The sequence below is a fragment of the Rattus norvegicus genome, chromosome 1 (genome assembly GCF_036323735.1).
Source record: "Rattus norvegicus strain BN/NHsdMcwi chromosome 1, GRCr8, whole genome shotgun sequence".
NCBI classification, from domain to species: Eukaryota; Metazoa; Chordata; class Mammalia; order Rodentia; family Muridae; genus Rattus; species Rattus norvegicus.
The window spans coordinates 46,641,136-46,929,493 of record NC_086019.1 but is presented as its reverse complement, the minus strand read 5'-3'; the positions used below and the strand labels follow the sequence as shown (position 1 = coordinate 46,929,493).

Genomic DNA, 288,358 nt, shown 5'->3' with positions numbered 1-288,358 from the left:
CAACGAAGGGGAGGGAGAACCTGTGGAGAGCACATCTAGAGGTTAGGCAAGGGCCTCGGTTGCGGAATGGAATCTCTCACACTTCTCAAAATTTTAGCTCAGAATTGCTCCTGTCTAAAGGAAATACAGTAACAGAGTGGAGCAAAGACTGAAGAAAAGGCCATTAAGAGACTGCCCTACCCAACATCCTGTATGCAACCACCAATCAGACACTATTGCTGATGCCAAGAAGTGCTTGCTGACAGGAGCCTGATATGGATGTCTCCTGAGAGGCTGTGCCAGAGCCTTACTGATACAGATGCGGATGCTCGCAGCTAACCATCAGACTGAGCACGGGGACCCCAGTGGAGGAGTTAGAGAAAGAACTGAAGGAGCTGAAGGGGTTTGCAACCCATAGGAGGAACAATGATATCCTTGATTCATTTTTATTAACCATTTGCCAGCTAGTGTTCTGTCAACATGCTTTTGACCAGGAAGGTCTAAGGAGCCTGAGGGTATGTCATTTGAAGCTATAGAAAGAGCAGAAATAGATGTGAATTTCTGTAAGAAAATAATTTTCAAGATTTTTCTCCCTAAAGAACTGTTTCATGTATGACTGGAAAGAGTTGGGGTCTTTCGGCTGAGGATGGGAGAACGGCTATGCCTTAGAAATAGCATGACTGGGGCTGGGGATTTAGCTCAGTGGTAGAGCGCTTACCTAGGAAGCGCAAGGCCCTGGGTTCGGTCCCCAGCTCCGAAAAAAAGAACCAAAAAAAAAAAAAAAAAGAAATAGCATGACTACAGAGCCGGTCATGTATGTTATAGAACCGCCTGTCATGGTTGCATCACTAGATCAGAATGTAGCTTACAGTCAGTGAGGAGCCTTGATGGCTGTTGTCCTGCAGATGAAGACCTCAGTTCATCCTAATGTGTCCTTTTTATGAGACTCTGGGGTCCCATGGCTCCTTGGATTAGTTACAGTCTTTGCCCAAAAAATAAAATTGAGGCATATTGAAGAGCTTGATATAGATTTACAAAGAACTACTAGTTCTTGGCTAATGGTTATGGAGCTAATGGTCACAGGTAAAGGTCCTTTTAGGAAAACTAGCATTTCTTTCAGAGATATCCAAAAGCCAAATGTGTTTGATTAATAAAAGAACAGAACAAAAGAATAATTGGTTTGTTTTCATCAAAGCTGGCACAGTAGCATCTGATTACAAAGGAGAAACGGAGACTAAGAGGAATCGTATGTCCAAGGCCACAAAGTCTGTAACCTAATTGGAGTAGCCACACCTTCCTACCTCCCTTGATGGTGCACATGTCACCATTAGTGAACACTAAATGTGTGTTTGATTATGAAATAAAGGCCGCGTGTTCCTTTCTAAATGACTTGGTGAGAGAGAAGGGATTTTTCTGTGATCCCAACCCAAGTTGTTTATATTCACAGCTTTTTCTCAAAAATCTCGAGTCTCTGCTGCAGAGAACTGTTAGTAGTGAGGACAAAACATTTTGGAAATGCAACTTGTTTTTGTCGAGCTGGAGATGTGATAATTTATTCTGTTGTATCAAAATATAATAATGCCAGAGCCAACTCTGGTATTAAAATCACACTCTACCCAAAGGGGAGAGTGAAAGACAAGCTGACGAGTGGTTCAAATTGAATTTCAGCCCCGTGTTACGGTGCTTAACAAACTCTGAAAGTCATCAAGTGCAGGGCTTTGATCTTAATCATGCATCCTTGTGCCTAAAAATACTCGCCGACGATTCTCAGCTTGGTTAGAGTTGCCTCTCGAAAAAGTCTAAGGATGCTTGTTAAGAATTCATGTCTCCTGATCAATCCTTACTCCGTTAATAAGTGAGACTCCTGCTCATCAGAAATGGTCATCTGGAGGGTGTAGCTTCTGTCCCCGTTTCTTATCAGCCACTCTAAAATGGTGAACATTTTCTTCTTTCTGTATTTAAAAATCGGAGAGGCAAAGGTTTGAAACACAGCTAAAGCAATCCCCCTCTCCATGTTCTATGGAGATAACAATACCTTCATAATTAAAGGACTATTATTACTATTTAATTGTCTGTTTCATTGTTTAATGAATAAGAACTAGTTAATTATGGTGATGGGGAAAGACAAAAGACAGTTTTCAAATGGGGGGAAGCAAAGCTCTAGTTTTCACAGTGTGGGCTACAAACTGCTTTGTGCATACTTCTGAGCTCCAGAACCTAGATTCACACGCCCTTGTCAAACTATGAATCTCTTTCAACGTGACTTGAAAATGTGTTTAAGTGGGACTTTTCTTTTCAATTTTTACATACTTAAATGATATCAGATTTATCTCTTGGAACATTGAAAGGGACTCCTTTGGATTTATTCTTCAAACAATTCTAGGAGTCAAAAGTCAAAGCATCTTTCCCAACTATTTGAGCAGCAAGGGCAGCTTTCAAGCAAACGTGGTCCAGGACCCATGGAGTCTCCTCACAGAGCAAGACGCAGGGACCACTGACACACCCGTCCCAGCAGCTGTCTATCCTAGAACTCACTTGCCACTAACGACAATATGACCTGGTTGAGGAATCATTTCTTGCTTTCCCAACCATTAATAACACGGAGTTATATTTGTGCACTTTGAAGGCTGTAGGGACCATTGTGAATGGCACCTTCTCCATTTCTTCCTTTTAAATGCATTTTTACACTTTCCATTCTGTTCACATTGCAGCCCACAAAACACACCATTTGCCAGTTCTGTTGATTTTATAAATTCGGAGACAAAGAGGTTGAGCAGACTGACTTTACCTTGGTGCAGGCGCCTCACCAAGACTCTTAGAGAGATGAACAGGTGTGCAGGGGAGTCACCAGACCAACTCTGATGGTGAACAGTAATGCTCTTCCCAAACAACAGACAGGAAACTAGGGGTACCTGGGTGCCCACGCTAAGATCAGCAATCAACATGAACAGAGCCATTTCAGAGTTGTTTAGTAGAGGAATGCGCTGATATAATTACCATAGCCAAAAGTCATTGAGCCCTAATCATTTCCCAACCACTGTACTGAGGAATTGTCCTAAATTGTCTCCTTTAATATCCATGAGTACTATGGAGGCTATTGCCCTAACACCTAGTGAGGTTACTTGGTGTCAGATGTTTACGTAAAATAATTTCTAAGTCTAAGAGCTGGCATTTGAGCAGATCTTGAGGTTCAAAACTCCAGAAATTTCAAAACAGGTCGTAATATAAATTTTTTTCAGGTAGACATTCAACCCAAGGTAGAATCATAACTGAATTTATTTTATTGAATTTAAAGTTTGTGGTCAGATACACAAGGTTACTGCTGGCCAAGAGATGGGGCGAGCAGGTGGCACTTCTAAAAGATACTCAGTGGGAGAAATGGTATTTTCCTTACACGAGAGAGAATAAATTTCACGGGAAGACACTGCGCTCCTCAAATTTTGTTAGCCTTTGTGACACATTAGCAATGTCAACAATATATGTAAACACCATGCTTGCCACCCTCCGTCCTCTGCCAAGGCTGACATACCAACACGTACATCCTACTGTTCTCACTCTGGAACTGAAAATAACAGAAACCAGGCTCAGCAGATCCATGAAAATCTCCAAAGTGAGTAAATGCCAAAAAAAAAAAAAAGGTGGGGAAGAGAGAAGGTTGGAACGAATCCAGCACTGCCGCAAACACTTCTGTGCAGAGTTTCCTTAATGAGACTCTTGTGTGTCGTCAGTGTCACTGGCGTGAAGTTCTTCAATTAGAAGCAACGTCATGTAGGACATATCTAAACATATGATCACTAATATTGACCTCCGTAGGTTTTTGATCTGACGTTTTCCCGGGACTGGCTCACACTTGTGCACATTTTAATATGCAGCTTTGTGGTTCAAATCTTTGCTGTCAGGTTGTTGTGGGTAGCAGTAAGCATTAAACTGGAGGTTTTGTATCCACTGAATTCCTTCTACGCCTGCCAAATACTATGTGTGGGAAGTGTGTTTCTAGCTTCCGAGATTCCCCCTGCACTGACCCTGTTCTGTTATCTAGCCTGAAGTCCGCAGCGATGCATCTGGAAATCCCTTAAGTCTGAGATGAGAAGAGGCGAAAGCTCGCCTTTATGGTTTTCTTTAGTGATCTGAGGATTAAATTACAGCTATGATGGCTTCCTGAGCAATCATGCTACTGCGGGAACACTCACTTCCTAGCATTGGTGTAACTTTGAATTATGCCGCACAACTCAGTCTATCCCACATACCAGCCTGGGCAGATAAAACAGGCGAAGAAATCAGAATTAGGTTAAGTTTCTGGGGAGACTGGGGCATTAATTAGCATGTTTGTTTCATGAAATTGCTGAGTTTTAATGAAAATATATGTTCCCCAAAGTGTTTCTAATTTTAACCATTGTGTAAACTGATCATATCATCCATTCCAGATTGGTTCACACATGCTGTCCTAGGTGTAGGAACACCGACCCTCGTCAATGCAAGGTTTCTGGTCAGACATTACAGTCTGCATCTCTATGGCTGCATCTTTCTTTCTCTGATTATCATAATCAGCTTCCTGATAACTGTCATTAGTAGGCAGCAGCCTACTTGAACACAATTGGGTTTGTTAAAGTTGGGTGGAAAAGCAGCTCAGTGCAAAGGGTGGGGGTGGGGGAGATCTCAGTGCTGCGCTGCACCCGTAAGATATTGGTAAGAGCACCAGGTGCCTAGGCTGCCTGTATAAATAGACGTGGGACAGGATAGGTTGCTCCATCCAGCCTGCAGTTGCGGGGAGGAAAACAGGTAATGTAATTACTTAAGGCTCCAGGCAGAGCAAGATATGCAAGCTCCTCCCACTCGGGGCTGCCGTCTGGGTTTATAAAGGTCCTTCTATTCTTTTAATGATTTGTATTCAAAGACAAGTGTTGTTTCATTTGCCTGTTTCCAAGGAACAAAGTCAAGGCTGATAAACAACATTGTGATTTGTCATAAAAGACAATTGGGCTGGATTTTGGTTATGTTATATGATTTCTGTGATGAAGATATTGACTGTCCAAAGACTTTGTTTCTCTGGAAGAGGTAAAGTTGAAGATGGAGTCACCGGGAGAGTTAAAAGGACACGTGCTCCACTGTGTTCATAGCAGCCTTATTTATAATAGCCAGAAGCTGGAAAGATCCCAGATGCCCAGAGGAATGGATACAGAAAATATGGTATATTTACACAATGGAGTACTAGTCAGCTATTAAAAACAATAGCTACATGAAATTCTTAGGCAAATGGATAGAACTAGAAAATGTCATCTTGAGTGAGGTAACCTAGTCACAAAAGAGCACACATGGTATGCACTCATTGATAAGTGGATATTAGCCCAAAAGCTTGGAACACCTAAGAAAAAAAGTCACAGATCATATGAAGCCCAAGAAGAAGGAAGACCAAAATGTGGATATTTCATTCCTGTCAGCAAACACTTTTTGGCATCAGCAACAGTGACTGGGTTTAGTGGATGCACTTGGGTGGATCAGTCTCTGGGTGACCTTTTCTTCAGTCCCTGCTGACAGGAACCAGATGTGGGTGTCTCCTGAAAGGCTTTGCCAAAGCCCTACCGATACAGATGAGGATGGTTGCAGCTAACAGGGGACCCCAATGGAGGACTTGGAAAAAAGACTGAAGAAGCTGAAGAGGTTTGCAACACCGTAGGAAGAACAACAATATCAACCAACCAGACCCACCAGAGCTCCCAGGGACTAAACCACCAACCAGTGAGTACACATGAAGGGACCCATGACTCCAGCCACATATGTGGCAGAGGATGGCATTGTCCAGCATCGATAGGAGGAAAAGCCCTTGTCCTGTGAAGGTTCATTTCCCCAGTGTAGGGTAATGCCAGGGCATTGAGGTTGGGGTGGGTGTGTGGGAGTGGGAACATCATCATAGAAGCAGGGGGAGGGGGAGGGGGTATGGGAGAGGGGAGAAAGGGGATAACATTTGAAATGTAAATTCATAAAATATCCAAGAAAAAATATAAAAAAGAAAACAGGCATTAGAATGGAATACGAAACAGTCATCCTACAGAAAGATGGAGAAGTCAACAAGACAAACATCATAACGTGGTAATGTATGAGTAATGTAAGTGTTAATGAGGATGCTCCTTAGATGATGAGGAAGGTTTGCAGAGATGGACCATGGGCCCATTACCATCCCTTTCTCGGTGTATCTGAGGTCTCTGACTGTGAATAAAGTAACGAAGAATATGTAACTACAAAGACTGGTCTCTGTCTTTGGGACTTTAATCTTTATCTCCCCTTTCTCCCCCTTTCTTGTGCGCGCTCTCTCTCTCTCTCTCTCTCTCTCTCTCTCTCTCTCTCTCTCTCTCTCTCTCTCTGATGGAGATATGCAATCCACTGTAGCTGAAGGATGGCACAATTAATGATTTGGCCAATATGCCATATTGGCCCTGAAGGAGGAGGATATTGTGTGACTTCAGAAGAGGAGTCATGCACGTGAGGCAAGTAGCCCTAAATGTTTTGCTAGATGGCACTCTTCTTATATTGAAGTAAAGTCTGACATCACTAATGGTGAGAAAGAAGAATCAAAGAGAACAGGTAGGGCATTTTGGATTGCTTTGCAGTAATGATCTTGGAAAAAAAGGAACTCTTGATATTTCTGTAAACCATGTGGATAGGACACAACTAGGTTCTCATGTGACCCACCATTTTTGTTCCCCAACTCTACACATCTCTAAGTTGGTCCGGTGACTTCCAGAATGCATCAGCCAATCTACATAGGACAATGAGAAAGCAACACAAAACAAAGTCCAGCAGCTAAAGGTTACCCAGGACTGATGATGGCCAGGTGCTTTGCAAAACCAAATGCAAAGCCTATGACAGACACATACTTAAGGGAAGCCTTAAATGATTCCCATGAATAAATGCAGAAGAAAAACAAGTTATTTTATAATTGTGATTATGGTTGTTTTTATTAATTCTCTCCCCCCCTCGTGTGTGTGTGTGTGTGCGCGCGTGTGTGTGTGTGTGTGTGTGTGTGTGTTTCCTGCTGCATGTTAAGGACTGTATGTGGAGGTTGGAGAACAGCATCCCAGAGCCAACCTTCTTCCATCATGGGCTACAGAGACTGATTGCAGGTTGTGAGACAAGCACACCAAGTACTTTTACCCACTGAGTCACTGAGTCATCTCAGGTTATAGTTTTTTAAAAATTATTTGGTGCTTTGAATACAAATTGTCCCCATAGGCTCATATGTTTGTGTGCTTAGTCCCCAGTTGATGGATGCTTGAAGGATTAATAGGTGTCTCCTTGTTCAAGGATGCGCCTTCCTGGGGATGAGCTTTGAGGTTTCAAAAGCCCATGCTGAGCCCACTCTCTCATTCTTTGCCTACTATCTGTGGATCACAATGTATCTCTTAACTACTGCTCTAGCACCATATCTGTCTGCTTTCCACCATGACAATAATGTACCCACCTCTGAAAATATAAGAAGTCCTCGGTTAAATGCTTTCTTTTATAATAGGTGCCTTGGTCGTGGCAATAGAACCATGACTCAGACAAATTATAATGCACACATGTAAGGCAAAAGATACATAAGCAAGAGTAGAGAGAATTAACAGATTGAAACTTCAGTGACATTTGTGGATGGGGTTATCTGACAGAAAAAAATACATAGAAACTATATTTAAGAAATGTTAGGCATTTAAAATGTGATAAAAGAAGAGACTATAAATGTAACCACTGAGAAAGTAAAAGGAAGCGTCATAACCGTTTTACTGGCACGCGTTTTCCATGCTTAAAGATCTCATTCTGTTGTCTACTGCTTCCGTTCTCTGTCACTTACATATATTTATATATAAATGCTTTGTACACTTTACTTCAAATTACTATAGTTTATTCCCTTACCATGTGAGTTTCTATTCCCAATACAAACAAAATGGAAACTTGTTGAATAAAATTAATAGAGTAATATTAATAGGGTGCACATATACACATTCAAAAACACTCTGTTTAGAAAAGATAAATTTTAATGGCTGAATATATTATGTAAGAAGATGGACAGTGGGCTGGGAAGATGGCTCGGATGTTAAGAGCTCTTGCCATGCAGTCATGAGGATCCCAGCATCTATGTAAAATGCTGTGCTGTGCTTTACCCTAGTTCCAAGGAACCAGCCTGGAAGTTTCTGGGTCTCTCTGGCTTTCAGCCTAGCCAAGGAAAGATGAGCCTCAGTTTCAAGAAAAGATCCGAACCCAAAGGAGCAGGCGGAGAGTGAGAGAGAAAGATACCCAGCGCCTTCTTCTGGCCCCAGTGCAAGGATAGAGGTGCTTCGACTTGCACACACAGTACACATATACTCACATACACATGCCCACCAAGGTACACATACATTCTCACACACATAGGCACACATACACACACCGAGAGTTGGGGCTTTTACAAAATAAAAGAGAAAAAGTGATGCTATATAGAAACATCTATGAATTTGTGTAATGTCCACTCAGTCATACCTGAAGCCTCTTAGAATCTTTTTATTCCTAAGGTGAGCAATTTGTAATGCTCAAGATGAAAGCGTTCTATGTGGATAACTACTTCAAGGGATGTAGTATATAGCCATATGAATTGTAACAGAGATGATAAAAGTAATATCCAAAAGGCTTATAGATACCCAGACCATGAGAAATTTAGTGAGGTTTGAAATATAAATTTTTCAATTGTAAAGAAAAACCAAAAGGATTAAACCGAAAGGTCCGACCAGAAAAAATTCTAAGAACCCAGAAACAATGATTATTCTCTATTTCTAGAAACTTGACTTATATCTTTCCATATTAGATAATGTTCACAGTTTATAAGGAAACAACACTTGAAAAAATACTTACAATATTGCAAAGATCAATTTGTTCTTTTGTAAAAGGAGGCCTTCCTAAATGTATTTCATTTGAGTATGTGCGGGTGTGTGTTTCTGTGTGAGATTACACGTGCATGTGTGTTTGCATGTGTGCACGCGTACTTTCTGAAGTAGGGGAGAATCTTCATGCATCGCCTCTACCTTGTGTCTGGCAAGTGTTTTTATGCTTTTCTTGCTCCTGGGGCTTTACCAAGCTTTCAAACTCTTACTTAGGTGATGTGAAGAAAAAAAAGTTACATATACCTCTCCTGGCTGTCCTTGTAATGTACAACACAGAACATCACTTAAGATTTAAAGGTCCATAAAATAGAAAGCTTGCTTAACCCCTTGACTGCACAGTGTATGCAGTGCAGCCCTGTGGTATTGGAGTTTTATGAATGCTGAGAGCTGAGATGTGTAAAGCCTTAGCCACCTGTGCTCATTCTGTCACGGTAACCCGGGTCAGGAGCGGCATAAGGTTTTCTCAGCTACTTCTTTATTCTTTGTCTTTAGAAATCTGTTCTGTAAATCATGCAAGGCCCGAAAACAAACAATAATTCAATACATTAGCAAAAGGAAATAGAAAGTATGTATTTTCTTTTCTTGACCAAAATGTAAATGAACCCAAGCACATTTTCAAAGAATTTTAGAAAGTCAGTCCTAGTGACAGATTTCTCTTAAAAGGAATGTACAACAGTAAACAGGTCTAAAAACAAAGTAAAAATTAATCTCTCCAGACACCATATGGCATCAGTGCATTTGCCAGAAGATCCAAACACAGAGATAGGAAGAATGTTAGCCCTTCAGGCCCATGAGGACTTCTGGAGAAATAAGGAAAACTGATATGCACGGATGTTCAGAACGGAGTTGTGAGCAAGCGTGACCCCAAGTCTCTGAGTGCCTCCTGCAAATGGGACTGGGACCAGATCTTGCAATGTGGTCTCCTCCCAAACTTAAAGTTTGATTTGCATAACCTGAGGCTAGGTATTATCATTTTATGTGCTTTCATTCAAGGATCATTTCTTCTATCTAATAATGTGTGATGAATAAGAGACAATGATTGAGTGTTTGCATTTCACAGAAGGCACATGAAGCAGTGAGAACAACCGTCCTAATATGCAAACCAGAAAGAAGTCATGGCTGGATGTGGATCGTTCTCACATGCAACTTATGCAAGAATCTAATATAGCCCAGTGTGTGCCTCTTCCAGCATTTCCACACGGTAGACAGACCATCGGAGAACACTGAAGCGCAGAGTGGCTGGAGAGCTTTCTAAGGTTACACAGCCTGTGAGGGGCAGAGCTGGGACTAAGCACCATTGTTCTGATTCCAAAATTGGTTTTCTTTTCTTTTCTTTTTTTCCATAGGGTTGCTTTCTACATTTTTTGTATTTACATTTTTTCTTCCATTTTTATTAAATTGGATATTTCTTATTTACATTTCAAATGTTATTCACTTTCCCGGTTTCTTGTTCATCAACCCCCTAGCCCCTCCCCCTCCCCTTCTATATGAATGTTCCCTGCCCCCTCTTTCCCCCATTACCACCCTCCTCCCAACAATCACATTCATTGGGGGTCCAGCCATGGCAGGACCAAGGGCTTCCCTTTCCACTGGTGCTGCAACAAGGCTATTCACTGCTACCTATGCAGTTGGAGCCCAGGGTCAGTCCATGTATAGTCTTTGGGTAGTGGCTTAGTCCCTGGAAGCTCTGGTTGGTTGGCATTATTGTTCATATGGGGTTGCAAGCCCCTTCAAGCTCTTTCAGTCCTTTCTCTAATTCCTCCAACGGGGGTCCCTTTCTCCCAAGTTTGGTTTTCATTCCAGATCACAGGAGTGGGGGTGGGAGTGGGGGTGGGAGTGGGGGTAAGTATGTGTCATTACACACCTGACACACTGTCCCCTTGGGAGAATCACTGCAAGAATACGAAGGCAAAGAAAGAAGGGAACGAGTGAGGGAGAGAGAAACAGGAAAGGACATGCAGACCAGGCAAGTAAGGACAGAAAGAAGACACTAGGGAGGGAAGGATGCATAAAGAAATCTGAGCTCAGGGCATTGATGGAGCTCAGTTGTTCTTGCCTTAGTATACACAAAGGCCTGGGCTTGACACCAAGTACTGAGTAAAACTATGCCATGGTAAGCTCGTGATGTGGAGGCTGAGGATCAGACATTAAAGGAATCATCTTTGGCTGTAGAATGAGTTTGAGACCAACCCTGGATCCATGAGATCCAGAGTGAAAAAAGAGAACGAGGAGAGGGACAATATGAAGACAGTAATAAAATGAACTCCTCAGACCCATCAAGTCTACAGTGCTTCTCAGTCTGGCTAATTTCATATTTTTGCCCATCTTCAAAGTAGCCTTCCATGATAAAACATAGTTATGAAGTATATGCAAATTAGTTTAATTTATTTAAATGTTGTTGTATTCAGTTTAAATTACCTCATAAATGGTTTACCCAGCTAAACACCACACACTACCAAATAAATCATCCAATACCAAGAATCAGTTACCTCCTTTTGAGTTGTCCAAAAAGACTACCTGATCATTACAAGTTATTGGTTGGGATAATATCCAATACATACAAGGAACTCAAGAAGTTAGACTCCAGAGAGCCAAATAACCCTATTAAAAACGGGGTACAGAGCTAAACAAAGAATTCTCCGCTAAGGAATATCAAATGGCTGAGAAATATCTAAAGAAATGTTCGACACATTTAGTTATGGAAATGCAAATTAAAACAAACCTGAGATCTACCTCACACCAGTCAGAATGGCTAAGATCTGGCGAGGATGTAGAGAAAGAGGAACACTCCTCCATTGTTGGTAGGATTGCAAACTGGTATAACCACTCTGGAAATCAGTCTGGAGGTTCCTCAGCAAATTGGACATTGTACCACCTGAGGAACCAGGTATACCGCTCCTGGGCATATACCCAAATGATGCTCTAACATATAAAAAAGACACGTGTTCCACTATGTTCATAGCAGCCTTATTTATAATAGCCAAAAGCTGGAAACAACCCAGATGCCCTTCAACAGAGGAATGGATACAGAAAATGTGGTACGGCTACACAATAGAGTACTATTCAGCTATCAAAAACAATGACTTTATGAAATTCATAGGCAAATGGATGGAACTAGAAAATATCATCCTGTGTGAGGTGACCCAATTAAAAAACAAAACAAAAAACAAACAAACAAAAAAACCACACGGCATGCACTCACTGATAAGTGGATATTAACTCAAAATCTCGAATTACCCAAGATACAATCCACAAACCACATGAAGCTCAAGAAGGATGACCAAAGTGTGGATGTTTCAGTCCTTCTTAAAAGGGGGAACAAAATTTTTCATAGGAGGCGATATGGAGACAAAGTTTAGAACAGAGACTGAAGGAAATGCTATTCGGAGCCTGCCCAACCTGGGGATCTAGCCCATATACATACAGCCACCAAACCTAGACAGTATTGATGAAGCCAAGAAGTGCATGCTGACAGGAGCCCGATAGAGCTGTCTCCTGAGAGACTCAGCCAGAGCATGACAAATATAGAGGTGAATGCTAGCAGCAAACCATTGGACTGAGAATGGGGTCCCAATTGGGGGAGTTAGAGAAAGGACTGAAGGAGCTAAAGGGGCTTACAACCCTATAAGAACAATCGCAACCAACTAGAGCTCCCAGGAACTAAACCACCACCCTAAGAGTACTCATGGACAGACCCATGGCTCCAGCTGCATATGTAGCAGAGGATGGCCTTGTTGGGCACCAATGGGAGGAGAAGCCTTGGTTCTGCCAAGGCTGGACCCCCCAGTGTAGGGGAATGTCAGGATGGGGAAGCAGGAAAGGTAGGGGGGACACCCTTATAGAAGAAGGGGAGGGGGAGGGGATAGGGGGCTTATGGACAGGAAGCTGGGAAAGCAAATAACATTTGAAATATAAATAAAAATATCCAATAAAAAAGAAAAAAAGAAATGTAAATTAAAAATCAAATAAAAGAAAAATGAACAAACAAACAAAAAAGAACAAGTCATTGGTTACTCTTCCCAACTTGAATGTACGACCCTGCTGCTGAAGACAACACATACTTGAATCATAGAACACGGGGAAGACAAACTGGTACTCACCTTGACCCTTCACCTCTACTGACTAGGTTTAGTGATGGAAGGTGCTATGCATGTTCCCACAGGAGACCATTCATAATCAATCTTACCCACTGTGAACCCTGCAAGCTAAATGGGGGCCTGCCTGGCAAGCTATGCCTACTAGTGCAAGAGGGACATGAAATTCGAAGTAACCAGACACTTCTTCAATTTGGATCTAGACCTGTTACAGGAGATAGAACCCATACCTAACACTGCCAATGAAACCAGGAACCAGGGCTAGCAAAGTCATGGCCCCTAGGTGAAAACCTGTTACTAGTCTGCTAAATGGTCCCATTATCAAAGCTATCCCTAACAATTTATTGCTGTGCCATAGATCAACCCTCAGAACAGCTTATTCTTCCAATAGATGTCAGTTAACACAGAGACACACCGCTGGTCATAGTGCTGAGACTGGGAGACTGGAGTGTTTCACGTTAAATGGAATGTCTATATTATAGCCTTTCTATCAAGGCTCGAGGTTGTGTAGGTCTTGTGACAATCTGCAGAAGAAGAAGAAAGATTGTAAGCACCAGAGGAAGAGGATGACATGGAAGCAGTGCAGGTGAGGTGCACATATGAACAGAACAGGTGCACATATGAACAAGACAGGTGCACATATGAACAGGACAGGTGCACATATGAACAGAACAGGTGCACATATGAACAAGACAGGTGCACATATGAACAAGACAGGTGCACATATGAACAAGACAGGTGCACATATGAACAGGACAGGTGCACATATGAATAGGACAGATGCACATATGAATAGGACAGGTGCACATAGGAACAAGAAAGGTGCACATATGAATAAGACAGGTGCACATAGGAACAAGACAGGTGCACATATGAATAGGACAGGTGCACATATGAATAGGACAGATGCACATATGAATAGGACAGGTGCACATAGGAACAAGACAGGTGCACATATGAACAGAACAGGTGCACATATGAACAGAACAGGTGCACATATGAATAGGACAGGTGCACATATGAACAGAACAGGTGCACATATGAACAGGACAGGTGCACATAGGAACAAGACAGGTGCACATATGAACAGAACAGGTGCACATATGAACAGAACAGGTGCACATATGAATAGGACAGGTGCACATATGAACAGAACAGGTGCACATAGGAACAGGACAGGTGCACATATGAACAGAACAGGTGCACATATGAACAAGACAGGTGCACATATGAATAAGACAGGTGCACATATGAACAGGACAGATGCACATATGAATAGGACAGATGCACATATGAATAGGACAGGTGCACATAGGAACAAGACAGGTGCACATATGAATAAGACAGGTGCACATAGGAACAAGACAGGTGCACATATGAATAGGACAGGTGCACATATGAACAGAACAGGTGCACATATGAACAGGACAGGTGCACATAGGAACAGAACAGGTGCACATAGGAACAGAACAGGTGCACATAGGAACAAGACAGGTGCACATATGAACAGGACAGGTGCACATAGGAACAGGACAGGTGCACATAGGAACAGAACAGGTGCACATAGGAACAAGACAGGTGCACATATGAATAGGACAGGTACACATAGGAACAGAACAGGTGCACATAGGAACAGGACAGGTGCACATATGAACAGAACAGGTGCACATATGAACAAGACAGGTGCACATAGGAACAGGACAGGTGCACATAGGAACAAGACAGGTGCACATATGAACAGAACAGGTGCACATATGAACAGGACAGGTGCACATAGGAACAAGACAGGTGCACATATGAACAGAACAGGTGCACATATGAACAGAACAGGTGCACATATGAATAGGACAGGTGCACATATGAACAGAACAGGTGCACATAGGAACAGGACAGGTGCACATATGAACAGAACAGGTGCACATATGAACAGAACAGGTGCACATATGAACAAGACAGGTGCACATATGAATAAGACAGGTGCACATATGAACAGGACAGATGCACATATGAATAGGACAGATGCACATATGAATAGGACAGGTGCACATAGGAACAAGACAGGTGCACATATGAATAAGACAGGTGCACATAGGAACAAGACAGGTGCACATATGAATAGGACAGGTGCACATATGAACAGAACAGGTGCACATATGAACAGGACAGGTGCACATAGGAACAGAACAGGTGCACATAGGAACAGAACAGGTGCACATAGGAACAAGACAGGTGCACATATGAACAGGACAGGTGCACATAGGAACAGGACAGGTGCACATAGGAACAGAACAGGTGCACATAGGAACAAGACAGGTGCACATATGAATAGGACAGGTACACATAGGAACAGAACAGGTGCACATAGGAACAGGACAGGTGCACATATGAACAGAACAGGTGCACATATGAACAAGACAGGTGCACATAGGAACAGGACAGGTGCACATAGGAACAAGACAGGTGCACATATGAACAGAACAGGTGCACATAGGAACAGAACAGTTGCACATATGAACAGGACAGGTGCACATATGAACAAGACAGGTGAACACATGAGCAGGACAAGTGAAAATATCAACACATAGCAAATGAGACACACACGAGACCTAAACAATCTCAAGATAATCAAAAGCCCAGAAGGGAGGAGGGAAGGAAGGAATCCATGAAGTCTCACCCCTGGCTGAAGAACAATTGGCATTTTACTGCTTCAGGGAGAGAAAGTCAGTCAGTCATTAGTCTGCAAACTGCACTCCCTTGTAACGGAAGAGAGGAGGGAGGGAGAGAAGGAAGGAACTTGGATGGGTGGGAAGGTAGGGGAAGACTTAGAACTAAATAGGAAGGGAAATAAATGTGATCAAATACTGGGTAATGTTTTTAAAATAATGAATAAAAGCACTATAAATTGTTTCGCCCCACAATCCTGATCCCAGACCATGTTCATGAAGCATTCTTTGAAGCTGTGTTCTTCTGACCAATCTGAGGTGAAGATGGTGTTTTAGTCTGATCTTATCTCTCTTTATCAATGCATCCCGTTTGTGCTTTCCTGTGGAATGCTTTGTCTTGCCCTGCAACTAAGGTGCTGAGGGTGGCATGTGAATGCTGCCAGAACTTTACGAATACATATTGTTGAGAAGCTCAAAAGCCCCGCAGTCTAAACGTTAGCATTTTCAGAATTATCGGTTGTTAAAAGGTTGTGATTCTCACAGCCCGTTGATAAAAATCACAAGCCGTAATCACATAAAGTAATTGATGTGTATGAAAATTGAATAATTTACTTTTATTTGCTTATTATTTAATAAATCCTTGACTAAAATTGGAAACTGTACAATGTAATATTAATGCAGGAAACTTTTAAATATAATAAATAAAACAATGCAAACTCATTTTAACTCAAAGATTTTAATGAAGGGAATATGCATGCCCTGGTTTTCATTAAATAGATAGCAGCATGCTGTGAAGATTGGAATCCATCTTAAAAAATGAATTAAATTTGGGATGATGAGTTCTTATTCTGGAAAGTGTCCTACTTTAGGGTCCCACACAGCATACTGAAGAAAGCATTTAGGAATGATAACTGTGGGTTAGGTGTATGGCCATTCTGTTGTCTTTATAACATTTCGTGGAAGGCATTTTCAGAGTCTTTGTCTTGAACAGAACTAAAAAAAAAAAATTGCCTCATTCCTGGATCATCATTTAGCAGAAAGGGACTGCCTCCTGACAGGAACCAATATAATGACCAGAAAGCTCTAGAAAAGTGTTGTTAGTCTCCCTGGTTCCACTTCATGATTTCATGGAGCAGGTCCTTGGAAGGCCTAAGAGCAACTACTAGTTTACTACCTGGGTCAGCATGTTCTGATGTCCAGATTCAAGTGTATCAATGTCATCTGTGCATGTGTGATACTTGGGAATGCCTAAGTCTGGGCAAGTCGTGTGGGATGCTGGGAGATCAAGCCTTATGTATAGGGAGAGGTCACAGGGCTGGAAACTACCAGAAATTCTTGAGGTTACCTGGCTCTTGGAAGTCTCACCTTCTGTTGCAAATGGCTAGCCACCAGGCAAATTCCAAAATGGACAACTGAGACAGAAGAGGTAAAACAAAACCTCAATTGTGTCTCTTGAACCATAGGTCTATAGAAAGAATGGCCCCTGACCTTCCCCGTTGGTCCTCTCGGGCTCAGTGCATGCAGGGGCTCTTGGCACACATTGGAAGTCTGTAGCACTAGACTGAAAACAGAACTAAACTAGTTTTCAAGGTGAAATTGTTGTCTTCATAACCAAGATACGAAAAGCTTTACAACTCAATTTGGCTATTTTAAGGTTCCTCCTCCTCTTCCTCCTCACCCTCCTCCTCCTCCTCACCCTCCTTCTCCTCCTCCTCCTCACCCTCCTCATCTTCCTCCTCCTCATCTTCCTCCTCCTCTTCTTCCTTTTCCTTTCAGGAAATATGACTGGACAAACAGGAAATCTAAGTCAAGTACGGATTGTAGTGGTCCTGAACCAAGATGAGTTGTGTCCCTAAGTGATCAAAGCAATTATTTGGAACAAATTTGTCAATATTAAGGAAGAAAAAAATGATTTAGAGAGCTTCCTGGCATGATTATATAAATGGGCCTTAGACCCAAATCCTACAAATCAGAGATACAGTATATCAAGCAAGAAAGAACTAAGTTTGAGATCTTATTTTTAACATGCATGACGAATAAAAAGAAATGAATCGCCAGCACAATTTTACCAAGGTAACTAGCATCCCAAAATTTTGACAAGGTAACCAGACCACAAAACAGAAAAGAAAAAAAGCAGCCACAGGCTCAGCAGGCAGACCTGAAACCCAGGACCTCTTATCGGATATTCAATCCTCACCCCTGCTTTCTTTTCTACCATGCTGTGTCTGTTGGGGTGGGTCTTCTAGTTTTCTAGTTACAGGCTTATTTTCTGGGTGGATGCCTTCCAGAGGAGAATGTGCATGTGCTTTTACCTGCTAATATATGGCTTGGCCCCTAATGGGACAAACCAGAGGATCTTAAACACATCAATACAAGTCCAGGTTGGCTGAATTTGTGGCAGGGTGACACAGAACAAGGAGACCCAGATTGGTGACATGGCTGCTTCCTAAGTGATTGAATTATGTGGCACTGGAACATTTTATCGTGTTCCTAGGCTGCTAATATTTGACTTCCTTTTCTGTGACGAAGAAAAGCATAAAGCAGAAGACAAAAGTTCATTAAAATACCGGCATTATTATTTATGTGGCGTTTGGTCCGCATGAACAAAGAATACACTGGATGTATTAGGCTCAGCATCTAGCTACTTTTTGTCAATACTTTTAACTCACTAAGGAATGGGATAACGTGTTAGTGATTCATTTTATACCTGATTTATCAATATTTTATTGGCCTGACAAGACTCCCCCAAATCAAAACCATCCAGAGAGAATTACAGTGCATCTCTTACCTCTGCAGCCTGAAAATGTGGGTTGTCAGATATCGGGCACATAGGCCATGCCTGCTGTTCCATGGGGCTCGCTTTCCCCACTCTGCTCAGTCAAAGTGTCTAATTAGCGGCTCCACTTAGTTCTCATTGCCTTTAGCATCTCAATCAAGGCTTTCTGCCGAAGGAACCCCGCTGCTGGTGCTAGAATTAAAAAAAAAAAAAAACCTGAAACTCATATTCATGTAATCAGACTATAAACATCGCCCCTTCATCACCAGGGGAAAATAATATAATCTTGTCAGTGCCTCCTCTTCCTTAGTGCATGGCTAAGACAAACCTCCCCTCACTTTTCTCCCTTAGATCTGATCTTGGTAATTGCACTCTGGTGAAGAAAGCAGGAATGATTGAAGAAGAGAAAGAATTTGAAAGTCCTTAGAGTTGGGCAAATGTTCTGTAAAGTGTGGAAAGGATTGGCAAATGTTCATCTAGTTGCCAAGGATATCTATAGTATGCAAAAATATAAATATATCTTAAGCAAACAATCCTGAGACAACCTATGCAACGGGTAAAGATTTACTCTTTCTGATGGATGATTATCAAATCTGTAATGGACAATTATATGATCATGTGTCTTCACAATGAAGCTACCAATGAAAAAAACACATGAAGATATACAGGAGTGACTTTCAATAATCAATCAATTATTTTAAAGGAAGTGAGAGGTAGGCATTGTTGTGCACATTTTTAATCCTAGCCCTTGGCAGGCAGGGCAGGTAGATCTCCGTGAGTTTGAGATCAGCCCAAACTTCACAGTGAATTCTAGGTCAGCCATATATAAGGACATCCTCTCTTAAACAAAAAGGATATGGAACAAAAGGAATCATTTTTATTAGAGTACCCTTTGGAATGATGCTTTAATAAAATGACTCAATAAAATCCTGCACAGAATATAGAAGCATAAATTAGCGATGTACTTTTTAATAAGGGGAATGCATCCTGAGATAGCAAACACTAGCAAATTTGTCATAAGAGATGGATGGTTGGGAGTATTTACATGAACTAAGATTGCTATGACATCTAGTAGGCATCATGATCTTAGTGGACACCATCATCTACGTGCTCTGTCACCAACCAGAATGTTGTTGTGGAGCATGTAATTGTATTGTTTGGGACCAAACATATCTCAAAATTAATAGGAATGGCATGCAATTAGTTTTCAAATTTTCATAAACCATACAAACCAGAAAACAGCAGATTTGTTATAATATAGACTTCTAGGCTTCACAGGAAAAATTATGGTCCAGAGAAGGTTAGGAACAACATCTGTGAATCTCTGTTGTAAAAGAGACTCTGAGGCTAAGAAGAGGCTTGATTGGCAAGGTGTTCGCCATGCTAGTGTGAGGACCTGAGTTTGAGGCCCAGACCCATGTAAAAACATCTGAGCATGGTGCTCAGTGAAGTCCCAGTGATGAGGAGGCAAAAAGAGAAGGAACCCTATCAGCCCAAACTACTGAGTACACTCAGATCACTGAAAGACTGTGTCTTCAAAGAAAGCTGGATGACATCCAAGGTTTTCTTCCAACCTCAGCACATACATTCATGACTGTCCCTATACACACATAAACATGTGCACACATAAATACACACAAATGGGTAAGATGTGGTAATTTTAATGCAGGTGATCTTACCAACAGCTGAAAGATTGTGAAGGGTGAACCAGCCGTAAATGAGGCTTCCTCTCAGTGGAGATGACCCTATGGTATTACATACTTCAGTGGTCACAATGCCAGTACTGCTAGGATTAGACAACCTACAGATGAGCACGGTCTTTCTCACAGTGCTGCGAGGCCTTGGCCACAAAGCAATATGCTATAATTCATTCAGCAGAAACATGGACAAAGCGTCGAGACACAACTCTGGCATTTCCCAGTTCTCTTGTCTCATTGACCATGATCAGTGGTTTGGCCTCTTGGTACCACTGAGCAAAGTTAGCTTCTCAGGGAGATTCAGTAAAGATCTCTGCTGTTCAGCAGGTTGGGTCAGAGTGTTACCTGGCTCTGCTTACACTCACAGTTAGACATCTGATAGCTGGGGAGATAAAGCTCTTGGATTCCTTTAAAAAATATATTCCAATTTGACAGACTTGGAAAAACCATCCAGGCTTGAGTCAGGCACAAATAAAATCACAAAAGTGTCTGGGCCTGTATGATTCTATCCTTCTTTGATGTGGAACCAAGAATGAGTAGAAAAAATTTGAAGGATTTTTTTTGTTTATTTTGTGTTGTGTTGTGTTGTGTTGTTGGTTTTGATGCATCCTTCAAATGGGAATAGCATATATGCTTTGACATTGTATTTCTGTATAATACCTGGTAGACAGGGATTTTACATGATGAGAATTCTTGAGTTTTATTGTAGTAGTAATAATGAGGTGTATACATTTCTTGGCTTGGCAGAAAAGATCACAGGGATCTGATCCCTACATGTCACTGTTGGTAAAGAATTTCTTTTGCCTTGATCCTTAACGTATACCCTGAGTCCTCCATATATAGCCCATAGATATAATCGTCCTAGCATGCTGAAGGCCTTCAGAGTGTGACTAGTATCAATTTCTCTTAAAACACAAACAAGCTTCCCTTATCTCTTTGCATGCATAGTAGATTGTATTCTAAATGACTCTAGGAAATGGCCATTTACCTACCCTGAAATATGAAAGGTGCAGTTGGAGAGGGGTTGGCTGGTCCACTATCCACTGGCACTCGGACACAGGGAAACTACCCAACTCTCTGCTTAGTGTGTTTACTGCCACACTGTGCTGCAGTCTTCTCCCACTGTCTGTGAGCCTTCGGGAGAAGTCAAAGTCCCAAGCATTGTCTACTGAATAGAGAGCTCATCAAACCTTGGATGACTGGATGTTTCACATTGAATCTGAAATGACCCTAAAGGCTCCTGTTAAAAATTTGTCTGCCAACAAATGAGGTTTCAGGGGAGCAACTGGACCATGCCGGGCTCTGACTTCATCAACAAGTTAATCTATTAATGGAGTCATGATGTAGCAATACCATGGTAGTTCAACCAACACTGTGGTAGTTGGTGAAAACTTAGAAAATAGTCCTAATGTGAGGATTGGCTCAATGAAGCTGGGCCTCTGAAAGTCTTTTCTTGGTCCAGAATCTTCTCTCTCTTATTCTGCCTCCTAGCATCCATGAGGTGAGGAATCCTTTCTTTTACCAGTTCCTGCCACCCTGATACTCTGCCTTGTTCAGGCCCAAAATAACAGCACCAATTGGCCATGAACTGAAACCCCTGAAACACTGAGCCAAGATGAAGTTCCCCTCCCTTCACTGTTCCTCCTGAGTATTTGTTGCTGCATTGACAACTCTGAATACACAATGATGGAGTAAATAAATGAGCCAATCAGTCTCCAGGCTTCACATGAAGTCGGTGGAGTGGTAGAAGGAGGTATGGATGGATAAGGGCCTCCATCTTCACCCAGGGATTATGTACATGGAGCCAACTCTCAAGGTTGGGAATAAAACAGGAAACGATGTCACCAGACTCTACTCCTGTTATTAATGAGCAGAGTCGGTTTTCCAGCAGGCAGCAAGGTTGAGACCAGGGTACAATGTCAGTGTCCTTCAGTATTATCACCACGGATGACTAAAAACATGAGGCCTAAGAAAGAGCGCCATTTGGGAAGTGAAGGTCTGTCTGCGTTGAAAGGGTGAGACAGGGATTTGCTGGGCATCTTATGCTTGGCACTGCTGCCGGTGTCTTTAAGCCTCTTGATGAGAACCTGCAGGTAGGGTCCCACACCCTTTGCCCTTGGTCATGTAACATCTCACAGATTTGGAGTGAGGTTCTTACTGTATTGGATGAATGTCAAAATGGCTGACAGCAAACCTTGGAGCAGCTACACTGTCGCATCTGCTACAGCATCAGTGTAGTAAAGGCAGGCTGAGGACACCGCATAAGAGAAATCCCTGAGCACAGAGACTCTAGAAAGAGGTCCCCTCCTGTGCAACGTTCCCGTGGGCTGCACTCTGCACCCCTCTTTCATTGTTTAAAAAGGTGGTGACTGAGAGACGAATTTTTCTTCAACTCCTGGAATCCCTCACTGAAAGGAAAATGTGATAAAGGAATTTAATTAAAGGAAAATCACTCCATCTTTCAGACCCTTGTTCTTCCATTTGACTTTAAAACATGCAAGAATAAGCTCTGAAATGTTATAGGTAAAAATAGAAGACTGAAACACAGCCTGGAAATCCACAGTTCAAAGTAAAAGGAGCCGATTAATAAGCTGCTTTCTCTTCCCCTTTTCTGCTTCTCTTTCCCACTGAGCAGATCTAAATACTTGCTGTTTTAGTTGGGTTTATATTTTTCATTTTTTTTAAACGATCGCTCATGTTGCACGCAGACCTCTCCCTGAGATATATTGGCCAGGGTACATAAACAGCTGGTGTGCTCCAGGGGCTCTGTGTATTTTATTCTGGATGGAGCCCATGATAAGAAACTGAATTTAGAAAGCATTTTGTAGGAAACTAAACCCAGCCGCCGAATAAAATACAAAGAAGGTGCTTTCGAGTGTGTTCTTATTCGTTAGGATTTAATTCAACGAAAGTTATATTATGTGTAAAATGGGAAGAACAAGAGTAAACGAGCATGCCGTCGCAAAACAAAAGGCCCCGAAGACATTTTTATTTTTCCTCTAGAATAAAGTAAATTCCAAGAGATAATTTCACATGAAGCCCTGTATGTTCAAAAACCACTTGACAACTTCCTTTTTTATTCCAGCCAACCACAGAAGCGGTATGTTTAGTCTCCTCATGGAAATAGTGTCCTGCACAGCTTCATGTTGTGGAGGAAAATTGAACTTTAATTGATTGGAATCACTGCTTTATTATACATGTCACCTTCAGGTCCTGTAACGAAGAACACAGAGCCACATAAATGTCTGTGTAAATGATTCTTTCCCTGTCTTTTGCTCCCAAGAACACAGTGCTCTCTGACCTCCCCTATGTCTTGGATCTAGGCTGAATCAGTGCATACAGGTTAAAAGAAGATTAATCAAGAGAGGATAATACATTACAAAATAGTTTCATGTCTCTTGTTTGTGGGGAAGGAAGGTGAAGCAAGAAAGGGATTGCTTTTGACAGAGAAATTTTGCATCCTTCTATTTGACTCTGTGGCAGAAGCACTAGCTGGGAGTTTGTTAAAATGCATAACCCCAGGTCCTGCCTCCTCAGATGCAAAGCCCTGGCACCACAGTCCCCATTAACAGGATTCCCAGAGGTGTACATGCCAAGTGCACTTGAAAAGCACTGGTCTAATCCAAGTATCTTTCTTCAAGAAGAGCATGGTCTCACTGGGACTTAAGAAGACAGCAAAAGCATGCATGGAGTCCCCATGAGGTCTACGTGGATTCTGAGGACAATAAATATTTGAGACCCAACACCACAGATCACAATTAAAGATGTCTACATAGATAAGTCTCCATGTTGAAGTATGGAGAAGAGGAGATATGGAAAGCCAGGGGAAAAGGGGAGAAGTTGCCCTCATATACAAAGAGGCCGCATTTAAATAGCAAGTCCTATTAAAGCCTGAAGCAAGGGCACAGAGAGAAGCCGACAAAGTCTAATTCAGGAATAGTTAGTAAAAGAGGAAGGTAACACTCACTTTCCAACTACATTGATGCCTGTAACATGCTGTGTTCACATAGAGATTTCTTAGCACAGTTAATATCATGTACGGAAGAATTAATTAACATTAATGAATCATGGCCATCCCCTATGGCACGCTCTAATTCTAATGCAATTGTATGTGGAGATGAGGATCTAATGAGGTAACTAAGGTTACATGAATCATGAGGGTGTGTTCCTGGTCCACTGAGCTTAAAGAAAGGATAGTAGGTATCCTGGAGAAAGGACCATGGGTAACATCGAAAGTCAAGAAGAGAGAGAGCCGTCAGAAGCAAGTCGCTCTGTTCTTGCCTTCTTCAGGACTTCCAGTTTCTACAATTGGAAGACAACACATATCGGATGGCGACACCCACTACTTTGTGGTATTTTGAATAGGTAGTATGTTTGCAAACTTTTTTCATTATGTCAAATAGCTGATATAAACCTTTTGGGGTCTGGGGAGTGTAGAAAGCTTTATCTCAGCTCATGGTTTCAGGACTTTCAGCCCTTGGTTGGCTGGATCACTTGCTGTGGGCTTGAGGCAAGTTTGAACATCCTAGAAGGGAGCATGTAATGAAGGGACATTACTCATCTTGTGATGAAGAGATAGTGGAAAGAAAATTACAGGAAGGAGACATGTGATGCACCCTTAAAAAGTATTCCATTGTCTTAGTTAAGGTTTCCCTTGCTGTGAAAAGACACTATGACGAATGCAACTCTTATAAAGAGCAACATATAACTGGAGCTGGCTTACAGTTCAGAGGTTCAGTCCATTATCATTATGGAGGGAAGCATAGCGGGAAGAGTTCAAGCAGACATGGTATTGGGGGAGGAGCTGGGAGTTTTATATCTTAATATGCAGGCAGCAGGAGGAGACTGTCACCAGCCATAGCTTAAGCACAGAAGACCTCAAAGTCTGCCCCCCACAATGACACCTACTCCAACGGCGCCATAGCTCCTAATAATGCCACTCCCTATGGGTCAAGCATGCAAACGCATGAGTCCATGGGGTCATTCAAACCAACCATAGCCACTAACTATTTCCTTTAGTCAGCCCCCATCTTCCAGGAGTTCTGTTACCTCCCTAGAGTCAATGCAAATTTTGAGTCCTTCAGTTAATGCATAGGTGGAAGCCCCCTCATGGTATAACCATTTCTTAACAGTGCCACCAGCTGGAAACTGAACATCAACACAAGAGCTTTTTGAGGGAACACCTCACATCCAAGCACAGATATCCATATCACACTAACACAGACAGGAGACTTGGGAAGTTATGCAGAGCATCCTGGTTAAATGTATCAGCATTCACTCTTATCTTCTGCCTTCCCTATGTTTTAACCCTTTACATTTTTTTTGAACAAAGACTCTGAAATTTCATTCTTTACAGACTCCCACAACTAGGAACTCATTAACTCTCAGTCAGTACTTCAGTCACTGAGATACACAAAGCCTTGATTATTACAACTCTGCCCCATTCTCTTATTGCATAGTCTCCCTTCTCATTTGGCCTCCAAGTCTGGAGATTCTAGAAGGAAGGGAAGGGAGATCAAAAATAACCACATTAGCAGTGGTTCTCAACCTTCCTAATATCATGACCCTTTAATACAGTTCCCAACCATTAAATCATTCCATTGCTACTTCATAACTAATTTTTCTACTGTTAGGAATAGTAAAGTAAATGCCTGAGAGGCAAGATAACTGATATGTGACCCATGTTGAGAACCGCTGAGCTAGAGAGATGGAGACTGTGTTGGTAGCAATATCACGAATAAGGTATGCAGTGGAAAATGCATTTTGGAAAAAAGGCAGTGTGCTCAGTGGAGTGGTGGGGGGTGTCATCCCCTTTGTCTTCCTTTGTCCTAAGTTTTTATTTTCTTGGGTTTTTTTCCTGATTTGTTTGGTACAAAGTGACATGTGGTCCTTTCTACTTTTGGGAATAAAAGGGAGCCCTTCAGCTAAAATAACTGAACAAGAAGGGAGGAACATTGTATTGGAGGAAGGTAGATATTGGAGAGACACACATCCGTGTAAATACACTAATTCATACCGAGAACTTCGCATTGGCAAGCTCTAAGCACATGAAACTTTAGAGATGAATGAAATGCCCAGGGAAGGGAGTCTGAGGATTATAGAAGAAAAAAGTCCAAAAATTAATATTAAGAAATTCATGCTATAGGGGTCACATAAAGAGGGCTGGAGAACAAAGAAAAAGAAATAAAAGACAAGGAAAAAGGAGACCCTAGCCACAGATTTAGATATTTTATTGTGTGATGTTAAGCATATCAACTGGGGGAAACTGATCAGTTTCAAGCTTTCATCTCTTACCCAAGGCTGAGGCATTTACTGAGCTCCACCACGCACTTCTGCCTTTCTTTACATCTTGAGTCATTTGAAATGTTTACAGAGCATTGTTCCAGAGCATAACATGAATAAGAGAGCTTTAAATACCAGGTACTGTGTTTGACAAATGCATATTGAATTAGAAATAAATTTTGTTTATAGATGTAAAAATAAAAAGAAGGCAAGGAAGAGTTGGGAAGAAAATCAGTGTAAAGTCAAATGGAATTAAATTGAGAGTTTCAGAAGGAAGAATTCCAATGGTGAACTAGAAGATGTGAGGGAGCAATTATGACCGACTGCTGAGCTTACATGCAGATTCATCACTGTTGGTTAGACGGAAATACACGGAGTGGGCTAGGGTCTAATGATTCTAAAGAAAGAAAACAAGTAAGAAAGCTTAGGATCAGCTAGAGTAAGCAAAGGAGTCCAGTAAAGAGCATTCTTGGTCCTATATGGAGGGCAGGGTATGTTTAAAGGGAGAGAGAAAAAAGTGGAAAAAAACTGAAAATGAAGGGGGGGGAAATGGATAAGCAGGGAAGAACGCAGCCAATTGGTTATCCAATACCAAAAACCAGCCTTGAAAATGTACACGCAAGGAACACTGTACAGACTGAGCAGGTTGTACCTATGTACTTAGGAGTATAGATGTATGTACATGTGTACGTATATAGTATATATGTGTGTGGATATATGTTATATATGTGTGCGTGCATGTATGCATGCGTACATGTATGTGTGTATGTGTGTAGGTGATAACAATTACTAGAAAATAGAGGTCATGAATTTGGAAGAGAATAGGGAGATGAATGGGGAAGTGTGTGATTGTATTGTAACCTCAAAAAAAGAATAATAAGAAATTGAATGTGGATGTGTAAGGAAGACAGTAAGGGATGGGGGATGCCAGAGGCAGCAGAGACATGGTTCCTGGACAATAGGTGTCTGTGGAAAGGGAGAAGATGATGCAAGAGCGGGTAAACAAGGAGTCACTGGGAAAGACATTGAGAAAGTGGCCCTGTCTGAGAAAACAGAATCAGGAGTCACCTGGTTCTTACAATATGCAATTTCATAGTTTTGTACGAATACGAGGGGCCAACCAGGAAGTATATCACAGGCACATTATAAAAATGGGAGTTTTAATCATCCCACATGAGTCCCTTCTCTAAAAACATGGCCATGTAGCATCCTCACTGAGAGACAATAAACAAACTGCTTACTCGGCAGGTTGAAGCCAAGCAGCTTTTGAATATTTCATGGCCAGGCTTCAGGTCTAAAATTTCAGGAGTTGAAATCTGTAGAGCAATAAGGAACAACAGCAGCAAAAGAATCAAAGTAAAATAAAGGCAAGAGAATTATAAGCAAAACAGAAGTTCAGAGAGAGGCTGCGCTGACCCAGTTATCTTAGGAGGATGGAATCATTCATTATAAGACTCAAAGTCAAAGGCTACACACACACACACACACACACACACACACACACACACACACACACACATACACACACATACACACACACATACACACATACACACACATACACACACATACACATACACACACATACACACACACATACACACACACATACACACACATACACATACACACACACACACACAAACACACACACACACGAGCATGCACGGTAGGGTATCATTTAACAAAATAGTATGGCAGATTAGTAACTGCCCTGGTCCCTTCCAGGTACTACAACATACTATGAGCTGAGCGGTTTAAACAGTAGAAAAATATTTCTTCTATTTTATAAGCTAAAAGTTGCAAGATCAAGGCAAATTTGGGTGGGACATGCTTCTTTGGAAATAGCCAGTGCTGCCTTGTGTCCTTGAATGTAGTGGGTGCAAGAGTTCTTTTGTGACTCTTTTAGAAGGGTACTAACTCCATGCACGAGGAAACCACCCCCATGACCTGATTACTTCCCAGAAGCCTCTGCTCACAGGGCCACTGCCCTGAGAGTTAGGAGATTAGCACATGGGGTAGGGAAGGGCACAGATGTTCAAACACAGCTGCTGTACTGTGCATTAAATTCTGTGGTCCCATCTTCTACAGTTTCTCCAATTTCAAAAATGCATCGGGTTATTAGAGCCTAGAGAACAGGGAAGATATTATAGCTGTGAAACAAATATGTCTTTTATTATACAGGCAGATGTGAGGCAGTCATAAGTAAAGACACTTTATGTCCTTTGAATGTAAAAGCTCATATTTTACTATATCACAATCAATGAATTCGCAAATATCATTTTGGAATGTTATTCCAGCTCCATAGCTAAAAAGAAAAGAATTCAAATATTGTATTCAGATGTGTCTCATCAATTACTGTAGAAAATCAAGTATGGACACCATCATGGAAGACTCTTGACAGGAATAAAACTTCTTCTGCAGGCCCAGGATAGAGGCTTGGTTGTGTCATTCAGGAAGCATATAACCCTAGAAAGGTGTCGGGTCTTCACTAATCCTCTGTTTTCTAGTGTTCTAGAAAGTGCTACCATTCGAGCCTTTCTTGTAGCTTGTCTATGGAACTCTAATGATGCTCAGTATTTGCTGAGACTAAGTAAGAGCTTGGTAAGAGGTGTGGCTTCTTTTCTGAAGGACATGTTACAAATTAGGGGTGGAGTTCAAAACTTGCATAATGGCCTGGGATTTCGGATGGAGACTCATTTGTAAACCTCAAAGCAAAGAATAGTCACTTATCAAGAGTTTAGTGAAAGAGAAACTTGCACTCACACTGGCAACAGGCCCATGGTGACATTTCAGAGAAATCTCCCTTTGTGTTAAGCAGGGAATAAGACAGTGTCTGTCAAGTGGCAAGACCTATGGTTCATGCTAAGCTCATATATGTAATGTAGCAGAGGATGGCCTTGTGGGGCTTCAGTGGGAGGAGAGGTCCTTGGTCCTGTGAAAGTTCAATGTCCCAGTATAGGGGAATGCCAGGGTGGGGAGGTGGGAGGGAGTGGGTGGGTGGGGAAGCACCCTCATAGAAGCAGTAGGAGAGGGTTGGGGTAGGGAGTTTCTAGAGGGGAAACCAGGAAAGGGGATAGCATTTGAAATGAAAATAAAGAAAATATCCAATAAAATTTTTCATATGTGCAAAAGAAAAAACAAAACGCTTTTTTTATACTCTTGAAGATAACTATAACCCCAAATGAAAATAGTAAATACTCATGTGCTTTTCCTCAGAAAACTCATAGGAGTCCCCTACTTTATTCATGATTAAAATACGAACTGAAAGAAAAGTTATGTGTGGAGTGTGCGATTCTATCTGAGACTTCCTGAGGTCACCTTCGATACAGCAGAGGCATATGCCCATAGCCTGGTCTCAAGAGCAATACAATAGAAGGGGGTTGTGGAAAACACCTGATGGGTCTAAGGACGACTAAGCCCATGGGTTGGGAAGTCACAAGGGGATGGAGAAGGAGAGCCACTGCCACCGAGAAGAACCTGCAAGCTCAGCTAGTTTTTACCCCAGTTAAAAAGGCTTACAGTGAGATTGGGGATTTAGCTCAGTGGTAGAGGGCTTGCCTAGCAAGTGCAAGGCCCTGAGTTCAGTCCTTAGCAGCATGGGGATTGGGGGTAGGGAAGTCTTACAGTTTAAAGCAAAATGGATGCCAGAGAGAGGCTGGGATAAAAGTGGCTTGAGACGCAAGAAGAAGATCTAGAATTTCTCAACTCTCCTAATGCTGCGACCTGATAATTCAGTTCCGCATGTTGTGGTGCCCTCCCCCACCCCCAACCCTACAATTATTTTTGTTGCTACTTTCTAACTGAAATTGTGCTACCGTTATGAATTGTAATGTAAATATTTTTGGAGATAGAGGGTTGCCCCCCAGGGGTGGAGAATCATCAGTCTAGACTGGCATGAAAAAAAGTGTGAGCAAAGGAGTTTTTAATTATGTTAATATTGACTACTTGTGCAGCAAAACGCCCAACAAATGTCACTAAAACACAGAGGTCTGTTATTAGGAAAATATCAGAACTTGCAAACAGGGTGCTTGCTGTAGCTGGTGACAGTGATGTTACTTGATGGTGATGTCCTTCCGTTTTGCTCCAATGTTGGCCAATAATTACAGGTCCTGTGGCAGCTGGGATTTTGCTGGATACTGATTTGTATTCCAGAGGGCTCCTGAGTGAGTGATTCTTCTTCTAGCAGCTTGAACTCAGAATATCCTGGGAACTGGAAACCTCTCTACCCCAGTCATATTCCCAGAGAAGCCTGTCATTCTCAGGCTTCCCTTGGCTTCCCTCCGTGTCCTGTCTTCCCAAGAACACATAACCGGGCTTGGAAGTTCCACCATGCAGGAGAGAGTCCATTGCAGTATGAGAATTGGCACTCTGGTGGTACAAACTGTTAGTGGACCACAACATTCCCATTCAAACTGAAGATGACGGTAGACAGAAATATCAGCATGCTTTGGTTGAGGGCCGTAGTCCCAGAGCGCCAGGGAGGGAGCTAGGAAGGCAGGTTGTGATGTAGAGAGCATTAGCCAGAGTTCTGTAATGAGGACCCTGTGTTCAGAAACAATCAGAATTCCAGTCTTCATGAGGCAGAATTCTGAATCTGAGATGCTAAAGAGTTTCAAAACCACCCTATTTGGGGATACATGAAAATTACAAAGAAATACAAGGGGGGAGGAGAGAGAGAGAGAGAGAGAGAGAGAGAGAGAGAGAGAGAGAGAGAGAGAGGCTAGCAGAAGGAAAAAGATAGCATTGTGTTGAATTAAAATAATTTCTTAGAATTCTAGCTGTTTCTGAGCAATATGAACAATTGGAACAGAAATAGAAGCAGACACGAGATAAAATTTAAACAGTTTTCATCAAATAAACACACTGCCACATGGGTTAATAGAATTTACCACACCCCTGATAAAAATAAAAAAATCTCAATTTCAGGAGTATAATAAAAAGAAACTAATTAGTGGAAAGTGAAAAAATATGTTTTGGTGCATTTTCTGTTGCTGTAACAGAAGACTCAATGTGCTGAGACACAGAGAATTGTTTTTTTTTTAAGACTTGCTTTTATTATTTTAGGGGAGTGTGTGTGTGTGTGTGTGTGTGTGTGTGTGTGTGTGTGCGCACACACATGTGGGCCTACACTAGTGAGTCTTGATGTGCTCAGAGGCCAGCGGATTTGAGCCTCCTGAATCTGGAGAAAGGGTGGAAAAGAGGACTGCAGAGCTTGGAACCAAGCCCTGCTTCTCTGGAGGAACTGGAGGAGGCTGTGAACACCGAGCCACCTCTCCAGCTCTGGAAACACGGCTCCACCTCTCACGCTGTGGTACCAGAGTTCCTTCCGGTGAGGGCCTTCAGGCTGCATCCTAACATGGGGAAGGGTGTCACCAGGGAGAAAGCATTCGTGAGAGGGAACAGAAGCAAGAGGACCTCTATGTCTGAGAAAATCCTTTATTAGCAAAGCTGTCTGTGCAACCACTAACAGCAATGGCCACCCCCATGATGGCAGAACACTTAACCTAATTACCTCTCTATTTTCTCAGAGAGGGGGCAATTCGACCTCACATCGGATTTGGAAGGGACCTTTTGCAACCAGTTGTTTTGCTCAGCGTTGAAACCAAGATGAAGGCTCCTGAGATTGAGAAAACTTAGGAAACCTATGGACTCAGGCATCTTGGTATACTCGACGTTCAGGAAGCTGAGAACATTACAAGGTTCGTGAGACACCCTCAAGATTAAAGACGTGATAAGGTATTGCTGGGGAGAGAAAGCTCCAGGATTCAGCTCTCACGGAGTCTTCACCCCCCATGCTGAGGTGGGCTTTTCCTGTGCCACCTCTTCCTTTAATTCATTCATTCACATGCCTGTTCGTCACCTTCACCAAGCAAGATGGAGTGAACCACTTCCCTGGTGGGCCTTTGGCGCCCCGTGTGGGGTAAAGCGGTATTTATTCCCATCTCTCCACTTGCCCAAGACAAGTTATTCAACACAACCACAGAAGCTGTGGAATGGCAGCCCAGGTCTGAGACTGGATGAAAATCAAAATGATCGTGCACAAATCACCTAAAGTCGGGCATGCTTCAATCATGTCTGCATTATCACACTTTAGGAAAATGGACAAGTAATAGAACTTTGAAAGGAAAACGAGAAGATTGAAAGGCATTACACTCAGTCAAGATCGCTCATCTATGTTTATATGGGAAAACAATAGAAATGCATTTTGGGTATATATGGCTCATAAAAAGTGCCAATCATTTGTGCCTCTAAAAAAAGAAATTAAAATTGTTTTCCATCTGGCCACAATTCAACGTACAAATGTGGGAAAGATGCTATATATAAAGACTGCCGGAAAGAAGTTGATAACCAGTTAAATATAGATTTATGTCTAGGAAATTATAGCAACACTATTTATATTCTCATTAAAAAGAGAAGAAAGACATCTACTACCTTATGACGGCTTTTCATCCGTCTAGCCAGCACAGTTGAATCTAAGATATGGGCAACATATCACCAAAGAAGACAAGTGGGGGGAGGAGGTGTCTTTACTTTGTACATTATTGTCTGTTTATTTGGGAAATATCAGAACCAAATAAAAACTATTACAACATTAGAATAAAGCTAAAAAGAATTCGATTTGACTGTTGAAAATGAAACGTGTCTATTTTGTAAAAAGAAAAAAAAATCAATATTTGCCCTATATGCAAGCATTGGCATGATAGAAAATAGAATATAAAGTTAGGTCGGAGTCACAATAATAAACGCGCAGGATATGCACTGTAATGAAGAGAGTCCACAGTGCTGACAGGCATTAAGGGATATTTGGACACAGGGAGAGGTGGTCTATCCTCCGGTCTCAGGGAACCGAATGCTCTAAATCTGTCCAAGCATATTTATAGAAGCATATATTTATAGCTAATAGCCTAATGGTACATGGGGTAGGGTGCAGTTTTAATAACACTAGGAAGAAACGAATGTTGGGAATAGCTGAAATTTTTTTTTAATAACAGGGCAGACTAGGGTGGAAGTTGTTTTTGTACTTCCTGTAAAGCACACAATAACATGGCAACATTAATCACAACAGGCCATCCCCAGTGCTGGGACAGAGAGAAAAATGGAGAGGACGGCATAATCCACACAAAACACAGGACTGAACCAGCCTGAGACAGCTACCTTAGAGTCATGGGCCACGCCTATGCTGCTTTAAACCTCAGAAAGGTGGTTCCCAATAAACCTAAGAGACCGTGGAGATTTGCTGCTATCACATCTCAGTAGATGGGAACGGAAAAGATAACGCCTGAAGGTGAAAAATCAGTAAATGTTTTACTTGGTGAAATGGAAAACACCTTCATCACACAGTATCAGAGCAGAAGTTTGCTTCGATAGGTAACCACGTGTGCAGAGTGTGCTCCAAAGTTAGATTATGAGAGTGATCAAAGCATAAGAGGGGACTGCTCTTGTGTAAGTGGGTGTGTGCCTCTGTGTGTGTGTGTGCCTGCCTGTGTGTTCATGTGTCTGTTAGTGTGTGTGTGTCACCTGTGTGTTCATGTGCCTGTTTGTATGTGTATGTGCCTCTGTGTGTGTGCCTGTGTGTGTCTGTGTGTGTGTGTGTGCCTGCCTGTGTGTTCATGTGTCTGTTAGTGTGTGTGTGCCTATATGTGCATTACTCTCTCTCTCTTTCTCTCTTTCTCTCTTTCTCTCTTTCTCTCTCTCTCTCTCTCTCTCTCTCTCTCTCTCTCTCTCTCTCTCTCTCTCTCTCTCTGTGTGTGCTTCTGTGCCTGTGCCTATGTGTACACATGCATGCACTTGGCCTACATTAGCAGTTCTCAACCTGTCGACCACAACTCCTTTGGGGGTTGAGTGACCCTTTTAGAGGTGTCACATATCAGATATCTTGCACACCAGATATTGATATTACTATTCATAACAGTAGCATGATTACAGTTATCAAATAGCGCCAAAAACAATTTTATGGTTGGGGGTCACCACAACATGAGGAACTGTATTAAAGGGTTGCAACATTAGGAAGGTTGATTTCTACATGGAATGATGTGTTGCACATTCTCTGTCTGGTGGTTCCATTCATTCAACACTGTATCTGTAAAGTTCATATGGACAGCACAGTCACCCAGCACCATTGCTCTGTTGTATCCCAGGTGAGAAGAAGGAAGCAGGGAGGGGCACTCTGAACTTAACAAGACTGTATTTTATCCAAATACATCATGAGGCAGACTTATCACTTGTGTGTATTCTGCTTAAGGGGACTTCAACTTAAAAGATGTATGACTGAATTTTAAAAGTGATTTTTTTGAAAGCAAGGTTATGCTGAAGATGGAGGATGGTGGAAATGGAGGGTCAAGATGATTTCATAGAAAGCAGCACGATTTAGGGAGGCCCTGGGAGTTTTCCAGATACTACAGAAACATAGCACATGTGAGCTGAGTGATATTTTGAATGGACGCATGAAAGGCAGCATGTCAATTTCATCATTGGCTCAGCATAAAGGAGTGAGCAGCCATTTGTCCTCTAGGGATGCCTGACAACAGGCTTAGAGCTGTACCTAGAATTGGTATTATGTGTGTGACCTGGAAATGTTCAAATCGAAATTTTACTTTAATACAGTCCCCAGGCAGTCATCAAAGCATGCACATGTGGCCCATACATGGTTCTCTTTAGGTTCAGTTTTCTACTTGAGGTCTCTCAAGAGCCATCCTCTCATAAACAAAGAGTAAAACAAAACAAAGAGGCACATCATCATGGTTGACAATCACAAGAGAAACATCCTCCAGGATCTGCAAAGGCCACAGATACTGCAATCCCCACAACTAGAACATGAGCATGTTCACATATGCAGAGATCTAAGGTGCTTTACTGGTCTGCTTGAAGGTGTAGATATTGGAACTCAAGAAATGGTAGCATAAAATAGAAGCTAACTAAGAAACAACATTTCTCCTTGACCATCCCTTGCCTGTCTGTCTACCCTCCTTCATTCCCACAAGCCACAGCAATCTGAAGCACATTTCCTCAGTCATCTATAAAACCTAAACACACTGTCCTATCTCTCTCTCCAGTCCTCACCTTCCTATAGCAGAGGTGTTCTCTGACTTGCTTTGTTTGAATGTAAGATATAAGACTTCCAGTCTAGAAAAGGTCTTTCCCAACCCAGAAGGAAGAGGGCTAAGCATCCAAGCAGATGGGACTTGACTTGCTGGGTCTGACATTTGATCAGACCCTTTTGTCTGACCGTCATTCTATGTAGCTGCCCACACTTTGCTGGAGCAATGCATACAGATAGCTCACTCTGAGTCTGGGAGTCATCCTTCTGAGGTTCCCGCGGCTACTAGCACTGTGATCAAAGAGAGATGGGATTTCTTCTAGTTACGTGCTCTCTTGTTACAGGATGTCAGACATGACATTTGACCATTAGACAAAAACAAAGTAAGCTCATTCTCAATCCTACAGTACTGTCAAGCTTGACTGAGGGAGATATTACAAAGAAGCAAGGAGCTAGGGTTACGGCTGTGTCGGTAAGAAGACCCAAGTTCAGTTCCTAGCACTCACACCAAATGGCTCACAAACATCTCTAAGTCCAGCTCTGGGGACCCGCCATCTTCTGAACTCTACACACACACACACACACACACACACACACACACACACTTATACACACACAATTGTTTTGTATTTTAAAAAGAAACAGAATATTGGGAAGACTCAGCTGGAAAGTAGAGAGAGAAGAGAACTCAAGCAATGTGGAAAAATAAGAAAACCCCTAATGAATCATTCATTCTAGGAAGAAATAAAAGGAAATAGTGGAAATGGAAATTCAATGACACAGTGTCAAAATGATTCCTGAATTGCTGGAAAATAACTTAAGTTTAGAGATGTCCTGAAATCCAAATAAAATGGAAAAAAAGAAATAGAAATGTTTCCATGATACTATAAAATTCTAAAGACAGAAAGAAACATATTTCAGTATTATTTATGCCAAAAGAAATGCCTATTAGAACTACTGTGAGATACTATTTTTCATATATCATATTGATGCATGAAGTATAACATTTGACACAACACCATGTTGTTCAGGCAGTGGAGTCTCATTAGTCATTGGTGTGGTATAACCCTCCCAGGAGTGATTTGGAACAAAACACAACAAAATCAGGCATCTGTCTTTGATCCAGCAACCCTACTCAAGTACACAATCCTCAATTATAAAACCCCCATAAGTTCAAAAGAAGTTTATAGATTCAAACTATTTACTAGAACAATAGAAAATTTAACCACAGACCAAATATGCTATGGTACAGACACACAATGGAATAGTATACAACTATTTAAAAGAACAGGAGACAATACTATGTACTGCTGTAGGATCATCTCTAAGGTCACTCTGGAGGCTGACCCTGAGCTCATGGAAGTTCTCCTAGTGCAGGGGTATAGGCATGAGCAACCACATGCAGCCAGTGAAACTTTGGGAGAGGAAAATGAAAGAGTCAGGAAAGAAAAGGTAGTATATTATAGTGTACCTGAGAATGTGGGGGAGATTTTTGAAGACAAAAAAAAAAAAAACTAAAGTAAAAGTCATGTATAAGGAAAGAACATGGAGTTTCTCTGTAAGTTCTTTAATTGGTGGTTTATCCTGAGACCTATTTTACATTTCAAACAATTGTATATCAAAAAATGAACTCTAAAGCAATTCTTGGTAATTGAAAGTATCATTTACAGATAGAATGATTACCAGTGGAAAAACCCTAACAGAGTTTATATAGGAGAATTAATGAGAACATTTAAGTTTCCTGTGTGTAAGAGCAATAGCAAGGGCAGCAGAGAGAGGCCTTGTAACAGAGATCACGATGGCAGCAGGAAACCTTCCGCAGGGCATACTTACATGGTCACCAAGTATTCACGTGAAAATTAGGATAACCTTTAGAAGTAAAATCTTAAAGAAACACAATATAGAAAGAATTGCAAAGATATTCTTTAAAGATAGGAAGTTTTCTTCCAGTCTTAGAGATTGTTGAAAGTTGATGAGTTTATTAATAAATTTAGTATGAAGTGGCCATGTACAGCCATGCCTGATAGTCTGCATTCAATCCGTAGGCTCCAGTAATTGTCCTCTGACCTCCACACACACCCAGTACTCACCATATACACATATACACAGACGCATGTGTGCAACACACACACACGCACACACATGCACACATACGCACACACACATGCACGCACGCACACACACACACACACACACACGCACGCACACACACACACATAAATATAATGAAATTTCTTACATGCTATTTTCCACCAGAAGTTAGTGAGCTACAGGATGGTTGGACTTTGCTATACTGAAAGAGAGCTTGATGTGGCTGGACAGGCAAGGAAGTCAAAATACATCACCTCAACCAATGCCATACAGAAGTTCAATCTCTTCACAGATTAAGTCATAGGTAAGTCAGTGGAGAAGAGAGGGGGCCTGTAGATCTGGAGAATTCTTTAACCAGATCCTTCTGTGTGTGTGTGTGTGTGTGTGTGTGTGTGTGTGTGTGTGTGTGTACATTATATATATTACATTATTATATACTATATATACATTACATATATACACAGTATATACATACCTGATGCATTATATATGCATTATATAATATGTATATATACATGATGTAGTATATATTATATAATTTATATTACTTATATATAAATATATGCATTTAATATATATACTATGTATATAAAATAAAGACATGATGATCAAAACTACGAACAAGATGTAGAATGACATAATCGTCAAATAGAGAAAAATTCCTTAAAGCAAACACAGTCAGCACAAAGACAAAGCAAAACCGGAAGTGCTAAGTGCTAAGTCAAAGATACTGTCACGTCTCCAAGAAACCAGGGAGAGCTGGATGTCTGTTAGCACACTCAAGTTCACGCTGGCCTCCAGACTCAGCCAGTGTCTCCTCTCTGCTCTTCTCTCCCCTGCCATGTCCCTAAACCTCAGAGCCTCGCTTCCCTTCTACCAGCTAGCAATGCCAGTAAAGCCCACCATTGCCGCAGTCTGCCTTCTCGGTTGTCTTTTCTTTTTGCTCTCTTTTGTCCTGACTCCCTTGGTTCTCTTCTTCTCATGGTCCTGCGTTCCTCTCTTGCTCACTCTGCCCTTTCTCCACTTCCCTCTCTTTTACTCTTCCTCACTCTTTCTCTTCTTCTGGCCCTGTTCGGCCTGTACTCTTCCAGATGCATCTGGCTGTCCTCTCCTCCTATCTCTGATAAAATCCTTCTCCTCAACCAAACCTCCATTTTCATTCACTAATATTATTTTTTTGTGTTCAGAGAAGATAAATAGAGCCAACTGAAGACATACACAGATTTTTTTAAGTGTGAAAAATATCATAATAGCCTACCTGGCAAAATATGCCTACTGGTGCAATTGTGTCATAAAATTATGGGGTTAACCAACCAGTTTTTAAATTTTTATTCAAAGCTTGCCTGTTCCATGAAATGGAACCCATACTTAACACTTTCCATGGAGCCCAGAACCTGTGATTCTAGGTATAGCAAACATACATCTTCTATTTAGAATATATAGAGATCTTACATGAACCAATAGTAAAATGCAAACAATAGAAAAATGCTCTTAAGACAAGAAAGCCGAAGGGGAGAGATGAACGGTGGGTGACAGAACCAAAATAGTGGCTATTCTGGAGCTGAGTCGGGTAAGATTCATGGAGCCCCTCTGTGCCTGTCCTACTCTCTGAGCGCTGGCGAGGATTGACACCTGCACCTATAGAGGACCACAGGAAACTCCTTCAAGCTCATATCTGCTCAAGCTTCCAGAGGAAAACACAAGCTGACTGTACTTCTCCCTAGAGTCGCCATTTTGGAAAGCCACAGATGGCTTTCCTTTGCCCTGTCCCTTCTCTGATGACCTCAGGATAGCAGGACTCTGAGCACCTGCCCCCACTTTCTCCACAAGCACAGATCGCACTCACAGATGAGCTTTGTTTCCTCCTGATCACCTGACCTTTAGATTCTTCATTGAAGAAGGTTGTATTTTCTTTCCTCCATCCACAGACACAAACTGAGTCCCTGATGCAATGGCATCTCAACCCGTTTTCTAGCAATGACAGGGAATGACTGAATGCTTACGCAGCACAGATGGAGATAAGATCCACAGTGAACTTGAACCGCAGTCTGGTAAAGTCAGTAAGATGCACATGAGCAGGGGAGGATGCCGCAGCCATTCCAACGCCACACTTAGCTAGTCCCTTAAAAGATAACTAAAGAAAACGCAGAGCTCCTAACTCCAGATGAAAATCACCCAGATGGCATGTGGGAAGCACTGTTTATGGGAACAGAACAACGTGAATGTTCCAGTGTTTAAAATAAGATGAAGCCTTGGATGTGACTGCCCTGAGGCTTCATGCAGACATGGATAGGTATTTAAAAAGAAAAGAGACTGTTTAAGTAGATAGATTGATATGTGTGTGTGTGTGTGTGTGTGTATACATATATATACATATATCTGATAAATTGACAGATGTAGATGGATGGATAGATGGTTGCATAAATGGATAGATAGACAGATAGATAGATAGATGATAGATAAACAGATAATAAATATATCACAATCACAATACATGTAATATAATCTTATGTTTACAAAGTTTAAAGCATGCAAAATTAAATGTGATGTTTACTGTGTAAATATTTTTAGCTATCACAAAAGCAAAGCATGGAGCAGCAGATGTGTCTCAGTAGTGAAGAACACTGCCTGCTCTCTCAAAGGACCTGAGTTCAGTTCCCAGCACCCACATGGTGGGTCTCAAACATCTGTAGCTCCAGTTCCAGGGGATCTGGCATTCCTAGGCACTGTATGCTCATCCTGTGTAGGCAAAAAAATAAATAAACAAATAAAAAACAAGAAGAAAAAACAACTCATAAAATAAAATAAAAATAAATACATAAAAATAAAAAATGCAAAGCCCCAATTAACTCAAATTTCAAGTTGGTGATTATATATAGTTGAGAAGAGGGAAAAGTGATTTTGTTTTAAAAAGACACAAAGAACTAGAAAGGCTATTTTGGAATTTTGTGCATAGAAAATTACATTATTTTGTTTAAATTTCACATATATACATGTATGCATATATATCTATATACATGTTCATAAAGATTTTTTGTTGTAAATTATAACATACATAGTGAAAATTAAAAATAAAGAGATACAAATGGGAGACTGCTGCTGTTTTCAATTCACTAAACCACAGAACTCATTAACAATAATTCCACATCTTGTTAGAGAAAAGTGAGAACATTTAATTTTTACTACTTTCCTGAACTGCAATTTCAAACAAACCATAAGGTAGCATTTTCCGATATGAAATCAAGTTCAGGTTTTAACTCTGCTACTTGCAATTGGTGTAAACAATGTCTACTATTCACGGGAAAATAAACTACATACTTTGCAAAGACAATATATTTCTGGGGTTGTATTCATTTGTTTCATATGCACAAGGATGTTTATGGCAGCATTATTTATGATATATAATGTTCTTACAACATTTAAAGTGCAGAATATTGAATACAATTTTTAAAGTCCAATAATGTGGAAAGGATGAAATAAATTATGTTCTAGAGATGTGATGGAATATTGAATAAAATGTAAAAGTCATGACTTGGTAGAATAAAGCAATGAAAAAGTCTAATGGCATATTTTAAAAGTCAAATACAAAACTATTTTTACAATAAGATAGTTAAAAAATAATAAGCCTTCAGGAATGTAGAGATGGGTCTGATGATACAGAACTTCCTGCATATGCCTGAATTTCAGCCCCAGAACCGAAGAAAAGAAGGCAGACGCTTGGGCATGACCTTGCCCTCCCTACACTAGGGATATGGAGACAGTTAGATCTGTGGGGCTCACTGGCCCAGCCTAGTGCACTCTAGCACAGTGAGAGACCTTGCCTCAAAACATGATAGGAACAACATCCTGAAGATGATACCTTAGGTTGACCTCTGACCTTCATATATGTGAACAAAAATAAAACAGAAAGAGCATTTTAAACTGGGGAGAGGAATGTACACATGCACCCGACTGTTTCAAGAACTCCACATGGGAAGAACAAGACTAAAGGAGAACACATGAAACCCCCAGTGCACCCCAGGGGATATAAGCAGGGGGATGTAGGGAAGATGGTGCTCCTCCACATAAAGAGATGAGGAAAGGGTGGGTAGGAACAGCGCTATAGACAACTGAGCCATCAACTTTTTAAATATTAATTTGTTTTTATTTAAAGTTTCTCTCAGACAATATATTTTGGTTATGTAACTCCTCTCCACTTCCTTCCAGATCCTTCCCACCTCCCTACCCATTCAACTCAACTTCATGCTCTCTCTCCTCTCTCTCTCTCTCTCTCTCTCTCTCTCTCTCTCTCTCTCTCTCCCCTCTCTCTCCATAAAATTAATAAAAATCAAATAAAAATAAAAAACTAATAAGACAAAAACCCATAAAATATGGATTGTGTTTTATGTTGTATGTTGGCCAACTACCTCTACACATGGGGCTGGAGTGCTGTTGATATAGCCAGTGCCATTCTATTAGAAAAACAAGATTTTCCCCTTCCCAGCAGGTTCAATTGCAAATAGAGTTTTGGTTAGGATAGGGTTTTGTGTCTGTTTCTTCTCATGGCTGGTATTTTGTTTGATTTGTACAGGTCTTATTTGTTCTGTCATATCTCTGTAAGTTCATATACACTCAGTCCTGCTCTGTCCAGAAGACAGTGTTCCCTTACAGTCATCCACCATTTCTGCCTCTCACAACCTTTCTGCCTCTTCTTTTACATAGATCCCCGAGCCTTGAGGGGAGGGGCTTGGTGAAGACACCCCATTTAAGACTAATAAGTGGATAGTCTCTCACCATCCACACACTGTCCAATTGTAGGTCCCTATGTTAATTCCTACCTAGTTCGAGAAGCTTTTCTGAAGAGGGCTGGGCAGTGCTCTGATTGATAAGTGAAACAGAATGTCACTAAAAGCCATCTAATTACTGGGTTCCTTTAGCAGAATAATAGTGCATTTTCCCAAGGGCCTCAGACCTAGTTAGTCTCATACTCTTGGCCACCTTAGCAGGGTCAGACATGCAACCTTTAAACCTGGAAATTGTATGTCCTCAGCGTGTTCTCTTGTGTGTTTACATGCTGTGTATGTGCATGCATGCATTACTCACACAGAGTTAAACTTCCAAAAAAATTATACCTGTTTTTTCATTGTTTAGAGGTGTCCTTTCATATGTCTAGATAACTTAAAATTAGTATTTTGTTCTGATGTTCCCCAACCCCTTGAAAAACACTGCACACTCTGCTGTGGCAGGAATAGCTATGCATTCTTTTTTGCATGTTAACTATAAAAATATATATTAATTAAATGTGCTAACTAGTTTTTGGTGACTGAGAAATTGAACATATTTTCACAACTTCTATGAGAGAACGAAACAAGTCCAAGGCGACAGACCCTTAGGTTAGCAATAGAATAGCCCCCTTGTGCCTGATGATGGGGGCCACCCTTGTCTTTATAAACAGGATGGAATAATCAACCTCACCTCACCCCAAGCCCCACCCCATCCCACCCAACCCCTACCCCACCCTACACCATCCCCATCCCCCCAAGAAAAAGACTAGGAAGATGAATTTTTCATAATAACTACTGTGTCTTCTGGCTAAAACCAAGACCACAGGGTCCAGGTCAAGTAAGAGTCAAATAAAGGTCAAGTAAAGATGCTGATCCCTCAGATAACCTTTTCTTTTTCCCTTTGACCACAGTAAATCCTACTCTTTATGATTATGTACAGTCATCTAAGCACAGTAAAGGAATATACAACATTTAAGCTTCTGTGGGATTCATATCTTTTTTTTTAATTGGCATTTTAATTCTTTTTTTATTTTATTTTATTTTTTTAACTTGAGTATTTCTTATTTACATTTCGAGTGTTATTCCTTTTCCCCATTTACCGGCCAACATCCCCCTAATCCCTCCCCCTCCCCTTCTTTATGGGTGTTCCCCTCCCCATCCTCCCCCCATTGCCGCCTTCCCCCCAACAATCACGTTCAGTCTTAGCAGGGCTTCCCCTTACACTGATGATCTTACTAGGATATTCAATGCTACCTATCACATCTTAAAACAAGAGACATTATAATGCAATCCAAACTGGAGAAATATGTAGCATGTAGTATAAACAGATATATTTTAATACATTTACAAATATATTTTACATTATATATTGTATATATTTATATTTCATAAGTTTTAACACATACATTATTAATTAAGCTTAATGGGTATTTTTGATCCCAAATGACAAGAATTACAGAAGTGTAAAGAAATTCACTTATACTATTTTCAATTTTCAATTGCAAAGCTAGTTAGTTATGACAGTAACTGACACTTGAATGTTTGAATGTCAAAGATTTGAATAGCTCAGAGTCTGTCTTACTTGGTCATAGCTACAGCCTTGAAGTTACTTATTAATACGAGGAAACTGGAGTTTGTAACCATCAAGTTAGCGTCGAAGGTTGTGCAGCTCTCACGAGCTAACATCAGTGCATAAGCCAGGCCATCATACACCTCAACCTAGTCATAGTCCCTCATTTATAGAAGGTGCTCATAAATCGATATCCATCTTCTGGAAGCCTTAGTGCTAATTCATTGCCTCAGACATGGAAGGCAAGGGCTACAACGAACACAGGAAGTAGTACTTTGCACTGTCATGTGCCTACTCCATTGGAAGATCCAATCTCTAACGTGATGACATTTCTCCTGTTAACCACCTGCCACAACCTTCATTAGGACAGCCTTGTCTTTCAGACATGGGCTCGCTCAGCATTTAGTGTCCCTGTTCAACATGTCTTAAACCTATATCAGGACTGGAAACCGTCACTCAGTGGCTGACCAACTACTTGTCTTAGAGTTTATAAGAGCCTGGGTGGAGTTCTGTGACTCTTATTGTCATGCACAAAGGCTGTATTTCTTTCAAATATTTTCCTCTTAAAACTAGAAAAAAAAAGAACAAATCTCTCCATTATTCTCTGTGCTTGAATATGCATAAGAAGTAAATGAAGAGACAAAAGCTGAGAACTGTAGTTATCCCTATGCCAGTGTATATCTGCATTATCTTAATTCCCAGAATTCCCGGGGCATTAACCTCAAAACTTTCATTTTATAGATAGACCTTGCAAAAAAAGATCTGAGCCTATACCTATCAAATGTTCATATCAAGTCTCCTCTCTTCTTGGGTCTACCTTAGACTTAAAGAGTAGAATGTATATTTGTTCATTCTTCAATTTCTCTGTTATCTAGCAAATGTTAAGCTATCACAACTAATCTTATCACAAAAGCATAAGTGGGGAGTGATCTTGATCTTTAATGATAGAAAATTGGGCAGAATTGTCTTAGAACAAGGGAATGCGTACCAGACCTGCAATGTTTACACGATGAAGTCTGTGAGCATTTGAGAGAGTACCAGTCAGAAGGTGGGTATGTTTAGAAGCATGGGGAAGAGGAGGGGTCTTGATGGATGAGTCCTTGCCAGGAAAGTGGTGATGGCCAAAGATAAGCATCAGTATCTTTCCAAGCTGCTGGTGCTATGGCTCTCTCTGTGGAGATCAGTGTGTTAACTTGTCTTAACTTCAGGCCATTACACACTGCCACGGTCTAGTCCCAGGTATCAGATTCTTCATTTAGCAGCTGTTTGATTTCACCCTCACTTGTAAGTCAACGTGTCTATCTAGAAGAGCCTGTCCTAGCCATGCCAATGGTAAGAATTTTCATGTGCGTGACAAATACTCTTCCAGTTCATGGACTGACATCTTACTTAAATGTCTGTCTTTAAAGCAGGGAACCTCTCAAGGTGTTAAGAAAAACTGACTTCTCAAGCTAGTGAGAAGAAGGATTGAATTAACAAGATCGTCCCTTGAAATGCAGCCACTGACACTCCTCTGGTGAAGATCCACTCTGGTGGTCTATAACATTGGAGAGTTTTATGCATCAACTTGACTAGGCTGTTAGGCCCAGATTATTTGCTTAAAACCCAGTCTAGATGTTTTTGAAAAGCACATTGTATTAGATAACTTTATTCAATAAACTGAAGGATAAAAGAAAACAGATTGGACAAAGGACTTGACTACACCATCAAATCTTCCCTGACCACTCCTTTCCAACATAACCTCATTTTTGACAGTGCTTAGCTCAGTAGTAGAATGCCTGCCTAGCAAGTGCAAGGCCCTGGGTTCGGTCCTCAGCTCCAAAAAGAAAGAAAAAAAAGAAAAAAAAAAAGAAAAAGAAAAAGGCAGTGCCCATAACTCCATAAGAGAGCAATCATCCCTGCCAGACATATCCCTCCCGCCCCCCTAACAACAGGGAAATGTCCTGAGAACTGAGTCACTAAGTATCTTATTGTTAAACAAACATCACAAAGTACATCCCAGACCTAGATGGTATAGGTCAATCTTCACCTTCACATGACCTCTTCATATAGTAGACATGTAAACACAGGGTGTGTGAAATTGCTTCAGAAGTAACACAGCCTGCCACGTGTTTATACAAGAAAGTTCATAAAGTAAACATTTTAATAAGCTCAAGCAGTGACCAAATATAGTATGCTAAATACATAATCCTGTACTAAAACCATTCCTCTTAATCGTCAAGTCTATGCACTGCACATAATTTCAAGTGCAACTGGCAATCCCACAGGTTTGTTTACATTCCTGTTCTAACCCATGTGAGAAATGCATTGTGCTTCAGACTGAGTATGACTATGAGGACATTTGGCAAGAATAATTATACTATTCTATTCTAACTTATGGGATCTCTGAAGTATATACAGACCAGAGCTGACTGAAGTGTGGTGTGTGAATCTATGCAGGGGACAGACATTGATTCAATCTGGTCTAAGACTTTGCCTTTCCCTAAATTCAATGAACCAATAAAGTGACTCATACAAAAATAGCATTTTTATATTTGTAAATTCTCATAACAAATTTACATACAAGTCATCATGTTATATATACTGGTAGATATAAATCTTGGTTCTCTCATGAGAAGAAGAAAGCTTGCTCCTTTGCTTATCACCAAGTGCTTTCTGTATGACCTATTTTTATAAACACACCACAGGCCTTGTTTTTCTGAAGAAATTTCTCACACTCCTATGTTTACATGTCTGTTGTATGAAGAGGCTGTGTAAAGATTGACTTATACCATATAGATCTGCAACATACTTTATGATGTTTGTTTACCAATGAACGCATGCACACAACCAATAATCCTGTAATTCTTTTTAACGTGGACAACTATTTTCTTCCATTAAAAAGTGTTTGAATAAATTTTACCCTTTCCTGACCCCTTACTGCAAAGGCACAATACAAAGGGCTTTCCTTCAATGGCTGTAACTTGGGTATCTGAGTCTTGGGCTGGCACATGTGTTAGACTTCATTGCTTTATTATCCCCGGCCATATTGGCTGTTCTTCTGCTATCCAGGTCTTAGCCTTGACCTTACACTGGTCCTACTGTGGCCTGACATCTTGTTTTCTCGGTCCTCTCAGCTTTTGGGTTGAACATGGAATCTCCTAATCACAGACTTTGGCATCTATGCCCTGGCAAGCTATTTTTCTAACTGAGAAAGTGCATCATACCTTTAAAACTCCTTCTTAGATCCTTTAGGAAGGCAGCCCTACTGAAGGAACACTTGTTCTTCTCTTCAATAACTTCCTCTTTGGGATGAAATCATGAAAGTACACTAATTTCCACATCTTTGACAGTGAAGACATCTCTAGATTAGTGCTCGGTAATCATCTAATAGGACAGAATGAAGAAAACCAATTCAGAAGAATCTCCAGGCTTTACACCAGTACTCCATGAGGGCGACTGAGACAGAAGGCTTTCTGTGGCCTCTGATGGCATGTCAGTAGTCAGCCCACCTGTAAGTAGATTGCTGTTTTCCTAACTTCATGCACTAAATCCGGTCAAAGGTCGCTTGCTGTCCCTGTGCATTTACTTCTGTGGTTCAGAGGTTTTCTCATTCCCATAAAATCTAAGCTCTTGGACATGTATGCTTCACTTACCCAGGCTGGATTTTGAAATGTTTTAATTTATTCGACACTTGTTCACTTAAAAGGAAATAGAAATGGGGTTGTTGCTCCTGCCTAGGACTGTGGTCTTACTCTTATATATCAAGTCCAAGCTCTAATTCTAGATAGCTATTCCCAAATCTAAACCAAGGTCAAGTCAACTGTCAACTCGAAGGTTTAGAACTGCATAGGAGACATCTCTAAGTACGTCATGGAGGATTAACTAAGGAAGGAAGATCTCCCTGAATGAGACAGCAGCACTCGGTGGGTCAGGATCCCAAATTAAATAAAAAGGAGAAAGCAATAAAGGATCAACCTCCCTCCCCCTTCCCCCTCCTTCTCTTCTCTTCCTCCCTTTCCCCTACCACATACCCTTTTCTTCTGAGTGTGCACACAAGGTGACAAGCTGCCTCACACTCTCAAAAGACACACCTTCCTATAACAATAGAATGTATTCCCAAACCAGGAGCCAATAGAAACCCTTGCTTACATTGATTTTGTCAGATTTTTTTATCATAGCAACAAGAAAAATCAGGAACACACGAGCCAAGTTTAGAGTGACCTGGCTGTCACCTGCTCTTCTCTATTCTCAATGGACAAGGACTGCCTTTCTTACTTTATAAAATGTCTCTCCAGTAGGAAGTGGTCTTAGTACGACATCTGAGAACATATATGAGGAATCTCCCCACTTGCTGACTTGGTCTATGTGAGCTCTGTAAAGGCAGACCTCCTGCTTCTAACCATTCATTGGGTACTAGTGACATGATTCCTTTGAGATTCAGGAAGCACTGAAGTTCAAATGGGCACACAGACACACACACACCCCCAGACACTGACAGACATTTTTATGTGGGAAAAGATAAAATTTCTAACAGAGCAGAAGAAATTGAGCACAGGCTTTTGGTTGGCCACACCTCAGTGGCTCATGACCACCGTATGCCTTTGTCTTCCCTTTTTGAAAAATATAATCTCCTGGCTATGTTCAGTGATGCTTAACACAGACTCAATTCTCAGTGGAAAATAGACACTTCCCTACAAAGAACCTTCCCGTGCCAAGTGGACATTTATGGGCTATTAATCATGTGTCCCATTATTTGGTATAACATTTACCACTTATTGCTGCATAAAACGTATAATATAACCGTATTGCCCCTCAAGAGTTCTTACAATCAAAACCTCGTGCAAACTCATAGCCCCAACCCCATTCGTATAAGAGGCGATAAAAGATTGATTAAACGTGTTCCCAGAAGCCATCTCTGAGATAATATCTTTACAGGGACAACAGCACTTTGAAGTACAGTATTCCCCTGTTGCTTTACCAGGATTAGCAAGGGCTGCCCTTCTGGTTCAATTGTATTTGTAGGAGAGCTAACTGAATTCAGTTTACTCTTTCTCCTGAACAAACAGAACCCCAGGACGAACCTGAGCACCTTGGAGGTCAAAGTTTACCAATACAAGAGGGGCTCGCTCACTAGAGCTGGATGAGTAACTGTTGGCTTGCACATGAAGCGTCACAAAGGTCTGCCTTCAGCTAGACGTTTAACAGCTGGTTAGTCCAGACTGCCTTAGTCTCCTTCTCTCAATACGGAGAGATTCTTGCCACCTACATGGAAATTGCTGGTCGTGTGACAAGGGGAAGGTAGACACGTTCTTTTCCCTGAAGAGTGCTTTGGCTGAGATCTCCTGTTCCAAGAGTGTATGGATGGCCAGGGAGAAACTTCATTCCCTGCAGAGGACCCATGTAAGTTTATGGATGAGTGGGGTAGAATAAGGATTCCCACCCCATGCATGAACAAGCCACATCAAACAATGAGTTATTAGGGAGCTAAGTACAAATTGTGCATTACTTCCCCCTAGATGTCCCCAATAGATAAATAATACCATATTTAAAAGTCCAATAGGAATGTTAAAATTATTTAATAGATATTGAACTAGCAGCAGGCTTCAAGTTGCTAAAACATCAGGTTTTGCATTAATATTATAAGAAGATCTCCATGTTATTTATTTGAAAATAGTTCAACTGTGGAATTTTTGGCAAAAAACTAATAACATGTTTGGCTGTGACTGTGCAGGCTTACATAAAAAGTAATGACATAATGTAAACTTTCCATCTAATATCATTTTAAAGCTCTTTGAAAGCATTTGGAGAGAGCCCTTCTGTAGGCTGGTGGCATATTCTCTTTATAAGGGAGTTAACAAAAAAGGTAGAGAAATTTAACTCACTAATATTTATCTCAGTGGCACAAATCTTCGTGACAAGGAGTCCCACCACAACTTGAAGAGCGAGTCACCAAAACAATAATTTAAATGAGGCTCAGGTACAGAGCTGCACTGCAGGCATATACATTTCTGTCATTGAGAAAATAGGGAAGGTCTCTGGGGTGGGACAATCTGACTGTGCCCTTGGAGATCTCTGGAATGTTAACAAGGTCACAATTGTACTCTTTTCAATAGCTTTTCTGGTCTTTTGTGTGTGGAAGCTAGGAAAACCCTTGACTGTGTGTGTGTTTGTGTGTGTGTGTGTGTGTGTGTGTGTGTGTGTGTGTGTGTGTGCTCATTCACACTGACTTTATTTAGATAGGTGACTGTAGGAATCTGTTGGCTTCTATGGAATCTAGGGAAGCTACACCATAAAGAATGAATTTTACTCCAAGTAAATTTAAAAGTAAACTCAGTCTGGAAGTAGAAGAACCATTTTGATATTTGAGAAGAAATAATCAACCAGCTTCCAAGCACTGTACATATGCTGGTGTTTGCCTCTATTGACAGAGGCTTCTCTCTGCACCATATACTGAATCAGATCCTACGAGGTGAGGATTTGGCTCCCACCTTCCTTCCCTGAGCATTTCACACATTTCTGCTATGCTTTGTGGGTTTTCTTAAGGTATCTTTAAGATTCATCCTCTCCTTCTATTTGGTCTGCTCTATCCCTTATAGGAGTGGGTCCCACAATATTACTTTAGAGAAGAAAATAAAAGAGTGTTTTAGCATAAACACCACAGTGACATTTGATAGAAATCTGACTATTCAATTGCATAAATATATATTTGAGGATATGGCAGCTCTTTGAAATTTGGCTTTTTAACACTTGCATTGTAGCTCTGAAGATCACCAATGCATTCAATCCAGTCCTCTAGTTTTGTCTGCTGCTTGCTGTAGAGCCAATAAGGACTTAGAGATACGAAGCCACTGATTCACAATGTTTTACAAACACTAAGACCTCTGCTGACAATGAACCTCAAATATTAAGTGACAGAACTTACCCCATACATAGCACTAAATAGATATAATGTGGGCTCATATCTCAGAGTAATGAGAGATCTGCTGCCTTCTTAAAACTGATAATCTAAGAGGAAATACTCAGATAACTTGCAAATATTCCCTGAAATTTAATTTAAATATTCATTGCTATTTATAATGGGATATCTAAACTTCTGATATGAATTGCATGGGACTGGGGCAGAGGGGGAGAGTAGGTGTGGAAATCAGTAAATAGTGCTGGGTATCCTGTTCCCTTCACTTCATAGCCACTCAAGCTGTACTCACTTGAACACAGTCCATCACTTTGTAGGGATGTTGTAGTGAAATACCATGGCATCAAAGGGAATATCAATAAAGCCCAAGTCAACAGTCTAAAAATAGAGAGATTCTGCTTTAAATTGAGAAGAAAGGGACATGAAAGCAACCTTGTAGATTCTTTTGAACTTCCTCTGCCTCTTAAAGGCAACGGAGTATGTTACTTAGGAAACATCCATTTAGGGGTGTAATTTCTGTAGGAGTTTGGTGCTTTTATAGGAAGCTTGGTTTCTTGATATTTGAAGCCCAAAGTCACATGTATGTGTCAGTGTAAAAAAAAAATCACAGTTCTCTCATAAGCTAGGGGTCTATTCATACAAAGACTTGGTGATCACTGTAACTCAGTCTGGACATGTGACAATGCAACTTTGTCACATTACAGACCGTGGAACAGTTGACTGGTCTCTGTAGAAGTATTCAGTGTGGGAGGGAAGACTTCTTCCCCTTGTGGCATGAAACCTTAGTTCAATATGTTACATGTTAACATCAGTCTCCTGGAACGTTCCTCATGAGTACCGAGAAACTGACCCTAAAAGTCATGTGAAAGACGAAAAGTCTAAGTGTATTCCAGAACAATACTCAAGAAGAAAAGGAATGGAGGACATGATTCCAGAGTGATGGAACTGGGGTGGGGGTGGGGAGCAAAGATGCAGTAGCATTCCATGAGTACAGAAAACAACACAAAATCAGGTCCATATGCAAATGAGGTCTTGGTATATGGTAGAATTGACATCATAACATCACTTCTGTAAGAAACACTCATGAGCCAACTGGTCATTCATACACACGAAGACAAAGAGGGTGACCCCTACCTCATACCAGACATCAAAATTAACCCCAAAAAGGTTGACTTAACTGTATCAACACACACACATATCATATATGTATATATGTGTGTGTGAATATATCTACATATATGTGCATGTAAGAAACATACATCTTAATATTAATTGAACATTAAAAGTGTAAAACATTTGTCATTCATCATAACATACATTATTAGAGCAAGAAATAATTGCTTAAATAAGATGGGAAAGTTTTTTCTAAATTCCTAATTTTTTAATTTTTTTCCTAAAGAATTAAATTTTATTAAATAGGAAATCAATAAGATGAACATTTAGGATTTGTGGAATCTTCACTATAGAGAAATAAATCATCTGTGGGAAAAAATATTTGAAACCAATATAACTAACACTGTGTCTGAATACAGAAGATACAAAGAACAATAAAATTCTGTAAGAGAAATGCAGATTCCATAGGAAAAAATCAGCAAAATGTATTAATAAGCAACTCACAGAACAAGGGGCCAGGGTAGAAATTAAACATATGCTAGCGGAATTCAGACTGACAGCGCCAAATGTTGGTGAGAGACAAAGGGAATTGCTAGTGGGAGTGCAAACTAGTAAATGTTTTTTGAGGAAAATTAACAAAAGATCCGCGCAAGCCTGTAACCTCATTACACCGGAGAGGCAGGAGATTGTAAGGTCCTGTTTCAAAATAACGGCCCGAGTTCAATTCCTAGGACCCTCAAGAAAGCAAGAATGGTAGTTACTGCTCCTTTTTAAACTGAGAGCAGAGGAGGTGCGGAAAGGAGGATCCATGGGACTCACTGCCCAGCCATACTTCCCTGATCCACAAGCCACAGGCCCCAGTGCCCAACGTCTACTACACACAAAGAAGCAGGCATGGCAATCCCAGGTTTCTGGGAATAGACACACAGACAATATCAGGCAGTCGAAGCCGGCTTCAAATGCCTACTAAGTTTATGAATGCTTGGGCTATATGAGAAACTATCACACACTCAAGAATCAATATTCAATACAGTTTAACTAGAAATAGCTTATTATGGGAGACTTTATTTCAGGACACATAGATTAGGGGACGGCTGTATACCACCTGAAGCCATAGAAGGATCCTCCCTGCCATGAGATTGGTTATAACGAATTTGGACCCGATAAATGTCAGTGTCTAAGAATTCAGCTTTATTAATGCTATGTGTACATAGATTAAATGAGCAAGATTGGTGAATACCAAGATATGTGGCAAAATCTCAAAATATTAGCATTGAGTAAAACTGTGCTCAAGTTGTGCTTTATGAAAATGCCATAAATTCAAAACAACGGGCCAGTAGCACACCCTGTGTGGGGATTCATGGATGGGTGGCATGCGTGTGCCTCCTCTGGCAAGAGGGGGAGAGCATGACATGGGTGAGTTTCACCTTTATCTATTGCTTCATGTCTTTAAAAGGGCAAATATTCGTTCTTAAACTTAGATTTGCAGTTAAGCTTTGCTGTGGGCAGATAGGCTGTCAGTTTTCGGCATTTTTTTCTATATGAATAAACATCTCAAAAAATTTGAATTTGCATAAAAGAAAAACAAAAGAATGTTCTTAATAACTTGGGAATAAACGACAGTAGAAAACACCTACTTTTCAAAATCCATGGGATATTGACAAAGCGCCATTCAGAGAAAAGTGAACTCTTAATGCATACTAAATTGCCTTAAAATTAAACTGACTACTTATAAATGAAATCAACGTTCAAGTCAAGATGATGGAAGATGAAAAAATAACAAATTCAAAGCAATGAAGTAATAATAAAAGCAGAACACAATTATGTCAGAAGAGCAATAACGACAATGGTGGATGTTCCCAACAAAACCACAGGCTTTGTTTTAAAACTTGAAAGAGCAACACATTAAGCCAACACTGGCAAGTCTAGTCAGAAGGACAAAGCGTTTAAAAGACATAAAGTGGGTGTGGCCAAGGACAAGGTCAGCCTACATCCCAGAGCTGGAAACCACAACATCCTTCCTCCAGATTGAAACATTCCCTTCCAGAGAAAGGAGGGAGGTCCCGAGACCCAAGAAGTTAATGAGATATAACAGGCTTAGGAAGCTTACAAATGAATAAAATGTAGGAAGATCAGAGATTTGTAGATTTCCAAGGTCCTTACAAGGTCATACAGGCAATAACAATGTGGAGAAGTCCCTGTACGAAAGCCTGTAGGTTGGGCAGAGAGATCCAGGATTGATGCTTTCGTGACCCCTCACCCACGCTTGGGTAGGTTTTGAGTGTACATGCGTGCGTGCGAGCGTGCGAGCGTGCGTGTGTGCCACAGATGCCTCAGAGTTACCCGTGCTCTGGTAAGTTAGTAGGTTAGTAATTCCCACGACTGGCTGTGACGAGCCCTCAATGCACTCACTCCTTCCTCAGGGCAAACTCCTGTGAAACTGGTTCTCTTCTCAGGCCGCGGTGCAGTCTGGAATGAAGAGATACTTGTTCCTGTCTACATTATTCTCTACAGCATCTGTTTCTAAACTTTGCAGCCTATTCTAGATTTCCTATTCTTTATTATTTAACTACTGGGACCTTATCGTTGTTTTTATGATTTTGTATTGCAACTCTAGCCTTGGATGAATCTTACTGTGGAAAAACCTGAAGTAGGTGACGCTTCCACCGAGACCTGGTTGTCAGAGGTTCCTCTTTAGTTCTCTATAGGCCTCTTTTTAGGTCAGTGTTGAATAGTCAAGCATTATTTCTTTTGTCTAGAGTGTATATTAAATAATCACACACAGGCACAGAAAGACAGACAGACAGACAGACAGACAGAGACAGAAGTATCTTAAATAATTAGTGAATTAAATACACATATTCTCTTGCCTTTTAAAATATGGTTGGTTTATGATTTCCAGTATTTTCCCATTCTATTGTTCTTTTATTTTTCTCATAATCAAAGTTAAACCTTTGAACTGTAATCAAGCTCCAATTAAATGTTGTCCTTTTTAAGAGTTGCCATGGTCATGGTGTCTCTTCACAGCAATGAAGCCCCAACTAAGACAGGGTTGCACCCCTCTGACTTTGTCTATGTTTAGGACTTTTCTTCCAGTCATTTTCAATGGCTTTGTAAGTTGCTGTCTTACTCTGATCATGTTCTGAGTGCTGCCTCGGGGCTCCTATCTCCTCCACAGTCATGGGTGCTTGCCTTGGGTCAGTTGTTTCCTTCCTGTGAGTCTGTGTAGATTTTTTCTGTGTTTATTTGTTTTTTTTTTTTTTCAGTTTGGGACACTGGGAATAGAACTCAATCTTATGTGTTAGGTAGGTGCTCTATATCCCAGCCACATGACCAGTTCACTACTGTGTCATCATCATTAGCAGCAGCACCACCACCACCACCACCATTTTCTAATTTATACTAAGGTATTATTTCAGCTTTCTCCATTTTCTCATCACCTGTCTCTTCTCTGAGTTGTTATAGCTCTCCCTTGGGTTTTGTGTAGTTGACTTTTTTTTTGCTTTGTTTTGGTTTGGGTTTGTTGGGGGTGTTTAGAGTAAATTTCTTCCATCTCAGCCTCACGGCAGTTGGAATCAGAAATGGGCCACCACACTCTTTGTGAATCGTCCCATCCAGACAAGTATTCGCTAGAGTGTATTCCCTCGTGTGAACTCTGCTCTTTCCTTTTGCCTTCTTCTCTAAATTCTGTGTGTGTGTGTGTGTGTGTGTGTGTGTGTGTGTGTGTGTATGCGCGCGCGCTAAAGTGTGTCCTTGGCATGGATGCATATGGATCTCAAAAAACAATGTTTCACAACTGCCCTCATAGTCTTTCTCATTACAGCCCAGTAGCTTCAGGGAAACCCCTGCCTTTGCCTGTAAGCCAGCCACCTTCTTTGCGTTCGTTAGCTCTGCCATTCATTAACTGTGAGATCTTCAGCAAGTGACTAAGCCCTATTTGGCCCATTTCTTTGTAAAGTGATAATATCATATCCTCATTAAAGTTTGTGGCAGACATAAGTTCAGGCAGCATGATTCCTTAGTGCTAGTTTAAGCAGCGATGGACTCATTTGTCACAAATGGCCCTCCCATGCACTGACACATGTGCTTCCTATTGCTGTGATCAACATTATGACCAGAAGAAATTGGGGAATGATGGGATTTCTTTTACCTTCCAGCTTTTTAGTCCATCACGAAGGGAAATCAAGATAGAAACTCAAGGCAGGAACCTGGAAGCAGGAACTGAAGCAGAGACTGGGGCACCGTGCTGCTCTCTGGCTTGCTCCCCATGGCTTACTCAACCTGCTTTCACATACAACCCGGAGCCCTCTGCCCAGGGGTGGCACTACCCACAGTGAGATGTGTCCTTCCACACCAATCAAGAAAATGTTCCCACAGGCAATTTAATGGAAATATTCTCTCAACCAAGGCGCCTCTTTCCAGATAGTTACAGCTTGTGTCAAATAGGATATAAACAAAACAAACAACACCTGAGCGAAGGATAACACACAATCACCCCTGCACCCGGTCTTAGGAAGGCAGCACTGCTGTCCTCTCCTCGTGATTTGGGGCTTAGCCATATGACTTGCTTTGATGAGTTAAAGACACAGTAAGTAATAGAAACAGTTATCTGAGGTTTGAGCTTTCTCTGCTGGGCTGCTGCTATACCGTGGGCACGCACACAACTTAACTGGTATCTATTCTGTTTATGTTTCATGAATGAACACATTGGAAGTCCACTGCTTTACTATTTGGAAGACCTGCAGTCTCCCAGCCAAGTGGAGAAAGTATAGACTTCTAATATCTTTAGTCTGTAGCCAGGAAGGAGATCATAAGTTTCATATCAAGGCCAGGGATGGATAACTCGGCTTATCTGTCCCATTGCTGCATTTCGTGTATCTTGTGTAGGATTTGAGTATCTATAATCCATTAAAAGAACGTTCATGTTTCACCAGTCAGATGATGATGGATTTGGAGCCATTTGGAAAGTGCTGTCTATTAGTTCTGATTTATATTTAGAAATAAAATGAATCTACTTTCATAATTCTGGAGATCAAATAATGAATCATAAACATGAATCAAAGAAAAATCCTGGAAGAATAAAATGTAGAAGCAAAGGATGAAATCACCCAGAAAGCATCTCTGAGTCCCTCCATCCATCACGGTCATCAGAGAGGGGGAGGTTAAGCTTTGTGAAGAGACTGATCTTATGAAGCAATGGATAACTTACTCAGAACTGTCTGCTGACTGGGATGGCGTTTATCAATTCTTCCCCTAGTCTCTGCAGTGTTATTAGAAAATGACACAGGAAAGACATCCCTGTTCTATAGTGATTCTGCAGCATCAGCCAAGGGGGGGAAATGGGGATAATACATGCATCAATTACTTTTCTGTTGCTGTGATGAAACACTATGACCAACGCAACTCAAGTGAGTTCTTCGGGGCCAACAGTACCAGACAGACGAGTCCGTGATTTTATTCACTATATGGCCAAATTTATGGGTGACGTTTGGGAGTGTATTAGAACCATTTTCTTTAAAACCTTAAAGCAGATCATGACTCTGAAATCTCAGCATCTGTGAATCTGAAACATTAGAATTGAAACAACACTGTAAAATCCTATACTCTTGTTTCTATAAGCACAAGTGAATATTTTTGCATGTGTGTGTGTTGGATATGTATACATATATACATGTTCATGAGAGTGTGGGTGACTGTGCATGCACATGTGTGCACATTGTGTGTAGAGGCCAGAATCTGACATTAGAAACTTCACCAACATACTAAAGCAGAACCTCTCACTTGAATCTAGATCTCACTGATTTAGCTGGTGTAGCTAGTCAACATGTCCAAGGCAGCCCCTGTCTCTGCTTCCCAAGAACTGAGACTATATATAGGCTGGCTGCCACACCCATCCCAAATTGATGAGAGTCCAAAGAGCACAAGCTCAGGTCCTTATACTTGCACTCTATCCACTGAGCCATCATCCAGCCCTAGGTAAAAATTCAAACACATTTAGTTCCAGAAAGAGGGGAGCTTACTGGTTCCCACATGTGCAGTATCAATAACTAATGCCTTTTGTTTGAATGAAGAAATCAATCATTTTAAATTAACATTTTTCATGGAAAAAAGGAAACAAAATAGAAAACCATACTGAATTTTCAGAGGAATACTGTATGATTAAGGTGCATTTATGCTATATCTTGTTCTAAAAGGACAAAGTGACCAGCCATGATTTTCAGCCTTTAAAGGGACTAGCTGCCTGATCACAATTTTATTTTGTGTAGCAAGGATCTTAGACATGGTAGCTGAATTCGGATCAGGTCCCTCTAGCACACAGTAATACGAAACTCTGGCATAGGGTGGGTCTCACATTTGGAACAATGGCATGTTCAAGACAACGTGGCAAGCGTAATGCTCGCCCTATAAAAAGCATCCACGCTCTTCCTCTTGTCGGTATTCAGGGCTACACTAAAGGTCATGTTCGCTCCAGCTCTCTGTTGTCCTTAACCACTGACATTTTAAAAAGTCTAAATGCACGGTGCCTTGGGATTCTTTTGTAAAAGGGGTTTTTATAAATGTACAGGGCTGGTGGTACAGCCTCTGTTTGACTCCTGACTACCACCTCTGGCTCCAAGCTGAGCAAGTTTTGCTGTCTTGGCAAAGTCCTCCGCGGTCCCCCACAGTTCCTTGGGGAGTCTATATTCCATCTGGCAATACTATCATTGCAATTTGTCAAAGGCAAGAATTGTGCCCCGAAAGTGTGTGTTCTAAAGAAATAGTATTGTATGCACATTCAAAAGCCTTCAGCGAATAAAGGATCATCTGGACACAGATAGCGGTGTGGGGTAAACACGAGCTTCTGCTGCTCTGGTGCAGGGGGATCCATCATTAAGATGGAAAATAGATGGAGCCTTTGCTGTGCAAGAGACGCCTCCTCCAAGCAGTGAGTTTGCAGGCACCAGAGCCTGTCTCAATTCGGGGTGGAAATCTGTGCTGATAAAGCAAGGGTCAAAGAACCTGCTTTGCATCATTAATTTGAACCTTTTCCTCATAAAAACCACCTCAAAGGAGCAACCCAAAAAGGCAACACAATATGTTCTGCAAGCCCTGCTCTGTGCGTTTCCACACAGCAGACAGGCCCAGAATGTTGACTTTGGTCCAAAGAGGTAGGGTTGTCCAGACCTTCCCGGAGTTGAACCGGAGAGAATACCTTAGAACGTTTCATCCAAGGATATCCCAGAGACCAGTCCATCACTGTACTGTCCCTGGCAGGCGAGTGCCATGTTCATGATGGCTCTGCCATGCACAGACACTGTGAGCCTTGGGCAAGACTGTGTAAGCACAATCTCCCATGTGTGAAATTCTCTCTGCTCCTGAGACTGGAAGACCACTCTGTACTGAGCGCTGAGCCACTCGCACTAGGCTTGCAAGTAATACTAAAAGTTAGATGGATTGACACCCTGTGGAAGAGTTTGAAGTCATATGTAAGGAAAAACAAATTTACAATAGCCACCCCCAATATCACAAGGCGCAGAAAGAAGCAGTTTTAGCAGAAATGCTGCTGAAAGATAGTTTCTGTCAGTGATACATCACCGCACTGCTACATTGATAGCACCAATAGCACGTTCCTACCTTCTCCCTCACTGCCTCTCCCTGGCTGTTTCTACCCTGACCTGACAGCTTCATGAGGCCTTTCCCTTTATATTTCTTTTAGATAACAAAAGATAAATTAATCACCTAGGGTCAAAGCGATTGCATCAGATATCACAGAACTTCCTTAGATAGTTTTAAAAAGAAAACACCCTTTTGTATCTAAGAGCATGGTAAATTTTGCCTTTGAACATGTACGGATAAGTTCTTTCAAGTCAATTCCAATGTAATTGTCTTTTTCAAAATACCACTGCCATTAAATAGCTATAAAGAATTTTCAAGGCCATGTCTCAAAAACTTAAGCCTTGGGGTCTCCAGGCTGTGTGTAGTAACAGTGTTTATTTGCTTCTGGCTTGTTCTTTCCTTTCAGACACGGGATGGGGCACGGCAGTGATCACTATAACACTAAGAGCCAAGTCAAGAAATAATATATGGTTGTCCCTTAGAGTCCATGAAAAATTGATCCCAGGACTCCTGCATTAATAGAAACCTTTTGATGTTCAGGTTCCTGATACAAAAAGGGCCTAATATTGGCACATAACCTATGAACCCATACGTATGTATGGACTACTATGTAGATTACTTATAAAACCTAAAACAGTATAAATGTTACATCAATTGCTACCATACCACACAGTATAGAAAGTAATGACAAAGTTTGTATATATCCAGCTGCCATAACAAATTACTACAGACTGGGAGGCAATTGATTTCTTTTTCTCACAGTTCTGGACACTGTGAGTTAAAGACAAAGATATCACTTAGGCTTGTGGTGAGACCCCTTTTCCTGGCTGTAGATCCTTACCCCTTCCTTTGCCTTTAAAGGGTAGAAAGGAGGAGATCTCTACAGTCACTTTTGCTAAGTACAGTCACGCATCACTCAGCAATAAGGACATGTTCAGAGAAATGCGTCAATAGGTGATCTCATTTTGCAAGCGTCCTACAGCATGCTAATATAAACCTGGATGTTATAGGTTAACCACTTGATATGGCCTTTGAAGAAATTACGAAATGTGGTAAAGAAAGACCTATGGCAGCTCTGTTCATACAGCCAGCTGCTATACAATAAACCTTTCTCTAAAGAGAAGTATAGCTTTATTTAAAAAATACAGTTTTAATGAAATATAAACTATAGAGTGACACATATGTATTATCATTTATTTCTATCAACTATAACTGACTGAACTTAACTATGAGCTATACTGTGTATGTGCACGTATGTGCAGGCACACATGTGTATGTAGATGAATATGCCCACGAAAAAGTCAGAGGTCAGCTTTAGGTGTGGTTCCTCAGCGGCCACTCCTCTTGGATTTTAGACAAGGTCTCTCAATTAGGCCTGGGACCTGTTGATTAGGCTAGACTAGTTAACCAACAAGTCCCAGGCATCTACCTGTCTCCATCTTCCCAGTAATGGGTTACACACACATACATACCACCACACCTAGATGGATGGGTGTTAAGTATCAAAATCAGGTCCTCATGCTTGTACAGTAAACATTTTACCAACTGAGCCATCTCCCCAGTCCTGCATATGAGCTATCTGCTTATATGGCTGGCCATGAGAATAGGTTTTATACCAGCATTGTCACAAATACCTTATATACCACACTACAACACTGGGAACTCGCCAGGCCATAGAAAGTTTTCAGCTCCATTATAATCTTATAGATCTGCTGCTGTATATGGGATCTATTATTAACATAAATGGTATGTGGCACAGAACTACACACTAATCTTACTGAATAAAGGCCCCACTCTGACTACCTCATTAAACTTTAATTACCTCTTTTGCCTTATTTCCAGAAATGGTCACATTGGAAGTTAGAGGTTTAAGGGATGAATTTGGCAGTAACATAAGTTAATTGACAGAACTCCGTAACACACAATAAATAGATGATAGATAGGTGATAGACAGACAGACAGATAGATATATAGATAGATAGACAGACAGACAGGCAGAAAGATAGATAAGCAAACCAACACCATTGTATCCACTGCCCTTTTCTTGTAGATAAGTTATAAGCTGCCTTAGCTTGACAAGAAAAAGACAGAGGATCCAGAGCTAGGGCTCTTTTACCCAAAGACAAGTAAGAATCTAAGTTAGAATTCCTGTATCAGAGTGTCCTCCATAGTGGGGACATCCATAGACACTAGAAAGTTTCAGTCAAATTACTAAAAGGAACAGTGGAAGAGACTCATGCAAAAGATGTGGGGCAGAGAATGCAGCAGCAGTACAGTCCTAATAGATGAAGGGAAATGGAACTTGAAGAGACAACCAACCTACAGAACTAGAATTGTATAAATGTCCTCATTGTAAGAGCTGCCTTAGAACATCACGTGCAAGCAGGCTGACGAACTGGAATTGTTTGTATTGTGCACATAAACAAATGGTAGCATAAAAAGGCAATCCCGTGTCCTTAAAGCAGAAGAATCCTCTGGACTTCTCTACCAGGACAGTAACTTTTGCTGTGAGGTCCATTGTTCCCATAGTACAAAACAAAACTGATTCACAAAAATAAACTCCTCAGATAATAACAACTGACATTACAAACAAACCACATTTATTTGGGCAAAACAAGCTTCCCACGGCATCAGCCACATTTTGATAGCATTAGATTTTCTTTTCCCTAGATATGAAGACTCCAAACATGGAACCTGATTTCTCAGCACACACATAAAACATCTAAGTGTGTGTTTTGTAAACCTTTTGATCCCTTTGCTCTTTATCAATACTTCAATAATTGAACGCTTATAGGAAGAATTAAACACCTTTCAACTTTCCTGGCTATCATATTTCTTCTTCCTTTGCCTTTTTCTCAAGTTTTCTGTATTGATTTTTAATATTGTTCCCTTTCATGCAAAGACCAGTGAAGGACTCTTAAACTAAGGCAGTGCCTAAGATTCCCACCTTTGGCGATTAATCAAATTTGTTCTAAATGGAATTAATTCAGGTGTAAGTATGAGGAAGATTGTCAGGGGACAAGTCCCTCTTCTCCTCTGTCCCCAGGTCCTTTGTGTTTTTGGTTTTTTGTTGTTTTTTTTTTCCTGAATTGGAAAAGAAGCTGGGTTATAATCTTGCTTGGCAGATATTGGATCCTGCCTTTGATAAACATCTAAAATGCTAATGTGGGCTCCATCTCAAAAGAGCCAGAACAGGATTTGACAAGAATCTAGAGGGTAAAAAGAAGAAGGACTTTTGACTTAAAAGAACTCTTTTTTTGTGTGTGAATATAAATTCGGTATTGTTTCCATAAGAAGAAAAAAAAATTTTTTTTTTGCTCCATTGGAAAAACAGAAAAAAAAATCTGCTCCATCAAAATGCGGAAGCATGAAAAACCGATGAGCTTTCAAATTGTCCTCTTTTGCATGCAAATCATATCAGAAGTTCTCATTAGCATAAATGCATGAGCAACTCTAAATGCTTTTAATTTCCAATCTCAGCCAGCAGAGGAGTAATTTGTCACTGTCAGGGTGAAAATCTAAGAAGGGGAAAAAAAGTGAGGAAGAGAGAGAGGGACTCCATGCTAAATTGGAATCATATAAATTTTTGATTTGCTAATTGACTGATGCTGCAGTTCAATCAGCTGCCTTGAAGGTGTAAATAATTCAATGTACAGTCAGAAATAAAGGCATAATGTGCCCCTACCGAAGGCACATTAGTATTCAGTGTGGCAGGACTTACCTGACCATGTCTTTTTCGCAGATGTCCTGTTTAGTTAAATTGTAAGTCTTCTACAAGCAAATACATTATATAAACCTATAAAAACACCACTCATACATCCCAAATTTTGCAAGTGAAAGGCATTAGGACTATGAAAGCCAAACTCAGCAGTCTTTAACTGTGAGCATCCCAGCAGGTTACAGCAACTATGGCCTTAAGAATCCTCTTCTCGCGGCAGCTCACTAATGCAATCATACGGAGAAAGTAAGAGATAAAAATCATATTCTTACTTCTGCTGACTCTCATCATCCCTTTCCCTTAATCAACTGTTCTACATGTTATAAGCAAAAAAAAAATAGATATTTATTGCAAAAACATTTCCTTGGGGCAGACATGATAGGGATGTTTCAGATACTATTCCCTGTGGTTTGTTTTTATCAGGTAATTTTATATTAATATCTTCACTATGAAACATTTGAATTTACATCGTCCCGAAGGTAGTTTGTAAATATTTTAAGCACCATCACAGAGCTGGTGGTGTATCTCTTAGCACCCCCAAAGCCCTGGGTCAGATCCCCAGAACTTGAAAATAAGAAGTGTTTAATATCAAGTCAAATGGAATAAATGTGATTAAAGTTTCAGCAAACACTGGGTATTTTATTCATCCAAGGCCTTAAGCAGCAAATCAAGGAGTCTGGCCACAACCACGAGTAGACACTTTCTTACAAAACCAGTGAGGGCCAAAGAGAAGATAGCGATGAACCCGAATGCATAAAGTCACTTCATCCTAAGCGAAAAGTCATGAAAGGCCTGATATTCTGATGGATTCACTTGGCCTGTTTCTCAATTGTAGCGCTAGAGAACAAGCCCAATGGGTTTAAAGGCCTATGACAAAAATCACACCTATTGGGAAACTATCTGGACATTGTGGACATGTGTCCCTTTAAAGAAAAAAAAAACTTTTTTCAAAGCGAAGTTTTGTCTGCTGGATTCAACAATTCATGTCTTATATTTAAGAATAAAAGTTGTATCTCTTCTTTCCATGGTCATTGCTTGGCTTCATGCTAGATTCTGACTCAAATTCTATCAAGCTCATTCTACATAATCTTCAACGACTCCTTCAAACACCTTCAATGTCTTCAACGAAATCCTAGCTTTGTGTGGAGTTCCAGAGAGGGTAACCTTCCTGCTATATAAGGCGACTTTATTTAGTCTTACATACTATGTACTATGACATAAGTACATAAGACTAAAGTCATTTTTAAAATACTCTTCTTCTTCTCCTCCTCCTCCTTCTCCTCCTTCTCCTCCTTCTCCTCCTCCTCCTCCTCCACCTCCTCCTCCTCTACCTCATCCTCCTCCTCCTCCTTCCTAATACCCTTTCTCATTCTTTATCGTTGTCACAGGAACCATCAAAAAAAAAAAAAGGTGAGAAACTCTTCCGTGTTAAAATTGAAGGGCAACTACTAAGGACCTCTATTTCCAGACCATCCACCAGAACCTGGGCCACCCACAGCCAGTGGACACACTCTTGAAATAAAAAAAAAAATCTTCGTCTGGAACCAATACCAACTGCTAACAGCTCCTCCGATCTGGGCGGAGCCACATGAGCCTCTCTCTCTCTCTCTCACACCCATACTGAACTCCTGAACTCCTGACCTCTGCAGTAACCATAAGTTCAGGAGTGCAATAGTCACACTATGTCCAGAAGAGAGCATTTCATAACATTCCTCCTCACCCTCTGGCCCGGACATTCTTTCAACCCACTCTTTGGTATTGCTCTCTAAACCTTGAAGTTGATACATTCGTCCCATTTAGGCATAAGAACTCATCTGTCTCTTACTCTCAGCACTAAGTGGTCTCTGTATTGACTGACCACTGCCCATTGTGAAAAGAATCTTCTCTGACGAAGGCTGAGGCAGCGCTAATCTATGAGTATGGATATAAATATTTAGATGTCATCTTGAAAACAATAGAAGTGTCTCCTGCTAGGACTTCTGACCTCCCGAGGCACGGGCTTTTGAGCAGATTTACCGGTATCAAGCATGAATTCCTTCCCACAGAACATGCCTTTCTGAGCATCAGATCATTAGTTTCATAATCATATTAGAAATGATAATGAGCTTGAACAAGTGCAGGATCAATTGAAGTTGGGGGACTTTTGTTTGATTTGCTTTTCTGACCTAGATCAGATGAAATAACCAGAAACCTACAAAGGAAGGAATAATGAGAGAAAACCCCAAGTGGGAGAGGTACTCTGAACAAGCAAGGCTTGAAGCATGTACTGAAATTCAGCGCTCTGCCCACAGCCCACAGCAACCTTCCCAGGAAGGCAGCCCTTTAGAATAATTCCAACCCAGGAAACCAAGTTGCTAAACTGTAAGAATAACCCAGGGAGCCAAACAAGAGCTCACACAGCAATCAGTCCAATCAGCCGCAAAGGTCCAGTGTTTGATTAAGAGCTGACAAATTCCCTAACTTTCGACACCATTTCCAAATAAAAAGAACCACCAGGAAAGGCCTAGTAAGCGCCTATATCAATCCCCTAGAATGCCACGCCCTGGTTACTACAGCTTCCAATCAGAACACACCAGGAAGCCATTTTCGCCTTCCACCATCCTCCATTCACCATCCCCCATCCACCACCCACCACCACCACCACCCTGCCTGTCTTTCAGTCCCGGCAAGAACACAAATGACACAGCCGATTCTCTTAAACTACCTTTGCTTTTCTTATTTGCCTTTATTCCCACAAAAATCCACCAATGTGCTGAGAAAGCCTATGCCTCCCGGTTGGGGTACCATCGAACCTCTAAATCAAGTCGTGGGGTCAATGAACAAAGAGAGCCTCTGCCTGTTTTCTCTGTGTGGTCCCTTAAGAAGGGAGGCATATACCAACCCAGAGTGAAAGAGAACATATGGCATCAGCCAAACTACTAGGCACTTTTCATCTCACAATCCACTACACACACACACGCACACACGCACGCACGCACGCACGCACGCACACACACACATCTACACACACCAAGCCACTTAGATCTCCCAACCTTTCCCTTTTGACAAAACTAGAAGAATTGCCTTAGTCTGCAGTTGCCTATCTATAGAGTACTTTCTCCGCTCCCCAACTGGGGAATATTGGTTCATCCACTGTTCCTCAAACTTGCTCAACTTTAGCTGACCCTCTTTGCTTAAGCCCCATGAATGCCCCTCCTCTCCTCTCCAGAATGGACCACTCCTCCCCTGCCTCCGGTTTTTGGAATTTGTATAAATGCTCCTGACACGGGTCCTCGCCCATTTCCATCGCACAGCCATACTCCTATTTCTTGTCGGCTTGTATGTGACTATCCTAACAGACCTGTGATGTGGGTGGTATGAGGATCCCCATGTTGCAAAGGCAGAGGAATTTCAGCATGAAATGGGGAGTATTTTCAAGGCATGCATGCAAAGTAGCATGTTGAATATGGAAATATGACACAGGGCTGCTTAACCTCATCAGTGCTGACGTTATAGGGGTAGGAATTTTTGTTGGGTGAAAGACAAGAACTACAAAGGAAAAGAAGTCTTTTCATAACCTTTTAAAATTTAATTTGGTTCTGTTCTTTTTTTTAAGAGCAGCTTTGGTTCTGTGGGTTGAAAAACATCAAGCAAGAAAAATTTCAACAGAAAAGAAAGATTTACTGCGTCCTCGGCAGCCACATCATGTCAAACCATTGGTTTATACTGAGCTCATGATTAATTAAGCTTTACGAGTCTTCTTTTACATAAATCATTTTGTTTCCTCCGACCAGTATTCACGAAATTGATTGTTCAGACAGAATCCAGAGCCTTAAATTTCAACTGGGATAAACTTCTAGTCTTCACTTTTCCCTTTCCGTGTGAAGTGGCAGCTACTTGCTCTAATTTTAACTCTTTCATACAGCATACCATCTCTGACTGTTGCTTCCCATCAGTAATTAGGCTTGCTGTATTTCAGGGCCAATACAGTACGGCAAGGGAGAGAAATAAATGGTGCACATGTTATTGTAGTAACAGCCTACCACTTAGAAATGGTAGCATGTTCTAAATCGCCCTAAGATATTCTGCCAGACCGCTGTCCCACACCTAACGATCTGCAGGGTCCTGGTCCCTCGGGATCAGTGCCCCCAGAAGTAGGGCTCACATAGCACAGCTTCAGGTAGTACCCTTATCCACCACAAACTGGAATTATTATACTCGAAGAGAAAATGCCACAGCAGATAAAAATAACTCCGAATCTAAAGATACCCTATGCAGAGCCGCATGGGAGGAGAGAGGGAGGGGCATAGGTAAGATCTGTTCAGTCTTCACTGACAATGTGTACGTGTTAGCTAGACTGCTCCTCTACTCTGTAAGTGTCCAGTATGATGACTGTTAAATTGAAAGCCTATGTATAAAAGGAACGGTTATGATTCGGGAAATACATCAGCTCTACATGGCATCATTTTAAGAAATCCAGTAATAATGGGCTGGAAAAGTGGCTGAGCTGTTAGAAGCTTTGCGTTGTTCTTGAAGAAGGCTGGAGTTCAGTTCCCAGCATCTACTTCACCAGGTACCCCCCCACACACACACACACACAAGTGAATAAATAACAAAGCTTGGTTTTGAAGGGAATGAAATGTGTAGTCTTCTGGAATCAAACCCATAGCCCACACTTTCTTAGAAGTGGCTGATGGTGAGTGTGGTGATAGGCAAATCCACTTCATGACCCATCACGCAATGTTTGGCCTTTGGCCAGCATCTCCCTCTACCTCCACTGGTTACTTTCCAGCCCGATGATTTCTACTCATTAACGATACTCAGATAAACCTGTGACCTTAGCTATCCCTCTCTTCACACCAGGTTAGGCCACCATTTGGTCCTACACTGGATGTGGAAATTCAGGCATCCCAGCACTTTAGGAATCCCAGAAAATTCCACTCCTCTGCCAGAGGATGAGATGTTTGAATACAGGAGCGATGTGCTCTGTTCACATATGGCATGCAGAAGGATTTACCTAATATTGAAATAAATGAAGAAGCAACCAAGTATATTGTGACTTTTTTATTTCCTTGGGTTGTTTTTAATTTTCCCTGGTATTTCTTTCCCATAAATATACTTTTTCTTGATGAGGTTAGCTTAGCAGAACTTAAGCCCAGTATCTGTCCTCTCTCCCTGTCATCTCCCAGTAGGCTGCCATCTGCCCCAAGCACAGACTCTATGTTTCTTTGCTCCAAATACAACTTTCAAAGATCATTTCGGTTGTCACTGGCATTTTTTATTTAGTATATTTTAATTGAAATATAATTGCGTCATCTCCCCATCCCCTATCCTTCCTCCATTTCCTCTCATACTTTATCCTGCACTGACAGTCTCTTTTTTTATTATTGCTGCCACATACCCACATGTGCACAATAATACAATTATCATCTGCTGTGTTTGTTTCTGTTATCTGTATGCATATGCTTTGTGGGATGATCACTTCCTATTGGTTAGGCAATTTGGGGCTCATCCCTGGTAAAGGCTCACTCTCGGTCTCTTATTAGCCATTGGTTAACTGTAGTTCTGTGTCTATTCGAAGCCTACAGAACTACCTGTGGCTATTGACAACATGGATCTGAGTATAGCACCTGCTACTGCCGGTTTGCTAGGCCAGCATAATTCTAAACTCCACTCTAAAACTTACTCTCACCCCTCCCTCCCCATTAAGCATGGTTTGGATTCCTCAGCTTGCTCTAAGCCCAACCCTCCAGACACCATTTTAAAACCCTTTGCACTTGTTAGTTCCTATGTCTTATACGTGATTTTCTTTTTCTGGTAGGAGTGAGTCAGTCAGGTAGTCACTTGGCAATTACCAAGTCACAGTAGACTTTTCAGAAAATCCCCAAACTTTTATTTTTCATCAGGCTCGCTCCTTTGGAATCCTGTTATTGGAAATTATAGAAAACCAAAATGTTATCTTTTTGTAAGTAGCCCTCGTCCATAAAATAATATCTTGATATTTAAATAAATAATTAAAATAACTTTCCTAAGACCTGTGACCAGTGTTGTTCTTAATAACCAATAACAATTTCCCCCCAAGTTTATGGCATGTCTAGCTACCTAGCCATTTTCTGCATTAATCCAAGGCTGCTATGAGCATAGTGGAGCATGTGTCCTTGTCACATGTTGGAGCATCTTTTGGGTACATGCCCAGGAGTGGTGTAGCTGGGACTTCAGGATACAGGAATTGTGGTACATCTACACAGTGGAGTACTACTCAGTTATTAAAAACTCAGTTATTAAAAACAATGACTTCATTAAATTCACAAGCAAATGAATGGAACTACAAAATATCATCCCGAGTGAGGTAACCCAGAAACAAAACAAAAGAACACATATGGTATGCACTCATTGATAAGTGGATTTTAGCCCAAAAGCTTAGAATACCCATGATACAACCCACAAACCATATGCAGCTTAAGAAGAAGGAAGACCAAAGTGTAGATGCTTCAATCCTACATAGAATGAAAAACAAAATAATCACAGGTAGAGTGACAGAGGGACCGGGGAGGGAGAGAGGAGGGGGAGAGGAAAGAGGAGGGCAGGAATGGGTATTGGAAGGGACAGGAGAGAAGTAGAGAGGGTCAGGAAACATGAAGGGGATGGGGAACTGGAGGTAGCCACTAGAAAGTCCCAGACTCCAGGGAAGTGAGAGGCTCCCAGGAGCCAGTGGCAATGACTTTAACCGAAATACGCAACAAAGGGGAAATACAACCTGTAGAAATCACCTCCAGTAGATAGGCATGGCCCCCAGTAGAGGGATGGGGTCACCCATGCATCTCAAAACCCAGAAATGTTCCTGTCCAAAGGAAAGGCAGGGACAAAAAATATGAAACAAAGACTGAAGGAAAGGCCATTCAGAGACTACCCCACCTAGGGATCCATTCTGTCTGCAGACATTGAACACTCACACTATTGTTGATGCCAAGAAGTGCTTGCTGACAGGAGCCTGATATAGCTGTTTCCTAAGAGGTTTTACCAGCACCTGACCCATACAGATGCAGATACTCACAGCCAACCATCAGACTGAGCCCAGGACCCCAATGGAAGAATTGGGGGAAGGACTGAAAAAGCTGAAGGGGGTTGCAACCCTGTAGGAATAATAATATCAACTAAACCAAACCACCCTGAGCTCTCAGAGAGTAAACCACCAATCAAAGAGTACACATGGAGGGATCCATGGCTCCAGATACATATGTAGCAAAGGACGGACTTATCTGACATGAATGGGAGGGGAGGGAAGTTAGATGCCCCAGTGTAGGATGATGCTAGAGGGGTGAGTCAGGAGTGGGTGAATGGGTAAAGGAGAACCCTCATAGAGGCAAAGGGGAGGAAAAGGAGGATAGGATGGGGGGAGGTTGTGGAGGACTAACCAGGAAGGGGGATATCATTTGAAATGTAAACAAATAAAATGATTAATAAAAAAAAAGAATTATCTGCCAAACCAAGAAGGTGGCTGCCATGGCTCTACTTCAGATACTTAGGATGACTTTTACCTAAACTATTCTCTCTGATACGCAGCTGTCTAGTCTAAGGTATGAAGCATCCCTTTGGAAAGAAGTCCTCTTGGCTCATGGCACTCCGGAAACTTCCCAAGACTCAAGATCACCACAACACTCAGGAGATTAAAGAAGCCCCTGCTTGCCCAGTGTTACAAAGGTGGTAAGCAATGGCTGAGGGAGGAGGAGCCTCTTCTGTGGAGGATTCAGCATGCAGGGAACTCCAGAGGAGCTGCTTTTGTGAGTTATCTCCTGAACTGAAGTAGCTTTTGCCAATGAAGTTTCCAGAGTCACCCTTGCTTCTGAAGTTTCCCAGCAGCCAAGTTCTCTCCCATGTAATCCCAATAAGCTTGTTGGTTCACCAAGCCAGACTTGGGAGGCACTGCTTCTGTGGTCTGTCTTCAGTGTCCTACATGGGTTCATGGACACTGTTTATGTCTATCTAGGAAACCCTACATCCTCTAATGTGCCGCACTTTAGTTCAAATGTTTCCTTTTTTGTGCAATGTATATGAGTTTGCACACATATTCTCTACCAGGGCTATTTGGTTTCCTAAATGTCTGGAGACATTTCAACTTTCACAAACAGAGAGACTTGTTAGTGATATGTAGTTGGTAGATCTTGGGGTTGCTGTTAAATATCCAAAACCAGAGAATTAGCCAGACCCACAAAGAGCCAAGGTTGAGAACCCTTGGCAGCATAAACCCCAGGAAGACAGAAGTACAGAAGATATGTTGACTGTGATTGCTGCTGTATACCTGGCATCGGATCTGGCTCCTGGCACACTGTGGCTATGTAATAATTCACAAGAAGATTTCATGAGTGAACAAATATTAGTGCTAAATAGCGGTCTGCATGGATTCAACAAACAAGCGAACTAAAGAATAAAATGATTCCTGAGACTCTCAGTTTAGTTCCTTGGGCATGATTTTAGTAAGAGAAATGAACTAATTTTGCCTTTCATGAAAATATAGAGGAAGTGGAGTATCTATGTCTCTGTTGATTGGATAGAGATCTCCTGCCTTACACACACACACACACACACACACACACACACACACACACACACACACACCATACTCTTATCAAGTCAAGTCATGGTTATCTACTTCTAAAGAAAGTGCTTATACCACCAAACTTCCTTTAGGGCACATGAAATGTGACCAATATGACTTCTAAAATCTTTCAAAAACCCTCTATTATCTTCTAAAGTACAAAAACATAGCTCTTCCTTCCTCCTCCTCCTCTTCTTCCCCCTCCTCTTCTCCTCTTCCTCCTCCTTCTTTTCTTTTTTCTTTTTTGTGGGATGTGTCTTACTGGCTTGTTCAGATTGGCCTTGAGCACCCCGCACAACCTCTCAAGTAGCAGGATGTGCATGACTGTGCATGACTTAACTTCCTCCCACTTGGCTCCACCTCTTAAAGTATCCACCATCTCCCAAAAGTGTTGTACTAGGGATTGCATCTTTAATACACAGGTCTATGAAGAATGCATATCCAAATAATCATAAATGGGTTGAGAACAATAGCAAGAACAAGGAGAGCATATGGCCACACTACTCATACCTCTACTCTTTGTTTTCTTCCAGTTCCTCTATTCCTCTGTAAGACAAAGTTCGTGGTGGCTTAGGTAGGCAAGGGACTCTATGTATCCCATGAACTCACAGTCATTCTCTTGCCTCAGCCCACCAAGTGCCTTGGTTACCACCAGGAGCCACTATTGCTGTATGGTTTCTGTGTTTGGGTGAATGACAATCCTAGTAATTTCATCAAGTCAAAAGAATACAGCAGAGAAGGAAGCAGCCACATGGTGACTAATGATTCTGAAAATACACATAGGACACAGCATCCAGGTAAGTGACACAGACTCTTCTGCTTTGGAGGCCATGAACCATTTATGGCCCAAATGAAACTAACATTAGAGTTAGTATAACTATACATGAAACATTGGTGCTATTACTCAATAACCCACCATGCTCTCCAGAGTAGTGCCATATTAGTAAATGAAAATAGTTTTTCTTACTCCTGGTAGAGTCAATTTAGACACACAGATAAAAGGCAAGGATCTGCAATCAAGGATTAGAGACATGGCTCAGAGCTTAGAGCACCTGCTGCCCAAGCTTGACAAGGATTGTTGGGATCCCAGGTACCTGCATAAATGCTAGGTAGATAGACATCCTGCCTGTGATTTCAGCACTCAGGAGTCAGAAACAGTGAAGAACTAGAGCAAGCTGGCTAGCTAGGGTTAACTGAGTCAGTGAGTTCCTGGCTCAAAAAGGGATTCCTCAATAAATAAAAGCAGAGAGTGATTATGGAACACCCTTGATGGTGTTCTCTGTCTCCACATGTACATGGGGGCCAGGGGAGACAGACAGACAGACAGAGAAAAACAGGGAGACAGACAGAGAGATGGAGAAACAGAAGACAGAAGAAACAGAGAGATGGACAGAGAGAGAGACAGATAAAGACAGACAGAGACAGAAATATAGGTGAAGAGAGACACACAGAGAACAAAGGACAGAGAGACAGATAAAGAGAGATATGAGAAAGACAAAAAGAGAGAGGGGAGACAGAAAGGTAGAAACTGGTAAGCAAAAGCTGTTAATGGGATTATTTATCATATTTTAAGAGTGATGTTGGGCTCTGTATCTTAAGGGAGCGATTCCAGCATTCTTTAAGCAAGCTGCCTTGTGTATGAATAATTTAACAGGAAAGCTCAGAATAGATACATTTGCATCGTTGGAGGACCATATGCCACACTAGTCACCTGTGGAAACTGGAGTAAGTAAACAGGTTAAAATTAATGGCCAAAGTCATTACCATGTATTTAGATTAAATAGATCAAGGTTTTCTTTAGGATAACTAAAACCATTGTTTTATACTCACTTGCTTTACTTTTTAAGTTTATTTATTTCTATTTTATGTGTGCAAGTGTTTTGCTTACACACATATCTGTGCACCACTTAGGTGCCTGGTGCCCATGGAAGCCAGAAGAGGGCATGAGACCCCCTAGAACTGGAGTTACGGACAGTCGTGAGATACCTCCTGGATACTAGGGATGGGACCTAGATTCTCTGGGAGAGCAACCCAGTGCTGTGTCCCCAGCCCCTTGGTTTCTTTTAGAACAGTGGCTACTGCCTGCTTCTCACCCATGAAATACAGGGATACTTTCTAACTGCAGTAATAGGAATATTATAAATGTTATAATACGCCTGGCTTTAAGTACATCACTGGGAATCATTTGAATATAGTAAAAGGGAGTTTGGATAATAGGAGGAATTCAGCTTTGTTGTATTAGAGTGTATCATATTAGGAATATTCAGAGGGCTCACTTTTTTTTGCAACAAAAAGACTCAGCTTTAATTCAATGGCCCATTATACTCATGCACATAAAAGAATCCTCTTAATTTAGTTGTGAGATTTGTTTTACAAAACAGAAAAGAGAGCCTCCCATATATCTGGAACCCACTGAACATAGAATTATTTGGGGGATGCCCCATGTAATTGCTCCAGTTTTAATTTATAGTGCCCATTTATTATTTACACTGTTTTACTTTCTGCTGGAGGTTTCATGCTCTGAAGATATTCAGGGCGATGAGGCAAGACTAGAATTATTTTTTGTTGCGCTGTGGTATCATCTCATCTTTTTTATTTATGCTAAGCTATTATTTTAGATGATTCTTGGATTTTCTACAGTGCCAGGGCTCATTCTTGCTGAAATGTATGCAATTTTGTGTGTGAGAGAAAAAAATGGAAAGCAAAACCATATATTTTTTTGCCCTTACAAAAAAAATAATCATTAGCTTTTGCCTGCCAGAAGCGAAACGGTTGATCTTTTGCCATGCAGTTTTATGATTACTAACTTCCCATGGAGCTTTGTCCTATGATAAGCAGAATGGCCCTTCACTATTGCCAGAAGGCAGATGACCCTAGAATAGGTCAACAGGTTGACCTCTAACAACTACTGGAAGGGATCTTTTCAAGGAAACCACACCTAAGCCTTTCCCAGAAGTAACAGGGATATAAGCCGACTTCAAACAGATTTAATTGTGACTTTAATTAGAAGATCCTCTTATTCACTAATTAATTATTGAATAATCCAGTGGCCGGTTCAAAGGGACCTTGAGATACCAACAGTTGGCCTCCACTCACCCTACAAGACTACACAGAACCGATCTAGACCCACAGAAAGTACTTTTCAACACTTAGCAATAAAAATACATCTATACCCTTCTTTCTGGTGCTGACCAAAAAAGGAACAGAGCTCACCCTGGGAAAATTCTCCTAGCACATCCCTAAGATGTCATTTTCTGGGTAGCCTGATAGTTGAACTTGCATCTGTCCTCTTGGGCAGCCGTTATCATTACATTCTTTCAAGATTAATTTCCTATCCAGGGGTCAATATGACTATTGTTTCTAACATAGCAACAACAGTCTTCATTTTGTTTACTTCTTAGTTGGGATTTGTTGCTCTACCATTTTCTTAAGATGGTCCCTATTTTTCTTTTATCTTTGGAACATGTTCTTGGAAAATGTAAAGAAGCAGTTAAACCAGAATGAAGAAACAACTTCTAATGAAGTCGTCTATCTGTCCACCGATCCATCCAGTCCCCCTGCCAGTGACAAGGACACACACTACCTGTTAAACCACATGCAAAAAAATTGGCTTTAATGTTCTGTTATGCCCACCACCAGTAGTGGGAGATGCTAGAATAGAAGGTGGGGTATCTATACCTAACAGCATTTCTTTTTTTTTTTTTTTTCGGAGCTGGGGACCGAACCCAGGGCCTTGCGCTTCCTAGGCAAGCGCTCTACCACTGAGCTAAATCCCCAACCCCTAACAGCATTTCTAATATTCACAAATGAATACTCGGTCAGTTATATGCTTTATAAATCCATTATGGGTTTCTATTGGACTCTGTTGGATTGACTTATTGGTGCATAAACAAATAAAATATTTCTAATACTTGTTCTTGGAATTGTAGGAACTTGGCTCATAATTGGTCGACGTTGTTGGTGAAGATAATGGAAGAAGTCATAAAGTATATCATTTGTACACACTTTATTTGTGTCAGTAATTAGACTTGTCTTGTAAAAATTAAAATGCTATATTTCATGGCAACTATACCGTCAAATCCTTCTATCATGCTCAGAAATTATCAAGCTAGAGTTCGTCTGGTATGTTTGAGGAGGGGTAACAAGCACAGTGGGGCTGCAAGAAGAGAGCAGATAGAGCAGGCTCAGTGACCGAGAGCCTGCCAAGCACGGTCAGGGCCACCCAAGAAGAGAGAGTCAATGAGATAGACCGAGGTCTGAAGAAGAAGGCAGGCAACCAGACAGCCTAGGTTACTAGATGACAAAGTCAGTGGGGTTACCACTGAATGGATTGGGTATGGATACCATGCCTTGACTTAAAGACAAATTTAATATTCATTTTTTGCTCATTTTAAAACATAAGTGACAGAAGGAAGAACAAGGAGATTAGTGAAGGAAAACTAACTCCATCCAGAGAACAGCAGGCGATGGCATGGTCCACACTAGACTTGACGTAGAGTCAGAGATTTTGGTGCAATGTAAGGCAAGGCGATTAGGGTTTCATATATAAGGGGCAAAGAAATGAAAATTGAAAAGAAACTTGAGTTTGAGGGTATGCTAGAATTAGAGTAATTAAATTATCATCTTTAAAATAGAAAACGATCTGACAGGAAAATGAATGTGTCTTTCGTCATGTTTGATTTGAGATGACACTCAGAAAGCCGTTTTAGTAGCCCACAAAATGTTCACGTCTAACACTGTGAAAAGAAAAGTCAGGACTTGGTATTTAATGCTGGGAGATCGGATGAGATCATCAAACAAGTGTGTGCGATTAGAGAGGGTCCAGAAAGAACAACCCACAGAAGTTAGGAAGGCGAAGAGGAGAGGGAAATCTAAAGAATCACTACTGAGGTGGGAGGAAAAAACCAAGGAGGGCTCAGATCAGAGGCAAATGAAAGCAGTTTTCCAAAGGAAAGCAACAGAGATCCTCTGACAGATCTTGGTGGGTTGAGTAAAATGATTCCTGAGAAATAACCATTAGAATCGCTGCTGTAGAAGTCAGCAATGATTGGAAGAAAAGCAAGTTTAGTTTTAATAGTGTCAAGAAGCTGAGCACCGGTGGAGAGGGCTAGTGAGAGACTAAAACAAGGGTTGAAATACTAAGTCTGAGAATGGTGATCAGGGATCCAAGATGGTAGCTACATACAACCAAAGGAGATTATCAAGTCAATTGGGATGCAGGCTTTTTTTATTACCGATTTGTTTACTTACTTAACTTACTTACTTTACATTCAGACTGCAGATTCTCCTGCCTCCTCTCCTCCCAGACCTTCTTTCTCATCTCTGCTCCCCACCCATCCACTCCACCTAAGTTCCTCTTCAGAAAATGGGAGGCCTCCCATGGATATATCAACCAGCTCTGACATATAACGTTGAGGAAGGTTAGGCATGTGGTCTTCTACTGAGGCTAGACAAGGCAGCCCAGTAGGAGGAAAGGATTCCAAAGGCAGGAAACAAAGTCAGAGGCAGGCCCTGGGATGAGGGCTTTCAATGAAACAAATGATAACACAGGAATGAAGTTAATCCGGAAGAGAGGAAAAGGAGGAAGAAGAGGGAAGAGGAGGGGGACAAGATAAGGGATTGATAATGTTATAAATGTATATGTGTAATATAAGGTATATGTGTAAGAAATGTAAATGATTAAATGCTATAAAGTAACCATGTAGGATTTGAGCTAAGCCTAGAAAAGAAAAGCCTTTATCCAGCAGCTGGATAAAGATGATATCATGAAACAGAAAGGAAGAGACAGGAGGGAGGGAGAGAGAGAGGCTGTGGCAGGACAGTATGGCGGGTGATGTTAAGATTCCACTCTGTACCTTTACAGGTTGTTATGAATGTTCTTAAGGGATGGATGGTACTGGGCTTTGTATGTTCAGGTGGGCAGTTATATCTTACCAATTGGGTCAAAAAAATGATATCATTATGGAATTCCATTCAAAATTAATAAAACACATCCATAAGCATGCAAAAGAAATATACAGAGATTATATGGTCCGACTTAGATTAAATCATAAGAACGGAAGCTCAAGGGCACATCTGAGATGAGGAGAGCTGGGCATTTGCAAAGACTTTTCAGAAAGAAGAGTCCAAAGCTCATATACGATGGTTATGAAGTTGTGAGGCCATAGGGCTCTTGGCAACCTACAATGAGCGTTTGAAACCAATGAGCAAAAGCTTGCCATGTCTTTGTTTTGTAGTCTCAAAGCTTATGAATAAGATAGAGATGAGATCAATAAGTTAGGGATTAAAGCCTTAATGACTTACAAAGGTCCACCCACTTACCCAAGGGTAAGTGTCCTAAGTGGGGAAATTTTACCCAGAACAACAGAATTTATATCTTAATTCAAAATTCTCACTCATGGCGCAGTTCTTAAATTTTGTTGTCATCAACAAAAGTTTGATTTTAAACATCTCTTTGTGATAGCTAATCTTGCCAACTTGATCATATCTGGAATTAACTGAAAACCAATTGGCTCGGTACTCTTGTAAGGGAGTTTTTTCTTAATTAAATAATTTGAAATAGGAAGACCCATCTTATTGGTTACAGCTTACATAAAGGACAGGGAAGGAGGAAGCTCTTGGTCTTTGCATGCTTGCTCTCACTCTCATTGGCAAATTCATTCTTTCACCGGCATTAAGACCGACTTCTTTGGGATTCCATCATACATTGAAGACCAGCTAAGACATCCAGTCTCATGGACTGAACAATTATTGGATTCTTAGACCTTCCATTGGTAGACAGCCATCATTGCACTAGCTGGACCATACCTGTGTGCCATTCTAATATATCCCATATATTATATATAAAATGTTCATGCTATAAGTTCTGTTCCTCTACAGAATGTTAATACACCCTTTAAATGGAAACTCAGCTACTAATATGGTGAAATAATCTCTGACCGAGACAATGTTTCTAGCTGAAAACCTCCATATATTCCAGACAAAGTACATTCGGAGTAGTGGGTAGGTGAAAACTTGAAGTCATGGACACCAGAGTTCCCCTATTTATTTTTATTTAATGTCCTTTTCATGTTTGCACTAAGGTTAGACAATAAAGCAGTAAGGTGCATGGGGCTAAAATTTCAGTAAGATTCTGTATAAATAGACCACAGAAAGGATTCAAGGCAACTAATGCAAAATCTTTTGACCAAGGCTATAGATGCCCCCATTATGAATGTTAACCCAAACGTGACTGATGGGCCTCTCAACATCATGTATCTGCTTCAAAGCTGTGATTTAAAACATTTGAAAGCTGATGTAAGACTTCAACAGTCACTCCAAGAAAGCAAGACAGTTGTTGGGTCTCACTGGATTGATAACCCAGCAAAACAAACCATGGGCATGTTGCATAACCGAATCCAGGATCCACAGGACATAACCTCACTGCCTTCAGCACACAGTCCAAAATTAACATCAAAAGAAATGGGAGAATATGGCCTCCTCTCAGGAAAAAGAGGAAAAACAGGTGCTAACCTGCAGCTGATCAAACTGCTGGAATTATCCCGTGAGCTAGTCTACTGGCTATTTTAACTTTGTCCCATAAGGTTAAACCATGTCCTACAAATAAATGAGAAGACATGTGATCTCGACAGAGATACAGAAAAACATTCTGCAGCTCATAAGTGCTCCAGTGCTAAGGACAAGGGATTGCTGAATGCTGAAGTCTGAGTTGTACCTCCTAAGGCCCAGGGACCGTCAGATGATGAGGCAGAAGGGGTCCAAGAGTCAGAGCAAGCAGAGGAGTGCTATTTAACTCTTATCTTCCGGACAGGGTTATGGCAATAAGGAACACACAGCATCTACGGTTGCCTACATGGCCTACATAGGACTGGGCTCTTCACCATTCCCTCACCTATAGAATATGCCACCCATTACCGAGGCACTATTAGAAGTGAATTATTTCCATGGAAGGAGTTAATTATTACCCTGATGTAACTCCTGAGAAGTGCCCCAAATCCAGTCAATAATCTTCTACCTATGCTCACACACTTGTTACATCAAAACATGTGGAAGTAGGAGGGGGACTAGCTTGGAAGAGGACAGTGGGTGAGGCTGGGAAGATAACGAGAGCAGGGAAGAGAAGGCGATGAAGGTGAATGGCCGAAACCTTCACAAGGTAAAATGTAAATGCTGAAGATGTCCATGACCCACCCCACCCACCCAAGAAAGGACACATTGAAAGACAATCCTATATAAAAACATATCACAGCCCAAGCTGAAACCCTGTAAGGCATGGAGGAAAACTTGAAATACATCCAAGAAGGAGATTGGGAAAGTACCACAAATACAGAAACACGTAGCACAGGGAAACACTTGTTCCTCGTTGGAAACCACAGAGGCCAGAGACATCTACCTCTGTCCTTAAGACACTGGAATGGAATTCGATGCAGATTCTACGTCAAGGGAGGCATATTCTTAGACATCAAACTAAAATAACATTTTTGAGACAGAAAACCAGCAAAATATGTTGCTATAAGGAGTTCTCAATACATTTCTTCAGGCTGAACAGAAATATATTCAGAGGAAAAAATATCAAATCAAACAAAAAAACATTGAAACTGTTCGGTGTCTGGAAAGATTTCTTTCTGGAGTTTTATAAGATTTGATGTGTTGTTTAAAGTGAAATTCCCAGCATCTATCTGTGTGATTAACAAGGTAAACAGCTATGATCTTATACACTGACAATATATGTGAAGTACATATGAGCATGTGTGTAGTTAAATCACTAGAAAATTCTATATAAGCACAAGGTTTGTAATTTGACACAGACAGCACAGTAGTCACTAGTAGTAACCTGGTAAAAATTGGGATATATATTGCTGTCTCCATAAAAATCCTGTTTGGGGTTGATGTGAGGTTCAGCAGGCAAATGTGCTTCCACCAAGCATGATGTTTGAATTTGATCGTGAGACACACTTGATAGAAGAAGAGATCTGACTATTACCTCTGACCTCCCCACATGCGACATGGTATGTGTATGACTCCATATACAAACATACATGCACACACGTAAATAAACACACATTTTAAAAAGCAATAAAAATCATGTCTTAAAGTGTAATTATACATAACTAGAATTATAATGAAATAAAGCAACACATTAATTAAAAGCGAATGTAAAATGTATTCTAATAACACAAAACAGCAAGAAGAGAAAGGGAACATAAAAAGAAATTAATTAACAAAGGCATGGTGACAATGTAAGCATATAAAAATTACACTAAATGTTACTGACACAAAAACCTAGTTGAACATCAGAACAGAGAAGTAGCACTTCCATAAGAGACCCCTGAAAAGACATTAGATGAATTTGAAGACGCAAATTATTCTATAAAATAGACTGAGCATGATATAAGTAGTTCTGGAAATGAAGGTGAGAGAGACAGATTCTCATGAGATGAAGGGACCTGTGACATAGAGTGCACCCAGATAGAAAGATGTGAGCTCAGGATAAGTGGGAAATTTCATCAGGGTGACATAGCAACATAAGTATGTATGCATCCAACTACATAGAAACAATATCTAGGCACTAACAACCACAAAATTAAAAAATAACTCAGACAATCCTGTCATCAGAGTAGGGGATACTGGAGTCATCAGTAAACAATAAGATAGAAGAAAATTCAGGAAAACATAAGATATTTAAGCTGTCCTATAAAAATCATATCACCTTGATCTATCTGGTATTTATAATACTTTATACCCAATGGGAGCAGAGAGAACACTCTAAGTACACATGGCATATTCACCATGGTAGGCATTAAAAAAACCTAAAATTTTTAATGGATTGATATTATACAGCAGGATTCCAGTGTATTCTCTCTGAGAATGTGGAGTTTAATTATGTACCACTAGCAACAAGATATCGTGGAAAGCTCCAAATATTACAATGCAAAAACCATATCTCTCAGTAATTATTATCTGGAGAGTGGGAGAAAAGCCATGAATGAAATCGATGACGTGTGTAACTGACAGCAGACACCATGAGTTAAAAGTGAGACTCATAAAAGGCTCAGAGCTGGACTGTGTTTTAGACATTTATATTGGAGAAAAAAAGAAAAAAGAAAACCATCCCAACCAATTACTTAAAGTTCTAGCTAAAACCTTAGAGAGAAAAGAATAAAAACCAAAAGAAGCAGAAATCATGGGATGTTGATTAGAATTCAGTATAATAGAAAATGGGACACAGAGGAAATGAACAAGAAAGAAAGACTTTTTTTTCTGAAAAGATTGTTAAAATCCATCAGGAAATGAGAGCAAACAAATATAAGACCAGCTTGAAGAATGCTTCTTAAGCCAATGTCCCCCAAGGGCCAAAACTCTTCATATCCTTATAGCAACTAAAGAAAATAGATTTTATTAAATAAAAATAGAGACAGCCACGTAAGGACCAGTCAGGAGTGATTTTTGACAGTCAATCCTATTAAAATTTCAGGAAAACAATAAAGTTGACCTTTCACTTACATCTTAGCAGCAAAGGAAACAGCATTGAGAGACCCACTGTCTGCATTCGAGCCAGAAATGCACAGAGACATCCCTCATGCATGCATGCAAGGAGCCCTCACACAACACGGGCAGACACAATTTCCATGTTAGGTATATGAGAAGTTATTCTTCATCGAATGCCATCTTTGAGATGCAAATTCACACACAAGAAAACAAAACCACCCTGGGGTCTTCTACTTCATTCAGGGCCCAAATCAAGATACTGTCAGGTCCAGGGTCTGTGAAGACTGCTTCCTGGTTTTTATAGCAGACCACTGTCCCACCGCATGTTCTGTGGTGAAGGGAGTCACTCAGGAACTCTTTTATAAGCACACCAATTCCCTTCAGGGGGACTCTGTCACTTGCTTGACTTAGTCACCTTCGTAGACCTCGCCCCTACACCCCGTCGGCATAGGAGTCTTGTGAGAACATAAACATTCTGTTTCTTACATGGAGGCCAGGCATATGCACATATAGGAGACAAGTGGGAAGCCTGTACCTTCTGCTCAACTTTCTGTGAGCCTGAAACTGTTCTAAAAATAGATTCTATTTAAAACCAAGGTTTTATAAAGGTACAGTCATCAAGGCAGCTTGAAGTTAGTGAACAGTTAAAGAGATAACCAAATATGCCCAGACATATATTGCTAATCCTTGCTAAAAAAAAAAAAAAAAGAAAAAGAAAAAGAAAACAATTGAATCAGAAAAAGAACCTTTTATTAAATGGAACTTGAACAAATGGTATGTCAATTTAACATAAAATAATTAACATTGAGCTTTATTGCCCACTAGGCATAAACATGAAGACAGGTCATGGACTTCCTGAGCTTTCCATCACTGTAACAAAACACCTGACAGTCAGCTTACAAACAACCACAGTTTGCGTTGGCTCATGGTTTAAGAGTTCTCAGTCCAGGACTGATTGGCTGCTTTGCCCTAGGCTTACAATAAGGAAGGCACTATCAAATTTAAGAGTGTTTGAAAGCACATAGAGATCACAAGAAACACGGGAAAGGATCCAAAAGCCCATTCTTCCCTGATGAACCTGAAACCCGGGTGATACAAGCGCCAGCCACATGGACAGATGAAGTCTGTGTACCCTGCACGTGGGAAGAGAAAGCAAAACAGTTCATTCTTCAGACACAGACACACGTACCACGTGGCCCATCCATGCCATCCCAGGACAGTTAGTTATTTAGGAAATGAAAATGTATGGTCACACAAAAGGACGTGCACAAGGACACTCACAGAGCTTCATTTGTAATAATCCTAAACTAGAAAATCTTAATGTACGAAAAGGTGTGGGGAAATCACAGGATGAGTATCCGCACAGAATACTACTCAGCTGTAAACTATTAACACGTGCGACAAATGGATGGCTCATGAAATCATTCCCCTGGGAAGCTGAAAGATGGCGGGTCAATTGGTACACTTACGACCTCGTTTATAAACATCTAGAAAAACGCAGACTACTCAGCTGTCTCCCGGGAGTGGGATTATTCTAAGAAGGGATGGAAAGGAAACCTTCGGGTAACAGGGATGTTCTTATCCTGTCTGGGGGAATCTTAACCATTGAATTAAAATAGAGGGCAAAACTTGACAAATTGCACAATTGGACATGTGTGATTTATTTTAGGGAAAAAAAATCATCTTTCAATAATGCTTTTAAAGGCCTGAAATGGTCTAGCTCTGGCCCCCCAAAAAGTAATTCAGGCTAACCAAGATACATAAATAAATCCATAGACTCTGGCAAAATAACCAAAGCAGATCCAGGGAGGTGGGAGACTCTCATTTCTCTCAGCTAGGTAAATACAGGAAAGCCATATGGCTGCAGCATGCCAGGTCCAGGCTTGACTGTGCTGGCTCAGCACTCACTGGGAAGGTCCATTCGGTTTATGTGTCCAATAGGACATCCTGCTATTAGAATTGTAAGCGTAAGTGGAGCTAAGCTGGATGGCCTAGCATCGTTCCCTACAAAGGGAGAAGTCACTGACACGGCCCCAGCCCCTCTGTTGACTGTACAGATGTTAACTTTACAGAACTGAAAGCATCTTCCCCTCTCCTTCCTCCTCACATTATCTGGGCAATGCTTCAGCTAATAAATGGCCTATTTCAAATTCTAATCAGACAATTAAATGTATTCAAAAATCTGTAATGAACAGAAATAACAATGGCAGCAATTCTAGCTTCCTTGGGAGGGGGGAATGACATGTTTGAGGCTTCAAGGATGGTTCAGTGGATAAAGTGGGAGAACCAGAATTCAGCTCCCTAGTACCCATAGGATACTGCCAGGAAGGTGTAATCCCAGCCTCAGGAAACAGAGACACAGTATCCCCAGAGGAAGCTGGATGGCTAGGCTACTTGATCGAGAGATCTTGGAGTTCAGATGATCAGATGAGAGCCCCCACTTCAAACATATTATGTGGAACACAGTTAAGCAAGACTTGAACCTCTTGCCTCTATGGGCACATACATGCACCAGGGCAGCTGCACATGAGAAAATGCATGCACACATTATGAGTGCCACAAAGACATACATTAAAAAATTAAACTTGTCAATGTCTTTCACTGAATAGTTAGACTAAACAAAAGGTATTTGCATACAACGATAGCATGTATGATTAAGACATTGAAGCACCCAAGAAAACAGTGGCCAAGAATCAAGCTGCCTGAAGTTATTTTCATTGGTATTCTTCTGGAAAAGGCACAGCAAGGATTTGCATGTATCTCTGTGTTAGAATTCTGTACACTAGTGAGAAGAACAAATGACTTTTTATTAATGTACTAATTACATCTTCAGTATGTATTACTCTTCGCTAGCACAACATATAAATCCTGTTAATAAAAAGGGCAAAAATAGCTTAAAGACTGAACATAAAAGAATTAATGAAGATATTGTACCAGTGCATGACATAGTGTGTGTTATTGCAGCCACTGGCTGCTTTCTTAATGTCATCTGACTGTCGAATAATCTGTAATATGCCTAGACCTCCCCGATGTGGTGAGGATCTGCTGAATCTTTGTGGTTTGGGTAAATGTCGCCTTGTAGGAACGGTGAGAATTGGTGCAAAGCTACAGGGTGCAACGTGGAGACAGCAGATGGGAACATTCCATCCCTAAGAGGCACAGATGTAAAGAAAATCTATAAGAGGACATACACTTCTGTAAACGTCCCACAGGTGGAAGGAACTAAACGTAAAATGCCCAAGAGAATAGACGCAAATGGCGAGGGAACCCTTCCCGATGTGTTCAACGTCAGCCACCAGGGAAATCCAAATTAAACTACTTTAAGCTTCTACCTCACTCTGGTCTGAATGGCCATCAGGAACACAGTGACAATGAACGCTTGTGCAAATGTGATGAGGGGGCAGCCTAGATGAACTGCTGGGGAGAGTGTGCGAGTCCATGGACCCACTTTGGAAACCAGTCTTGAGAGTTCTCAACAAAAACAAACAAACAACAACAAAACCAACTAGAAACAGAAATGCCACATGACCCAGGTTCACCATTCCTGGGAATATACCCATGAACTCTATATCCTACTCCTGAGATACCTAGACACCCGTGTTTATTGCTACTCTGTTCACAACAGCCAGGATGTAGACTCAATCTAGATGTCCATCAACCAACGCACGGATAATGAAAGTGTAGAACATATACACAATGGAATGGTACTCAGCTGTAAACAGACAACGAAATCATAAAATTTGAAGGGAAAGAAATGGAACTGAAAAAAATGTTCCATGGAGTGAGGAAACTCAGGGCCAGAATCTATCACCTTATGTTCTCTCTTGCATGCTGACTCTGGTTTTAAAAGTTTTGTTTTGTATCTACAACTAGGAACACAAGTGAAGCCAGGAAATAGAATCGGTGTTTGGGGGCGGATAGTAAATTATGGTTGAGAGAAAGGTAGAAGGCTAACTAATGTGTGGAAAGGCCTAAGCAGAGAAAGCTATGTGAGTATAGAAGAAATCAGGGCATGGAGGGAATGGTTAACCCAAAGGGAGGAGATATTAAAATCCATATGGAATCCTACTAGCTCAAAACTCAACCTAAAACAATAACAAAAAACAAAAATGTGTCAGCAGAGCAGGACACAGATGAGGGTTAAAGGGGTGTGTGGGGAAGGGGATTGAGGAAACGTGGGAAGGGAGGGGTCAGTTAAGAAAAGCCTTTAGTGCCAGCACTCAGGAGACAGAGGCAGGTGGGTCTCTGAGTCTGAGTGGAACCTAGGCTGCAAAGTGACCTTCAGCACAACCAGGGCTACACAGAGAAATCCTTTCTCAAAAACACAAAACCAGGCAGGATACAGAAAAGCCAAAGATGTATGATAAAAGCTTATGAACACCCAGTAGGTTAATTTCAAAATACAACCTTCGAAAGATGACTTTGAACATAAATTATTCATGGGTTATTAGACGAAAATCTCAGTATAACATATGCAGTACACATATGTCCATAAGTTTGTATAAAATATTAAAAATATTTATTTGAAACAGGATCTTGCTCTATAGCCATGGTTGATCTGACCTGGGACTTGCTATGTTTGACACTAGCCTTGAACTTGCAGTGATCCTCCTGCCTCTACCTATTGACTACTGGGATTATAGACATGCCCTGGCATTCTTAGGAAGATTAGTAACATCTTATTTCTACAAAAAATAATATCAAGTGCGTATAATCATGACAAAGTCACTCTGTGTCAATACTAAAAAGAAAAGCATGTGTTCAAAAGTATAAAATATGACCAACACCAGGGATCAGAATCAAAGAGGTCAGGATGTCAAATGGCCTTGGGTGACCATATATCCCCATTCAGTGCACACTGTGTGGAGACAAAGAATTCCTGGAGAGTGGGAACGTGTGTTTGTTCTGTTACTCCCTGTTGCTCCTATCAGTAACATTGGAGCTAATTTTCCTCTTCAATAAGCTGACTCCCTTACAATCTGGTCATATTCTAGGATAGCTCCTTGTTTAAATGTGCCTATCTGAACCATTAAATACTCCCTTGAAAGCCTCCTTTGCCTTCCCCCTAATAGACAGTGAAAGCCCCACAGCTCATCGTGACTGCTTTACCCTCCTGCAAAGTACGGAAGGCTCCTAAAGAACAACTTAGCCCCCATAATTCAGTTTAGCAAGCACCAGGCGAAGGAGATGCAGGCCTTGGGCAGGCTCTCTCATGGATCCATCACTTTTGAAGTCTAATAACTTTCCAGAACTGCAATAAAAGAATAGCAAGCCATTTTTATTTGAATAAACTTCACTTCCACGAAATGGAGAATTACCAAACTACTTCAAAGGCCATCCACTGAATCCCCCAAGGAAGGTTTTACTTTAAAATTTAGAAAAGGATTTGAACCAGTGGCTCAGAAGGGAAGACACAAAGGGTTTTATTTACAGGAAGAAACGTACTGAAGTGAAATAGAGGACAGGGTTGGAATTTCTTTACTGGTGATAGAAGAGGTCAGAGGACCCCAGAGCACCCCACAGACACCCCACATATTAGAACCACTAGGAAATAAAAACACCAAAGTGTCCCCTCCTCTTGTCTACAGATTTCTTAAGACTCGATTAACTTTTCTTGTGCTAAGGTAACAGCTAATGAGCATTTCTCTCAATCAGATATCTGGTTGCTAACCATAGGCAGCTCTCTAAATTAGGTTAATGAGAGAGCAAGATGACAGGGGAAAGTCACGTGGGTAACAGCAAAGGGCTGGGTCAGGGAAAATGAGAAGAATCAGAGAAATGACTCTGAGAGGTCTCCCCGTGCAGCGCCTCAGCTCATTGCACCATCCTCTCTCAACAGTGCGTGTTCAGGTCCTAGAGTTTAAAGAAGTAACTAGTTGGCCAATGAATAGAGGACATTCTAAATGAGGGTGATAACACGAGGCTTAAAAAATATTTTAAATAAGATGATTTTAAGGTCATCAATTCCAGGGATGGAAGAAAACATTTTAGGAGCAGAAACAATAGAATTTGATTTGTTATGATTTAGGGAATGGTTCATAGGATGAAGAGGATGAAACGAAAACTACAAGGACTACAGGAGCTGTAACTGCTTTTCTGAGAGCTGACTTTAGTGTCTCCATATTGTCTTCTGTTCTAGTTAGCTTTCAGTTGCTGTGACAAACAACATGTGCAAAACCAACTTAGAGGAGAAAAAGGACATTTGCAGATCATAGTCTATCAGAGAAATCAGGGTAAGAACTGAAGCAGGAAACACAGAGGGGCACTCTCCCCTCCTGTTCCTCTCTCTCTTCTCTCTCTCTCTCTCTCCCTCCCTCCCTCCCTCCCTCCCTCCCTTTCTCCCTCCCTCCCTCCCTCCCTCCCTCCCTCCCTCTCTGATTCATGCTCAGTTAGCTTTCCTATACATCCCAGGGTTATTGACTCACAGGAGGCTGACCTACATATCAATTGTCAATTAAGAATATTTTTTACAAACATGGTCATAGGCCAATCTGCTTGAGTCAATTCTTAACTGAGGTTGCCTCTTTCCAAACAACTCCATTAAGGAGATTCATCTTTTTTTTTTCTGTCTACAGACATGCTCTTTTCTTTTTCTTCATTTTTTATTTAATATATATTTATTCATGATCAATAGTTTAGAATTGTAATACAGAGTGGAAATAAAGGTAAATTACTGATGGTTTCAAATTCATGGCATGTTACTTGTCAAAAATCAAGAGAAATACAATCAATATTCCCAGGAACTCTTGGAAATTCCTTAATGGATGTTCTTGACTCCTATACCATGGCTTGCTTTCTTTTCCCACCAGAGTTTACAAATGTAGTTCTAGTTGTCTATACTCCACCTGTTGCCCACTCCTATCTTCCAAAGTCCTCAATAAACAGCCATTTCACCAACTCAGCTCTCACAGACCACCAAGGTGACTGCCGACGCCTGTAGCTTTGCTTCCGTGGAGCAGCACCTGAGTCTCTGAAGAGTTTCCCACTGTGTCTCTGCTCTTAGTCAAGCTTCTTCTTTGCAGCCTGCACATCCTGACTATCCTTTTCCACCCTCTAGCTCTGACTCATCTTCATCCAATTCTCACTGACATTTCTTCTGAATTTATTTCCAACATTATCTTCATTTCTCTACCAAATGACCACATTTGCCTCCATAACTATCTCAGAATTCTATGACTCAAATTCTCCACTTACAACAAGGTGCTGTCCTTATAACTGCTTCTAAGTAATTCTGCCAGCTTCCAAACGTTGACAGGACAAAAGCCACGTCTCACCAAACTTCCACCTTGCTCCCCTGCTTCTGTATAATCCAAGAGATCTGTATCTTCTTCCAGTGAATGTCAGATTTGACTCACCACTTTTCCTTGGCACCAATTTTTTAAACGTCCATTCTTCGGAGTAACACTTCACCCTTCTCAGTGCAACTACTTTAACAAGTCTTTGTTTTATGCATTGACTTATTCAACAGAAAACTATGCAATGTTTACCATGTAATAAACATGCCAGGCACTGGAGACACAGACAAACCAGGCATGATCACTGTCCTAGCTCCCCTCTGACTGTCTGATTACAATCTGACTGAGTGTTAAAGTATGTTAACACATTGCTGGGATCACTTTAATAAATAATACAAGGATATGTAGGTTATTAGAGAAAATGGTCAAGGAAATGGCCTAATGCAGGATGTCAGAAAAGGCATTTGGGAGAGATGGGTGCAGTCGGTCAGACAGTGGGATCTGAGGAAAGACAGAGTCAGAGAAGACTGGTGGCAGGCTCGGTGCTCCCGGAAATCCTAGCCACACCCAAGCAGTAACTAGTAACATTAAAGACAAGAAGACTGGCAGCTGTCTCCTCTCTCCTCTTCTCCCTTCCTCTCTCCCTTCCCCTCTTCTCTGAGTTCATAAAGTACACAGATTATTATAACTATTGATTTTAGATGTTAGCTTGGACCAGGCCACCAGATAAGCAGATATTTAGCTAAACATTATCCTGTTATCCCAGATATTTCTCTCTGGAACAATGGTTTTGGATGAACTGAATTTTGAGCTTGGCACACCAGATAATACAGACCTTCCCTACACCTTACATTGTGCCTCCACGCAATAAGTTGAAGGTACACATAGAACAAAAAGGTTAACCATTTTTCCAAGTTAAGAAATGTCCCTCCTGTCCATTGACTTTAAAGCAGGCATTGACTTCTCCTACCTTCAGGCTCAACATGAAATGTTGCCTTTTTCTCAAGACTGGCTGCCCTCTGCTTGGAGCACACTATCAGCTCTCTTAGTCCTCAGAGCCTCCAAGACTCAAATGCAAGTACATGTCAGCTTTTCCTAACTTTCTCTACTCTGCCAGCATACATTTACACAGTCTAGGAAAATGGTGTGTGTGATCATGTGACTCTACTCCTAATAAGTAATACAAGCAAAGCTAGCGTGTGCATGTGTCCTGTGCACACACGAATGTGCAGACGGGTGAAGTGGAAGCTTAAGGGTTCTTTGGAAAGTCAGTTGTGTTGGATGGTGTTATGCTGGGGAAAACACATGGAGTGCTTTCCTAAAATGGACATAGGTGAAAGGCTAAGGCAGACTCCTAAAAGAACATTTCCTAAAGCAGACATAAAGTGAAAAGATGCTCTGCTAAAGCAAGCACGTGAAACGACAAGTGATGAAGGATTCTTCGCTAAGGACACACAAGTATTGACCCACCTTACATTGTAAAGCTGAGCTCCTTTGTCGGACACCATAGAGAGAAATGCAACAAAAAAAAAAAGAGAGAAATGCAGAGAGAGAGAGAGAGAGAGAGAGAGAGAGAGAGAGAGAGAGAGAGAGAAATGCACCAAAAATCTTCTGGTGGTGTGCCTAGGCAGCACCATTTCTGTGGAGTCTGTGGACTGATTGGCAGAGTGATATCAGCTGAGACAGACACACGTGCTGAGGCAAAACACGTGCTGAGGCAAGACCCGTGGAGGACACGTGAGTATAAATAGAACTTGACGGAGAGTGAGAAGGCCGAGCTTGGCTTGCTGGTACGGCTCGCTGTTCAACACCTGTGGGTCTTGTACCTTCATTGATCTTTGCTTCCCTGAGAGAGGCGCAGTTGAAAACTTCTCCTGGAGTTCCTGCTGGTCCCTCCTGCTGACTTGTGCTGAGGCTGAGGCCTGGCTGACTCTGCTGGGCAGGACCTCTGCTGTTCATTCATGTTTGCTATCCCAACTCTACCAAACTGGACTGCTGGTGTATCCATGAAGTGTTTGCGAGGGATTGAGCTGCCATTGCTGACCTAAGAACTAAACTGCTGATTTCCTGACCACACAGATGGGAGTTGCTCCAAAGAACCATTCTAAACAGGTCCACTTCACCCTTGTCCTTTCTTTCCACTACCTTGGTGGGTAGTTTGCTAAAAGAGAGGTTAAAGTGTTTAAGAACTATCATTTAAAGTAGGATTTGAAAAAAATTAAAGTTACACATGGGTGCTTGTGCCTGTGGGCCCTACTGTATTTGTCCCTGTGGAGAAGCTTGACAAGTTCAGTTATCAGACCTTTAGTGCAATTGTCCAAGGCCATTCCTCCTATCATTCTCATGTTAATTCACTGTTTAAAGAATGGGAAAAGTAGATTGAGTATTCCTTTAAATAGATTTGTAGGACATTTTTGGTCTTTATTTTGGGAGAACATCTAGAGGCATTTATGAAGATAGAAAGGGAGAAATACATCAAGGTCAAAAATCACGGGGGCTGGAGAGATGGCTCAGTGGTTAAGAGCACTGACTGCTCTTCCAGAGGTCCTGAGTTCAAATCCCAGCAACCATATGGTGGCTCATAACCATCTGTAATTGGATCTGATGCCCTCTTCTGGTGTGTCTGAAGACAGCTACAGTGTATTTATATTTAATAAATAAATTTTTTTAAAAAAGATAAAAAATCATGGTAGGTAAAACATTTCACTCGAAGCAGGGGGATTAGTGACTTTTGCTTTGAGGAAGGTATAGTAGGCTAGAGAGGAAGGGATAAGGTAGAAGAGGAAAGGATAAGGAAGAAGAGGAAAGAGGGCTCATTAATATGGTGGAAAGGAAGATAGGTCCTGTAAGAAACAGACACGAGAGAACAGGTTGATCCCAGACTTAGGCAGCTATGAAGATGCCAACATCAGAGGTTCATCATTAGACCCTGTAGGTGATACCATAGAAGGCTCCAAGGTGTTCTCTCCTCCTCACACGAAAGGTACTTGATTGACACCTCAGGTGGCCTTCCCAGTCATGAGTCTTTTCCAAGACCAAGGTAGGAAATATTAATTGGTTTAATCTAATCATTGTAATTGCATTATTTTTTTCCTGATGCGTTTAGGCATGGGTGGATGGCAGAACCATGACTCTGAAATGGAGGTCAAGCTCCAAAGGGAATATTTTAGAGGGGAGCTGGGGAGGTGGCTCACATAGTAAGATGTCTGCTGTGTAAGCGTGAAGACCAATCTTCCATCCACAGATCCCAAGGATAGTGCCAGGCATGGTGGCCTGTGCCTGTCACCTCACTGCTGCCAAGACAAAAAAACAGAAGGGTCCCTGGGGCTCAGTGATCTGTCAACCTAGCTTAGTCATCAAGATTCGGGTCTCAGCAAATGAGATAGGCTGCTCCTGAGTAATGACACGAGAAAGCCAGCCCCTGCCTAAGCAGACACACACCCCACATGGAAACATGAACATACATAAAACCCCACGTAAAAATTAGAAACCATGCAATGAAAGGAACTAACTGTATAGGGTGATTATAAAAATCATAAGTACATGTACATAAATAAATGCATAATCTGCCCTCACACACAACACACAACATACACAAGAGAAAATTTTAATAGATCAATCCTGGAATGTTCCCCTTACTGCTATTCATATGTAAGAAGATAATTTCCTTCTGATTTTCATTTGTTTAAAACATCCAGGTTTCCTGTTATTTACAGCCCAAGGCAAGAGAACTGAACCAGGGGTTGCTTGCCAGGAGCCTGATGAAAGAAATATATGAAAACTGATGGAAATATACGGGTTTAATATATTCCTGACTGAAAATTTTATGATGCATAACATATTTTTTCAAGCAATCCTACCACATTATTTCCCAGAACATAATTTGTTAATCTATTTAAATATCTATTAGCTAATAAAACCGCAAGATACTTATTATGTATGTTTTAATGTCCTTGAAAAGTAAATAATGAATGACATTAAAAATCATTTTACATCGGCAACTTTTTAATGTCTGTATATTGCTGGTTAATAAACAGGAAGGCTGTAGGAGGCGTGAAATTTGTCCTAACCCATTTTATTCCTAAAATTATAACACAATTCCCCAAGTATTTTGATTAAATTTTTCTATACCTCTGAGGACATCTTCCCATTTTCTTTAATAGGGGTAGAATGTTGTTCACATTCTATTAGCAACATATATTCCTAAACTAAATTAGTTCTTGTACAATCCTAATAATTAGAGAAATAATGACATCACTGTTTTCTAAGTACTGAACTCAACAACCTGCTTACATGGTTTCGACCTCAGACTCCCCAGGGTTTCAGATAAGGAGCCAAGACTTAGCTTGAGAGGAAGCCAGCTCTATTTGCAAAGCCATCTGATGGCGGAAACAGTTAAGCCCTGTGCATCCCATGCATAATAACTGAAAGGATAAAATGAGAGCGAAGGGGTCTGGTACCTTGGCGGTCCCATGACAAAGTGTACCCCTGAGAAGTTATACCACACAGCAGATCTGATGTAAGAAGTTTATGGGGCGGGAGGGAATTCGAGAGGGAGAAGCAAGGGGAGGGAGCGAGGAAGGGGGAGGGGCAGGGGAGGGGGAGAGGGAGACAGACAGAACAAGAAAGAGAGGGCAGAAAGAGAAACATGGGAGAGAATGAGGAAAGAGACACTCGGCAGAGAGAGAGGGAAAGGGAAAGGGAGGGAGAGAGAGAACAAGAGAGCAACAGACAATGAGAGAGCGAGAGCGAGAGAGCAAGAGCGAGAGCGAGAGCGAGATCTGGAGTGGCTGGGGACCTTTTCTGCAGCAAGCACCTGACAGTGGCAGGTGATGATGTTGGCCACTGCTAGGTCCCTGAGGGCAGGAGGATAGAATCACCTGTTTACCAGCAATAATTAAAGATCCGGACTCAAAATCGTTTTATAAAGAGATCGGCATCTTTTCTTATGTTTTATAAAAAATAATTTTATATAAGATATCGTGTTTGGTTTTACAAGTATTTAATACTCTTGTATACTGAAGTAAATACAGAGCAACACAGATTGAATTCAATGTTTTTCTTTAAAAAAAAGAGAGGGCAAAGGAGAGAGAGAGAGAGAGAGAGAGAGAGAGAGAACATGAAGTTTCATGAGGAGGGAGGTTGAAGTAAATCAGGGGGAGGGTAAATATCAGCAAACAACACTGCATGAAAATCTCAAAGAATTAATAAAACATTTTAAAAGTACTGCTGAGGTGGGAGGTAAATTCATCATATTTGTTTATGAAACACTCCTTGGCCCTTCTATACATCAAACATTATGATATAGTTTGATGTTGGTCTACCAAAGTCCATTTAAATAGTTGGTTCATAATTCATTTAGAATCATTTTTCTTAGAACGTCTTTTTTAAAATCTCTCGCACTTTAAGCCTACTTAAGAATTAAAAAAAAATCTCACTCCTTGTGTGAAATCTTTAGAAGATGTGTTACTGTGAACTGCTTTAATGAATGTCAAACTTATTGTCTTCCGTGGAGATTTTCCCTAATTACTAAATTGATTATAATAAACTAAGCTCTATGGTGACATATTTACTGTGAGAGCTGATAGCTTTTATATGGGTGGGTCCTGAACTGTGAGCGTTAATGAAGCGTAAGTGCTCCACACGCAGCCACAGACCCTTCCTTGCTGCAGAGCAAAGAAACAGTGTTCACTTGATTCCAAAACAGTGTTTACGCTGAGAGTGTGGACTCCAAAGTATCCGTTGTGGGCCTCTCAATTCTCAGGATTAGCACATTGTTTATTATCAAAAATAAGTGTCTCTTCCATTTTAGAAGAGACACTGCCTGTGACATACGTGAAAATCTACCAAAAAGCAATTACACCCATTTTATCACCAGAGACTTTTAAGGTAGCCTGGACTACTGGAATCTTAACAAGCTACGTCAGAAAATCGTTTCCAATATAGCTATTAAAGGGTGATGGGTGATTAATTGAACATGATCCCATTGGGAAGAGGAGTAAATAAAGGGGTTCAGTGACCCCAAATCCTTTCCCAGAATATAAAAATGAGGTTTATGTTTAAATAGATGGCAAGTGTTGTGGTCCCTCCCATTCATTGACCATCGTTGTCTTAGCCCAGGTTTGCCCTGCAGGGTAGTCTGGTAAACCACCAACTGTTAGCCACCAAACAGTTAGCGTCCCTTTCGTGGACAACAGTCCCCGTCTTGGAGAACGGACATCCCTGTAGTTCAACATAAAGACAGTATCTAACCTCATGCCTTCAGCAAGACTGACAGAAGATGAGAGCAAAGGGGCCAAGCAGATTTCCCCCCTTTTCTTTAGTTACCTGGACAGCCCAAGTGAGGGAAGAGTTGATGCTTTTCTGATTGCTTGTTTCAGTTTGAGTTTTATTTAGTAAATGTATGTAGATCACTGTTTCCTTGGCTGGGTTCTCTCAATCCATTTGCTTAAGCTGAAAATAAAATCTTGCTTACATTTAAGTACCAACCAAAAAAAAATAGCATTTAAAATTGTAAAACATAATTTACAAATTATAAACACAGAGAAAATTGATGATACTGACAAGTGCACGTGGAAAGAAAACTAAAACGCGCCTATTTTGAGATACGTCTGGACAACATATTTCCATCTCCCGTTCGGAAACTCAATAAAATGACCATTAGAGAAATAAAACGCCACGAAAATACAAGAGCCAAGGGGTCAAGGGCAAAAGAGAAGCATAAATCAAATGAGCATTCAGAAGATGAAAAGCACATAGCTTAGGGACATGGAGAAAGTCCTATCTTGTAGGGTGGAATAGCAACCAGCCCCACCACTGTTGTGACAGCATAGCCCATGGGGAGACAGAAAAGTGCAGGAGGCCAAAGGACCAGAAACACACATGGTAAAGGAGCTGCCTTCCAGCAACACAGGGGCATCCCCTGCAAGTCTGACTACACACACACACACACACACACACACACACACACACACACACACACACACACACACTGTAGGAAGAGAACAAATAAAAAGCTGAAATTCGATCCACTGGAGAAATAAATTCTATTGGAGTCGACTCAGGAATTGTAAAAGGCTGAGGAACAGAGTATCTAATCGCGCCCTTCCTCCCTAAGCTTGTATTTGAAACCTAATCTTCAACGTAATGAATGGTATTAGTAGGCGGGGCCCTAGGGAAATGGTTGGGTCTTGAGGCAGAACCCTCAAGGATGGGATTAGTGCCCCATTGATAAAAAGACCCAGGAGAGCTGTTGTTTGGCTGCAATGCTAAGTGGATGGTTCCACTTAGGGTTTTTCAATGTTTTGACTCTAGGATTTTGTGAAGCAGTGCTCATTCGTATAAATGCACTCTGTTGAGGCGGGCTTTTTCAGGGCTAGCAATATACAACATGAGACACAGTGCAGGGACGTGGCAGCAGAGAGCTGTGACTGTCAAGCACAATCCAGGCTGAGGACAAGGGATGCCGGATGCCCACTCCACTGCTGACCAGGTATTTAAATGTGTTTTCAATTTGCAATGGGATGTAATCTCCTTTGTAAGAAGGAGAAAAAAAGAAAAGACAGTAAGCTTCCTAATTCATGCTGATAGCAAAACCCCAGAAAGCAAATTATAGAAGATTTCAGTTATAAATATAGATAGAATTTTGAAATAAAATTTGAGTAAATTAAATATAGAATTATATAGCAATAATGTACTATAACTAAGTAGGGTTTATTCCAAGACGATTCAATCCAGTATTTGAAATGTTCTTTATTACATTTAAAATGTGGAGGAAGAAGTAATATGATTACAGCCATATGAAGAAAATGTGTTAGGCAAAATATAGCAGCCCCTTATTAGTAAGAAATGAATGAAAATTAAATAATAAGTTCTATACATGATGAGCATTTTACAAAACTAACTGCAAATACATTAAAAGAAATATGGTGTTGTGAAATCAGAAATCAAAACAGAATGCACTAGCAACATTATTGCTTAACATTCTTTTAGCTAGTTCAACAAAACAGGGGAAATAATTATATAAATACAGGAAAACCAGAGAACAGGAAGCATTATTATTTGCATTGAGGACCATGTATTCAGAAAATTGGGAAGACTCAAGCTTATTAATAAGATGCTGTTTGGACGAAGTTCTCCACAGCTCTTCCATGCTTTGGCTTATCTTGCTTTGTCCTAAGACTATCTCTACAAGAATGAGGTGACTGTAAAGTGTGTGGTGTGTGTGTGTGTGTGTGTGTGTGTGTGTGAGTGTGTGTGTGTGTGTGTGGTGTATGTGTGGTGTATGTGTGTGTGTGTGGTGTATGTGTATGTGGTGTGTGTATGTGTGGGTATGTGCATGGTGTGTGTGTGTATGTGTGTGTGTGTATGTGTGTGGTGTGTGTGGTGAGTATATGTGTGTGTGTGGTGTGTGTATGTGTGTGGTATGGTGTGTGTGTGTGTGTGGTGTGTATATGTGTGTGTGTGGTGTATGTTTGTGTGGTGTGTGTATGTGTGTGGTGTGGTGTGTGTGTGTGTGTGTGTGGTATGTATATGTGTGTGTGTGGTGTATGTTTGTGTGGTGTGTGTATGTGTGTGGTGTGGTGTGTGTGTGTGTGTGTGGTATGTATATGTGTGTGTGTGGTGTATGTTTGTGTGGTGTGTGTATGTGTGTTTGGTGTGTGTGTGTGTGTGTGTGTGTGTATATGTGTGTGTGTGGTGTATGTTTGTGTGGTGTGTGTATGTGTGTGGTGTGGTGTGTGTGTGTGTGTGTGTGGTATGTATATGTGTGTGTGTGGTGTATGTTTGTGTGGTGTGTGTATGTGTGTGGTGTGGTGTGTGTGTGTGTGTGTGTGTGGTATGTATATGTGTGTGTGTGGTGTATGTTTGTGTGGTGTGTGTATGTGTGTGGTGTGGTGTGTGTGTGTGTGTGTGTGGTATGTATATGTGTGTGTGTGGTGTATGTTTGTGTGGTGTGTGTATGTGTGTTTGGTGTGTGTGTGTGTGTGTGTGTGTGTGTGTGTGTGTGGTCTGTGTGTCTCTTCCAAATAGGGATGATGCATATATCACCTTTGGTCCAGGTCTCTCTGATTTGGTGCGAACCTCTGTCTATTCAGCGTCTCCCTGGACCATGTGCTCTGTGTGACTTGTAAGGAAAGAAAACTGACATGAATGACCTGGAAGCTCAGACTCAGCCCAAAACAATAATCTACAGAGCAAAAGCAGGAGACAAAACACAGTCTGGTGATGTTGGCAGAACCAGAGCCCTCCGTACCTGACAGGAACCCGGCGGCTACTTCCCTTTTCACTTTCCTAAAGAGGCATCAGAGTGCCTCTGCCAGTTAGTCTGCCCCTGCCTATGAGAAGACACAGACAAACATTAGTATAAGAGGACCTCTCTAGCTAAAAGAGGAAGGCATAGCAAGAACTGGCAGTGTATAAAGACCAAATTCACTATAGGGTGATGGCAAGTTCAGTGAGACAAGAACAAAAGAAACCCACACAGAATCAATAAAGGCAAACACAACAAGGCTGCGTAATAACTATATGAAGAGTCTCATTCTCATGACATGTGTATTTATTTCTCAGGAATAAATTCAAATTTTGAATATGAAAATTTTGACTGGAGAGTTAAATGATTGATTAAAGAGAAAAAATGTTGAGTTTAAAGACTGAACCAACAATTTCTGAATGTCAAATCAAGTGGTTAAGAGATTAGAATTATAAAAGAGGCAAGAAATATAAATATGGAAGCCATAGGGCTTCTAAAAGGGACATATTGGAAAGAATGAACAATAACACTATTCTAAGAAATAACAAAGAAAACTCTTCACATTATTAAGGGGAAATGTCTTTAAAATAGTTCATCTAGCTTTGCATAGAAGTAATTGATGCCTGTGTACACACACATGGCATTACCATTGAGTTTCGCACTATTATGAATTAATATAAATTCCCGAATGCTATAAAAAAGACAGAAAGTGAAGACATGCCATTTTGACAGTGCTTATCATGACCAATGTGAGCAAACAATGGGACAGGAACTCCAAAGCTTCTAAGGAAAGTAACCTAGAACCCCTGGATTTATGCTGAGATTAGCTACTATGGTATGGAAAGGCTTATAGAGTATGCATGTGAGTGCTGAAGTAAGACTTTAGCAAGATACTGTAGATAAATCTATTCTGGGAGCAGATAGTATGATACGGAGGAAAAATATGATCACCATAATAAAACCCCAACATAGGAGAAAGAAAAGAGAGAATGAATGTAAATATTAAATATTTGATGACAGCAAGTAGAAAAAAATGCAATAAAATGTATGACCTACAAACTAGTAAAGAAAAAATACAAAGACATAAACACAATAATTACATTGGAGAACCTTAGAAAGAATGGGAAAATGTTAGATAATTAGAAGCTATACAAACATATAAGAAATAACAATATAACTATAAGTGAGTTAAGATTTGTTATGAAAAGGCAGAGACTAGGATTAGAAAATAATATCAGGCAAAGGATTTATTGTAGATGCCAAGAACTACAATATCAACCAACTAGAAAACACACACACACACACACACACACACACACACACACACACACACACACACACACCGAGTTCCCAGGGACTAAACCACCAACCAAAGAGTCTGCGTATGTAAAAGAGGATGGCTTTGTTGGGCATCAGTGAGAGAAGTCCTTGGTTTGTGAAGGCTTGATGTCCCAGTTTAGGGGAATGCCAGGGCAGAAAGGTAAGAGAGATTGAGTGGGTGAGTGAGAGAACACCCTCATAGAATCAGGGGGAGGAGGCATGAGAGAGGGGGGTTTCTGGAGGGGAAACCAGGAAAAGGGATAACATTTGAAATATAAATAAAGAAAATACCCAATAAAAGAAAAGAAAAAAAGTAAATGCAACAAATGAATGAAATGAAAATCTACTGCAGGTAAATTGAGAGTAAACTAAGGACCAGTGGTGACTACAAGCCTCGGAAGACAGCTCAGCAAGTAAGGAGCTAGTTGTGCAAGCTTGAGAACCAGAGTCCGGATGTTAAGAACACAGATAAGAATGGGGTGGGTGTGGTCACTCCCCTGTAATATCAAGAAAATGGAAGCTGAGGACAGGAATGTCAGGAGTAAACTGGCTAACTGGCTGATAGAAAAGTCAAACTCCAGATTGAGTGAGAAATGCTACCTCAGCATAGAAAGGGATGACAAGAATACCCTTGGGGGGAAATAGGGAAGCAAAGTTTAGAACAGAGGCAGAAGGAACACCCATTCAGAGCCTGCCCCACATGTGGCCCATACATATAGAGCCATCAAACTAGATAAGATGGATGAAGCAAAAAAATGCAGGCCGACAGGAACCGGATGTAGATCTCTCCTGAGAGACACAGCCAGAATACAGCAAATACATAGGTGAATGCCATTATTAAACCACTGAACTGAGAACAGGACCCCTGTTGAAGGTATCAGAGAAAGAACTAAAAGAGCTTGAAGGGGCTTGAGACCCCATATGAACAACAATGCCAACCAACCAGAGCTTCCAGGGACTAAGCCACTACCCAAAGACTATACATGGACCAACCCTGGGCTCCAACCAGTGGAAGGGGAAGCCTTTGGTCCTGCCAACACTGAACCCCCAGTGAACGTGATTGTTGGGGGGAGGGCAGTAATAGGGGGAGGATGGGGAGGGGAACACCCATAGAGAAGGGGAGGTGGAGGGGTTAGGGGGATGTTGGCCCGGGAATAACAATCGAAATGTAAATAAGAAATACTCAAATTAATAAAGATGGGAAAAAGAAAAGAAAGAAAAAGAATTGATGCTTTAAAAAAATTAATATTTGAAAGAGACAATGTCAAACACAGGCGCTCACATGCACACAATGCACATGTACCTGCACACACACGTGTGTACATGGAGGCATCCAAACATACATGCAACCATTCCACACATACATATTTGTGCAAAAAAAGAAGTACAAAATACTCATGAAATAATGGATTTTATATTTTATGTTGATGAAAGGCAGAATTTTCTTAGGAAGCAGGACCACCAAAATTTCACTAATTCATTAATATTCTTTGAAAGACACAAAGCAAAATTGATAAAAACCAGGAAAAAGAAATCCATTAAAAAAAAAACTACAGGCACAGTTATAATGAGTTATTTTATCTTTCTTCTTACACTAAGAGATGAAAATTTAAAATAGTTTAAGTTATGCAATTCATAAGTTGGTTCTTAAAGTCCATAAAGAATCTTGTACCTAACACAGAGGGAAAACACATATATCTAAACCTGTATAAAGCATTTCCATAACTGGTCATACATTAGGCCATGAAAAAAAATTGCAAGAAACAAAAAGCTATTATATAAGCAACACTCACCAGTTATGGCGGAACATACCTTATGAAACACCAAGCAGTGCTGAATAAAAGTTATGAAACCAGAACACTAGCTATGGAGATCTAAAGAGAAGCAGAGTGATCTGTCATCCCAGCACCCAGGCAGAAGAGCCATTGCAATTCCAAGGGCAGCCTATTCCACACAACAAGTTTAAGCCTGCCCAAGGCAATATCAGAAGACTGTCTAAAAGACACAAACAAACTCCTAAAGAAGATAGCCAAGGCAGTGCTGTGAGGAAGGTAGTCTTCAAAACATTTGGGACTGGAAAGTTGGCTGGGTCAGAATAGAGCTTGCTGAACAAACATGGGGATGTGAAGACTCATAAATGCCAGGAGGAGCAGCATAGGTCAGCAAGGTCCAGATTGGAGAGTGGAGGCTGGAGAACCCTCGGGGGCTCACTGGACAGCCAGTCAGAGAGTCAGGGAGAGACCCTGTCGATGATGATGGTGATGGTGGTGGTGGTGGTGGTGGTGGTGGTGGTGGTGGTGGTGGTGGTGGTGGTGGTGGTGGTGGTGGTGGTGATTGAGAAGGCCACCCTTACATCAATCTCTAGCCTTCACGTACACCCTCACAGATCTGTGCTCAGACTCACACACACACACACACACACACACACGCATGCACACACGCACGCACGCACACACACACACACGCATGCACACACGCACGCACGCACACACGCACGCACGCACGCACACACGCACGCACGCACACACGCACGCACGCACAGGCACTGCACAAAAAGCATTTGAAACAAACAGCAAGCTAAAATAAACAAGTGAAGTTTTAACAGGACCGTTGAGGTAAGCCCCACAAAAAACAAGGAGGAAAGAATTACAGGAGACGAAGACTCACAAGAGATATTTAAAACACAAGAAAAAAGGTAAGTCGGACATAGGACCCAACATTGAATGCGAAATGTGCCATTGGCAATATTTTGGTTTGGATCTCCCCTGAGTGCCACAAAATAGAGAAAACTGGGTCTGGGAGATGGTTCTGTCAGCCAGGCACTTGGGACGCAAGCCTCATGACCTGAATTCAGATTCCTCTCCCAAACTGTAACACAAAGCACCACCAGGAAAGCAGGTCCATCGATCACACAGCACCCGTGCCTGCAGGTCAGACCTGGGTTAGGAAAAGCCGGAAGCCCTTTTCTCAATCGGCACAGCGAGGCTTCTTCCCATCTCCCCATTTCCTATCTCCTCTCTCTAAATGCTTTTTAAATTATCCTTAAATAAATGTTTGTTGGGTTTAATTTAGCAGAATTTCGCTCCCTGTGTTTAGTGTTCCCAACAGCCTGATTATCCCAGCCTGCAAGAAACTACAAAGGTCTATTTAACCGGGGTTTTTAGCGTTTTTGTTCTTTGGGAGTTTCTCCTCCAGAAAACGCCTTGTCTATAATTAAATGGTGAGCCCAGGCCTGAATCCGATCACCTCACTTGCAGTCTCATATGGCTAAATTGCCTCCAAAATCATTCGAAAAGGCAGAGAAAAGGTGTAATATAGCAGAAAAGAGCAACAGGCTCCATCACTTCTGGGTAACCTGAGCAAAATGGAATTATTAAAAGACAATTGAGAGCTCGCGGAATTGACAGGGAGGCTGAGGGTACAAGCTTTAAAATGACGAGCACAAAGGAAGTGCCGGGTTCCGGGGAGAACGCGCAGCATCTCCACTTCCGGTGCAAATCACAGCAAATAGCCCCGCATCAGTATTTAGAGGGGTCGCCTGTCCATGCCTCAGCTTAGATGAAGTTGTACGTATTTGTTTTTCATTGAAAATAATGTTTTTCTCATTCACTATTATAATCCCGACTAAATCCTATATACAGAACAGGTTATCGGGTTTGCGCTCAAAGCACCTCACCTAGTGCTCGCTGCAGATAGTGTGTTACACAGAGCAAGCACCATTCTATGAGTGACGTGTCCACAGATGAAATTCCATCCCGAACTTACTGAATTCTCTCCACATGGTGTTAAGAATTGACATGCATTTCAGGCACACCTCTCACATAAATAGAGCCAAAAACAAACAAAAAACAAAAAAGAGAGAGAATGTGGGTAACAAAAGCAAAGAAGACAGAAGAAACTTAAATATATAGATAGTTATATATAGTTATAGTTATGTATAGTTATATAGTTAAATATAACTATAATAACTTGGAAGAAAAATCACAAAATGTTTTAGATGAGAAAACATTAAAGAAAAAGGAAGGTAGAGTTAGATGTGAGATTAGATAGATGATAGATAGATAGATAGATAGATAGATAGATAGATAGATAGAAAAACTCACACACACATGCACACACACATACACATGCACACACACATATGCACACACACACACACTCACACAATGCCATGAGAAACTGAAAGGAATGAATTGTAATTTCAAAAGCCAAATTAACACAGGAGCTAATGTAACAACTCTCCATATAGTAAGATTGGAAGCTAGGGTTTGAAAATGGAAAAGATGAACCTGAAAGGATCCAGCAAGGCATTCCAACATTTGAATATTAAAATTTCCATAGGGAAAAGAAAAACTAGAAAGAATTCATCAAGGAAATAATTTCGGGAAGTCTCACAGAACATAGAGCCATAAATGTGTAGACCAGAAGGCCCCACAGCATGGCTACAAAAAGTGCAACTGAAAGAGAACCAGGGTCAAGATAAACCATCCTGAGCTATGAAGATTACAACACGTAGAACAAAGAACATTCTAAGAGCTTCGGAGGAAGAGTTGAAGCTGCAGAATTCCAGAGTGCAATGGCAAAATACATTCCAGCAACATGGGGACTAGAGGACAAGAAACATAACTTCCACATTGTGAAGACAAGATACGTTATTTCCAAAATACTTGTGGCCAAATCAAACCACATACCAAACGTGGAGCACAGATGAAACACTTAGTGATGAAAGCTTAGAAAGAATGAAAATCTATGTGGATTAGAAGCTAAATTCTGCTCCCTAACACAGGATAATAAAGCACGGTAGCAGGTTCTGCATAGCTGAGGTCTGTCATAACCAGTGTGAGGGGACGGAGGCCAAGTGCCACACTGTCGCCTCCTTACCCGATGGCAACAGTCATTTGGCCCCTTAATTTTTTAAGGGCCTCCATTCCAGCACCCAGGGTTCATAGTTTTGGTAGAAGAAAAAATTTCTGGACTAGCCAATGTGAAGCAGAGGTGAGTGTCTATTAAAAATAAAGGTGCTTAAGAAAAGAATAAAGCAAAAGTGTAGGTGGGCTTCTCGGGAGAGAGTCTTGGCTCCCTCCAAGGCTCTCTGAATAGAACTTGTAAATGATGGCATAAGAAGCAGGAAAGAGAAGGAGGTACCCAGGAGGGATGGGCTTATCAAGAGAGAGTCCTAATTGACAGTCTGGGCATTAGCCAGGTGTGTTTTGCTATATCTCACTTATAGAACTCATTATTTCTCAAAACATTGTTCAGAACTCCTCCTCCTCCCCTTCCTCCTCCCCTTCCTCCTCCTCCTCCTCCTCCTCCTCGTCCTCTTCTTCTTCTTCTTCTTGTTCTTCTTCTTCTTCTTCTTCTTCTTCTTGTTCTTCTTCTTCTTCTTCTTCTTCTTCTTCTTCTTCTTGTTCTTCTTCTTCTTCTTCTTCATCTTCTTCTTCTTCATCTTCTTCTTCTTCTTGTTCTTCTTCTTCTTCTTCATCTTCTTCTTCTTCATCTTCTTCTTCTTCTTCTTCCTCTTCTTCTTCTTCTTCTTCCTCTTCTTCTTCTTCTTCCTTTTGCTTTTGTTTTGCTAAATGAAATTATTAGGTGTCTCTGGGGGAGCCCATGGAAGGGATTATAACCTGGTAAAGTCAAATGAAACAAAGATTGCATAGGGTATTTCTTATGAGAATCTTTAAAAAATGCACATTTCACCTAGGAAGGCAGAGCAGTCTTAAGCAAACTCTAATTGTACTGGGACTCTTAGGTCTCTACTAAGAAGAGATGGCTGGAGCGAAAGGCTCATTCCCATTCTCATGTTCCTAAGATTTTCCCTGTCTTTCTACCCTACCTGAGTCATGAATTCCTGGGTGGTACCAGAAAGGATCATCTCCACTTTGCAATGAGCTGAAAATCTCTCCAACCAAAAGGACAGGCACCAATAACCGTTGTGAGCCCTTACAATGGGTATTCCTGTCCTGTTCTGCAACAGCAGCATTGCGCATGCAGTGACTTAAAACAATACCCAATTATTCTCTTCACACTTGATGGTTCCACATCTAGGACAGCATGACTGGGCCTCTCTCTCTCTCTCTACTACATTTCACACAAATGCAAAAAGGCAGCTAGCCCAGTTCTTATGGAAGACTCTAAGAAGCAGCTGTTGTCACATTGACTCAGTTAGAAAGCACAATCCGTTTTCTCAGAACAGAAGGGCTTTTCCATTGCCTACTTTTCTGTGGGCAGAGAGTTACTTTTCAGTGGCCTCTCTCAAGCCGTGCATATTCCTCTGTTTTTCAGAGGCAGCAAGTGCATGGAGACCTGCCTCCTCTACCACACGTGTCTGTCTCAAGCTCTTTTCTGTTCCTCTCTTCTATTTTAAAGCCTCATATGATGACACCAGGCTCATTGCAGAATCCAGCTTACTCTATTTTGAAGTCAATTAATTAATCATATCCTCAAAGTTTGCTAAGCAACGGGAATCTTGTGGGTATCACGGTGTCCTTTAAAGTTCTACTGGCCATAGAATAGTCTTTAGGGAGTGACTAGGAGTTCTAAAACTTGGAACGTTAGAAACCATTACATTGCTACCAAATATAGAGTAGTGCAGAATGATTGTTTTATGAATCATAATCAGAAATGATCCCAAATTGGTACAATTTCCAGAGCCCATCATGAAACTGTCCTATTTTTAAGTTCCCAGATATATCAACGATAGCAAGGCCAAGTCATGTAGAAGATACTGATCTTTTGTTTCATGTCTAGTGCATAAGGAACTTCTTAAAAGACTTCAGATATATGTGTTTACATTGGTTTAGCCTTTCTATATGTTTCTTCTCCATTAGGTTTTATGAAATGTACTTCCCTGGATTTGGGTATATTCAAAGTCTTTTTTTTTTTTCCTTTTTCTTTTTTTCGGAGCTGGGGGCCGAACCCAGGGCCTTGTGCTTCCTAGGCAAGCGCTCTACCACTGAGCTAAATCCCCAACCCTTATTCAAAGTCTTTATAACATAAATTTCATAGTACTTGTGTTAGTACATAGCAATGAATCTGCACTTGTATTTTCCTCTTACGGACTGTTTGATAGAGACTCAAACCCACAAATTAGTCATTAAATCAACCAATAAAGTCGTTAATGACCCACAAAAGTAAAGGTACCATTTCTAACCCTTCTAGATGACATGACATATAGAATAGATTAAACAATGTATAGAACATGAAAAATACATATGATAGACATTAATATGATAGCAAATAAATGCCTGCAAACTCAAATGTTCTGAAAGGACTCAGGATGCATTACTATACGTTGCAATTTTTTAAAAAGCTCTTTCTTATTGGAGTAGGTAGGATGAAAACTGTCTCTGGACAGATGACTGTGAATAGTGTGGTTGTTTTTAATTCTGAGGACTAACTGCAGCAAGAGGAGAGTTATGGGCATGGGGCACTACCACTGATTTACAACCCTAGAAAGTGGGCCAAGGGAAGAGCCGGTCTGATGGAAAACTTCAAAGGCTATTATTAGTAGATTGTATTTGATGCAGCAGACAGTGGGACTCTTTGAGAGAGTTGGGGGAAAACAGGGGGATATAATCAAGGCAGCAGGCCTGAAATAGAGATGTATCGCACTGTGTAAAATAACTTGAAAAACTGGACTCTGAAAGCAAGCAAGGAGGAAGATAGAATAATCTCGTGGCAATTTACCAGTGGTCAAGAGATTGTGCTGCTGTGATGGCGGCAGATGATTTGATGGGGCTAAGTGGAAAGCAGATGGACTTAGAAGGCAATACTAGAAAAATGTCATGATGGCTTGTACTTTCAAGGACATTTATTTTATAAGAAGTTCAATTACTCTTACTAACTCTGAGGCCAATTCTGGTTTTCTTATTCAATACAATTTTGCCTGTATCCTTCTCCCAAGCAACTTACATTTCCATGATTCTTTAAAAAGTGATTCTATATATAACACACTCTTTTTCAAATTTAACCAACAGAAAGGAAGACGAGTCTTCTTCAAGTTAGTGATTTCTAAGCTGAGACTGAAGGGTGGACAGAACTTAGCTCCTCTTAGAGAACAGACATAATCAGATCTTGGTCGCAGAATGCTCTCCAGAGAGAGCAATGAGTAGAAACAAGGCCTGGACTGAGAGCCGCATGCCTTATTAATTACAATCACAGAAAAGACAGAAGATGTCTTGAACTGCGGTAGTAGCAACAAGAATGAAGCTTCTTCAGTTGAGAGGTGTTCATGAGAATGAAGAAGTTGAGTATGATGATTTGCCCCAAACAGGGAAATAGTGAGAAAAGGGGATATATCAAAAAGAAACTCTACATTTCTAGATTTAAATCCTGATATCAGTTTCATTAGAGGGAAGTTTGGGCAATAAAATGAGTTGTCTGAGAGATGTTGAATTTGAGATGCTAAGGACACATCTTAGATGGACAGATGATAAGCAGTTGGTCTGAGGCTCCTTAAAGAGATCTACAATTTTGAGCATTAAGATGACACTGAAAAAGGATAACACCAGTAAACATGCCAACATCAACAGGGAAAGCCCCTGAGACCTCAACCCTATTTAGAACTGTTGGTGGCTAACGGCAGCTGGAAGTAGGAGAGATGGTCTTCACCAGGGAAGAGCATACCGTGGCTGGCCAGTGTCAGATGCTCAGCCCTGAAAGCATACATGCCAGTATCATACAGACTGAGCAGGTTATATTTAAGAATATACAACATATATGCATACAGCAACAACTAATGAATAAAAGGGTCGTGCATTTGAAGGAGAGTAGGGAGGAATATACAGGAGGGCTTAAAATGAGGGAAGGGAAAGAAGAAATGACAGAAAAAGTAAGGATATGGCTGGTGGGCCAGTATGTCAACTCAGTGAATGTTTCCAGATACAAAGAAAAGGAAGAAGGAGGAAGGAGGAGGAGGTGGAGGAGGAAGGAGGAGGAAGAGGAGAGGGAAGGAGGAAGGAGGAAGAAGAGAGGGAGGAGGAAGAGGAGGAGGAGGAGGTTTTCATAGGAGAGAAACTTAAGATTCTAGAAAGTTCTTAGTAGGGCTATTCACTGAACATGTGGTAGATAAAGAGACATAGAGAAAGTAATGCTTTCTATAATTAAACCAATATTCTAAGCAGCAATAGATGCCCTCAAATAGTCCCCATTCTCCAAGTTGTCATGCTGCTCCAATTTCTGCTACTGATCCCTACTTTTATGTTCTTAGGAACCTTCTTCTCCTGTATGTGAACCTTTTATGTGGTTTAATTATTTTGCTTTGTCGTTTCTGAAAAAGGTAAAATGTCATAAATAAATCAATAAATGGATGATAAAGCTGAAGTTGGCTGATTCCCCTGGAAATAATAAAATGTGAATCATATTTAGTTACCAAAGAAAATAAAAATATACATATTAGTTATTTTTCTGTCATCTTCAACAAGGAACATACTTCCTTGAATGAAGATAGTCAAACAAAATTAATCTTGATCAAGAATGTGGTCCCCCTTGTTCTTGTTTGTGAACCTACTCAGAGAATCCCCCTAGACTCTTTGTATCTGGAAACATTCAGTGACAAAATTTGCAAGACAAGTAGTGGGCCTGTAATTTCAAAAGAGAAGGGAAGACGCTGTAATTGCTGAGGTCGGATGGCCAATGACACAAATATGGATCCTCGGTCATCAGTGAGGTGAGCCAGCTGGTCACTTGTCCAATCACAATTCCCACTGGTGCTCTCATATCTTGACCCTTTCTGTACATGTAAAAACTGTACTTTCAGATGATTATTATTGTTTAGTACATACACATTTATATGAATATCAGGAAACTTACTACATGCCAGGTGCTACACTAATGACTACCAATGAAAAACCCAGACCTGTCCTGTAGGCTCTATGTAATCAACCATTCACAATTTCAATAAAACTATTGTTTGTGTTGCTTCCTTACAATTCTTTTCTCTGTAGAAGGCTACTGTGTAGACAAGGAGGGGAGTAGGTGGCTAGGGAATGTGCTTGGTTAGGTCTTACTGTCCCTGATTAGAAGTGGGCTAATTATCAGTTATTGCCTTTTAGCTGCAAATCCCCTTAAGTACCAGTACAGTAACGAAGGGTAACTGTAAGTATTTTCTCCTTCACAGAATATCTGGAAGATCTGTTGGTAGACGGCACTAGAAGAAGCAATGCACACTGGGAAAAGGGCTATGCAACAGGCCCTTGGGTTGGCTGGTTATTGTTGCTCTCACATGGGTAAGATACGTGTGCTCTGCTTGGGGACATGCACATTTGCTGATCTTGTAGCCTTGACCTGATGTCTCTTCTGGTGACTCTTGTGCATCTCCTCCCAGCCTTAGCTTGCCAGTCCTCCCAGATCATGCCTCTTTCCCTTACCCTAGAAGCTTGCTCATTCTTTCCTACCACTGGACCAGCTCAATACTGGGAAATCCAGAGAACATCTGTACTCCAGCGGCTGCAGATAGACCTTTTCCATTTAGTTCTGAACACCTTAAAAGGGGACATGCCTTTCTGAGTTTATCTCCCATAGGGTTTTCTACTTCAGGATGTGTGTGCCCAGTGAAATCCTTAAATTTCTATGCTACTCATATAGCACTACTCACAATTTCATGTTAATTTTCTACTCTTTATATTACTGTGTGTTTCTGTATCCTGGCTAGGCCCAGACTGCTACAAGGGGCCTTTTTGGTAAGACTTCCAGACAGTAAGCAATATTAAAAGACAGGAAATGAAAAGGTAACAGTGCCAATATCACCAAGGGCAGCAGCTTCTGTGAAGCTAAGCTCAACCTCAAGAAACAAATCCCCTCATCTTAACCCATGGGCATTGTTTTCTCCCTACTCACATTTGAACTTCAGAGCCCTCAGTGAGAGACTACGTGGAAGTTAGCCTTCACCTCCATTTTATTTTGTATTATATTTTCTTTCTCAAATCTTTTGATATTTTCAAATAACCAACTTATAAATGGACTTGAGAAATAGAAGATATTAATTACATAGATAGATATACACAGAACAATTTTGAAAATCAGACTTAAACCTAATTTTTTTTAAAATGTTGGGCTTGCTGTCACCCACTTGAAATCTTAGCACTCAAAAGACTGAGGCAGGAGGACATGAGTCGGGACCAGACAGGTCTACACTACATACGGAGACCCTTGTCAGAGGGGCAGGGGGATGGAGGAGGAAAGCAGCATATGTGCATGCATGCATGTGCATGCGTGTGTGTGTGTGTGTGTGTGCGTGCGTGTGTGTGTATGTGTGTGTATGTGTGTGTGTTTGAAGGGAATGCAAATTGACAATATAATGTGACTAAGCAGGAGTGTCACTTAAGCATCATCTCAAAAGATCTTAACTTTGATTAGCGTGCTCATCCAGCTAGTACCTGTATGCATTCTCAACCCTGGGAAATTCAATTACCTTAAATACAAAATGGGAGAATCATACCTTTCTCACAGGTCTCCCACAGTACCCTATACACAGGGCACACCTACCCATGTGGGAGTACTTCCCCATAAGCATCTTGTACATCCCCCTCCCTCCTTCTGTCTCTTTTCTTTAAGTCAAATTCATTGCTTTTCTCTCTTAAAGGGGAGTTTTTCTGGGATTTACTGAAACACATAATCTGTCTGAGACACTTTTCTTTTTTTTTCCTTTTTTTTTTTTTTGCCTTTACAAGTTTGCGCCATTTAATCCCTTCTTGGGGAGCAGTAACTGAGGAAGAGGCACCCCTCTGATGTGGCCAGGGCTTGTCCAGCAAAGACCTAGAAACCTCTTCACACAAGGGTTCACACTGTTCCTTATTTCAGGCCTCCAACTACAGCCAAGCACATGCTCGCCCTTACTGTTTTAAATTTACTCTCGTTTCTGTGACATATGAGGCTGTGCAGCTCACATCCATGTGAATGAGGTCCCCGCGTTACCAAGAAGAAACCAGTTTCCTTTTAGGGTAAAAGAATAGGGAGGGGTTACAGAGAAGTGTAACAAAAACTCTATCATAAATGCTAGTTAAGAACTCTCGGGGACCTGACTCAGAGCCCAATTAGGATAGAACAAAGACAGAGATAACGCGGTTAAGCTAAAGAAGCCTTAATTAAGTTACCGGAAAGCCGAGGGTTTTAAAGTTCCAAGGATATGTAGGTTTCTGTCAAATTATTCTCAGAAAAGAAGATAGGAGAGAGAGAGAGAGAGAGAGAGAGAGAGAGAGAGACAGACAGACAGACAGACAGACAGAGACAGAGACAGAGACAGAGAGAGAAGAGAGAGATGAATAAAATTTTGAATGAAGCCTTAACATAATTAAAACCCAATAATAGGAATTTGCTTCTCTCTCCCTCTCTCTCTCGTGTGTGTGCACATGTTCATGTATTTGTGTGTGTATGCACACGTGTTCATGTACGTGTGGGACCATGGGTATGTGCATGCACATATATGTGTACACATGTGTTCACTCAACTGTGGAGCCCAGCATACAGCCTCATCTTTGGCAATTCTATTGAAATATGAAATATGGTCTTTGTGACTAACCAATTAGTCTAGACTAGCTGCCAATGAGTCCCAGGCATCCTCCTGCTCCCCCCCGCCCCCCAACAGTGGGACTACAGGTATTGCCTCCGCCCCCAGCATTTTAGAGTGTTTATTATCATTGTGAGGGTGGGCGGGTGCTCAGCTGAGCATATGGAGGTGAGAGGTCAACTTCAAGTAGCCTTCCCTACTGTTCTGCCCCCTTGATTTTTCAGAGAGGGTCTCTCACTGAACCTGGAGCCCACTCTTTCTACCGGACTGGCTGGCTAGCCAGTGAACCTCAGGCATCCACCTGTTTCTCTCTCCCCAGCCCTGGGTCTAAGGTATGAACTGCCATACCAAGACTTTACGTGGATACTGGGAATATGAACTAAGAATTGAACTTTAACTCTGTAGGCACTGAGCCACTGAGCCAACTCTCCAGAACCCCATCCCCAGCATGTACAACTTCTCAGGAGCACCCAGGACCTCATGCTAGAGAGCAGGACTTCACAGATTGGACTATCTCTTCAATCCCCAGTTTATCTCTTATGAGAAAGAACATAGCTATGAATATTCCTTAAATATAAACAGATCTCCTCTTCTAGAATCATGTTGGGGCTTGTGAATGTATGAAATTACCTTACCTTGACAGAAAGTACCAGTCTATAGCTGATCTAAATTCTTTTTATATATATATAATTTTATTTTTCTTGGATATTTTATGTATTTACATTTCAAATATCATCCCCTTTTGCCCTCTCCCATATCCTCTCCTGCTCCCCCTTCTTCTATGAGGAAGCACCCATTCCCACCCACCTACTCCAACCTCAATGCCCTGGCATTACCCTACATTGTGGAAACAAGCCTTCACAGGACCAAGGGATTTTACTCCCATTGATGCTGGACAATGCCATCCTCTGTCACAAATGTGGCTTGAGTCATGGGTCCCTCCATGTGTACTCATTGCTTGGTGGTTTAGTCCTTGGAAGCTCTGATTGATTGATAGTGTTGTTCTTCCTATGGTGTTACAAATTCCTTCAGCTCCTTCAGTCTTTACTCTAACTCCTCCATTGAGGTCCCTTTGTTCAGTCCAATGGTGAGCTGCAACCATCCTCATCTGTATCAGTAGGGCTTGGGCAGAGCCTCTCAGGGAACACCCATATTAGGCTCCTGTCAGCAAGCACTTCTTGGCATCAGCTACAGTGACTGGGTTTGGTGACTGCATATGGGATGGATCCCCAGGTAGGGCAGTCTCTGGATGACCTTTTCTTCAGTTCCTCCTCTACTCTTTGTCCCTGTATTTCCTACTGTGAGTATTTTGTTCTCCCTTCTAAGAAGGAATGAAGCGTCCACATTTTGGTTTTCCTTCTTCTTGGGCTTCATATGATCTGTGAATTTTTTCTTAGGTATTTCAAGCTTTTGAGCTAATATCCGCTTATCAGTGAGTGCATACCATGTGTGCTCTTTTGTGACTGGGGTACCTCACTCAGGATGATATTACTGCATCACATACCAAATTACCACTGGAATAGAACTCATGTCTCTTCTGGCTTCAGCCCACATATTGAAATTCATCTTGCTAGAATTTGATGGCATAATTACTGATAGAAATAGTAATGAAACAACCAATTTCTACATCTATCTGGCCACTTAAGTCTACAGATTCCTCTCCTATTTCCTTCACTCCCTTTTCTTGCGTACAACCACTGATTAACCTCAGGTTCTCAAAAGCCCCCCCACCCCCATAATAGTTTCCTACTTCCTGGTTCTCACAGATAAACCAGTTTACTCACTACAAATTTATATCCGTCACCCACACATAGTCCAAGTGGATGGACAGTATCTAAAAACTTAAGCCTGGACCCTTTTGTCTAAGGTCTTCCATTTTAGCACCCAACTGTCCTCCTACTAGCTGTCCCTTCTTCCCTTCTAGAATCTTCTATACTCCACATTGAATTATCCCACCGTGGATGTTTCTAAATCCTTGTCTATATGCAAACTGCCCTCCTGTCTAGGATAACCATATAGGTTTACTTCAGGGCAATGTAGCAGTTAGCACTCCTCAGATTTATATTAAGCTACATAAAAGATTGCAAGGTTTTGGGGTATGTGCTCACCAAATAACCATGTGAGTTAAGCAGACTCAGCTCCCAGGAAGCCACTTAATGGCCATCTGTTCTTCCAGGAGCACAGCCCTTGGGAGTCCCCTTCCTCTACCCAAATCTACTTTTCATGGTATTCCTAGAGACTACAATCAGTGCTCTCCCTGGGAGGGTTCTAATAAACGTCACTTGGCCATCTTTTAATTTTCTAGTGATGTTTCTGCACCCTATGAAGCATGGCACCCCTGAAGCTGCCCATCTGATCAACCTCCTTATCTACAATGACAAATCCCTCCCATCCTTTAGATGTCAATTAACACATCACATCCGTGACAATTTCCTGATTTACCCCAATTCTCTTGCAGAATTGATTCAGTCTATATTTGAAAGATACAAACTTTATGCCAGTGTTCACATTTTTAAGAATTCTCTGTGCTTTTCAAATATCATCTAGTGTTCCCTGTGAAGAATGATTCCCCAAGAAATCTGGTGTTTTCTGTGCACTGTTTATAGGGAGGAATTGTGTTTGACCACTACTAAGTGACACAGAGAAGGATTCAAATCCTGCCAAGTGGACTCCAGGCTGACTTACAGCCCCTACACCTAACTGTATCCTTACTCTTCCTCCTGTCGGCAGAAGCTCCTATGACGGCCCCCTCTCTCCTTTTAACAGTTTTACCTTCGTGTGTTAGATGTGTATTCTTTCCAGAGTTTAAAATCTACAAAGTTGAGCCTCTACCCATGATTATCTTTCCAAAACTTTGTTTGTTCTTCATTCATGGTAGGCACCCTTTAAATCTTTGATGAAAATGGATGAATATAAGCCACTCCATCCCCCCAAAGCAGCACCCACATTAAAAGTTCTTCAAGGCTGAACTGTAAGGCTATGGAGCCACAGCCAAATTTTCTTGAGCTGTCTTCAATGTCCTCAGTTAAAATTCAATGAACGTCTCTTTACCTGACCTTTTTCCAATAATAACAATAAAAATTTGCCCACTCTATTCTCTATGCCCTCATGTTCTCAACGCATTTTTAAACTGCCTTAATTTATGACATTCTCATGGGTTGTGATGAAAAAGTCATGTAACTGTTTCCACATTGGAGCATGATCTCCAGGCCAAAGTGAATCCGTGTTCTATAGCTGTAGACACTCATATTTGGCTAAGATTAAGTGATCTCTTATTTCCTTGGAGGTATGAGTTGTTCTGTATAAAGTGAATGGGCCAATCAATCAGCTGTCATAAATGATGGCTATGTTTGGATTTCTATGTAAAACAATCAAGAAAGATTTTCATGAGTATACTAAAAAGGTTGCATTCCACATGGGGTAATTGAGAAAAGTAGGTAACGTCAGTATCTCCAAAAACAGCAAAATCATTTATGAAAGAATATTGGTCAAAGCATTTTCAGTGCCATCAACATGATGATTAAAAAAAAAAAACGGTAAACCTTTCTAAAAGAATTATAACAGTACAAAGATAATTAAGACCAACCAGGGAGATAAAAATCTTCAAATTCAAGATGTGAAGGAATGTCAAAGGGTGTGAAACAATTGTTTTAATTTTTTCTCATTTGTAAATTCATTTTCTGCCTTCAAGCGCAATATAAATTATTTACCAAAATTAGCTGCAATCACTTACAGGGACAAGTGCAAGCGAATTCACACACAAACCTGGACGGCTTTATTTGCATGTAAACCATGCTAATGCCTAATTAGAAAGGTAACTATGAAAGTAAACAGTGCTTAATGCTGAAAAAGAAAAGAAGAAAAATCCTCCCTCCCTCCTTCTTTTGACTCAAGGAAGAGTAAGGAGTATATAAGTGTCACCGGGTGCAATGGCACATGTCTGCGACTACATCTGAGATGTGGAGGCACGAGGGCCAGGAGTTCAAGACTATCCTTGGCTATGTAGAGAATTATGGCACCCCTAGTCCCTGTCTCAAGGAAACAAATAGCAAAAAGGGAGAGCATGTTCTTACTTGAAAGCATTCTCAGAAGATCAGAAGACTGTTCTAGTATAGAATTGTGGAAGGTCTGTGGCTTTCTAATTCTGTAAAGTTGGCTTTCTGTAATATGCAAGACGTTGTATTTTAGGTTTGAGAAATATACATTCGCTGAACAAGGCAGACCCCATTGGCATATACACATTAGCTTATAAAAGAGACTGTCTCCTTCCCGCAGTTGGTCCCATGTATACCTTTGGACTTCAGTCATGGTCTTCATCCTCTGTGATTCTTATGGACAGGGACAAGACAACCTGCTAGCTAGCCAATAAAGTACCATGAAAAGCCTATTAAAGAGACCAGCTGAGCACACCAGGCTCTTATAAGTTAATTTACTTTGCTGAGCTCTCTGATTTCAGTTGACCTTTCCTCCTTATTCCAAGCCAGGGTAGGGCACGGCAGAATCCTGCCTGAGCCTCCAGATGTGTATACCTTCTCTCCTTCATCGTGGATACCTAGTCTATATTCATGTGAATGCAAAGGGCATGGGCTGATGAAGAATTGGCCTCAGGATGCTAGAGGCGAAGTGATGAAGACCTTCCTGAAATCAAACCGTGTCTGCTAGCACATTATTCCATGGCCGCATCTATAATGAGATCAGAAATGCCCCCTTAAGATCCTGGACCTGGGGAATCCTTTGTAAAGACATCAACTTCCTTGTTTAGCTTTTCACAGTAATACCCTACTTTGAGGTTACTGATAGAGGTGGTGTTGGGAAAGAACACTGTTGTAACCTGATGCATTTTTATGGATAATGATGAAGATTTCCAGCGTTCTTGAGAAAACTTAATTTCTAATCTCATGATTTTCACCCTTGTCCCATTTGATCTACATTTTACACATGTTGGACCTTGGTGAAAGTGAGTTAAACCAGACTTTTTTTTTTCTCCAAGATATTATTGGGCTGGGGGAGATGGTCCAGTTACTAAAGTATGCTTACTCTGCAAGCTTGAAGACCCAAGTTCGAGACCCAGAAACTACATTAATAATAATAATAATAATAATAATAATAATAATAATAATAATAATAATAGAGGTGATGATGGTGGTGGTGGTGATGGAAGAAGAGGAGAAAGAGGAAGAGGAAGAGGAGGAGGTGACAGACAGACAGACATAGTAACATCTGCCTGAATCCCTGTAGTAGGGAAGCAGAAATTAATCCGTGGGACTCACTGGCCAGCCAGTCTAGCCAAATTGGCAAGCTAAAGGTTCGGTTCCTGCCTCGCAACATAGGGTTGAGAAAGACTGTGAAAGACACCTGGCATCAACTTGTGTCCTCTACATTTGTACAGATCCCTGTACACCCACACAAACACAACCACGAAAAAGCTATTAGCGTTCTTCTCCCTTGCTCCTGAACCTCCACTCTCCAGAGTCTTCACATATACCTTTGTGTGTACGCATGTGTAGAGAAGCACATACATACATACATACATACATACATACATGCATGCATACATACATACATACGTCTGTACATACAGGTGTAGATTATGTTGGCAACGTGAAGAGAACCGTTTTGGTTCTTAAAGGCTTCCTAGCAAACGTCCCGCTCAGCCTGTCATCAAGTTCAGCAAGCCATGGACATGCACGGATGTCAGGTACTCCATGGAGCCGGTGTTAAAAGCTAAGTCAATTTATAAGCACTGCCACCCCTGCATCTTTTACTGTGCCCGAAGCTGTAGGCTAGACTGCATTTCAATCAGTTCGAGTTCAGCTGTCTGTTTTATTACACCCAGGCCAGTAACACTTTGGGGATTTTTAGTCCCTTCAATGACAAATGTATATTCAACCACCGCTGTGAGCAGCAGTGCACAATACAGGTCACTAAAGGACAGCAAACTGAGTAGGGATGTCAGAAAAATGTTCAGGGGGAAAAAATATCTCCGTAGGTATCTGCAATTCTCTCTGCCTCCAATCTTTTCAATCTTGGAGAAGCATGTAAAGATGTTTGCTTCTGCATCTTACAAAAGAAAATAGAAGAAAGGCCTGGAGTGCCTAAGCTGTTTCTAAGCAAAGCTGTATACAAATTTAACTCATCTACCTGACAAAGAGGGGCTCTTTACATCGCCTAATGTGGTGGCTGGTTGGCAGGGCGCAGCCTGTTCCACGATGCCACTCTGAGATTCTGATTTCCAGAGCTAAAGGAAATAGCCTTAAATCACACAGTGGCTCGGCCTTGCTTACTGGGGCACTGAGCGAGAATCCCTGCCACTGAGTTGTCACTTAGCCAGCACAGCTGAGAGGAAGAAAAACACCTTCCAATGAGAGAAGTGTCAGGTGCGCTAATTCGGAGCACATTCTGAAATGGCCCTAATATATTTCCACTCAGGTGCCCGTGCCTGTTCTTAAGACCCAGGCTGCATTGATGTCCCCAAATTATCTCTGCGAAGTTCTTTTATTGCATCAAGGAAGGAGGGATTTTTCACCGACTCATCAATCAACTGAAAACTCTCTTTCTGCTGACCCTAGATCCGGCTCCATCTGTTATAAAATCCCAATTAATTTGCACAAGATGCAAATTTTACTTAACTGAAGGAAAGTCTGTGAGGATTTTAATTGTTGGCCTTCACTCATGGTCCTCCCACTGTAGAATTTCACTTCCACATGCATCTTGTTAGAGAGTTGAACGCAACAGTAACTTTTGATTTGGATTATTTTTTCTTCTGTTCTCCCTGTAACATCAGGAGCCGATCGCTTGACAGCTAATGCCAGATCACAGAGAGAAGCAATGTGTCTAATATTGGAGTCTTCTTGATTTCTTTCCTGTGTGTGATCAGCATACTCTGTGCCAGCTATCTCTTGAGCCTAAGAAATAAATCAAGGAATTTTCCAGAGAAGGGTCTCCTTGCGAGATGACTTGGCAAAGGCCATATAACCAGGTTTGTCTTAATCAAGCACGGGTAGAGATCAGCCTCCTTGGAGAACAATCAAAGACCATTTGCTTTTCTAATAGAAAATTCACAATGGACAGTAAAACCATATCCGAATCAATATTCATTTAATATCACATTTATTCCCAGCAATAAACATCAAAGGGAAGCGGTGAGTGTTAATATGTCAGTCTAGCACTGTGTATAAATGGAAACAGTATAAATATGTACCCTGTGTGCTACTCGGAATTTCTCCTTTGTGTTAGTTCACTGGGAACTTGGCAGTGCTTCAAACAATTAGAGAGAGGGGAAAAAATTATCTCCAGGGAATATTCAGCTACACTATTTCTCGAAGGTGCATCCAGTGACAGCGCGCGCTGGCTCTTTTGTGCTCTGCAGAGACACAGTCCACAAGCCCCCATTTCTAGAGACATGCATGCCAGTGTGTGGATTATAACGTTATTTTGAAAATATCTGTTTGTTGCAAATGAAGTTGACTGTGAAAACGTGCAGCCGCTGAGACGGTGCGGTAGCTAGCAGCGCCGGCCACAAAACGCTGGGTGAATTCGAGTGCATTCCCCGGATGTAATGTGAAAGGAGAGACGTGGCTCTTAAAAGTTGTCCTTTAGCCTCCATGTGTGCTCTGTCTGTGGCATGTGTGAAACACCCCCCACATACACACAGTAATCATAGTAATAATATATTACTATATAAAATAGTTAATATTGCTTTTAAAAGAAAAATAGAAACCCTATGGATATTTTTTTAAATAGAAGAAATGCTGTATTTTTTAAAATAGAAGGAATACTGTGCAGCATCATAAAAGCACAGTTAACCTCTGTAGTCTCTTCGAGTCTCCACAAACATTCCACGTGGAGTCAAAGATTCTCAAAACCATTTCTATGAGTCAGGTACACAGCTTGCGTCTACTGGACTTGCACCTTATTTCTCTGCATTTCTCTTACATCTGTCGTGTGTGTGTGTGTGTGTGTGTGTGTGTGTGTGTGTGTGTGTGTGTGTGTGTGTGTGCTTTACAATTTTTATTGTTCCAATTAAGCCTGGCTTTTCAAGGAGGTATGGTCAGTCATGTCCTTCAACACGGAAGCTTCCTGCTTTCAAAACCCACACGTTGCCTCCCCGCCGACTGCGGTCTGCTGCCCACGTCTCTTCACCGTGTGCTAAGTCAAAGCCTTTCCTGGATGGAAAATGGGGAGCCTGTTAGAGTTCCCGCACCGAACAGGACTCGAGGGGACAGTCTCCTACTTCCTCCCCGTGCTGCAGGCCCACCAGCATCTCTTCAGAGAAAATCTACGTCTGTCTTAAGTCTCCTGAATCCATCGCTTACGCTCTTAGGAAATTCTGTTCACCTTCCCCGTAGTCATCAGTGGAAGACGATGGGGGAAGAAACAACGAATTAACTTGGTCCAAAATGAGCCATTGATGGGCTGCAACTGCCAATGAGGTTTGCCTTGTGCATATAGATTTCAATATGCATTATTTGGGGATGCTCTTCTATGGAGAGCGCAGCCGGGCATAACCACGGCATAACCACCGCATAACCACCGCATTACCACCGCATAACCACGGCATAGGGCCCAGCCCGACATCTGATGCATTCAGAGAACCGCTTTGGCATTCCTAAGGCTCTGTTTCTTGATTAATTCATGATTTTTTGTCTTTATTCTCCCTTGATCATTCTGGCCTTGTTTTTGTTTTGTTTTTGTTTTTGTTTTTCATTTTGCTAGACTTGTACAAAGGAATCGTTTTTACATCCATCCATGGAGTTCAATAGAGGTTTATTTTCTATACCATTTGATTTTTTAAAAAATATATATATATAACCCATTTCATTCTTTTAAATGTAACCCCTTTATTTTCTTCCTTCTGCTTTCTTCTTTTTAAGACTTATTTATTTATTTATTTATTTATTTATTTATTTATTTATTTAAGTGCACTGTCACTGTCTTCAGGCACACCAAAAGAGGGCATCATATCCCATTACAGATGGTTGTGAGCCACCACGTGGTTGCTGGAAATTGAACTCAGGACCTCAGGAAGAATAGTCAGTGCTCTTAACCTCTGAGCCATCTTTCCAACCCCCTTCTGCTTTCTGCATGAATTCTGTGCAGTTCCCTTTTCCAGTTTCTTGGATTGCTGGATCAGTAAAGATTTCTTCTGTTGCAAACACTCCAATGTTAGTCATTTCCCTCTAAGAAAAGCTTTGGGTTTCCCGAGGTTTTGATATGTAACAGGAGCATCATTTTTCTGTTGTGTGGGTCCTTTCAGGAGGCCATGTTGTTCTGCATGATTTCTGACGTCGGAACAATAGAACCACACACTACTGGCCCTCTCATATTTGAGGTTTCAATGTAGTGGCACATTGCATCTGTTCCACACCCTACAACCTGCTACATATCCAGACAGAATCATTTTAAAAGATTACACACAGTTTTGTTCCAACTCTATGGTTTTATTTTATGTCTTACGTATTAAAACAACTTAGGTGTATGCTAAAATATTTCAGTATGCAGATTTACAAATATCCCCTTAAGGATATGTCAAGTTTACTTCACAAAATTTGGGGGTAGCTATGTAAACATGTAAAGCTGCTCTGCCTTCCTCAATAAATGGATCCTCATAGCATGAAGTGACAGTCATTCTCAAATACCCCTGTCTTGTTGTACAGTTTGTTCTGATCCTGACAGAGCTTCTCCATGGTTTTGGTTTTTTGTTTGTTTCGTTGGTTGGTTTGGTTTTGGTTTTGTTGTTGTTGGTGGTGGTGGTGGTTGGTTGGTTGGTTGGTTGGTTGGTTTTTTGGTTTTTTTGTTTGTTTGTTTTTTCTTCTGTAGACATCTCCCTTGCATGCTTGGCCTGTCTTTACAGGCCTAGGAATTATGTTCTAGAAGGCTTTTTTGGAAATACTACATAGGTAATTTTGATAAAAGAACCCCTGTGTTCTAAGTGATCAGTTTTGTCTCCTACATTTACTGTAATTGCTAACACAGTAAGTGATACAGCTAGCTATAGAACATAAGCTTTATGCGGTGGTGGGAAGTAGCCCAATGAAAAGGAAGATCAGGAGAAAAGGAGAAAAAATAAATTCAAGTCTAGTTTGGTAACGGTTTCTTTGAACATGCAAAAGGTCCAGGGCAGATGTCACAATAACAGAGAGCCTCCTCCTGTACCAGATTCTGATCTCAATATAATTCAAGACGGAAAGGAACAAGGAGTCCAAGGGAAATGGTTGAATGAGGTCTGTGTAAAGGAGGTACAGTGTGTGCAGGAATACCATGTACTTCTAGAATGTCCTCAAGATTAATGGGTCTGTTGAAAAGACCTAAGATGATGGAAGAGCTCTTTAATAGCCAGATTGCTATAATTTGGACCTTGCAAAGAATGATTGCCATATTGTAGTCAACTGGACCATTTGGCATCTATGAAAACCTATGTGTTTATAGGAACAAAAGATGTCTCCAAATTATTTTTAAAAGTTTTAATGTCTTTGTTATTACTTGAAGCTCTGCTTTGGAATTGTATTAAGTAAAGGGGATATTTGAAACATTTATTTTGCCTTTCGAGGAAGACCTTTAAAGTAACCCAATAGTCTCAGTTGATAAAGCATGCTAGTGTCCAGTAGAACGCAATTGGAGACATGAATGAGAGAGTAAATGGCTTGTGGAGCAGATTATAGACACAAAGAACACTACTGAGCCACAAGGAGAGTATGCCTTGATACCTTCCCTTCATCTTTATAAAGCTATCACTGGGGTAGGCCAAACCCATTCCACACTGGAATAAACTTAACATTTTATCCAATATGATAAAAATAAAATGTATGACATCAGCAAAGACAGATAGTCTTGGCTTGAAAAAAAAGGAGTTACTTTGAATTCATCAAATCTTTATCTTGCTTATAGCTCACAGCAAATGTACAGGTGAAAAAAGAAAAAGAATAAGCTCGTTCACACCCAACAGGCTGTAATAAAGAAAACTGCAAAGTGCTTTTCAAGAAGCCAGTGCCACAGAGAAAGGGACAATTAATTCTAAATTGAGAGGAAAATAATGAACCAGATTGTCATAGAAGTTTGATACACTTGGTTTTAATAGAAATTGTCTCCCATAGATTTACATGATCAACACGTGGCTCCAGTGAGAAAACTGCTTTAAAAGTTGATGAGTATTTTAAAATGTAGGGCCTAACTAGAGGAAGGAGGTACCAAGGGTAATGGCTCTAAAGGTTCTAATTGTTCCACACCCCTTCCTTAGTCTTGCTTCCTGTTCAACACAAGGTGAAGAAGTTCCTCAGGCACACTTCCACAGCCATTGCATTCTGCCTCGCTTCAGCCCAGTGTAACTGTGTCAACTAACAGACTGAAGCCTCGCACCAGTTAGGGAAGGGGTCTGGTTAATACAACTGGATTCCACATTAAAATTTGTTTCTAACTTGTATGCATTTATTTGTGGTGTATATATGTGAATAGGTGTGAATTATGTATATGTCATGGTATGCCTTTAGAGGTCTGATGACCAGTTGTAGGATTGGGTTCTCCTTGCACTGTATAGACAGAGTCAACTCAGGTCATCAATTAGGTAGTGGCAAATGTCACTACCCTCTGAGCCATTTCAATAGCATACAAATGGTATTTTTTGATAACAACTAAACAAAGTTTCAGTATATAACAAGTATTGAGAGATATAAGGTATTTGTTACTGTGTTCAATAGTTACCTTTGTGTACACAAAAATGTTTTCTGTGTGAAGGAACCAATTGAAGCAGAAAGATAAAATAAAATTTAAAATTAAATACATCTGTATAAACAAAATGTGCCACATTGATCATATCATTTTTCTATGGTATCAAATTTTTTCTGATATAGATATGTTTCTTAATTCTTTAGGGGGAAGAGTTATTTTATGCAAACATATAAACACACTGTAGTTTTTCTCTCTTACTGTTTGTCCTCTGTCCAAGTTAGTTACCTGCAGCCTAGAGTGTTCTGACAGGAAAGTGTCAACAAAGGAATAGTCTAGGTCAGATTGGCATCTGAATACATCTGTGGAGGACTGTTTTGGTTGTTATTTGAAGAGGAGGCTCCAGTCCACTATGCAGCACCATTCCCTCAGAGGGCGGTCCTGGGCTGTTTAAGGCTAGCAGAGCGTGAGTCAGAGAGCAAGAGGAGCAGTCTTCCTGCATTATTTCTACTTAAGTCTCTGCTTAAGTTTATGCTCTTTTTCCCCTGGTGATTGATTGTAATCTGTAATCTAAAATAAGCCCTTTCTTTCCATAAGCTGCTTTGGGTTGGAATGTTTTATTATAGCAACAAAGACACCACTAGAACACTGCCAGCCACAAATTTTAATATGCATAACAATGTATTAAATAAATAAGCATAATAAAGTATAAGATTAATCAGCTTCTCATATTCCTCTTGGACAATGAAAGACCCTAGAGAAAGCTTTGGCCCTAATTCTATTTTATTGATCTTATGTTAGCATTGCTCTGCATTTCAGTTCAATCTCATGTTTCCAACCCAACAAATTCCTTGTAATTGTTATACCACCACCGCCACCACCATCACCACCATTCCCATGTTCAGACTTCCCAAATACTTTGCTGACTTATAAAGATCTTTCTGAGTTTGCAGATCCTCTAATACTTCTTACTTTGATATTTCTTTAAATCAGTGACAAATTCTTCCAATGCTTTTTTTTTTGTCTGAAAATGTCTTTAATGGTAATGTAAACCATAGTTTAGCTGGGTATCAAAAAACTAATGGAAGATTGTTTCTTGGTATTTTTTGAAATATTATATCTTTGTGCTTTATTGTTGGAACTGAGAAATATGATGACAACCTTACTGTTATTAATTTGTAAATTAATTTACTTTTGATTTGGAGATGTTCTTCTTTCACACTACTTGTTTCTAAAATTGAAATTTTCTTTATCCTTCTGAGTTCATCATGTAACCTGATTCCAAGGGTCTCTCCTGTTTTTCATTAACTTTTCATTAATAGGAAAATCTTTTGTCTGGCTCCATTGAGTTATGCACCTTCCCCACTCTGACCATTTTCTCTTTCTGATTCTATTTATGATATTGAAACATGTTCTGTTTTCTATGTCTCTTAACACTCTATTTTCAATGATTTTATGTTCTGAATATTGAATAGTTGCAGATATATTTTATAGTTTGTAATGTCTGTGTTCAGCTCCTTAAATTGCTAAGTTTTTCAGAGCATATATAGTTTTAATTTTATGAAACTCTACTTCCTTAACCTTTAACATCTCAATATTCACTGAACATACACATTTTTATATTTTACTCATACTGTCATGCTTTCATCTAAAGTTCTTAACATGTAGATGCTTGCTTGTATGCTAACTTTTAAGTATGATGGGATGTTTTATTTTGAAATTTTAAGTATTATATTGTGACTTCATTATTTTAAAAATGGGTCATTAGCAAAAAAATTCTCTGAGGATGTGTGTTAAAAAAGTGTTACTTTTATATTTTCCTGTTTGGAGACTTAGAGTATTGCTAACCTTGGACTATTTTATATTAATTCCCCATTCTGCAGTTCCTAGTCAAGAAAATATAAATTCAGACTCAACACAAATATAGAAGTATACCTTCACTTATAATTACCCAGTTGTATCTGAGTCCAAGGAGTTGTCTCTGTCATCTTCCTGTCCTGGTAAACAGAACTCTTCAAAAAGTCCCCTTCACTGAGCACATAGCCCATCAAGAGTCTTGGCTTTGTGCAGCTGAAACTGTACCTTTTCCTCTATTCATGGATAAGTCCTGATTTCTCTTATCTTTACTTGGGACACTCTATGACAAACACTCCTTGGTTGTATAATGACAACTCACACAACAAGGATTTGATTACATTTTCCTTCTTGATATTTAAGCCATGCTTTCTTTCTAGTTTAGCTCTCTACATGTCAAATAATTTTTATTATGCTTCATCTTATATTTATAGATGCTAGATACAGATTTTAAATATTCTAGTCTGCTGTACTGTCAAAAATGGAAGTACTCATTTTGTTTGGTTTATCTTTTAAATGTGCATGATAAAGATGAATTGTCCTCATTGTTTTGTTTTTTCTTTTTCATTTTTACTTACATTCAAGCAGAAGAAGAATGAATATGTCCACACTATCCTTAAGTCTTCTTTCATGAGTGCCAACGAAGATGAATGATGTTCCTCTGCTGTTTCTGGTGTACATTCCTTCAAACTCTGTCTGTGTTACTCCATTGGCCTACATTTGGTTGATACATTTATTCTTGGAAAAGGCATGTAGGCATGGGAAGAAATGTCATCTCTCATGTGAGTTGTTGCTGGTTTTTACATGTTATTACGTGAATAATAATCTTCATTATTGCCAGCTTTTATACCTTAACATTGTGGTGGTTTTAGGCCTGGGAATTATACTTGATTTGCCTCTTATTTCTTAATTATAGTCTTATATACCAATGTGTTCTGTCCTCACCCATCACTCTGGAAGGTAAGCCTCTCTTCTCTTTCTAAGTCAGTGATCCAGAAAAGTCCTTTCCCCTCCTGGTCTCATCAGTCCACCCACGTAGCCAGGCCTCTGGTGACAGCTTCGGCACCTTTGGATGATTGATTTCTACTGGCCTTGATGCCTCAGACTGGATATTTTTGTCTCTTACAGAACAGATTGCATTTTGTGGACATTCCAAATGTTCCAAACCCTGAGAGTTCTTTCTATAGCCCCGTCTGTGTCCGCTCTCCTGTTCCACTTTGTGGCACCTGTCAGTGTTGGTTCTTTTCTGGAGAGAAATAGTCCTCTGTGCTCATGTGCCTGATGCCCCTACTATTCTCACTCCAACCCTGACCTTTACATGTACCACCTGAACGCCCATTACTTGCTGGACTAAACTTTCAGAGTACTGAAGTTCATGTTGCCCAGCAACGACACTTTCCCTTTTTTCTTTCTCTTCAAATTAAGGCTTACCAAATGCCCTTACATGACAGTTTGTGCTAAATTCATCAGTTAAAAAATAAAATCTATTTATCGATTTTATGTTTAGAAAAACACTTATAATACTATCCGTACTATCCGTTAGCATCATCATAAAGCCAGCGAGGACAATATCAATGTGAATGTATAATTAATCATGTTTTCTTTTTCTTCCACAATAACTGAATGTTATATATATATATATATATACGTATATATATCATAATATTATAAATATATAATATAAAGAATAAAATATAAAATATAAAAAAATAATATAAAGAATATATATATTCCTTCTCATCCCCATCTTATGGGTAAAATAAATTTTATTTCATTTTTATTTTTTATTTTATCAGTAAGCATTGTCTAGCTGAAAGGAATTCTCATATTATGGAGTTGAACCAGGAGAGTATCTGTGAGCATGTTAGCAGAATGAGGTCTGGAAGACAAATCAATTAATAAGTATAAATTACAATTAATATTTGACGAGCACCAGGCAGAGTTCCTGTCCTAGAGGGCCCTACAATTCTTTTCATAGGAGGAAAATGGGAAGAGAGGTAGTAATCACATCATGGGTAATAGGGACGGGGTGAGTATGCGTGTGCCTGTATTGTGTTTAAATAGAATCATGGTGGCAACCAAAAGCATTTCAGAAGCTGAAAGCATAGAGGTTGGGCTATGGCTCAGTTGATAAACACGAGGACTCAAGTTCAAATCTCTAGCTCCCATGTTTATAGCTGCTCACAGTAGAATTCAGGCCTTTCCCTCTGGTACTATAACGATCTGAGACGAAGGGATGCTGGGGCTTGCTGGCTACTGGCGTAGCTCTAGACTCAGGGAGACCCTGTCTCACAGTCTTAAGGGAATAACAGAAGGAATGAATGAGAAGGGCAACCACCAGCCTCCTACGGTATCTGCATGTGTGCATGCCCTACACACATGTGCACATGCATGACAAACGCAAATGCAACACACACACACAGAGGGAGAGAGACAGAGACAGAGATATAGACAGAGACAGAGACAGAGAGACAAACAGAGAGAGTGGGAGAGGAAGAGGCAGGGAGTTGGAAAAGATAATTTCCTCTTGGTTCAACCATCTTAAAAATTCTGTATCTGCTATCTTATTTCTCTTTCCATTTCTATGATATTTGAAAGAAGTAAATGGAGATACTGGGCAAAATATTAGTGAATGATTATTGTCAAAATAAACCAAAACAGGAGTCAACTGTTTCAAAGAAGGATGGATTCACTGTCATCACATCCAGAGCTGAGTCCATACTATCAACTATTTAGAGATGAAAACTGGCCAATTTCTTCTAGAGTGGGTTAACCTAGTGAGAATTCCTCCAGGCCTCTGCTGCTGCTCCGTTAAGGTGTCTGCACACATAGCAGGTGGCTCCTGTGAGCATGGCCTCTGTCCTCTCTCACAGCCAGTATCTTTAGCAGAACCTGAACATGTCCCTGCACCCAGGATCCACAAGATGGCAATAGTGTTCATTTTTTCTTTTCCTTTTTAAAAAAGTTAATTTTAATGCTGTCACTAAACTCTGTGTGTGTGTGTGTGTGTGTGTGTGTGTGTGTGTGTTAGAAAAAGACAATTTCTTGCCTCCCCTGAGATATTTCTTCATATGATTAACAGTGATTAACCTGAAACTCTGAAAAGACTACAAATAAAAGAAAATGGCCTGCCCGTTCTTCACGTCTGTGTTTTGAAAGCTGATCATTCCATTTGTCAAATGTGCATCTCTTTCCTCTCCTGTTACATCCTGTCCAGAACAGCTACCAGCATCTACATATGCCACTTCACACTCATTAAAATCAAATAAAATTTAAAATACAGTCCTTCATTCAGTCCTCTGGGCCACACTTCACGTTCTCTGTAGTCACATCAGGCTGGAGCTTCCAAGATGTTATGGAGCAGACATTAAACACTTACATCACCATGGCGAGTTCTGCTAAACACTCAAGGACTTTGCATCATTAGTTTTCTATTGCTATGACAAACACCATGACCAAAGGATGGTATAAAAGAAAGCATTGAATTAGACTTCCAGTCTCAGAAGGTTAGAGTCCATGGTGGCGGAGCAAAGGCACTTCTGAGGGAGTAGCTCAGAGGTCACATCTCATCCCACAAGTAGGAGACAGAGAGATACAAACTGAGAATAACAAGAGCCTTTTGGAAGCTCAAAGCCCTCCCTTCCCCATGGCACCACCCCCTTCAACAAGGCCACGCCTCCCAATCCTTCTCAAGAAGTTCCACCAACTGGGGACCAAGTATCCAAATATATGATCCCATTAAGCTGCTCTCATTCAAACAATCAGAGACTTCAACTCAGGGCAGAGATGTACATATATGATATCCTCTGTTGCTCTCTCTCTCTCTCTCTCTCTCTCTCTCTCTCTCTCTCTCTCTCTGTGTGTGTGTGTGTGTGTGTGTGTGTGTGTGTGTGTGTGTGTGTGTGTCACTCTGATAGAGAAATGATGATGACTAGAAACTTGAAATTAAAAGATGAACCTTGAGGGAATCCTAAAAGGAAGAGATCTGGAGAGACATGGAAATACATGTGAAGCCCAGAGAGCCAAACTAATACTACAATGCAGGGGGCTGGAGAGGTGGCTTAGTAGTTAACAGTACTGCATTTCCAGAGGTCCTGAGTTCAATTCCCAGCAACCACATGGTGGCTCACAACCATCTGTAATGGGATCTGATGCCTTCTTCTGGTGTGTCTGAATACAGCTACAGTGTACTCACATACATAAATTAGATAAATAATTTTAAAATGCAAAGAAAAGGCGAACCTTTGTACACAATTGTGTATGGTGTGTTGTTAGAATAAGGGTCACTTCCCTCAAACCCCAGACATGCAGGGCCTGTCCTCATGCCACCAGATTCCCCTGCCCAGTATTAGGCATGTTCTAGGTAGCTATTATCTCCTTAGCTAATTTTCACTAGAGTAGCTCAGCATGGTCTTGGATTGCAGAAAGGAGATAAGATGTGACCACAGGAATCTATCCTGGGAACTCTAAGACCTAACCTCTAAGTGCGTGTCTAAAGAACACCAGAGCACAGAACGAGGCAGATGTCAGGAGAAGGCCCCTGGTCCAGGAAGACAAAAGCGAACTCTTCTCTTTTCGTTCCTCAGTTTCTTTTCACAGAAAATGAAGGGTCAGGGAGAGCTCTGTGCTGATCTGCCTTCACCTCTGAATTTCCCTTGCATCACAGTTAGTGTCAAGCATCAAAAAGATTCCAGAACCACAGGGTTAAAGACAGCACATTCACCCAGAGTGTTGATTTTATTCTGGGATTTGAAGCAGAAGACTTAAGTCCTTTAACTGGTGAGTGATTTTAAAATTGTCAGTTTAACTCTGAAATGGCTGGCTGTGTCACAGAGAAGCTAAAACGCGACCAAGAAGTACAGTGGCTGCCGGGGGCCATTTGTGGTGTGCACCTCACTCCCGCAAGAGCTTCTCCTCCATTCTCCTGGCTGAGGGGTCACTTTTAAACACTTGAGAAATGCCTCAGCAGCCAAAAGCAAGGAAGGCAAAGACTTCCGATGACAGATGTTCAGATTCAACCATGATTTGATGTCTACAAGCCCAGAAAGTCTATCTTAATAAGTCTATAATAGAATTAAAGATGGATTCTAATGAAATATAAAGTGCAGATATAATACTTGGTACTGATGGTAGTGGTATTTAGTAACTGGTATTATACCAGAAACATGAAATAATTATTAAGTTAAAGTGTATCGTTATTAATATTTGTGGTCAGAGCATAGCCTTGCAGAGCCACTGTCCATAAGGGAGCATGGAAGCTGAAGAACGTGAGGAAATATTCATATATCTACAAGGTCTACAGGAATAACTCCTTTTAAACCTGCGAAGGTTTGGCTTTTCATTTTGTACACTAAAATTCCACCAATATCAAAACAATTTCCTAATATACCAAAAGGAAGACGTTTAGACACTGGAATGAAAGTTGTTTAAAACGTACATTGCAAGCATTGGGTAGCCCTGAAACTACCAACAATTGTACTTTATCCAAGAGCCTCCCTTAAAACGAGATGAGAAACTGGTGAATTCTTCTTTTAGGTTTTCAAGTCACAGCAATGATGGCATTTTTCTTGACATTTTTTACTGTAGTAAAAATATATAGGATTAAAAATTACCATCCAAACATTGTCAGTGTGAGGTTCAGCCATGTTCAGTATATTTTCATTGTTGTGCCACAGAGCCCTCAAATATTTTTATCTTGCCAGATGAAACTCGATCCGTGAAACAAGACTTCCCCCAAGGCTTTCTCCATCTTTGACAGCGCCCTTCAGCTTCATCTATCTTTGCCTTTAACTACTTTAGATAATTCATGAATGGAATCGTGCAGCATTTGAGCTGTTGGGACTAGTATGTGGTACATGACAAGGCTTGCACCTTTTCAGTGTATTATATGTACATTATAGTGGCTATCAAAATCATATCTGGCAGTTATTAAACATTATATATATTAAGCAAATGCATAAATTTTAATGCCACAGCTCATTGATGAATCCTTTTAGATTTGTAAAGACATTTTAACTTTTTAAGAATTTCACATAAGCCCTGCATTTACGTCATTACATCAGAGACTAAGCCACCAACCAAAGAACATACATGAGCTGGTCCGTGCCCCCCCCCCAGCACACATGTAGCAGAGGACTGCCTTGTCTAGCCTCATTGGGAGAGGATGTGCTTAATCCTGTAGAAACTCGATGGTCCAAGGAAGGGGGATGCTGCCAGGCATGAGGTAGGGGTGGGTGGGTCGGTGGGCAGCGCCCTCTCAGAAGCAAAGGGAAGGTGGGAGGGAGTGAAGAACTTGGGGAGGGGGACCAGGAAAAGGGCAACATTTGGAATGTAAATAAATAAAATGCTTTCATTTTAAAAAGAATTTCACAGGAGTACCACATTTACACCATTTCTGCCACTCCCCCTCCAACTTCTTCTATGCCCCTAATTCTTCCTCAAATTGGCCTCTTCTTCTTTAATTATTATTAATGTTAAGTAGAGCCACTGCCAAGTAGGTCAAAGACAAACAAGCCCAGGTCTCTGCCATGATTCTAGCTATGTGGGGAGATGTACTTGAGTTATAGGCAAAGGCTTGAACCTATGGCTGGCTGGTGACTTAATGCCGAAGGACTATAGGGTCTTTGTGTTTCTTCTTCCTCTGAAGAATAGAGTAGGAAGCTGGATCACAGCTAAGCAATTATTGCAGTGTTACACATTTGGTGAGGCCAAGAATGAACTCATTGGCTGGAACAGAGTCTTCTCTGGGCCAATTCCTGTCATGTTTCTTTCCACATTTACCATCACGCTTCTGGTGGAGCAGATACAAGCACAAGTTGGTGGACAAACTCAGAACATCAGTGGTAGAAGATGAGCAAGGCCGGGATTTACTCAATATCTTCAATCCCACCTAAGGTACCCCTGGTGCAGATGGAGACCAGAAAGAATACATTAAACAATCTCTTGTCAGCATTAATTAGCCTTTTCTGTACCAATAAGCTTATCTTGAGACCTATCCTGGGGTTTGCGCCTAATTAATTGTATTGAGCTGTAGTTTTAAATTTGATCAATTAAAATCTCTTTATCTCTGAGTTAGATATCATTGTAAGAATAACATCCTATAGGAAAATAAATTTTCTAAATAATGCAATCAAACAATCTAGTTGTATTAGAACTATTTCTATTCTCAACACCCAGGGTTCCTATAAGTACTGAATAAACTTATTTAAAGATAGAACAAATTCAAGGTTAGTCAGTTCTCTACAGGCATTTACAACATGACTTTTATATGCCCAATGGCTGTGTGTGTGCGTGTGTGTGTGGTGTGTGTGTGTGTGTGTGTGTGTGTGTGTGTGTGTGTACATACAAATGAACAGAGGAGACAGAACACATTTGTTTATAACTAGACTGTAAAATAAATCAGTAAAGAACTAAGAAATGGCTTCATACTCACTTGCATTCAAATCATTTAAAACAGTCTTCTTGATGGAAAACCAAGAAGTACAATCACAAAGTCCTTAACACAGCCTTATATGTATTGACATTATAGATTATTTTAAGCTAGTCTTTTAAGAAAAGAATAAAAGAAGAAAAAGTTACTAGACTGAAGGATCAATGACTGAAATTTAGACAAATGGATTCAATATCTCAGATCATAAAGTGCAAGGCATTACATCAGATTCCAGTTAGAATCAGGTTTTGTTTAGTATGCCTGGGTTGCACTTGGGATCCCATATATACCTATGGAACCCACACCTCAGGAGGTGTGGATGCTGCTTATCTGGCCCACACTGCCAGCAGGAACATGTTAGCTCATGCTGATGCCAAAGGACTCACTCTTTATGCTGAGAAAGAAGCCACCCACACGGCTTATGTAACAGTGGTTGTAGGATGCCCTTGAGTCCTCTTTAGTTCATGGTTAGTTTATTGGTATGGCCATGATTCCATGATGGGACAGAATCACCATTTTGTTAGTGTGCTATAAATCATCCCTTCTTCCTCTTACAAGCCTGAACCATTGGTTCCAGTTTTACTGTAAGCTCCTAGTCATGAGGTAACTTGAGTTCCAGGGTTGCAGGGTAGCTTTCTCTTAAACCTTTAATATGTTTGTAGAGCAAAAAGGAAACAAGGACATATCAGAGTATGCAGTGGTGCTGTGGGGAGTCCATGCTCTGAATTCCTGGCATAGGAGAGCCACGGAGACCCCTCAGAAGAACAAGAGCTCCACTGGAAGTTGGTGTGGACAGATTTGTCCGCTCAGCCTTGAAGACGGCTGGAGTATGATGGGGCCTCCAGGAAGGCTGGGCAGAGCAGAGCTCCAGGAGCCCCACAGCTTGGTGCTGCCCTTCCCCACATGCCAAGTGCCAAGCTTCGCGCTGAGCCACTGTGATCCCTGCGGTCTCTCCCTGGGGCACATTCAACCTAGAAGGCTGTGTGGTTAATAACAGGGAACCAAAGAAAGGAGCTGATTGTGCAGAGGAGCCTAGTCAGGTGGAAATATCAAACGAAAAAGTTCTCTGGCTTCTGAAAATTCAGAACTTGAATAAAATTTATTTAACATTGAGCTTTTCCCACAGAGTTCTCCTGGAATGCCCTGTTGCATTACATCCAAAAAGGAAAAAGAAAAAAAAAAAAAAAGCAAAGCAAAGTCCGCAGGCACTTACTTCCTCCAGTGTACACACAGCAAATGAGTGAGCCCAAGTAAATGAAACACAGCTCAGAAACAGCAGATTCGCTCCCCTGCAAGAGAGAAAACTCAGAGGTCTCTGCACTCCTGGGTCACTTATTTGTTTAAATAAGAGCATCACCTGTGGGTCTTATAGTATCATAGTTCCCCACAAAATTATTTTGGTTGTGATGCATAGGATGATGTCACACAGGTGAAGGCAGATACAAGATAGAACAAGGCCTATCACTGGATGAGAAGGAAGGATGGGCGGGAGAAAAGTTTGAAGGAAGAGGAGGAGACTGGAACAGGAGCAGAGACGCAGCAGGGAGAACATGGAGGTGGATGTTAAGATTCCTCTCTGCACCTTTACAGGTTGTTATGAATATTCTTAAGGGATGGATGTGTACGGGGCTTTGTGTGTCTGGATGAGCAAATTTTATCAATTGGATCAGAGGTTATTGTGTTGTGTGTTCTTTCACATGGCGATTTAAGTCCAAGAAAGTGTGTGGTGGCTGGAGACACCAGGCTGCCACAGAATTGAAATGTATATTTCTGGCATGGTGGCAACCTGCCTTGGGAACTAGATGGGTAGAAAGATTGTTGCCAGGCTCAGAAAGAAGCCATCGCAGTGTGATATGGGACAGTGCAAAGCAGGTGAGAGGCTTTGCTGACTGATATCTACCAGATATCTTGGGGTACTGCAGTGCTGGACCTAGTGTGGGATAAAAGACAACCTTTTATTTTTTTATAATTTTACAGCAACAATGATGGACCAAACTAAACATTTAGTAGAAAAACAAACAAACAAACAAACAAACACAAAGGACTCATTCTTTATTCAGTAATTGTGAAGTTACTATGACTTGCCTGGAAATTGAAGTAAATGCTCTGGGGATGTGTAGAATTGAACTGAACATTCATTAACTTTCTCCTGGCTCTGACAAAATGTCAAAGAAAAACAACTTCAGGGAACCACTAATTATTTTGCCCTATCCTCTCTGAGGGTTCAGTCCAACGTTACTTGATGCCATGTTTCTAGGCCATTTGTGAAGCGGGACATCATGGTGGACTGAACCTATGGTAGAGGTTTCACAGGTGCCAAGGAGGCCAGAAGAGGAAATTGGGTGCTTTAGAGCTGCCTGATGTGGGTGCTAGGAACTGAACTCTGGTCCTCTGCAAGAGAATCAAGCCCTCTTAACCACTGAGTCATCTCTCCAAACCCTGAAGGAGCTTTTTAATAGCAAAGACAAAAGAGCAATACAGGAAAGGGTCAGGACAATATATAAGCCCAAGAGATGCTTTGCTAGGATGGGGATATATGTTCACTGAGTAGTCTCTGGGAAGCTATACATTTGCTAAGTCATCCCTGGGAAACTAGAAGACAGAGAACTACCAAGATTTCTCCAACATAAGTACAAGTAGATTCAATAGAATTTAGCATTGAAACCATCTGAACTCACTTGATAGAAATGGTGTTCATTGCTTCAAATCTTTCAGGGTGTTAGTTGCATCTATTATAGTATATCCATAGGAAATGTTTTTTTTTTTAAAAAATATTTCTGGTATCAGTGAGATGACTCAGCGAGCAAAGGCACGTGTTGCCAAGCCTTGTGGGCAAGTGGGACCATGTCACCAGACAAAAACTGGGAAGGTTAAGGGGATTCAAAAAGCCCCGTAAATTAGAACAGTAGGTCCTTCATCTATTCCTGACCTGGTTCCTGTACTGGAGCACATGACCACGACACCCAACATGAGGATGGTGACCACTAGTCCTGTAGCACAGAACACAGAATTCTCAATGCTAATGTGGTATCTAAATGGGCCAGCCCTGAGGGTTTAGCCAATAAGCTTCCCTTCCCAGGCATTCCTTCCTGAAAAAGGTATTTAGTCTCTGGTCCACACTGAATAAGTCATATGCATCTACTTTTAATTACCAGTAAACAGTCTGGATAAGTAAGGACTGTTTCTCTCATCAAAAACTGCTATGGGGGAAAGTCTTGATCATGTAGGGCTGCACAGCCTGACTCTCTACACTCCAGACACTCACCCCTAAACTAAGCCAGATTTCCCCCTCCTTCCCTCGGCCCCATTCTGACTCATCTCAGTTACCAGCATTTTCTAGGTGTCTCGAAGTTTGGGAACCCCAGTTCCAGCCCCAGCCTGTGCCATTTTACCTCCTGGCTAGGGTCCCTTTCTTTAGCTGTGTTCATAGCCTGATGCCTCCCATCTCATGTTCCTCAGCAGCACTCACACATCGACCAGGCTGAAAGCTGATCCACAAAGCCTGAGGACTGGAGACACATCCTCCTAGACTACCATGGTAGAAGGAGAGAATCAGCTGATCTCCACATGCGCACACACACACACACACACACACACACACACACACACTCATAGGTACAAATGCTGAGTAGCACAAGCATGTCTCTCTAAGGAGCTAGACTTGTAACAGAGACCAAACGATCTGCTTGGTGATGACAGATTGGAAGAGGATTTGCCCAGAGGATGTCTGACCAAGTTTTAAGCATGTATTCAATAATAACTATCCAAAATAGCTCTCACCAATGATTCTGACAATTTTCTTGTGAGACCTCGTTGTGGCAGATGGACTTTCTGAGGATCCTTTCTATAATACAGTAATGCTTCAAAGCCACCATAAAAAGACACTACAACATAGGTGACTGAATGAACACCAGCTACATTCATTTCTGGGTGGGAGAAATCCAAAATCAAAACCTGAAGAGGATCTGTTTTGTGGCTCATAAGTGGGTCCAACTGCTGTGCTCTTACACAGTGGATGGAACTGCCATCTCAGACCTGTTTCCTATGGGCACTAATACCATTTGTCAGGGCTCTACCCCCATGACCCCACCTCCTAATATAATCACTTTAAGTGTGAAGGTTTCATTACCTGAGTTTGGGAGTTGGGAAGAACACAAGTGTTGAATTACAGCGTACACAGGTCAATTCTTAGAATGCTTTTATGTAACTCCACGTACCTTTATATAAGTGCATGTGCCTGTATTATATGCACATGAGAATTGGTTTCTGCACTTTAAGTCACCAAGACGTGTGTTTGTACAATCCTATCTATTTTAGGCACTGAGCAATCCAAATGAGCTTAGTGTCCTTTGTGATGGGAATTCCGAACATCTCCACAATCCTCATCAAAACAACATGATTAGATCTGTCACAGCCACATTGCAGACTCTGTTCTATGTGAGTCTCTATTGCATTAATAAACACATTAACCAAAAGCAACTTGGGGACAAAGGGTTCATTTCATCTTATAGTTTAATCAACCATGAAGAGAAGCCAAGGAATGGAACCCAAGCAGGATAAGAAGCTAGAGGCAGGAACTGAAGTGGAGACCACGAAGAGACCATGCACCTTGCTCCCATGCCTTACATTAAGACACCTTTTCTATACTTCCCAGAACCACCTGTAGTGGACTGGGTCCCCCCACATCAGGCAAGAAATTACTCTCATAGACTTGACAATCTGACAGAAGCATTTTCTCAACTTAGGTTGCTTCTTCTCAAATGACCTTGGTTTGTGGGAAGCTGACCAAAAACTAACCAGCCCAGTATCTAGGCATGGTTATGAGTACAGTTGAAATAAAACAGTGGGGAGTGTGTGTGCGCATGTGTGTGTGTGTGTGTGTGTGTGTGTGTGTGTGTGTGTGTGTGTGTGTGTGTGTGTGTTTGTAAGGCCAGTCGGCAGTATGGATATTAAGCCGACAAATTTAGAGTCATTAATATCATGTTCAGCTTGTCTTAGTTAACTCCCAAGGGAGCATAATTACCCTGAATTATCTAATTTATAGTTATAAATCAGAACACAGTCTCATAACATATCAATATTGTTGGAATGGGCAACTTTCTAATAATACTTCAAAGGCAATTTAAGAAGACAAGATCAAACTTAAAAATACTGAAAGACACTGGCAAACCTAAAACATGTATAGAAATAATCAGAATCCTGGTCAAGAGAGAGCTGAGCTGCCAGAGAAGTGCCCACAGCAATAGACACTGACCAACTACTCACAACAAAGCAGAAAAGGAAATGAGCTGAGCATTGGGGCAGATACTGAAGACACATCTGTGGCTCTGCTCCAAGACAAACCCATGGTGGAGGTCAAAGCCAGAGGCCCCTCTTAGAGGGAGAAGCAAGAACAGTATAGAGATTTTGAGGTATGGTAACACCGTGGTGTATATTAAAAGAGGAAAGAATAGTCAAGAACTTCCTCACGTCTTTGATAATATTTGGTCTACAGTAGTCCCATTAATCAAAGTATGGCATGCTAATTCTCAGAGTCTCTGTGCCAGGTTGAGACACAAAGAGTCTTGGTGCCAAGTGAGACCATTAAGGAAACCAGCATTCCACAGTGGGATCCAATACATTGGTCATTCAGAGCCAAGTAATGGAAGCAGGTGAGTGAACTCACTCTCTGATAAAAGATAGACTGAGAATCAACCCACAGGAAGTTAAGTACCTAGCTTGTACGTATTTGCTCATTTGTTCAAAAGTAATTAAAGAAATAAAGACCATTCAAATCCTGGCTGCACATTTCTACCTATTACGATGTAAGAATGCAATCGGGGACATTTAGGCTAGATAGAAAGAAAAGCTTTCTGACAATGAGAGTCGTCAAACACTGGAATGGATTACTAGAGGAAACTGTAATTTTCTTTTCTTTTGTAGCACTTAAAATCAGACTAGCTACCTAGTTATCTGGTATGTGTTCTTGGGCAGAAGCAAAAGATGAACTAATTGACCTTTCAGAGTCCCTCCAGACCCATTATTGTCATGCTGAACCTATTCACATGGTGGAAAAAAGAGTCTAACAGCTTGCCTTTTATTCTTACTACTTAACACACATTTATTATAGACCCTCTCTGTGTTTGGCACTCTGCTTGGTACTAAGGATACAATCCCAACCTTTAAGGAGATCATAGGCTTTGGTCAAAAGGTGGAGCACGAATGTTCCGTCACCATTAGTAATGCGCACCGGTGATAGAAGATGCTATTTAAAACAGGGGATGTCTTCAAAGGACAAAAAAGTACTGTGAAAGGAAAGATCTTTACCCTAGGACTCTGCCTAGCTTTTATTCTGGCCAAAAGAGCAGAAGGCTGTATTGTTCAACTTACCCCATGAATGGCTTTGAGACAGACAAAGAGGCTTAGAGGAGGTCTGTAGGGTAAGGGTCGGAGAGAACAGTTTTTTATATAATTGAGAATTTGTGAATCTCCAGAAAGTGAAAAGAGTAGCATGGTATAGAGGTGAAAAGACAATCAGCACTGTGAAGGGGTATTTGGTCAGTGAGAGATCTTGTTTTATAGTGGCCAAAAGATAACCAAGAATCTAGATTCTTTTTAAAACTTGAAACAAGAGAGGAGGCTGGCAGAGACACGTCTCTCCTGGCTTCTCCATTTTATGGTGATTGTGAAGCCTGAAAATAATGTGTAGGTAAACCAAGGAAGAAATTGGGAGATGGTAGGAGGAAGGCAAGTTGATCTGGGTCCCCATGACTGAAGGTTAGTAATAGCAGGCTAGCAGGGTTTCTCACAGTCCCTGCAAATAAATTAAAGTATCCTAGGAACTTCACATCCTCGAAATACAGCAGAAGGGAGTTGATGTGAAAATAAGGACCAATGGAATACCTGAGTCCAACATCAAAGGTGCCAAGCAGAGTCACGGAGTGGGTGGAACTAAAGGTGTCCCCTCCTCCATATGGGCACCACCTGGTGGCTGTGTTGGCCAGCAAGTAGGACGACCTCTCCAAACCAGAACTGAGCCCAGGAAGCTGGCTTTGGGCCCACAGGCCCAAGATTCCATTCCCTCATCTAAACGCTCATTTAAGATGACAGAACAGTGGCCTCTTACATCCTACCAAGCACCACAATTAGAGACTAGTAAAAGTCACAGAAATAATAGTCAAAGAGGGTTCAAGTAAAAGCAGAAAGAAGGGGTTGGGGATTTAGCTCAGTGGCAGAGCACTTGCCCAGCGAGTGCAAGGCCCTGGGTTCGGTCCCCAGCTCCGAAAAAAAAAAAAAAAGAAAGAAAGAAAAAAAAGCAGAAAGAAAAATGGAGGTTTACCTGAACACAGAGAAAGGAGAAAGTAGTGGGATACACTAATGATTCCTCCTCCTCCCCCTCCTCCTCCTCCTCCTCCTCCTCTTCCTCCTCCTCTTCCTCCTCCTCCTCTTCCTCCTCCTAAGTTTTCTTAAAATTATACCATGACAGAGACAAAATAACCCAGCTTTGATTTATAGTTCAACCAACCCAATGTTGAAAGAATGCGATAGGAGAGACAGCACCTCATCCCACCCCAGGGCTTGACTGACGTAACATGTGAGGTGAGGTAATGAAAGAACGAACACCGGACACATAGAGAAGCCAGGGTCTGCTGGACTGGGCTCTCTGCTGGAGGAACTGATCATGGAGGAGCTGCTGTTCCTGGAAGTTCAGTGTGTTTGCTACATGCTATGGAAAAGGGAGATGGGTTATTGTATACAGCAGAACATGGAGGCAGTGTTGCTGCAGATGAACAAGGAGGCAGAGTTATACATAATTGATCAAAGAGACAAGCTTAGTATCAGTAGGAACCATCTCTGTAGGGGAGCAGTCTTCAGGCCCTAAACATCCAGGGGGAGAAAGCTATGGTAGACATTTTAGATGCACACTATCCATTCTCAGACCCAAAGAAGGTTTTGCCTTTCCCCAGAGCCTCATCTGGGGAAGGCTTTACCAGTCCCATGGGCTGTGGCATTTAGGTCCTTGATATGGCCATACCATGTCAACAACACATATTCTCTCAGGACTTTCCTCATTCCCTATAACATGGTTCAGCTCTTAGGAGCATTTGAAGTCCTTCTAGAGCAGAGCTGGGTCCCTAGTACCCACAATGGATGGCTCACAACTGCTTATATCTCTATCTCCAGGGAAATCCAACATTCTTTTCTGGACCTCATGGGGTACCTACACACACACACACACACACACACACACACACACACACACACACACACACACACACACAGATGAATAAGTAAATGTTTCTAAGGGGAGCAGACAAAAAAGCTAAAAGGAAGTATGGTTTTAATTTGAATTCACAAAACACTGATACCACTAATCTTTGATAAATCATACTTTATATATTGAAATATCCAAAGTAACCACCAGACTGTAGTACTGTGCTCAAAAGTACAAGAAATAAGGGACTGGACAGATGAGGCAAGGTCTCATACTCACTCACCTGGAACCTTTCCACAGTCAAGAGAGAAAACAGAAGCATTGCTTGGGCTTCCTCGGTGAGAGCCTAGCTCCAGGTTTAAGGAGATAGTGTTTCAAAGGAATAAGGAAAATTGAACAATAAATGATAAAGCTGTTGGATGGGGCTTAGTGGAACACTTTAATCCCACGCTGTCAAGAGGCAGATATAGGTGGATCTTTGAGTTTGAGGCCAGCCTGGTCTGCAAAGTGAGTTCCAGGACAGCCAGGGCTACACATAGAAACCCTGTCTCAAAAAAAAAAAAAAAGCAAATGAACAAAGAAAGAAAGAATGATCTAGCTTCTGTGCATGCACAGGCTTGTCAGCTCACAAATACATGTGTGCATATGCCACACACTTATACACCACATCCATGCATGCACACACATACACAAACAATACACACACCTACGCCAAGTACAAGAAATATATCAATGAATGTGTTCAACTTACAGGGAAGCAAGAAGAGAGAAATATTAGAACAGAAGCAGACAGGAAAGAAGAATCAGATGTCAAAAATTAGTTTAACAGTAAATGGTTTAAATACAACTAAAAGGAGTAAAATTGGGAGAGTGACAAAAATAAAAATATGACTAAACTACATGGCTTTTATAGGAAAGTCACTTCAAATTCAAAAAGATAAACCACGGAAGCGTTGTTTTTAAAAAGCAGTAGTCTATAAAAGTCATATGCAGCAGACTTGATAGCAAACTAAAATGCAGAGACAGAGAAAGACATTGTAAGGTCATCAAAGTATAAATGCACACCAATCCCAAATAGGTACCCACTGAATGATGAAATGCTTAAATCCTTGATGGAAACGAAGAACTTAAAAATCCATAGTCATGGTTGACCCAGTAACATCCCCACTCTCAGTGAGTGACCAGGTGATAGCAAAGGTGGTATTCCTATCCAGCTGTGGGATTCTCGAGTAACACTACTCTATCACCCTATTGAGAATACCCTACCTGGGAGAAAACATTGCTTCTCATATGCTGATGGAGCACTTACCAGCATGGGCCACACCCTGAACTAGAGAATAAAACCTTTATATGCAAAGACTATTCTCCAATCACAGTGGAATCAAAATATATGTAAATAACTAGAGGGTGACAGAACTATAGCCAAACTGCTGGAAATTAAATACCACATTATAAAATAAGTTACGGATCAAAGAGGAGAGCTCAGGATAAAAAATGTAAAAAAAAAAAAAAAAAGGACTAAATGAAAATGAAAACCTAGCTTATCAAAATACGTGGGCTGCAGCTAACCCAGTGCTGTTAGGAACTTTATAGCACTAAATCCTCACATTAGGAAAGAGTGAAGGGCTCAGTTCAATATGGATTTTTTTTTTTTACTTCAAGAAACGAAAGCAAGCAAACAAGCACACTCAAATACCGCCAAAGCAATAAAGCCATAAAATAGGAAAGCGAATAAAAATCGAGCAAAGGAAAATATAAAAATAACCAACAAAATGAAAAGTGTTTTCTTCAAATTAATCAATGAAACACAGGCAAGAGAATAGGCGTGCAAACCATCAATGAGGAAGGAGAAGGCAGTACAGAACCCATAGTTACCAAAAGAGCAGATTGGAAACACTTCAAAACTGCCACACCTAGGAACTCAACAACTCCAAAGAAATGGAGCAATTTCTCAAAAGCCATAAAGGAGCAGCCAATCAAATGAAGTGGATAATAGAAAGAGTCACGTGATCACTGAAGAGATGTGACTTGTAACTGCAAAGGAATTATTGAGAATCAGATTGCTTCACTAGAGAATTCTTCCAAACATTAATTTTATATTACCTTTTCTAGAAAATATTAGAGGAAAAACATTTCCCAAATAAGATTGTTATCTTGCTACCCAAGGCAAAAGAAGTCTAAAAATAAAAATTTATAAAGCATTAACTTTCAAGGCTCCAGATTCAAAATTTCTCAAAAAATCCCAACAAAAGAATGTATGCTAAAAATAATGTGCAATACCCATTCAGAATTTATTTCAAATGTCTAATACAGTTCAGTATAAAAAATCTGTAGATGCAATTCAATATAGTAGCAGACTAAAGAAATTATGATATTAATTATACAGAGTATTTCACAAAACCCAGAATTCATTCATGAGTTCTAAAAATTTCTCAGTAGTTCAGAAATAAGGGATGACTCAGAAATATCAAATAGGTTCCACTGCTTTTTGACGAAGGTGCAGAGTAAACTGAATGGAGAAAAGCTAACCTTTTCAAGCAACAGTTTTAGAGCAACTGGCTATCTATAGAAAACTGTAACGCACACTTTATATAACAGTCACCTCCAAATTAACCGCAGGCTTCACTGCAAAACATATATAAGATTTAGAATAATACATAGGGAAAGATTATCAGGATTCAATGATCCACTGTGCTATGATCCCCTAACTGTGTTCAGAGAATACTGCAGAATTTCTCACATGAAACTCTGAACATGGTTTTAATTTTTTCCATGTTTTATTTAAATACTGTGAGATGAAGGCCAAGGGAAGTTTGCAGCAGATCGCTCTCCCCTTCTAACGTATGGGATCCTGGGATCGAACTCAGGTTGTCAGGCTTAGTAGCAAGAGCTTTTGCTGTCTCAGCCGACCCAGTGGCCACGGCACATGAATTTTTTAACAGTACCTAGCCCATGCATTCTTCAGTGGGTGAAGAGTTCAGCATCTCCTGGTAAGTCAAAATCGTTCAACACTGTCCAGTAATGGCAAGGTACTGACTCATAGAGCAACGTGAGTGGATCTCTAGGAATTTCACAGATTAAAGAAAACAGAGCTGTGAGGCTCATATAATATCCAAGTATCCTCCTATAACAAGCACAGAAAACAGCACCACAGAAACAATGAGAAACAGATCAGTGTTCTTCCAAAATTAGGAACAAGAGAAGGGGTGGGGAGGTGCTGCGAATGTGAGAGGCCCGTAGGTGGGGGTACTGTGCTGTCATCTCTTGTCTATTTCGTTATCCCAGCGGGAATGCTGCATTCAAATTTTTCAAGAAGCCAACTCATAAGTATTAATTCCGACAATTGAATGTGTAAATGTATAATTATATCAAAATAAAACGTTAGTTTTAAGGGCTAACAATAAATGGGCATATCTATAACGCAGAAAACTTGGATCCTAGGATATTAAACCTGAGTGAGTGCACTGTGGGGCATGCTGGGTTTTGATAGTGTGACAGCTAATCTTGGTCGCTTACTTGACTACACCCAGAATGAAGAAAACCCCAAGCTGCTGGGTTTCTCCAGTGATACAGTTTTTAATCATATTATCTCAAGAAGAACCTACCCCACATGGACATGGGACTTTCTGGTTGTAGCCAAATAAAAAGACATGACTGGAGGATGCTTTGCTTCTTGCCTGCTTATCCTCAGTCTTCCTGGCAAGTTCACCTACCCGGTTGCTGCTGGATTCCTTCAGCAATAGTAAAACCAAATACTCCAGAGTTCAGACATAGGCTGAAGAGCAGCATCTGTCCAGCAATCCCTCCAGATTTGCAAATTCAAAACTGAACAGCCGAGACATCCAGGTTCATGGACTAGATTTTGTCCACTTCAGTATGAGAAAGTCTTGTCTTATCTGAACCATATCTGGTAAGCCAATCAAAAAAAAAATCCCCCTTTAACGTGTGTGTGTGTGTGTGTGTGTGTGTGTGTGTGTGTGTGTGTGTGTGTTCTACCAGTTCTCCTTTGGAGAATTCTGATTTGTGCACACAAAAAAATACAAATGGTAAAGCATTATTCCCCCTAATCATTCAGTGATACACCAATACTTTAAGAAGGATTTGACAGCAGTGGGAGAGAAAATGACTCTAAAATAGAGAAATCTTAACATGGTGAAATACAGTACTTAGATACTAGTACTCGCATTAGTTGCTTTTCTTGTTGCTCTGGGTGGGGGGGACTTAAGAACTTAAGAATTTCTTGGTTGCTTTTAGGAGAGGAAGTGACAGAATTCCTGGTGTCAGTGGCATGAGGCTAGAGCTCACCTAGACAGATCAGGCACAAGAGATCCAGGATCACAGTCACTCAGAGGACTCCCTGGTCCCCTCTTTTCTACCTTTTGATTCACCCAGAATCCCACCCCAGGGGATGCTGGTTCCCACATTAAGGGTGAGTTTTTCCTTCCTAAGTTAAAATCCCCTAGAACTGCCCTCAGTGATGCCCCCACAGCCTGCATCATTAATTGCTTAGGTATTTCTGAAACCAATCAAATTATTACAATTAATCATTGCATTTATTAAGTCAAAAATAAGCATCCAATTGTGTTCACATGGAGACACACTGACCTTATCTGAACCTTGCTAGAAACATTGAGCATCTCTCCTAGGCTGACAGCTTAATGAATTATGGACACCTTGGATGTGAGAATGGTATGTGACTCTTCAAAAACATACACCTGCTTTATGCTGCCAACATAAACTTGCCTTGAAATGTCTGTCACATTAAGTGTGACGTAGAGCCAGGCATGGGCACACACCTTTACTCTGCTTCTGGGAAGCAGAGACAGACAGACCTATCTCTGTGAGATTCAGGCCAGCCTGATCTACATAATGAGTGAGTTCCAGGCCAGTGACGACTGAATAGGATAATACCATCTAAAGAATAAATTTTAAAATTGAGTATAATGTGATACCATTTATTTCAGAATAAAAAGCCCTGTGAGAGATACAAAAGCTTGTTTATAAATACATTTTAGAGGAGTGTGGAGAAAGAGTTTCTCTCTGAGCAGGATAATCGATATCATGCTAAGAATATTTTCTACTATAAATATTGCCATATTTAACATATTCACTAATTAGCTCTTCTGAAGTGTATATAAAGACAAACCTGAAGGGGAAAGATTGATTAGTAAAAGGTTAGGATCATGTGCTATGCATCTTATACTCTATTGTTGGTATTCTGCCAGGCCCTCTCAATACTGCAAATCGCACTCTGGTTGAGCGCCCTGATGTGCAGTAAGGGTTCTCTAGTGTGGAAGGAGAACCAAGAAAATGGACCTAAGTTCCTCCTGTGGGCCTAAGGGAGAGTCGAGGTGCAAAAAAGACACAAGGCCAAGAAAGAACAGTAGCCCATGAGGTGCCCAAACAGACCATTGGCATCCTGTAAAACATGGGACCCCAGTCTCCCCATCCACAAGAGCCAAGGGAATTGCATGACAACATTGATCTTTGATGGGACCATGCAATCACCCACATCTTATGAATCTCAAAGAGAGGCAGTGCTTAGCTACCCTCTAGGACCTAAGTCAGATTTCATCAGTACAGATGCAAGATTTACGTAACCCCATATCATACATCCGCGGTTCTCAAAACATCCCTCAATGCCCACTGGCTTAATTATCCTAGTTGATTTTTTATTTCTGTTACAATGAAAGAATTGTGTCTTGCAAATATGAGTTCTTTGAGTCACCTGCACCGTGCTGGCGTGGGCAGAGAGCTGCAGGCATCTGCGGTTTGAGAGGAAAGGCCCCTTTAGCTGAACCACGGATGACAAATTCTGTTCCGAAGCTCATGACAGTAGCCAAGAGTGAGACAGATGACTCGGGGCTCTCATATGTTAGGATTGTCCCCCATTAGCTATTTATAGGGAAATCTTTTAAAAATGTATATGCTTAAAAGTTTAAAGTAGGCCGCTCAGGACCATACAGTGATAAATGGATACGCTATAGGTTACTGTCCCCTCACTTCAAGCTTAACTTTATTGCCAGAGGTGGGAGAAAATACGAAATGTTTCAAGTTCCTGATCCCAAACTCTTAAATAAAAGGACTTCTTTTTCTTAAGTTAAAAAAAAAAGAAAGAACCTATCTCAAATATTTTTTTTTAAAAAGTGCATTCTTACCAAGGGAAAGATATAATAGTGAAAGAAAAGAAAGTAGCAACAAAATGTATGTGGACATACAGGAAATACACTTAAATTAAATGGACAGAATCCCCATGAGGAGTCGCTGTGCATGGATGCACTGGGTACTTTTGTGGGCCTGGGGAGCAGCCTTGGAGGTAACACCTTGACAGAAAAGGCACGATGGTGATCACAGCTTTGGAGCTCTACCTAGTTAGTAAATTAACTTGGTTTCCACAGATTTATCTCAAGTGCTTATGTCCAGGTACTGAGAAGGATGGAGAGACGCTTGCTGTGCAGTCAAATGACACACTTACCGGTTAAATCCTAGCTTTATCCTAGGCTGTGTGTGTCTAACTGCGGAGAGGAAGACAGTAGATCATGCAGGATCACAGGCCGCAGCCTCAAGCTCCCGAGAACCCAAGAGTACAATCTTCCTCTCGGCCATCACCACAGGGCCTGAACCTCCCGGTCTGAAACAGCAATGAATTGTGATGCAGACTGACAGCCTAAGTGTAAATCCCTGGATCAAAACAGATGCAGGCAGAGCTGGGGACATTCGGCTCACGGAAACCATATTGTTTCAGTCTGTAGAACAAAGTATCCTAGACTGAAATGTGCTAAATACACAGATATCTTCAATTTTAGATGTCTTTTTAAAAGTTAGTATTTTATCTGTCCATTTTTTGTATTCTCTGTAATAATGGATGGCGTATATGAAGGATATGGGCAAAGCCAACCCTTAATACAACAGCATTGGTACTTCTATATTCATACCATTGTAGAGAGTGTGTGTGTGTGTGTGTGTGTGTGTGTGTGTGTGTGTGTGTGTAAATTCTAATTTAACCAATTTGAGTGAATAGTTTCACCATCTTCAAAGAACTTACTGTGGAGTGGTGTATCCAAAAGAACAAATTATTCACATCCTACTTGACTGAAAGGGACATGTATGTAGTAACGCATAGAAAGTGCTGTGTGTGGAGGTAGGGATGGAAAGAAAGATAGGAAGAAAGAAGAATTATACTTTGATATGAAGATATATCAAATGATGTGAAAGATGAAATGAATAAAGTCCTTTTAAAAAGCCAAGAAAACACAAAAAAAAATTGAAGGAAATGAATAAGACTGCCCAATACCTGAAGGAGAAAATAGAAGCACTAGAGAAAAGACAAACAGGGAATTCTGGAAATGAAAAAAAATTAGGAATTCAAACAAGAACCACAGAGTCAAACTCCACCAACAGAATACAAGAGATGTAAGAGAGAACCTTAGGCATTAAATATACCATAAAAGAAATGTTAAATCTAAAAGTGTCAAATAAAATGTTAAAAATTGTTCCTGACACAAGATCTCCATGAAATCTGGAGCACTGTTTTTTGGGACTAGGTAGAATATCAAGGTAAAATGCTAAGGCCTAGGAAACTGTTACTTAACTAGCCTGCCATTATAGGGAAACTTTCTCATGTGTTTCCGCTGTTACTAGGAATGCCAAGGTTCAATACATATTCTGTTTTGTTCCGTGCCCTTGGAAACCACCCGTGATAAAAGTCAGTAGGACTATTTACTATAGTTACCCACAATAAGCCTAGACCTGAACCAATCACCCAACAACACTTCCTGCACATATGTAAAAGTTTTTATGGTACAAGCTACACTTGGATGGACCCCAACATAAGAGATATAAAAAACTATTTAAAATAAGACTTTGATTTTGAATAAGGGTCAAATAAAGTTTAAGTTCCCAAGACCTCCCTGGGAATTGACATTCTACTTGGCCGGAAGGGATGTGTATGTAGGCAACTGACATCCTGCTCAACCAGTTAAGACATGAATATTAGACAAGGTAAGTCCCTTGCCACAGTTGAATACCCCAACCAATGGAAACACAGGCTAAATGTATAACAAAGACATGTTGTTCCTAAGGAAATCCCCTATCCCTAAATCCTGATTAGTGAGATAACTTGGCACAGATGTTTATGGATTTGGGGCTTAAAACCCTGTAGGACCTTAACTGTTGGTCATGGTTCAGTTCCAGAATCTGGACCGTGGACCTGGCCAATCAGTCCTGGGTCATAAGCTCAATAAACTATCCGTGTCTGAGTGAGATAGGTGTTTATGTGGCCTATAAGGTGATTCCTGGATCCCAACAACTACGGAAAAAATCAAATCTAAGAATAATAGGATTAGAAGTAGGAAAAAGAATCCCAGACCAGAAAATAATTCTGACAGAATTATAGACGAAATTGTTTCTAAAGAAGAAGATGTCTACAAAGGTATAAGAAGCTTACAGAACACTGAATAGATTGGACAAGAAAAGGAAGTCCCCTCAGCATATTAATCAAAACACTAAACATATAAAACAAAGAAAAATTATTAAAAGTTTCAGTGGAAAAAAGCACAAGTAACACATAAAGGCAGATCTGTTAGAATTAACCTGCTTTCACAGTGGAGACTGTAAAAGCCAGAAGGGCCAGGACGGATGTGCTGCAGACTCCAAGAGATGCCGGCTTAGGCTACTATACAAAATGCAAAGTCCAACACCTCTTTATGATGAAAGTCCCAGAGACATTAGTGACACAAGGGACATACCTCAACCTAATAAAAGCAATTTACAGAGAGCCTATAGCCAACATCCAATTAAATAAAGAGAAACTCAAAGCAATTCCAATAAACGCAGAAACAAGACAAGGCTGTCCACCATCTCCATATCTATTTAATATTGTTCTTGAAGTTTTAGATAGAGCAATAAGATAAATGTAGGAGATCAAGGAGATATCCTTCAAAAGTAGGTAGGAAAAGTCCAAGTATCACTGCTTGCAGATGATATACTAGTATACATAAGTAACCCTAAAAATTCCACCAGGGAACTCTCCCAGCTGATAAACGCTTTCAGCAAAGTGGCTGAAAACAACTAAATCAGTAGCCCTCCTACATGCGAACAACAAATGGGCTGAAAAAGAAATAATGGAAACAACACCCTTCGCAATTACTTCAAATAATATAAAATATCTTGAGGTAAATCTAGCCAAGTGAAAGACTTGTATGATAAAAACTTCAAGTCTTTGGAGATATAAATCGAGGAAGACATAAGAATATGGAAAGATTTCCCATGCTCATAGATCAGTAGAATTAACATAGTAAAAAATGGACATTCTACCAAAAGTCATCCACAGATTCAATGCAATCCCTATCAAAATTCCAGCACAATTCTTTACAGGCCTTAAAAGGATAGTTCTCAACTTGATATGGAAAAACAAAACACCAAGATAGTTAAAAAGATCTTGAACAATAAAGGGCGTGCTGGAGGTAACACCGCCCTTGATTTCAAGCTGCACTCAGAATTACGATAATAAAAACTACGGTACTGGCTTAAAAACAGACACGTTGATCAATGGAATCAAACTTAAGTCCCTGACATAAATCCACATACCTATGGACACATGGTTTTTGATGAAGCCAAAAATATACAATGGAAAAAAGAAAACATCTTCAACAAATGGTGCTGGTCTAAACTTGATGTTTCCATGTGGAAGAAGCAAGTAGATTCACCTCTATCCCCCTGGACAAAACTCAAATCCAAATGGATCAGAGACCTCAACGTAAAACCACACACACTGCACCTGATAGAACAGAAAGTAGGGAACCGCCTTGAATGCATTGGCACACAGATGACTTTCTGAATAGAACATAAGTAAGGGACTAAGATCAACAATTAATAAATGGGACCTCATAAAACTGAAAAGCATCTGTAAGGCAAAGGACACCATCAATAGGACAAAGTGGCAGCCTGCAGAATCAGAAAAGATTTTTACAAACTCCAACAGATGACTAATACCAAAATATATAAAGAACTCAAAAAACTAGATATCAAAAAACAAATAATGCAATTAAAAATGGGGTACATACCTAAACAGAGAATTCTCAACAAAGGATGTCAAATGGATGATAAACACTTAAAGAATTGTCCAACATCCTTAGCCATCAAGGAAATACAAACCCAAACTACTTTGAGATTCCGCCTTACACCTGTCAGAATGACTAAGATCAATAACACGAGTGACAGCTCATGCTGACAAGGATGTGGAACAGGTGATACACTCCTTCATTGATGATGAGAGTATGAACTTATACAGCTACTATAGAAACCAGATATGTGTGTGTGTGTGTCTATGTCTGTATTTATGTGTGTATGTGTACATGTACCTGTACATATATGTGTATATGTATGTATATGCATATAATATATATGCATATGATATATATGTATATACACACACGTACTTGGGCACATACCTAAAGGGCACTCTATTCTACCACAAGGAAACTTGCTCAACTATGTTCATTGCAGCCTTATTCATAATAGCCAGAAACCAGAAAGAACACAGATGTTCCTCAACTGAAGAGCAGATAAACAGAATGTGATACATTTGCACAGTTGTTGTTTTTTAAATGACATCATGAAATTTGCAAGCAAATGGATGAAACTAGAGAAAATAATCCTGAGTAAGGTAACCCAGACTCAGAAAGACAAATATTGTATGAATTCACTTATAAGCAGATATTAGGATATCAGTGGATTAAGTAAATGATAAACTATAATCTGTGAAGTGGTTAGGTAAAGAGGAGGGGCAGGAGGGGGGTGCGTGGGTCACCCTTGGAAGAAGAAATAGATTTTGCAGGTGAACAGCAGGCAGGTAGAGATAGGAGTGGGAGGGATTGGATGGGAAGGGAGATGGGAGTGCAGGGAGAGAGAGAGGACTAGAATCAGGCATGCATTTGGGAGTGGTATGGAAACTTAATGCAGTGAACATTTCCTGGAATCTATAAGGGTGGCCCTAGGAGCACTCCTAGTAATGGAGGACACAGGGTCTCAACTTGCCATTTCTTATAGCCAGGCAAAGCTCCCACTGGTGGGACTGGGTTCCATTTGGTTGAGTTGTTGGCCAAAGGGGTCTCATGGATATCCCTAAGTAACTCAGGCTGAGCCTAAGACAGAAGGTGGTTCTATAAAATCTGACAGCGGGGCCCCACTGTCAAGGACAACACCCACACAACTCTGTGAACCTGGTAGAGTCAAGCTGGTGTCTGCGTGGGGCTGTTCACTCCCTACATTGTAGGCTCTTTGACAATGGAAGGTACTCTACAGGCAACTGAAAGAGAAACGTGGACACCAACTCAGCCACAAAACCTTTGACCAATAATCTGTTCTGACTGTAAGATATGCTGAGGCGATAGCAACTCAGAACTTGTGGGAGAGGCCAATCAGTGTCTGATTTAACTTGAGGACTACTGCACAAGAAGAAGCCCATGCCAGACCCTGCTTGGATGGCCAGGAAGTAGAGGATGAATAGACCAGAGACCTAGGGTGGAACCCAACACAACTGGTCCAATAAAAAAAATAGAATTGATGAAATGATTTTTAAGGCTATTTTGCTATATTCATAGATCAGTGCTTTGTCCAGTCAATATCAGAAAGGCTTCTTCCGGCAGCAGGTGGGAGCAGACTCAGAGACCCAAAGACACTATGCACAAAGAGTCTAAATTGGAAGTTTCCATTGGCTTCCTCCCCTTAGAGCTTGGGCAATCCCTTGGAAGAGGAGGTGGAACAATTGTATGAGTCTGAGGGTATTTAGGACACCAGGAGAACATGAACCACTGAATCAGCTAAGCCAGGCTCACAGGGGCTCACAGAGACTGACGCAGCAAGCATAGGGCAGCATAGGTCCACAGCAGAGAGTCTGCATGTAAGTGGGGCTGCTAACTGTAGAACAGATGTCTCTCCTGACTCTTTTTGCCTGCTCTTGGGACTCTTTTTCTCCTGTTGGGTTGCCTTGCCCAGCTTTGCTGTAAGAGCTTTTGTCTTGTCTGGTTGTATCTTGTTTAGTCATATTTGGTTGTTTTCTCTGGAGGCCTACGTACTCTTTTCTGATGGGAGCTGGAGGGAGAGAGAATGGATCCAAGGGAGGAGGATGTAGAGGAAAGGAGGGAGAGTGGAGGTAGGGGAAATGGTGGTCAGGATGTATTGTATAAGAGAAGACTCTATTTTGAATTAAAAGGAAGGAATCACGCTTTGAGAGAAGAGGCAGTGAGGTTCAACTTGGAAACTGGATCTGTATGAAGGCAATTTAGTGACTGACTTAGAAAAGGCTTCATACGTCTTCACTTCCCCATCCATACAAGGGATTCCTGCTCTATTTAAGCTCTGCATAAGAGAATATGCTTTTTTAAAGTACCGGAAATAAAACATATAACACACACACACACACACACACACACACACACACACACTGGAAATAGTAATACATCAAATAAACTCCACATTTTTGAAATTATATTTTATATTTGGTGCTTTAGAAAAATGTTTTTTGTAAGAGCAAGAAGGCATCTTGTTTTTTCCTCTGAGGAATTTTGCATTATTAAAGGTATAGAAGGCAGATAAGGATGAAGACTGTAAGAGTTTTTTAAATTGTTCACTCTTCAGACAATCTAACAAACATGTCTTTTAAAAAAAATGCCTAGAGCTTATTTTAAAAAACACATCAGAATGCATGATCCCTATAGGCAGTTTTTGTTCACTGGAAGGCAATATAAAATGTAGCTCTCCCATTAATGTTAGTAGCAGGAAATTCACATATGCCAGCATTCCATTCTTACATTTACTATTTAGACTTCTTCATTTCTAGTGCAAATGAAACAAAAAAAAGTTCAATGCAAACAGGTTTCTGGGATGAACAACCTGCGCCACATGTATACTACTACTCTGAATTCAGAAAATCTGGTAGAACCAGATTATTGTGCAAGCGTCATCTTCCCCTTGCCTCCGAGCACGGTACTGGTTCTGATTTCAACTGAAGTGGCTGTCTCTTGTCACTCGCGTAGCTCTGGATGAATGGGTTTTAATTTGACCCTCAAGAGTCAGTCTAGCCAAATAATAACAATGAAAATGCATGAGAACAGCAATTTCAACCTGGCTATTTCACAGACAAGCTTATTTTATGCATCAATAGCAAATAAATCAAGAAATTGGATGGACTTGCTGAATGTCTTTCACTGCTGTAAGTAAATCTGTCTAGCTAGCGTAACAAGCAGTTCTGAAGATTGGAGTGTAAGCAGAGAAGAAATATTGATTGATTGCTTTATTTAGAGTGGAACTGCAATACCACCTATGCGAGGGATTTAGCATATCTAGCCAGGCAGTACCATGTTGTTGCTATAACCTTAACTGCAAGGTGGGTTAGTCATGCACATGTGGATTCCCAGCTCATAACCTAAGCCCATCTCTCACAGCAGAACAGCTCCTACCAAAGCTTTGGGTAGATGCAGGTCACGGCAGCCTACGCTAGTTTTCCATAATACCACATTGTAGCTTGGATCCATGGGGATGTCCAAATCCACCCATAGGAGCCAGTTAAGCCATACTTGCAAATATTTAAACTAGGAGAGCGTCTTACTGAGAAAGCAAAGTTCCAAATCTGTGCTCCATGCAGGAGACACCTATTCAGACAACCATTCCCTTTTTTGCAGGCTTGGTATCATCTTCTTATCATAACTCATTATTTTCCAAATAGGCATGATGCAAAAAAGCCCTGTCCCATACTCTGAGAACAGTTGATGTCTTATTGAGACCAAGAACATAAAGGACTTAAAGAAGAAACACGTAGGCTAACAGTTTGCTTGCCCTGGTAGAAAACTCACTGACGCTGTTGTTTATTATACATCACTGATTGTTCTGAACACCACTTCCCAAAGGTATATTGTTATTGAGATGTTCTTTAGAAGATTTCTAATGTGAATAACCAAACTCTAAACAAAAATAATATTCCATGTACCTATTGCTAATAAGTTAAAATGTCTTAACTTTCTTGATATGCTGAAAGGGACAAATCCTAAAAGGTTTGTGTATCCCCAAAGAAACACACAGCCCTTGGGTCTATGAATTCTCCTATAACATTAAATAAGCCCAATGACTTCTAAAATCCTTTCAGAGAACGGTAATTCAACTATTAAGGCCACCAGAGAAAAGCAAAGCATATCTGGGTGGCCCTGGTGTTCTACTTCTGTTTTGTTGGTAAAAACCAGAATGACCAAGAGGAATTTATGACAGACAGGTTTATCGAGTTTACAGGTCACAGGTCCCTCACGACATGGCAAAAACTCAAGCAGAAACTTGAAGCAGACATCATGGAGTACCTCCACTTCCTGGCTAGCTCACTAGCAAAAGTTTAGCTAGCTTTCTTGTACAACCCCAGACCCACAGCCTAGGGATGGTTCTTTCATAGTGAGCTGATCCCACTTACATAAACCAACCATTGAGACAATCCCCTACAGACATACGTGTCAATGGGCCACTCTTACTTGGGAAATCCTTTAGCTGAGATTCATTTCTCAGATGACTCTAAGCAATGTCAAGTTGACAGAAGAAGCCTATAACACATGGTCAGGTGGACTCGCTTCCTAGTGGATCATTGTCTTATAATGTATGAGTTGCAAAGTGTTCTTCAGTAAAACAATGAGAATTGCTGCAGTTACTACATCTTAAATAGGGATGTCTTGAACATGTGCCTATCCAAATTTACTATTGTGCAGAGCCTTATGTGCATTTTTAGCAGAAGAAAGTTGTCATTCTTCATAAATTGATTTATTCAGTTTCAAGTGGATTCAGATGAGCAGAATTACTGGTAATACTTAATACAATATCAAGGGGGAAGTTTTTTTTCAGTATGTCATTCTACAGTCAAATGAAAGTTCTAGAATGTTCAGAGGTAGATATGAATTACTAGAATGGAATTATTTATAAAGGCTTGATTTATGTGTATCTGGATATGATGTTCCTTAGAGACCTCTGTGAAGCTCAAAATTACCTGCCTACTCCTGGGCAGAGCCACTGAGACAGCTACACTATGGCTGCAACCCTTCTCTATAGATCCCAACCCTTACACTGGAGGCATCCAGAAATAGGTTATATGTCTCACTGCTGATTTTTATAGCTTCCAATGATGCTAAGAAGACTTGTTTCCATGGGTACTTTGCAGCTGTCTGGAGTATTGCCTTGCTCTGACAGGTCCTTCAACCCCTAGAGTGGCCCATGCCCCACTAATGTCATCTGGGTACCCTGTGCCTATATGACAAGTCCCTCAAGAGCAGAAGTATGTGGTGGTTCTCCATTTTCACAGCCCACCCAACCATGTGTCTCTCATAGAAAACTACATGACACTCGGTAAGCAGAATAATGGAGACACCAGACATTTGACTAAGCCACTGTCTCTAACAATTCACACTCTCCCTCATTTTTCCTCCTCTGAGGCCCTGGGAAACATAACCCATGCTTGGTGGGAGCTCCTAAGGTTTTCTGGGTACAGGAAAATAAAAGGAGTCAAAATAGGAGGTTTGAGTAGGAGGGAGTGCAGTTCCAGCCAGCCATGCCCACAGGCAATCAGAGTGCATCGCTGTGAGATGTAGAAATGTAGAAATGGGAACAGTCTATCATCTAGTAAAACAGGGGGAAATGAGCACAATGCCTTCATTTCCTACAGTACAGTGTGAAAAGAAATTGAATAAATACCCTGGCTGCCCAAGTCACTAGGCTTCATACTTGAAATGATTGAGGGAAAAGAGAGTTCTCAGAAAACACTTTTCTAAAATGGCCTGTTTAAGCAGCTCAGCTCATTTCCTCAAGCAAAATCACAACTTTTTTGATTTATAAAGTGTGAGTTGTGGTAGAAGAGCCTTTGAAAAGGCTCCTTAGACTCTTGAAAGCAGGGTAACATCGGCTGGTTGCGTCTCTGGAGAGAGAGCTACCTCCAGAATGCTGGGCTCAAAAATGCTTGCACAGGAAAGCATTTCTCCTGACTTAGTGAGAAGGAAAGAGAATTCAATTCTCTTAAGCCTTCTTTCTGCCTGTGCCAGAGAAGAACGACCTAGAAGGTTGAAAGAGCTCCTCGAGGAGGGACTGGGCTGTGACAACATGAGAATGCTCTCGTCATAGACATTTCCCACAGTGGTTATCGTGAGGACACCAGGTGGCTGTCACAATCCCCCTCTGAGGTGACACTCAAAACAATTGTATTCCTGATTTGAGTCTCCCACACAGGTGAGGACGGACTCCGCCTTTTCTGGGTTTGTAATAACATTCCCGTACTTTCTCATTTGACATGCATATTCCCTCAGTGTCTCTTCTTAAAGTGCAGCCCATTTCAAGGCCAAAGAGACTGGTAAGCTTCTGACATCAAAAGGTGGTTAGGATGGTAGAATATGTTTTGCCTATCTCACACATGCGTCCTCGTTTACTTTTTGCTGTAGGCTCTGTAAAAATTCTCCAAAGATGGCTAGTAGAGATGGCTCACTGGTTAAGACCACATACAGTTCTTGCTGAGGACCTGAGTTTGATTCCTAGCAGCCATGGTGGGTAGCTCACAACCACCTCTAACTACAGCTCCAGGTGACTGATCTCACACCCTCTCCTGACTTCCATGGACACACACACACACACACACACACACACACACATGCACACACATGCACACACACGCACACGCACGCCCCAAAAGCAAATCTTTAAAAATATCTCCCAAAGGGTATTTTTGTTAAGTTGTTTTGTAGATGAGAAAACAATTGGTTCTGAATCGTACTCTGCAGAATGTCCTTTGTGTAATTAAAATTAACCTAATGAAGAACAAATTAATGACTGCAGAAAATCTTTGTCTATTTTAAATGTCTCCGTCTGAGAAAAAAAATCTATAGCCTATGAAAGTCATTTAGTCTGATGGTTCTTTTCTGCACATAATTAAGGAGTGGTGCCTGAGGTTTAAGAAGGGAAACAGTTCTTTTGCACAGCCCAAACAACCTTCTAAGGTAAGCACCAGGCAGTCATATCGAAATCCCACAGATTTTATATGGGCTGATTCCAGTGCTATAGAATAAAGAAATTGCCAGAGCTTTCTCCCATGAAGGACTTTCTGATATGGGAATTGCAACTTGCTATAAACAAAGATAAAGTTACTGAGGCACACGAAATGGGTGTTCAAATAGCGAGAGACAAACTTAGTCCGATGACTCTAGGAATAAGGAAGAGATGAGACACTCCCTCTCATCCCTTGTCTTACTGCCTAGAGGTAGTTTTAAGGTCCTAAGTGGTTTTGAAAAGGCAAAGAGACTGGACAATTCCATGCGATGCACAAGGAAGGTGATGGTGTTGGGAAAGATCAGAGTTCCAGATTCAAGAAGATAGGGTAACAGAGCTAGGAGACTATTTAAGGAGATGGCTTGACACCTACCGAAGTGGCCATGCAAATCACTGCCCCAATACTGCTGGACACATGGGACGGGTAAAATTCCATAATGCCAAGACAAAGATAGAAAGCAGAGTGGGGAAAACTTAATTAAGGCAATACAGGTGGGGGCAGGGATGATGCAAACAGATGACAGTTAACAAGATGTATAGACTTAAACGAAAGCATATGGATAACTGAAATTAATATAAACGGTCTATGTGGCAGCTGGATCCAACGCACAGCTTGTGGAGCCGCGTGGGAACCAGGATAGCTGCAACACGGAATCCTACACTTACTAAAGGCATTATGGTATGTGTCGCTCTGTTTGTATCTCTGTTGCGAGGCTCTCTGGTGTGAACACCACTCTAGATGACAAAGTTGTGTCTCAATGTCAAAGGCTTGAACACACCTGGACTCTAATAAGGAAGCAGAAATAGAATTATAAAAATAAAACTAAACTATACGTTCACTCCAACAAACGTCAATATGAGTTAAGTTACATGTTCTTATTATATTTTTTTATTATTTAACATGATTTTAAACTTAAATATATTTTAATCATATTCCTCTCCTCCCCCAAGTCCTTCTAGATCCTCTCCCCTCCCTATCCACCCAACTTAAAGTTCTTTCTCAAAATATAAGCAAAAATCTAACACAACTATAAAAGCTCACAAAACCAAGAAAACAAACCTGCACACACACACCACACATGCATATATAAATACATACACACACACATACACACACACACACACACACACACACACACACGCACACACACACACTGTGGAGTCCATTACTACTGTTGGCAAATTACTACTGAACATGAGGCCAGCCCTGGAGTAATTGATATAGCCAATGTCACTCTATTGGAGAAAATAACTGCTAACCTTTACTTTAGTGCTTACATTTTTATTCATTTATATCTTTAAAATATAGCAGAGTAAGATATAATAAAACAAAATAACTAAAATGTAGTAAAGCAAAAGAAAAAATCAAACAAAAACCATCACATCAAAGTTGGACAAGACAAACCAATGGAAGGAAAAGAGTCCAAGAGAGGGCACAAGGATCAGAGATCCACAACTTGACACACTTAAGAATCCCATAAAAATACTAACCTGGAAGTCATAATATATATGCAGAGGAACTGGTGCAGACCCATGCAGGCCCTGTGCATGCTGCTCAGTATCTGTGAATTTATATGAGCTTTGTTCATGTTGACTTAAAGGGTCTTGTTTTCTCGATGTCCTAGTCTATCCCCTCTAGCTCTTACATTTTCTGCTGTGTCTTCTACAGGGTTCCCTGAGCTTAGTGTTGCAAGGTCTGCATCTGCATCTGCGTCTGCCCCCCTGACACCCACCCCCCCTCCCTGTATAATGTCTGGCTGTAGGACTGTGGATCTTTTATTCATTCCTATATGCTATATGCTGCAGGAGGAATCTTCTCTGATGATGGCTAAAGAAGGCACTGATCAATGGGTATAGCCGAATATCATTAGGTTGTGTTCTGTCACTACTTTCCCCCCTATTTTCAGACCAGCATTATTTGGTTTTACCCTAGGTCCCTAGGCTATCTGGTTTCAGGGCTTTAGTTACCCAAATCATGTCAAGTATGAGTTCCACCTCACAGCATGAGCCTTAAGTCAAATGTCTTAATCAGACATTGAGTTGACTCACACAAACTTTATACCACCCTTAGCCTAACATATCTTGCAGGCAGTAGGCCATTGGTAGATAAAGGGCTTGTGGCTGGCTTGCCATTTGCATTTCTTCTTTGAGTGTATGCAGAGTGCACTCCTGTGCCGAAGACGCTGGAACATAGCAGTGAAGGGTCTAGGTAGGTACTGGTCCAACATCTCCACCTTCAATGTGTTACTTAGGTGTTGTCTTCAGTATGCAGCCTTGCTCTCAGTTTGTGGAGAAGAACCTACATTCTTGGCAATGACCTGGGTTGTATGTTTTAAAAATGCCAAATGATAAAGTAATGAGATTAATCAAAAGGAAGCTGAAGTGAGTACATACACGCATAATAGTGTTCTGGATGGGACTGTCATGTGGCATTGTGGTGCTAAAAATGTACTTACTTAATAACAGATATTTAAGAAAATTTGACTCAATGGAGACAATATAAAGACAGATCCCAAATTACAATTAGATATGTGATCTCATTGCTGAGAAGGTGGATCATGGAGTCTAAACCCAGCCTTATTTAGCAAGTTCCGGCCAGTGAAAGAAGCTGTTGAGGTATAATTTCTCCTAAATTAATCCCTGAATTCAACACATTCAGAATAAAAATCTCAACAGAGCCTGCATGTACTGGATAGCTTTATGTCAACTTGACACCAGCTAGAGTCACCTGGGAGGAGGGAGTCTTGATTAAGAAAATGCTTCCATATGATCCCGCTGCAGGCAGCTAGCCTGTAGGGCATTTTCTTACTCCATGATCAATGGGGAAGGGCATGGTCCATGTGGGTGGGGCCATCAATGGATTGGTGGTCCTGGGTGTTATAAGAAAGCAGACTGAGCAAGCCACGAGAAGTAAGCCAGTAAGCAGCACCCCTCCATGGCCGCTGCGTCAGCTCCTGCCTGCAGGTTCCAGCCCTGCTTGGGTTTCTGTCCTGACTTCCTTTGATAATGAACAATGCTATAGAAGTATAAGCCAAGTAACCACACCCCCTCCCCTGCAGGCACAAACACAAAGTCGCTTTGGTCACGGTGTTTCATCACAGCAATAGAAATCCAAACGATGACACTCCATGAGGTTGAGCTGGGTCTCTTCACGGTTTTTAGTCCTGACTCAGAAAGACAACCATTTCTCTTGTCTTCAGCTTATTTGTTTCTTTCTTGTGCTGGCTGGAGCCTGAGTTTGCCTTCTCTGGTGCCTTGGGCTTCCTTACTCTTTCCACAAAGCTCCTCTTCTTACCCTGTCTGCCTGACTTCTATACCAGATTTACTTAAAACCCCATAGTTCTCATTCTCTCTCCCTCCTTCCTTTCTCTCTCCTCTCTCACTTTCTATCTCCCTCTCCCTCCCTTTCTCCCCTCCTTCCCTCCCTTCTTCCCCTTGCTCCCCCTTCTCCTTCCACTCTCCTTCTCCTCCCCCTCCTCCCTTCCCCTCTCCCCCTCCTCCTCCTCCTCCACAGCATAGCTGCTGAGATTCACAGCTTGCCTGACCTGGGATTTTTCTTTTATACTCTAATAAAGTTGCCTTCTTTGACTGAAAACACAAAACACAATATTAAAATCTCAATAGGCTTTTGGGTAAGAATGACAAATTGACTTTATAGAACTGAAAAAGTCAGATCATTCAAATATATTTTTAGAACTAGAAACTAATGAAGGACTTACTAATTAATTTCAGGACAGAGATGTCGCTCCATGGTAGGATACATACTTGCCTGCCAGACATTAGGCCCCCAGTTCAATCTCTAGATTGAAATGAACAATCTGTATTTTAAAAACTTCTCTGAAAACTGTAAGTAATCATTAAATGAGCTGTGTTTGTCAGGTGTACAGAACCAGGAAATAGATTGAGTACAAAGGTACAGCGCATGTGTAACTGACTGACTTGCCACACAAAAACCAATAAATGGTGTCAGAACAAGTCGAGCTCCATATGCAAACGTTAAAAACTTTTAATAAAACCTCTGGATTTGTACAAAAAATAACTCAAAAATAAAACATACAACTGCATGTTTTGTTTTGTTTCTGGAAGAACTCACAAGAGATTTTCTAGAAAACAAAATCACAACTATAAAGAAAATAGCCCAGCATAGTTTGGACCAAGCCCATCTACTCCTTGGCTGCTAATGTAAGTCACTAGCTTCCCAGTGTTCACATGGCCCCAGTCACAACGTGCTCCCTCCCTCCTGCCCTTCCTCAGCAGGAAGGGCTGCCCTACTCAAACCGTGAGCTAAAACAAATTGTTCCTCCTTGTTTCTCTTAGATTTTTATCATAACAACGAGAAGGTCAAGTGTGTGTCTTGATGTTGGAAGAGATGTGACTCAGACACAAAAGTCCCCAAGAGCGTAAGGGAATGTTGGTGACTATTGCATAGGAAAGGAAACAGACTCACAGCACTATACCCACAGAGACAATAAAGACAATCTACAACAAATATATCAGTAGTTACAAGAGTCCAAGGCAAAGGGACACCCTTTCGCATCCAGAGAACTAAGGGAAAGCCTTCAGGATTAATAAAAAGTATTTTGTCTTTATTTTGTGATGGTGTTTGCACAACATTAAAAAATTTATCAAACACCAGCCAAATTGTGACACAAATGGCCTCATTTTACAGTATCTAGAAAAGCCATTATCCACACACTGCATGGATATGAGACCCCCTTCTTGAAAAGATCTCTTCCCAGTGATCTTATATGCCTCCTGTATGTATAATAAGCCTCAATGATGTTTGTTGTTTATTATTTAAAGATTACATTTTCTAAAACTATGTGCACATGGTATACATCTATGAGGGGGTGTGGATGTGTGAGTGCAGGTACCCAAAGTCCCCTGTGGCTGGAGTGTTGTGAGCTGCTGTGCATCAATGTGCTCATTGGAAGCCAAGCTCGAGTCTTCTGTAAGAACAGTAAGTGTGCTTAACTGTTGAGCCATCTCTCAACCCCCTGGAAATTTATTTTTTAAAACAAAAGTCAAATATATATAGTTAGATGAAACCATCATTATTTATTAAAGCATGAGCATTAAAAAGAAGTGTCTCTTGTTTCCTAAACCCATGCATCTTATCATAAGTTTTGCCACTTAGCAAGCTCACTGTGTAGCTGAGGGTCACCGAGAACGCCCCATCTTCCGATTCTGGCTCCCCTGGTGATGAGATCACAACATGCACGCACCACTCTGCATAGCTGTGCAGTAACTGATAAGTTTCTAACCAACTGTTATATTTTAGAATGCAAAGAGCACACAACTGCAACTCCATTGTGAATTAGTAGGTGGTACGCACATAGAAATGACTGGGTTTATTACTTTATCTGAATTATAATTTCATTTATAGTATTCCAATTTTTTCAATCAATGTCATTCATTTTCCATAAATTATGATGAAAAGAACATTGGGATAATATAATATTCAGTCTTTTGAAGTTTCACTTCTAAACCGTTTTGTCAAAAATTTGAAAAACAAATTCATTGATTGGAATAGACTTTTCTCAGCCTTGCTTTCAAAAGCACTGTAATCTATCTGAGCACATTTCTTCATCAATATAAAAGTTAAACTTCGGGAATGACCTATAAATAGACCAGAGGAGTAGAGGGATGCTGGGAACACGTTAATGACAGCTTCAGGTAATCAAGTCTAGTAAAAATGTAGGATTTAAATGTGTGATGTTCAGAATGAATCAACGTGAAAGGACCATTCCAAGGCTGTAAAGACCTGTACTGAATAAGAAAAAGGACCCCGTAAGTCCAGATCAATCACCTTGAAGTGGCCTTTTCACTATGAGTATTCTGCAGAATATTTAAATATAGGACACAAAGACACATAGATGTGTGCGCGTGTACACACACACATGCACACACACACACACACACACACAAATTTATTATCAAATCAATTAGGACAGCATTGAATTAAACCAAATAAAACTGCTTCACCCGTCCGGATATTTCAGAGTCCTTTAATGTGCAGTTCTGCATAGTGATTCACATCAGTGTACATGTTAGATACAATATCCCCACATTTTAGTCAATGAAATATTCTATCACAGAGCAGCAAACAGCAGTCATATTTGAAAAGCAAACCCTGGATTACATGGCTTGAAACATAATCTATTTTCTCTCAGAATCCTTTTCTTAAATAGGCGAGCATAGCTCTCAAAGCTGTGTCTCAATCTTGTCACAGGGAATCTCCTTTCATTTCTTCTGCTTAGTAGATATTGAAAGTGATTATTCTGTTGCTTGCTTTCGATTAGTATCTTAGAAAGTGCTGATTCACAGGGTAGGTCAGGAAGTGGGCATGAAAAACAGGAAATGGGCAGTGTGGAAAACAGTCCCTCCTGCAAGGACACATTCTGGGGGACCTTACTTTCCTACAGTTGCATATATAAGTAATTTTTCCATAAATAATTGTAAAAATATGCATAGAATTTATCTTATCTCAAACTAAAACCTATTCTGTAAACCTAGGAAAGTTAGCACAGTTTACATCAGATAGGCATCCCCACTTATCTGGGAAATTTTTATATTTTTAATCTATTATTTGACAATTCCACACATAAATGATGTATCCTCGGGACTGGAGTAATGACTCAGCGGTTAAGAACCCAGCTGCTCTTGCAGAAAAGCTGGATTTGACTCCCAGTGCCCACACATTGACTCACTGCCACCTATAACTCCTGTTCCAGGGGATATGATACCTTCGAACCTCCACAGGGACCAGGCACACACATGGCAAACACACACACACATACACACACACACACACATACACACACACACACACAAATACACACAACAATTTATCCCTACAATGCAATTAAATGAAGATATAAAAAATTAAACAATAAACAATGTATCTTACTATATATGCCTTCAGTTTCCCCCTCCAGATCCTCAGATATCTACCCAGCACTGTCCCTGTGGGGTAAGCGGACCATGTCACCAGACAGAAGAACTGGGAAAGGTTGAAGGAGGGTCACAAACATTGGTAAATAATTGAGAAAGGTGGGCAGGCATGGAACCAGGTGCTACCTGTCCTGGAACACGTAACCATGACACCCCACTGAGAAGACCATGACAACCTATAGCATGACCATATGGTAGCAGAAAAACCTAGAGTTCTCCATGCTAATGAGATATCTAGATAGGCCCGGAGTGAGTGACTATTCAGCCAATGAGCTTCCCTTCCTTCCTGGGCATCCTGTCCTAAAGAAGGTATTTATTCCCTGGTTCACCCTGAGTAAGACATACACATTCACATTTACCATAAATAAAACAGTTTAGACAAGGGGGGTTGGGGAGCTTTCTCACTCAGAACCAGACCGGATTCCACCCTGTCCCAGGCTCAGCTATCCCCTTCTTGCCCGGCACGTCAGGAAGAGTGAACTTATGGACCACCACTCTCAACTCCTCGAGGCCCTTAGCAACATCTAGGTACGCAGGAGATTGGGAACCACATCTGTCCCAGACTTCACGGTTTCTCATCCAGGAAACACAGGCTGAGACCCTATCTCAGACTATGCTCTCTTTCCCAGAGCAGCAAGCCAGTGGCAACTCCAGTATGCTGGCGGTACTCAGATATCCCAGCAGAGACGCAGACACCCAACCCCACAAGCCCCCTCTTCACTTCATGTCTTTTCACACATTCCCTCCTGGCTAAGTCTGATTAGTGCTGCCTGCTCAGTGTGGACTCACCTTGTTGCCTTGATCTTGTGCAGGTAATCATAGGGGCAATGAGTCCATTGTGCAGGAGCCATGTTGTATCCTGGAGACAGCATTTTGCAGCACTCAATCCTCTGGCTCTTAGGTTTTTGCCCACTCTTCCACAATGTTAGCTGAACCACTAAGGACGATGGGAGGATAGGAGTTAATATAGAAAAAGCCCATTTTAAAAAATGATTTATTTGTTTATTTACTTACATCCCAAATGTTGTCCCCCACCCCCTGACCCTCCTTCGCAGAGTTCCTCTCCCTTCCCCTTCAACTTTGAGAGAGCAGCCTCTACCCTCCAATATCCCCACCCCCAGGGGTCTCAAGTCTCTGCAGGATTAGGTGTGTTCTCTTCCATTGATGCAAGATGTGGCAGCCGTCTGCTACATATGTGTCAGAGCCTCGTACTAGCCTGTGTATGCTCTTTGGTTGGTGGTCCAGTCTCTAGACACTCCCATGTCCAGGTTACTTGACACAACAGGTCTTCCTGTGAGGTTGCTATTTCCTTGAGAGTCTTCAGTCCTCCCCTAACTCTTCTACAAGGGTCCCTGACCTCTGTCCAATGTTTGTCTATGGGTATCTGCATATATCCCAGTCAGCTGCTAGGTAGAGCCTCTCCGAAGCAGCCAGGCTCCTGTCTGCAAGCACAATATAGCATCATTAATAGTGTAAGGGATTGGTGCCTACCTGATCTCTGTTCCATTTTTGTCCCTGCATTTCTTTTAGACAGGATAAATTTGGGGTCAAAAGTTTTGTAGGTGGGTTGATGTCCCCATCCTCCACCAGAGGTTCTGTCTGGTTACTGGAGGTGATCTCTTTAGGTTTCGTATCCCAACTGTTGGGCATTTCTGCTAAGGCAGAAAACCAATGGCTCAAGCACTAAGAATTAATAAGTGGGACCTCATGAAACCAAAAGGCTTCTGTAAGGCAAAGGACTCTGTCAATAGGACAAAACAGCAGCCTACAGATTGGGGAAAGATCTTCACTAACCCTTCATGACACAAAAGGCTAATATCCAAACTATATAAAGAACTCAAGAAGTTAGACTCCAAAAAAAAAACCTAAATAACCAAATCAAAACATGGTGTACAGAACTAAACAGAGAATTCTCAACAGAGGAATCTCAAATAGCTGAGAAGCACTTAGAGAAGTGTTCAACATCCTTAGTCATCAAGAAAATGCAAATCAAAATGACCCTGAGATTCTACCTTATACCAATCAGAATGGCTGAGATCAAAAGCTCAGGTGACAGCAGATGCTGGTGAGGATGTGAAGAAAGAGGAACCCTCCTCCACTGTTGGTGGAATTGCAAGTTGGTACCACTCTGAAATCAATCTGGGGGTTCCTCAGAAATTTGGAAATAGTTCTAACTTAAGACCCAGCTATACCACTTCTGGGCATATACCCAAAAAATGGTCCAACATATAACAAGGACACATGTTCCCCTATGTTCATAGCAGCTTTATTTGTAAAATCCAGACACTGGAAACAACCTAGATGTCCCTCAACTGAAGAATAGAAAAAGAAAATGTGGTATATTTACACAATGGACTACTATTCAGCTATAAAAAAACAAAAACGTGATGAATTTTGCAGGGAAATGGATGAAGCAAGAAAACATCATCCTGAGTGCGGTAACCAAGACCGCAAATGACATGTGTGGAATGTCCTCACGGATAAGTGGAAATGAGCCAAAAAGTACAGAATACCCGTGACACACCCCACAGACCCCAAGATCATAAACAAGAAGGAAGGCCCAAGTAAGGATACTTGTTCCCAAGGAGGAACAAAATCCTGGTAGGCAGAGGGAGGGAGGGACCTTTGTGAGTGAGGGGAGGGCTAGGGGTAAGATCAATGTGAGGAGAAGCAAGAGAGAGTCCCAGAGGGCCAGATGAATGAATGGAAATATGCAGCTGCCAGGGGTCAGGGATGGGGGATTCTCTAAGAAGTCCCAGAAAGCCAGCCTGGGAAGTTTCCAGGAACCAGAGCAGGTGACCTTAACAATAAAGGCTCATTTAAAAAAAAAAAAAACAGAAAGTGGGAGAAAATTGACCATGGCTCCCAGACATTTCAGTATGTCTTAAGATAAAAAGCAGAACTGACTGCTTTTGGTACACATTTGAGGGACATTCTTGGCAGTGACAGTCTTAGAGAACACAGTATTTTCTTCTCCACAACAGGGCTTATTTCCTTGTAGTCCAAAATACAATGATAGTGACTTTTTATGGGAGTGGGGGGTGAAGGCAGGGCTGGTTTGCTAGCAGCCCCACTTGAAAGGATGGTTCCTGGATACCACCGAGGTTGGGCTGGAGAGATATCTCAGATGTTAAGAGCACATACTGCTCTGGAGAACCTGAGTTCAGTTCCCAGTGCCCAAATCAGGCAGCTCACAGACCACCCGTGACTCAGCTCCACGGAGGTCTGATGTCTCTGTCCTCTGTAGACTCCTACTTACCCATGAAATATAATTAACATAGAATGAAGCTCAAACTGTCAAGGATACCTTAACCCACTTGCATTAATTTATTTGACATCGTTGTGAACACTTTTAACTAACAAGAAAAAGTTAAAGGAGGAAACATGTATTTTGGCTCATGTTTTCAGAGGGTTTCAGTCCACCACAGTGGGAAAGGTATGGTGGAGCTAGTCCTGGGCTGAGTGGCTGCGGCCCATGGAAGAATTTATTCACATCATGGAAGATCAGAAATCAAAGAGTAAAGAAGAATCAGAGGCCAGGTAACACGTTCAAAGGACCATTCCACAGCATCCTAGAACAAAGCCACCAGGTTGGGAACACACACAAAACAAGCCAGGATAGAACATCTCTGATTCAAACTATAACCCTACTGCATATGGCGTGTGATACCTGTGCGTCTCACATTCCTGATTCTCAGGGTGATAAGGAACACTGTATACATGGAGCTTATGCTTTCTGGTAAGCTATGAGTAATGCTGTCCTTTGTCTATGACCCAGGAGTCTTGTATCTTTCTCAAGGCATTCGTGAAACTCTAACACACAGTCTTATTCGCTTGCAAACAGAATAAAATCTCAGGCCCCTCATAATTCCTTGACAGCTGTAACATTTACACTGAGATGACATTTTCAGGTAAATATCTTCCCATGTAGCAAGAAAGGATTGAAGATGTCAGCAGAGGACTGAATGACACAAAACGGAGATTGTAAAGAGACTCAGCCCTTGCTCACATAACCAAACAGTTAGTACGGGTCCCCAGGGGCTTCCCATGTAAGGTACAAGAGAAATGTCAAAAGGATATGAGAGAGGTAGGATTTCAGAACACAGTGTTTTGACTTCGCAGTCATACTGTCTACACTAATAACCACAGGTCTTAAAAGAGGTGGGAGGAAGGAAGTGGGACTTACGATGAGTATGTACTCCAAGGCTAAACAAAGGGCAAAAAAAGAAAAAGGCAGGAGAGGGAAGGAAGAGTGGAGGAAGGAGGGAGGAACATATGTAAAAGTTAAGTAGCTCTGCGTAAATTTTACTACATCTTTACTTTAGAAATCCTGAAATAAACAAAATATCGGTAACATGCATGCAATTCTAGAAGAGAAGGGAGGATTGGAAGGTATTCTACAGGAACAGCTGCGAAGCACAAAGTTCTGAAGAGATAAAGGCTTATCAAATTGCACACTGTCATTTTAGTCTATAAAAGTGGAACAAAAACAAAACAAAACAAAAAAATTTCTGCCTCGTTATTCAATATAGTTATAGGCAGAATACGAGTTCCATAAAGTGGCCGTGTTTTTTTTTCAATATCTGAACTATGATAAAAACATGGTGACAAAATTTTTAAAAAGACCTTGCAAATTTAACTAAGGTTATAAACCTTAAAATGGGGTACTTATCCTTGATTATCGGGGTGAGACACGTCTAAACACAGGAACCTTTAAAATGAGACAGAGATGGGTCAGACGACAAGGCAGAGAGATCTGTAGCAGGAGAGGGAGGTAACATACCCCTCCCGCAAACCCACGGTAGCAAGAGAAGGATAGAACTCACTGTTGCTGGAGGTCCTCGTGTAGTCCTATAAGAGCAAAGACTGGATCCCAGGGGACACTCAGCAGGGAAAGCGAGACCCCAGTCCTACAGCTACATAGAATAATATGTGTGACCTAGGGAGGAAAGTTCATCTCTAGGGTCTCCAGAAAGGGTCAGCCCAGGAAACTCTAAAGAGAGTATTCAGCTTGTCTCCAAGTCTCCCTGGACTTGTGACCCGCGGAGCTACAAGATCCTAAATAGTGGCATTGTTCTAAAGGTTAACTGCAAGGCTATTTGTTATAGAAGAAGAGCATTAACACAGGCCCTGTATTCCCTCTCTAAGCACAGGTGGGTAGTTTTATGACTTTTTTATTTTGAGGGTTTCAGCAGAGATGGACCAATGATCAAGCTATGGGGATGTTGCCTGTTTTAACCCCGGTAAAAGTTATTTGCCCACAGACAATTAGCAGAGTAAACAAGGTAACTTGATGAATAATTGAAACTTTGCTAACAGATACCTTTTCAATTATTCAATGACAAAAGATAATAGGAGCCTCATTGCCTCCGAGTTTAAATAAATATTCTCTTGTGAATTTACTTAACTCTTATACTATGACCACGATGTCAAGGCTATCACAAGATGAGAGGACCTCCTCTGGATTAATTTTCAGTCACTGAACAGGAGGCCACTGCAGGTTAGTGGAGCGGATAGGTTAATATTTGCATCTTGACCAGAAAATGACCTAATCCTTTTGAAAGGATCTTTCTTGTTACTTAGAGCGATTGAAGTTAACTTCTCTTTGAGGATAAAACCCCTTGACAAGTCTAAACTTCAGATTTGAGTACTGTAATCTCATGCTTTGGGGAACTGGTAATATAATAATATAAATGACCTTTCTATAACTCACAGAAAGAATGTGAACAAACTCTAAGACTGTGAATAGAGATACACAAAGAGGAAGGGACTGTGTGAGGCACAGTGAGCGATGTTCAATGACCATAATACACAACTCTGAGTTAACACTCTAAAAGAAGATATTCATGCCAAGGTCATTATCAGAGAACAGCTCTCCACATAGCTCATGACCTTTCTCACTTAATGTGACTGGACAGTGCCTAGTTACAGATTACAATTTGCACCATCACAAGTATCCCTGACTCAAGAGCAAAAGATTCTCTGCATTTATCATTTTTACAGCATGGTTATCATCAGCAACAACAGCAAAACCAGGATAGGAAAAAAATGTGCTAGAAACTCTCTAAAAACGTGTTCTGGGACTGGGAAGATGACTCGAGGGGAAGGCACTTGCCTGCAGATCTGACAACCTGAACAGGATCTGGGAACCCACTCAGAAGTAGGAGGAGAGGACTAACATTATGTAGTTCCCTTCTGGCCTCCATACGCGCACCATGGCACATCCAATCATAATGGATAAAAACAAGGTCGAAAAAAATAATAAATAATGCTCTCCTGGAGATATGCCCTATAGATGCCAATAAAGGGAGAGCAAGGAAATTTCAAAAAATCAAAAGTTATTTTCTTACTTGGCGTTTATTTTTAAAATTGCACCCAGAGACCAGTAAAGGGCAAACTCGTAGGGGAGCTTTAAGGCTAAATGTCATGTAGTCTTTCCTCCTATTTGCAAGAAGGACAACAGCAAGTTCACCTCAAACAGATAAAAAAAAATCAAAACAAACCAAACTTTTTGTACTTGAAAATGACCTCAAGGAAAGGGAGTTGCACATGTCCTATGAAGCTCACAGCAATGCCTATTTTTTTTTAACATGTAATTTTTCTGCTGATAACAACTGGTTGAAAACTATGTAGATATGCATTTAGTACCTGCTCTGGTTTCCTTCTTTAACAGCTTGGTTTTTGGTAAAATTCCATGCTATAGAAGTATCCTTAGGATGGGACGTGCCCTTTAATGATTAGAGGAAACACAGGAGAAAAGCACAGATAGTATTACTTATAGGTTCTGGGATATATAGCATGCCTGGGGACCAAAGACAGCAGTCACATGAATAGAGAAAAGGAGGAGCCCATAGACCGATAGTTTCATTGGATCTAATACGCTTATTACAAGCAATTTTGAGGGCATTTTAATTAGTGACTAGAAGCCAACAGGGAAAATTCCAGGTCACAAAGTGACTGCAAAATGATTCCTGAGACATGTGTGCATAGTCATCTGTGGTGTGAAGACCTGGGAGCCCAGTCATGCAGGCTGCATCTAGCTATGCTTGAAGGAACTGGCAGTAGGGAGCTGGTACAGAGGCAGGGACCTGCATGGAGCTCATGGAGGATGAGTAAGTAACAAGTGTGGACCAGGATATGTGTCAAGTGTGACAGTGAGTCCAGCCTCCAATGAAAGCCACCTGGAACCACAGACATTTGCTACATAACCACATACCAAGACCTCACATGGGGGCTTCATGGTGCTCTCCAGACTCTACCTACTTTCTCCCAGAGAGCTACACATCCTCACTGTGCTTGCCCAAACTACCCATGCCTTTTCCTTCCAGACACAGCCAGTCCTGAGCAGCGCCAGGCACCGTGCACTCATCCTCCATCTTCAAGTCATCTATGGGCAAGGACATTGTTGTACACCTCAGAACAGACCTGAGCATCTTTGGAGCCTTCTGTTTGATAGACCAACATCTCAGGGTGAAATTCACTGATGATACCAACATCCCAGACCAGGAGAAAAACCTTCGGGCTTTGTCAGTAGAGAATTGTCGAATCTGGGCTCCAGGGTTGCCATGGGCAGCTGCTGACAGTTGAAGTAGACGGGGCTGACATGGAAGGATGCAACCTTCTCCATCCATGAGCTGTAACTGCACATCACGCTACCCCACCTCTAAGTAAAGCTTTATTTGGGGAGGATTTTTTTAGTATTTTGTCTTGTTCTTTTAAGAAGAATAGTTGGGGAGACTACCCTATGTGGAGAGCAGCAGATAAAGAGGCCAAGAACTTCCAAACCTTCGCAGTCTATCCCGCATGACGTTACTTTCCCTCGGGAGCTGTGGGCATGTTCTAGCTTGTTCCAGAGCAGCATATGATACTTTTAGGGGAGGGGAGAAATTAATTTAATCCACTCATAAGGATTAAAATGTATGATGAACTATTGGGCAAGGAGGTAAAAGAAACCTATTTACAGTGCACAATTGAATGACTTTGGTATATGCTCAAGTTGTGCAGTGGTGACGCCCAACCTGGTTAGAACACGGTCATCAGCACACAGCCTGCTGCTCATTAGCAGCCATGCCCTGTCTGTCTCTATAGATTAGAGTGTGTGTGTGTATTTGTCTGTGTGTGTGTGTGTGTGTGTGTGTGCATCTAAGATACCATCTTTTGTTATCAATGTTATCAATCCCTCAGTAAAATGCACACATGGTATGCACTCCTTGATAAGTGAATATTAGCCCAAATGCTCGAATTACCCTAGATGCACAGAACACGTGAAACTCAAGAAGGATGATCAAAATGAGAATGCTTCACTCCTTCTTTAAAAGGGGAACAAGAATACCCTTGGGAGGGAATAGGGAGGCAAAGTTTAGAACAGAGGCAGAAGGAACACCCATTCAGAGCCTGCCCTACATGTGGCCCATACATATACAGCCACCAAACTAGATAAGATGGATGAAGCAAAGAAGTGCAGGCTGACAGGAGCCGGATGTAGATCTCTCCTGAGAGACACAGCCAGAATACAGCAAATACAGAGGCGAATGCCAGCAGCAAACCACTGAACTGAGAATAGGTCCCCTATTATTGGAATCAGAGAAAGAACTGGAAGAGCTTGAAGGGGCTCGAGACCCCAAAAGTACAACAATGCCAAGCAACCAGAGCTTCCAGGGACTAAGCCACTACTCAAAGTCTATACATGGATTGACCCTGGACTCTGACCTCATAGGTAGCAATGAATAGCCTAGTAAAAGCACCAGTGGAAGGGGAAGCCCTTGGTCCTGCCAAGACTGAACCCCCAGTGAACGTAATTGTTGCGGGGAGGGCGGTAATGGGGGGAGAAGGGGAGGGGGAGGGGTTGTGGGATGTTGGCCTGGAAACCGGGAAAGGGAATAACAATCGAAATGTAAATGAAAAATACCCAAGTTAATAAAGATGGAGAAAAAAAATGTTCTTGATGACTACTCATACTGTAGGACACACCGGAATTTCATGTATGGATACACCACATTTTATTTGTCCATTCATCAACTTACAGGCATTTGGGTTGTTTCCCCTTTCTGGCTTTTATTAATAATGTTTCTGTGATCATTTATGTGTGGATGCAGGTTCTCATTGCGCTTGGATTCATATCATATTCAGCAATGTGATAATGGATGATGGGTACAGCCCCGTTAGCATTTTGAGGGGTCCCCAAATATGTTCGAAAGTAACTGCACAAGTATACATTCACACCAGCAGTGCCTAAGAATATATATTCTTACCAACACTTGATTTTCCGTCTTCTTTATTTCTTTTTGGGGTCACTACTGAAGATGGAACCTCGGGGATACTTGGCAAGCATTCCATCACTGAGCGATACTCCCAAGTCTTTGTTCATTTTACTTTGAGAAAGCCTCTCAACTAACCTGCCCAGGATGGCCTTGAACTCACTTGGCAGCTCAGGCAGGCCTTAAATTTGCAACCTTCCTGTCTCAGCTTCACAAGTAGCTTGGGATTATAAGAGGCCTTGGAATCCATGGCTTGGATTCTCTGTCCCCCACCCCCAACTCCCTTCTCTGTGTTTTAATTATAGCCATTCTAGTTGGAGCAATATCTCAGTGGACTATAATTTTAGTTTTCTCAGTGAACAGTCACATTGATCACCGAATGAGTACTTTCTAGCCATTTATTTATTTTTGTTAGAGGCTTATGTTTACATCTGGATGCTCTGTGCATTTGAATTGGCTTGCTTTTTAAGTTGTCATGGTCCTATGTGCTAGATACAAATATGATATATAGACAACTTACAATATTTTCCCCGTTCTAAGCATTATATTTTCATTTTCTTGATAATTATTTGTGGTAATATATGGTAATATTTGTGGTAATATATGTGGAATTTTCCAGTTTGGGTGAAGTCTAATTTATCTTTTTATTTGAACTTGTGATGTATTAACTAGAAAATGGTCTAGCCTAGGTCATACATGTTTGATCCTAAATCTTTTCTAAGAGCTCTATCTTTTATATTTAAGTTACAAGTGTGTTTTGAGTTTATGTGTTAAGAAAAAAAGAACCTCGTTTACTTTATTATAATATGGATGTCCACTTTTCTCAGCACAACTTATCAAAGACTGTTCTTTCTACACTGAATGATTTTGGCAACTTTTTACAGAGTCAGTTAAATATCTAAGCTGATATATGAAAGTCCATTGCTTTGGCCAATACATACATCTTTTTATTAGTACCTAACCCTGTCATTAATATTTCAACTGTGCAGTAAATTTTTTAACTGGGATATGTGTCCTCATCATTGCTTTTCTTTTTCAAGATAGTTTTGGCTCTTCTTAAATTATTAATATTTCATATGAATTTAAGATCACATTATAAGTTTCTCCCCAAAAGCAAATAAACAGACTATAACCATTATACGTAATCATCACTTAAACGGTCAGTACAATGATTTTTGGCCACTGTTCCAATTTGACCATGGATTCTGAATTAGTAGCTATAAAAATCCTTTAAAGATATAACAACTCATTCTTTCTATTGACCTCATTCTCCCGCAATGCATAAACCAATCAAAAGGTACTCTGTGGTAAATAAACTGATAAATTTTGAATGGATAATTTTTGCTGAGAGCTTATTTATTGTCAGTTGTGGAGTTAGATGGTGAAACTTGGAAATGAAGGCAACATACTAAGAGACTACGAGCTTAGCCACTCCAGGGTAAGTTGGCAAAGATAAAATACATAGTCCGTAACTTATAAATGGCCTTCAACTAGATAACTGACTCTATAGTTTATTAATTTCTTTATCCTCTTCTGAAACCATTCACCCATGATGGTCAAGGGCGTAGGCCAAGAATCCATTCTACTTGAAAACAGGGATTAGTAAGCTTATCCAATGGAGAAGAGCTGGCATACAGTATCATTTATCATGCCTCTAGTCTCTATTATAGCTACTCAACCCTACCAGAGAAATGGCCACTACCCAGCATCAACCTATAATGTGTGTGTTCTAATCTTCAAAGTTTTTAAAGACATAACATCTTGGGTTTTTTCTGTATTTCAGAGCTATAAGTACCATGCTTTTTGGGATAGAGGTCAATAGGGGAAAAAAAGAACAAAACAACAAAACCCAAGATGTTATATCTCTAAAGATTTGCTTCTGCATTGGGTGGGCAAAAAGATCTGGCCACTGTACAGCAGCCAATAACCTCTGTCCTTCTATACTATACTGTGCCTAGAACACAATGTTGCCCTCATGCACATGTGGATGTAAGCACTGTGGACAGGATGTGTCCAATACTAATAGCCCCTATTAGTACATCTCCAGACATTCAGCCAATCTCAAAAATGATAGGAGCTTCCAGTTATTTGGCAGCAACTTGCTTTTGAAGAGAGGGAGTCAGGGAGAGGAGTGGGGTTTTTGCAGCCAAAGACAACAGCCACCACAGCCCAAGACTTCTGCATTCGTCTGTTCTACTTCCTAGAGCAGTAGTTTGCAGCCTTCCTAAGGCTATGCCCTTTTAATACAGTCCCGCAACATGCTGTGGTGACCCCAGCCACTAAATTATCATCACAACTTCATAACTGTTATTTTGCTACTGTTGTGAATTGTAAATATCTGATATGTGATTCCCCAAAGGGGTCACAACCCACTGGTTGAGAACCTCTGTGCTAGATACCAAAACAATACACCAAAACATATACCAAGAGGTTTAAACAACAAGAATTTACTTTCTTATGGTTACCTGATCTACAGGCAGACTATTAAGTTATTAGCAAGACCTCTCTTCTGGGCTCTTTTTCCTGTACTTTTCTAACTCTGTTTCCTGATCTTAAAAAGAAGGACATCAGGAACACTTGGTTAGAGCTCTCCTGACTTTAACTGTTTTCAAATGAAATCGCATATGGTGGGACTTCAATGAGCATACTTGTGAGAGAGGACACATGTCCATAAACTAGCTTTACTAGCCACAAATTTTTCCCATCTAGGTGCTTCCCAGCTTTTCCTGGGTTTCTCTATCCCAGAAAACATGGCATTTACAGGTTTAAAAGATAACAGGAAAAAAATACTCCTTCTGAAGGCTTTCAGAACCTAGGTTTTGTGGAGAAAGACATAGTTCCTCTCAGAGAAGGCATTGTATAGACGTTGGACCAAAGAAAGATTTGTCTATTTTCTTAGCAACAGGAGCTAACATTTACATGAAACTTTACTACAAGGAAGTGCATATACATATGTTTACATACACATTTGATACACCATCGTTTTGTCCCTGTGGTTCAGGTGAGAAAAGCAGGAAATCTTTAAATTAAACATGAAGAATCTGAGCTACAGAAAGATCTATACACAACTGAAGTTCTTAACTAGAAATAGCCAGTGCTCTGGTTGACTAAGGCATGGTTGGCACCAGAGATTGTTCAGAAAGTTCTAGCTGCTGCCTTCCTGTTTTGAACAAAAGATGCTATAAAATATCATTTTGGATCATGGTTTCAAACGTTTCAGGAGGAGGGCTTCCAGGACCTTGGGCCTGGTATAACGCTGAATATGAGAGGGCTGTGTGTAAGGAGAAGATGGCTGCCTCCTAGAGTCAGAGCCAGAGGCTGGGGGAGAGACTAGGGCTCAGATACCACCTTCCAAGACAACCCAACCAACTCCCTCCACCCAAGACCCACCTTCAAACATTGCCTTAACGTTGAAAAATAACTCCATGATCATCTAGAAACCAAAAGTTTATTTTAACACAGGAACCCAGGGTGGGGGTAGAATGTTTTTCTCTATATAAAATCTAACTTCCTCAAGGTATGAAAAGCAGGTCTGTTACCAGGATAAGAGAAAGAAGATAAAGCCAATGAGACAAGTACTCAGGAAGGGCTAAACTCCAATGAAGTTGAGAAAAGTCAGGTTCCCCTGCCCACTCTTGGCTCTGAAGGCGCCAAGACAAAAGTTCAAAGTACCCACTTATAGGAAGCAGTGACAGGAACAATACAGAAGTGCTCACACATCCTCCAAAAGAGTTTCCGAAAGGAACATTGACCAGAGATGATCCTAAGACACGGCCAGAATCATTCCTCAGGAAGCAGGTTTGGAGAACCATTTTGGACATGCGCAGTAGACTTTTCTTAATACATTGCCTATGTGTGACAGGCACCGCTAAGCTTGATCTGCCTGCAGCCTGCTTATAGACACAATGCTCTGTGGGGATAAAGCTTACGGGGAAAAATACCCTTCCATCAAAATATTTTGTCTTGAAAAGATATTGTTCAATCTTTCCCCTGCTGTCCTCTGGAAAGCCTTTTTATTTTCTAAAGGGCATGTTGCTTAAATCATTCCAACCAAGGCTGCGCAAAAGCTCTTCAAAGGCCCTTCTCCAGCTGCCCTTGGGAGAGAATGCCAAAACACATTAGGTTCTGAAGCTCCGAATTGAAAAAATGTTTCTAATTCACAGCCCACAGTTTCCTTGACTAAATTCCATGGCATTACTTCTCATTATGTTTCCTCTTGGCAAAATATATATCCCTCCCCTTCTTCTTACCCTTCGGATGGCCGTCAAGAGTTATCGCATCGCTCCAATTCATCACTTAGCTAAGACATATACAGCATACTGAGTTATTTCAGCCTCTTTCTTCAGGCTCAAGTCTTTAACAGATCTCTTTATTGTCGGCAGCATTCTTCTGGGTAAAGATCTCAAAGTTAGGAGGCATTTTTAAAAGTCACTTTAATCCTTAGTCACACAAGTGACATCCAAATCTAATCTTACCCAAGAGACCCACAGAAAGAGTTCCAAACGACCCCTCAGCATTCAAGATACTCAACCCCTTGCAAGTCAACCCTTTTCATCTGAGGGGCACAATCTATTTTTTAAAATTATTATTTGGGGTGTTTGTTTATGCTTCTGTGGAGAAAAAATATGACTTTGAACATCTTTTTAATGCTCGGAAGGTCAGATGAAAAGTCTGCCTATCACATATACTTCCAATCAAGCATTGAGAACAGCTAGCAAAGTCACTGAAGAGTTCCAAGACCCAGTTGACATCAGGAAGCAAAAGCATTCACTGAGCATAGGGTGAGCAAGTGGTGTGACTGGAAAAGGTGTTGGAGAGGGGAGACAGAAAAAGGGTGAGTATAAGATACAGGAGGTCAGTGTGACAAGAAAACAACTCTGAATATTCTATAGCATAGTAGGGTAACCATTGTTGACAATTGATTATGCAATCAAAATGTCTAATTATGAGGATGTGAATGGTCCCAACATAAAGAACCAATAAATTCTTGAGGTGATGGATATATCAATTAACCTGGCCTAGTTGTTCTATCTGAACACATGTATTGAAATGTCATACTGAACTCCATAAATGCATATCAGTATTATCAACTAAAACTGTTAGTCTATAGATTGAGCACTCATGGTGCCTAACACTGAGATTAACAGCCTACGATGCTAAGGGAAACCTACATTTCAAGAATTACTTCTCTCTTTGCCTCTGGAGGCTGACTCGGCAGGTTTGCCTGGCACTGCAGTCAGCTGCACAACTGCGTTTGTCTCTGGAAGTAAAAGCTATAAGCACTGTCCTGTGAGGCCTCCCATGCTCAAGGACAGAACACTCTTGGCTAAATCTTTGTACTTGTTTATCCTGAGGATGGTGAAGGGCCCCGTCAGATAACTCGAGAGAGAGAAAGGACCCTTCCTGCTTCCTAACTGCAGAAAACTTTAAGGTCTCCCAGAAAGGAAAGGACATTGAGATCCACAGACTGGGAATGTGGTTCTGTGGTGGAGTAACTGCTTAGTAGGTGCAAGGCCATGGGTTTGGTTCATTCCAAACATTGAAAAAAATAAAAATGAAAGCTTAACTAAATTACCGTGTATATCCCCCTGCCTCTCTTGCCCTGATTCCAATGACCAAATATCCCTCTATTTTCCTATTCTTCCAATATGGATGTAGTAGTTTACCTTTCGTTGCCACGACAAAATACCTGACAGAGGCAATGTAAGGGAGGAAAGATTTATTCTAACTAGTGCTTCAAGCACGAGAACACAACATGGCAGAGAAGGTGTGACAGAGGTCTCAGTCTCTGGTGACAGGAACATGTGCCAGGTTACATGGCAATAACCAAGCAGCAGAGAGGCTGGGTTCAGAGACAGTCATGGTCCCAAAACCCAGCAATCCATTTCTGCCAACCATTACTCATCAACAAACTCTTCTGCAAATGCTCAAACCTGTATCACTCTGGACAGCAAGTGTTCAAACACCTGAGGCCAGGGGAAAGAGTTCACACACAAACCCTACCAAATATTCACCTTCCTGCCACATTAGTCCTTTGTATCTAGCTCTGACCCGTTCAAAGAATTCCAACAGGTACATTTGAATTCAGAATAAAAGTTAGACTCTCTGCTGGTAGGTCAAATTCTTTGTGAATCATCTTAAGTCTGCCGTTTTCCATTGGCCTCCCATGGCTCTTCACAGATCTTGTAACTCAGGCTGTGATAGTTTAATAGGTTTGGCCCACCATACACTCATATATTTGAATGCTTGGCCCATGGCGAGTGTCACCATTAGGAGATGTAGCCTTGTTGGAGGACGTGTCTCAATGTGGGGGTGGGTTTTGAAGTCTGCTATGCTCAAGCTCCAGTCAGAGTGGGTTTTTGCGCCTCCCTTTGGCGGCCTGCAGAAAACAATCTCTTTTCGGATGCCTTCAGTTGAAGATGTAGAACTCCTGGCCCTTCAGCATCGTCTGCCTGCAAAAGGACATGATTCCCACCTTGACGATAATGGACTAACCCTCTAAAACTAGAAGCCAGCACAATTAAATGTTTTCCTTTAGAAGAATCGCCTCATCGCTTCTTGGCCTTTTGGCTAAGATCAAGTGTAGAAGAATCGCCTCTGTCATGGTGTCTCTCACAACAATAAAACCCTAAGACACAGATAAACTATACCTGCTCCAGTGCAGACAGGCATTCATAGTCACTGCTATGCTCTCAACCAGGATTGTCCTTTACCATTGTTCAAATGAGCCAGTTCTCCAGTCTGCACAGGCTTATCCCAAGGCTTCTCCCCAAGCCTCCTGCCAAGACTCCTCCCAAGCCTCTTCCTAAGACTCCTCCCCAGGGCTCCACCCCAAGGCTCCTCTCTAGCCTTTCTCCTACTGCTAACACTATCTTCCTCTAAACCGTCAGAGAAATGGGTTTTGTTTTTGTTGCATTTCTTGAAGTATTTGCATGGTTCTATCATCTTCCCCATTATACTAATCACCTACACAAGAGACTACTAGTTCCAGGTCTTGAATCATGTGATGCTTAATAAATGTTTATCAAATAACACCAAACACAATCAGTAGTGGGAGGTTATGCAGAAATATAAGTTGCAAGAGAGAGGTGACTGATGTCATTATATGTATAATCACATCTATCTATCGATCTCTCCATCTATCTACATAATATGTCATATATATGTATATGTTCACATATATACTTACACTAAATATATATATATTGTTTGATATACACTATATAACATTATGTTATATATATGCACATATATATACATGCATATATACTAGTATACATTTTACATATTATATATATATAAGCTTTTTAAAATATTGGCTTTGTGTGTTTGATTTAAAGATTTCTGTGGTGATATGACTGAGCCCTTCATTACACACACACACACACACACACACACATATTTTGCTATTAGAAGAAAAAGAAAAAACTTGCTGTCATTGTACTTCCAAGTTGATAAGCCACATCAGACACGCTTTACAGATGGCCTCCTAAATTGGTGGCATTGAATTCCTTGCCTCCTCCTCCTCCTCCTCCTCCTCCTCCTCCTCCTCCTCCTCCTCCTCCTCCTCCTCCTTCTCCTCCATTGGTAGCATTGCATTCCTCCTCCCCTTCCCCTCCCCCCTCCTCCTCCATTGGTAGCATTGTATTCTTCCTTCTCCTTTTCCTTCTCCTCCTCTCCATCCTCCTTTCCCTCCTCTCCCTCCTCCTGCTCCCTCTCCTTCTCCCCCTCTATTGGTGGCATTGCATTCCCCTTGCATTTCTATCCTGTTCTCTTAACAGCTTGGAGAATGCTGCAAAAATGTTATTATGCTTTATTACTGGTGAGAAAAATGGAACAATTCAATTTCCAGCAAAGATAACTCTGGTAATCCTCCTTTGCTTGCTAATTCTATAAAAAAGGCTGGGGGAAAAATGCAAAGAAACATCAAAGTGCTATTTTCCGAAATAATTCCATCCCTTCAATGGCTCCACAAGGGTGACAGCCACAGCAGAAGAGACAAGGTGAGCTTCCAGGGGCTAATTACAGTGCCTCCATCCAGGATACCAGTAATTGAGTTTTAATGTCCTGAGCTGTTGCTTGCCATAAATCCTCTATATGTAAAACTTGAGCCTTTGCTAGCTGAGATTAATGGTTAGCAGTGTATATAATATTTATTAAACTTCTTTTTATGTTGCTTGGCAATCTGTGCTACCATCAAACAAGTTGAAGTAATTGACATTTAGCACATCAACCCGCTTTTGACTGAGAAGCATGACATTCATGTAGATAGTAAACATTTGGCAATTGCTGTAAATGTCTCCAAATTTAACGTCATGACCTTTTCTCAGGTAAATGTTTTTGGATAAAATGTAAATAATGATTCACCGGATGTCAAATACCACAGTATGTCAGATACTGTACAATGTCAAGTTTACTGTCTTGTTACCTCCAGAGGTTTGGAGATTGCTTGGCCTGGCACACCTCTCCATGAGTCTCATATTAAAACTCGTTACTACTTACAATTCCCTACCCTCCTACACACACATATATATACAATATTTCTGATTAAGAAATGTGGCTTTGTTTCCCTGTATAATTAAACAGAACTTGGCATTTTAAAAATCTATACTCAAGCATGAAAAAGCTAATTCTGTTTCAGGGGTCTGTGAGACACAGACACAAAATATCCCTGAGAACCTCAGTGAGTGCAAACCTCCCATTGGAATGTGGAGAACTGAGCAAGCAGGTTCAAAGGGTACATCCCTCTATCTTCCAGCATCCCTAACTATGTCCCAAACATACGACGAAGGCTAATGTTATCAAAAGCATAAGGGGAGTGCATCTAACCCTGCTACTCTGGTGCACTTCACCCTACTCATGGAAAAGATCTATAAGAAGTAGCACAATCAGCCCTTTTAACTCCATGGCTGTCTTTAACTCCGTCTTTTTCCAGGAAGACATAGACTGCCCACATATGGTCCCTTAGTATACACCAGATACAAGGTACAGAGTTCTGCATCTTTCACTCTGTACTCTTTATTGCTGTTATAATCGTTGTTTAGGTTCCAGGGAAGAAGTTGCGAGTGGATGCGGAGGTGTTTTGTTTGTTGAATATGGATTTCACAGCATGGCTCAGGTTATCTTGAACCTCGAATCCTCTTGCCCTGGCTTCTGGGTGCTGGTAGGGCAAGTGTGCATAGCTGCTCCATTCCTTTAGTTTTAAAATCATCCTATATTGTGTATTTGAAAACTTAACAGATTCCATAAGAGTATTATTGGGCTGGAGAGATGGCTCAGTGGTTAAGAGCTCTGACTGCTCTTCCAGAGGTCCTGAGTTCAATTCCCTGCAACCACATGGTGGCTCACAACCATCTGTAATGGCATCCAATGCCCTCTTCCGACAGCTACAGTCTACTCATATACATAAAATAAATAAATCTTAGTAAAAAGTATTATAATGTTGCAACAGAAATAGATACACAGTGACACACTATCTTAGGGTTTCTGATGTTGTAAGTAGACATGACTGTGGCAACTCTTATAAGGAAATCTGTGACTGGGTTACAGTTCTGAGGTTTAGTCCATCATTATCATGGCAGAAAGCATGGTGACACATAGGCAAGTATGATGTTGGAGAGGTAGCTAAGAGTTCTACATCAGGATACGCAGGCAAGTGAAAGAGAAATGGCACTGGGCCTAGCTTGCTTGTGTATATGAGATCTCAAAGCCTACCCGCTACAACACGCTTCCTCCAACAAGGCCAAACCTACTCCAACAAGGCTACACTTCCTAACAGTGACACAACCTATGAGCCTATGAGGGCCATTTTCATTCAAACTACCACAAATGCAAAATAGTAAGTTTAAAATCTATCTAAAATAGTTTCTGAGGTTCAAAGTCCTTGGTCAGATTCCTAAAGAGACTTTCAATACAGATGTCAGATGATCAACTACAAAATAAAAAGTCTGGAGACCTATGGTGGGCCTGTTATTCACTCTTCCCTTCCTCATCACTCTGGACAGTGTGACTTAATTCTGAAGAGGGCATCAAGCCCCTATATAGTGCTTACACACTGGGGAAAGAATATTGTGTGCATTATCCACAGTACCAAATCATTGAAGCTATTGAAGTCTTAGAGATGACTTTTTTCCTGCCTTCACTTCATCTCAAAATATTTATATGACCTGCTCAAAGACACTTATCCCTGTGACCAAGTAAAGTCAGAACTCTTAATTTCTCCCACTTTCTAGGGGACTTTTCTGTCCACTTAATTTGTAAATTGGTACCTCATATGAAGGTCTCAAAAAATTATCTGGTCTTCCTATAGTCATCAGGATCTGCAAAAGCCAGACAGTCTAAATGCAGCTCTTTAATATCTCTCAGGGGAACTGTTGGGTTGTGTTCAAAATAGTAGCTCTGGTAATCATTCAACCTTCTTCATAATGCTTGTTACCCTTCAGACCCATCACTAAGCTCTTTGCATATATTAGCATGTTTAATCCACACAACAACCTTAAGAGTTAGGCTTTTATCCATGCTTGAAAAACTTAAAAAAAAAAAAGGCCCAGAGAAGAGGATCAGCTCTTAAAGCTCTTTGAGTTAGAGACAGTGTAACCTCCAGAGAAATAAGCTCACATGCCTAGATGCTTTAAAATTCCCATGGTGTGCACTTAAGTAAAAACCAAACTTTAAGACATGTATGAAAACATATACACATATAGATACATATGTATGTATTGCTTTTGTCTGCTTTCTTTTGCAAAGTACTACTTGCGAGGTCTTTGCCCTGGCCTTTCAAGTCAGAGTATCCCTGACTAGAGTCTGCTCCTCTGGAGTCACACATAGATTATTCTGATGGGTACTGTATTGTTGGATATGATCACCTGTCCTCTGCTGTTGGTTTCTGGGAGAGAACAGACATCATTGCCTTTAGTTGTGTACTCTGTTCTGAACCCAGCAGGTTCCAACAGATAACTCCAAACCGGTGGTCATACAGATGGTATGGGTTAATTTCAGTAAATCACAAAAATAAAAAAAACCTAGTAGAGGTGATTATGGATGTGAGAGAGACATCCGGAGAGAAGGGAAGGTGGATTGAAACAGTAGCAAGGCGGTAGGTGAGAGTCTTCAGTATGCAAGGTAAAATTGGAAAACAATACAATACTAATAATTAAAATTTAAAATTACTGACTGTCCTTATGCAACTGGATTTGGCAAGAAAGTGCCCCAAATAGCTTACAAGATTGGAACCTAAATTATAAAAGTGAGAAATTTAAAATCCTCAAGGCGTATTCAGATGACTAAGAAAGGAACAGAAATATTCTGTACCAAATACAAGGAAAATATACTTTAATCTGAACGGAAGCAGAAGTTTGTAGCTCTTGCCAACACGGGATGTCCATACATTCTTTCATGTCACTAGCAGGCAGAAAAAAAAATTTAGAGTTGATAACTTCAATTGTTAATTCCTGATTTAGACCATTGAACCCTAATGCCCTTTCAGGCTAAGTAAATTTTAAATTCAATTCACTTGAAGGAGTTCATTAGTGACCTTTGCAAAATCAATTGCATGGTATTCCTGGGGAAAAAAGATGATATAACTTCCCTATAAATTGATAATCTGAAAAAAAGTGTATGTTATTCCTATCAAATACATTGGAAAACACTTCCCACTCAAAGTTCAACGACAGCCGATTGCATCCTAACGCTACATTTTGAATCTCCTTTTTAAAATGCAGTTGAAGAGATGAATACTGAGAAACAGATCTTTGCACAAATATTTGGTAATTTTTATAAGCTTTCTTTTGGTCTTGCTCTTTGTTTTGACTACTTGAATAAAAATTGGAGCAATTGTTAAATTGTAATCTTCATTTTTTTAAATCAGCACACTTCCATTTTCTGCAAAAGTGAAAGCAGTTTATACAATAAATAAGACTGTAGAGTTAATCATACAAAAAAAAAATTGTCCCTAAGGTATAACCATGGATAATTAATGTCACAACTGACTAATGAGTCGGCCTTTCAGGATTCATGTAATCTCTCTGTTGGAAATCCAGAAATACTTTACATCAAGATTCAAGACCCAGTGACTGAAATTGGCTTCCCTCTTTTTACCAATGCCAATGGTCAATTCCAGATAACCTGCAACTCTCCTCTCTGGAGGCTCCATCCCAAGCACAGCTACTCTACCAAACTGTGTCCACAGTGACTGTAGTACATCAGGCAACAAAACCGCAACCGCTCTTCCAAATCCCTTGTTGATCAACTATAACTACCAGTTTCCAATTTGGGTGACATTTGCTGTCTTAGTTGTCAAGGCAACTTATAAAAGAAAGCATTTAATTTGGGGACTGATGGTTCCAGATGGTTAGCATCCATGACCATCAAGGCGTGGCTGCAGGCACACAGTCATGGCAATAGAGCAGTAGCTGAGAGATCATATCTTAAGATACAAACACAAGGCAGAGAGAACTGAGAGTGGGTGGGGCTTGAAAACCTCAAAGAACAGCCCCAGTGACACATCTCCTTCAACGAAAATCCTTCCAAAAAAGTTCCACAGATTGGGACCAAGTATTCAAATATATGATCCTATGGGGCCATTCTTATTTAAACTACCACAGTAACTTAATAGACCCACCAGTGAGGTAAACAATCAAGTTCAGAGGCTAGATCAGCAAATACCCAGAGTCCTTTGTTTGCTGAGATCAGCATAAACTGGGAGTAGGGGCGGGGGGCAGAGAATTAAGAACTGGTTCAATGGTTAATGGCAGAAAGATTAGTGTCTGCAAGTTTCTTATCTTTTAGGGAGGTACTTGCACTTGTCTGTGGATCACCCCCAGACTTAGTAAACAACTCCTCAAGCCCCATCTCCTGTCTGCAGAGCCAGCAGTTAAACACTGCTTCTCAGGGCAGTTTATATAAATAAGTTATGGACAATATATTGCGAGCTTCCACCACCTAATAACATCATGTATTTTTTATGGATTGTTGGAATTCACAGGTTGGAGGCATATCCATTGAGATGGATAATGGTTGTGTGCTTTTATTTTATGCACTTACCCTTCTTATTGAGAACTGCATTAATCTTGTGTTTTACAATGGTGAATGCCAAAGAGGTATCTATTCCTCTCTGCTGAAAAAAAAATCTTGCTTTGGCATATAATGTACTTGCTCCTTCTGCTTATCTTCTGCTTAGACATTTTTATTAGTATAATTGTTTTGAGGAAGCATAAACCAAACTCTAGAATCTAAGAAACCGAAGTTCTCATGGAGAAGATTTATGATCTAATATGAAATTTTCTTGCACTTTGAAACTCAGTCTCCAAAGTCAAGAAGAATTTGATGTCAGAATGTTTTAAATCATTTTCCAGAAGAGATCTAATACAAATGCCTAGAGACACCAAGCTTCCTATAAATGGAGTTAAATTTCAGATTAATATGCATGGGTATCAGGCAGTATTATGTAATTTAACCATCATTAGCTTCCAATTGTTACGCAGATTAAATAGCTATTTTATTCTAAATGCAAACACAATAGCACTACACAGATTTATTATTTAATTGTTTTAAATAGACTATAGCTTTACATATTTCTAGTAAGATGCTTTTTCTTAACCTCTCTGAGAAAAGCCGTGCTGCTGGTATATAAATAAAAACTAGTCAGTGCCAGAAACCATTACACTATAGAGAGATTCAGCAAACAAGAGGTTTGGGCTCTGCATTTTCCAATCTCTATGTTGATATCCTAGCAATTTGCCTGCTTATAGAACATGAGAGATGGAGGGGACCTGAAAATGTAATGAAACCCAGCACCTGTATCTTATGTGGGACAATCTGAATGTGTAAATTAGGCAAAGGCTAAGGGAGAAGGCAAAATTTTGGGTTTCTACTATGATGTTCTTTTCTCCCAGACCGCATCGTATCTGTATGGTCAAGGAAACCAAAGAAGCATCATGCACAGTAGCCACTTGCATCTGTGGGTGCATTCCAAGAAGCTCTGGTTAGCTCAAAACTACATACAGTACCAAGTCCTATATATACAATATCCTTGTTTTCCTCTGTACCCTAGAGCTTTGTTGTGTGGAAACAGATTTAATCTCTTCGTCCCTGTCTTACCATATGGTTCCTCCCCCTTTGCATTACAACATTTGTGCATTGGGACCACTACTATATGAAGCATGGCGTCACTTGAACACAAGCAGAGATTACTCAACAGTCAAAGTGGTAAGTAAGTGTTAGGCAGACTAATAGAATATTCAGAGTAGAATCTCTGGTCATGGGTAGCATATACCGGGTGGATAGACTGGCCAAAAGATTTATTTACATACTGGGTAGGGCAAAGGAGGACAGTGTTTTCATTGTGTTATACAGGACAGCATAGAGTATGATACTTATATATTGTTTATTTTTTGAAATTTCTATTTATAATTTTTGGGCTTTGGTTGACTATAGGTAACTGATACCATAGAAATCAAAGCCATTGGAAGGGGGTATGGTTGTACATGGAATTATTTTACATCTTTTGATGACAACTTGAAGGATCCCATGATCATCATAAAAAAATTCATCCTAAATATTTTTAATGAAACCCACTAAAATTCAAGTTGCCTGTTATGATGAAAAACATTAGCCATTTTCTTTTCTTTTTGCTTTAATGGATTGTTCATGGGACTAACTTGTAGAGCTCCTCTTTCCTGAAACACTGTCCTATTGAAGGTGCTGTGTTTGAATGCTTGTCTTCTGTTTTCACTTAAAGGTGAAAATTGTGAATGCTTTACTAAATTTGATTTAGAGCTGTTCTGTCTTCTGTTATGCATGTAACAACTCTTAAGATTTGAAAGGTCTTGTTCGAAGAGCCCGAATCAATTGATTTCAACATCTTATGTAAATGAGTCTACAGATATCTAAATGCCAGCTCACAGCAGAGAGGAAAACCTGATAAATCCTTAATGGATGCAACCCTTATTAACAGTCTATGGTCCCAAGGAGAACTCTTCCTGTAATTTAAAGCGGTATCATAATTATCCCACTTCCCATAAACGGCGACTGTAATGACACAAAGCATGCAGTTCATCATATGAGGGCAGTAGAAGTACATATATAGCTCTTCACTTTTAATAAGTCATATACAGTAATGGGCATTCTCCAGTAATAGCAATATGGACTATATTTATGAATGCCCAGGAATGTTTACTTATAATAGCCGACATTAAGACATTAAGTGAGAAGTAAATATGGCAGACAGTGAAATACTACATCCAAAGAAGCAAAATATTCTTAGACAATTTGCAATTTTTGCCCCACCACCTCTATCATCATGCACTTGTGACCCGGTTTTGTCAGAGTGACAAATGACACCACGATCTACATTGTGAAGACAGCTACTCCTATACATGTAGAAGAAATCTCTTGGTATGAAAGTAAGATAATCAAATCCAAAATTGATCAGTATGTGAGCATCTGGAAATGCTGTAGAGTTCTATCTATGAAATAGTGCGACGTGCCAAAGAGCAGCTTAATTATGCAATGGCCGTTGCTTTAAGTTTCTAATACTTCATGTCCGAGCTTGAAGTATTGATAATGAGGTGATTCGTAGAGAGCAGTGACAGTAACCTTTTACCTTTGCTATATCTTCAAAGGTCACTTGGTTTTATGGACTTTTATAGGCACTCATTTGAAGTAATTGTGTACTATATTTCAGTGGAATCGGATGTATAATGTCAGAAGAAAAAAAGATGCCCCTGCCATATTTGCCCTACGTCTTCTAGACTGAAGGTCACCATGATGTGTACTTCACATTAACAGTGCACTCAAAGAATTATATCTTGGATGCATGTTGAATGACAGAACTCTGTAATAAATCTGGCTAGTGGTCCTCATGTTCACCATCCAACACCATGTATTTTCTCCTATCAAACTCTTCTGCAATTGCCAGTTTACTATCCCAAACCCTCCTCTGTAATGAGCAACATGAGATAGTGATGGTGACTTATTCCTTATAATTCTTTGATGCTCCCTTTAGATTTTCAAGTATACATTGTGCCTTACACACAATAGGTGTGTGATTTTGCATGTGATTAAGGGTTGGGTTAGAAAGACAGATGCAAGGTGGAAACATAGAGAGAATCTCTTAAAGCATCACCTGTCAATAAAAGAAGCTTGGAATACCTAAGAAAAAAATTCACAGATCATATGAAGCTCAAGAAGAAGGAAGGCCAAAATGTGGATGATTCATTCCTTCTTAGAAGGGAGAACAAAATACTCATGGGAGGAAATCCTGGGACAAAGAGTGGAGAAGGGACTAAAGAAAAAGTCATTCAGAGACTGCCCTACCCGGAGTTCCATCCCATATGCTGCCATCAAACCCAGTCACTACTGCTAATGCCAAGAAGAGCTTGCTGACAGGAGCCAGATATGAGAGGCTTTGCCAGAGCCTTATTGATACAGATGAGGATGGTTGCAGGTAACCATTGAATTGAACAAGGGGACCTCAATGGAGGAGTTAGAGAAAAGACTGAAGGAGATGAAGGAGTTTTTCAACCCCACAGGAAGAACAACAATATCAACCAACCAGACCCTTTCCTGGGTCTAAACTCACCAACCAATGAGTACACACGGAGGGATCCATGACTCCAGCCACATACGTAGCAGAGAATGGCATTATTCAGCTTCAATCGGAGGAAAAGTCCTTGGTCCTGTGAAGGCTCATTTCCCCAATGTAGGGGAATGTCAGGGCTTTGAGCTGGGAGTGGGAGCATCTTCATAGAAGCAGGGGAAGGTAGGGGGGAGTATGGGAAAGGGAGGAAAGAGGAAAACATTTGAAATGTAAATACATAAAATATCCAAGAAAAATAAAATTTAAAATAAGTCAATGGCCAATGAGCTGAAGCAGGAAACATGAGGTGGGCCACTAGCAAGAAGAGAGGGGAGGATTCTGGGAAATAGTGAGAGACTGAAAAGAGACACAGGGAGAGATGGGGGAAAAGATGCTGAGGAAATTGTGAAGGAAGAAGTGGTCTGGGACTAAAGGAAAGGTAACTAACCATTTGGAAGACACAGAATAGTTTGAGTAGGTTAAGTAAGTTACATGCTAGTCATAAAAAACCTAGCTATATGGCCAAGGTGTTTATAAATATATCTTGAGTCTGAGTCTCATTTCTGGTAGCATAGGACTGGGAGGAAGAACCAGGCCATAACTTCTACCCAGAAGGAAGGAAGGAAGGAAGGAAGGAAGGAAGGAAGGAAGGAAGGAAGGAAGGGAGGAAGAAAGAAAGGAAGAAAGGAGACAAGAAGAAATTCTTCCCCACCACCCTTTTAATTTTTTAACTATTCATTTTTATCACTTCTAATTATATGTGTATGTGTGTATTTCTGTAGGACAATAGTTTTCAACATTCCTAATGCTGCAACACTTTAATACAGTTCTCATGTTGTAATGACCCTCCAACCTTAGAATCATTGCTACTTCATAACTGTAATTTTTGCTACTGTTATGAATTGTATTGTAAATACTTGTGTTTTCCAATGGTCTTAGTCAACCCACACAGGTCCTTTGACCTCCTGGCTAAGGGGACTGCAACTCATAGACTTGAGAATCGATGTGAGTGCAGTACCTACAGAGTCAGAGAGAGAGAGTCAGATGTCCCTGGAACTAGAGTGGGAAATAGTTGTGAGCTTTTTAACGTGGCTTCTGGTAACAGAATTCAGGTATTCTCCAAGAGCAGTACAAGTCTTCAGCACTGAGATACCTCTCCAGCCCCCTCAACTTCTTGACAAACTAGGCCACTTTATCCCTGTGAAGAAAATGACAACATCTAGACGCCTATATTCACTCACGAAGTAATGGTAGCAAGAAAAGGTCCCAGTGCTGTGTCCTGCTGCTATGAAATTTACAGAAAGTCCGGCTGCTTACAGTATATTTGGAGTTCCAGTCAACTAAGATAAGCATGAGACCATCCCCATCCTTCTTAAAAATAAGTAATGCTTATGAAGTGGCTGGTGTGGATCTGATAGCATGCTATGAGAGCAATGCAAAGGCTCACAACCACCCATTCACTCAGCCTTTATTGGGGACTTAGTAATTTGCCAGCTGTGCTGATTGCTTTCTCTTTCCTTGAGATAATGGTACAGTTTCTGCAAAGCCGAGGCATGTAAGTATGAAAAACACGGTGAGAACAGGAGATACACGGAGACACTTGTAATCAAGGCAATGTTACCCAACATCTCATGAGCTCTTCCTACTGGTCAAGATGGTGCTGAACTATATATATATATATACATATATATATAGAGAGAGAGATAGATAGATATGTGTATATATATGTGTGTATATATATGTGTGTATATATATGTGTGTATATATATATGCATTATTTTATTTAATGTTCCCTACACTTTGTACTTACTGAGGTCACTATATTACAGCTAAGAAAAGCTTGTCTCAAAACAGTTAATTAGCTCCCTGTCTTCATTTATTTACACTGCTAAAACAAAACACCATTGCCCAATAGTTTATGGGCAATAGTAATATCTTTCTAACTCTCCTGCAGACTGGGGTCCAACAGAGTCCACATTTGATGAGCACCTTTCTTGCAATGCATTGTCTTCTAACTTCACATGATGGCAGATCCAGGGGGGCTCTGTAGGGTTTCTCTTGTAAGGGCCCTAATGTCGTAAAAGCTCTACTACCTTGAACTGATCAATTCTCAAAGGTCCTACCTTTTAATCCCATTACTTGGGGATGGGGGTAGGATTTCAACAGAAGAATTCTGGAGCAGGGCCTAACCTTTCAGGCCAAAACATTCAAGTCAGTATCTCATGCCTCCAGCCAACGATCTTCACAGCCCTCAAATCCATGCTCTTAAACCTGTGTTCCACTATTCCGGGTTACCTGCCTAAATAGGTAGAGATATGCAATACATTCTCAAAAAACATACTCCATGTTGCCTAAAATTATAAGAGAAACTTCATAAAAGGGAGAGCAGTCTAGGTCTTGGAACGTTGACCTGATTTTCACAAGTAGAGGAAGATAAAAGTGGAGGCAGAGACTCCTTTTCAAAAATCAGTGAAACAGTCTATAAAATCGTAAGCTCTCTCTGGAATCATTTAATTTAATAAAACTGAAACCTCTGCCTATGGATGCTAACGGATAGGACCAGAACAGCAACCTGCATTTCATACCCTACAATGCTAGCTTCTTCCTCTCCTATCCCCATTTACTCTATGATATTAAGTTCTATTTACTTTGGCATTTGAATTGGTTTTCACCTACCCATCACTACTACTCAAACCTCAATTTAAGACCTTATAATTTCTTCCTAGGGTTAGTGCACCAAGACCAACTTGCTTGTAACCTCATGCAAATTCCTATCTCTCTCTGTCCCTCTCTCTGTCTCTGTCTCTCTCTCTGTCTCTGTCTCTCTCTGTCTCTCTCTGTCTCTCTCTGTCTCTCTCTGTCTCTCTCTGTCTCTCTGTCTCTCTCTGTCTGTCTCTCTCTGTCTCTCTCTGTCTCTCTCTCTGTCTCTCTCTCTGTCTCTGTCTCTCTGTCTCTCTCTGTCTCTCTCTGTCTCTCTCTCTGTCTCTCTCTGTCTCTCTCTCTGTCTCTGTCTCTCTCTGTCTCTCTCTGTCTCTATCTGTCTCTCTCTGTCTCTATCTGTCTCTCTCTCTGTCTCTCTCTCTGTCTCTGTCTCTCTCTCTCTCTCTCTCTCTCTCAACTTCAGTTTTCCTGAACAACAAAATAAAACACGGTATGTTTTAGGCATGGTAATAAAATAGTTCTGATAGGCTACCATGACCATAAATGACACTATGCCTGTGAAATAGCTAACTTGGTAAGGAAGATAGACTTGCAGAAGAAGAGCTTTTCTTCTTCGGTTAAGTGTCTGGGCTCTGTGAATTAAACTAACATTTTACAGATTTATTGGTGCCAATGTAGTAAATTTGGAGACAGTATCTAGCCTCACACTGAATATTTCCTTTTCCTTGGTCTTATCTATCCCTTTATGATCTTTCTTCTATATTATCCATATCCCAGCCAAGGTTCATTTCCAAAATATCCATGACCATTTAGATGTTCTGATTCAAATTTTCTCAATGATCACTCTGCTTTCAGAATGAGATCCAGACAACCTTGTCTGAACATCCATTTCCGCCCATTAGTACATTCACCATGTTTGCCTATTAGAGCGTTCACCTCATTTGCCTCTCAGTACAATCATTCTATTTGAAAAATAGTAAGCTCCTTCTATGAGTCAGGAACTAATCTAGATTATTAGTTGGCAACAATAAAAATCAAAAACTCAAAATCTAGTGCTCACAATGAAGTTTTGTAACCCAGATAGAGCACTGGAGTCCCCAGCGTGTTCAGGAACCATAGGCATAGGTGAGAAGCTGGCAGAGAGCATAAAGCATTAGAAGAAAAAGGATTCCAGACACTCATGGCACCAGTAGTTAAGGAATAGGAAAAAACAAAGAGAGCATGAAGGAGCCTGGGGAGAACAATCAGCAAAAGTGAAACGGACACTAAAGGATTGCGATCCAATCAAACACAAAGAAGCAAAGGCCTGGTCATCGTGATTGGTAGCAGGGCACCTCAGTGCCTTCAGGGGTGTGGAGCAGAGACAGAAACCCAACAGCCATAGCTTAGAAAGAAGATGGAGGGCGAAAGCACAGGCTACAGGCTATGCTTGGGATGTCTTCAGTAGGTCAAAGGTTCCGTGCAGACAAGGGGTGGGATTTCTTTTAGATAAAAGCTTTCTTTGCTGGAGATTCTTTACAACCATGATCACTTTTAGAGTTAATGTTTGAAGAAGTAATGCTGGTCAGAGGAAATAGGAAAAAAAAAACAGATCTAATTACTTTTGAGATTTGATCAACATCTGTTTGGAAATTTTTGCTGTTGTTGGTTTTTATTTTTTATTTTTTTATTTCCAACATGGTTCAGACTTGCACCAGGATTAAGGGTCTCTCGGCTTGGGGAGAAGGGAGATTAAGGAGTCCTTCTGGATGTCTCCTAGAGGAAGCATGGATTTACCCTCAACATCAGGACAAAGAAGAAGTTCTCAGCTGTAGTCCTGACAAAGAGGGATTAACAAGAGAGAAACAGACAACTCTTGTTTCCGTGTAAATTTCCTATACCTGGGGGGAACTCAGAATAAGCAACTCAAAAACATAGCTTAAAACTCTGACTTATGAAGCGTTTTCAACAAAGAACAATGTGAAAGACATGAGTCAAGTGGGAAAAGAGCTGGCAAGACAAGTGTAAGGACCTAGGTTCAAATCCCCAGAACTCTTGAGTAGTAGCTCATGTCTGTGATCCTAATGCTTCTCTGAAAAGATGGGAGGCAGAAACAGGAGAAGCCCCACAAGCTCAAGAAGCCCATTCGTGTACAAAATGCAGCAAAACAAAACAAAACAAAACAAAAACAACAAAGAGACCCTTGCTCCCAAATAAGGTAGATAATATTGACACCCAAGGTTGTCCTCCAACTTTCACATATGTGCCTGTGAATGCATTTATGATCGTGAGTACACATGTACACACATACTCGCACAGACACGGGTTTTTTAAAGACAAATAGTAATTAAAAAGCAAACAAGCAATGCAGTTGCAGGGGAATGATTGGTCAGAGAAGAGTGGTTTGAGATTCAAAGAACAGAAAATTGTGGAAAAGCACATAGATAATGGGAAAGAAGTCAGTGGCGAAGCTGGGTATGCAGTTTGCTATGTAGATTTCTCTGGTACCGTCTTCAAGTTGGAAGTTAAAGTTGTGTCCTGGACTAATCATTGACGCTCTTGGAAGGGCAAGGGGACAGAGTTACAACACAGGGGTTTTATAAATAATGACATATGTTTTTAGTACATGAGTTTCACTTTGCCCTTGAATTGATGTAAATGATCTTATGCAGTCAGCCTAATAAGGTTAAATATTAGACTTAACCTTTTAAAAGGCACTGGGAACCTTCACAAGGTGAATACTTCAATCAAGGTGAAACTAAGGTTAGCCAATATTAGTTACCAGGTAAGGGTAGGGCCAATCTTCCCAAGAGCTTAAGCTATTGGCTGTATTGACTGTGTACCTAACTTGACTGCCTTCCACTTGTAAATAATCAATCATATCCCACCCACTCACCCACCCCACAGAAGTATCATGAGTGGAAATACCAAATGATGCCCAGGGTTCTACAAACAAAAGAGAAAAAACATAAAAGAAATGCTAGTAGCAAAAAAATGACTGTGCGTCATGGTGGAAGCCTATGGTCCCAGCACTACGGAGGCCAAAGCAGAAGTTCAAAGTAAGCCTGGGTTACACACTGAGATCCCAAGCCGCTGAGAAATTGTATTGGACTTTGAAGGAGACGAATCCTGGGCACCATGCTGTGAACTTCCTAACTTGCTTGTGCATCATTGGTTTGGTTAACTAAATACTGAAAAGTTTTAATTCCCAGATTCAGCATAATTCAGATAAAGCATTTGACAGATAATTAATTTTGCTTAAGCTAACCCTGAACTTGAATGGCACCTTTGTCCTCCCTTCCTAAATGACCCCAAACTGAGTAGATACAATGACAGAAGCCCAAATAATGATTTAGTAGGGCAATTACAAAAAGTTTACATTTTTCTCCTAAATTAGCTGCACAATAAAAAGTTTTAAATTTGTAGATAAGTGAAAGTTTATTAATTATTCAAGACAGGTGAGCTATAGAACATCACCAGGTGCAACGAACTCTAATTCATCATCACTCAAATTCGGTTACATGCTCCAAGCATACATGCACGTGTGAGTGAGCGCGCGCGCACACACACACACACACACACACACACACACACAATGCTTGTTCTTAAGGAGTAGGCACATATATGTCACCGTGGGTGTGCGGGCATAGGACAAATGCTCACTGATGCCGTGGCATAGAGGCGCTGAGATCTATCATGGCTTCGGAGGGTGCCCTGATGGTCACAGCAGGAGAAGGCAGAAATAAACAAATGGATACTTTTTAAATTTCTAAGTGACAAGATGAAGAATATTGTGGATTTTCTTCACCAGACTGTAACAATATTAAGGTAAATCAAATTTTGCACCTCATTTATTTAACAATGTCACTTTTTCAGATGCTGAAGGCTTATTTATTTATTTATTTATTTATTGGCTCTCAGAGTATAAGGCTGGGTGAAGAAATAGAATTTATTTTTAAAAAGAAAAAAATAAACAGCTCTCGAACAATTATAAGTGGTTAGACTTTTTTTCTTTATAAAAGTGATCATTTGTGAAAGACTACTTCACGATCATCTAAAACCCCACTTTGGAAAGACTGAAGCCAGGGAAGATGTAATCACAATGTAACGTCATCAGAATTCTTAATTAACATGCAATCATGAAAGAAGAAAAGAGTATCACAGCACTTGTACCCAAGAGCCGACAACGGGGCTCTTTCCAAAGAGAAATATATGCTTTATGAAGATTTTAGTGGTTACAGCATTCAAAAAATATTTCCCCTATACTTTTATTTGAAATTTAAAAAAAAACAAAAAACTAAAAGCAGAGTTCCAAGACCACTGCTTCTGTTTGCCGGCCCGGCCAGCTACGCTGAAGTTTCCGGTTACTGCTTGAGTGGAGGGCGTGGGCGCTCTTTCGCGTCTCCATTGCAAGCATTCCTTTGCATGCTCCATCTGCCCCACAATCTCTTCCTCCTATGAATTTGGGATTAGTGTGGTAAGTTATGGTCAGAAAGAAAGGCTGTCTTCCTTGGGAGTTCTAATTTCCTCCTCTCCTGTTTAAGTAACCGTAAGAACATATCTGTTACAATTTAGATCACAAATCTGCCATACATGCTCCTGCTTTCAAAGCTTGGTCCTCAGAACAGCCGAAGTGAGAGTGGATTTTGAAGACTAACCGGATCAGGAGGGCTCGGACGTAGTAATCTCACAAATCCACTATCTTGGTAGGCTATTGGGAGGTGGTGGAAACTTCGGGAAGTAAGGCTTACTCAAAGTAAGGTCTATGTGTCCCGTAAAGATATGTATCTCTTTACCTCTCTGTCTCCTGTTCCCCACGGTGATGTTCTTCCCCCTCCCCCACTGGCGCTAAAATAATGAAGCGAGATGCAATTGTGTCCCAAAACTCTACAACCATGAATGAGAATAAATATTGTCTCCTTTGATTTTTCTCAAATATCTGGTCAGTGTAACAGAAAATCAACCAATACAATATCAAAATACTGTTTTCAAAAGCTGCTGGGGGGACGCACCATTGGTCCATCACATCAATAGCAAAACAAAGGGCAAGAGAGGAATTTGTAAAGGGATCCGAACTTACTGTGAAGAACGGAACAGAACAGATCTCCAAGTGAAGGACCTTTTACGTGTGCTCATAGGCAATGCACGTACCTAGCCCTGTGGATGTGTGTACAGCAGGTTCTTCGTGGTAGGTACTCATCAGAATTGCTAGTCTGGAGGTGTGTCTGTGATCCCACCAAACGACACAATACCGAATAGACTTCCAACGTGGCCATAATAAATGACAACCCCCAGAAAGTTATGAGTGCCTACCGCAGTTAACACTTTAAGTCTGACAATAAAATGAAAGGGAGGTAATGTCCCCCCTCCAACTTGACGTTTTCTCATTAATTCAGCTAATTTCCTTTGAGCCCTCCATGATATGGTTTCTTAGAGATTTTTCATTTCGTTTCTCTAGTTTTGTAAAGAGCTCTTTGTGTGTTTCTAGAATTTTCTTCTAACCACCTGCTATAGAAGATGCTCAGCCTCTAAACCTGCAGCTATACTGCAAGCTCGCCAAAGCTGAAGAGCTGCCCAGAAAGCAATTAATAATGTCACTAATGTTTCATCTGCTTAAAATTGACCAGGGACTGCGAAAAGAAACTGGTACGTTACTGACGAAAAATACCTCATCATCAAAAGGTTTAAATATTATGAATAAACCGAAAAACATAGTGAAAAGCTGTAAACTGGTGTGCTGAGAAAATGCCAGGTCTAGCAGCAATGTTAATTTTAGATTACTTGTTTTAAAACAACAAAAAAAATAGAAAACAAAAAGAAAATGTATTATAGACCCTGGTAAATAAATTTTAAACTGCAAAATTTTATTTATTGTGGAAGAGCTTAGTAAGTGAGGTCTATTTTAAGTAACATAATTAATAATTGGACAACAAAACTGATTGCTAAACAAGAAAATGTAATTTGGATTATAAAACTCTTGCTTTATAAAAACTCCTGAGGATAGAAAACTGGCCCAGTAATTAAGAGTTCACCGTGCTCTTTCAGAACATTTGAATTTGGTTCCCAGAACCCACTTTTAGTGCCTCTAACTACAGACTCAGGGAATCTGATCCCCTCTTCTGGGCTCTGTGGCACATGTGCTTATGTGTACACACACACACACACACACACACACACACACACAAAGCACACGCGTGCACACGCACACATAATTTTTAAAATATTTTTTTAATTTAAAACATTCCTTAAACAGCGAGCATTTATTCTTTGCCTTTCATATATGGTTCCTTATTCCTGTTTATATTATTTTAACTACATGCAATTTTGTGTATTATATTTCACATGTAGCTATATATAAATATAATATTCCTTTTACGTTACATGGGGAATAATATTTATCACTATAATGAAATAATATATTAATTATATAAGTATATTTCCCTTATATTACATATATTTGTCCTGTATATTTTATGCATGTTAAAACGTACTCTCTTAATGTCCAATCAATGACTGTCCCTACTTAAGACCCATCCCCTGGGCAAGCACCAGTCCCTGACATTATTTAATGATACTCTGTTATGCTTGTAGACGGGAGCCTAGCCTGGCTGTCCTCTGAAAGGACAGATTCAGCAGCTGAATCAGAGAGATGCAGACACCCACATCCAGACAGTGGATGGAGCTCAGGGACTCTTATGGAAGAGCTGGGGGAAGGATTGGGGTCCTGAAGTGGAAAGAAACTCCACAGGAAGACGAACAGAGTCAACTAACCTAGGCCCATGGGACTGAGTCACCAACCGAAGTGAGCACAGGATGGACCTAGGCTCCCAGGCTGGACCTAGGCTCCCTGCACAGATGTAGCAGAACAACTTGGTCTTTATGCGGCTCCTGAACAACAGGTCCTTGAACCTGTTGCCTGCTGTGGATCCTGTTCCCCTAACTGAGCTGCTTTGTCAGGCCTCAGTGGGGATGGGGACTACACCCTCTCAGAGGAGAAGGGAAAGGAGGGATGGAGGAGGGACCCTGTGAGGAGGACCAGAAGGGGGGCAGTGATCAGTAAAGTGAATAAATAAATTAATGGGGAAAAGAAAAAACATTGCCTCTTAGCTTTCATGCTCCATTTTAATCAAATTCTATGGGTGTTTAAGTGCATTAGGAGTACGTTTTCACCCTGACCTACATACAAATCGTTAGCTTTGGACATTTGTGCCTTGCTCATGACATAGTTTTCCACCCTGAAACAATAAGATCTCTCTCTTGTATTTTCAACAAACCGTTTGATGTGTGTGTGTGTGTGTGTGTGTGTGTGTGTGCGCGCGCGCGCGCGCGCGTGCGCGCACATGTGTGCTTTTCTTCTTCTTCTTCCAGCATTTAATTTGCACAGATTTGGTTCTGATGTCATGTGAGGTGGGTGTATAATTATATTTTTCCCCACACTAAAAGCCACATTTTACCTTCTGTCTATGATACCACTCATTCATCCAGCCTCATTTACTCTTTGGTACTTAGTGAATTCCATACTTACATCAAATTCAAAGATTGCTTTACAAGAAAAAAATGATATTTTTATAATGCTGGGTCATCCCAGTCATGAAAATATAGTTCTGGATTACTGTATGTCTGCGTTAGTGTTCTCCAACTAATTTTGCAAACTTCCACATGATCATCTCACAATTTTTGGCTAAATTTCAGTGCCATGAATGGGATTTATTAATGAATTTAATTTTAGATAAAGAAATTTTGTCTATTCATGTACAGTAATTTTTAAATAGAAATGTTCCTAAAATCTTCTAGTGGTTAAAATGTTTTGATTGTTAGCTGACTTTTTTGGACTGTGTATGCAGATCACAATTTGCAGTCTGTATTTCATTATACAACTGTACATCACGATTCTGAGTCTTCCTTATTTTCTGGTTAGGTACCTAAAAGCAGGGTTGGATGATTACAGTGGTCACTTTTTCTGATGAAGCAAGGGAAGGGTTTTAAACTTCATCACCACATATAACATTCAATATAGCTTTGGGGGATGTTCTCTAGCTGAGAGACTCAACTTTCTTGTTTTAAAAAAAAAAAGCTATCATTGATGAGTCCTGTAGTCAATGACTTTTCTTACCTATTGAGATGATCACAGAGATTTTGTGATAATTTATTTATGTGAATAACACAAAGAGATTTTTCTCATATTAAAAGAAATTTTTGCGTTTTTCCAGTGAACCCCTAACACATTTTTCTACACAGCCTACACTTAGCTAACATTTTTCTTAATTTTTTTACAAAAGGTCTGTGGTTCTCTTCGCTTACTTTATCTGATTGGTCCTCCTGATTACACCGTGGGGTAGCGTTTGTAAGACAAAGCTTTCTACATTCTCCGCGCACACATATTGTGGGATGATGTCACAGGTGAGGCAGATACAAGATAGGAGGAGGCCTGTCGTTGGATGAAAAGGAAGATGGGCAGGAGAAAAGTTTGAAGGAAGAGGGGACGGGACTGGAAGAGGAGGAGAGAGAGAAGCTGGGTAGACAATATGGCAGCTGACGTTAAGATCCCACGCTGTACCTTTACAGGTTGTTATAAATGTTCTTAAGGGATGGATGTGTACAGGGCTTTGTATGTTTAGGTAGGCAATTATATCTTATCATTTGGATAAAAGATTATTGTGTTGTGTGGTTTTTCTTGTGTAGATTTAAGTGTAAGGGAGTCTGGGCCGCCATGGAGTTGGGATGTGTGTGTCTGGCATGGAAACCTGCCTTGGGAACTAGATGGGTAGAGAGATTGCTGCCAGGCTCAGAGAGAGGCCTTCAGCAGTGTGATATGGGATGGAGCAAAGCGGGCGAGAGGCTTTGCTGACTGAGACTTAAGATATCCAGCAGGTATCATGGGGCACTGTGGTGACAGACCTAGTGGGGATAAAAGATATCATTTTATTTTTTATATTTTTACAACAACAACATACTCCTTTCTTTTTTTTTTTTTTTTGGTTCTTTTTTTTGGAGCTGGGGACCGAACCCAGGGCCTTGCGCTTCCTAGGCAAGCGCTCTACCACTGAGCTAAATCCCCAACCCCAACATACTCCTTTCTTACAAGTTATGCCTCAACTATCTCGTGAGCAGAGGATTTGGAAAGCACAGAACAGTCTTGGCTATGAATTCCTTTCTTTATTAGGAATTCTCAGTTCTTCAGTAGGACTCTCCTTATTTCTTCTCATTTGCCTTGAGCACACTACAGCCTGCCCCGTTTTTCTTGAGAATCATATTATTATATCATTGTTTTCAGATTTTTTTTCATAATTTCAAAATATGCATTGACAGCATGCCTTGATGCTTAATATCTACCATTTAGGTCAGTTACTTTAATTTCATCCTTATCGTCTTTCTCTTTTTACTTTTTGACATCATTTCCTGCTTCTATTTATTGACCACCTTCCCCGCACAACTCTGACTACTGTTTATTTCATCATAACTTTTGATTGTGGAACATCTCATAAAGGATGGTATTGTGAGCTCCATGAAACCCTCCCAGTTTCAAATGTAATTAGCCCCAAGCCAATCATTATTTTTAAGTAGAATTGGATATTGTTTACTGCAGCCATATGTATGTACGATGGTATCCATATATATGTACTATGGTATATGTCTCTGAAAGATGAATTATCTTAAAAATAGAATCACATTTACATTGTCATCTCTGAAGATATAAAACTCTTAACCATATGTATTTAGGGCTGAGTTTTCCTTACCATCTCAAAAATGTTTCAAAGCTTGATATTCTGGTCTTTTGTTAAGGTCCATCAATCTATAGTAACTGTCTAAACTTGCCCAAGTTCCTCTTCATCATTCACTGTTCCGCATTTTACTTTGTTGCTTGAGTTGATAGGTGGTCCCTCAGAGAATCACTTAGTACAAGTGTACTATGTAACATAATTAAAAAATAATCCCTTAGGTAAAAATGTTTTGTGTCGTTTTACTGACAATTCTAATTTAAATCCATAATTACAGAATTTCTGCTTAATCTCATTAATTTCATATGCATACCCTTTTCCCAACATATACAACCCCCCCTTTGCCATGACAATACAAATATTCATCTATATCCAATGGTCTCGAAAATCATTGGCTAGATCTACTAGCCTGATCAAATGAAGTGTCTGTATTTTGTTTAGAAAAACATTCCATAATGCTAAGTAGCACAAAAACATATGTACTGTCTAATTGGAGTTTTGTATGTACTGTTAGAAGCCCATGGTGATAAACCACCTATATTTAGCATTTTGATTTCAGGATTGGGTTTAGATGTGAGGAAATATCTTAGCTTTCTTCACTGCTTTGAAGCTCAAGCTTGAACACACCACTCCTAAGAAGAAAATGTCCTCTCAATCAGTTATCAATAGGTTCACCACAGAAACAGCTTATGAGAATGCTAATGGCAGATCAGAAGGCAGGGGGTGCTCTAAAGAGCAGGACACTGGGGATATCTAACTAACCGAGTTCATATTGTCAACCCTTGAACATCCTGTGGAGTTACATGCTACTGTTTACAGCTGTTCAGGGTGACAGTGAAGCGTTCTAGACACTGATCCAGTCAGGCTGGCTGTAGCGTATCCATTGATCTGAACCGAACCTGCTTTCCTTGACAAAGCCTAAAATGCTATCCATAGTTTCTGGTGAACCTGAACCAACAGTTTTATCTGGTGAGATGCTGTTCTCTAGTCTTTCAGGTAGGGGTGACAGTGAATAAATTGTGTAATGCCTTCCTTCCAATGTTTGCACATTTATAAAATGATGTTTTCCTTTCCGCTTCAGCTTTAGGAATATTTTTCTCTATAGTTCTTCTTCTTTAGACTTTCATATCTCCTCATACCCCTGCCTCCAACTGTAAGAGAAATGGGGGCAGGGTAGCAACATAACTTCTTTTCTACAGTTCTGCTCTTATCAGTTACTAGTTGATTATAGTTGAGTATTTTTACTGGATTGCATGCTAGAAAAATTTAAATATAGGTCTGTTTTGTTTGGGGCCTGTCAGGGTTGGAAGTTGAACAGCTGTTGCATTGTAGACTTTTGCCTTTATATTGAAAAATTGAAATCAGGCTTGTCTTGATTTTTCTCCCCTATTAAACTGCCATGTTCAGTATTTTGAGGGGGTGGGGGAAGGGACTGCTTCATAAGTTCTCTGCCTGTTTGTATGTGTGTGTGTGTGTGTGTGTGTGTGTGTGTGTGTGTGTGTTATAAAGACTTTACTCTCGCTGTAAAATAATAAAACAAAAAAGAATCATCACCAAAAACCAAAATTAAAACAAACAAAAATAAACCGTCAAAGCAGAATGATGGCACATAAAGTCCATGTGTATGCACTTTTTAATTTATTCATTTGTAAAAGGATTATCTGATGCCTCGACAGCTTCAAACATTCTAACCGAGGTGTTCGCTTTTAGTATCTTTATGGATCAATGCACTTTCTCATCCCTGCTCTCCTCTGACCACCTTCCCATGCTGGTCCTGCTTGCCATTCATATGGCACTTGTAGTCTATAATGGCTGTCTGATCTCTGATGTGACCAGAAATTACTATTGAGTTAATTTCAAAGTATAAACATACTTATAACTGCTTGTTAGCTATGAATCACCTGTTCCAAATATAGACCCAACTCCTACTCAGTGGCCTCAGGGTGTTTGTAGATAAATGACATTTACAAACATAGCCTGAACCAAGGCAAGTTCACCACCCATATACACTTGGATGTCATATATTTTAGAATTTTTCCATGAACATAACTAGAAATAACCTCTTAGACAAAGTATGCCATGCTTTATACTGATAATTCTAATTAAATCCATAATTACAGAGTTTCTGCTAAGCCTCATTAATCTCACACTTTTATCCTTTCTCCCTACTGAAAACCTTTGTGTTCAATGACAGTAACACAAACACTCCTTTTCTTTATCCTGGAGCATGTGCAACACTTAGAGTAATATAGCCACTAAAAATGTTTTACTTCTTTTTCCCCTACAAAAATACATCCAATGTAAATAAATTACTTGATAAACGAAAAACTCCAGGGGACTGACAAAATGGCACAGCAGGAAAAGCCGCTTGCCACTAAGCCAAATGTGATTGGCTTTGACCCCAGAACTACATGGGAGAAGGAGAAAACTGAATCTAGCAAGTTGTTGTTTGATCTCCACAGTGGTACATACATGGTGGGGGAGGGGGGAGAGAGAGATACAGACAGAGACAGAGAGAGACAGAGACAGAGACAGAGAGAGATACAGACAGACAGAGACAGACAGAGACAGAAAGAGAGAGGGGAGGGGTGGGGAGGGGGAGGGAGAAGTTAAAATAACTGGGATAGGTAACTTCTGTCTGTGTAGTTATTGCTCCACCATTCCTAATAATTAAAGGGGTAATTTGTCAATCCTTCCTTCCTTCCTTCCTTCCTTCCTTTTCTTTCTTTTTCATTATTGATTAAATTTTATCTTATTTTTATTTTACTTACTTTTCTTTCTCTCTTCTTACCTTACCTTTGCATACACAGTATGGCTTTCAGTTTGTTTTTTGTTTTTGTTTTTGTGTGTGTGTGTGAGATTCCTGAGTTTGCAAATGTGTGGGTCTCTGTATCTATATCTATTTCTTGTGCCTGTTCTTGGATTCTTTTCCTTCTGTTTGTCTGCTTTGTTCTATTCCGGTGTATTAGTTTTGTTTTTTCTTATTATATTGCATTTTAATTATTCTTTAGAAGCTTGTTTTTATTTCTAATGAGAAATAGAAATGGGAGTAGATCTGGATGGAGAGAGGTGGAAAGGAGCTGGAAGAAGCAGAGGGAAGAGAACGAGTAATCAGGATATATTATGTGAAAAAATCCTACTTTCAATAACAAAGAAAAAAGAGTGAAGATTCAATCTGAATGTGTAGAAATGAAACCTTTGGAAGATGATTAAATTGTACAAAGTCACTGTGGTGAAGGCCCTGTGGTTGAATCTTTGTAGTTCATATGAAAGGAGAGAGACACAAAGAAATAATGCACACACACTCACACAGGCACGCACACTCATGCAAGTGCACAGGCCTGTGCAGAGGTATGCATGCATGCAGGCACACATACCATGATCCTTGTCTCTCAGCAGATAACTTCGTATACCACATTAAGGCTTCATGTATAATCTTGACCCTGGTGAGCCAAAGCCAGTTTGTTTTCACAAGCCTTACATGGTCTGTAGCACTGTGTTATCAGACCAGAAAACAGACAATGTAGGCAGAAAACCTATTGCCATCTCTTGGATGCCCCTTGTAGGCTGTGGCCCCTAAGGGATTTCATTCCCAATGTCCTACCCACTAGTGCTGCTTTCTATAGCTTCTTCCTTTGGGCAATTGGAATTCTTCATTTCCGTGGACTTAGCTATCTCTTTCTCAATATTTGAATATAATTTTCTTTCCCGAGTATTTTAAGTTGTAGCGAGGCTCCCTGAATCTATTAAGGCCATAATCATGATGAGAGGTTTCAGAAAGTGAATTTCCACAGATGAGTTCATACCACCCAGAACAAAATGAAGTCTGGAAGATTCCCCCATGCAAATATTGTGGTGATTATTGTAAAATTATTAAAGCCATTTTTCCTTCTGGCCACTTCTGGAATGATGACTCTGAGACTAATTACTTATTAATAAATACGTAGCCATAAACTTTGGAGCATTCCCCAAGCAGCCCTTAGCTTTTTTAATCCATTCAGACTACTCTATGTCTTCCAAATGGTTAGTTGACTGTCTTTCAGTCTGGCCTGCTCCTTCCTTCATGACTTTTCTAGAGGCTCTCTCAGCATCTCGCTCCAATCTCTTTCCTGTCTCTCCCTGTGTCTCCTTTTATTCTGTCATTATTTCCCAGAATCCTCTTCTTCCCGCCAGTGTCCCACCTCCTAATTCCTGCCTCAGCTCATTGGCCATCAGCTTTTTTATTGACAGGTGATGTTTATAAGAGATTCTACAAATTACAAACATCTGAACAACTGACTCTATTTGCTATCTAGAAGCTGACTTTATGAAGTTTTTTCTAAACCACTTGGCTCATCCACTTTAATTTCTGGTAACCATTTCAAATGATGCATAATTTCTGTTCTGTCATGTTTTGACCTTGAGCATAACATTTCAGCTTTTATCCACTCAATGACAAAGCTTTATTGAAGTCCAGATCATGTGACTTTATGGGATAAAGAGTGCAAATCTTTCAAGTATATATTCCACAGGTTTGAAAAGCTTCACCTGGGGTTTAGAAATTATGCTTTAGGTATTTTAATTATGGGTATGTGTGAGTTGGTTGGTGTGAATGGGTAAGTGGGTTTATAAGTGGATGTGAGTGTGTGTGTGTGTGTGTGTGTGTGTGTGTATGTGTAAGTAGGTGGGTGAGTAGGTGGATGTGTAAGTGGATATGGTTGGTGTGTATAAGTGTTTGTGGGTGAGTGGGTGTGTAACTGGGTGTATATGGGTGGGTGAGTTATAAGCAGGGGTGGGTTGCAAGTGGGTATAGATGAATTGGTGGGGGTGTGTATATGGGGGTAGATGGATGGGTGTGTGCAAGTGGGTGTGGATGAATAGGTACGTAAGTGGGTGTGAGTAGGTATGTAAGTGAGTGTATGCGTTAGTGGGTGTGGATGGGTATATGAGTGAATGAAGAAGAGTGTGTAAGTGGGTGTGGATGGGTAGGTGTGTAAGTGGGTGTGGATGGGTAAGTGTGTAAGTGGGTGTGTGTATAGGGTAGATGGATGTGTAAGCAAGTGGGATTGATGGGTGGTATATACATGGTGTAGATGGATGGGTGTGCATGGGGGGGATGAGTAGGTTTGTAAGTGGGTGTGGATGGGTAGGTGTATAAGTGGGTGTGTGTATAGGGTATATAGGTGTGTAAGCAGGACTGGGTATGGATTAATGGGTGAGTGTATATACATGGGATAGATGGATGGGTGTTTATAAGTTGGTATGGGTAGGTTTGTAAGTGGGTGTAGGTGGATAGGTAGGTGTATAAGTGGGGGTGGGTGAGTAAGTGGGTGTATAAGTGGGGAAGAGGTCAGCGAGACTATCAGGTTTGCACAGCAAACACTGTTACCCACTGTACCACCCTAACAACCGGGATGAAGGTTTTAGTAACATGGCTTGACCAGTTTATTATTCGGTCATTTGTTCTGAAGGCAAGGAATCTTCTTGCCTTTGTGTTTAAGTTACCTGGCTCCCAAAGTCTAACCCTCATCCCTTTTAAAAGGCATTAATTTTTTAGAGAAGAAAAAGATATATTTTAAAACAATTTTCTCTGTCATATATAAATCTTAGCAAAACTTAGAGAAGATATTTAAAAATTAAGTTCATACCTTAGCAATTATATTCATAGGCTGAGGAGAACAAAGTTTTATAAATGGAAGACTTTTAAATAAATTATAATTAATTAACTATGCAAATATATCAAATAAATTTGGATACATAGTTAGATGACTAATTACAGTTCAGAAAGGTTAGAAATTTTAATACTATTTTTTAGCTTAGTTAATATAATATTATAATTGAGGTTGCTTTGATCATTGGGAATGTCAGAGACAATAATTTTTCAAGCTTGGCTGATTTTGAAATCATATGGTTATGAGTATTAACAGCTTAGTATAAAATGTGGTGCTGTCCTCAAAGTTAAAAGAAATTATTTTTGTCATAATAAGCTATATTAATTTAATTAGTCATGTATAGGGTTATATTTTTCATTTGAAAATGAATGCAGAGTGGTAGCCGTTAGATCTGGTTCTTGAAAGAGAAAAATAAGTCTTTGATATTTCAAATAGTTTCATAAGAAAAACATTTGCACATGTAAATTGTATTATCTCATCGTATACTGTTACATGTCCTGTAATTTACGTTTTCATTAGGTAAGCATCCTCATGGGCTCAGCAATGAATTAGAGACTGCTACTCTTGGAGTTAACTTTTATAGGTTCTTTCCTGGCCGTTATGATGACTTTCTACTGTGTCTGTAACTTTGAGTTCATTCATTTTAACTTACTTTTCACACTGGCCCCCAGTCTTTAGCCATCGTCTTCTGTATCCAGCACCTCCATGTTTCATGTTCTTACAGGGTTTACCACGGTGGTGGTCCAAAAGTGGAGGTCCATGAGTTGTATCTATTTAATAGATTCGTTCCTTGGGCTCACATATCTTACACATATTTTGTTTTTCCCCAAAACTGAACAGTGCACTGATTATATATCAAATTCTAGAACTCTGTCTTTCCTTCAAAAATTAAAAAGTGAGGGGGCTGGAGAGATGGCTCATCAGTTAAGAGCACTGACTGCTCTTCCAGAGGTCCTGAGTTCAATTCCCAGCAACCACATAGTGGTTCTCAACCATCTGTAATGAGGTCTGATGCCCTCTTCTGGTGTGTCTGAGGATGGTGACTGTGTACTCACATACATAAAACAAATAAATAAATCTTTTAAAAAAAATAAAAAGTGAGCATAAAGTTGTTCCACACTCCTAGAGCCAAGCAGGTCATGCCCGACAGATGAGGCCATTGGCAGCAGGTGCCTTGACCTCGTAGACAACTGAAGAACATTTGGAGGTCTAAATCTGTGGTCCCTGAATACAGGTCCAGATACAAATCTAAAGTAAGTTTGTTTGTTTGTTTGTTTGTTTGTTTGTTTGTTTTCCTACAAGACTGTTGTGGGTTATGGTTTCCAAAGATATATCCACTGGGAACATCCGGAGATATACTATTTAAGAAAAGGTACTATGCAGGTACAATGAAGTCATCTCAATGTATGATAATTCTGGATTAATGAAACTTGCAATATTATGAGCATCCCCATTTAAACAGAAGAAGAAGACTCAGAGACAAACAAAGATGTGGGTCATATGAAGGGGCAGGTACAAACAAATGTTATGGCTTGAATTGCAAAAGTCCCTTAAAGGCCAAAAGTCAAAAGTTTAGTCGGGGCTGGGGATTTAGCTCAGTGGTAGAGCGCTTACCTAGGAAGCGCAAGGCCGTGGGTTCGGTCCCCAGCTCCGGAAAAAAAAAAAGAACCAAAAAAAAAAAAAAAGTTTAGTCACTGGCCTGTGACACGTGAGCATGGTGGAAGCTTCAGAAGGTGGATCCTTAAAAGAATGAAGTTAGGTCAGTGAGGCTGGGCTCTTGGAAGGGATAATAGAAGCCTAGTTGATGCTGTGTCTCCTCTCTCTCTCTCTCTCTCTCTCTCTCTCTCTCTCTGTGTGTGTGTGTGTGTGTTTCTGTGTGTGCACCTATCTGTGCATTGTTCTCTCTCACTCCACCTTTCTCAGCAGCAGTGAAGTGAGCAGACTCTCTACCCCATGCTCTCATTGCCATAATTTGCCACCAAAAGCCCAAAGTAGCAGGGTCAAATGACCATACGCTGAAATAAACTTTTCTTCTTTATACATGGATTATATTGGAGTTCCTGTCACGGTGACACAAAACTAGCTAACAAGCAAGAGAACACCAAAGACTGCTGACAACCAGTGAAAGCTCCCAGTGAGACAGGAAAGAGATTCTCCACCAGAGCCCAGAACCAATCCTGCTGAGCCTTTGTGTTGGACTTCAAATCTCCAGAACAGTTTAAAACACAAACAAAAAACTATTTGTTTGAAACTGCCACCTTTGTGGAAACTTCTTGGAGCAACTCAAGACAATTCATAAGAGGCCTCAGTGGCCAGGCCCCGGCTTCCTCTCCAGTGTCCCCTCCCACACTCCCACACTGTCCTTGACTTGACTGCTCCATTCACATCAGTCCCCTGCTGCTCCTGCCCCAGGCTTGGGAGACTTTCACATCTCTTCTTCCTGATTTAATTCAAATGAGTGTTAAATGTTGGACGCTTATCTCTTTTGTGTCTGCTATCCCTGGGGCTACCTGCAGCTCCTTCAGGCCCTTTTCAGTGTAGGTTCAGAAGGGAATCTTACAGAAAAGTTTCCTGTGGTTCTCAACCTTGTTAATGCTGTAACCCTTTGATATGGTTCCTCATGTTGTGGTGACAAGAATTTAATCATCTCTCAACAAAACCAAAAGAAGAGAATCACACACACACACACACACACACACACACACACACACACCACCACCACCACCACCACTACCACCACCACCACCACCACCACCACCACCACCAAAGTAACAGGAACTAACAATCATTGGTCATTAATATCTCTCAACATCAACCGCTTCAACTCACCAATAAAAACACAGGCTTCATACAAGAAATACACCTCAGCAACAAAGGTAGACACTACCTCAGAGTAAAGGACTGGAGAAAGGCTTGGGTATGTTTTTAATTGAACATTTAATTGAAGGGTCCCTTTCCTTTCCTGCATCCAGACCTTCCCCAATATCCTTCCTCAAACCCTTCCCATGGCCCCTCATTCTCAAGTTGATAGTCTCTTTTCTTTGAATATTATTGTTACATACTGTGTGTGTGTGTGTGTAAATATATATGAATACAATCTGCTGAAACAGTTTTGAGTTATACATACACACACATATTTATATCTATATCTACATCTATATCTATATCTATATATAGTCAAAGCTGACCAATCTACTAAGTATTTGACAAACAATAAGAAGACATCCCTGGGGAAGACTAATTATCTTATTTGACTTTCTAAACTGTCCTATGACTTCCATGTTTCATGAAATTACAATAAGTATAAATGAATTAAATTATGCCTAGGAAGCTCTACCTGTGCCTCCCTTCCTGAATGAGTCTAGGGAAAAATGCAAGGGCTGCAACTATGAGCAGTAGGTTTTGTAGCTCCTGAGTTCCAGTGATAATTAAATTGGCTGGGACAGTTGAGACCACCTGGGAAAGAAGGCAGAAATAAGACCAGGTATCAGAAGGGACTGTAACACACTTGAGTGTCCGCATAATTATAGAAATCCAGTGCCCTTGCTGAAGACTCATTTTCTAAAATGCACTGTAACTTGGTCTTGTGCAGTGGCAATACTTCTTCCCCTTGGCCAGAAGAATTGTTAAAATCTTTAAAAGAAAAGTATAAATAAAATTTAGATTTAAATTGTCTATCAGAAGAAGGCATTTCTTCTGATCAATTGTCCTACAAAATCTTATTCCTCCCTTGGGAAAATTCACATTTTAGATAGAACTTTTCAAAATTTGACATTAGACTTACATTCTCTGGGAAGAGCTATGCTGCCAGAGGACAGGAGAGTAGCTGAGGACTGGCCCTGTCTTTCCAGGGCACTGAAACACAGCTCAAGGGCCCTGTGATTCTGAATACATTTTTTTTATTGGCTTAAGTTAATCAGCCAGGCCATCATAAAATCTAGCATGCCAATCAAAGCAGGAGGTAAAAGAGGTGCCATCCAGTACTTGTGAGGCTTCTTTGCATCAATCTTTAAAATAGCTCAGCCAGGCAGAACATCAGGGATGAGCGCAATAGGCACAAAACTCAACCATGACCTTTTCTCACTGTTACAGATCTGAAATACTTGGCACCTAAGAGACCTTCCAAAATATCTCTTCTCCAGGACTTTAGAGAATAGTAGCATCTCTCTGTGCTACGGGTACCTCTCTGGTTGCATCCACTGGACAAGAGATGTGCTCTTTGTCCATTGTATCACCCATGTACACTCTAGATGGCAAAGATATGAAAACAGGTGTTGGGAATAAGACAACGGAAAATCCCAGCGGATGGAATGCTAAGCGGGTGGTGTTGGTCCGTGTCTGCTGTAATCAGCAAGACCACCTTACCTGGTGGCCTTGACTTCACTGCCACTCTACAAACCCTAAGGCTTCCCTCAGTTCTTCCAAATCACAGTTCTGGGAAGTTTTCCTTCAAACTGTGTGCTCTGTATCATTTCTAAAGAAAATGATAACGTATATTTTTCTGTATGCATGTCCTGTGTCACAGGGATGACAATTTTAATGATAGCTGTATGCTTTTTCCTATTAAAAAAAACAATACTTTTATTCTGCCTTCTAATGGTCTTTGTCACCAATATAGAGCCTTTAAAATTTAATAATACAAATACTGAGTCCCATAGAATGATAACAAATTTTCCATGCGATGACAGGAGAAATGAACACATTCATCTTGGAAGACAGGTCCTAGCCAACCTGTTGAGCGACAACCCTCTCCTGTAACACAGGTGCACATTGCTTTCTTCAGCTGATATTTTTATATCTGAGTTTAAAAAATAATAATAATAACCTTTATTTGAATTCCCTGTTGTCTTCTAAAGCCCGATCAAACAGCGCAGTTTGGCAAACTCACTTATAAAGCACTCAGATTAAAAGTAAACTTTCTGACTTGTCTAAATGGATGGTGAAAACAGAATATTTCAATAGATGTTCATTTGCCTTCTTATTTGCTATCAGAAAATTCATGGCTGCTCTGAGAAATACATCTTTGCGGGTGTGTGTGTGTTGGGGGGCTGTGTTACCTCGCTTCTCCCTGTCTACTAAATCAAAGGGACGTAATTCATTGTCGGAGCTGACGGAGCTTCCCCAGTGGCAGCACACTGTGGAGGGAGGCTGGGGGATGAGTGAACACGCAGCAGGAAAGAGCAGCAGGACTGGATGGTTGGAAATGCTCTCCTCATCACAAATATGTGTCTTCAATATTTAGTTGTTGTGGCAGGAAAACGCCAACAAATACATGAACTGTAAACCATCTGGCTTGAAATATGTTCAAATATGAATGTTCATCTTGAAAAATAAAATCTATGGAATTCTGGCATCCACTTTGACTTCTGAAAGATGAACAGCTTGGGTGTGCAAGAGAGGGATTTCTAGACTAGCCTTCTTCAACTTTACATTTTTCTGAACTCGGAAGTCAAAGAATCCACTGCCTGGAAAGGCAGACTTCCCTTCCGTTCTGAAACTTTAATGAAAGACAGTGGCTGCCAGAAACTTCCTGTCACGGTGTCTGTGTGGGGATCTGTACAGAACTGTCTCGTGTGCTAAGAAGCAGAGAGACAAATGCAGCTCTGTATGTATTATTTAACATTACGTGGCGTCTGATGTGTGCTGTACCCGGTAAGATTAAAGACATGAGTCCTGTCCTTAACCGCATTTCTAAGCCAAGCGTTTCAAACAGGGCCACTTAGTTTAGAGCAAGAAATGATAAATTAGTCACTCTGTAGTCTTGTGCTGGGAACTTCGGGAAACCTAATGTCAGGGCTCTCTCAGCAACTTCAAGAATAGTTTTAGAGACACAATTAATAGAAAGAAGAAGCTGATTGCAAATGTAGGAAGAAGAGGAGGGGCACACCAGTGATGTTGAGACGGTCCGAGCTGGCAGAGCACAGGGAGAGCCTGGAGGTCTCGGGTGCAGGATGCCTCAAGTGGAATCTTGGGGTTTTGCACCCACAACTGTCATCTCCACTCCTCCGTCTCAAGAAAGTCAGACCGCACACCCGCACGACACAAATGTAGGATGACCTCAGCACAACTTCCATCCGGGATTGTGACCATGAGATTAAGGAAAGAATGATGACACAGGTGACGGAAGGAGCTTTGAACTTAGAATTCTGAACTGATGAGCCGAGTCACAAGAATTACCGGAAGAGAATTTCACAGTTCCTGAAATAAACACGAAATATTCGCGATTCAGCAAAAGTTGGGATACTGTGATGGACAATGACATTTTATCTGGAAATCTGTTATGCATTGATACATATCCTTTTCATTTTTTCTAGTCCATGTATCCTGCAAAAGTAGGCTTTATCCAATACATGATTTATGTAATACAATTACATAGTTGCCACCATAAATGTTCTTTAAATAATTGTGTAAGAATTGGAGACGGGCTGTGTTTACCTTTTTTTCCCCCAGTTTTCCATTCCTTTTCACCTGAATATTTAGATGCTGATGTGTGCACTCAGGAAAAGGCTAGAAGATGCTTATCTCTTAGAAGATAACCTGCCATACTATTCTTATACTATACCTGCAGGGAACCTGGATTTTATCGCGCAGCAGTGAACTGCCAGATGATTAATCCCGTCCTTGAGGATCAAAGTCTTTCTTCATTTGGCTAAGTAACCAGCTAAAGGATTGAAAGGAACTAACACACAATGGGTGAAATTAATCCCAGGAGTGTAGCTTGGTTAATATAGAGTTCTCATTCAGTTATAAAAGCAATTAATCTACCTTTCTAAACATTGTTCTTTTTTTTTCCATTTTAGAAGTATTGATAGGGCTGGAGGTACATGTCAGTTGACAGAACAATCACCCAGCACGCAAAAGGTTTGAACCATAGTACTGCATAGACTGTGCATAATGGCTGACACCTACAGGTCATCTCAGCACAAGGGAATTGAAGGCAGGATGATCGGGAGTTCGAAGCCTGCCGACGTAACATGACACCCTCAATATCAAGGATGAGCTGTTATTGGTAAGTGTTACTGAAGAACAATACCCCAATACTTTTATATCATCTTTTGTGGTGGGCTAGAGAGGCCAGTGAAGGTTATCACTTCATAAGGAAGACGGCAGAACTGACTCACTCTAGTTGGATAACAGGTAGGTCAGGTTTCACCTTCTGTTTTGAGACACTTCTGAGAAACAAGGTGGCACTTAGCGATGGAAAGAGTTTGATTTAAGTAGGTCCAGTTCTAAGCATATTCATTCTATCACTAGACTCTGTGCAAGCTCATGTCTTGTTAATTTTGTCCCAAGTTCTTTGAAAATGATTCAAAGTCTTGATTTAAACTGTGACCCGTGCAAATGCCTTCTGTGAAGGTAGATAAGATAAGGTACATTTGGGGCTTGCATCCTCATACCCTCAGCAGGTTAATTAAGAAACAATGGTTACCCACTCATGCTTCATTCATAAGTGTTTCTGTGGAGAAGTCCTCACAGCTTGAGATTGCACCAACATGGACTTTTATGTGTGCTATAAGATATGATGTCTGATGTTGTCTAGAGTTTGATTCTAATTCAGAGGTGTAATCAGCTTATTCCTAAACATGAGAATTTTGAGAATTATCTCCATCAATTGCACAAAATTTTGGAGTTCTGAATGAATTTGAATGTAATTTAGAATTAAATATAATTTAGAACATAATTTAGTCTTTGATATAAGTGAACTAAAATCATCCCAAGCTCTAAGAAGGTGGAAAGCATTAGGAAGATAATCCTTTAGTTAAACCATGAGTTAAGGCCTTCATAATATGACTACTAACCATTTTTGTCTACTGTAAGGGATAATAACTATATTTTAGCACATAAGGATTACACATAAAGATGTATTTGTCTGGGAACACAGTTTCAGATGATGCAGTCTGCGGCCATTAGGTATTGTGCCTCGGGCCTAGCTGAGGAAGCTGACCATAGTGGCAGCACAGGGGAGAAGTGGTTGGTTCACCTGATAGCAGGCATTAGGCAAAGAAGAGGCCGGGTTCCATATCTACTTCAGGGGATATTTCCAGAGACTGGACTTCTGAGTGACTCACCCTCTAGTAGTGCCACAGACAGTCAAGACTTTCATTTGTGGCTTTTAGGAAACATTTGAGATCCAAACCATATATGACAAGCATTCTATGTCTCTTGAAGGCAGCTGGGTCGCTCCATCAGTGCTGCCATGGGTCTTAATTGTAACACAGTATAAAGAGCTCAGAAGACTAGAAGACTCTGTTTAGCTCACTGAATATGAACTGAGGATAATATAAAATCTGTGGGTATTCCTTCTGAATTAGACTTTTCATAGTCCAACGAATAAGGCCTCGAAGATATGTAAATCCTTAATCATTTCAGAAACAACAAATCATTTAACCATGGGAAATTATTGGCTTAAAGTAATGCAAAGATTTTATAGGTTTTGAAGTTTAAAAAGTAATTTGTATGTGTATGTATGTATGTGCGTGTGTGTGAGTGTGTGTGTGTGTGTAAGAGAGAGTATGTGTGTGTGTGTGAGAGAGAGAGAGAGTGTGTGTGTGTGTGTGTGAGAGAGAGAGAGAGAGAGAGAGAGAGAGAGAGAGAGAGAGAGTGTTTTGTGCAGTGTCCATGCAGAAACTCGACAACACCCAGTGATATTTCAATCCCCTGAAATTAAAAAAGCAGGTCGTGGTTGTGAGTCACCATGTGGGTGCTGGGAACTGAACCCGGGTCCTTTATAAGAGCAGCAGGTGGTCTTAGCCACTGAGCCATCTTTCCAGCCTCAAGAGATTACATCTTAATATTGCTCATTTTTGAATAATCAGTTAAAGATGCTAACTTACATGCTAATCCCAAGCAAAGGCTGCCCAAACGCCAATGTCTCTATATATCTCTACGCAGAAAAATTCTTTTAAATTTGTGTCTTTTTCGAAGAAGAGGTGAATGTGGGAATTATTTTACGCCACAGCCAAGATTTCTCCAAAAGAAGTATGACCTTGCTTATGTTTGTGTACCACTGGAAGTGAGGTGAAGCAGGGTTGATTCCGCAAGGTGGCGCTGTTTCGGCCCACTCTAATGAACATAGAAACAGGCTTACTAGAGGTAACTCATAGGTCGCGTTAGGCGACACACAAAAAGTTCTTCCAGCACTTAGTGGATGAACAAAGCCCTGAATATTTAAACACATAGACGTTTTTAAAGCCTGGGACTTGTTTGAATCCGATGTGCTAAGATGGCAGAGAGGCACTGACCTTGAATTAAAAGATTTTTTTTTATTTACAGTCCCCCGATACTTAGCGCCATGCGGGGAACAGGTGGCAAGCACACGTTCAGAAGGCAAATGGAACCAAGAAGAAAATGTAAACCAAGGCCTTCACTGGTAGATTTCACACAGGGCAAGGCCCCATGAGCAGCTAAGCTGACCTAAGATCTGATGATTTGAACAGTTTCACCCGGCCCTGGGCCATGGATGGTCCTGGCTCTGTACCTGGCCCTGGACTGCTTTAATACAAAGTTGTTTTTGTATATGAGAAGCTGAGGGTGGGGATGGCTGTTGTTTATGAACCGGGGACTAGAGAGGGGCTTCTTGCCTTGTCAGCCCACAGTAGAAAGGCAGAGAGAGTGAGAGAGAACATGAAATGGGGCTGAATGTGTCCCGTTAGGGACATGACACTGGCCTATAGCATTCATTCAGTCATTGATCATTGACCTTGCCACCGACCCTTGTGCAGGCCCTGCCTCTCAACCCCATGTCACCGAAAGTCAAACTCTCATAGAGAACAGAGAACCCATTAAAACCGTAGTGAGCCTCAGTATGTCAAAGTATCCCAAAATTTATAAAATAAAGAATAAGGATTAATGCAGTTGAAATATTTATCTATGAAGTTTTTAAATTATTGAGAAAACAGTACTCCTAGTCACATAGAACAATTTAATTACTTGTAACCGATACTCTAAAATAAACCAGTTCCTATAACTTAAATATGTCCAGTTGGTAGGAATGACATTCGTATGGTAGTGTTTTAATACACAAATCGTGTATTGATATTTTACATGGTAGTGGTTGAAAATATGAACGCCGAGCTCAGAGTCACAGTCAGGTCACCATCGTTCCTTTACCAATGGCTTCCTTTGACTTTCTCCCCATGGTTGTGTACAATGCTTACGGCTTCTACATCTTACAGTCAGTGTGCAGATTAATTGGACAATAAATATCAAATGTTCTTAACTGCATGCCTTGGTAAACGCAAGTCAACAGAGGTTCACAGTTATTACACTTACTAGGCTCTTAATGTTTAAGAATTCTTTCATCATGACTAAACAAACCAGCCCTACAAATACACAAGCACCGTGAACAATTCTCCAAACGACTCAAAGCCCTTACTTTCAGTTTTCTAAAAACGTAATTAATTGTCATGTACGGATTTTTGCCTGCCTATGTGCCGTCTGTGCATCTGGTGCCCTCAGAAGCCAGAAAGGGGTGTCTGGTCCCCAGGAAATGGACTTATAGACAGCTGTGAGCCACCATGTGGATGCTTGGAATTGAATCTGGGTCCTCTGGAAGAGCAGCCAGTGCTCTTAACCACTGGACCACCTCTCCAGTCCCATAACAAATTTTTAATGAAAATATCTGGGCCAGAACTAGACAGAAAACTACTTTGGTTGAGAATTGTCTTAGAATCACAGTCATTACATTTAATAATCATGACTTACATAAAAATAAGAGAATAACAAGCCTTCCTGGGGTCACCAAAGTATGTGTGCTGACGGTGGGGAAGGGATCTTCGTCTCAATGGTCACACACACACACTCACACACACTCACACACACTCACACACTCACACTCACACACACTCACACACTCACACTCACACACACTCACACACACTCACACTCACTCACACACACACTCACACACTCACACACACTCACACACACACTCACACACACTCATGTGAATGCATACATCTCACACATACACGCACATACACATACTCATGTGCATACACACACACACGCACACACACACACTCACTCACACACTCACACACACACACACACACACTCACACACACACTCATGTGAATGCATACATCTCACACATACACGCACATACACATACTCATGTGCATACACACACACACGCACACACACACACACTTGTCCGTGCATACATGCTCATGCGCACACAGAAACACACATACTCATGTGCATGCATATATACTCACACACACACAAAGAGAAGTATACTTTATACTCTCATCAGCATATTTTTAAACTTACAAGAGTTTTCCCAACTGGGAATTTTAGAATCTTTTCCAAAATATTCTGAAAAAATGGTTTAGTCTATATTTACTTAGCTCAACTCTCACTCTTGGTCTTTTTGGGAGGTTTTGTTTACTTGTTTGTTTGCTTGCTTGCTTTGTGTGGAAAAAGGAGGAAAGACTTAAAATAAGTAGTGTGGGGAAAATTAGGTAGAGATCCTTTCGTATACCCAGGATCCTTCAGAAACTGGGTTATTTCTCAAATTTGCACATGGAATTATTATGGTCCTGACCACAATCATGTAGACAATGAATGGGGCATGGGCATGAAGACAATTTAATGAAATGAGTTTCTTTTCCTTTGAATTCTTTGAAGAAGGGCATCATTAGACAGAGACTCATATTTACCTTGTCCATGAAGCATGTCAGCTTGGTGATGGGCTCTTGGCACTAAGTCCTTGATTAGAAATTCCTTGAGAGCTCCTCCCCACAGGTGCTCCAAGACAAAATGATCTAGAAGGGAACTCTTCCCTAAGCACACAACGCAGAGGCTCAAGCAAACAGAAAGGAATAACGTGTTGGTAGTAAGAGAAGTGTCATGCCGACGTGCTGGATTTTGAACGAGAGTGTGTCCTTCGTGGTTGCTGTGAGTATCACTCTTCTTACTTGGCTTTAAGAGTCCCCCTTTCTTAGAAAGATATTTCTAAAGCGGTTAAAGTTTGGAAATATTACTTTAGATATGAGACTAAAAACTTGTTAGTAAACATTCATTGAATGTATTTAACCTACCCCTATAGCATCATGCAAAGTTGTTTTCCAGTTCAGTTCTATTTTAAAGTATTTTTAAAGTCAAGTAGTTTGTTTTGTGTGCATGAGTATACCTCTCTATCAAATGAAGTCTTTGAATCAGCCTGTGATACTGTCATTTTTCTAGAACGCTTTAAAGACACCCTGCCTCTTCACACAATGGTCAATTCCTGTTGACTAAGAAGATTCTGTGCATGTCAGCAACTACTTTGAAGTTGACCACACTTAACTTAAAATAATGTATTTGTAATCCCTGCTGGAATCTATAAGAAATAAACATATGGAGTGATTCCGTGGGATACTGACAACCTCTGCATTGCATTTGAAAAGAAGTTGAACCCGGAATGATCCTGGGTGGGCCAAGGGTGGTCCATAACACTGATCTTATCTCCTTTCTCTCTATCCTAGCTCTTGTGGCTGGCAATAAATATCTATCTGTTTATTGACACGTTCTGCTGGTATGCTGAAGAGGAGTCTTTCTTTTATACACGAGTTATTCTGGGTGTAAGTAGATTTAATGACAATCTGTTATTGTTTCAGAAAAGAAAATGCATTCTACTTTCCCAAGCTTCGATGTTTTCACCGTCCCCCTTTTTTCTATTTCTAACTTATGGACAGTCCGCATTGGCATGGGCCCGGGCATCTGCCGTGTGCCTGAATTTTAACTGCATGCTAATTCTGTTACCTGTCAGTCGGAACTTCGTTTCACTGGTGAGAGGAACGAGCGTGGTAAGTACTAAAATATCTTAAGCAGGCTCAGTTGTTGTCAGCCTGCAATGGAAGACTGGAAAGATGGCCAAGCAGGTAGGAGGGCTTGCCTGCAAGCCATGGGGTCTGAGTTCAAATTTGCCAAAGTCCATGTAAAAAGCAGTGTGTACTTGTGTATGTCTGTGACACCAGCGTGGTTGAAGGTCAGAGGCAGGAGGATCACCAGGGATCACTAGCTCACCACCAACCTAACTCCAAGTTCAATAAGGCCCTGATCTCAAGGAAAACAAAAAGCAGAGAGTGATAAAGCAGGTGACCTGGTGTTCTCTAGCCTGGGATTGTGTGCACGGGTATATGTATGCATGTACACTCAATATGCACATCCCAATGCTTACACACACACATAATTTTTACAGGTGTGATTGAAACATGTATTTTCCTATGAAATTCCCAGCAACTGGGCTTATACTAGTTAAAACTTGTGGATGTTAGCCCAAAAGCTTGGGACACCCAAGATATAATTCACAGACCATATGAAGCTCAAGAAGACCAAAATGTGGATGCTTCAGTCCTTCTGAGAAGGGAGAACAAAATACTCATGGGAGGAAATACAGGGACCATGACTAGAACAGAGACTGAAGAAAAGGCCATCCAGAGATTGCCCCAACTGAGAAGCAGCCACCAAACCCAGTCACTATTGCTGATGTTAAGAAGTGCTTGCTAACAGGAGCCTGATATGGATGTCTCCTGAGAGGCTCTGCCAGAGCCTTACTGATACAGATTAAGATGCTTGCAGCTAACCATCAGACTAAGCATGCAGACCCCAATGGAAGAGTTAGAGAAAGGACTGAAGGAGCTGAAGGGGTTTGAAATCCCATAGGCAGAACAACAATATCAACCAACCAGACCCCTCCTCCAGAGCTCCCAAGGACTAAACCATAAACCAAAGAGTACATGTGGGGGGACCCATGGCTCCAGTCACATATGTATCAGAGAATGGCATTGTCCAGCCTCAATAGGAGAAGCCCTTGTTCCTGTGAATGCTTGTTTCCCCAGTTTCAGGGTGTTGAGGTGGAAGTGAGTGGGTGGGAGGGGGAGCATCTTCATAGAAGCAGGGGAATCGGGGTATGTGAGAGGGGAAAACTGAGAAAAGGGATAACATTTGTAATGTAAATACATAAACTTTTCAATAAAAAAGTAAATAAAAATAAAACAGACCCTAAAGATCAGTACATTCAATTTAATGTTGGTTTTCTGCTATTGACTTTCTAAACAATATTGGACTCAATTTTTTCCCACATGGAGATGCAAGGCTTATGACTATTTGAACCACAGTCATTTCTGATTGAAGAAAGACAAATAAATGTTCTAAATAAACCACTCAGGGAACACCCCAGTTTCTACCATAATCAAAGCCACAAGGCCCGGATTGAACCTGGTGATTTTAACACCGATCAGTGGTAACACCCTTCCAATCCTATTCACTTCACCATGCTAATTACCACTCCTCTGCTATTGAAAACGGCATGCAGAAAAATAAGATTATTGGTGACCTTTGTCAGAAGAAATATCTTATTGTGGAATCATCACAATAGCAGATATTAGTTACAGATGCAAAGCCTCTTTCCTTGTATAATAAGGAATAGTGTACAAGTCATTCAAAATATGTGGTTGGGGGTGGCAATTGTTGCTTCTTTATTCTATATCAATACGCTGACTGAGGCATGACTATAAGGTTCATTTAAGAGTTGTGAGCTATAGCCAGAGACCTAAGAGTTCCCACTTTTGGATAGAGTTGATATTCCAGCAAAATAGCTAAAAGAAATCCTTTGCTTTGCTGTGATAAGTGCCACTAGTTTTTAAGTCCCGTGTCCCCATTTGACGCAACATAGATGTAGGTTGGGCCTGAGTCATAACCTCTTAGGTCTCGTTGCATTGTTAGCTCTGTGTCCATTTTCCTAACTGATTTATTCACTTGGATACTTCAGTGCTGTAGAGGACCGTGGAGACGGCAACTAGACAAAAACCTCAAGTTCCACAAGCTCGTTGCCTACGGGATAGCTGTTAATTCAGGTGAGTGCTTACCAGTTGTCCAATGGCTTGGCACTGGCTAATGTCTAACTTCATAGCTTTTTAAAAAATTCCTCCCATCTTGCCTTTAGATAAAAGAAACTTTCGCCCTTTATCTGAACACATGAAACCTTGTATTTACATTTTTCAATTCTTTTTTTTCCTTCTTTTTCTTTTTTTTTTCTTTTTTTCTTTTTTTTTTTTTTTTTTTTTTTTTTGATCTGGGGACCGAACCCAGCTCTACCACTGAGCTAAATCCCCAACCCCATTTTTTTCAATTCTTAATCTACGCTCAAAGAAGTTTTTCCATAATAATTCCTCAAATATCAAAAGAAAGTTTGTCAGATTTCCTTTTGTTTGTGAACAAGTGGCTTCTCTATAATGTAGTGATAAATACCTATTTAAATAAAAAATCTGCTATTCATATAATTCAGAACTAAAATTGACATAGCCAAAACCTCACTCATATAATAGGAAAACAGCTATTGCCATTCAACAAACATCAATAGACATGGGATAGTGTTCTTTTTTGTGTGTTAAAGATGGCTTTCTTAGCCCTGACATCAGAGTCAGAGAAAGAAAAAAAAGAAAGAAAGAAAAGATTGGTCATGTTACCTGGGTTCTGAATAGTGTTGCGTTAGTGGACATAGAAGAATCTTAAAGAATAGAGGTTGTATGTTGTATAGTCATAGAAACCGCTACTGTTACTGTTACACTTGTCATTTAAGGAGAAATTAGAGTTTCCATGCAAGGTTAGACACCCAGGAGGAAGGGAAGAATGAAAGGGGAGGTAGCAGTCAACTGGCTTGTGGCTTTGCTGGGGAACAAAGACATTGAAATAAAAGGCCATCGGAACCATAAAGAGTTATGATTCAGGACTCTTTCTCTCAAACTAATTTCACTATAAAATGTTTTCCTCATTTGTTTTTTATCCTCTCATGCATAAAAAAATTGCAGAGTAAAAGGAACACTTGAACCAAATGGGAATTTAATTAAGCAACAAGACATGACAGACGGTGCCCGCGTGCCAATTAACACAACTCTGGGTGTGTAGTGAGACATGCGGGAAAGATTCTCCCCATTGATTGTCTTAAACACCAAAGCAAACCAACCCAAGATGTGCTTTCCAGTGGGGCTTTGTGGTTTGTCTAAAAAAAAAAAAAAAAAACTAAAAGAAATGGCTAGTGAATGGGGAGGGGCAGGGACAAGGCTGGTCTAGCTGTATATCTCAGGGCCTGGAGTGGTGTAGAATAAACCTATATACATAGAGCCTTTGAAATTGGAAGCCATTTCCATACATTGAAACAATCAAAAAGCAGAATTATAGTGCTGGAAGAGCTCAGAGCTCCCTGTGACGGGTGTTGTCCAGGCACAGCTATGGAAGCTCCTTGGTAAACTCGTCAGAGAAGGAATTCTAGGACACTTCCGGGCTTGCTTTAAACTGTTCAAAATTCCTTATTTTCACATTAAGAATAGAGGTTGAACACTGTAAAAAGGCAAGAAGACTCTTATTACCATGCACAGCTTAAAGGCAGAGTCAGACTTTAAAAGAGAGTTGTAACGCTATAAAGAAAAAGGGGGTCATCAAAATTCATCAGGAAGAAGCACAGAGCATACATGGAAGCAGGAGTTGTGAAAGGCTTTCTTCTCAAACCTCTGGGTACTCAGATATCAGTAGTATAAATGTATAGGTAATATATATTGAATGTTTCCCATGAGCAAGGCACCCTGGTAAGACCTATTACCTTTTGAACCCCCTATGGTCAGTGCTGCTTCAAGGTGCTGTGAAACTGAGTGTATTTGGCTGGGATCATATGACCAACTTCTTTTAGCTCAGAGCAGGTCTCTTCAGCTGGCTGTGGAGTTTTAAAAGCATCAATAGCCATTTGATTTCTCTACCTCGGTGAGATAGTGTAGATTACTTTCAAGACTAACTCTGCTTGGTAATCTGAAGAATACAAGGTCTTCATTCACTTACTGTTATTGCCAATAAGGTCAAGTCTGCACCCCAGAGTAAGATGGACAGACTCACAGCTCTAGCCACATGTTCATTGTCTTTTCCCCTTGGGTACTCCTCAGAGCAAACATTCTCCACCTATGGGTTGCGACCCCTTTGTATGTTGCATATCAGACATCCCCCATATCAGATATTTAAATTGTAATTCACAACAATAGGGAAATTACACTTATGCAGTAGCAATGGAAATCATTTTATGATTAGGGGTCACCATAATATGAGGAATTGTATTAAAGGGTTGTAGCATTAGAAAGGTTGAAAACCACTACTCCAAGGTCTTCTATGCCCTTGCTCAGGTGTCCCCTCTGCTGAAATTCCCTCTCTTTCATGGTGCTCCCTGGGTGGTTAAGACACTACTGTATCAAGAACCACTGTCTGACCACTGTCTTAGATGCCTATAAGGCTCATGACATCCTCCATAGCTCAGACGTGGCAATCCTCAGTCTCTGAGAGGCTCAGAGGCATGGATTGTCTCTTGCATTTTAGTAACTAACCTATGTCTCTGACACATGAAGACAGTAACCGATTTAACCAAACCAGGGCGTGTGGCATCTAGCCACATGCATGAGAGGCTAGAAGAATTGATAGGAAAGGAACAAGACACAAATGTCCAAGCATCATGCGGATGAAACAGAATTGGGGAAATGAATGGATTCAGAATGCTACCAATTATTCGAGATTATACATTCACATTCTGCTGCGAGGAGAAAAAACAGGATGTTCTTTCTCCATCTTCCCCTCACACATCTCCAAAGAGCATTAGTATTCTTTCCAACCCACTTCTCTTGAACTGCCAGCCACTCTGTGCTGCTCCTGAGCGCCTCCTGGGACTCACCCCAGCAGGGTCAGAGCTGTATCTCCCAGCAAAGGAGCCTCATCCGGTCTTCCATGGCAACCAGACCCAGGGCTGTGGTTTCCAGCCGGACAAAGGCAGGAAGGTGGAAAGGAAACTCTCTACCTTGTCCAATCCTTGACAGAGCAATTACTGCATTTCACATTAACTAAGAAATGTGGCTGGCAACTGTGCTTTTAGAGAGAGAGGGGGGAAAATGCTAAGCCTGGTTTCATTGCTACACCTTGCTTTTCTCGTTTGTCCTTCTGCTGTATTCACGGGGGAGCAGCTGCAGTGTCCCTGGGCTTGTTTTATTAGCCTCAACCATTATGCTGCTTTGAAATAGCCAACTGGCTTAATAGAGGTGTGTAACCTTGGAAGAAATGCATGCACAGAGAAGTTTTCGTGCCAGCCTCTAATTTCTCATCCATTCCCCTAGATGTTGAACTGCAGGCTCTAATTGGTCGGATCATTAAAGGATGTAATTAGAGACTGGTGGATATAGGCAAGGGAGTGGGGAGAAAGGCAAAACAGTGATATCTCTAATCAAGGGCATCACCAAAAATGCCAGGAGCCCTCCTTCCTGCCTTCTTGCTTGCCTGCCTGTGAGAAGCAGGACCCCCACCTCCAAACACTAATAAATGTGTTCAGGGACCTGTAACTCCATTGGTATAAAAATCATAGTCTTACAGCCTTTACATTCTTATTAATGTGGATCTTTCTGGGTTCCCTAGTCCATGGCAGACCTCGAAGACCCCAGCAATTGAAAAGCAGTATGTGGAGCCTGGGTTTCCATCAACAGAGGTTGTAAATTGTGACCCATGCACTTCTTTCCGCAAATTCTGCAACTTGTGTCTGCCAGATTTCAGAGGTGTAAGATTACGCTGAGTGCAACTCCTGATGAGTTGCTAAAATTAGTTCACAAACATCGATGAACAGAAGAAGGGCAGGTTGAGAAGACAGGGTACAGAATAAAGATCCTGAGAAAATAACGACTTAGAGCTCCCAAGGTAGAGACGGTGCCAAAGGCATGAGTTCCTTGGAATCTGACATCTAACAAGACACTACCAACCAGCTCGTTAGTTTCACTGAAGGCGATCAAAGCTCCAACAAGGTTCCACCCGGAGTCCTGCCTCATACGTTCAAATGTGATTGACAAACACGTGTCTCGTAGTATCCCAGATGGACTGGCTCTGTACTAGACACAAGGAAGTTTCAGGCAGATTGTGGCTTCAAAAGCACAGGGGAGATTCACTCCTAGGTCCTGGTTTCCACGCACTGCACTGCTTAATTAAGGGGTGATTAACTCCAGATCCACTGTCATCTCCGAGAGGTAGGCAGAAGAGTACTAGAACTGACCCTCTTCCAAGATTCCTCTCCAAGATAAGTTCTTTGATCTCCAGGGGGAAACTAAAAGCAAAAGGCACTTTCTCAGGGCAACTGGATTTAATTGTAGCCTTATGGTGTTTTTTTTTCTTTTGGTCGGCTTCTCAACAAAAGTTTCTTATATGAACTCAGAAGTCCACAGACCAATTAAATGTGCATGTGCAGCATTGTCAACATAGCTGGTCTCTTTAAAAGTACTTGGGTGAGAAAATAGAATTACAGGAAGACCCACTTACAGCTGGGATCGTTCAGGGGCATTATGGAGAGAGGTAGTTTGAGCCTTTGCAAATATGCAGCAGTGTCTGCCATGGAAAGGACACAGGGGCACACAAAGAGCTTGTTTTCAGCTAATGACCTTGGCTTCCTGGCAAGACTGCAGATCTCCCATTCAAACTACTGTGTTGTTTGGGGGATCAAATTAAAATATGAATTTCACATCTGCAGATCCCTTTTGAATGGAGAGTGCATTCAGTGAGCTTCAGAGAATCACACGGTTGTCACACAGCTGGAAGAGATTTGAGCTGCCTTGTGTGGTTATGGGTATTTTTTCCAAATCTACCTATTTTACAGATGAGAAAAATAGAGGCAGAAAAATTAGGTAATTGGAAAGCATCCACTCTGCTACTCTTTTTGCTGGACACCAGCATCCAGTCTAATGTCATGAAAGTATCTCGGTGACTGAGAAGGAGAGAATGCAACCAAGGCAGCATCTTAAACCCATTCCAGAGATAGCTACGGCCATACCATGATAGTTTGATTGTTCATATTAAAAAGAATAAGACATATAAAAAAGAAAAAACACAACATCTGAAAGGGAACAGAAGCAATAACTCTCAAGCAGCCTTAGATCTAACAGCTTATATATTTCTAGTTTTTAGCCATGATCCAAATCTAAGAAGAAAATAGAATGCTTACCCAAACAAAATGGCCTCGTGTGGTTTTTACCCTGAGGATCCCTGAGATTACTAAGATCTTACACATTTAATCTACTCTGGGAAGCAAAAATAATCTGGAAAGGACTGAAGAAAAGAAACACTTATTATATAAACCTTAAAGCACATGACAGCTCAGGTAACAGAGTTCCAGCTTAGGCCCTTTGAGGTGTCTCTGAGAGGCAGCTTGGGCTCCCTCCTCCAGTGGTGTTTTCAGTGCTAGAAGAAGGGAGTAAACATGAGTGCGCACCTCTGGGGCCCGAGTCATCCTCCACACTTCTATCCAGTTTAGCTCTGTCAGATTCTTCTGTGGAAGCTAACCTAGCAGGGAACAGATTGAGATCAGCAGCTCATTGCACCGGAGAGGAGTGTTATAAAAGCAGGCGAAGACAATGGGAATTCATTGCTTTCTTCCTGACTGTTAGGTATGGATGGCACATTGGTGAATCAGCCCTATAATATAAAATGAAAATCAGTCTCTAATTCTGTGAAACTAGAATGTCCCCGTCCTTGCCTCTATGGAGAGAGATTTTTTTAATTATTTCATTTTTAGTTAATCTTGCATTCAGCCACTTTGGTGAAAGTGTTTATTAGCTGTGTGTGCTCCCAGGTAGAATTTTGGGGGGTCGCATATGTATACTATCATATCATCTGTGACTACAGATAGTTTGACTTCTTTCTTTCTAATTTGAATCACCTTGATCTCCTTAAGTTGTCCTACTGCTATGGCTAGAATTTCTATATTGAATAGATGTGAAGAGAGTGGACACCTTCATTATGACGTGTTTGGTTGAGGTTCCTGGAAAGGCAATGCTTCTCTGAGAGGTGAAGAGTGGTGTGGATTGGGGAAAGAGGAGATGGGGGAGCGACTTGGGGGGAGGAAAAACTGAAGTCAGGATGTACATATGAGAGAATAAATAAAAAGGGGAAAAGAAAATAAAGAAAATGCTTCTAAATAATAGACAGCATCGGGCCGCTATAACCATAGGCACAGAATTAGCAGCAATATCCTCAAAGGTTCTGTGTGTGCACACATGCACACGCATGCATGTGCATGCAGAGCCAGGCATTGGCACTGGGTGTCTTCCTCAGTGGTTTTCTAACAGTATCTCCCTGAGCCTGGAACTCACCAGATTTTTTGGACAGACTAACTGGCCAGCAACTCCAAATATCTGCCTCTTTCCTTTCCAGCTCTGCCTTACCCAGTACTGGGGTTATAAACCTGCACTACTGGTTATACAAGTGTCAAGAGGTAGAAGTCAAGTCTCTGCTTACCGACCGCACCACCTCCCACCCCAAGTGTTCTCAGGAACACTGAGATCTTATTTGCCACACATTCTTCCACACCTCCAATCACAGAGGACAACCATGGAAGATGCTGTAACACACCCACAACGTGTATAGCCTATATACATGTTAGCCAGCTGTATAGTATACATATGTATATATACATAGAAGCCAGCACGGCTACTTCTTCCCATTGCAGATGCAGAAGAACTTTGGGGAAAATAACTACATCCTGTGTAATGAGTCCTTTGTTCATACTTGAGTCCAATCCCAATGGTGTGTGTCAACTGGCTGACCATCCAGGTCTCCATGGAGATGACATGACTGCTGGCTCCCCAACAGAGTTTCCAAGCTCAGAAAAAGCAGCATAGAGGCAGAATCTCTGGGCCAGATCAAACAATGTCCTTGAATTTGTCCTCTTTATCTAAAATTTTATCATATCAACTCTCAGAATTAGATAGCACATCTTCCTTAAGAATACAGAAAAAATATGTTTGGTTCCACAAACACTGGCTCATTTTAATGTGCCAGATGATTCTGTAAGAATCATCTATGTAAATGTGTGTGTATAAGTACATACACACACACACATATATGTGCCTAAACATATATACATACATACATGCATGCATGCATGCATATATATATACATATGTTAAAGTATATGAAGAGAAGAACAGAAAATATTTCTGTAAAATATAAAGAAAATATATACTGGTATCAACTTATGTGTCAAATAAACATATATTGCTGTGTGTGATGCATGGTTTCTAGAATAATTCTTTCTGACTTCTTAGGAAGCTTCATATTCTATACCCATCATAGGCTGACTTTGCTTAAGAATTATATCGTCTATAATATAGTATGCTATATTATATTATATTGTATTGTCTAGGATTAAAGTAATGCTATGATGAAATACTGTGGCCAAAAATGCAAGCTGAGGAGAAAAGGGTTTATTTGTCTCCATTACTGAAGGAAGTCAGGACGGGAGCTCAAACAGGCAGGAACCTGATGCAGAGGCTGTGGAGGGATGCTGCTCACTGACTTGCTCCTTGTAGCTTGCTCGTTACAGAACCCAGGACCACCATTCCAGAAGTGGCCCCACTCACAGTGGGACAGACCCTCTCACATCCATCACTAATTAAGAAAACAGCCTACAGTCTGATCTGATAGAGGGATTTTCTCAGTTGAGCCTCCCTCTTCTCTGGTGACCCTAGTCTGTGTCAAGTTGACATAAAACTAGCCAGCACAATAACCATGTCCTGATGTGACTTACGTCACTTCCAAAATGACTAGAAATTTAAAATTAAATCATGAATTAAGATTATTTGTTAATATAATTAAAATACATATAATAAGCCATACGCCATATGTTCTGCTCCATTCAAGAAACTGGGTAAGATGCACAAATAAATCACGATTCCTTGTAGACTGCCAACACCAGATCAGAGAAACCTAAGGTATCAGCACAGTGTTTTGAATGAACTAAAAGGATGTCTCTGACACAGCCTGTGCCCAATGTCTCTCACCCTCAGTTATCCACATTGTGGCACACTTGTTCAACCTGGAGCGTTATCACCTGGGTCAGGCCAAGGATGCTGAAGGGCTGCTGGCTGCGCTTTCCAAACTTGGCAATGCCCCAAATGAAAGCTACCTCAATCCGGTCCGCACCTTGTATACGGTGAGTGAGTCCTTGCATGTTAACCAGCCTCGCTTCTGCAGAATCGCTTCTCTTCCCATCCCTCTATCCAGAGCAATAGATTTCAAAAGCTTTACATAAAAGAGCTGAAAAAAAAGGTTTCTGCCAAATGCTAATATCAATTCACCTTTCTGCTCTAACAGCTGGTTTTCCGACCATTAATGTGGCTGGGAGGATATGAGCAAGGAGAAAAACATACTCTGCTTAATTAATTTATAGTGAATGTGTATCTGTGATATTTTAGGAATGCAAAAACCTGTTAAAGCCTTAATATTATGGGTTTTAAAAGCAGCGCCTGATCAGATTTCCTTCACGGATGTTAGATTCATAAAGCAAGCACCACCTGAACCCAGAAACGACAGGATGGATGCTTGGCTTTCAACCTGCAAATTGTTTTCTGGGTCTGTCCTCTGTGCCTCGTCTTCTGGCACAAGAGTGAACAGCTGGTTTGCCAAACCATACACTGACTGAAGGTCATTTCAGAGGGAGAACTAGATGGCTCGTGACACCATCAATGCTAATGCCTAGGTGCACAGAGCAGCAGTGTCTCTGGGAAGGAAAATACAATCAGCCACAGCATCCTACCCTAGAGGTAAAGACTTCCCTTGATTCAACATACATCGCTCTTATTGGTTCATCTAAACATCTTCCATGGAGTACCATATTGGAATAGAGACCATATATTTTTAATCTATTTTCTAAGAAAAGTCTCAAGGCCACACACCCCATCGATAGAAATCTCTATCACCTGGGCCCTCCCTGTAAATGATGGGTTTGCTCATTTTGTGTTTATTAGAGAAGGAAAATTCAGATTCTAGTTACAAGGAGATTCTTCCAAGTCAAAATCTTGATTTCCTCATGAAGGCTTGCAATCTCAGGTCATTAATAAACTGAATTCCCTTTTCTTAACTGACACCAATTAGAAGCACAGATTTCATAGCTACAAATCAAAACTGCAGATGCCCTAAGCATGCAGAGAGCTGTTTAATACCGTTTCGTGGATTCTCAGAATTTATTTGGCCACCTGTTTAGATCTACATCCCCACCCTTCCCCCACTAAAGCTTCACAAAATTCACTGCTCGCAAGAGACCCAAGAATAAATCTCAACATCTTGAAGAAACTATGTAATAAATAGTATTTATTATAAATAACCTTTAAAGCAATTTAACAAGCTAATTAAGCTACTTCAAACACAGTTGTTTCAAAAATTTTAGAAGCAATATACTTTGTTAGTACTAATTAAGCTCAGAAGCCCCTCTAATTTGGGTATTTGGAGAGATGATTATCAATAACTTGAAACATACATTAAAGCAATTCATAAGTAATGCTGGGGGGTTACTTTAGACAGCTCCTGGCAGCTCAGACCAGTCTGTAAATGTATTGCAGGGAATTGAGGAGAAATCGTCTTTAATAGTCAGAACAGAATGATTTGAGATTAACACACCATGTGCTATAAATTGACTTCTAAAGTGCCTGAGTGTACTTATAAAACAAATATTTTAAATGTTCTACATGTACCCTCTTTCAATTTCATTCCACTCTTCTGTGAAGAGAAGAAAATAAACAATGGAGAAGTCCCTGTCCAAATTACTTCCAGATCTCAAAGCAGCCTAAATTAATGAGGTTTTACTGACAAAAGATATAGTGTGAGTTTATTGAGCTGGTAGTTGGCTCAGAGATGGGAACACGGGGTTTGAATACTAATGACTAAGCAAGGATGTGGGAACTCACAATAAAAACAGAATGCTTTGCAATTAATATTCTAAAAGGCTATTTAACTGTCCCTTGCACTCGTGGGTCAGAATCCTGCTCGTTGGGGAGTACCAATCAGATAAGAATAGCTGTGCCCTTATTGATCACAGAGGCTTTACCAGGTCTTATTCCAAGGACCCCTGAGGTTACGTGAAGGAAATGCAAGTCATGGTCCTTCCAATTAAAAAGCCAGAGCAAGGCATAACCACCAAGGGAACAGTGCATGCAACTGCTTTATTAGGAGTGCCCCTAAGGAACCTCTCCTCCCTCCAAAAAAGTGTTTATTAATGTTAAGATGCAATTAGGCATGGTGAGCCACAATTTTTAATCTTAAAATTTAAAAAGCTCGAATTTGAGCTTATTCTGCAGCTTTGTTCTTCCAGTGCTCTTTAGTACCAATTCAAAATGGCAGCTCTGACAGGAAAATTAACTCATGCAAATGAAAAATTTGTGCCTAATGGCATGGCATTTTATAAGGTCTGAACAAAGTAAATATCCATGGTGAGACAGGGGAAAAAGGAAGAATTTTCACAGCTAGTTTCTTGAGGTGTATCTGGACTTTGGCGATGTCCTGTGTGTTGGCATGAAACATTCTAAATTGCTTTGTTTGGATCCTCTAATGCTGATCCCAAAAATGTAAAAAATCCAAAATATTAATTTGGTGATACTTCGTGGTCTTCTAGGGTACAACCACTCAGCTATTAATGACAGTCTCCGGAATTACTGGCCTGGTGATCTCTCTGGCTTTGATATTGATCATGACCTCTTCAACTGAGTTTATCAGGCAGTCCTCTTATGAGCTATTCTGGTACACACACCATATCTTCATCTTCCTCTTCATCAGTCTGGCCATCCACGGAGGAGGGTAAGCTGATTTTATAATTAGGGTGCTCAGATCTATGTCTCTGTGCACAGATTCCCTAACTATTGTGAATAGAGCATCTGTGAACATGGTTGAGCCAGCATTTGAGGGGTAGAATGTCAGGTTTGTTGGGCACATGCCAAAGAATGGTATATCTGGGTAGTGTAGCTGCTCTGATCTTACTTTCTTAAGGAGTCTCCACACTTATTTTCATAATGGCTGTACCAGTTACAACCCCACCAACAGTGAGTGAAGGTTCCCTTTCCTACATCCTCACCAACGTTTCTTGCCAGTTGTTTTCTAAGACTTAGTTGCTCTGACAGGCATAAGGTGAGATCTCAGAGTAGTTTTAATTTGCATTTCTCTGTTAAGGATGCCAAAGGCTTTGAGGTGTTCCTTATCTGTTTTCATTTCTTCTTTTGACATCTCTCTGTTCAGATACATAGCCCTTTTTTACTTGAGTTGTTTTCTTTTTTTTTTTTTTTCGGAGCTGGGGACCGAACCCAGGGCCTTGCGCTTCCTAGGCAAGCGCTCTACCACTGAGCTAAATCCCCAACCCTGAGTTGTTTTCTTTACTCTGGTTTTTTAACCATTTGTATCGTGTGGTCATTAATCCCCTATCAAATGTACAGAGAGCAAACACTCTCTCCTACTCTGTAATTTCCTCTTTCACGTTATTCTTTCCTTTGCTGAACAGAGTGTCTTAGTTTTCATAATGTCAAATTTGTCAATGGTTGGCCTTGCTTCCTTAGTAAAAGAAGTACCATTCAGAAAGTTTTTTTCCATTACATCTTGTAGGATTCTGCCTTATTTTTCAGTTTCACGTCGTGACCATTGATCCACTTGAAGTTGTGCAGGGTAATACATACGGGTGTAATTTTATTCTTCTACACGTAGACACCAACTTCTCCCAGCATCAGTTGCTGAAGATGCTGTATGTTCTCCATTATGCATCATGGCATCTTTGTCAGATGCGAGGTAGCTGTGATTGTGTGCAGTTTTGTCTGACCCTTCTATTTCATTCCATTGGCCTATGTATCTGTTTTTATGCCAATGCCATACTGCTTTGATTATCATGGCTCTGTAACGTAGTTTGAAATGTAGCGTGGCAACCCCTTCCCCAGCATTGTTCTATTTGCTCAGCATTGCTTTGACTAACTAGAGTTCTTGTTGTTATTGCTGTTGTTCTTGTTTTGTGCGTCCATGTGAATTTTAGAATTTTCTTCCTGTTCCTGTGAATAGTGTCATGTAGAGTTTGATTAAGTTTGTGCTGAACCTGAAAACTACAGTTACCATCTTCACAGCATTAAGTCTACCCACCTGTGAACGTGAGAGTTCTTTGCATTTTCTAGTATCTTCTTCCGTTTCTTTCTTCAGAGATTTAAAACTCTCACCTCCTTGGTTGGGTTTATTCCTACACATCTTATTGCTAATAAGGTTTGATAATTTTTTTTATGTTTTACTTATTTCAGTTTATTTTTAATTTGGTTTAGTTTCCTGTATTTCAGACACACAATTCTGTGTATCATCATTTGACTCTACTGGACATTAAACATGCTTAAGGTGTCTTAGGAGACACTACATATTTACACACTTGGTTTCAATAAATGTGAGTGATGAAATATATCATGTTTGATAGTCTTGTTCTCACCTTCTTTGCTCATAGTCTATAGTAAGGATACTGATTTTTGTATGTTGACCTTAGACATCTTAGTGTAATCCTCTTTTAACATAGTAAGTATCCCTGAAACCCCCAAAACCCACATTTTCTGCACTCACACCCTGGGTACTGAACTACGAGTCCATCCTGATGGTCAGGAACTTGACTAAAGTTAGGATTTTTATGCCCAAATAATATTTCACAAGGAGAATGGTTGAGTTATTTCAACCTTGCTGAAAAGCTTATTTGAGGATAAAAACCTATTTAATCTTCTCAGCTTGACATATTCTTCAACTTCTATTTAGGTCAAAAGAGATTTGCAAATTCTATACAAAATGCCAAGTAGATGCAAGACTGTGGATGTGATACATTTCAGTACCTATATCCTTAGATCTGTGGTAACTTTCCCCATGTTATCTACAAGAGATCCCAGGTCATTCCATAAGTATATTGTTAAAAATATCAAAAAGTTTATTTTTCCCCACATATATCATTGCATAATAGGCAAACTAGTGAGCTTTTAATGCCTTCCAACAGTCTGGCTCCCATTTATCATTCAACCACCTGAGGTTGGCATCATTTGTGCCTGGAGATTCACAGATTGTCTGCTTACCTGATACAAAGGGGTGTCATCAAGCTTGAGTGACTTGCATGGAACAGAGTCAAAGCCTAACATATCAATTGCAGCTGACACAGGCTGTTTCTGAGAGCAGTGCTCTTATCCTCCCATGCCATATAATAATAACCAAGGAAACCACTACTCCACAGCTGAGCACAGCATCTCTGTGATGATGAGAACTTAGTTTCTCAAAACAAAGCAGTGCATCTTATCCATAAGCACCCAGGAACTGAGCAGTTCCTGGACTCTATTACTTAGGTGTCTGGTCCTGCTGTGAGAGTACAAGTCTGTAAAGTCATCCCCAGAGTTGATGCCTAAGCAATATGCAAAGGTCAGTGGGTCGTGCATGTATAACAGATGCAAGCTAATAGGATTACAGGACTCTTTATCTAGTGCTCCATCCATTCAGACTTCTCTTTCTACTTTTAAATTTATCAATACAGCCTCAAAGACACATTTCAAAGTGACCTGTTTTGACCTTGTCAAATGCTAAGCCTGCTAGTGGTCACTGGGGGGGGGGAACACCATTATTCTGGGCACCTCTCTTGACTTATTCACTTCAAACTTCTAAGTGCTCAGAAACAAGCTAAGAAGGATAGAAGTTAAATCAATCTGCAGAAGAAGCCAATCGTACAAAGTTAGCCAATTAGCCCAAATCAGCAATCAGAATGAGATGAAACCTAATTAAATTCAACAGTCTACAAAAGGATGTGTTCAAACAACTTCCTTCATTATGAATTCTCTAATATAGACACTTTCAATGTGACACAGGATACCACAGAGGGGCACTTCTTTTCTGGGATCTTCAAAGTTACCAGAAGCTTTTTTAAATGCCTATTTTTAAAGATGCTGGAGAAGAGTGACAGCCCAAGTCTCAAGATAGGGGAGTGCTGTTTTGGAACCGCTGCAGAGTATAAGTCTGTGTAAAGACATCTCACAAAATCAGCTTGACATTTTTGTGCTTTTCGTCTCTCTCTCTCTCCCTCCCTCCCTCCCTTCCTCCGTGTCTCTCTCTCTCTCTCTCTCTCTCTCTCTCTCTCTCTCTCTCTCTCCCTCCCTCCCTCCTCTCTCTCTCTCTCTCCCTCCCTCCCTTCTCTCTCTCTCTCTCTCTCTCTCTCTCTCCCTCTCCCTCCCTTCCTCCGTGTCTCTCTCTCTCTTTCTCCCTCTCCCTCCCTCCCTCCGTGTCTCTCTCTCTCTCCCCCCCTCTCTCTCTCTCTCCCTCTCTCTCTCTCTCTCTCTCTCTCTCTCTCTCTCTCTCTCTCTCTGTTTCTAAGTCGCATCATTCGAGGTCAAACTCCAGAGAGTCTCCGGCTGCACAATGTCACCTTCTGCAGAGACCACTTCGACGAATGGCAGGAAGCTGCCTCGTGCCCTGTACCTCAATTTTCTGGCAAGGAGCCGTCGGTAAGAGTGAATCCAGGAGCTTTTTAAAAATAACTGTCTCCACAGTTAAAATAACGAGAGCTTTTATAGGCTTGAAAAAAAGAACCACCCATGTCACCACTTGATGAAGCCAACTCTTTATTAAGTGGGCTAATGGAGAAATCGAGTTATGGATAATTTTAAAAGAGATTTACTGCCAAAAGCACTTTGTTCAGCTTTGAAATGTATTCTACTCAGGCTTAAGTATGGATGTCTGATATTGCAAGACTTCATAACAGCAGAGTAATGAATCTGAGGGAGTTAGCCTCATGGCTCACCACCCTCTATACCCTTGCTATTACTTTGCCTATCTCTGGAGTAATTGGGAGTAATTCCTAGGCTTACTTTCTCTCTTTCTACAACTATTGGTGGTCAAAAGAATTAGGGGTGCCCAATTACTTTTATTATAATTAATTTCAATGTTAGCCAAGAATAGATTCAATCAACTTAAGTATTAATTTAATGATAGTGTCCACAGATTTCGAAGGTAATGTTTTCTGGTTTTTGGGGTACGCCACAGTCTGCAAAGTTAGTGACATAGGTGAACAGGAATAATGCTCCCATCTGGACTCTGACATATTAGGAAAGTTCAAACCTTTGGTTTAACTGGTAACTGATATATGACAGATAATAAATGAAGTGACTGCACTAAAAGTAGGAAGAGGCTGGGATGGGGCTTAGGTGACAGAATGTGTGCCTAGCATACACAAAACACTGAGTTTGATCACCAGCACCCCCAAAAAATCATGCTTGTAATCCCAGTATACAGAAGGTCAGAAGTTCAAGGTCAGCAGCAGCAGCATAGGGAGTTCCAAGAGAATCTAACCCTCTGCAAGACACGAGACCTTGTCTCAATATAAGAATAGACAACAAAATGTAGGAGAAAACAACTCCCCAAAATGTGTTATCATTTAAAATAGGGATGATGGGCTATCATAGCATATAAGACATCAGAAGAATGTAAATAATTTTTTAATCCTCAAATACACTAAACTAAGTGCCATATTTTAAAGGTAAAAGTACTAGGAAAATGTTTAAAACGAAGAGACATGAAATAGATGTGCCCGTTAGACCGTGGTTCCTTTAATGGCCAGTATAGATTGTCTCTGTCTTAAACTCAGCTCTCTGCAGCCCCTATCTGGCCTGCATATTAATGAAGAAAATGAATACCTCTCTAAAATTTTCAGCCACAGCATCTCCATTAAAAAAAAAATCAATTCTCTCCCACACTTCATGAATACAGACCAGGGCCTGCTCCCAGCAGTGTGTGCTAGCATTAATTATGATTAAGAGGGGGAACCTGGCCATCTATTGCTAACTCCCCTGCTACACCTCCTTGCACACCCAAACTCACTGTGTCACTCTTTTCCATTATTTTTAATGGGTCCTGATTCAAAGCATGTGTGGGCTGTGCAATTACTGCTTGGCTAGACTGTACCATAGTTCCTCTGATGTCTTACTGACTCGGAATCAGAAAGGCATTCCAAGGATGGGGAGGGGTTCCGTGCTCCACCACACTGGACCTAACTCATCTTACCAAGTCTCCAGGTAGTCCTGTTTCCTCTCTTTCCTGGGGCACTTTCTAATGAAGATTTTATCTGTAGAATAGTCGTCGGCTGATGCAATGTTGGATCAGAGAATTTTTTGCTGTCACCTCGTCTGAGCCAGAGAAATCTGCTGCCCTAGTCTCTACCCCAATCTCACAGGCACACAAACCTGCATATTTGACAGATGCTCACACAGTCAGTCTAGTCTCAAAAACTGTTTGGTCTTTCTTAGCCAAGAAATTAGCTCATTTCCCTGTAGATAATAATCATAGGACTCTGGCTTTCTTTTATTTTTAATTTTTTTGTTATTTGTTTGCTTTTGTTTTTTCACTTTCAGTGGGATAATATTCATGGTAAGAGGGAAAGCTTGGAGGAGGGTGGAGTCCATCAGTGAATGTTACCAATGGTGTGCCCTCCTGCTTGCTCATCAGTAGACAAGCACAGGACTTGGACATGAGGGCCTGCCCTGGGGAGTTTATTGCCTATGGCAATAATCTATTCATGACCACACCCATAAAATAAAATCAAAGCCAGCCTGCCCTTACATTCTGGAAGGATTAAAAATGGAGGAATGGAGTTGCATTGCTATTGCTGTTAAATCAACACGATTTTATTTCCGTTACGATGCATCTGCTGCACTATGGTTTTCGGCACATTTTTGGAGACTGGAACAAGAAAGCTAAGAAGTCATATGAATTTTCAATACTAATAAAAGCTCACATGCTAAACAATTCTGACCCTTTAAGAGATGGAGAAAGTGGGGTGGAGGGTGTTTCAAAGGGTTGCCTCTGACACAGAGGGCACTCCAAGCAGAGCCACACCATGCATAGAAAGCTCATGACTTTGTGGCAAGCTGTGACACTTCTTCTCCACGTGCTATGGCACTCCTTCTGATTTCCCAACCTTCTTCCAAGGCTTCCTTTGACAGTCCTCTGCTGCTATCTGTGAGCTCATGCTCCCAGCACCATTTTTATCTCTGTGAATAAACCCAAAACATTTAAGAGCTCGGCAAGAACTTCAATGAGAATTTTCTCCAATCGTCTTCCAGTTTGAAAAATACAAAATTCAAATATTAGAAAAAAAGCCCAAGATACGAGCCAGGGAGATAGTTTAGCCAATAAAGAACATTGTATGCAGGTATGCAGACAAAAATTCAGTCCCCAGTACCCATGCAAAAGCCTGCCACAGTATAGAATACGTGTAATCTGAACACTGGCAGGTGAGACAGGCAGATTCTTGCAGCTCACCGCCCAATCCCTTAGCCTAATCTGTAAACCTGAGGTCCCAGTGAGAGATGCTCTCCAAAGTTGACCTTGCACGCACATATGCACGCGCATGCACGCGCGCGCATGCACACACAAACACACACACACACACACACACACACTTCACCACGTATCTGATTATACAGGATGAAAGATGGGAGCATGGTCTCCCCATCTGTTCAGGCTTGTCTGTGCTGCTGCTGATCCCCACAGCTGGACCACTTTCCTCACATCACTTACTGGCTGTACTCACCCTCGCTCCTGAACTTCCAAGGGACTCTGGGAGTATCACAGTATAAATAAGCCTCCCTATCTCCTCTCGGAGCAATTTATATAGTAGAATAGAGATAGAGCCAAGGATTAATGGCTTACATTCTCCTTCCTGACTAACCATGGAAAGAAAAATAACCCATTCCATTTCATCAATGTGGAGAAATCAGAGGCCATGGCTGATTTGACACCACCAAAATGAGCTATGTGATGTGTAAAGTGTGTGTTTAAAATGTGTGTTCTCCAATGGATATGGAAGATTATTTGTGAAAATACACAAAGGCTATGTGAATATCTTTGCAAGTCTTTCTCTCATGTAGAAAGAACTCTTACCGGCATTCCTCTAAACACCCAAACCACTTCTTAAAATACTTTCAAGCATAAGGAAGCTCTGGCTTTGTTTACGTGGTCCACCTCCATCCTCTGCTATGTCCTCTGTTTTGCCTTTTTTGACCATCTTCGCTGCCTTACCCTTGCACGAGTGGACAAAGGGATTTATCCTCCCCACCATTCTGAATGTGTTGCTGAATCCCACTGAGGCAGAAGTGAGTAACTGGGTAAAAGTGCTTTGTGTTACGAATAAGTCCTAGCCTTTGTCAAGAAAGCAAGAGGCCCTTAGGAAAGAAGCAGAAAGAGCTGATAGGCGAAAACAGAGATCCTGCAAACAGCTGAGACTAATGAAAACAGAAAGGAATTAACAAGAGGAACGTTAATTCAAAAGAAATTAGAAAATTATGTCAAAGAGCTTGTGAACTGGGAGGTGGAGCTAGATAGATCGCTACGAGGAAATAACGAGTAGACAGAGTGTAAAGAACATACAAACTCAAAGGAAGGAGGTGCCCTCCCTGCTCCCATGATCTTATGGAAGAGCCAAGGTCATGGTAGATTTAAAATGGCAAAGGGGAAATTTAAGAACCCTTTCCAAGGGTTGGGGATTTAGCTCAGTGGTAGAGCGCTTGCCTAGGAAGCGCAAGGCCCTGGGTTCGGTCCCCAGCTCCGGAAAAAAAAAGAACAAAAAAAAAAAAAAAAAAAAGAACCCTTTCCAAGCCTTGAGATCCAGTGAGGCTCTCTCTGAGATCCAGCCCAGCCTCCCAAGGTAACACAAACTGATTCCCAGAGAACCAGAGTTTGTTTTTGTTTTGTTATTCTATAAGATTAAAGCAACATTTTTTTTAAAAAGAAGCCCTTGACAGACTAAAATTCAGTAAGCTCAGGAGGCTAATGTTTTACAAAGCAAAGCTCTGAACGGACCCTGGTGTTAGGCAGTAAGTAGTGGGACTCCATTTCTGCTGTATGCTATACTTAAGCAAGGCAGCTGGAACCCTGGAAAAACAGAGGCTGTGTACAGGTCCACCCAAGCCCACCTCTTCACCAGATGCCTTATCATGTCCAAGGAGACATTTGATCAGATGGAGCCTCGGGTTCTTTGTCTGTGAAACAAAGAGGCTATCCTATACCTTGCACGATTGTTTGACACTGAACCACAAAAATTATGTTCCCATCCTTCCTGTCTACTGGAGAAAGACCCCACGTGCTACATGTAACACCTGAGGCAAGAGTAGGCTACAAAAAAAGTGCCATCTATAATGCAGATTATACTCAAAAAGTTAAAGTAGTAAGTAACATTTTTAACCATGAAAATGTTCCTAATCATATCTCTCCAAACAATTGTTGATGCCTTTGTTTGATCCTCTGAGATTCAAAGTGTTAAAAAAAATCTAGCTTGATTTTTTTAAATTCCACACAACATAGGAGGTAGAGGTACACACAGGGGGTCATGGCAATGTGAGTGTCTGTATTCAGACAGATCCCCTAGTTGTGAGGCATTAATGGCTCCCAAAACTACTATTTGAATCTCTGCATGTTGGCTGAAAAAAATGCTCTTTTTTTTTATAAGCCTTTGACTTTGACTGTTTGGGAGCATTTATGGCCCGATCATACATAACATAAACATCAATCTGATTTCTTATTTCTTTGCAAATTCAATTATTTCTAATTACATAAAGGCATCATTGATCAAGGAAGCATAAAAACAAATAGAGGAGAATTTAATCTCTTAAATAAGCTTGTATACTTTAAGGAATAATTAAGCGTTATTGTATTTAGTACATGCAGACATCTTTGTTGTTGATAGCTGGGCCAATGTTAAGGGAAATAAATACCTTAGTCCCATCATGCTACAGATTGATATGGTTTGAATTAGAAATTTTGAACTCTATTTTAACATACCTCTCTGTATCACTGTCTTTCTTACTATCTTTCTTTTCTTTTCTTCTTTCTTTCTTTCTTTCTTCCTTTCTTTCTGTCTGTCTGTCTCTCTGTGTCTCTCCCACCTTCCTTCCTTCTTTCTCTCTGACTCCCCCTTCTCTTTCTCTCCCTCTCTCCCTCCCTCTCTCTGTTTCTGCCTCTCTTTGTCTCCCTCTCTCCCCTCACTCTCTCTGTTTCTGTCTCTCCCCCTCCCTCCCCCCCCATATCTCTGCAGGCCTGGAAATGGACTTTGGGCCCTGTGGTCTTGTATGCGTGTGAAATAATAATTAGGTTCTGGAGATCTCACCAAGAAGTTGTCATTACCAAGGTATGTGTGTAGCTTTATGTCTGAATAAAAGCCTGAGTGTAGATGAAAATTTTTTATTAGCCCAAGTTTTTAATTTGCCATTTTTATTGCAGAACTGCCTGTAATTTAGAGGTTCATCTTCTGGTCTAATAATTGCTTGTATCGGGAGCATCTTTCAGTGTGACCAATTTTACTGGAGACAGGGATCAAGGCTCCATGCTGGTATTCAGAATTCTGATAAAGGCTTATAGTATGGCATCGGAGTTAGTCATATTTCTCTTTATTATGGTTTCTCTCTCATGAGGAAAAGACAGGAAACTACTAAGAATGCTTTACACTGACCGTAGTAACTTCAAATAGCACACATCGGTGGGATTTCCCAAACATGCCAGCACCATCGCATCCACACAGCTTCAAGCATATACATTCTTACCGGGAGCTGAGCACATGCTGGGAATGCCACCACAGGTTCAGAGTCTCAAGGGATGCTATAAGGTTCAAGATGGCAATGGTGCAGTGTCATGCTGTTCTATCCTGCTCAGTGGTGTGTACCTTGGAGGGACTTCTCTGCCTTGCTCTTCAAACTTGTGGCTCTTTTGTTTTTACTTCATGCTGGAGGAAGATAGGAACAGATGGCCAGATAAAACGTACCCTGCAGGTTAACAAAAATACAAAGCATGCTACCCCATCCTGAGTGTTAGCTAGTGCAGTTTTAACAGAATGCTATGCACCCTTCACTGTCACATTGAAAGAGGATGGAAGGCCTTCCTATTTCTGCTTTTATGGGTTTCCATGTTACTGAGCTCAAGCTTAGAACCACAGGAGGTCAATCCAGACTGGAACAAGTGGGGGAACTTAGATCTGTCAGGAGGAAGACATTTAGTAGTTCCTTCAGAGGCAGTGTCAGGAGGGCGAGCAGAAATCTGGAACTAAAGATTAAAATGCTGTGAGGGACACTTCACATGGAAAAGTGTCGTACCAGTGTTCACGTGCTTGGTGGTGTTCTCATATGCATTTACCTCAGAAGACGTGAAGGTGTGCAGATAGTTTTTCATAAAGCAATGGATATATATGAAAGACAAATGCTCCTTCCCTCAGAGGAATTGTTAGTGTAAAGTTCTTGGAGAAACTTCACAGAGCCTCCCTATACCAAAAGCTCAGCACCAAGACATTCTTTAGTCAAACCGAACAAATGAAACATTTTGAGGAGATACGATAGATCATTATTTTTTTCCCCTCAGCATGAAGAAAATCCCAAATTATTGCCAGATTTTTGTTAAGTGAAGATGATATGCTAACTATTTTAATAAGCTCAAGTAAAATTATGGGATATTCATCCATGACCGCTTATATTCAATTCGGAATGGTTAGCTGGGCTCAGGGATGCTTGGTCACGTGGGGCATGGAGTCATGTGCCCGCCATATTGCTTCCTTGCACAGTTATTAAAAGTCAAGCGCAGCACCCTGCACAATGAACTCTATTATCACCTAAATTGCAAGTCTAGGTATGAAAGTGGTGACAAATTATACATCAAAAATTAAAAAGCCAATTAAAGACTTTGCATGGAATGAAGAATGTGCTCTCGTTGTTTTACCTGAATGAGAATCCCATCGGCTATCTTGCTCTGCTGTAGGTGGTGAGTCACCCATCTGCAGTCCTGGAACTTCACATGAAGAAGCGTGACTTCAAGATGGCGCCCGGACAGTACATCTTTATCCAGTGCCCATCCATCTCCCCGCTGGAGTGGCACCCCTTCACTCTCACGTCTGCTCCCCAGGAGGACTTCTTCAGTGTACACATCCGAGCCTCAGGAGACTGGACAGAGGCGTTACTGAAGGCATTTGGAGCAGAGGGACAGGCTCCCAGTGAGCTCTGTAGCATGCCGAGGTGAGACGACCAGGTCACTGTTATAGTCAAGCTGTGCTACTTCAAACGAGGAAAAGATTTAAATGCATGAATAAACTGTTCAATTTGGCAATAGCTTTATATTAAGCTGCAAACTTGAGTTCGTTTAAAAAAATTGAGAGTCTTCATCAAATGTATAATTTAGGAGAAGCAAGTACATTTCTGTAAAAATAAATAAATGTTCAACAAAAGTAGGAAGTGATCCAGGGAGAAGGAAGAGTTTCCTTTCCAGATCCAAAAGAAGCACTAGTCTAATTATGTACAGCCTGTCATGAGTCAGAAAGCTCCCTCTGCAAGCTCTCTCCCACCACAGACTGAGGTTTTAGCCTGTGTTTGCAAAGGTTGGTCTCCAGAAGAAGGAGAGTCTATTCTGCTCATGCTGGACTTAACCCATACCATTCCTGTATGACTGCAGAGTAACATATAAGAAACTTACATAGAGACACTTCATTTCTGCAGCACTCTTTCCAGATACACAATATAAGGTCCTAGAGTCAGGACTTCTTTATACGAATCAGAGGCATGATTCTGGCCATACCACTACCCTATTCAGAAAAGCCTACACGTTTGACCCAAGTCACTGTGTGAATGATCATGCCTTGCCTCCTTTAAGTGAACACACAAGTTAATTCCCACTCCTATAGGACTATCCAACAGTACTTGAAGTCCGTGGGTAGGGCCCCCCAAAACAAGAAAACGGGGCTGGACAGATGGCCCAGTGGTTAGGAGCACTGACTGCTCTTCCAGAAGTGCTGAGTTCAATTCCCAGCAACCACGTAGTGGCTCACAACCATCTGTAATGGGATCCAATGCCCTCTTCTGGTGTGTCTGAAAACAGCTACAGTGTACTCATATAAATAAAATAAATAAATCTTTTTTTCAAAGATGAGAAAAATGCATTAGAAACAAAATATTTTAATGAGGCATGAGAAAAATTATGCCTACTTATGCCATTCTTGGGGGACACTGGGCACCACATGTTTATTTAGTTAAAAACAGAGTGGTACATAAGTAAGTACATGGGAGTTCCTGCAGATGGGATGCTGCCATCATCCTGCTGTATCACCAGGGCCTACAAAGATGTCAGACACATAAAGATAACATAACAGATAGAAGTTCACACCTTCACCCAATGTACATCCTTTAGCTCTTTTAACTCTTGGGATTACAAAGTAAGCGCCATTGCAAGGGTAAACATGAGATGAAATTATCCCTCCCCAGAGAAGGCAGAACTGTAAACATGTCACGTTGGCTCTCTCTAGGGGTGGAATAAATGATGCCTTCCTATCAAAGACAAGTGGTGAAGGATAAGCAATGCTGTTGAGTTCCAAGATTAAAAATTAAAAAACTGAAAATACCTAAAATCAGAAACAAATGTAGAAGGAATAGGAGATCTCAATCTCTCTCTCTCTCTCTCTCTCTCTCTCTCTCTCTCTCTCTCTCTCTCTCTCTCTCACACACACACACACACACACACACACACACACACACACACACACACACCACATACACTCACGACAATGCAATTCAGTGTATTTATCCTTGCTTCTGCTCTGTGTGTATCCAGGTACTTGGCCTGTCAAACGCCCTTCCCTTGGCTAATCAATTACTTCTCAGTCAATCTACAGAAAGCACTGTGTGCTGCTTCTTGCCTGTGGAGTGACACTGGGACATCTGACATGATCTGGTCACCAGGGCCTTGAACACATCTGCTCCATCCCCTTGTCCATCATTGATATAACCCTCTTAGCCTCCCTAGTTTTCTATAACTGATAGATTGAAATTAAATGTGCTTACTTTCTAGAATATGATTTTGAAGTAGATGTACGTTGTGTGTGTGCACACATTGAGTTTATATCTGTCCATTATGTTTCATATGTGCATTATGTTTATGTATGTTCATTATATTAATCTAGTGAATATACTGCTTTACAGTTAACACTGTCACAATGAGAATACTTAATGTCTCCTCACTTTGCATTGTTTAAGATTATAATACATAGTCACTGATTATGGTCACCTTGCTATACAATGTGATCTCTTCAAAGCACCCTTCCTATGTGGCTGTACTTATGTTCCCTTTATGACATCTTTCACTCCACTCTACCGAATCCCAACCCTCCCCACCTAACCATCATTCTACTGTTTAATTCCATGAGAAAAAAAATTTTTAAATTATACTTAAATGGGAGATCACAGTAACTCTTAATATTCTGCATAGGGTTAGCTATTATGTTCAATAATGACCCTGGCACAATACGTAAATGCCCAGAAAGAGTTACCATAGTTGGTTGCAAGTAAGAATGGTAAAGTGCCCCAAAGATACCAATGGAAGTGTTGGTATCCCCTCATGTTATGAAGCACCAAGAAGCAAGAAAGATCAATAACCTCCTACTTCACATTAAAATCCTGGGGTCCAAACCAAAGAGGTGGCATGTGAGTAACCTCAACAGCTAGAACTTATCCAGGACCAGGAGATGGTTCTGCAGGTAAAGAGTTTGCCATGTAAATATGCAGACGCACATTCATATCCCCAGGACCCACATAAATACTGGGTTAGCAGGGCAGCTCACTCACAAACCCCGTGCTCAGGGAATAAAGACGGGAAATCCTGGAGCCAGCCAGCTAGTCAGACTAGCCAAATCTGTGAGCTGTTAGTTCAAATTTAAGATCCAACGTAGATATACAAGATGGAGAAGCCACCTGACGTCAACCGCTAGCCTCTACAGGCATGCACAAACACATGCACGCATACCAACACATATGCAGGCACACATACTCCCATGTCCACACATAGTCACAGCACACATACTCCCATGTACACACATAGTCACAGCACACATACTCCCATGTACATACTTAGTCACAGCACACATACTCCCGTGTACACACATAGTCACAGCACACATACTATAAAGTGAAAGAAAAACATTCCAAAGATTACCTTTTCCAATTGTAAGGATGAGAGAAATGTAGTCCACCCCTCCAAAATAAATCAAATAATGAAGTGTCAAAGCTTGATACATAGGAAAGAAGATATAAAATATATTTTAAAGAGGGCAAAAGGTAAGATCCTCACAGATTTCAGTGAAGAATTGTCTCAAACTGAACCCTGCCCCTGGTATGACAAAAGTGCCTTGCGAGTTGACATCAGAGTATGAACAGGCCTCAGACAGGAGCACAGAAGAGCTCTCAATCCTAAATAATTAAGCATATATATATATATATCTTATATATTTTTTTCTGTAGATTGCTTCTGATTTTACTATGTCAATCCATGAGCATGGGAAATCTTCTCGTTTTCTGATGTTTTCCTCTGTCATTGGATGCCCTTTCTCTTACCTTGACTGCTTAGCTGGACCTCACTGGGAGAGGATGTGTCTAGTCCTGCTGGGACTAAATGTCCCAGGGTGGGGTGGTACCCAGGGGAGGCTCCCCTTCTCCTCAGAGAAGAAGAAAGAACAATTAGGGAAAGAAGTTTAAGGGTGGAGTGAAGAGGAGAGAAGGCAGGGGGCTGTGATCAGGATGTAAAGTGAATGGAAAAATAAATTATTGAAAAACTAATGGGGCAAAAAAAAGAAAGTTATATGTATTTCTGTAGGGTTTGAGACATAGGTCTCCTCTGAATTTAATTGCTATATTTTTAAAAATTTGTGTCAAATAAATCACTGGTTATTAATTATAAAAATAACCAACAATAAGATGTCTTAACGGATAAAGTCTTTGTTGTCTATTTATCTAATTATTTATAAAATAATCTAAGTGGGCTAAGATACTAGCACATTCTGGTTAATGACCTTTTATTTTTATTCTTTGATTTCCATATATCAATATGTAATTAAGCCTTATTAATTAAGATTAACTCAAGGAGAGTTCATTTGAATTATTAGGAAGTCTGGGATATAGAATATTTTTAAATAAATCCATTTGAACCTTCATGAACACATACTAAAGCCCAAATGGGCTAACCCCCACCCCCACCATCCAGGTGACAGGTTCTCCTCAGAGACTGGTTAGGAATGACTTAGAAACCTTTCCATTAGCATATCTCTGTTCATATGTAAATGTGTACTTTTGGAATAGTAGGAGTTATTTAATACATTCTACCTACTTAAATGCTCTAAATATCTCCCTTTACAATTGATTCAGCAAATTATTATTGAACAGCTCCAGACTGGGTCGTTAGCAGGGCACCAAATAGGCAATGAGCAAAAATAGACCTGTTTCCCACATCCATAGACCTGGAGGCTTAGAGGTCACGATAAACATGACTAAATCTCGAGCACCTACAGTACAGATGCTAATATTCAACTACAGTAAGGAAGGGTAGGTGAGGGAATTTCTCCCAGTCACAGAGCTCCAGGGAGACTTGCCTGGGGAAATACAGGATTAACAGGACCTAGAGGACAGGTGTCATGTATGCAAGTAAGGAGAGAGCAGAAATTACAGCTACGTATTCTATAGGAAAGATGTTGTATGTTAGAAGACAATACTGTGCAGTATTTAGGTAATACAAGAAAAGCCAACATGGAGAATCGGGGAAAAGAAACTGGGAAGAACCCAAGTGGCCAGACTGTGTAAGAACATCTTATTTATTTTAAAAGTATGTTTTACCATTGAAAAAAAATTGCTAAGGAGAGAGAAAACATTTTTTACTGCCCCTGGGCTGATGAGCATAAAGGATGAGGTTTACAAGTTGTACTTAACTGACAAATTATTTCAAAATTATATTTATTTTGGACAAACCACCTCCATTAGACTAAAAAGATATAAATATATAATAACATGCAAACAAATGGAAATGTGGGGTGTGGGGTGTGGGGGGTCACCATGAAAAGAAAAGACAATTTTTCTAAGCCTCCTTGGAGTATCTCCTTTGGCTTCGATTGGCAGCTGAGGGAAAGACCGTCATGGAGGCTCCTCCTGCAGGCTTCATGATGCTCACAGTTAACAGGAGCTCCCAGAACTCTAAAAGCAGCAAGCCATGTTGATATGGAAGAGTAGATGGCAAGATGTGCCTTCCGGGAACAGCCCCTAGCTGTCTGAATAGAGTGTCGTGTGTGTGTGTGTGTGTGTGTGTGTGTGTGTGTGTGTGTGTGTGTGTACTCATGTGTGAGTCTGTGCACGTGAGTACACATGTTCATGGAAGACTGGAAGTCAATGTCAGGTTGCCTCCTTAATTACTTCTCTACTCATTTCTTTTGAGACAGAGTTTTTCATTTGCCTGAAATGTGCCTTTAGGATAGACTGGCTTGCCAGACAGCTACAAGGATCTGCCTGTCTCTGTTTTCCCTAGCCTGGGATTACGAGCTTGCTACCATGCTTGACTATTTATACAGGTTCAGGCACTGAACAGAACTAACCAATTTGTCCAATCCCCCTCCCCAAAGAGAGAATCTTTAAATGACCCAGTAACCTCCAGCCCATATTTGCTGACCCACCCAATGAAAGCTTGGGATGTCTTTGTGTCCAAGAGGGAAACATTCAGAAGATCAACCGAACTGCATTATATGATTCCAGACTGGCAGTGGACGGGCCCTTCGGAGGCTCTCTGGCAGATGTATTTCACTACCCTGTGAGCGTGTGCATTGCAACAGGAATTGGAGTCACCCCCTTCGCCTCTCTTCTGAAGTCTGTGTGGTATAAGTGTTGTGAATCACAGAGTCTGCCTGGACTGAGCAAGGTATGGAAAAATCACTAGGTCACCCTTCCATGGAGTGAAAGGTTCAACACCCTTATATCTCTCCTCTGCCGATTCTTGGGGAGGATTTTAATTAACTATGAGGGATAAACTCAAGGATCCTTAACTATACTTATGTTCTTAAAAATCTCCATTCAGTGTTACATTTATGAGCAGGGTTATGTCTAATCTTGTTAAAGATGACAAGACATAAATTTTATTGCTTCATTGCCATTACAGGACATGTAATTGCTCATCTCGATAAAATGTGGACAGGCTGCAAATGGCTATGTGACTGGGCTGCAGTTAGTCACATTAACAGGCAGCTTCCTCCTCGCCTCTTTAGCTCCATTCAGTGGTTGCAGGTATCCAATTCCACCTCTTCCTTCCGTGGCCTCTACTGATAGACCTTGTTATCCTTCTCACAATGGTGTTGGCACATGGTACCAAATCCCCCTTTGTGATTCCTTGTATGTCCTTGAACTAAGCTTCTCCATTCCTTTGTCCTGTCCAGTATGAGACACCATCTCATGCTTTGACCCTGTCAGGGTAAAATGAACCTTCTCTTCCATCCTTTGAGAGTTTGATAATTGGCAGACACATTAACAGAAGAAAAGATACACGAATTTATTGATGCATAGGCTGATAAGAACCTTACAAAGTCCAAAACTCAAAGAGAAGCCAGGTGGTTGAAGCTTTGATAACCCTTTCTTTGGCTCCTATGGTCAATTTGACAGTTAGTGATTTGGGGGAGAGATGGATGAGCCTAAAGAACAAATACTTAGAAAAAAGCTCACTTATATTCTGCCTATGGCGTCAACTCCATATTCTCCATGAGACTTGGTATTTTGGAAAATCCAGCCTCTAGGTCAACAGCAGAGTTACACAGAAAGACCCTTCTCTCCCCTCAGAAGTGACAACGTGGGGCAGTCGATGAAGATCAGGGATGGTTCTCCTCAGCTCAGAGCACTCATCCTGCTGATATGCCACACTCTGGACTTTCGTTCTCTGAACCTAAACCCTCTTAAGATCTTCATGGGGTACTTAAATAGCAGAGAAAAGTTGGATGTTTGTCTTAGGGTTGCTAATGCCATGACAAAATAATATGACTGAAAGCAGCTTGAGGAGGAAAAGATTTGTTTCAGGTTAAAGTTCCATGTAATAGTCCACCATGAAGAAAGTCAAGGCAGGAAGTCAGGGGAACCTGGAGTCAGGACCTGAAGCAGGAGCAATTCTGTTTACTGGCTTGCTCACCCAGGACTATATATCCACCCACAGTGCACTGTGCCCTCCCACATCAGTCATAAATTAGGAAAATAGGGAACAAATTTGCTCACAGGCCAAGCCAGTGGGAACATTTTCTCAATTGAGATTTCCTCTGACAAATTAACTCCAGCTTGTATCAAGTTGGAAAAAAAGCTAGCCAGCACAACCTGTGAACATAATGTATGGAAACGCATGAGGAAGCAGGCACTTGGTGAGTTTAGAGCTAATCCTGGCCGGCCCGTATCTGCTCTGTGTGGCCCTTGGTCATGGGTTCCTACTGGACCTAAGGAAGATGCTAAAGTCAATAAGTGGATCCCAGTGTAAGTCATTACTTCTTCATACCGCTCTGAATAACTGTCGAGAAACAAGGGAAGGAGCACTTACTTTGGATCACAATTGAGGATTTAGTCCATCATGGTAAGGAAAATGTGGCAGTGAGTGGCCCTGAGGCACTGAGAGAACACAAGAGCTGCTTACTCGTATTTAACAGACCAGGAAGCCCAGTCTGTAAAGGAAGCTGGACCCAGCCTTAAGCTCCTCCCCCAACCCAACTCTTCTAGGAAGGTCCAACCTCCCAAAGATTCCACAACCTCTTAAAACAGCTAAGGTCCGAGCATTCAAACACATGAGCTTGTAGAAAGCATTTTACATTCCTCCTGCAACACAGTGTCTGTTCTATGGGATGTTAGGTGTATGGTGTGATCTGCTAAAAGGAATTCTGTGGCCAAATAACACCTAAGAAACGCTCCTTCAACATCATATTCTAGAAGATTGGCGTTTTCTGCCACCTTTTCAGACTGGGTCTGCAGAAAAAGAATCCTAGGAAGTCTTGCTCCACCCATTCTTCCGAACCCCATTTAGCCATCGAACCTTCCTTCATCAGCTACCAACTCAGGAACTGTGTTCTGTCAAGTACTGAGAAAAATGTAACCCAAAGACCCAAAAACTGGTGTCTTCCCCACTAAGAAAGAAGAGGCAAATTGACTACCTCCTCAGATCCAAAGTGACAGATGCTGGACGTTTGTTTTTCCTTTGGTCTTGGAGATGATCTTCACAGCTGGGGACTAGGTGTCAGAACACCAGATCCTGCAAGTAACATTTCACACTCAAGACTACAGCACAGTATAAGAATTAAAGTTCTTTCACAACCTGATGTTTATAAAGAGTAGAGGGACCTTTGCAAAAATATACACAGACAATCAGAGGCAGGATCCAGGTCTGTCTAGTTCTTTATATACCATAGAATCAGCACAGAGTAGACATGACACTATAGGACCTCTCTCTCTCTCTCTCTCTCTCTCTCTCTTTCTCTCTCTCTCTCTCTCTCTCTCTCACACACACACACACACACACACACACACATACACAGAGAGAGACACACACAGCAAGAAAGCAAGAGCATGTGTGTCTGTGTGTGTCTGTGTGTGTGTGTGTGTGCGCGTGCACACACACATGCATGCCCGTGTGAATGCACACGTTCCTGTAAGTGCACCTGTAGATTCAAGTTTCAACTACAGGTGCCTCTGTGCCCGACACGTGCATCAGGGCAGAGTAAAGACCCAGACACCAGCTCCAGGCATCTCTACTCTCTGTTTGAGACTCTCCTGAGCGGGCTATCTTTCCTGTCAGCTTCTAGGGAACCATCTACCTTACTGGGACCACAGGTACACACTGTGCTACTGGCTTTTTCTGGGTAACTGGCCTCAGACCCTCACACCTGCAAGCTAATCTTGACTGACTAAGCCAACTCCTCAGCACCACTGTTACTGACCAGAGAGCCTGTATCTGAATTCTGCTCTCCCAGATGCTTTGCCTGACAGCTATCACTAAAGAAACACTACCTGCATTGCCTCCACTCACCTCTTTAGACTGGAATTCCTATTCCATCCAATGGAGAAGAAAGAATCCATATCAAATGTGGAGTACATTTTTTTAAGGAAGAATACTGTGAAATGCAGAAATGCTGTTCTGCTAGTAACTACCAGATCCAGCCTAGAGTTGCTGAGAATTCTCTACCCAGACAGTATAGAGCTGGGCATTGTACATATTTCACAATCACATGGCTTTTTAAAGTAATTTTTTTATTTTCATTTTACAGAAGACAAAATAAAACACCAATCTCAAAGCTAACAAGAATAATAGATTAGATTGTCTTGATTAAAATAACTAATACCCTCACTTTACCATTGGAGGATACAAAACACAGAGTCAGCAGATGGTCAGCAGAACTAGAATTTGGATCTAGGTCCTTTTGGTACCCAAGCCACTCACTTGTAATTGTTATTTTTTCATTATCAAATTGTGATGGGGTGGGGCCAAGGCATGCATGTGGCGGTCAGGGGACAGCTATTGAGAGTTGGTTATCTGTATCCACCGTGGGCCGCAGGAATCAGACCCATATCATCAGACTTACACCACAAGCACTTGCACCTGCAGATGCACCCGATGGCCCCATGCCTTTCTTTCCTTCACAACCAGTTTAGCAAGGTGAGAAGAGTAGCTACTATACTGTAGGTTTGAATCTCAGAGCGAGGCCTTGTTCATCATGGTCTTGCAGTCTACCAAGTAAAACCCACCTGTAGAGGGGGCTTGCTGTCTCCCAGTTTCCATGACACCCGAGTCACATCATGCTTCACACAGAGAGGGTATAACACGTGAGCCTCACTTTCACTTGCCCACTCACGCAACATATATTCAGCACCTACTATAAGCCAGATTCTCTTGTGCCGACACGTTAAGCCTCTCGCATCTGCCATGGGGACCCAGCACACAACTGACTTAAAATAACTTCTCTGCTCCCCACCTCCCTTCTCCTCCTTTGCACTGTCCTACTCTCTAGCTTGTCTTAGCTAGCTCCCTTTCTTGTCTTAACATTCATAGAGCAATCTTATTGCTCTGAACACACTCTGAGCGCTATAAAATCGACCTATCCTCTTCATTAGTCAATGCATAGTGCCTGTTTGCACTGGTGAGCCACTGGGTCAGCACCAGGGTGTACGATTCTGATTTCCACTTCAATACTCTGTTAAAAGAAGTGGCATTCTCATACTATTCAAAGGTTAGGCTGACATTATGCTTAAGACCTAACTTCTAAGGGTTGGTCTGCCTTGCCGCAGGGTTAAGATGTTTCTGCTCTTTGAAGCTGTTTTGTGTGCATGTGCACATGCACGTGTGTGTGTGCATACGTGCATATATACATACATACACGTAGATTCATGTGTACATGTGTGCATGTGTGTGTGCGTGCATGTGTGTATGTGCAGCTATCATTGGGTTTATGCAACTAACATTTGTCAGGGCTGCCTGCCTGCTTTCGAGACATAAGTACTGTTCCTTTCTTCCACTGAACTGACAGCCTCTGGGTAATTTTGAAAGTGAAGCAGAGCAAAGTGGTGTGTATTTATCTAACAGCATCTTCACAATTTTAGGTCTAGGCCACAGCTTCCAGACTGTTCTCGTTCATTACAGGCAGAGAGAAACATAGCATAGAAACTCAGAGCTGAAATTTTCAGTGTAAATTGTCAGCTGCGGTTAAGTAGGATTTCTATCCTCTGGATAAAAAAAAAAAAAAAAAAAAGAATCTGGCATACGCATTTTCATGTTCAAGCGTTGTTGTAACTGTACAGCGGAGAGAAGTTGCTGCAGCTTTTCTCCAGTGTTACTATTATCTTCTCCTTCTCCTCCTCCCCCTCCTCCTCCTCCTCACCCTCCTCCCCCTCCTCCTCCTCCTCCCCCTCCTCCTCCTCCTCCTCCTATTGACTTTCTGAGACAGGACTTCTCACTGTAGTCCAGATTGGCCTGGAACTCACTACATGGCCCAGGCTGGCCCCAAGCATCCAGCAATTATCTTGCCTCTGCCTCTTAAGTTCTAAGATTCCAGGTGTAAGTCACTACATTCAGCTACACCGTAGCATCTTCTCCCTTGCTATGTAATTCTAAAATCCTTCTTGGGAAAGGCAGTATCCTAACCAAAAAGGTAGAGAGGTTGGTTCTTTGGCTGATATAATGAAGAACTGTCTACTTGAAACAAACGTTTTAAAATGTCTTTGTTTCTGACTTGGTATTTCAACATATAAAGTGGGTTGGGAAGATCATTCAGGGGACAAAGTGTTTGTCACACAGGTATAAGGACTTGAGTTTGAGCTCCCAGAGCCCCAGAAATCCAAGCCTGGTCATGGGTGTCTAGAATTCCATTGTTCCTACTGTGAGATGGGAGGCGGAGATGTTCAAGGGTCAGCTCACCTAGAGTATGGAGTGACAAACCAGAGATGCTGATAGTTAACAACTTAGAAGGTGAAAAGCTGAGGTAAGATCTCTGACCTCCACACACACTCATGCATCTTCACTCATACACACAAACACCAACACATGCATACACATGATGATGGTGGTGGTGGTGGTGATGGTAGTGGCGTCAGTGTCAGCAGTGATGATGATAATTTAAAATAATAAGATGGAGAGTGAATAAGAAGGGACAAATAACCTATGGAGGAAAATTATCCATAAGCATAATGGCGGATTGCTTGGAAAAGGTGAAATAGAAGTTGTTCTGCATTGAAGAGCTATTTTTAGCACAGAAGAGTAACCATCACTAGATTGAAGAGAGACAAGAGCGGTGGCCCTGTGGGGGGAGGGAAGAGGTGAGAGTTGGCGAGAAGACTCTGGTGCAACCTGAAGGAAGCCATGTGCTCAGAGTGTAAAGGCCCTGTGGTGGTAAAAGTCTTCCGATTCCTGGCTAACGGCTGTGATTAATTCTACATCACACCCAATTTGTGAGAAGAACTCTTGAAAAAAGTTAGGACAGTTTGCTTGTGCAAACTGTCAAGATGATGAATGAAATAGGCGTGTGTGAATGGGGAGGGGAGGAGGCTGCTGACATGGATATATCGGCTTACACATTTCAGTTCTCTTAGTATCACCTCCGTGTAGACGGCTCCGAGGGAAGTGCCAACTGGGAGATTTGGTTCATTTTCTTAACTGCATATGTAATCTTCAGAATACAACAAAATAGATTATAGAAAAGCTGAGATAATCTAATTCCTTCATAATTGTCTCTCTTCATCAGCTCAATAATAGATAACAGTGATAATGGGTATTTATAGTGTGTCCTGCGCAAAATGGCCTTTGGGTTCCCAACCTAATATAATAAACAGATAATTCAAATAAAAAGACAGCACAGGCCAGTGGGAGCAAGGCAAGGAGGCCAAGAAAGACAAAAATCCATACTCTGCTTAAAGATATTAATAAAACAAAGAAGGGCCTGCTCCCTTTTCTAATGAATGAAAAATGCATTTAATTTCATCCATTTACTTTGAGAAATTATTTACTTGTACTCTCCATCACACTGGAGCTCTGGCCACCCCTGGAATTGATCACCTCTTGTAGTCACAGAAGTGAACAATCAATTGAGCAGGGTGGCCAAGGCCGTGTTTGCCTCTCCTAAGCCTAGGTAGGCACCCCACTTTCATTAGGTGACCTCAAAAGACTCCAGTGTCCCACTAGGCCTTACTCTTGTCCTATGGGAAGATGGCAGCCCTAACCCTTGCAGTGCCTTGATTTATTACACGTATAAGCTTTGGTGACTATTCTCCTCGTATAAGAAAAGATTTAAATAAAATATATCTTTTAAGAGCTCCCTTTATTGATCTCAGTTCTCAAATTAAACATAGCCCAGTAAGTCCCTAAGGAGTCTTCCCGAAGCTTGTCTCAAATCCATGGCCTTTCATTACCTTCACACAGTAGATGGAGTAGCTGAGTTTATGTTTGTTTTTAATGTGAGCGCGCGCGCGCACGTGTGTGTGTGTGTGTGTGTGTGTGTGTGTGTGTGTGTGTGTGTGTGTACCAAGGAGAGAAGCAGTTGTACCAGTTGTACCATTTGTAATAAAGTAAGTGCCACGACACCCAGCTGCATCTCACTTGATTTCGGTGACTTTGAGTATTCGTGGGATACTGGCCCACCATCAAGATAATCACTGGTGAATGCTTCCAGCAGGATTAATAACTGTAATTACAATGGTCACAAAGATGTCTAGTCATGGGTCAGATGACAAAATAGTAATAAAGTTCTGAGATAGATAACGTGCAGAATAGCGGCTTTAAGAAAAAGAATCTTATGGGCAGGAAAATGATTTACAATAGCTGATCTCAGTCTTATTAATATACCATAAAATAATTTTATAATTTTATTGCTTTAAAGTGGTACATTTTACATGTTGGAAAGTCTTATAAAAAGTTTTTTTTTTACTTTTTTGTCTCTGTTATATTCATTCAGGATTACTCTGACAGTAACAACAGCAGAATAGAACCTGGGAGATAATAGCAGCCATTTACTGGGGAGATGGTACATTTTCTAAATGGCATTGCAGTCTCTGTCTTTCCAGGGATAAACATTCTTATTTTTCACAATTGTTGCTATGCAGAGTCTCCATCCCAAACTGGCATGAAGCTTCCCTGTGTTCTGTGTCTTTTGCCCAGTGTAGAGACAAAGCTGCCTGTATGGAAGTGGGTCCCAGTGCTACCCACTGTCTTCTTCCTTGGGAAGAGACCGTGGGCAAAGTAGCAAGATGATTCCCCCTGCGGAATGCTGCCACAGGGATTAAGCACATACGGAGCCTGGGGTGCATTTTCTCTAGTGAAGGGATCCTCTTGAAAAAGTAAGTCATTCGATTCATACCGAAGTTTCAATTCTAAGACTCAAAATCAAGTCTCTCAGTGGCCATCTCTAAAATTATTTATTAGATAATGAGAAAAAGACCAAGAAAGGCCAGTGTCCCTGTTTGCTCTGTCTTATAAATACATTGTGCCTACTTCTCTCACTTCTCCAGTGACAGGAAGTGACTACCAATAGCGGCGAATATCTTAGCAGCTACAGTTTGCCTCAGACACTGAGCAGAAGCTTGACAGACTATACTATCTATTCTCACAGAAATATCATGAGTGGTGCTATGTTTATGGACATTTTGTCCGCACAGTAAAAGAGGGTTTAGCTAAACACCCTGCCCAGTTCCACAGCCCCCGCATGGTGAAGCCAGGATCCAAGGACAGGTCACAAAACCTGGGGCCCACATTGTGTTTAGTGGCAGTGTTGTGCTTCTTTCTCTATCTGTGTCCTCCTGGACACTCTCCTTCTTTGCAGTGGGTTATAATAAATACCTTCCCCATTTGTTCTTGGTTAATCAATTTGGGGCCTAAAGAATCGCATTGTTATATATGACTTCTAAGATGGTATACCCCGGAAATATTATACTCTGACTGGAGAATCCATGAGGCCAAATAGAAAGATAAATTAGCAGCCTTTCCTTTCTTATTTTATTTGTTTATAAATAATTTGTTTTGCGAAGATCTATCTTCTATGGACTCTGGGTCACTCTGACCATTACACAAGTGTTACTCGGGAACCTTTACAGAGAAGCCTGGGTTTTGGAACATGAAAAGGAGTTCAGACAGGACAGATCACACCATCATGTATGTAGCTCAGATCCAGGCTTCTGTGACAGACGTGTACATGAGTTGGATCAGACCATAAGTGCCCACAAAGGGCTGAACAATGAAGACCTGTTCCAGGCCATGTGCAGAGAATCCCATGATCTCAGAATGAATTCCTATGAAACCTGAGTCTACACTGTCTCTCCGAAAAATGTGGGCTAGCTCTTGTTGCCACGGAAGTTCAAACCTTTATTTTACCGACTTTCTGCTTGCTGCAATCTTTTAACCTTGGGTATTTTAGACCTCTAATATCTGCCGCGAGTTCTTGTAACAAGGCTTTGTGCAGAGAGCTGATTTTAGGTTTGTTTTATTTTTGGGAGACTAAGGGGGAGAAGGCACAGATCACAGCACCACAGCCCATTGTTTGGGACATTTGTTCTTCCAGGGACCGTGTCCTTTCTCCTGGGCCAAGTACAGGGGTGGAATTCTGATGTCTCTTCACAGTAAGTGTCCCCACCATCAGAAACATGAAAGCGAGTCGAAGTAAATAGCGCTTTCTTCTGTTCAAAGTCTCCCCTTTCCTTTGTGTGCCTGAAGCACTTCTACGGGGCCAATGCATTTTCTCTCCATTGCCTCTTGTGCCAAAAAGGCCAGCATCTCCACAAGTCAATTACGGAGGGGAAAGCTCACAAGACAACGACAAGGAAGCAAAGGCATGAAAGGCCTCACAACCTCTAAGGATACTGGATGCTATGCCCTGCAAAAGCAAAGACAGGAGTAATTTCTACCTGAAAAAAATTAGAGTGTAGAAAGCTAAGACGGTGAACATCTTTGCAGAATAGGCTCTGATAGGAGTTTTCATTGTTCTTGCTGCTGTTGTTGTTGTTGTTGTTGTTGTTGTTGTTGTTGTTGTTGTTGTTGTTGTTTTAATTACTATTTTTGGGACACCAGGCTAAAAAAGCCATTGAGTGCTCCGAGCTTAATGAATCTCACGGGAGCTTAGAAGATAATGCTGAGGGAAATGTGAATTGTGGATCCACTGCTCATGAGGTTTTAGAAGATGGCAAGAGTGCAATTCATAACTAGACGGTGGGTCATTGGTGTGACATTTTCACTAAGGATTGTGAGCTCTGGTCATGCTGGAGCTGAAGAAACAGCCATGGTTGTCAAAAAGCTGTGGCTCCACTGAGGTAAAACCAAGCACATTTCACTAGGAGAGTGGGTGCTGGCCATCTGGGGCTACAGAGTCCGCTATGACGAATCAGAGATCAGCAGATGAGCACCACTAGGGTCATTTCTTGGAAGTGTTTCCTCAGGGTCAGCCCAAAGAAGCTGTGGTCCGCTGCATCTCAAGCCGGTAACTGAACCTGGCACTGGGTAAGAGTGACCCACCCAGTAGGAATTTTGGAGGTATAAAAGATGCAAGAGTGGGGAGCCATGAAAACTGCCTAAGGCCTGCAGTGTGTGCCATGGTCACACTGAGAGGTCATTAGGGAGGTGGCCTTAGCTGCAGTGGAGAGGAGGCTCCAGGATATCAGAGATGCCAAGACTGTAAGACAGTGAGTATGGAGTAGACTGAGACTAAGCCAAGCTCTGTGTGTTGAGGACAGAGAAGTGGAGAAATGACAGTTGCCTAAGCTCTGTAAGCTCATGCGTCCAAGATTCTGGAGACAGAACTGCAGACCATAAATTTATGAATTTATGCTGCTGAACTTAAGTTTTGCTTTTATCTGATGTATTCTCTCTCTTTCTCTCTCTCTCTCTCTCTCTCTCTCTCTCTCTCTCTCTCTCCCCTCTCTCTCTCTCTCTCTCTCTCTCTCTCTCCTTCCCTCCCCCCTTCTGTGGAGGGTGGGGTGGGGGGTGATTTTTTTATTGTATTTGTTCTCACCTGCTGCAGGAGGAAGTTTCTCTGGCGATGGCTGAGCAAGGCACTGATTGCAGAATGTCATTAAGAGTCATTTTATCACTATGCTTTTCCATTTTTGTTTTTGTTTTAAAACCACTAATATTTAGTCCCTGGGAGATCTGGTCTCTGATTCTTGGTCACCCAAGCAGGGTTGGATATGTGTTCCCTCTTGTGGAGTGGGCCTTTAGTCAAATCAGTTATTGGTTGGTTCCTCCCATGAGGTCTGTGCCACTGTTGCCCTAGACTATCTTGCAGGCCGTACACCCATGATAGGTCAAAGAGCTTATGGCTGCCTCAGGCTTTATATTTCTCCCTTTTTAGTAGTGTGCAGAGTATCTTTCTGGATCAAAGATGCTGAAACATAGGGTGAAGGTTTTATGCACCCGATAGCTCATCTTTTCCGTGTTCAATGAGTTGTGTAGGTGCGAGCAATCAGGCTTCACTGTCAGAGAGTATAGAACAATCTATTGTCTTGGAAACAGCTTCAGTTGTTGGAGATTCCCATGAGACCCTTTTGGCCAACAACTCAATTACTTGTTACCCAATTCTGGTAACTGGAAGCTTACCCTAGACAAAAGTTGGGATTCTGTTTCCCCCAAAATTTGGTGGTTTCATTTACATAGCCTTCATACATGTATGTATTTTATGAAGTTTCTACTGTATTATATATTTCAATACTACCCCTTCAAATGGCCCTTAATTTTAGCTCTCTCCCTGTATTTTCTCCTTCAACCTCCTCCTCCATCCCTCTCCCCATTTGATCCTCCCATTCCAGCCCACACATCCATCCATAATCATCTATTCCATCTCCTTTTCCTGTGAGATCTATCTTTACCCTCTAGCCTGTGTTCTATGCTGACCTCCGTTAGTTCTATGGATTCTCGGCTTGGTTATAATTGACTTCACGGTTAATGTGCACACACAAGCAAGTACACGCCGTATTTGACTCTCTGTATCTGGAGTACCTCACTCTGGATGGTTGTTTTCTAGATCCATCAATATGCCTGCAAATTTCGTGACATCATGTTTTTAAAGACTGAGTAATACTCCATTGTGTAAATATGCCACATTTTCTTTATCCAGTCTTCTGTTGAGGGACATCTAGTTGGTTTCCAGTTTCTGGATGTTATGATTAGAGCAATAATGAACATGGTCAATCAAGAGTCTTGTGATAATGAAGCATCTGTTGAGTACATGCCCAAGAGTTATAGCGCTGGGTCTTAAGGTAGATCAATTCCCATCTTCCTGAGAACCTCCACACAGATTGCCATAGTGACTGTATAAGTTTGCACTCCCACCAGCAATGGATGAGTTTCCCCCTTGCTCCATATCCTGATCTGATTTTTTATACCCAGTTCTTCCCTTTTGCAGTAACAGCATATATAACTCGTGTATATTTTTATAAAAGCCCACTGTTAAGTGATTGTAGACTTTTAAAGAGAAGTTAAACTTTTAAAACATTGGAAGTTTTTAAAAGACTATGGCGCTTTTAAATGAAGACTGCACTGTATACTTTAAAATTAACATGAGGTCTTGGGAGCAAGAAGGAAATATTATGGTTTAACAGCAATATGTTTGTGTTGACAAGGGATGAAGTATCTTGTTTAGGCTTAATTTTCAACTTGACCCAGCCTGAAGTCATCTGAAAGGAGAAATCTCAATTGTAAAATTGCCTGGATCGAGTTGATCTATGAGCATATCTGTGAGAAATTGCCTTGATTATTAATTGATACGCAGTTGCCCAGCCTATTGTGGGCATATGGTGCTGAACTACATTTAAAAAGGATAGTTCAGCATGAGCTAGTGAGTGAGTCAGAGAGCAAGCCAGTCAGCAGTGTTTCTCCATGGTTCCTGATTCAAGATCCTGCTTGGGTCCTTGTGTTGATGTCCCTCAGTGATGGGTGTTGACCTGAGAAGCCAGATCAGCCTTCCCTTTACCATGTTTCTTTTGATTTAAGTGTTCTTATCACAGCAACAGCATAAAACTAGACACCATCTAACACCTCTTCCCCATGGTTGTGCTCAAGTGTCTACATCTCAGTGAGGTCTCCCTTTGTCATTGTGATTTTTCCCAGACTGTCTCATCTCTACTCTGCACTGATTACCATCTAACATAGTCTATACTTTATGTGTTTATACATCACTCTCCTCCAAGACACAAACTCCATGAGGATGGTGTGTGTATGTGTGTGTCTGCCTGTCTCTGTGTATCTCTGTGTGTGTGTCTGTCTCTGTGTATCTCTGTGTGTGTGTCTGTCTCTGTCTGTCTCTGTGTGTCTGTCTGTCTCTCTCTGTGTCTGTCTGTGTGTCTGTCTGTCTCTGTGTTTCTCTCTGTGTCTGTCTTTCTATCTCTGTGTGTCTGTCTCTGTGTGTGTGTCTGTCTGTGAGTCTGTCTCTCTCTCTGTCTGTCTGTGTGTCTGTGTGTCTGTCTGTCTGTGTCTGTTTGTCTGTCCACCTGTCTGCCTGCCTGTTTGTCTTATTCATGACCATTGTTCCAAAGTGTAATTTGGTATCTACCCATACATAGTAAACATTTTGTAAGCATTTGCAAGTGCATACAGAGGTAGTGCTGCCGTCTGTTGGTGAGGACTCTTGGGATGTTCAACATAAGGCGCTTTAGGCTCTGTTCTGCTTTGAAGCTACCTGGAAGGCCTATGGACTATACACTCCAAGAAGGATGTATACACAACCAGGAAGATGGGAGACGTCTTTTAGGGATAGTAATTGCACTTAAGGTTTACGACAGTGCTTCTCAACCTTCTTAATGTTGTGAGCCTTTCATACAGTTGTTCCTCATGCTGTGGTGACCCCAACCAAAAAAATTATTTTCATTGCTACTTTATAGCTGTAATGTTGCTAGTTATAAATCATAGTGAAATATCTTATATGTAAGGTATCTGATATGTGACACCTCCCCACCAAAAGGGATCCAGACCTACAGTTGAGAACCACTGTTTTAAGAGACTTCTCCTTGGATTAATATTCTGAGTTTTCGTCTGAGCATGAACTGTTCAGCAAATATGTAACCTCTGATTCTGAGTGATGGTCTTAGATTCTCACTTCCTGTTCTTCCTGACTGTTAACACTACAAATCACAGCATAAATATGAAGAGAACCGGCAAGATACTCAGCCTTGAAATACATTCCATGATTTTATTTTCTTTGTGATACTAATTAAATCTCATTTATAAATTTGATTAAATGATGGTGAGCTTGCAAGGTATGGGGGGGAGGAGATTGGCTTCAGAGGGCATGTTTCAGGTGGTAACACACCAGACAGTACCTGGAGTGAAGATCAGGCTCCATAGACACTGGTGAGCCCTTCAGATGTCCCTTTGGGGGGACAGCAGAAAGTAGAGAGGGGAAAACCAATAGAATTAACAGATTTGTCTCCCATGGCTTCTTCTAGCTAGATACAATTATCTGAAACTCAAAGCACAAAGCTAAGCCTTTCTATTAGCAGACTCAAGCTGCTTGTCAGCTGCCATTTCCTCAATGCAGAGAGGGTGTTTCAAAAACTAAATAAAAAAGAAACAAAACCCCTTCCCAGAAACAATTTCACTGCACCAGTTGACACACAGGCACAACCTCCACCCACCTGCTTTGGAGGACACTGATATATCTCACTGAAGGGAAATTTCCTGTCTTGCGAGACTGCACTCTGTAATTACCATAATCTCCATTCTCAAGAGGCTGAAGCTGGTGAAGTGGATTAGTGCCCGAGCCTCTGGGGGGTCTCTGGAGAAGAGAGGTGAAATCTTAAGCTTAGGTCATAAGTAAAGATGAAGGGGGCTGGTCTAGCGGCTTATCCCCTTTGGGGAGCAATGAAAGGCACAGCGAGTTATGATTATTAATCTTGTTCAGAAGAAGCTCGGCCAGAAGCATGGAAAGTTGATCCTCATCCAAAGAGGTTGGCACAGTCCACGGAAACCCTGACTCCTTGAATTCACTCTGTGCCTTTTCAAACCCATTGGGATCCCCCCGCCACCCCCAAAAGAAATCTCAGTATGATGGTTTGTTCACTGATAGAGAAAAGCGTATGGTTTCGCAGAAGTGCCCGTCTGGGCTCAAATAATTTAATGGATGTAAAGTAGCCTGTGATTATCAGCACGTTATGGAGAGAGGAATGGATATGCCCTCTGTCTTCTCTCCTGACAGGTGTACTTCTACTGGATCTGCCGGGATGCTGCAGCCTTTGAGTGGTTTGCCGATCTGTTACTTTCACTGGAAACACAGATGAGTGAACAAGGGAAGGCTCATTTGCTGAGTTACCACATATATCTCACTGGCTGGGATGAATACCAGGTATCAGTAAACCCTGGGATCTCCATTACGGCTTCCATTCTTGAAAGAAACTCATTTCTGTAATGAGCTGGGGGCTTATCAGGCAGCAGCAAAGAATTATCCTAAAGTTCTTAAAGAGGAGAGAGGAACAGGAATCAGGCCAGACTGAAAACAACTACTTAAGGTAGCAATAAAAAGACCTCTAGCTGTTGGGTAATAAACGGCAACCCAGATATTAGGAATCTTTAAGTTTGAATTTGTCATTTGAATAGCGGAATCGCTGTCTTGTCATTAATTGGCTGCGTCATCTGCTGAATTCCTAATTGCTTCTGATTCTATGAGGCTCAGAGGAAAACAGAGAAGATTCCAGCTCATTTCTCTGCAGCCTTTCATATTGAAAAGCCTGTGAATCAGAAGATTACTCTGGACGCATGATTTGCATAGAGAGTTCTTTCTCTTAAGGGGTTCTCAGAAAACAGGTACTCTGTATCTTATCAATACTGAGATGGGGAGGAACTCTGCAAACAATTGTGTGAAAACTCAGTTGGACAGAAGTGATATGTGTCAATGCACTGACAGGATCAATCCTGATAAAAGCTATCACAATCGGGGTATAAATGATGATTAGGGCATCAGAGTCCAATTGGCATCTCCAAACATTGGAGTTGACGAAGCCATTACACTGGTTTGTGAAAGGTGTGTTTTAAACCCATGATTCTGAAGATGATATTTGATGGAACCCTTGACATACACGTTTAAGGAAAATAGGTTTAGACCAAGAATGTTTGTATCACTCACCAAATTTACAAATGATTATCCTAAAGGTTCTGCAAATGTTCCTCCCCCCACCTCTCTCTCTCTCTCTCTCTCTCTCTCTCTCTCTCTCTCTCTCTCTCTCTCTCTCTCTCTCTCCCTCCCTCCCTGCCTCCCTCCATCCTTCCCTCCCTCCCCCAACATTGTTATAACTTGGCTCTCTTCTTCTGTGAGTAAGACCATACTTGAGGTTCAAATATGTTTTGAATTTGTATGGTCTTAATTCCAGTCCTTCTTTAATATTTAACCCTCTGGGATAATCTGAAATTGCAGGATTCTTGGGAACTGGGCTTGATAGATCTTAATGAATTATATGGTGTAAATTAGGTTTGCACACAAACATTTTCCCTAGCTAAGCGGACTGATGGTCCATTTGGTGAGGCACAGACATGGCTTCTGTCTTTTGCTTCTAAGCCCCTGCCTGTCCTTCCACTGCTGAAGTAAATTGGTCCCAAGTGTTCACTTAGCCAATTCCTGCTGCTTGGGATTTATGAGACTTGGAACTCTGAAGTGGATTTTGTGACAGCACAACTCTGCCCTGCCTTATCTTTGTCCCTTTCAAGACTGAGATATAAAATATCTTTTTTTCCTAAATTAAAGTAAATTAAAGTTGATAGCTTCTTAAGTTTTCCCATGGCATGTCAGAAATTCTTCACACTTCCAGATTTCAAGCAGGAAATCGCTAATCTCAACATTTAAGGAGAAGAAAGGGTTGGTACGCTTCTGTCAGTTCACTCAAGCTCTGAGGGGCTGTGTTAGAAATAGCCCATTCTTAAACTGAGTCCAACAACCTCAAAGTGGCAAATTGACAAGAACAGAAGGGACAGATGGGAGAGGGCAACTCGAAAGAGTTGGAGATTAATTGAACAGTGGGCTGAGAAATATGGAACAGATATAATTCCAAATGTTTGAGCACCAGACACTAGGCGTTCCCACAGTCATAAGTAGGAAAGGCCTCCCCCTATACCATAATATGTCTTAACAAGCACTTTAAGAATCTTCTTAACCTAAACTGTTTCAAGGCAAACCTCACTGCTTTCCTATGGTCCCAGAGCTAATGGATGCTTTTGCATCCTGCTGTGTGAATTCAGGCTTTCAAGTCTTCTGCTCCTAGTGGTTCTACTCTCTGACATGTCAATCCAGACCCTCCTCCATTCCCCTATCCTCACTCAGCATGAACTATTGTTCCAAAACTCTTTTACAACATTAACAGCTAAGGTCAGACTTGCTGGACAGCAGTACCTGTAGCCTGACATTCTGACGACCAGTCTGCCCTTGTTAGAGCAGCCACCATAACTTGGGTGTGAACCTCCAGCACTAGCTGCCTTCTTGGACTAGGAAAAGAGCCATTCAGGCAAGTCATGTTCAAAGCAGGTAGCTGAGGCGCAAGTTGGGCACAGCAGGGCTAATATTCAAGTTGTCAAAACGAGCAAGATTTAGAGGATTGGAGAAAAATTGATTTGTGAGTTTCCAGGGCTGATGGTTCTCAGGAACAAGGCAGAGCACACACATAACTGAGGCAGGCAGAACAAGGTAGCTTCTAGAATTCATAGCAGTTGAAGTCAATGGTAGGGCTTGAGTATATGCTTATAAAGAGTATTGTGCCCTGGGCTCTTATATATGAGCCTCTAATTACATGGTGACTGGATGAATTAATTCACTGGGTTTGAAGCCAGTCACTTGCAGAGCCCCAACCAGACCCTGTAATGTCCTCTGTTCCCAATATCACATCACCATCTTCAAGTGTAACCCCCAGCACTTAAAACCTAATACTTTACAGTTGGTCCTCCATATTCTTGAGTTCCACATCGGTGTGTTCAACCAACTGGGGACTGAAAATATTGGGACAAAAATACATCTGTGCTGAAAACATATGTCCATCTTTTTTCTTTCCATTATTCCCTAAACAATGCATGACAACTATTTTCCTAGCTCTTTAACGGCAGGAAAGCTTTATAGACCATCAAGATGGTTTACGGTGTATGAGAGGATGGATGTAGCTTATACACAAATCCTTTTGAGCCTCTGAAGATGTTGGTATCTGGGGAAAGGGACAGTCCTAATATTTGAGAATGACTGTCCATCATACCATGTCAACTCAGTAAGCAGATCTGATTGTAAGACCCAGCTTCCTCTTGGGTACTTCAGGGCACTTTAGTCTGGAAATACCCTTTCCAAATCCCCTGGATTAAACGAATGGGGACAGGAGTGGGAGATTGGTATTTGAGAAGTTTCGTAGGAATAAAACTAACTTGTTCAGAGTATTCCCTTAACCATATTTATTGTATTACCCTTATCCTTTAAAATAAAATCTTTCCAAGCTGTATCTTTGCATATATACTAAGTATAAGAAAGTGTGTTGTCCCAACAAGAATAAAAACAAAGACAGATGAGACCTGATACTTGTCCTAAAGCACAACATTGGAGGCATCTGTTAATAAAGCATCTCAAACCGTGCTTAAAATATTTTAAACACACAAATGATGATGGTGAGTTCATCTTTTATTTATAGGCAGTTCCAGTGGGTTTTTTTAACGTCGTCTGATAATACAATCTTTAATTTAGGCAATTCACATAGCTTTACACTGGGATGAAAGTCTGGATGTGATTACAGGCTTAAAGCAGAAGACCTTCTATGGGCGACCCAACTGGAATGAGGAATTCAAGCAGATTGCCTACAATCACCCTAGGTGAGCAAAGTAAGCTCTCTCTCCTCTGCCTGTCAGGACCCTCCCTGAAGTCCAGACAAGCTGTCACTGGGGAAAAAATGTTAACCTGCAGTCAGAACGGAGAATTTTGGTCCAAGATTTAAAAACATATCTACCTTAGAAAATATAGCCATGACTGGCTTATATTTCAGGAACCACAAACCTCTGTTTCACTGGCTGACAGATTCAGACAATTATCGATTATGTTGAAAATCTTCACACTTAACCTCAATTTAAAGTTGGTATTTCTTAAACAGCATATGCCTTCAAAAAATCTTTTCAGCAGAGTTAGTCTCTAATTACCCAACTAGAGAATTCAATTCTATCCAGCTCGACAGTGTGTCTAGCACATCTAGCAAAAAAGCAAAGAGAAAAAGTGTTCTCAGACAGATAAAGCAGGGATTTGGCATGGTGCTGAAGGACCCAGATTGAAGCTGGGGTATTTAAGTGTCTATCCTGGCTCTGCCATTCCCATGGGGTATACCTTGGTCAACTAGTCCCCTCCTCCTCAAAAAACTGTAAATAATATTGTTTGCCTCCCAGGATTCTGCAAGAAAAAAAAATGAACGAAGATCTAAAGTGTCTGATACAGTATCTCAGTTAGGGTTTGACTGCTGTGAACAGACACCATGACCAAGGCAACTCTTTTTTTTTTTTTTTGGTTCATTTTTTCGGAGCTGGGGACCGAACCCAGGGCCTTGCGCTACCTAGGCAAGCGCTCTACCACTGAGCTAAATACCCAACCCCTCAAGGCAACTCTTATAAGACAACATTTCATTGGGGCTGGCTTACAGGTTCAGAGGTTCCATTATCACTAAGGTGGGAGCATGGCAGCATCCAGGCAGGAGTGGTGCAGGAGGAGCTGAGAGTTCTACCTCTTGTTCCAAGGCAAACAGGAGAAGACGGACTTCCTGGCAACTAGAGTGAGGATCTTAAAGCCCACATCCACAGTGACACACCTACTCCAAAAAGGCCACACCCACTCCAACAAGACCACACCCCCTAATAGTGCCACTCCCTGGGCCAAGCATATACAAACCACATCATACCTTTCTCAGCTGCCACTGCCTTCGCCTCCATCAATTCAATTATCACTACGATTATCCTAACTATATAATATACTTAATGCATGGAGGGCCTAGCCATGGGGCCACAAGACGAGGGTACAACCTATGACTTTCAGTTCTAGAATTTTCCATCTATGTGACCTTGGTTGGATAAGGTAGCTTATTTTGGCTTTATTTTTAGAGTCAATGTAAAAGCACAGGTGATAAATTCACACTCGGTGTTGTTTCCTTAAGTTAACACGGTGTTGAGGAGCTGGGTAAAGTATAAGTCACTAAGACTGAGTGTTATCCTCACTCCTATGTCAGTCTTTGTCTGGAACCTTCGTCATCTATAGCGTGTGCTGTCTTCATATTTGAGGAAGGAGTGGAAGGGGACAAAGGGAGCAACTAGAAGCTAGCAAGAGCCAAGAATCCTGTTGTGATTCGGGAGGCCAGTGAGTGGACTAGAGGCCATAAGAGGAAGTATTCCCAGAGATATCACTTAAGTTGGGTGACAGGTGATACTTGCAAACCATCATAAGACTTTAGGTATGATTCTCAGAGCTATAGCCACTTACAGGTACAAGCCCAACACTGACATGCGGCTCACCCTTGTTGCTGTAAGAAAACAAAATGCAATGGACCTGGAACAGAGGTAGAGAGGCCGGCGAGGAACAGGCAAGGGTAGTAGTTTGGTAGGTGGAGTGCACTGAAGAGGTTGTGAGGAGCAGTTTGATGCTGAACATTTTCCAGAGGTTGAATGGGCATGAGTTGTTGATGGACTGGGGCAAGACCCAAGCTGGAATCAACTTCCACTCGTTAGCATGGACATGACCGTGAGAATTACTGTGTAGAAGACACGGGGTAGGGGAAGTTGCATTGTTAACGTTTAGCTTAAGATACTTGTTAAACATTCAAACGTCCAGCAGGTGATGCCTGCAGCGGGATTTGGGGTGAGGACCCCAGCTGAAGGTATCTGTATGTAAACTGTGTGTGGAGGCACAACCTCAGGATAAATGATCAAGGGTTCCAAGACACATTATGTTCAGGAAGCAAGAAACCATAATCTCTATGTGTGTGTTACAAAGTTTAATATACATTACTCATATCTACCTTGGCAATCAAGCCATTTGAGGCTTTCTGGCTTTTTATCTGTTCCTTTATCAGTAAATTAAAATCTACCCCCGTGTCTCTGATGACTTCTCCATTCTCCATGATTGCCTAGTTTTTTCTCATTGGTCTTCCTTCCATGCTTCATTGATCTCTCTGTAATTCCCTGGTACCTTTTTCTGCCCTGTGGAATTCTTTTATGGTGAGCATAATTCATCTTTTGATCAATTCAACACCTTTTCATATTTTTTCCTTATATTTTCTCAGCACTGGAACTATGCCTTTCTGTCTTTATTAGCTGCCTGTGTGTCTGTCTGAGTTTACTGAACCTCCTCTTTTTTTTTTTTATTACTTTTACACTCCAGATTTTATTCCCCTCCCGGTCCACCCCGGCCCCCTAAGTTCCACATCCCATACCTCCTTCCCATCCCCCTCTGCACTGCCCCCCCATCTCCAAAAGGATGTCTCCACCCCACCCACCCCACCCACCCCACCAGACCTCTCTTGAGGGTTAGGTGCATCTTCTCTGACTGATCCCAGACCCAGGGGTCCTCTGCTGTCTATGTGTTGGAGGCCTCATCTCAGTTGGTGTATGCTGCCTGGCTGGTGGTCCAGTGTCTAAGAGATCTCAGGGGTCCAGGTTAATTGAGACTGTTGGTCCTCCTACAGGGTTGCCCTCCTCCTTAGCTTCCTCCAGCTTTTCCTTAATCCAACCAGAGGGGTCAGCAGCTTCTGTTCGTTGTTTGGGTGCACATAGCTATAACAGACTCAGCTGCTTGTTGAGTCTTTCGGAGAGCAGTCATGGTAGGCCCCTTTTGGGGAATGCCCATAGCCTCAGTAATGGTGTCAGGCCTTGGGGCCTCCCCTTGAGCTGGATCCCACTTTGTCCCTGCATCTTCTCTTCCCGAATTTCTTTCAGACAGGAAGAATTATGGGTCCGAGTTTTGGCTGTGAGATAGCAACCCCATCCCTCAATAAGTTCCCTCTCCCCACTGTAGAGCCTTTCATCTAGGTTCCCCCCTTTTGAGTCCTGAGAGTTTCTCACTCCCTAGGTCTCTGGTACATTCTAGAGGATCCTCCCAACGTTCTTCCTCCTGAGGTCGCCTGTTTCCATTCTTTCTGCTGGGCCTCAGGGCTTCAGTCATTTTCCCCCACCCAATACCAGACCATGTTCCCCTCTCCCCCACACCCATTCCCCTTTCCATCCCCTATTCTTTCCTTCCTCCCCCATTGTGATTGCTTTCTTCTCTCACCCAACTAAGGTGTCCTCACTTAGGCCCTTCAGCTTTTTGAGTTCTGTGGACTGTATCTTGGGTATTCTGTACTTTTTTTTTTTACTAATATCCACTTATTAGTGAGAAAATACCATGCATGTCCTTTTAAGACTGAGTTACCTCACTCGGGATGACATTTTCTAGTTCCATCCATTTGCCTGCAAAACTTAGGATGTCCTCATTCTTAATAGCTGAGTATTCCATTGTGTAAATGAACCACATTTTCTGTATCCGTTCTTCTGTCATGGGACATCTGTGTTGTTTATAGCTTCTGGATATCACAAATAAGGCCACTATGAACATAGTGGAACATGTGCCCCTGTGGCATGGTGGGGCATCTTTGGAGTATATTCCCAAGAGTCGTATTGCTGGGTCTTCAGATAAGTCTATTTCCAATTTTCTGAGGAACCTCCAAATTGATTTCCAGAGTAGTTGTACCAGTTTGCATTCCTACCAGCAATGGACGAGTGTTCCTCTTTCTCCACATCCTTGACAACATGTGCTGTCCCCTGAGGTTTTGATCTTAGCCCTTCTCACTGGTATAAGGTGGAATCTCAGGGTTGTTTTGATTTGCTTATCTCTGATCACTAAGGACTTTGAACGTTTCCTTAGGTGCTTCTCAGCCATTCAAGATTCCTCTGTGGTGAATTCTCAGTTTAGATCTAGACCCCATTTTTTTTATTGGGTTGTTTGGTTGTTTGGAGGTTAGCTTCTTGAGTTCTTCACATATTTTGGATATTAGCCCTCTATCAGATGTGGGGTCAGGGAAGATTTTTTCCCAATCTGTAGGATGCTGATTTGTCTTATTGACTATGTCCTTTGCCTTACAGAAACTTTCCAATTTCATGAAGTCCTATTTATCAATTCTTGATCTTAAAGCATGAGCCATTGGAGTTCTGTTTAGGCTGTTTCTTCCTGTGCTAGTGAGTTCAAGGCTCTTTCCCACTTTCTCTTCTATTAGATTCAGTGTATCTGGTTTTATGTTGAAATCCTTGATCCACTTGGACTTGAGCTTTGTGCATGGTGACAAATTTGGGTTTATTTTCATTTTTCTACATACAGACATCCAGTTAGACCAGCACCATTTATTGAAGATGTATTTTTTCCATTGTATATTTTTGGCTTCTTTGTCAAAGATCAAGTGTGTGTAAGAGTGTGGCTTTATTTCTGGGTCTTCTATTCTATTCCATTGATCAACCTGTCTGTCTCTGTAACAATACCATGCAATTTTTATCACTATTGCTCTGTAGGAGATCTTGAGGTCAGGGATGGTGATTTCCCCAGCCCTTCTTTTATTGTTAACAATTGTTTTCACTATTCTGGGGTGTTTTTGTTTTTGTTTTTGTTTTTGTTTGTTTTGTTTTGGGGTGTTTTTTGGTTTTCGATTTTTGGGGGGGTTTTTTTGGTGTTTGTTTGTTTTGCCTTTCCAGATGAATTTGAGGGTTGCTCTTTCCATGTCTTTGAATAATTGTGTTGGGATTTTGATGAGGATTGCGTTGAATCTGTAGACTGTCTTTGGTAGTCATCTGTAGCATTTACTATGTTAATTCTGCCAATCCATGAGCATGGGAGATCTCTCCATTTTCTGAGATCTTCAATTTCTTTCTTGAATGATTTGAAGTTCTTACCATACAGATCTCTCACTTGTTTAGTCAGAGTTATCCCAAGATGGTTTATGTCATCTGTGACTATAGTGAAGGGAATTGTTTCCCTCATTTCTTTCCCAGCCTGTTTATCATTTGTATAAAAGAAGGCTACTGGTTTATTTGAGTTAACTTTATATCCAGTCACTTTGCTGAAGTTATTTATCAGCTGGAGAAGTTCTCTGATAGAATTTTTGGGGTTGCTTATGTACACTATCATCTAAAAACAATGATACCTTTAATTCTTCTTTGCCAATTTGTATCCCCTCAATCTCCTTTTGTTGTCTTATTATTGTAGCTAGGACTTCAAGCACTATATTGAATAAAATGGGGAGATGGGGATCCTTGTCTAGTCCTAGATTTTAGTGGGATTGCTTCAAGTATCTCTCCATTTAATTTGATATTGCCTGTTGGTTTACAGTAAATTGCTTTTACTATGTTTAGGTGTGAGCCTTGAATTCCTGATCTCTCCAATACTTTTAACATGAAGGGTTATTGTTTTTGCCAAATGCTTCTTCCGCATCTAAGAAGATGATCATGTGATTTTTTTCTTTGAGTTTGTTTATATGGTAGATTACATTAACGGATTTTTGTATATTGAACCAACTTTGCATCCCTGGGATCATGATGAATTGTGGTTTTGATGTGTTCTTAGATTTGGTTTGTGAGAATTTTATTGACTATTTTTGAATTGATATTCATAAACGAGATTGGTCTGAAGTTCTCTTTTTTGGTAGCGTGTTTGTATGGTTTAGGTATAAGAGTAATTGTGGCTTCATAGAATGAATTAGGTAGTTGTCTAAGTTAGGGTTTTATTGCTGAGAACAGACACCGTGATCAATGCAAGTTTTATAAAGGACAACATTTAATTGGGACAGGCTTACAGGTTCAGAGGTTCAGACCATTATCATCAAAGTGGAAGCATGGCAGCACCCAGGCAGGCATGGTGCAGGAGGGGCTGAGTTCTACATTGTGACCTGAAGGAAGCCAGGAACAGACTGAGCATCCTCGGGCAGCTAGGAGAAAGGTCTCCAAGTCCACCCCCACAGTGACACACTTCCTCCAACAAGACACACCTTCTAATAGTGCTATTCCCTGGGCCAAGCATATGCAAACCATCACAGTAGTGTTCCTTCTGTTTCTATTTTATGGAATAGTTTGAGGAATATTGGTATCAAGTCTTCTTTGAAGGTCTGATAGAATTCTGAACAAATCCATCTGGCCCTGGGCTTTTTTGGTTGAGAGGTTTTTAATGACTTATTCTATTTCCTTATGGGATATGGGCCTGTTCAGAAAGTTTATCTGCTCTTGATTTAACTTTTGTATGTGGGATCTGTCTAGAAAATCATCCATTTCATCTAGATTTTCCAGTTTTGTTGAGTATAGGCTTTTGTAGTAGGATCTGATGAATTTTTGAATTCCCTCCATTTTTGTTGTTATGTCTCCCTGTTCATTTCTGATTTTGTTAATTTGGATGCTGCCTCTGGGCCCTTTAGTTAGTTTGGCTAGGGATTTGTCTATCTTGTTGATTCTTTCAAAGAACCAGCTTTTGGTTTTGCTGATTCTTTGTCTTGTTCTCTTTGTTCCTATTTGGTTGATTTCAGTCCTGAGTTTGACTATTTCCTGCCATTTACTTCTCTTGGGTGTGCTTGCTTATTTTGTTCTAGAGCTCTCAGGTGTGCTGTTAAGTTGCTAGTGTAACATCTTTCCTGTTTCTTTACCAGTGCACTTAGTGCTATGAATTTTCCTCTTAGCACTGCTTTCATTGTGTCCCATGACTTTGGGTATGATGTGTCAGCATTTTCATTAAATTCCAGGAAGTCTTTAATTTCTTCTCTATTTCATCTTTGACCAAATTATTACTGAGTAGAGAGCTGTTCCGTTTCCACATGTATGTGGGTTTTCTGTTGCTTTTGAAGAGCAGTTTTAGGCCATGGTGGTCTGATAGGATGCATGGGATTATTTCAATCTTCTTGTATTGGTTGAGGGCTGTTTTGTGACCAATTATATGGTTGATTTTGGAGAAGATACCATGAGTTGTGAAAAGAAGGTGTATTCTTTTGCTTTAGTGTGAACTGATCTATAGATATCTGTTAAATGCATTTGGTTCGTGACCTCTATTAGTTTCACCGTGTCTCTGTTTAGAACCTGATCTTTTCACAGATATTGGGTGAGGAAGGGAAGAGGGAGGGGTAGAGAAGCATTCAAGGTTCATAAGCATCCTATTGCAGTATCCTTGGTCCATGTGAAGTCACTGGGCTTCCACTGCCACAAGTGCTGAGAGACAGACCCCTGCAAACTGGGAGTACAGCTTGTGTTCTGACAGCCTTCCATGGGAAACCCTGCATTCTGAGAATGTTCTGTGAGGGTCCCAAGCATCCTGATCATACAGTAGAGGGAAGAAGTGAGTAGAGACTTCCATCAGCCTATAAGGGGCAGAATCCTAAGAGGAAAGACAGAAAACAGCTTAGCATCTAGCTGAAAAGTCAAGAGGAGGTGGATCCATTGTACAAGGTGACAGACAAGCTTCTGCTCCACAGACACAGCTTTAGGCAATCTCACAGAGCTGCCAGCCCATGGCAAGGGCAGCTCTTCCTTGCTATCGAATCCTGGCTCTCTCTTGTTTACTTTGCTCCTTGCCTTGGCTCTTGTGGATGCCCAGCCTTGAATCCAGTCCTGGAGCACCACCTAGTCTCCAAATGTGTGACTCCATTCCAACCCCGCCCCCCAGGAGTCTTCTAAGCATCCACTTAACAATGGATGCTCAATCTCAACCTCTTAAGCCTCTCTAAGCGCTGGGAGAAGTTCCCCTCACCTTGCACCTTCCTCATTCTTCTCCAGAGCAAATAGAGTAGTTTCATGCTATATGCTCATATGTAAAACCTTAAGTGGGTTTGTTCCTACTTTCTCTTTTGGGAGAAAAATATAGTTTTGAACAAATTTATACCTCTTGTTTTCACTGATGACAAAATGGATTTCCCACTTCCTGGCTCCCTGAGTGTGACAGAGACGCAGGAGAATGGCATGTACACATGCATGTGGAAGCTGGAAGACAGCCATTCATGTCATCCCTTAGGCATCACACACCCCTAGTTTTTTTAGACAGGGTTTCTCCTTACTAGCCCAGAACCCCATTTTCTGGGATTAGTTGGGATGGCTGCCTAAGGGACCTCAAAACTTCACCTGTCTTTACTTCCCTAGCAACTGGGATAACAAGCACATATCAGCAAGTCTGACTTTGATTGTACGGGCTCTGAGGAGCAAGCTTAGATCTCCATCGCTTCCAGGCAAGCATCTCCTCTGTGAGATACCGCCTTAGCCCAGCCTCAAACTGCAGGCTTCTGAAATTTCCATCTTTAAATTCATGTGGACAGCTCCAGCCTTCAGAGTGATCTCCCTGCGTTGACGCTACCTTGTGCTCACCCTTTTCATAATATAAAGTTGACAGCCCAATGCAGAAGGCCTCGCAAATCAGATCACATAATCATCTTTCTTCCCTGGAGGGTGTGAGCCAGAAGCACAAGGTGTTGAGAAGCCAAAAGCAAGGCCAGCCTTGTGTAAGCCCAGCTCAGAAAAATGCCATTTCAGGCAGCTGAGTCTGCTCCATGTAGGCAGTGAGTGGGAAGCCAAGGACAGTCCTATCTAAGCTAGAAGGCATGTTCACCCCATACCAGAACCCGCCATCAGAGCACACGATTGCATGGAATGGCGAGCTCTGTTTTTCAGCATGGTAGGTGTGCAAACTCTCTTTCTCTCATGTATGATTTCATGTTGTCCAGGGGAAAAAAAGACTCCTGGGGTTAAGCCATTTCAGAACCAAGACACTACCGACTACTTTCTACCTGAAAAAAAAAATTAATATCAGATTTGTAAAAAGCCTGAGACTCCGGAACACACTGGCTTATTAAATTGCTTCAAGCATCAATATAATTAATATTAGATAAATCCATGCAAAATCAATCATTATTTCATCTCTGGAATGCCAGGTCCCTGGGACCCGGCAAATCTCCAGCATCGAGCTTAGCACCGCCCTTCAAGAAGACTTTTAAAATGACCTCCGTAAAATAATTTTTTTGTTTTTCTTCTTTGTAAAAGGAGATTTATGCTTAATGAAGCTTTTAATGAAGAAATTACAGAAGGAGAATGCCAATAAAATCTAATTTTTAAACAAGAAAATCTAATATTGAGAAGTATTGCAATATGCTGGCCTTTGTCCAGATAGAAATGAAACACAATCCAATCACTGTTCCGCACAAAGGACAAAGTTACATTAATTTTCTTCAAGATGGTTATTAGACAGATAAACAGTATGTTCTCCCCTTATTATGTCATGAAGATGTTTGTTCCCAAGCCCACTTGGCTACCCTCACAAGGACAGCTTCTCCTGCCATTAGCTGGTATCTCTTGGCAAAGGTGGGTCAGGAAGAATTGCTGGATTTGTTAGTAGCCTCAGAAAAGATCCTTTGTTCCCCAAGGCCTTTGAAGTAGGCTCTCCACCACTGGCACAAAACTAGGCATTCTTAGCACTAACTCCTGTAATCACATTTACCTGTTCACTCAAAGCTAGTTTGTTCCTGTCCTAAGAAAGAGTTGAATCAAAAGAACGGAGGAGAAAGGAGCGCAAAAAACCTTTTTTTTATAGAACATGAAAAACACCACCAAAAATACAGCTTCAAGGGAAGCAGATCAAAGCGGATTGAGCAAGTTCTGAAGGAACCAGAAAATTGCAAAAATAACAGTAATAGAGAAACAAATTGATGGCATCAAAATGAATACAAATGAGAAACAGGAGAGATGATTTTAAAATAGATCAAAGACTGGAAGCAGAAAACAGGAAAGTATGTTCTGCTGTTCTTATCTGTAATTAATTTCAGTAATTATACCAGCTGATTTACAAAAACATGAGTATAGTGCTCAAAGACAATCAACAGAGAGCAAATGAGTATACATTTAAAGAGGTCATTTCTTGCTCTGCCCAAACTCTCATGCATGTGACAATTGCCAATTACTTCAGTTATATAAGCACAGGAAAGTATTCCAAGCATACAATGTGAGCCACCCCCCATTAAAGTACAATGGGCTAATTAGTGCATGCACTGACACCTAGGACTTATGGATCTATAGAAATGTGTCTTGTACAAAAATGGAAGCCCTGTTTCATTTTCTGTAAGCATTCTCAATATGCTGCCAACCTTTAGACAAGTGTTCATAGTCAGAAAATCACTTTCGAGAAGACAGGCGGAGTGAAAATAAATATAGCTTTGTCATATCTAGCTATTTTTTTTGCAAACACACATTGTGCATCCACTCACCCCTGTGGACCTGTGGCTTAGCTGTTCTTAATTGACTAAGAGGTTTGTCTGTAGGGCTTCGGTCTTTGATCTTACACTTCAGAAAATATGTATAGTTTTCTGCTTTTGACCTACCTGCTGGTATCTTCGCCGTGCCTTTTAGGTGTGAACTTTATGAAATTAATTAGCATAAAAACTTTTGAGATTTTTCCCAGTTTTCATCAATAACTTCTCTAACAATGAGGGGAAAGAAGAGACAGGGATGTCAGTGTTCGTCAGGACAGAGTCATCCAACGCAGACATGAAGACGGTGTCAACTTACTACACAAGTGGGGGTGCTTCTGATCCATATGACACGAATGTATTTTAGACCCCCATTGTTTTCAAAACTGTTTAAAAAATACCTTTTTACTAAATTGAGTAAATGTGTCCATCTGCAGTTACATTTGCTTGTGTGCACACCCTTCAGTTCTCATTTGTACATGCATATGTGCAAAACTGATGTTAAGAGATATTTTTAGGAAATTAGCATTCTGATTATAGCATACCAGGTCCTTTATCTAACAGGGTATCCTAAACATTCATTATATGACTAAAATGTTCGAGACACTCAAAGAAATAGATTTAAATGTAAATCCAGCACGTGATAAATTATAGCTTTATAAGAAAAGTAAAGCCACCATAATGGATGGTGGAAATATTGTCCCCATAGCTAAATGGTACCTTTTCCACCAGAGAGCACCCAGCTCTGGTTATAACAGAGTAAAAATTCCATAAAAATTACTAGCTTTGTTTGTCGTTGGGGGACTAAGAACGTAAGTAAATAGTGGGTAGAGTTATTACTCTGTTAACTTACTTTGATGGCATTGTTCCAGTAAATTAAGAGTTGTAGAAAAATCTTTTGGTTGTTTATATGCTTACATGTCTTAGACCGAGGTAGAACGAGGGTAAGGGAAAAATATAGGATGGAGAAAAATCGTTCCACCATTTTCTGGGATCCAGTACTATGAATCTACTAGTTTCCTCCTCCTCTTCCTCCCCCTCCTCCCTCTCCTCTACCTCCCCCTCCTCCTCCTCCTCTTTCTACTTTTCATCCCCCTACTCATCGTCCGCCTCCTCTTACTTGTTCTCCTCCTCCTCCTCTTCCTCCTCCTTCTCAACTTCCTTCCCACCCCCACTCCATAAGGGCAACAGCTTAATTCACTCATATCTACTGTTCAGCATGAACAAGTGAAAGGATGATGACATAGAGGAAACAGAGATGAGAATCCTGAGTGTACAGTGACAGTCTTAGAGTTTGTTGGAAAGTGGGCAAAGAAGAGGTACACATAAGTTTTGTTAGTAACATCTGCAGCCGGGGATAAACAACTCAGTGAGGAGAACACTGCATTAGTTTCTTGTCTTGCTGCCATGTCAAAATACCTGACAAGAAGCAGCTCTGAGAGAAAAAGTTTTTCTGGGTCCATGGTTTGCGGAAGCAGTTCATCATAGCTGGGGGAACAGGAAGTGCTTGCTCACGGTGCATGCGCAGTCAGGAAGCAGAAAGCTGTAATGGATCCCTCTGCTCAACCAGTTTTCTCCTTTGTGTTCAGTCTGAGACCCCAGCCCTTGTTGTCAGTCTTTCCTCCTCCTCAGTTAATTTTCTCTGAAAATACCTTCGGACTGCCCCCTAAGGTGTATCTCCTAGGGGATTCTAAATCATGTTGACAGTCAAGATTGACCACCATACACTCTTGAGAAACTAAGTACACCCGGCTGCTGGGCATTGACTACGATATGGGTTAGAAAGGGAGAGAGCTGGCCAGCGCAAGTATCGTCTGTAGTTATGAAAAAGATGGTGTTGTATAAAGTGTAATTATGTGATCAATCACTGGGAGGCTTTTCTAATGAAAAACATTCACTGGGAAGATTAACCAGAACTTGTGTGTCCACTGTCTGAAACCGAGTTTGTAGCTCTCGGTGCCGTCGTCCTGAGCCTTCATAAATCCGCAGGAAGCTTCTGTTTATCGATTTTATTTGCAGAACACACTCAGGGTATAAAGTAATTTGATTTTTTTAACAGGGTTTAGGGTCTGCCCCAACAGGGTTATAACTTACCAAGCATAAAAGCCAACACATAAAAACAAACGTACAATTTAAAGAGAAAAGGGCTCGTGCCAATGGAATTGGTGAGTCGAGGGGGTGGTGAGATTACCCCCAGGCATATCCACACACCCATCTATCTGTCTGGGAATCTGGGGGTGAGGGTGGTGAGATTCCTCCCAGGCATAGCCCCGTGCCTATCTAACTGCTCGGCTGAAATCTCCTGGCGGGTGATATTTTGGATGCTTTTCACGCATGGTGTTGCTCAACCGTTTTGAGACAAAAATAAATAAATAAATCCCACAGAGAAGAGCACAGCGGTTATTTAACAAACACGAGGGGTGGGTAGAGAAAGAAGTCTCCTGTTTATGAGAACTCGGAATAATTCTGTGGATGTTTTTAACCATTTCTTTCACCTTCTGTGAAATCTGCCCTTTTCTCACCAAAGTCAGCCACTCAGACTGGTCAACGCCATTACTGTTATTTTGATCCAGCTCAGCACCCGGGTGCAAGCTCTGCAGCTTTCGGGCTGTAAACTGGAGGATAAATGGTGTATCGTGCTTTTATACTTCTTTTGCACAGAATCTTCTTTTTTAACTCTAAGCAATTGTGGATAATTAAATTTTTATAGAAGAATTTTTTTTTCTTTAGCAATCCCATTAGGTCTCTGCTGTACTTGCCCATTGTGTCATAAAGGAAAAAGGAAGGGGAAAAAAACCTGCCACATCTGTGCCTTAACCATTTTGTGCAGATTCTCTCAGCTCCATAGTTTATGGGATGCATTCATGGCCGGGAAACCCTATATTGGTGCCATAAATGCCAAGGCTGGTAAAGAAGGTGAGGAGCCTTACTTGGGGGCAATGATGAGAAGAGAGACAGATTAAGGGCTGACTGCTGGGTCACAGCTGAGGGCAGATAGGAAATGGTCTTCCTGAGACTTTTTGCTGACCGCATAACCAAGCAACTATGGGCCCTGAGCACGGAACAGTCTGGACTTCACTAGACAGTGTAACAGCCACAGCAGAGTAGGGGAGCTGAGAACCACTGAAAATACCAGTGGCTCACCTGATGGCTCACAATCTCAATACTTTGAAAGGGGCTCTAAAAGGCAGGGCATCAAAGAACGCCATCAGCTTCTCAAACAGTGACTCTAACTATAAATGAAAGGTCAGTTCCAATCTGTGGGAACAGGCCAGTGGCAACCTCTTTGGTGACATTCACACTAATAGGAAAATATCGCCAACCATAAGAGCACCTTTGAAACCAAGAGCAAGGATACCTCTGGGCAGCCTACCCACAGCAAAGATGTGACTCCTTATCAAGAAGGGCCTCCACCTGATCTCTTCCCCTCAGATGTTTTGTCCTCTGTGTCCACACCCCACTTCCCATCCTCTATTCAGCCCCGAGGAGCAGGTGAAGCCCTGTGGACATGTGCGATATGGATATTCAAGAGCTAATAGCTACAGAGAGCACTGTGGAGTAAACAAATGGACAGGGCAGGGCTGACCCTGCCTCTCTCCATCCTCAGAGAGAAGCTGGGAGCACAGAGGAAGGAGACCTTGAAAGGAAAGATCCTCCTGATTATCTGTACGTGAAGCAATAAGACTTTGAGAAGAGTAGTTAATGTGCCCAAAGCTCATGGCAGCCAAATGGCAGAGACATCAGCCTCCTTAGCCATTTATCTCCTACTCCCATAAACACCTAAAAATTACCTCAAGTCAAATTATATAGTATAAAGCATTTTTTGGGGAAAAAAAAGATACTTTCACAAATATCTGGATATCTTTGAAAGTGACACTTAGACATTTCAAATCTGTTCTCATTTGTAGATGAAGCCATTTGGTGGATTCTTTGGAAGGTAGTTTAAAATGTGGTTAAACCATCAACTTCTACGATGGGCATCATGGTCCCAGAACACATTGTTAAAATAGGACTCTGATATATGGCAGAGAACCACTCTACTGTGTGAGCTCGGAGCAAGGCTATACAAGCACGTTCTACCAGAAGGTGGCTGGAAGAAAGGCAGTAGAGCTGGCTGGCCCTGGATCTGAAGAATTTCTCTGAGGCAGTATGGCTCATAGGCCCATCTGCCTCAATATTACCTGGCTTCTAACCAAAAGTTCTCCATGGATCCCAGCCAAAGAATCTCAATTATAACAAGCTGCCTAATGATTTTATACACAGTAATGTGGGTACTTTTGGTCTGGGCTAGAGAAAGTACTTTTTAGCTGATGCTGGATATTAGGACAAGAAAACATCACAGTGCGCAATGACTTAGACAATGGGGAGGAAAGCTTCACCCTCTGTACCTTTCAATAGGGGCTGGCATGCCCTGAGCCCTTGGACCAGTGTTCTGCTTACACAGGAGTCTGGGGTACTCTTGCGATGTGAGGCAAAGTTGCATCTTCCACACTATTTTTGGAAGTACAAAGATCAAGGGCCACACTGTTTGGAAGACTGGGTTTTCAACAACACTTGTCTCTTCGATCTCTTCCTTTAAGCATCCTTTGCAGATTGAATTCCAGTAGGAGAAATAAATTGAGTTCTTATTACTTTAATATACACCTTATTATCTATAAAAATGGCAAGATTGAACAAGGTATTAGTCAAAACCAACCCTTTCATAATAACTTTTGAATATATTGTCTTATTTTGCTTTCAATAAAATACACAGTGTGATTGTCAGATTACATATGTAAGACCTCCAGCCCTGCCCAAAATCATGCAGCAATGATCAACATGACCACCTACTCATCCCTTCAGCAAACGTGTGGTCTTTGTCTACTTAAGCGAGACACTATCCTTGGTGCTGGGATGAAGATGATGAGTCAGAAGTCCTGATTTACACTCTAACCACAGATCCAAAAAGATGTTGACCAACTTACCTGACGAAAACCACACCGTATCCCAACCCCCCCCCCGTGCTATTATCAAAACCCCTCCAGCATCTATGTTCTTGTGTCCCTGGTTCCTGTTTCTGGGAACCACAGGGCTCTGGGAATCTTGGCTAGAGCAATGGACTGCAGGCCGGAAGGACTCTTGCAAAAGAAACAGACAGATAAGAAAATAAATTAATAGCCTGGCCACAGTGTCTGCTTCCTAACCTCCTAGGCCTGTCATGGCTTCCTGCTGGCCTTGCCCAAGTAACACTCTCTCCTTTTCTTACCCCACCTGCAGCAGCAGCATTGGCGTGTTCTTCTGTGGACCCAAAGCCATGTCAAAGACTCTTCAAAAGATGTGCCGTTTGTACTCATCCTCAGATCCTAGGGGCGTTCATTTCTATTACAACAAGGAAAACTTCTAGATGTTGAAGGTACATTTAATGCACTGTCAAAGAGGCTAGAATCAGATAGGTCAAGGGTAAGGACTTTTTTTTCCACAAAGGGCCAAATAGGCAGCATTTTAGACTCTATGTAGAGGATAATTGTAGCCTCATCTTCTCCACACTGTGGTTCCAAAGTGCTTAAGTAGCCCTGAATGAGAGCACATCGGAACGGGCTAACTGAGTTCTGCTGTCATATGAATTTACTTATGGGCACTGAAGGTGAATCTCATATAATCTTTTATGTCACAGAATTTATATTTTTTGACAACTTAAAAATGTAAAAGCCAAGGTTGGGCACTTAACTAAAATGTAGAAATCATGAGATTATAAACTTAGGCCATAAGCTAAATGGGGCCAGTGATATGTACACAATGTAAATCAAAGCATGCTTAGAACATGTTTAAGCATGCTTTTAGAACACTGACATTTTCTGCCTTGTATAACATATACATAAAAACTAAATTCTATGTTTACCTTCCTTCTCTTCTTCCTTCCTCCTTCCTTTCTTCCTTTGTTCCTTCCCGCATTCATTCACTCCCGATTCCCTTTTCCCTCTCTTTTCACAAATAGTTTTAACCCAATCCAACATCTGCCCCTAAAATCATCTGGAAATGATTTTGGAAATTTCCATCGATTTAGTCTTTCCATGCCCTGTTGCTGGTTATACTTCTTTCCACCAGCATGAATATTTTATAACCATTGTATCACATATATCAAGAGTGATGTGAAAATTATTTAGCCACATATAGCAACAAGTGGGTTCTTCAGTAATGTCGACAGAACTTCATTAGTGGTCTATCAAATCTTTTATTTAGGCTTCATATTAAATTATGAACTTCAGAGGACTCCTCTGGCACTCCTATGCCTGTTACTATCAGAGTCCAGCTGAAAAGGCTCAATGACCAGCCATTGGGAACTGTACCACATCATACTTTAGTAGTTTCTAGATGATACGTCATGTACAATAAAACAAAAGCATTTGCTGAAATTAAGATAAATTGGGCTTTACAAATACTTCTTTTTTTTTTTTTTTTTTTTGGTTCTTTTTTTCGGAGCTGGGGACCGAACCCAGGGCCTTGCGCTTCCTAGGTAAGCGCTCTACCACTGAGCTAAATCCCCAGCCCCTACAAATACTTCTTATCATTGAAGACTATCATAAAAGAAGTAAATTGACCTGACAGGTTTTGATTTTATAAATCAGGGTCTTCCATGTGTTTCTAAAATACAAATTGATCGTTTACTTTCTATTATCATTAGATCATTTCTTAATTTCAAGTAAGAATTTTACTCTTAAAGTCTACAGGGGATAGTTGACTATATTCAATGATATCTCATACATGATTTCTACTGCCTCTGTATACATACATACATACATACATACATACATACATACATACAATAAGTACATAGAATAAATTCATAGATATAGTCATTCAAACTCCAATTGGAAAACATCCAGGCATACTATACAATTATTTTCCCATTTAAATTTAATTCAATCATTATTGATAGCACTTTCTATAGCCAAATCTAATCTTTAGCCAGAAAATTTAATACATTAACTTTTTCCCTTTCAATCCTATTCAGTTACTACTTTTCTTTCTTCGACTATTTGAAAATAAAATGTATTATTTGATCATGCAATTTTGTCTAATAAAATAAAACTTTTTCTGGTAGAGTACCAAAACTACAATTTCTTTTTATTTCTGGAGATACTGTGCAACATTTACATATATATGTATGTATATCATATATATATATATATATATAATTTTCTCCAAATGAGGAAAATATAAAAATCTGAGTTCCATAATGTTAAAATAACCAAATTAAATGGAAATAATTTATTCAAAAGAGAATCATTCGACAAAAATTATTCAAGGTAATTTAATACATCATAAACATAAACAGGAAGACACTTGAAAATGGGCACAAGGAGTATTAACTGAATTTGAATGTTAAACACTCTGAAGATAGTCAATTTGTTCTGAATTAATTTCTCTGCTAAGTGAAACTCCAATTAAATTAAAAATTTTCTTGATTTTAGAAAGAAAAAAAAACTAATGAGGGGAATAAAGAGATGGAAACAGTAAAGGAAAAGGAAAGAGAGAAGGGATGAG

At 41.0% G+C, this 288,358-nt stretch overlaps 1 protein-coding gene and 2 long non-coding RNA genes across 3 annotated transcripts; 1 reads left to right on the top strand and 2 right to left on the bottom strand.

Moving 5' to 3' along the window:
• Positions 1 to 1,504: 1,504 nt before the first annotated feature.
• LOC108349518 (uncharacterized) lies at positions 1,505 to 49,853 on the bottom strand. The gene is made up of 4 exons (XR_001835601.3): positions 49,708 to 49,853; positions 47,050 to 47,209; positions 18,413 to 18,592; positions 1,505 to 1,931 (listed from the first exon to the last, which is right to left on the bottom strand). It is a non-coding gene; the product is annotated as an uncharacterized LOC108349518 (long non-coding RNA).
• Positions 49,854 to 166,483: 116,630 nt separating this feature from the next.
• LOC120099111 (uncharacterized) lies at positions 166,484 to 246,222 on the bottom strand. Its single transcript, XR_005497963.2, has 3 exons — positions 246,075 to 246,222; positions 244,913 to 245,091; positions 166,484 to 166,625 (listed from the first exon to the last, which is right to left on the bottom strand). It is a non-coding gene; the product is annotated as an uncharacterized LOC120099111 (long non-coding RNA).
• On the top strand, positions 221,385 to 286,217 carry Nox3 (NADPH oxidase 3). The gene is made up of 13 exons (NM_001004216.1): positions 221,385 to 221,432; positions 222,002 to 222,097; positions 222,212 to 222,322; positions 224,290 to 224,374; positions 232,364 to 232,509; positions 234,964 to 235,145; positions 238,696 to 238,825; positions 244,408 to 244,500; positions 246,114 to 246,367; positions 251,906 to 252,068; positions 266,821 to 266,967; positions 270,325 to 270,449; positions 286,091 to 286,217. The coding sequence occupies exons 1-13, from the start codon at positions 221,385 to 221,387 to the stop codon at positions 286,215 to 286,217; spliced, it is 1,707 nt and encodes a 568-aa protein (NP_001004216.1).
• Positions 286,218 to 288,358: the final 2,141 nt, after the last annotated feature.

Excerpts from the sequence above, each read along its gene's own strand:
- Nox3 (NM_001004216.1), top strand. The coding sequence starts at position 221,385 with ATGCCGACGTGCTGGATTTTGAACGAGAGTGTGTCCTTCGTGGTTGCT. Across the intron at positions 221,433-222,001 it reads GTGTGTCCTTCGTGGTTGCT|CTCTTGTGGCTGGCAATAAA; the intron begins GTGAGTATCACT and ends TCTCTATCCTAG. Across the intron at positions 246,368-251,905 it reads GAGCTCTGTAGCATGCCGAG|ACTGGCAGTGGACGGGCCCT; the intron begins GTGAGACGACCA and ends ATATGATTCCAG.